Source organism: Epinephelus fuscoguttatus, linkage group LG16 (genome assembly GCF_011397635.1).
Source record: "Epinephelus fuscoguttatus linkage group LG16, E.fuscoguttatus.final_Chr_v1".
NCBI classification, from domain to species: domain Eukaryota; kingdom Metazoa; phylum Chordata; class Actinopteri; order Perciformes; family Serranidae; genus Epinephelus; species Epinephelus fuscoguttatus.
In genome coordinates this window covers 30,928,309-31,174,030 of record NC_064767.1, presented here as the reverse complement: position 1 = coordinate 31,174,030, position 245,722 = coordinate 30,928,309, and the positions used below count along the sequence as shown (strand labels likewise).

At 40.7% G+C, this 245,722-nt stretch overlaps 2 protein-coding genes across 3 annotated transcripts; both read right to left on the bottom strand.

Annotated features, from left to right (window-relative positions):
- Positions 1 to 28,802: 28,802 nt before the first annotated feature.
- Positions 28,803 to 62,889, bottom strand: hs3st1l1 (heparan sulfate (glucosamine) 3-O-sulfotransferase 1-like1). Of its 2 annotated transcripts, none has more exons than XM_049600574.1 (2): positions 62,578 to 62,889; positions 28,803 to 30,222 (listed from the first exon to the last, which is right to left on the bottom strand). In XM_049600574.1, exon 2 carries the CDS (start codon positions 30,033 to 30,035, stop codon positions 29,097 to 29,099), a length of 939 nt encoding a protein of 312 aa, XP_049456531.1. In that variant the 5' UTR covers positions 30,036 to 30,222; positions 62,578 to 62,889; the 3' UTR covers positions 28,803 to 29,096. The 2 variants fall into 2 exon arrangements, with proteins under 2 accessions (XP_049456531.1, XP_049456532.1); XM_049600575.1 differs by lacking the exon at positions 62,578 to 62,889 and adding an exon at positions 35,699 to 35,766.
- A 53,667-nt stretch (positions 62,890 to 116,556) lies between these two features.
- dntt (deoxynucleotidyltransferase, terminal) lies at positions 116,557 to 237,932 on the bottom strand. Its single transcript, XM_049600469.1, has 12 exons — positions 237,595 to 237,932; positions 226,703 to 226,877; positions 222,431 to 222,541; positions 207,806 to 207,976; positions 201,086 to 201,157; positions 200,761 to 200,884; positions 196,771 to 196,903; positions 184,781 to 184,883; positions 168,755 to 169,003; positions 168,240 to 168,323; positions 125,635 to 125,753; positions 116,557 to 116,861 (listed from the first exon to the last, which is right to left on the bottom strand). The coding sequence occupies exons 1-11, from the start codon at positions 237,786 to 237,788 to the stop codon at positions 125,667 to 125,669; spliced, it is 1,503 nt and encodes a 500-aa protein (XP_049456426.1). The 5' UTR covers positions 237,789 to 237,932; the 3' UTR covers positions 116,557 to 116,861; positions 125,635 to 125,666.
- Positions 237,933 to 245,722: the final 7,790 nt, after the last annotated feature.

Sequence of the window (245,722 nt, the reverse complement as noted above, 5' to 3'; positions counted from 1 at the left end):
CATCATGAATCTGGGTTATTAAAATCACACTCCAGCGAGACATTTTGTGTAATGGGCTTGGTGTAAATTGCCTTCCTCCTCCGTAATACTCCAGTATGAAAGAGGTTTAAGAAACTAAAACCCCACCTGCTCACTCATTGTAAGTCACCGTGAATAAAGACATTAGGTAAGACCCTTAAATGTGATATAAAATATAAATGACTCAAGCTATTAACCACAGCACAAAGACATGAATTGAAGAACTAGTTTCCTTAATACAGTGAGAAGATTGTCTTGTGTTAACAGAGATTTGAGAAACAGTTCTGATGTTTCCCTGTAAGTTTTTGTTTTGTCGGGTAAATGAATGATGACAATCACTCTTTCAGCACACGTGCTGCTTCCCTTGTACCACTGGAGGGACTGTAATAAGCCTCGCAGTGAGTAAAGCAGACATTACAGAGCTTGGCAGGGAGCTGACAGAGAGTGAAGGCACGCTATTGTCTGAGTTGACTGACACTCACGGAGTAACCATGCATCACCACCGCTTTAATGTGGCGTGCTGCTGCTGAATGGCTCTGTTTGGTTTGATCGTGGCTAATGGTGCACTAATTTGGCAATTAAAGATCAAACGGCGTTTAATGAAATATTTAGTGCTCGCACATCGTTCAGCCCTGCCTCTCTGGGTTGTATCTCTGGGCCTTTGACTCGGCTGCTGCACTGAGGTTTTCATTAATCAAATTAGCACAGAGTAATTGCAACACAAACAACCTGGGGCCTTCGAGGCCCCCAAGAGTCTGGGACCCCTGGGCAGTTGCCCCCTTATTTGCCCAAGTGGTAATCCCTGTGTGCACCCTGTGACTCATGAGCTGCCATTCAAATATAATCCAAGTACTAGACTGATCCTCTGATAGTCCTATTTATCATAAGTCTGAACATAAACTGTGTAAAAAAGATGGACGACAAGACAGCTCCCCAAAAGTGAAGCATCTCGATCGACCCATTGTCTGGCTGCAGTTCAGGACACCGCCCCCCGAAAAAGATGGTCTTTACCATTTTAGGTAGATCTTATCATGCTGATGTTTGCGGAAGTGTCTATTTTTTCTGATAAGTTTGGTTTTAATTACTTATTCAATGCTATGAAAAGGTGGGGTGATATTCAGTGGTGCTACTTGTGATTAGTTGGACAGGAACTTGAACTTGGTATTGGCAGGAACTCAATACCGCGGAGCTCACCACTGCGCAGACTCTGGCTCTAAATTATGTCACCAGTCTGAGATGGCAGTAGCTGGGATATTTTAGCCTCGTTTTTGTACAGTGGGAGGAGGTGAGGATTATGTACAGTCTATTCATCTGACATACTGACAGATTTAGGGCCCGGACACATGCCAGGTTTTGTGCGCCCTTAAATCCATTGTTGTCAATGTAGACATGCGTAAGACGTGCTCAAACGAGAGAGGACGCCATAGCAGCACACAAGTGTTCCCAAGCACCTGATTTTCGCAGATAAACAACTTTTGGAGTGCAGAAGCACACACTGTATGTCATGTGACAAGAAACAACCAATCAGAGCCAGGAGATATCTCTCATTTTTTCCCATAAATATAACTTGATAGAGTAAATATGGTGGAGAAGTTGAGAATTTTAGTGCAAGACTACCTACAGCTTTACATCTGTTTCAAGGACAATGTTGTTAACATCCACTTTAACAACAATGCCTGGAAGAAAATCAGCTCAGAACTTAGATATCTGGTAAGTAGGCTATGATACGGTGCTGGTTATGGTTGCTTAGCTATGTCAGGCGCAACCTGCCTCTGTGTCCTTGAAAGTTGGTACAAGAGTAGCAAGTTTAAGTTTAAGTTTATTTACTTTATGAATCCCCCTGAGGGGAAATTCAGTGTTTTCACTCTTGCTTGTCAATTACACACAGGTCCGAAATACACACACGTGCACAAACAGGACCTATACATGCACAAAGTGGAGAGATGTCAGAGTGAGGGGGGGCACCTCTCCAGCCACCAGTCCACGCTCCATATTTGGTCCGGACAGGGACTTGAACAGCGACCCTCCAGTTCCCAACCCAAGTCCCTATGGACTGAGCTGCTGCCGCCCCAGTAAAGGATGTGGTATGAGTACGAGCCCTTCTCTGCCATGCAACATGCATTTATGTTAGTGTGTATTACCATCAAAATGTGATGGATATGTTTTCCATATGGTTCAATATCTATTCTTTTTTATATTTTTATTTTTTCTGTTTCCTACAACTGTTTGATGGACTGTTGTCTTTATAAATTATAATTTATTTCTCAGATCCACTGTATGCTCTATTGATTGCGTTGATTTGCTTTGGCATATTAACCACCCTCATCTGGTTTGATGCCTTAATCAGGTTATTGATATATACACTGTATGGTTGTGGTAACCATTGAACACATGTGCTGTTTAGAGTCAGTGTGCAAGTCTTGAATTCATAATCTGGAACTATCAATAACTGGAATATTTTCACTTACAGTAGAATGAATAAATTCTATGGACTGATTTATTCAATTGTATGTTTAAGTGCAAAGCTGTTAAGTGCAAACTAACTGCACAGTTTACCATCAAATCAGAGGAGAAAATGATGCTCTAATGTAACTGGTGAGCCATAAAGAATTCTGTATGCCGAGTCACCTGCTCGTCAAAGCTGCAAACAAACACAATGATAACTGGCACAAGAGGTCAAAGTCCCATCACTTCATTACTTATACTGTGGCAGAAAAATCATATTTTATTTAAAGGAATATCACTGAAACTCTCAAATTCAACATTTTTTTGGGGGTATGGTTACTTAACTCTCATGCGGGAGCCAGGAATCCCCTCCCCCCCTTTATTCAAACACAGTTTCTCCTCCTCTACATACACAAAAAGTATTCCTACAAGTGCTCCTAAATTAACAGCTTCTGAATGTGCTTGCTTCAGGTGTGTGTTAAGGTATGAGCCATCCCTGACATAAATAGTAGCACATCAGAGCTGCTGATGGAAATGGAAATGTGGAGCTCTGGCTCTGCCTTTCTATATCTAACCTCATGCAGTGCCCTTGCTGTGCTGGGGTTGCAGAGGGGAGATGTGAGGGTCGTCAAGCTGTTTCTAGTTTTTGACATTTCTCCTGTTTCGTCTCTCTCTCTTCCTTTTCTATGAATGTCTCACCGCGAGTGAAGTGAGATCTCTCTACGCTGCGCCCCGGCGGGACTGATGATCAGACGTGGGCATGGGAAAGCAGGGCTGTGGCCTTGCACGACGGGGGCTCTCACCTACACCCCCCCCCCCCCCCCCCCCCTCCGCCCCCCCCATCCTCCTCCCACCTCCTTCTCTCCCTCCTAGTCTGGTGATAAGAGGCGTATGAAAGACCTTCCTTTCCACCAGTGGTGGGAACGCAGAGATAAGGTGGGTGGTAGGGCGACTGCTGGGCCTTCTCCAGGGAACAGGGAGTTCTCAGACTCCTCTGATACTGTTGTACAGAAGCGATGAAGGTTGCAGGGTGTGTATTTGTGTGTGTGCGGTAGGTATTTGAGGCCTTGTGCTCGTCTTCACTTGCTCCCCTGAATGTATGTGGCATTTTTCTCAGGCAACATTATCACAGCTTGTCAAAAAAACACCTTCGCTCAAGTTTTCCTCAAACAAACGTGTGCTCCTAAAATACATACTACACATACTGTCAGCCTGAAAATGTCTGCCACATCCTTGAGAATCTTGTGGTGGCACAACAACACTGAATATCTGATGAAGGTTAACCAAAACACAGGTCGTGTCGACCCTGCACAGAGCAGGGTGCCTAGGCCTTGACTCACTATCTCACCGTAGCTTTTTGTCTGAACAGCACTGAGATATATTGCTGAGGAAAAACAAAAAGCTAAATCAGATATATTTTTCTGAAGTCATAGGAACAGTCAATGTAATTGCTCAAGTCAGAGCAAGTGATACATCATCAAGATTTGTTCAAAAAATCTTTGCCCTTGAATAACTGAGTAGCTGTTAGAAGCCTTAAAGCTGGCAGTGGTCCCTTTTATGGTCTTATTAACAAAGATATAGAATCTACCATGGGAGGCAGCTCATTAATCTTATCTCTTATCTCAGGAAAATTAAAGCGACTGAACACAAAAGTTGGCACAAAAATGAAAGCAAGCAGATATTTTCCACCTCTGTGCCCATGTTTCTCCTTGTCTCGGCCCAGCTTGAACACAAAACTGAACTCGATTCCTCCGGCTTTACCTCTATTTTCCAAGGTTGTTGTCTGTGTTAAGGAGAGGGTAATGAGCTGTCAATCAATTTACCAGGGCTTGATTCATGGGTGGCTTCCAGGGAGGACAGAGTTACTGCTCCAGTGAAACCTGAGCTGCGATGACAGCTGATGCTTACAGAAAAAGAAACAAACAGGCACATTTGCATCGCTGTAGTTTTGCTATTTTTTTCTGGAGCTGCCATCACCTATTCAGTCTGACAGAAAATGTGATTATCTCTCTTCCCCCCATGTGGTTTACGGTGGGAAAAGGGGAGACAGGATGCGCGTGTGTGTAGGTAGCGGCTCGAGGAAGGAGTCTGTGGTCGTCTTTGTGCACCTCTCTCTGCTGGATGCACCTTGTGTGTCCCTGACACTTTCTCTCATTATTAGATACACGGCTTCCTGCTGGGGAGGCCAGGTGTTGCTGGGCCTGTCATACATACACCCCCCCAGTCGGGATGCCTCATGCACACAGGCACACACATATACACATGCACATATAGGTGGATGTGGGAGAAGACAGATGTGATATATTTATCAGCCCATCACTACAGAGGAGGTGTTAGATTGCGGTCTGGAGAGGTGCAACCTAAACTTAAGGACCCACTTTTCAGCTAATAGCTGTCCAGTCTGTGTGAAATATCAAGATGACGAGGACAAGTGTAAATGGGTAGAAGGGTGTGGGGATGTTCACTGGTCTTAGATCAGCACTGTGGAGGCTGCAGCATAAAGAAAATCCCCTTGGTGATACAATTTAATATTCCTGTTGAAAAATGTGCTCCTGCCCTGGGGCATAAAAGAAAAAAGTGGATAATAATTAGAATATTTTAGCTATCAAAAGGTAAAAACAAGATTGATTTGATTCATGAGCCCATAAATCCAAAGGACAACATGACAATTTAAGAACACTTATTTTCACCATGGTTCCAAGATGTTATAAATTTGAACATCAGTGCAAGCTAAACATTAATGTACTTACATAAAATAAGAGCCTACTAATAGCTTCAGTAAAATACAACAATAAACTGTCACCTTACTCCACAAATAGTCTCTAACATGACCTTTAAAGTCCCTTTCATTTTGTCAACTTAATATTTAATGGCAGACTGTTTCACACCAACACCATTATAAAGACAGCCTCTGGCTACGGTGTTTGCTCAAGGCATTTACATGAACGCCTGCTGTTATATGGACCAGTGTTACCCGTGGACACAAATATTCAGGAGCGTGCTCATTAATGACATATAGTCCCGTCAACATCACAGACCTGACTTCTTCCTGTGAGATAAGAGAGAAACCATTTTCCAACAATATATCCATCGCCCATAAACTGTAACTTTGACAACACTATAGAGCTTAGAGATAATCCTCTTGGCACTGCTATGTAATACTCGTGTCTTGACCAAAAAATATGCTGCAGGCCTCAGGGATAAAGAAAGGAGTAGATGAAAATGAAAACTGCATTAATTAAAGTTTTACTCCTCTATGAAATGAAACCCCATTTTAAATGCTATTTATGATCAACTCTTTCTCTGCAGTAGCCATTCAATGTATTTACATTTAGTATTTAACTATCTATACAGTAGTTTTTATTGGTAGTGGCAAAGTCCATCATTCCCGTGCTGGGTTTAATGCATGAGGGATTCACAGTTGAACAATGCAGCATAATTTTAAGTCATATCTCAGCTTTACTGTTGACTGATCATCATATCACTGTATCAGAGGTAAATAGATTTACAGCTAATGCTAATCCAAATGCCCTACTGCCATTGCTTCACAATAAAAGCATCCAAGATATATATAGGAATATAGGCAAAGATATATAAGAGATATGATTTAACCTGATTACATTTACACATTGTATTAATATGGGTGTGGTGTTCACATTGAGATCTGATTACTCTGTCCAGCTCAACCAAATTCCTTGTTTGCACGAGACAAACAAAAGATATAACCATTTGTGAGGCTGCGCTATAGAGAATGTGAGACTGACATCACACCATATTAAAAAGTTTGGAGCAGGAAGCCATCTTGTGAGCTACAGTGGTCAAGCTATGATATTTGGACTAACTAATCATGATAAGCAGCACAGATCCGTATCACTTGGCAGCCCAAGACTGTATTACAGACCTTGATGCCCTGTCTCCACTCACATACCTGGACATTGTCGGTTTATCTTGATTTTGGACATAGTACATGCACTTTAGTGACAGAGTGCATACCTTAAAAGATGGCACCCTGTCCCACACAGCATGATGTACTTTTACATTAGCTATTGAATGGACATAAGGCCAACTCCAATTCTCTTCCCTTAACCTTACCCTTTGGTTTCAAGTGCACTCACCAGATAGATTGCCCTCTGCGACGAAGGGGTAGTGTTGAGGGGTAGGGAATTTTACCTACGAATTGGGACGCCACTTCATGCAAATTAGCATAACAGACGTGTTCACCTATGTCACGTGTATCGTCGACGTAGACTTCTTGCACTCGGCTCCAGTGGCTGTATTGCGTATTGCATTGGTTGTCTTCATCCTTCTTCGTTTAACAAATCAACAGAGAAGAAATGCAGCAAATAGAAGATGCTTATTTTTGAAAATAGTACTTAGAATTGTGCGATGGCATTCTCATGGAGGCTGCCATCTCCCTGGAAAACTCGCCTGGCTGGATAGTTTCACAATGCATCCTGGGGAATTCAGTCTTCCCCTCAGTTGAGATGAGTTTGTAAACGTGCATCGCACGGCCCTTCAAATTAAGTGGGGATTTTAAGGGCTGAAAAGCACTTCCCAAAAGTTTGTAACACCCTAGTCCTTCATGGGAACGACGAAACAAGGGCTAGGGCCAATTCTGAGGGGAAGTGTGAGTATTAGGACGCTGTCAAGAATGGTGGGAGATGATAGTGATGGTAACTTTACAGATGAAGACTGGATGTCAAACCTATATACATCCTGCTGCTTTTGTGCTTATAGCTTAGCTCACTAACTGGCTAATGTCTGCTACCTCACTGGTTTGAAACAGTCGCACACGGTTACATATTTTTTTAGTTGTTGTATGTGAACTGAAAATGCAATTACATTTACATTAGTGTTCAATTCAGTCACAGTGTTTCCCTGACCACCTCTGGAGGTGGTTTGGCCCATCGGATCACCATCCTCAACATATTTTGGGTGCATTTAGCCTACACGTGTACTTTTATGTGGTCGAGCACAATCCAATTATCTGATCATCCAAAATGCATTTTAATGCATTGTGTTAAGGGGGTCTTTAAGATAACAACTTGACATACATATTAGCTTTCAAAAGATTAATGTTAGACACAGAAGTGCATTTAGGATATGCAAATATAAAGGCTGAAAGAGGCCAAAAAGAGGCATAAAAGAGGATGAGGAGTTTTTTAAGAGCCTCATGGACTCATATTTCAGTCAAATTCAGGAGGAATGTGCAATGTGTTGCGTAACCCTGACCCTCTGGGATGCCTCTCACTGTGAAGACATTGTGGATGAATTTGTATGATTTATAAATAGTGTAACGGCACTGGAGAAGATTTTATCATAATAACCAGCCGTCAAAAAAGTGAAGGTTCTTTTGCAATTTCATCCAACCCCTTCACAGAAGGATGAGTTCAAACGTCTCCAGTGGTCCCAGTGGAGAGTAAACAGCTTACACTAGAAGAGGCAGTGCCGTACTCTTCCTATTGAAGTAGCTCCCTGTGTCATTATCTGTATTTCAATTAAAATGCGCCTAGTCTCATCTTCAGCACTGATACTAAATCTATTTCTTGCTTTTTTTTCTCCATCTGTCTTCATTAACTTTCTTTTCAAGTCATCTCCTACCAAGGTTAGGGTTAATTCTTAATCTATTCAATTAATTTAAATTGTGGTCCAAAATCTGAGTTTGTAATTATAGTGCATTAATTATCTCTTATTCATTAACAGATTGAATAGTACAGCTTGCTCATGCCAAAAAGCCTTTTTAATATTCAAATTTTGAATATCCACTTCACAACCCTCCTCTAATTCAAAAAATACAAAAAATATTGTCGGCTAAGGTGCAGTTTGGCAAGTAGGCAAAACTACATGATGGAAATATTAATAATACATACAGCAACAATAACAGCCTTAATAAAGTCACATTTGTTTTTAGAACTGGCCTAGTATTCCCAAACACCTGAGTGAGAAAATGGATGACATCACAAGGGGCTTTTCAAAAGTCTGACCACCAGGGTCTTGCCTCTGAAAGCAGGATCATCAGGTCATCTGGATGAAGTTATTAAGGAGTGGTTTTTACAGCTCATTTTACTCAGCAAAATTACACAGATAATTCAGTGAACCTGAATTATGTGACCAGTGCAAATGGCTATATTAAGTACAACACAAGAAAAAAAAATCGCAGTGGAACAACATCTGAAAAACTTGCTGACCTCCAGTGGTTGATGTTTTCACTATGCTGCAATGACACTGAAGTGTGGCTCAGGGTGTGTCAGTGCACAGTGACATCACTGCTGGGTGAGGTCACAGGTGCAACTGGATTAAAGCTTTCACCCAGGAGGGCAGGATCACTGCATTTCAGCCCGGTATGCAGTTACTCTTTAAAAGAGATTTGAATTTCAGCACAACAAGAATATCTGAAAATGTTCAGAACAAGAAAGTCCTCTTCAAACATGATTCAGTATATTTTCAGCCAGCATGTGGCTTTTGGATGGCAACATCATTTGATTGGTTTACTACTTTGGTCCAGACTCAACCAATACTGGATGAATTACCATAGGATTCTGTGCAGACATCCATGGTAACCAGACGATGAATTCTCATGACTTTGGTAATCATCTGACTTGCATCTGACTTCCTACAACGCCACCATGAGATTGAAATTCACAGATGTGAGTGCAATTTCTTGCAAACCTTATTTGGTACTGACATTCATTATCACTTGATTTTTAATAACCTTGGTGATCCTCTGACTTTTCATATAGTGACATCATCAGGTCAAAATCCATGACCAAATATCTACAAAACTAATGACATTCCCATCAACCTCAGTTGCACTTTGTGTTTAGTGCTACTGAGCAGATGTTAGCATGAAGCACACTAAACTTAGGTGGTGAACACGGTAGACATTATCCCTTCTAGCATGTTAGCATTGATATTGTGAGCATGCTAGCACACTGACGTTAGCATTTATCCCAAAGCAAGGTCTGTGTCAAAGTACAGCCTCACAGAGCTCCTAGCATGACTATAGACTCGTAAGGGGAACTGCCCATTGGTTCAAAAGCCCATTGGTTCGACATCCCATTGTTCTGACCATATTAAACTCATTGTTCCTAAGTCGGTTCCGAAATCATCATGATGCCCTGTGGTTAAGGTCTGGTTAGGTTTAGGCACAAAGACCACTTGGTTAGGGTCAGGAAAAGATCATGGTGTGGGTTAAAATGAAAAATAAAGTGACAAACACATAAGCCGTGAGACTGCTCTGTGTCAAGCCGGTCGCGGCGCACCATACGCCCGCCACGAGCCGTTCAGCACTGCGGACAGTCGGACTAATGGGATGTTGAACCAATGGGCTGTCGAACCAATGACATGGACCCCTCGTAAGTCCCATTCAAACATACACTGCAAAACTGAAAATATCTCGACATCACTCGAAGGACCTGTATGTGAGAACGCAAAGGTCCAAATCACATTGACGCTACCCTGCCAGCTCCCTCGTACAAAATCCATGTAATGTCCGACTGAGCAGATGTGTAAATAGAACAGGTCAGAGAATTGCAGTAAGCAAGTGGGCGTACTGATGACATTTCTATCATGCGGTGAAACAGAGCAGACAAAAACGTCTGACTGGAGAGATAAAGAGATTCAAGAAATTCTGTGTGTAAGGGCTGAAGCCAAAATCTTCAGACAAATTCAAGGGATGGCAAGAGACTGTTGTTTATGACCAAATTACAAACTGGCTACATGACCATGATGTAATCCATATCATGTGTTGCTTTCTGCAGGCACCACTCCAGTAGTGAACACCTCCGACATGGACAGTCTCCTGTTGTGTGGTACAAGTGTGAAAGAGAAACTCTGGCCAGTGTCTGAACCTGATTCTTTGGGCATTGTATGGAGTTCATATGAATAAACAGCTTTAGTCTTATTTGGAGACAGACTTTCTTTAATAACCTGAGCAAGAAACAAGGTACACAACAAATGCTGTCACAGATGCTATATTCTTTATTGATGCTTTCAGCTGTCAAATCACAAAACAGCTTATATAGGTGCTACAAATACTACATAACAATGCTAACAATGCTACCCCACAATGCTGCAAAAAGCCACATTTCTATACCCTTACAAAGCTAAAGCCAAGACAGATAGGTGGTTTTTCACTAACTTCTCCTGTAATGTTGGGGCTCTGTCTAAACAACTTTGACAGAGGCAAGGATGAGGGCATCCTAAAAGATTCCACTTTAAAATCTTCCATTCTGTGGGTTTTGCAAAGAGGGTGTCCTGAGATTACTTTTATCTTCGTCGTAAAAAGTTCAGATCAACAAATAAACTTGGTTTTATAAGTTTTACTGTTTTCTTGCCTGGCAATATTTTATGGTCTGCAAAATTACAATTGGGTCAGACGCTTCAGACTGTCCCATGTAATCAAAACATCAAAGCAGAATAACTTAGAAAGTCTCACTGAGTACGCAGCACTGAGCAGTGGTGTGATAAACAAAAGTGTCTTGCCAGTGGCCTCTATGCCCATAAAGAGGAGCAGCCTCCCTGTATACATCCACAGGCCAGTAATTACAGCTGAGCCTGGCTGTTCGCTGCTTCCCTTTTTCTTCGACCCGTCGGTGGTGAAGTCTGAGAGGACAGAGGATTAAAGAACAAACAGTGGACAACTGGCAGAAGGAAACAGCAGCAGAGTTTGGATGAATTCACTTTTGTTTTGGTCACACTGGACATGGATTTTCCACACAGTTCAAATATTGATTTTTTTGAGAGAAAGAAATGGCAACATATTGGCGAATAATTGAGTATTATTGCTGTGTCATTAGAAATGTAAGTTTGCAAGATAACACATGTTGCAAAACAGCACTTTTTCTCTTCTCACACATCATTTTTATTTTCTGACTGAGGAAGACATCTGACAGATTTATAGCCTGTTAGTCCATGCTGTCTGAGTTGCCCTTTCTAATAGGTCCTGCACATAAAGAGTCTGTAGATGCCACTGCTTGACTGACTTGAAAGAGCAGTGCACACAGCTTCAACCCCAAACAATGTTTCAAGTTATTTCCTTGTCACAGAAAACTTTCCAGTGTAAGAATAAAATCATGAGAGTTTTGCTAGAGTTGTGGTGCCCTTCCGTGATTCATCATTTGGTGTAAATTGGTCATAAAATTCAGATATCGATGAATTGTCATGTCCCTCTGCATCTCATAGTAGTGCAGAGGGCAACTTTAGCTTATCTGTATGATGCACAGGTGAAACACATGGTAACATGTGGTAAAATGGTCACAGTCATGTGCACAATGACCGTACTTAAATTGCATAACTTTACATTGAAACATCAACTTTTGGTTACACATGAGCTGCAGGTATCTAAGTGATGTAATGTTAGGTTAAATCAACATTTGGTTTCATACTGGACACAAACTGCAGTCTCCTGGGTGTGGGTGGATATTGTTTGACCCATCCACTTCCCCTCTAGCTTATACAGACTATCTCACTCTACTGCCACATCAGTTTCAGTGTCAAGTATTACCATGGATGGGTTTACATTGAAGTTACAGTAGTAAAAAGCCTGGTGCATCTAAAAGGTGCCTTTAGCGTCTATATCGCACGTCGAGGTGTGTGACAAAGTGAAGGTATTTGACGCCCTGCAAATGAGAACGGACTGGGTAAAATCAATCATGTTTAATATTATCGTACATTTTTAATTTAAGCTCATGCAAATAGTGAAGTTCAATGACATGAACATTGTCAATAGGCCACTAGGTGTACTCTCTCCAGCACCCAACAGCAAGCAGCAAACCAGATAGACAGTAAACAGGGAGGGAACTTCAGAGGGGCGTAAAAATGTCTATAGGTCTGGGTTCTCCTGAGCCATTTTAACACTACCTGATCAAAGTAGGAAAATTGTACTGTTATGCTGTCTCACCGTTCTGTATAGAAGGTACGATCACTGAAAGGAGGATAGAGTTGTCTCATCTTTAAGCTGGCAATGGAGGTAGTAACAGCCATAAAACAGTGTATGTGTAAAAGGGACAGCCTGCAGGATGGGACCATGGACAAGATGGCTGTGATATTTTAACAATGTGTTATGTATGCAACCCACTGCAGGAGATGTCAAAAGCAGCTAGCAGCAGTTAGCAGCTAACTCAAAGAAGAAGAACAGTGGCCGAAATATTAGCAAATTTGGAAAACAATGAGGTCTGAGAGCTTCTACCCTCTAGGCAGAGGAGGAGATCAGCCGCCACATAACAGGGACGGTAAATGATTGTTCTTGCAATGCCATTATTGTTTAGAATGTATGTTCGTAGGCTGTGTTACAGTATATGTCACACTACAGACTGTCACTGTTGCGTCAAATGTCATGCCCATCACACCTCTTTTGCTTCTGCGATGCAGGCATTCAGTCTAAAATTACACACTGGAGCAGGATGACGCCATCGTTGTTTGGTTTGGAGGAGAACTGGTGGAGTTTTGGAGGGAACAGGAGTCCGTGTCTGATTCTGCATGTATCTGATCCACCAACCAGCACTTTTTTTTGTGCAAAAACTTTATTTCTTAAATGGTTCTTCCCTCATTTCCACAGTCTTCTCCCAGTAAAATAGTATCGCTAATGGAGGCTGGTAGCAAGTTGAGACAACAAAATCCAAATACAGGTTGTCTTTATGGATTATATTGATTGACAAGAATACTGTAAACATTTGATGCCTTTTTATTTTGTGTTTCTAGAGTTACGTGTTTATGTGACATGTAAGGAATTGTTAATACCTCATATTTCTTAAAGGGAGATGGTGTGATATTTTCCACCAGGAGAAGTATGGCAGATTATCTCTTAAGGAATCTTGTTGTAGTCTTGCCTATAGTGGCCCTGCAAGATCCCCAGTCTTTGCAAAATCTTAGACTATGTGAATAATGACTCACTTTTTCTTTTGATGTGACAGGATGCTAGACGTCAGTCTTCAAAGTCTTCACAGTTTTGTTGCGTATGGCAGACATAAAGTGTATGTTTGTTTTAAATTATACAATTTTAAAAACCTGACACAGTTTAGTAATTTTGGTACACTTATAAACTCGTTCCTCCTGAGGACTGAGGGAGATTGGAGAGCAAGTGTGAAATTGTAAATTGCGACAGCTGGGTTTGATGTTGAATTCCACAGAAAAGAAAGTCATAATCTTGGACCCAGACTTCTTTCCCTTCAGAGAGCCAGGCTTTGCCTATAAATAATCCTTGCACTCATTCGCTAAGGCTGCTCGCTGCCTTGCAAGCGAAAACAGCTGCGAGGAGAAACAGTTCTTTTCCCCGTCTTTGTTTCTCTTTAATTGACTTTTTAACAAGGCTGTGTTCAAGTTGACCAGCTACACCCCTTCATTACCGGCCACCGCTCACACACACATGCACTTGTCCTATTGGCTGAGGTAGAAAACTCATTAAAATTGTGTGTGTGTGTATGTTAAAATGCTCCCAATTTCTGAATCAATGAGCTATGTGCAGAGGAGCATAAATGAACAACATGTTATATGCATGATAATGCCGACCCCCTCGGTTTCTGTCAGGGGAGGTCAAACTACATAATGTATTCTGACTGAGATGAAAACACCCTCTTGGGTGGATTTGTGCCAAATGATTTCAAGCCATTGTAATAAAGTCCTAGTGAGAACTCTCACCAGAAGCATAATTTGCAACAGTAACCAAACACTGGGTGGTTAGAACAGTAAATATAATGGCTTTCATTTACTGGGTGTATACTACCGTTTTATATTACATGGGCATACAATAAACATTAACATTTCAAATGTAAATTCCCCATATTATTAGTTTAAAGGTCCAGTGTATAGGATTTAGGGGGATATATTGGTACAGATGGAATATGGTATTCATAACTATGTTTTCATTGGTGTATAATCACCTGCAATAAAGAATTATTGTGTTTTTGTTACCTCAGAATGAGCCATTTATGTCTACATACCGAGCAGGTCCTCTTCCATGGTGTTCACCATGTTTCTGCAGAAAGGACAAACCAAACACCAGCCCTTTTTACACAAGCCCCTTTTACACTGCCAGATTTTTGGCGAATGTTGGGCCGTTTTGCTGGCAAGCTGCAAGCGTTTAGACAGGGAGCTGGATTGGCGAGTTGATCTGAGGTGCCCAGTTTTCCGCCTTGTAGCATAGACATATTGGCGGAACCTTTTTGGTTTAAAAACAACGAGGCGCCCTTCCACCACTGTTGGCTGTTTGTTAATGCTAAATGCTGATAGAAGAGTAAGCACAAGTAGAGAGGAGTCATGAAGTGAATGAACTGACTCAGTTAAACAGCACTCTGTTAACTTTGCTCACATTAGCTTACTTTGGCCACCATGAGCTTCTGGTCAGCATTTTAGTTGTCACCATCTTGGGTTTTTGGAACCAGAAATGACCATATTTGGTCAAGAGGCTGGCGCTGTAGAGGAGTGTGGGGCTGATCTGACTGAGAAGCTGAGGACGCTATTGGTAGACAGCCTGTCACTGGAGCAGCCCTGTCCTTAAATTCTCATAAGGCCCGTTTCCACCGCAGGAACTCTGGGGTAATTTTACAGGGCCGGGGCCGTTGGTGCCTGTCTCCACCGCAGGAACCACCCCCGAAGGACAGAGTTCCGGAACTTTTATGGGGGCTAAACAAGTCCCTGCCTTGGAGTAGGTACTCAGAACGGCCCCAAAAGACTCCTGGCTGGGGGTTGGGGATTACTTGGTGCTGATTGGATATACTCAAGGAGGGATGTGACGACAACAGAAAGCAACAAAATAGCCGGCATTTTTAAAACTCAGCAGACGAGGGTTAGCTCGTTCATATAGCTTCCGCCGCCATGTAAAAAATCCTCACTAAATGGCCCGTGAAAAAAATATTTTTTCCAGCGGATATCTTAGTTACAACATGATTGAGCTAGCAAAGCAGTTTTGTGTTGATATGTGTGGTATTTATTCAGTTTTGGGAAATCACGATGTCTAGAAAGCATCAGCTGACAGGGACAGCTAACAGCAGCAAAGCTAACATCAGGATGTGATCTGTTAAAAGCTTCCCGTTGTCAGATACGACATGAAACTAATCCAGATAGCTCAATCATGTTGTAACTAAGACATCCGCTGGAAAAAATATTTTTTTCACGGGCCATTTAGTGAGTTATTACAGACACTGCTAAGGGCTATCAGCTAACAGCGTCCCTACGTCGCCCCAGTCAAGATGGTCGCGCAACAATTACGTCACATCCAGAGCCCGTAACTTTACAGGAACCTTCCTCGTACTCCACTCTCAGTGGAGACACGGCGGTTGAGAGGGCTGAGCGAGAGGACTTTCCTGTAAAATTCCTGCCCCCCAAATAGTACCAGGAACTTCTTCAGTGGAAACGGGCCTATAGCTTTGGGCCTCAATAAAATGTGGATGGGGGAGTTATAAAACAATTCACTGCTTGTACAGTTTTTATTAAACTAACTATAGAGACCAAAACATTTATGTATTTATTTATTTATTGATTGATTTATTTTGTGTCATCATTTTAATAAGTGGCCATTCAATGAAGTGCAGGTTTTGTCACTTCCTGATTGGCTTTATTTTCAGCCTCAGATGTTGGGCAAATCTCCAGAGTGAACTATACTGACTGTAAACAGAGTGTCTCATTCCTGATAAATTCACATTTTCATTTGTAGGACGAATGACCTTATTAATCTTTTAAGTTACATATTCTTACTTTAAACTACACAATTGTAAAACCTGCACTATTTGCAGCACCTATAACATACTATATAGCTGCAACTTTCCACATTAGCAGCTCCAAGGGGCATCAACAAATAAAAGTATGAAAAGTGTTTGAACTTCAATACCCCCCAAATCCCGCAGTAAACTGTACACAACACAACCTGGCTGCTCTGAGACACTTTATGATACCAAATGATACCAAAGGGACTGCAAGGCAGACAGTCTAACATTGGTGAGTCCGGCTTTCTGTATTTCACTGTGAAGTTTTAATACTTCCTTTCCAGCAGGCAGAGAGAGATTTCACACCAGTCACCACAACTGACTCTGGAATTTCATTTTGGCAAATACCATAAATGTGCACCACCAACAGAGGGGTGATGATGGGAGTCTCTTCCCTGTTGCAGCCTCACTTTGTGGCACAGTCTGATAAGACAGGGGTAAGTAGCTTGCCTCATGCAGGTTTCATTAGTAGCAATGCATTAAATTCAAATAATTGCAAGCTTTTATGACACTTAGTGTCATTTTAGTGACTAAATTAACCTCCTCTGCGTTCATACAACACTCTGGGTATTTCTTGGATAACAATTTCTTCTACTGCATGTTGATTAAGCAGTGAAACACTCTGGGTATTTGACACAACGATGTAAAATTAGCTGACCACCTCTGTGTGCTGTAGACACATACTGCTCAGTAAGTGCTGATGTGCTAAATATACAAGAATCATCATTTTTAATAATTCTGAAACAGATGCCAGTGTTAAAAATAAAAACACATTTTGGGGAATATTTTCAAAAAGTGAAGATGAGAGGTTGTTTATTTCCCTTTTTTCTTTCCTTCCTGCCCTTCCATTTGGCTTATTTACCTGTTTCAGCTGCCACAAGGCTGCTGGATTAGCAAGCACCCCAAGGGGTAAGTTGTTCACTTTACAGAGGACTTCAGGGGGACTGAGCTGATGTTATCGTTTCCTCTGAAGTCTGTGCTATCTCTTTGAACACACTTTATCTTCACATCTCTGCACTCGCCGGCAAATGGAGCAACACACAAGGGCTGCTTTGAAATGAATTAGCAATAGGAAGGTGCCCGAGTCACTTGTGAAGCATACTTAATTTGTATAACATAAATTAATGTTCTAAAAATAAGGACCTCATCCATCCTTTAAGCGGGCTCACCGTGAGCTTGAAACAATGAAATCCAGACAGTGATGAGGGATGACATTGAAAAATTAGTGGAGTCAAAATGTCACCTTCCCCCCTGAAGTGCTGCAACCAGGCAACCATAAAAAAAAGTACAGAAACAGAAGATGAATGAACGAAAGAGGTGCTAAGAATCCAACACTAGCTGCGATCCCAGCTGACAGAGAGAGCGAGGCAAAAAGACTGACAGACTTCAAGGGAGCTCAGAGAGACCTTCTTGCCTTTGTCTGGTCCCTCTCGCCCCTTTCTGCGATGGCTGGAAATAGCAATTGTGTGACACTTGGCTCCGGGGGGCCCAGGCTGCTATAAGCCAGCAATGAAATGTGATGCTTTTTGCCATGGCTGCGCACTTCTACTGTTGTTGTTGTTTGGCTATGGAGGGATCAGAGCAGGGACTCAGGGCTCTACTGTACACCCAAAGGAGAGTAGATTTCATATTCCAGAGTGAAATGCCTTCTGGCACTGTTCCGCCAGCCCTTGATTTGAATAGACAAGAGCTGCTGGGGAGGATTGAGGGATAAAAGAGGCCGGGGGACAGAAGTGACTGGATCCTAAAAAACAGACACAAAGTCTAGATGCTTTATCAGCACCCAGACATATGGAGAAACAGAGTGCTGACTGTGAAGAGACACTACAGCTACATCCTCACTAAGAGGTTTTTTTCACTTACACTAGGGATGGGCATGACTACTTGAATAGTCATTTAGACATCAGTATTCGTTCAATCTATAGAGTACTCACTGCTGCCACTCCCACATGTGAACATGACTTATATATATTTACTATTTAAGAAGGGTAAAATCTTATTTCATTGTAGACCTGTATGCATTGTATTGCTTTGTTCAGCACCTCCCTGCTCCGCTGTCACTCTCTTTCTCTCTGTTTATCATGAGCAGCATGATAGCTCCACACCAGTTGGGGAGATAGGTTTAATGACAGAGTTGAGCATTGAGCATTTCAGAGTGAGTTTGTTTGGACCTTTAAATGGCTTGGCATCAGATGTGTGTCAGCTTTTGCCAGCTGAGCAGATATTGAACTGACCGACAGGATAGCGGCACAGATATGTTCCCTTATTACTGTGTTTAACTTGTGTAACACTGACGACAGCGTCAGAAAGTTTGTTGATTTTTCTCATGTCAACTTTGAATTTATGGTTAATATACATATTGGTGCCTGGTTGTTAAATAAATAGATTTCAGATTGGAATTGTTTTACATTGTTTTACTTACATTCCCAATAACATTAGATTTTTTTTTTTTCAAGTACTCCACAATAATTTAATGCGAGCACTTTACTTAAAATGCCCATCCCTTGTTTATGCCTATCGTCAACCACGTTGTTCTCATGCACTGTTTGTAAGTATACCTTAAAATGGTAATGCACCACAATTCATATATAATTCCTTTAATCATGAGCCAGTAATTCATGTTTGACTTAAGTAAACAGAAAGGCTTTGATCATATGACAAATGCGCTGACAGGAGTCAAGTAGAAAGCAGTCCAGTCAGGAGGCGGTGGTGGGGTCACAAAACACGTCTACCTCATGAGACTAGTGTTTGGAACAATATGAATGCAACTGAACTTTGAGTTTCTTTAAAGTACATTGTCACCGTGTTCATCCTCCTAAACCTAACCTATGTAACTTAATAAGTACATTAACATCAATCATAGGGTGCTAATTCTTTTGATCATTTGATTCTTTGTTTGTGTGTTTTTGTAAGATATCATAATAATCATGAAAAACAAAGGACCGGAACCATGTGAAACCAACTGAACTTCGAGTTTATTTAAACTACATCGTCAACTTGTTTATCTTCCTAAACCTAACCTATGTAACTTAAGTTACCTAAACCTAAACACCCCTGACCATGTTTCTTTTCCTGAACCTAACCCAAATAACTTACCTAAACCCAGCCTAGGTAACTTTACATTAGGTTAATAACGTTATTTGTGGGGTGCTTATTTGTTAGATATCATTCCAACTGTTGAATGTGCATTTTCGCAACATAAACACACTGCTGTATGAGGATATCTTGCATCCACACCACTCCGGACCGAAAGAAATGGAGACTTTTTAAAAGCATTACACAGATCACAATTGCTTTCCGATTGTGTCTTGTAAGTCAGCTTGTCAGGTCAAAACATTATAGCTAGGTCTACATACCTTTTGACTGATACCTTTTGTGAGTCCTATTTTCTTATTGCCATGACTTCCTCTGGCACTGGATCATGCTGCTGCTCAAGTATGTTGCCGTGTTTGCAGTGTCATTTTTTTTTATCTGTTTTTTTTGTTTTGTCATCTCAGTGGTATTGACAGTTGACAATCTGCTTCCTGTTTGTCCAGTGTATGTGAATGGTTGTGATATGTGTTTTAAGGTGGAGATTATTTCTGAAACTGTGATAAAATGCTCATATGTATAGAGAACATTTTACAGCAAAAAACATATAAGGTTAGTTCGCAGCTATAAAGTACCACAAATATAATGACCCTGGATAATGTACAGTAACAAGACTTTGTGTTATGGCCACTGACCAGGGTTGCAGAGGACAAGAAGCCGGTCAGAGGCAAAAGTCAGAGGAGTAGCAAATTCGTATGACTTTGTTGTTGCAGTTGAGAACAAAGTACATCTTCAAAGTTGTTCAATCACCCTGAATTGACCCTGAGGCCGAAATTGAATTTATCTGAGGTGCAGATTGTTTTCAGCTCTCTGAACATAGCAATCTTCTGCTTCCACCTGCCAATAACGCCACAGGTAACAGAATTTTAAGCTTTATGTTCGGATGTTTGGAGTCGAAGTTAACATTATGCTTCCATGTACACAGCCTAACACCTTTGACCTTTTGCCAGATATTTTCCACGTTGTTCATCCTTTGTCCTGATGATTCAACACGAAGAGTTCCATGCCCTTCTCAGCTGTAGAAATGCTGTCACTCACCTCATGTTGTGGGTGGAGAAAATAAATGAGTAAACCATTTCTTCACTGGTAAAATGCTGAGTTAGAGAGAAGTTGAAAAATGTATGAACACATTTTTCTCTAATGCAAATATCTTTCTTCCATCTAGTCTGACATGTTTTGAATACATATTGGATTGTCTAGTGCTGACTATGCAAGGCTGTTGGACTTAATTCAAGTAAATGTCAGTTCATTTTTATCTTATTTGGGGTAATGTTCTGCTAGACACAAGGCACATATCTCTTACAAGATCTCAGACACTTATTTAAGCTCTAAAGTTTGAAGACAAAAAAATATCTACATCAAGTTTTAGGATTAGCATTTTGTATTTTCTGGCAGACCTGTGAGGCTGAACAAAGGTGCTTTGAGATAAATGGTAATTAGTACTAAACATAAAGTACAACAAACCCTGATGAATGTTATTGTCATTATTAATGTCACTAGTTTTGCAAGTATTTGGTCATAAACCCAAAGTACTGGACAAAGAGAAAATTTGCCCTGATGATGCTCATGGTCATCCTGATGAAGTCATCGAGATTTGTCCTCTAGGGACCATGAGTATCTTGGCAATCCATCCTGTAGTTGGCAAACCATTCCATTCAAAACTGAAAGAACACTTAAAGCACTTTAAACCAGTCACACAAGGCATTTTCAAACAGAACAGTTCTGGGGACTTCCCGAGAGGAACTGTCCGATGGGGAGCTTCTGCGAGTCCTCCACACCTCCAGGGGCTTTTTTGTTTTCTGTTTGCATTTGCACCATCAATAGGAACACCGGCAGTCGGCACAGTAACATGATCTTCTCTTTGACAAGTCAAAATTGTGTTGTATTTCCATTGTCGCATATATGTCCAGTAAAGCCAGGACTTTTTTCATTAGTAGCTGGTTGTGTTTTTGTTGTTTGTTCTTCACAAGGCCGAAGGGTTTGAAATATTGCAGCTTCCCGTTTTGCTTTGGCTGTGTTTAACCAATCAGTGTATACTTATGACATCTGGACTGATCACTGTACACTTATGTAACTCATGACTCCTGTTGTGCTGGAAGGGTATCTGAAATAGGAGCTAAAAAGTCCCTCAAAACAGCGTTCAAGAACAAAGATCATTCCTAATTCCTGTGGTGCAGACACAACAAAAAGGTGGGAGATTCACAGAACTATGATAAAGTTCCTCCAGTCTGAAAACATCTATAATTTAGGGTACAATTTCTGTGCCATAACACTGTTACACTTACATCCACCTTACCTGTAAACTGTTTAAATACACTCTTCTTTTAACATTTAAATATGATCTAAGCAAGATTAATTTAAGTATGTTGTTCTGTGATATCCACAATACCTCATGCATGTGAACTTAAGCAACCTATAATATTGAACAATACATATTTTTTCCAGCATCCTTTGCACTGTTGTCCTTTGTAACTGTTGTCCAGTTTCATTGTTCTTGTTGCTTGCAATACCGTAAATATATCTATATGTATATACACTTTTTTATACATATTCATATCTGTGCATAGTAGTGCAAGTGTTTATGTTTATCTTTTTCAACTTTGTTGTCATTGCTTTAGCTGTATGTCTGTTTCTGAGTAACTACATTGAGAGTCAAATTCCTTTTTGACTGTGAAAAGCTTAATCTCGTGATAATACTGGAAACTACAAAATTCATGGCAATCCACCAGTTCATGAAATTGTTGAGTCTGGAACACTGATCAATATTGCCATCAATGTGCACCTGTAGTTAGTTAGCATAGTGGCTCAATATTCAGCGCACATCCCCCAACTTGAAGACTGTAGCATCCAAAACTGGTTGGGTAAGGTCCTATAGGTTTTTGCCTGTTTGAAGTCATTTATTTCTTATTTCAAGAAACTTTTTCAAGTGAAAATCACTTACTTACCAATCTTAGTTTGCTTGCTTCAAGCAAAATAAAGCTACTAACTAAAATGTTTTCAGTTGGGCATTTTTGCTGAGCAAAAGCTTCACAGAAGCTCTAAAACGCTGCACCAGTAACTCTCTATTGACATCATGTCTCCTGCAGAAGAGCAATAAGAGGTCAGCTAGCATGTGGAAGTAGTGCTTCATTGTTGATACCACTCACACATGCCTACACAGACAGATTTTACAATGAGCTCTGCATTTGTAGCCCTGATCCCACCTGAGGTTTTTTATATCATTTTCTTTTCACCGCCTCAAAGGATTAATCAGAGGCTCTTATAATGCAGCCGCGAATAAGCAGACATGTCTCTTTCTCCTCCCTTTGACCTGAATGCAGCAGCAGCCTTCCTTCCTCTTTTGTAACGACTGCCATGAGAGCGCATCAAACACATGCCCTCTGCACCCGAGGCAATGAAAAATAAATCAACAAACAAATGAATAAGTAATCACAGAGGGAGAAAAAACAGGAGCCTGTAAAATATGTGTGAAAAAAAGCCATTTATCTGAATGATTCTTGTGTTTCTGAGCCTTTTGTGTTTGTGATAATCCAACGTGTATTTTGGGAAACATGTCTGTTTCCGGGTCCCTGATCTCATTCGATTTATGTTCATTGTTCTTTTTCTGATCAAGCAAGATGTAAAAAGGCCTCAGTGCGTTGGATTTGTGTGCGGTATTGTTGGCTATATTGTATGCATCACTCCCCACAGGCTTCTTGCATTTGAGCCAGCAACATAGAGCTAAAAACACTCCGTTGCTGCTGGGTGATGTCTTGGCTGCAAGAATTGAATGAAAGTGTTTTTTGTTTTTTCTTATCCTGCAAAGGCGCCACCTTGATGTTTTAGAAATAGCTTCATAGTGGTGAGAGCTCAGAGGCATCAACCAGATGGTCGCACCTGTGTGCACAGCTGTGTGGAATAGCTGTGTATTTAATAGAGAAATAAACACAAAGATACTCATTCAGCTGGCAATAAGGTTATCTTTGAAATCCTATAAAAGGACTCTATCATCATTAAAACAGTTAACCATTCAGTGTGTAATTAATTACTTGTAGAGAAACTGCAGATGCTGCAGTGTTCATGAATTAAAAAAAAAAAAGAAGAAACCAACTCCTGCGTCTTATCGAGCTGTAACCCGAGTCACTGACCCATGCTGTTTATAGCTTATGTATACCTGCTGAGCCATGTCAGTCGACTCTTAATGTGCATTAGGCTCTCCTTCTAATGTTGACACGGAGGTCATTAATTCACATCAAGGACACCTCTGTAATAGACTTGTATCACGCAAATACAGTGGCTGTTAGTTTGCAAACAGCTTAGCAAGCAGCGAGCGTTCCTTGTGCTTTGATTCGATGCTAAGTGCTTCATCAATCACAATCCCAGACAGATCATTAGAGGCTTCTAGGATGACAAGACCAGCCAAAACATCTACAGCAGATTGCTCCAGACCACCCCTCAAACCTTTAATTGCACCCGAGGTTGGCAGTTATCAAAGACACGCAGTGATAAGTGACTCACTCAATAGTAGCCATTAGTTAAAGCAACTTGTTAGTGTCAAGGGTTTTTTAAATGACTTGCCGTGCAATATAGTATGTCAGGAGCAAAGCAACATGTGCTTTTTTCTGTGTAGCAGAGGTGGAACTGAAAACGCTGTAGGCCTTTGAGCAAACTGTGCTGCACAACACATTGCGGTTTTTAATAAGAGCTCTAATTCAGCTGTTTTCGGCCTCAGATTTAAGTGGCAGACTGTGAAACCAGATGGTTGTTGGATTGAATCCCCTGTCGACATGCTTTTAAGTAAGGTAATTAAAACAACATGATGAAGATAATGCTGGCTTCAGTTTAGTTGACAAAAAGTTTATATCTCAGTTTGTTTTTGGTCTGTCCACAACTGTGTTCTACAATTACATTTCTTTTTTGTATTTATTTGTTATTTTACACACAGAGGCCTGAAATACCTGAAATATAGGTGAACTGTCCACCCGCTGGTTCCAGAGCATGTGAACGGAGCGGTGCAGGTGAAAATTTCCACTCCTCTCTCGCAGACCTGTCACTTTGCGCCGCTCGTCCGCTCCGCTTGGTTCTGCGCATTCTTCGCTCCGCTCCATCATAAATTTTATCCCGCTCCACTCGCTCACCACTCCGCTCAAAACAACTGTGTCGTACTACCCTAACCTGTAATCTTCTATTCACAAATAAAACGGGGTCTGCCCATTTTTCCGACAGCCCATTGGTCCGACATCCCATTGTTCCGACCATATTAAACCCATTGTTCATGATGCCCTGTGGTTAAGGTCTGGTTAGGTTTAGGCACAAAAACCACTTGGTTAGGGTCAGGAAAAAATCATGGTGTGGGTTAAAATGAAAAAGAAAGTGACAAACACATAAGCCGTGAGCCTGCTTCGCCTCAAGCCTTTCCCAGTTGACCCAGCGCCAGAGCGGCGCACCATCAAGGTAGAAATACACCCGCCGGGAGCCGTTCAGCACTGCGGAGAGCTCCCCACACAACCCGCACCCCAGAGTTAATAACAGGAGGTTATGGTGTTTCATTCTCTCCTCTCTATGACACTTGTATCTCGACCAGTAGCCTACTTTTGTTGCGTTGCTGATCCTCTATGGTACACAAATAGGCTACAGTAATAATCATATATCGGAACAACGGGACGTCGGGCTAATGAGAGGTCGGAACAATGAGAGGTCGGAACAATGCTACGGCACCAATAAAACATGAGCTTGGTAGATTCTCCAGGGAAGCCCTCTCCCCGCAGTTAGGGACCGTTCTACACGGTACAGCTGGCAGGGTGGAAATAGTCAAAGTGTGGAGGAGACGGACCAGGTTAAGCAGCCAACCTCTGAAGCCCTCTCGCCTCTCCCCACAGTTAGGGACCATTCTCCAAGGTACCACTGCTTCTCTTCTCAGTTTCTTTTCTGAAGTACACAGTAAACTCCATAGTTTTGAAAGAAACTAGTTTTGAAAGAAAATAGTGTGGGTGTGCGCAGGTGCAAAGATGCATTCTGGGTGGGGCATGAGCGACCGGAGCGAAATTGGAGTGAGAGATAAGGCTCCGCTCCACCTTTTAAAAAAATAGCCGCTCCTCGCTCAACACAAAATCCTCCCGCTCCCCGCTCCATCCCGCTCACATGCTCTGGTTCCCAAAGATCTACTGCGGGTTTTAAACTGAATTATCTCAGTAGGGTTTGGGTGGATTGCCATAACAGTTTTAACAGTTTGACATGTACGGTCCCCAGAAGATGAATCTTAACTGACTCTGGGAATCCCCTGACTTTCCTCCTACAGTGCCAATATGAGGTTGACATTTGTGTTATTGAGTTAAATTTCTCGGATCAACTGTTTGATGCTAACCATAAAATTTGTTGCAGAAATTTTATTCCCCTGTCTTGTTACAGCTTTGGTGAGCCCTTAACTTTCCATATGGTGCCATCATTGGAACAAAATTTTAGTTTGTCGAATTGTTTACTCTTGTAACAGCAAATGACATACAGGCCCCATTCATCAGCCTCAGATGTACAGTCTTTAGTGCTAATTAGCTAATTTTAGCATGCTAAACTAAACTAAACTAAACGAATGCATGCTGCCCTGTTAAACTCCAATACTGAACACTGTAAACATTATACGCGCTAAACATCAGCCTTTTAGCAGTGTGAGCATGTTAGCATGCTGATGTTAGCATTTAGCTCTGGCACCCTGTGCAGCCTCACACAGTATATTTACATGACATTAGAGAAAATAGATTCATGGTGTTAGTCCAACTAAAACCAGACTTTTGAAATACATGTAACCATGTTAGTGCGACTCAAATTGTACCAAATTGAATTTCTCACAGTCGGACTAACACATCCAGAAAATGCGATTGGGAGTCGAATTACTCCTGCATGTATACAGTCAATCGATCCTAACCTGGCTGAGGCGCTTGGCGCATGCTCCACAGACTCCACCCCGGGCTTTGACACGGTGTCAAAGTGAACAGCCCCTGGCATGTTAGATCAAGGTAGTTAAGGGAAGTCGGCAAATCAGATCCGTAACTTCGGGATAAGGATTGCCTCTTCACAGTGTGTCACTGAAAGCATTAAATGCGAAACAGAGAAAGAAGAAGCTGGTAACAACATGGCAAAATCTAAATCCAGAGCCATTGCATTTTCAGATAGACGGATAGTACAATGCTGTAATGTTGTCCACCATGGTACCGGTTTGCTGCTAGCTAATTGTAGCTAACTTGTTGTTTGGTATGCGGCGTAATAGGTCAACCAGAAAAGGGTAAAATACTAACAAGCTGAAACGGGGCATATCACCATCTATTGCAGCAGAGTCGGACATACTTCGGTCAATAAATCGATTTCCCGCCCGTGCTTGTATACTGGGACAAGGACAGTAGTCCAATTAAATGGCCTGTTCGAGCTATAACCGTAGCAAGACTTTATTGTGCATGGAAACATACTGACAGAGCCACTGGCATTGCTGTAGACCAATAATACTCAGCTTGCAGCCCGTGGGCCCAATCTGGCCTGTGATAGGGTGCTGGGTGGCTGTCGACCATTTTTTAATTCACATGAGAGTAAATTGATTTACACTGAGATTTTATTTTTTTTATTATTTATCTATTCTTTTTTTGTACTTTGAATATTAAATAATGTGCCAGGGTGCACAGAGACACATCAAAATAGAGCTTGTTTATAAAAAAGGGCCAGAGGTGGCTCAAATTGCAGAAACTGGCCCCTGGTCTCCTGTTATTTTGCAAAAGTGGCCCCCAAGCAAAGCAAGTTGAGCATCCCTGCTGTAGACTCTTGTTTAAGGATAACACAATACAGACCTAAATCCCCACTGTGTTTTCACCACATTAGGAATAAAACAAGGATACATTTGCTATGACAGTATTATTTTTAGCATTTTATCATCATCAACAATGCCATGAACAAACCAACATTGGATTATCCTACAAAAAAGCTGCTGTAGTCACAGCTTGAATCCTGTATTAAAGCTTAGCTACAGAGAAACATAAAGGAGTCATATCACTGCATTTGTTGCAATGATATGGGCTTCAGGGGATTTGCTGATATAAAAAAAAAATCCTTAGCCTTAAACAACCCATTGCTGACTGCAGTTCCTCCGAGCCCAACATTAGACAGCTACAGACGCACTGTGCAGCTCCCAGTGTTTCTGCACAACAGCAAGCATACTCAGTCAACTTTGCCTCAAATAAATAAAGGATATAAATGGGAATTTGTTCAGTGTGTGCTCTCATATTGTAAGCAAAACATGCCCTTTTGTCCTTCCTGCCCACCTGCTTAATGAAAACACTGTGCTGCGCCAATGTAACACCTTGGGAATGATTGGTAAAGTGTGTGTGTATGTGTGTGTGTCTGATGTGGCAGTGAAATGAGGCTGCTAGTGCCGCGTCGTTCTCTTCCAGATGAGCGGCTGGGTGATACGTACCAGAGCAGACAGGCGGCGGCCAGGGTCAGGAGGTAACTGTCACAGGCCCTTCACCTGTGTGTGCACCGACAGAGGGGATCCTAGAAAGAGCACGTCTAGACACATATCCCTCACGCTGTTCCCTCGTGAGTTACTCTGGAGTCCAAGTGCCCCCTGGTGAGCAGACGGGAGAAAAGTCCCTGAGCGAGAAGAGTTCTGGGGGATTTAGCACTGCCTTTGCCATCACACAGTACTTGTGTATACACATGAAAATCATACAATTTTCCAGTCTAATTATAATTTAAAACCCCAGGTCACCAGTGTACTACGTTATTCATATAAATATTCAACATTTTTCTATGCAGCCCACAGCTATATGCCCTCCTCCCCTGTTCTGTTCTGGATATAGATCCAATGTAGCATCAACGACTACATGCCTCGGGAGAGTTATAGTGCTTATTCCAGCAGACAGAGCTGGGAGATCACATGAATATCAGATCCCAGTGGAGCTGTAGCTTTGGCTGCTGTTTAAAGCCTAATCAATGAAAGAAACATGACCCATGACTATCTGTTGTGTATGGGGTGACAAGATGTTTCTGGGAAAACTGCATGCGAAGTATGATTCAGGAAAAAGATAATATGTGGCGGGAAAAAGCAGATACGGTATCATTTGTAAATGTTTTACAGCACATGATTTAATGACTGCATTTAACACCTGAGCAAATTGTTGAGGAGAGCAGCAGCAAAATGCAACAGCAGCTCCCTGGATTTCAGCTTGCTGACTATGGAGATTTGACTGATTTAGCTGCAGGCACAGGCTACCTTCAATGTCCAAAGCCATTAGTGATTCCTGTACTACTAAAGCGCTGCTCCAGGGTACCCATTTCCTTGCATTAATGTCTACCTTCCACCACAGCAAATCAAAGGCTTATTCTAATGCCTCTGCCTATCTTGGTATATTCCCTAAATAACACAGGTGAGAGGGCTCAGGGGTTTTTGATGGTCTAAATGAAAATGGAGAGAAACAGAAACAGGCCACTTTTCTGTTACATTTGAAAGCAGAACAATTTATTATCAAGAACAAGAATATCAAACAAGAGAGAGGAAAAAAAGTTCATCAGTTTCATAAACTTGTTTTCGCTGCAATTTGATCACTTAAACGCCTTCAGCACAGAGAGAATGACTTATTAAGCTTGGAGATTCTTCCATTTAATCTTATGCCTCTAGTTACAGTTTTTCTTTTTTTTTCTTTTTTGCCTTATCGTGTAAATATAGAACTGCTCTGCTGAAACCAGAGACCACAACAGTAGTTATTAAGAGGCTATTCAAAGGGGTTTTTAAATGTCAGTTCTGTAAAGTGCTTTATGCCCCTTTTTGTCCTCATCACAGACAAGGTAGTGGCTCCCTTGAGTCTGATTTGTGATCTGGGATCCTTATTGCCAGTCGAAGGTACGCTTCACCAGCCTGAAGAAGGTTCGGTTGTGTTCCCGTAGGTAAGAGCGGAGCTGCTGGAGGACGGTGCTGTTGACAGCCGGGTGAGGACGTCCCTTAGACTCATGCAGACAGCGCTCTCTGCCGTCACTTCTGATACAGTAAAACCCCTTGGTCTGGTTGAAGTAGAAGTTGGAGGATACTATCCTTGGAGGCAAGTTGAGGAAGCGCTCCACCTTCTGAAGCTCTGGCAAGGGGTCACGGATCAGAGCATCCCCATCTACGATGTGTATCTGCTCCAGCGGGAAGTAGCGCAGCCAATTGCGCATGTGGACGTCGTACAGGCTCCTCTGAATGGCCTTGTATCGGATATTCAGGGCTCCGTTGCGCACTAGGAGGTTCTCAATGGCTTGTACTGGCTTGTGGTTCTCCAGCCGGTTGAAGTACACCTGGGTGTAGTCGGAGATAACCCGCTCGCATGGGTCTCGTAAGATCAGCAGCAGCTTTATGGATGAGTTCATGGCACAGATGCGTTCTGGTGCAAGAGCTGATGTAAAGTAACCTGGAGTTTTCTCCACTGTGATCTGGTGAGGGTATGAGTAGGGCATCAACTCACGGTACCACTCAAAGCCCTTGGCATAGTTCTCATCCCAATCAAAGAAGTGCACCTCGGTGGCAGCAGCAGCAACCTCAGGGTGTATGTCCAGCATCTCCAACAGTGCTCGTGTGCCCCCCTTGCGTACCCCAATAATGATACTGTGCGGGGCTCTTTTACTAGTCCCTGGGGGTGGAGATGAGGTTATATCTCCAGAGACATTGACGAGCCCAGCATCGAGGTCCATGGGGTCCAGTGTTATGCCAAATCCGGCCTGGACAAGCTCAGGTGGTGCAGCGTATGTCTGGAGAACTAGAAGAAAGGCAGATGCCAGGAAACAAGCCATGGTGATGGTATGAAGAGTAGAGATTGGCAATGAGACAGGAGCAAGAAAAGCAGACAATGGTTTAGCTGTGGACCAGATCTGTCTTTCTCAGCTCAGTGATAACAAGAGCAGGAAGAAGTGCAGTCTTTGTCTGCCATTGAATTTGAACCGGAGGAGGAGGAGAAATCATCGGCAGTCCACAGCACATCTGTAGGGAAGAACAAAGACAAAAAAAAGAAGAAAAGGCTTTCAGATTTCAGGCATACAAAGCAGAATGAATGTCTGTATTACACTGAAATGGCACTTTCCTCATTCCCCTGAAAAAGCAATCGAGCCATAAATACAATCCATGTCTGTTATAAGTGTATCATCTCAAAAGGATAATCTCAATTCATCTTTCTTTGAGTCTCTTTTCATCTTCCCTCTTCCCATCTGCTTTCTCCTCTAACTCTATAAAGTCACTTTCAATTGATACTGTAATTTCTCTGGCTGAAAAACATTTAGCCAGACAGCTCGTTAGAAAACGTGTCCGAGATATGCAAGTGTGGCTGAAGGCCAGGAGATGAGGCCAGAGTGCTCCGTCTTTCTTTTGCCGTGTCAAGATCCACACCTGAATCGATACCCTTCTGCAGCGTTGAAATCAAAGCATTTGGAGACTTATGAAGACAAATTTATTGCGGGAAATCAGAGTTCCCACTTCTAGGTGACTTTGATTTTCAATACATGTCAAAAAAGATCAATACTAGGGCAATGAAATTCAGCAAACACAAGGAGAGGGATTTAGAGCATTAAATCAGACTTACAGTGTGGCTGAAGGGCCCCTCACAACCATGGGAAAATTAAAATTTGCTGTCTTGTCTCTTTCAGATTTTTTTTGTTTTATCTTTTATTACAAGGATTGTTAAATATTTTATTATTTCTTCTTCTTGTCAAATGCTTTGCCTTCTATTAACCAAGAAACAGCATATGTAAAAATGTTCCCCTGCTCTGTAGCAAGAAGCCATGAGCTGAAATAGCAGAACACATTTTTTTTTTAAATGTCATGGAATTAATTTAAAATAAACAAAAGTCTTCAGATACCTTCACGAGGAAAACAAGCTCAGAGTGCTGTTGCTTACACTGTGCTAGTCAAAGCAACGGGGCCGGGCTATGCAAACATCCAGCTCCAACAGCAAAGGTCACGGTAAGGTAATCTAAACACACGCAGATATTCCCTGGCTGGGAACAGACTGCCAGACACACACACACACACACACACACACACACACACAAGTTCAAGAGTGCTGTTCTGGATACATACGGCAGACAGATTGTGTGTTCAGCACATATTACTCATCACTTATATTGTAGGCTAAAAATGGGTTACAGATCATTTTGAATACATTTTCAAACCTGGTCTTCTTGTATAGATTTCACTTCAACACACTGTGATAAGGTTTTAGCATGCAGGAGGTGATCTTCCCCATACAGATGCTGAGTTCCTGCGTCACTCTCTGTACATGGCATTTACTGTAATTACATCTATTGGGGTTTAAAACGCTGAATTATTAAAGCAATGTGAAACTGCGTGGCTTTTATAGCAGCGGGGAGGCTGCACTTTTCCGAACTTTTTTTCTTTGCAGTTTTTTCTATCCAATTTTCCTGGTAAAAAATGTAGAAAGCCTGTTCTGTTTCCTTTTTATAAATGGAGGCTGATGAAATATCATCTTTTGACATTTCCATGTTCCTTATCCTCAGTAAGTTTGCACAATAAAATATCAAGGTAAGGCTAAAAAGTTTGGTTCTAAAAACTGTAATAAAATAAATTTAAAAAAGGTTACTCAGTAGAGTGTAGATCCCTGCCAGCTGGCCACATGCTCCCAATCTGACCGCAGCCACTCTAGACAATTCTTGTAATTCATGTTTCCAAAGCATCCCAGAAACTAATAAAAACACATGCTTCTATTTTTGCCTAATGCTTTACACAGAGCAGATTGAGTTCTGCTAACAGACACTGTGTATGAAATACAGATACAATGTAATTATGATGATGAGTGTATTTTTGATAACTAAAACACAGCCACAGATCTATGATCCATGTTGCTCATAACTGGACTTTGGATGCTACAGCACAATATAGTAGAAAATAACAACAATAAACAGACTAAAACAGACAAAAACAAAATATTTACTATGTAGCCTGCTTACTTGCTTAGCACGAGCACAAATAACAAGCAAAAATGAGCAAATCAACAAAATCTGCACGTCTATATAATTGTGCATGCAAAATGCTCCACCACTACACCACCAGGTATGACGCACTGCAGCAAATGGAACAAAACTGGGCTGTACCCTGACTGTGGAGGGCCACACCTGGTGAAATAGTCCTTCCCAGCTCCCTTACAGTCAAGATGGCAGAAAAGATAACAAAAACTGTGATTTATTCATCTAGTTTCCTACCTAACTTTAGTGGACCCTAACATATCAGGTATGGAATTAATCAGCAGATGCTCCTGTTCCACTGAGACCAAACTTTTCTTTGGATTGCTGTTTTTGAGCCATGACGAAGGCCAAAATGCAGCATGCAACAGACGGTAAGGCGTGCTGTTTTAAGTTGAGCCAATTTAAATAAAATTTGCAGCCTCTACCTGCTGGTTTAGAGGAGTGAGACATTAGCAGTTGATGACAGTTTGAAACAGTCATTAAAATAGGTTTTTCAGCAATTATGAATCACTGCAACCACGAAGGATCCTAGAGCATGTAGTCATGGATGTCAGCACAAAATTATATGCCGATTGGTCCAGTAGTTTGTGAGACTTATTGTGGACAAATGGATACGGCGAAGATAATAAATGAAATAAAATGTAATTAAAAAATAATACGAGACAGGTTTTGAGACGAACTCATTTTCAATTGATATGAAAGTAATAAGCAATTTTATTGTTTAGACACTGTCAGTAAATTATATTTGAAGAGGATAATCGATTTGTGAAGCATGTAAAAAATAACTTCGCTGAAATCTGTGCACTTGAGTTGTTTTTAGTGGCCAACTGCTACTATTAATTATGTCTCCACTTGCAGAAATACTCTACCTCGAGTACAGTTTAATCACAGAGCTCCCTCTAATTAAGCAGAGTACGTGAGAAGTAAAACTACCAATGTGAACAACACATCTCTACAATGTCACCAGTGGCCTTTCTCTCACCTTTCAGAGTCTTTCAACCATATAAAGGCTGTGACACAAGCCCTCGCTTCACACTACGATCCGTGGCTTGAGTGTGGGACTGGGCCTGTGAGCTGAGTGCAGGAGAGCTGACCTGCCCTACAGGGCCTGGGGTTGTGCAAGGAGGCACTTATGTGCTGTGACAGGCGCGCCTGCCTGTCAGCGTTTCCCTGGCAGAGAGCTGCCAAGTCCAATGCTAACAGCCAGGCAGCCAGATGAGCTTTCTGTCTCATCCAATTCCCCCCACTCCTCTCACAACACACCACCACCTGGAAGGAGCCATTGTTTCACATTCCACTGGGCCTTATTGCTTTATTCAGCACTTGATGCATATCTTTCCAGCTTTTCATTCGGCACATGGCAGCCACGCTATCCGGCAGACCACTTAACCAAGACTATTTCCACTGAACACTATGGGGCCAGTGGAGGGTTATACAGTGCAGGTTGGCAGGAAGAACTATGGCCTCACTGAGTCGAGGAGTAGGATACAGCATCTGTGTGTGGGGGCTCAGTGTGAGCACTGCTGCTTCACAGCGAGACAGTCTGGATTCAAATCTTGGCTCTGGTCACTTTTTTGCATATGCTATTTACATGTTTTGCTTCTGAGCATTTCCTTCAGGGACTGTGGAGGAGAACCATCTTAATCCCCTGCAGGTGTGAACATGACGGTGCGGGCAAACCAGAGCTGGCAAGGTGACTTTTAGCTGTGGTGAAATGCGGACGAAACTGGCTATGCTAGGGACAGAGTGGTCAGCAAGTTGAAGCGTTTACACCATTTTGTCAAATACTTTTTTTTATTACCTTACACACTGGCTGCCAACGCTCACCTCATTAGGCTGATCAGGTATCGTTGTCAGTGTCATTAAAAGATTTTTGCAATCACTCACATTCTTTTAGTCACAGCAGGCTGACGACTCAGTTTTTAATGCCACAGCAATTTCATGTTAGCTTAAATAAAAATGTGCCCAGTCACAGTGAGGCAACAGATTTTGCATTCCAGGATAGGTTAGAAAACTTTGTTTTCAGGTTTAGTCCCTTTGGTTTGGTTTTGGTTTTGCTTAAAATAAGTATGTTTGTTAGTAGCGTGATGTTATGTCATGTGACATACATCACATACATGACCTGACATTTCGTCCCTAGCATAGTATGCTACACATACAATTCACAATAATACCAGCATAGTTTTTAATCTGATGTAAAAAAATTCATATCGTGACAGTCACAATATTTCAGACTTTCTGACATATTGACGTGATACTGTTACCCATGGCAACAACAAGTTTGGCTGAAAGTCTGGAGTTTATTTGACCCATGCATCTCCTCTCCTAATCACCCTATGCAGACCTTCTCTTTACACTACAGCAGTCACTCGGAGCATCAAAAAATGCTACTGCCCAGTGTGTCTCATACCATAAAGGCTGCCTTAGTGCATTGTTATCTAACTCTAAGGGCTACAGACCAAGTTCAAGTTCAATCAGTTTGGAAATGAGAGGGAATCAATGTGAGACAGGAAGCAAATGGGTCATGCCCCTGTTGTCAATTAAATCGACAGGAAATGAATTCTCGTTTGAAAACACTTTCACTTAATGAATTTATTAATTCTGTGATTGGCTGGTGAGATGCTCGAGATGTCTCCCTGCCTTTCACACTGGGAAATGCTTCTTGATATATGACTATGAATAAGTCAGAATGAAAATGGAACTCGGTGCAGACAAAGGCATGATCGCTTATATAACAAAATCGAACCTATTCCCACTTGAACCCATGACGCCGAGCCTCCCCACACGAGAGCTGCACTTGCCGACCATTATCTGGGCTTTAAAACTTGTCTTTCACTAAAGCAAAAGTGCTGCTCACCGCCTGAGCTGACAGCACAGCCGACAGATCTACACCGTTCATTATATCCCACCAGGCTAAGAGAAGGGCTCCACAGGTTCTCAGTGCCACAGAAAAACCAGGTTCCCACTAATTAACCCAAACAGCAGCCTCTATACATCTACAGAACAAACCCTCATTCATATTCAGCAGGGCCCCCTGCCATTAACTGTGGCGGGCAGCAGGTATTGCACAGGGCAGCTTTGTTTTTCTAATGGGCCCTCATTAGACACGTTAGTACAAAATCATTATTACTGCAATAAAGCTTGATTACAAAGGCTGGCTTTTGTGCTATTAAATGGTTTGATTTCAAGTGTGGAAGTTAAAAGTATTAATCATTGTTACTATTCACATTATACACAAATGCACAAAATCAGCGACTATAAAAGTTGGATATTATTTTATTCTCAGCAGAAAAATATGTAATCTGAAGTAACATGAAGCGCAGAGACAAACCTCCTTATCTCCTGTTTTTTTTCTTTTTCCATCTCAGCCTCTTGTATCTCTGTTTCAGTAGCTCACAGCATTGTTTAGATGATCTCTTGTAAGATACAGTGACCTCCCCTCCAAAAACAAACTATCACTCGGGACGCAGAGACACACTCACCCTCACTCTGTTTTCTTCTGCACTTTCCCCTTTGCTCCTTCTTCTTTTCCTCAGCCATTCTGTCCAACAGGCCCTCAAAAAACCAGTACAATATATTATCCACCCACACACATCCAACTGTAACTCTGAAACTACTCCCACGTCCAGGATGGGTTTTAAATTATGGATGCATTTTGGTTCACAGTGGGATTCCTGGCTCGATTTATTAATTTCTGCTACAAGACTTTAGCTACTCAACACATAGAGATGATTGTCTCTTCCCTTCTTAACCTTTACCTTAGAGATATAATCATATGTCTCATAACCAAAAGACACTCTATTCACATGTTTAACTTTTGGGGCACATTATGTGCACTCCAGAACAAAACCAGTAAGTGTCTAAAGCACTGAGGAAATCAGCATGCAAGGGATTTTAAAGGGACACCTTGAGCACTGCTGAGCATTTCAATCCTCCAACCACGCTAGATTGACCATGATGTGAAGAAATAATGAGTCCTAATCCTCATCTATTTACATTACTGGTAAATCACAGCCACTTACTGGTGAGTATATAAGTTAGAGGCTGTGGTAGCTGGAGAACAGAGAGCTGCCACTTTCAATCTCCAGGCTGGTCAGATAAACATACAGTTGGAGAATGAGTAATGTTCTCGCCTCCCTAGAAAACTGTGGTGACCTTGACTTAGTTGCCCGTTAGCAAGGCATTTAACCTGCAACTTCCCACGATAAAAAAGCGAAAGCTCCCGAGAGCATCATCAACTTTCTCTGAATAAAGACTCAGAGGTCTTGTGATACTGTGATGGTGAGCATGACCTAAAAAAGCTGGCTGTGTTTGTACATAGACCACAAAGTACATCCTCAAAAATGATCATGAAGTGGAATCAACACATGTCTACAACAATTTCAACAAAAAACAAACATCATAACTTTCATAAAGGGAGGACTGCATTAGTTTTAGTTCGGTGTACCTAATAAACTGGCAACTATTTGTACTGCAATGCCACTGGAACCTACTCTCCTCTGGGGCCACCTGGTGGATCAGACTAATTTTATAGAATTTTAGCACTTTCTGCGCTTACGTCATCAACTTTTTTTTTTTTTTTTTTACTGGAGTGATAGAGGTATATAATTCAATTCTTATCATCACATAAGTGTATAAATCTTTTTCAGTTTTTCTTCGGTTCAGGAACATACTACATAGATCACACTGCACTCTAAGTTTCATGTGTCTACCTCTGAAGGTGTGTTTAACGCCTTTCTGTCTCGTTTATCTCACAGCTGCCTCCTCTCATCCCTCTCTCTCATTACAGGAACCACAGGGAGGGGGCGGCCATTAAGCTGTGGAACCTCACTGAGACGTGCCCCTATCTGGAGTCTCACTCGCTGAGTTCCTCACTGCGACACGCCCTGATCCATCATCGATCCGCAGACCCACATTTGATTCTCTGTTCATCCCCTCGTACATGAATCCCCAATTTGCATCCCACCCTTACACATAAGTGGCTTGGTCTACTAACTTTTCATTGTCTGATGGGTCTGATAGGACTTATTATAAATCGGATGAAGGTGGAAAGGTGCAGTAGACTTTAAACCTTGAGTCGGAGATGTCTGAGAAATTAGGACAGGTGTTTGCTGAAAATAAAAAGAAGATCCTATGTGGCACCTTAGCAGCATTTTCAACACGTTCTCATCTCAGGTTGTCAAATACTGATGCTTTCTCTCTATGAGATGTACCCTTTAGTGCCTATATGGGACACACAGTTGTCTCCTGGGTGAAACACTTTCTAGCATGTGATTAACGTTGTCAAACAGTCAGGCAACAAAACTACATGGTTAAGTTTAGAAAAAACATCATGTTTTGGGGAAAAAAAACCCAAAACATATATATATATATAACATGATTAAATACGTCACCTGTGTGAAGTAAGTGACAGACAAGTTACATAACATTATGTTAAAACAGTACTGACCTTTGGTTTCACATAGAACAAAAATATTGGTCTCCCGGGTGAAAGTCCTGTCTTTGTTTGACCCATCCAAGTTCCCTCCTTCCCACCCTATGTGGACTGTCTTGCTCTTGATACTACATGCATGGCTCTCACTGTCAAATATTGCTGTGGATGGGTTTGCATTGGAGATAGTTGAAAGACTGGTGCATCTCATAGAGCAGCCTTCTCTCACTCGGTGATTTGGAGTCAGACACTGATGCCAAAAGCCATCTTTTGCGGTAGTATGATATGTGGATGAGGATGAGTAGCATCAGTTCATAACGCAGCCAGACGGCACCTGTCACAGTGGTATGATACACCGCTGGATGGCATCAGGTTCAGCCACTGCTGGTGATGACGCAAAATGAGGAGCTGAATAGTCCCTATAGGGCCGGTGGGAAGGATGGTTGATGGGTCCAACAAACCTTGGACACCCAGAGGCCCAGTGTCTGTATGATTGTAGAGCCAAACCATAATGTTTTTTTCCTAAACTTAACCACATGCTTTTGTTGACGTCCCAGCATTGGTTACGGCATCCACAAATGTTAACAGCAGATGCAGGAGTGTGTAATATGTACATGTGAAAGTCCACTGACAAAGCGGCAATATGTGATGACTTGCAATGAGAATGTGTTGAAGAGATGATGCCAAAGGATGCTTTCGGTGGCCGTACCGCATGCTGAGGGGGATGACAAGCTTTGGTATTTGACGACCTGGGGATGAGAACAGGCTGGCATTTCACACATTTCCTTGTTTTGAGCAGAAATTACACTGCAGCTCTGATGGTAAGCAATAGATGGCTATTTCGGGAGCTCATGAGTAACACAATGACCTAATCCACACCCACATGCCAGCAGAGGCATTCATTACGGACTTCAAGGGGAGGTGATCTGTCATTTGCTAGTACACCCAGACATATGCCCCAGGCACTAATTACAGTGTTTTAACTATGATCTTCTATACGTTGAGTTAAACTTTCACAGTGTAATGCTCTTTTCAGCTCTTTTTTTCCTGCAGAGTGGTTCAGTGTGCAACACAGTCTCTTCCAATTACCGATCCTTCTGCCCACTGCCATCTGTGCACAAGTAGAACATGAGCTACCCAACTTGATGAAGGCCTGTGCCTCATGAACAAATATATGTTTATGCTATACTGGCAAAATCTGCAGGAAGCTCTGTATCAACAAAGGAAACAAAGGAAATGTTCTTGGTTTTCATGATTTGTGCAGAAATTGCAGAGGTCAAATGATTGTGCATCCAACCACAAAGTGTCATTCCGCCATGGCATTGCCCCTCCAGTTACCCAGCCTAAAAAACATCACTATTGTTCAAGTGACACCAGATCGCTTTAGCACTCTCTGTTACCCTGCTGCATACCCAGGCCCTGGCTTCCTCCAGTTTAGCTTTGACATTTGTCAATGCTCTGAGATTTATTTCAAGCATCAACTGACATTGTCTGAATTCCCAGGAGGCATTTTCGCAGATAAAATAGGCTGACTTGCTCATCACCCTTGGATGAGTGGAGGCAACCAATCCCAGAGACGCTGACTCACTCAGGGAAGTGTTCCGTGGTCGGTCAGAAACAACAACAGACTATGAGAAGGAATTCAATCAGAGAGTGGCCTGATGATCCTCATTCAGGCTGCCACTTCTGATAAAGCACCTATGCTTTTCACAGCGTCGAGATCTCCCCACCGCAACAGCCTCCTCATCACTGGCACTAAGATAAAGCTAATTCTGCTCTGCCAGTTTAATGCTACTGTAATTCTTATCAAGCTCTTCCCATCAAACCTTCTCTCACAATGAGTCTGATCTTCTCCATGTAAAGTAATTGCTTTACAGTTCATTGCAGAGGGAACACTCTGAAAATGCCGATTTAATCAAAACAAAAGTGCCAACTTTTCTTGTTCTTCTTGGGTCTAAGCTTTTGGAAAGCCGATGCTGTTCTCCAGTCTCGCAGGCATCCTGCAAAACTGCAATATACACATACATTATGGATGAATTACTTCATCAAATAAAAAGCAGGGCATCTTGTAATGAACTGTGAGAGTACTCTTAATCTTTGATGAGGCCTATCTGATGAATAGTTTAATGAGAAGAACTATGGTAAGGCCTGCTGGGTGCTGACAGAGACATCACAGCTCTGATGAGTAAAGCGCAGAAAAATACGTAATGTTTAGAGAGTTTTATGATCTTGTAGTGTTGTTCATTAAACAGCATCAATCTTACAGCTCGTAAACAGCATTAAGTAATACATCTAGTGTAATCCCACCTTAGCCAAGTCTTGAGATATGCACTGTGCAAGCTGTACTCCAGGGCAAAGCATGTAATACATATTAACTAAGGTATATGTACACTGGGGGCTTGGTATTTTCTTCTAGGGGGTCAACGAAGATATCTCGTATTTATTTCCCCAAACTACAGCTGGTGTGTGCTGTTCTACTTGGAAAACCTCTCTCGCTCTGGCACAACAGCATCCTATTGGTAAGCGCGCGCCACAGACCACAGCCAGTGTTTTCCTGCCATCACAAATATGTATTCAGCACTGCAGAACTCGGAGGTTTAGTATTTGGACCTTCTGTGATGTGCTGTTGGCTGCCAAGTGCTGAAGTGATTCAACACCAGGCTGCAGTTACCAAGCTGATAATAATGCATTCAACTTAAAGCCGTTTCCCACAGGGGCATCCTGTGTTTGCTCGCATCAGAGGTCAAAGCATTATACAGTTAGATGTGTCAGTAGTGGTTATGGTGCTCCCTGCTGCTGCAGCGGGATATCACCGGCACACATACAGTACACACACAAGAGGGAGCACACTATGTGGCCAGACACACAGCGAGCAGAGAGAAACTGTAACAAAACTATAGTTTCTTACTGACAATCAGAAAAGTGAGATGCAGTTGGAGAAAGTCAGGCTGCAGTGACTGACCCTCAGTATACATGACTTGACTATGACATTAGTGCAGGGCCACAATTAGCTTAATTTGTTTGTGCAGTACGTGCGAATGACGAATCAGTCAAGCGTAACTGTGAGATGTGAAGATCCGAAATAGAAAGAGTGTCAGACTGACACAGACAGCACACGCACTCTCAGGAACGTCATTTCGCCACAGCAAATGACCTTGGACTGGAACTTTCACAGTATCGAGCTACCTCATCTGCATAAGTAATTCAAGTTGTCGCCTCACATGCTGGTCATTGATTGTAACATGATCAGAGGGATCCGACCGCTTAGCTTGAAGTGGCCTCAGTCATTTATCAGTGCAGGAGTTTGAAACTTGCAAAGTCATTCCACAACATGTCATTATGGATGGGTCCACAATTTATCGACAACAATAAAAAGTCATTTGAATGCTGAAACAGGTTTTGCTGGCTCTTTCCTCCTTTTCATATTGGCCATTAAAGGAACACGTCAACCATAAAATGACAATTTGTTTATCAATTACTCACAGTGTGTTTCCTTGAATTTACGAGGAAAACTTTGTTTTTCTCGTACACCTGAGCGGTGAATGGAGTATCCAAAAAGGGCAAACATTCTTCATGAACTGAAGTAATAGGGAACCATGTTTAACAATAGCAAAATTATATATAAAAGAAAAAAAAAACGTCTGTTGACAAACTCTCACACATCATGTGCAGTATAATCCAAGTCTCATTTATCCAGTCGTATCCTCTGTACTTCCTAAACATGTGCATTGTCCCCAAAAAGTTACAATATAAAACCTACCAGAAGCATGCCCTGAGTGTACCCAGGTACGCTACTCATACGTGCATGAAGTGTTTTTAATTATAAGGTTGCTTGTGTTTGGGAAGTACTAAGCATGTGACTGGATAAATGAGACTTGGGTTATACTAAACAAGCTTTTGTAAGACTTTGCAAATGGATGCTTTAATATAGTTTTGCTTTTGTTTGATACAGACCATGATTACTTTATTTCAAGACTGTTTGCCTTTTTTGGATTCTCGGTTCACCATGGAGGCTTGTATGAAAAGCAGTTTCCTTAACAAATCATGATTACATATGGTAAGTAGCCTAATTGATATACAAATGGTCATTTTGTGGGTGAAGTATGTATGTAAAAAGAGATCTCTTTTTAACGTGCGTCCAGTGTAAGTGATGGGAGATGAACAGCAGTCAGTTAATACGAGCAGAGCTTAATATTAACATTTTTGCTTGCCAGCCATTGTAGCCATGGGTTTTCCAAAGTTACTAGCCATTTAGACGGACTAAAGACTACCAGGCAGACAGACTATAGTCCTCAAACGTCATTGGCTGTGCTTCTTGTTCAGGTCGTCGGTCACTGCTGCACAAAGCAATAAGCCTAACACAAATGGATAAATAAAATGAAGGAGCAAACACTGTGTGCAGTAAGTGTTCATGGGAATTGTAAGACTGCAATGTCACATTACAATAGGTTTATTATTTCAGATGCATTTTGAAAAGTGGCTAGAGAGAATGACTGTGTTACAAGCCACTGTCGAGATCATTTGGATTTGTTGGGTGGGTGCTAATGTCAAGCCCTGAATATGAGGCCTCAGCACTTAGTAAGGCAAATCAAGTGGCTATCTTCCAAAGTTACTGACTTTTTACTACAGATGTCTTTTGTTACTATCCCTCCATTGCAGCTCAAGAGGGAAACGCTGCCCAGGGAAACACAAAGATGACATTTTGCACAAATGACTGTAATGAGGACAGTGGCTTTCATTCAGTATGAACCAGAAGAATTATTATGCAAGCAAAACCTGTTTTAATATTAATATGGGCACCTGGCGTTTGTTTTTTGAAAGACTTTAAAATTGCAAACCGATTCTTTAAAAGACAGCGAGTGCAAATTATAGTACATTTAGAAAAATATCAGGCAAACATTTGTTACCATTTAACTATTAATTAATCTATAAAATACTTTTTATAAAAAATTATGAAAAATGTCCAGAACGAGTTCTGAGGTGACATTTTCTTGAAATAATATGAGACACTTGGGCACCTGGAGCTTGCAAATATTTTGCTACAGAAAATGATCATCACAATAGTCTCCAGTTCATTTCTGTCCATCTACTAATCAATTAAGCGACTGTGTTTCAGCTCAACAAATAAGTGTAGTCTCAAAATGACCATCGATAGGACACAAACTGTGCTCAGCATCATTTGCTGACAGGCTGAGCCCAGTTTGTGACCGCGCACACTGGCACCTCAGAGGCAAATAAAATCAGTTGCCTCCGTGCCCAACTTTGAGCAACATCCTTGTAATTTCCTACTTGCAGGGCAAACTAGATCGTAAGGGAAGTGTTTATCTATAATAACAATCTCCAGCTCCATTTCCTCATGCCTAGTCTCTGCCTCTCTGGCAGGGAGTGCTTCAGAGGACTGACTGGGCAGAGATGGGGGAGGATGTACGCCATCACAGCTCCACACGGCTGTCGTACACTCTATCATTACATTGTTTACAGCATTTGCCTGCTTCACGCCATTGCCTGTGTAGCACTGGGCAGCTATAGTCAGCGTTACCTCAGTGCAAAATTTCCCGTTGCCTGACAGGAAATGAAAACTCTTGTGCCAGCTGGGCTTTACATCTGCTTTTAAGCCGACTTTCCACAACCAGCAAGGCTCTGTTTACACATTTTCAAGGAAGGCTAACCACAAGTATTGGCACTCTGTGTTACTTTACACTTTCTCCTTTGTTCTTTCTGGCAAACGTAACACCAGCAGCAGGTTGAATGCAATCCTAGCGTACACTTCTTGTGTTCTGCCTGCATAGCAAGGTGGGATTTGCCATCAGTTTGAATCACTAGAGCATGCACAAACTGAGATGAGGTGTGAGTAAAAAAAAGAAAAATAAAAAAAGATAGAAGAAAGTTACTCCTGCTTTAAACTGAATTTAATGCACATGAAAAGGAAAACAGAATTGTTAGGTGAGATGCATGTGAAGAATTCAGGCTCATTTAAATAGCTGGAAAGACCTGTCTGGGACTTAATGACAATATCCGTGCATGTGCGGTTCTGGGGATGTGACAGAATCAGGTTAAGAAGATAGAGGGAATAAAACATCATGTCACTTCAGCAGGGTGACTTTCGTAGCAGAGCAGGGCTTCATCTCTGCTTGTGTGAGCCCAAAAGCTAATGTTAGAGCCCTGCTAAGGCTAATGAGTATGCAGTATTATTTTATATCTCCCACAAGAGAGCACAAGCACTTTGTATTTTATCCTTCAAAACATCACTATAGTGCGTTCTGAAATGAAACCCAGGCCGAAGATTAATCAACTTCAAGCACAAGACAAGTCTTATCAGAACTACATAACAACTTATAGTATGAGGACTTCTCACTGTCAATTTCATCTGTGCCCTCATGTTGCGCCGTTCTTCATGAATAAGTCATCAGTCCCCCACTATTCCCCTTTGGCTTATTGCTCGTTCTGCTGCCTCCATGGCCCTGTAGAACCAACTGAAGTGTTTATGGGAGATAAGAGGCAAAGGAGGTCGCAGGCCCAATAACTCCTTTTATCACCCCACGTTCTGCAGCGAGGGCCATTTTATGGGTGAATTTGCTGAAGACGAATTCTTAATTAGAGAAGTTTGTGGACCCAGCATCAGAGGCCTAATGGGGGAATAAAATGAATCACCAAAAGGGCATCTGCAGGATTGCTTGTTGGCCTGCTTTGTTACTGTGTCTTGTAGCGAAGATGAGAAAACAGCCTTGGTTTGTTCTCAAAGCAATATCAATGAAAAGGCTTTTTAAAAACGGGTTTGTGGGGCTTGTTTGGTTAGGTGTGAATGCTGTATTTGTCTAGACAAGTCCGAGTCCTTTCGAAATTAGTTCAGGTTATTGATTTTCTCAGGGGCTTATCTTTATTAAAGGAGCCTACCTTGTCAATGGAATTACTGCCTCAGCCATTAAGGTGAGCTGATTCTATTTCCCATTATTGTAAGTTCCTGCCCAGGAGACTTAAATGGCTTAGGTTAATAGGAACTGCAATGTTTTGTCCGGAGATTATTTTAGGAGTCAACAAGTTTGTCAAATATAATATAAAACTTTACTTTTATCTCCTATACTTTGAAACCAAAAGAACTTTTTATGTCAGTAGGCGACTGGAGGGGGGACACCATTCAACTTCTTTGCAATGAAAATATGTCACACTACATAAGGACACTGAGCCATGAGTTTGAGGAAAAAGGCCTTCAAAAGTTTGTTACACGGTGGCCACAAAGAGCTCACTCCCCTCTTAAACTGGGAGCACATGCTGTATTCCAGGGGCTCTCCGAGGTAAGAAATACACAAAAAGCTTGGGGATACTTTTATTTTGTAGCCAACAATGTAACAAAAACAAGCATACCCTACAACATGGTGCAGGGAGACGAGAAAATATGGTTCATATCGGAAGAACTGCGGCCCGTTAGACAAATGAAGTTAGCCTACAGTTAGCAATGAACTCCATGTGACAATATCCACAAATCTGATTAAAAGGAAAAAAAAGACCTTTGAATATTTTGATCAGTGGATACTTGCATAGTAAATGAATATAAATTGCTGAGAAATGGACACATATTTGGACTTAAGGACTGGTAGGGAGTCACTACTTTTTCCGCGCTAGTAATTCTGAATAAATTATATTTGGTTGCTGATGGTTTCCTTACATTGGACTGAGCGATCAAATTGTGGAGAATGTTTATGACTAGAGTACTGTTGAGAAGTGTTCGCTGCTAGCTTGTCATCCAACACATTCTCACCCCAACCCCGTCACATATTGACGTTGGTCATGGATTTTTCTCGTCCACATACGACGTGCAAGGTACCTTGGGTGCGTTGGTGGTTAACTTCAGCCTGTTAGATGCACTGCTTTCAAAATACACTTCTGTCTTTACAGGACATTTTCCAGCAAACACACATGGTTACGTTTGGCCAACACACTCATGTGCACTCAAAAGCACATGGTTGGGTTTAGAAAAAAAGAACTGGGTTTGGCTTTACAATCATACAGGAAGCAGACATTGGCCTCCTGGGTGAAAGTCAGTGGCTGCTGGACCTCCCACCTGCCCTACTTGAACATTTGCCACTTAACTTACGTTGCTGTCCCGCTGCGTTTCCCCCTGATGCTGCCAGGCGCTGTTACACAATAATGGCGACAGTGTATCATGCCGACGTTAAAGGACAGCTTTTGTCTTTGGTACCTGATGCTGGAAGTCACTGCCCAAGCACCGCTATTTGACAACTTCGGAGTGACACGGGGTTGTGTCATCATGCCTTTACTAGCTTCAAAATTGTATTTGTCATTAGAATTTGACAAAAAGAGTTTCATATAAGACTTTATTTATTTCATATTGGGATGTGAAGAAGGTGGTCCATGAAACAATCCGGCTCCGTCCCCCATGTTAAACACCAATCACCAACTGCCTTTTGTCATTTCGTTCTGGTATCATACAGCGCCACATTTGACAAATATGGACAAGGTGTGATGGAAGGAAACTAGCTCAAATTTTAATCAACCAACTTGGCAGACATGTTGCACCAGACCAGACCAGATAATGACTGGGATCCTGTGTTCCCAGTCGCCTGCATATTAACTGAGAAAAAAACAGAAAATTAATTACTCATTTTCCCAGACCGGGAAGAGAGATCTCATCCTTGCATGATTTTAAAACTCCATAATTATCTCAACTCCAATGCAACAATGTGGCGAGGGTAGATATGTATGAGTTTCCTCCAGCAGACTCCTCAAAGTTGAAGCAGGTTGAGACTGAACTCACTTCACCTCGTTGAGAAAATGCTTTGCTGGGGACCTTCTCAACCTAATTCTGCTTAAAAGCACGGTGAGGAGTGGTAGAGTTCCTGAGGTTAGCCCAAAAGATTCGACAACTAAATATAGCACAAAGTGGAACGCTGGAACATTAGTTGAGAAGTGTGATGCCATACTTCCCTTCCTCGCTAATCAACCCCTGCTGTAAAGCCTAGATTAACCATCTTTCACTTCATTCAGATAGAGGATTGTTTTGGGGTTTGCCTGATTATATCTGTCTCGAGCACACAGCATGCTTCTATTGGTATTTAACAAAGATTAGCTTTAAATTGATGATTAACCTTTGTAATCCTGCGTGCATATTGAAAATGGCTTGCTTGTCTTTACCACAGCCACACAAAAGAGAAGCCGCATTATCGTTCAGGGAAAATTGAGGCTCGGGAAGCAAATGAGGCAGCGTTATCTGCCTGGTGCTTGGCTGGATAATGAAGACGAATCTTCAGACTAGAGAGCCATCTCCTAATAAATCGCAACAGATGACTTCTTTTGCGTTCTTAGCATGCATTTTTTAATAAAACTTCACTGTGACCCTGACAACCAATTGCTGCCCTTATTTTGCAAAGAAGCAGAATTTACTTGTGGGAATGAGTGGTTGCCATTGTTTTGATGGCTGTATTAGGGAGTAATCAGACATTAAATGAGTCATTTCTCCGTATTTAACTCCAACTGGGGAGGTAATGGTTTAATTTGCTGGGCAATGAGTTTTCCCATGTGGAGTGCTCCTTGCATTAAATCACAGGGCGATGCAACTGCATCTGTTGCTCTGGGAACCACCGATGCACAAATACAGCAGCACAAACTTCTCTGAGCAGAAAACAATTCACAGTACCTCTCTGGTGACTTTACCCATTTGAGAAAAAAAATCAAACATACCTTACAGAGTACCAGGGGTTTAAAAAGCAGCAAAGTAGACACAACAACAATGACTTTTTTGCGTTTGACACAAACACAGCAATACATCCCCAACTCATCTGCTGAACACTGAAACTCAGGAACAGGAACTGGGACTGTTGGGGCAGACTATATTTACATTTCTATACATTATATTATGTATTATGTTATACTTTAAGAAGTATTTCACTGCAGGAAAGATGATCTTTTCATCAAACTAGGCTGTCTATGCAGTAGAAAGGCGCACATACTTTTGACATTGGTGCTACATGATCAAAGAAAACAGAGAAAAGGGCAGTGGATTTCGCTTTTGCTCAAGAGGTAGAAAACCTACAAGTTCTAGAATGCACTGCCGCATCGGACCAATAGATGCTCCCGCTGGTGGGTAACATAATGTAGCTTGGCCGTTTTGACACAGGAGACAATATGACAGGCAGCTGGTGACAAACAATCTTGTATCACGTTTATAATTACAAAAAAGCTGGGAGATCTGGCGGCTGGTAAGATGGAGGAAAGTTTCCCACACTTAATTTTAGGGCTGGGTGATCAATTAGATTTTTTTTTTCAATTGAGATTTTGGCTTCCCTTGATTTCATTTGAGGTTATTGAGATCAAATGATTTTGTGTTGTCCACCAACGTTGCTACCGTTTTGTCTTTTATTTTGTAAATCAAGTGCACCCCTTCCCAGTCAATGTGCTCAGCCCATCCCCCCAAACTCCAAACAGAAGTTTCAGCGCGAGCGCAAAACAGTGAGTCACAACATATCCCCTCTCTGGTTGTTTTGAAACTTTGTGGGTAGAACTAGTAAGAAGTAGGGTTGCCAATAAGGCCATGTTTTACACGAAAACGATCCACTGAAAACAGAATCGTTTCTCATTTTCCTTTTGAAAAAAGTTCCGCGTTTAGACGACAACGTTTGGATAACAATCACTGTGCACACAGACCCGGAAAAATGACCAGAAACGATGCAGTATACATGCCAGGCCAGTAGTTGGCGGTGTGACGCTTATGCTTCCTTCTACAGAGTGGCGATGTATAAAGAAACAAAATGGCAATCGCACGAATGTTTATCTGGACGGACGACGAGGTGGAGTTGCTACAGTAAATCTACACTATGGTGGGGAAGCATTGATAAATTCAGTAGGGTGAGCAGCACAAGCAGAGCTCGGGAGTCCGCCATTGTTGTGATGGTCGACTTTCTCAAACCAACTTTTCAAAACGCTGCTGTCATGTAAGCGATCAGCCAAAACGCAACTAAAGTTTATCGTTTTCAGTCGAAATCGTTGTCATATAAATGGGATCTAAGGCACCAATTCCTATATGAGCGGTACTTACCGGACTGAATCATAACGCAGATTTTGGTGTCTCATTTAGGTGTGTAGTGAGAGAGAGAGAGAGAGAGAGAGAGAGAGAGAGAGAGAGAGTGCAAGTGAGAGCAGGGAGAGCAAATATGTGTGTGTCTGTGGTGGTGACAGTGAGGCTGCAGTGACCTCAGCAGTGAAAATGAAGATAAACAACTCCTCAAGACAAAAAGACAAGTTCTTGGATCGGCACATCATCACTATCGGATGATATTAGCTTTAAAATTGACTATCGGAATTGGCCAGCATGCTGATAATATAAGTCCATCATTGTTATCGGCCAATATCAACTTTAAAATGAACTATCAGAATTGCTCAACATGATTTTTTCTATTTTGCACAGTGAATGAATATTGCATGCATTGAAAAGCATTGTATTTCATGCCTCTATCTGCAGGTGGGCCATCACGATAACAGCATGCATGTATAATATGATGTTAATTCCACTGCAGAGGAGACTCAATGGTCACACAATTTGGTAAGGAAAAAAGTGGATACACTGATATTGGTATTGGTTATCAGTTAACGTCCAAATAAGTTGTTAAATATCTGCATATTGGATATCAGCAAAAAATCCAATATCGTTTATCCATTACCAGTTCCCATGTCTTGCTTGCCACCTGCTGATTAAAGTGATGGGAGTGAGCCCTGAAGTTAGCGAGCTAAGTAAGCCTCCCATTGGAATCTAACTCAGCTAACTTAAGGTGGACTGTTAAGGTGGATCAGCTTTTCTCATTGTTGTGACAATCTCAGCCGCTCTATAATATAAAGGAGACATGTCTGACTGCTGAGTATCTCCTGATTTAAGGAGACAATTATTGATTCCAACTCAAATTTTATTTTGCTGTTCTTAGAACTGTAACTGTTACGTGGTGTTAAATTATTGTGTTGAATTCTCCTTAAATTGCTGTGGTTTCATGATCAATTAGAATAATCATAACTACCCACATTGTAATGATGAAAAGCTGATTGAAAATCAGCAGGGTATCCCTTTAATTTGAATTGAGGGGAAGCTTTTATGGTAGTTCAAGTGCTAAATTTTTCAAATAAATTGTCAGTTCAATTCAATTTTAATTATACAGCCCAGTATCACAGATCACAATTTGCCTTCTATCTGTATTTGATTAATCTGATCATTGCCTGAAGCCCAATAATATTACATTTTAGCATGGAAGACAATATAAAATATTCACATTTAAGAAACTGGAACCAGTGAACTTTTATCATATTTGCCTATATCATATCATAATGAATAACATGTATTAAAATGCTAATTTTCTGTCAATAAATAAATCGATTCATCACCTAATTGTTTCTGCTCTTAATATATTTCATGTGAGCTTTTATATGTAACCATTTACTCTCACTCGTGTACTTCCTTTCAAAGCTATAAGCCAGGAAACCTGAGCTCACTTTCAGTGCTATCGCGGACACAATGGCCAAAACCACCTTCTCTGTACTTTTACATATAGTGATGAAATGAGGACGGTGTATTATTCTTTGAAACCTTGGGAGCTGACATCAAATGCCATACCTAATCCCCACTGTGCTCCAGACCTCTGGAGCAGATCACAGCCCACTTGATCTGCCTTGTAATCCTATTGCAGTTTATTAAGGGGATATGATGTAAAGAGGAAGCCGTGTGATGAAAACTCATTCTGAAGGTGAGGGCCAAAATCTGTCCGATTCTTAGCAGGGTGAGCTTTCCCCAAGTTATCTTTTTAACTGGGACAGTCTTTATCACACTCCCACTCTTTGAACCAACAAAAAGATCTCATCAAATATAAAGATAGAGTGTAAAAACTGCCCCCTGTGACACTTAGATATGAGCAAATATGTAGCAAAGCCCCAGTGGCAAAGGTATTTCAAATAATGGAATATGCATGCACACATAAATTGAACATGTGTTTTGTGTGCATGAAGTATTGACCTGACACTGAAAGGACTAGTGAGTAATCTGCAGTGATACATGAATAGAGGAGCAAAGGTTTGAACAAATGCACTGTATATGAATTATCCTGTTCTAATTCAACATACTGGGAACAACACAGAGAGAAACCTTTAGCTTTTTAAATACAAATCGTTTCCACATCATTTTAGACTGCGTATTATTCACTGGCATTTGCTTAAATCTCAATTAGGAGATAATGTAGCTTTTTTGGCTTGTTTGCCTGGTTGATAAAAAAAACGAAAGCAAACATGAAAATATTCATCGTTATCCTCTTACACCCAATTTATCGCTGCTCATAATTATTAACTGGTCAAACAATAAACACTCGATGCTAAACATGCTGAACATCTGCTACACACATACTGTAGATTTGTGGCAACAACCAATGATATAATTACAAGATTAGAGTGAGTAAACAAATATGCTATCAACTGAAATGAGAAAGAAATAAACAAATCTGAAAAAAAATAACATGAATGAATCAAAAGGAAGCTAATCTAAATGTCTCCGATATCTGACTGAGTTTCAAATTATGGTTTCATTACCACATCCATGCTGATTATATCTTTATATCCCCAGACAATAATACAGCGCACTGTCACAAACACTTCAGTAAGTAATACAGAGCAGACTATAACACCCATAACAAATGTGATACACAAAAACAAGCACAAAAAGTATCATTAATCAGTTATTAAAACTCTGTGATAATGGAATGTAGGTCAAATGACGGGGCCATCTCATTAGAGAACAGGCATCTACGCTGCACTTCACACCAAACCCCCAAAATATAACTTTCACTACCATGACAAAGAAAAGAACAAATCATCACATTTGAGAAGATTGAAACAGAAAACTCACTAATCCAATAAATGATTATTATCTGGATAATTAATCCAGTTAAACTCAATATTATATTGTAAGTTGTTGTTGCTGAAATTTCGTGCTTCTTCACATACTGTATATAGGATCCACAATACAGTATTAGCAACATACTTAAATGATGATATAATGCAATTTTAAATATTATGCAATATGCTGAGTATTGCGATAAAATATATTGCGATATATGTTGATTTATTACTTTTTCAACTGTAAAATCTGTCCTCAAAGGAAAACTTTGGCAACATCTGTTTATCTAATAAGTTTTCAGTCTGTTCATCTCATTCAGCCATTTTTTTTGTTGTTGCCGCAAAATGTATCTAGTGGCACATTATATTATTCTAGTAGGCTATCTAAAGTTTAATTTGTATTTGTAATATTAATTATTTATATAAATATAAAAAAACATACATAGCACTGTGAGACGATATATTGCCACGCAGAAATATCGTGATATTATGTTGTATTGATCCCCCCCAACCCTCTAGTGGACAAAACAGATTTCACTATACTGTATTCTAATACAGTGCTGGTTACTTGAGCAGAAAAAATAACCATAGCGTTCAATGAACAGCTATGACACATTGTTGTATTTGTTGTATTTACAACTAGGGCTGTGTGATGTGGAGAAAATCAAATATTAGATATTTCTGACCAAATACATCAACATCAAATATTGCTACAGAATTGTAGTGTTGACTACTAACTATTTACAGGATAAAATTTTTGAGAAATAATCATCAGAAATGTGGATACAATGACTAAGTGAGAAAAGGCAAGTAATAGAACAGTCTGGTAAGTTCAGAAAATGACATCACCTTACTGTAACACAGCCTTTAAAACCAGGGAAAGACACTTAGGATATTACAGGATCCAAAGTCTAAGACAGTATGTAGTCTCATACCATGATATCTATATAATACCAATATGTAGCCTAGCCCTAAATACAGTTAGAGACCATCCTGCTATGGGATCACACCAGCCATGAGAAACAAATGAGGGTCACGGGCATAAGGGGGGCAGCAGTAGCTCAGTCCATAAGGACTTGGGTTGGGAACCAGAGGGTCACCTGTTCAAGTCCCCATCCGGACCAAATATGGAGCGTGGACTGGTAACGTTAGCTGGAGAGGCACCAGTTCACCTCCTGGGCACTGCCGAGGTGCCCCTGAGCAAGGCACCGAACCCCCCAACCGCTCGGAGCGTCTGTCATGGGCAGCCCCCTCACTCTGACACCTCTCCACTTAGTGCATATATAGGTCCAGTTTGTGCGTGTGTGTAATTGACAACGGAGTGAAAAAATTTAATTTCCCCTCAGGGGATTAATAAAGTATATATATATATATATATAAATTAAAGCATGTACTTTGTTGGACCTACTCACCTCTTAAGTTGTACCTGTACCTCATTTTGCACAGTTGCGACACTATCATGATGACAAAAATCTGTCTACAGACAGACCTGGCAAAGTATTCAAAACTGCCTCTCACTACAATAGGCGTCTGCATGACCACATTTTGACATACACACACAGACTCACAAGGTGAAAACAATATCATCCCTACTGTCATGGTTGATATTTAGTATTTAGTATGATATTTATGACGGTATATTAGTTTTGCATCGCATAGTACTGTTGGACTGCAACCTAAAACTGAACAATGCCTGTCCCAATTTCCTAAAGCACATGATGAGACCAGCAGTCCAAAACGTCAAAATATTTAATTTGCCATCATACTATATGACAAAGAAAACATCCTACAAATCTGAGAAATGGGACCAGTATTTGTTTGACATTTTTACTCACAAAATGATTAATTAAAATGATCAAAATAGGTGCTAAATAATTTCACAGGAATTATAATTATCAAAATAGTTGCTTGATAATTTAAGAGGAATTATAATTATCAAAATAGTTGCTTAATAATTTTCAATGACCACCTCTCTGATGCGGGTCAGCTTTAATAGTGGTAGGGTGGTGTTTGTGCCAGGGTTTTAGTTTTAACTGCATGACAGTGTACTGCGTCTCTGTTCACTCTTTGTGTAACCCTGGATATCTGCTGAATCACTTTATGAAAAGTAAAATAGTTACTAAAACAGGAAAAGAGGTCACGGAGTTCCTGGAAATGGCAGAGGGAGGAAAGATTCATGTTTTATTCTCTTCAGTAAGGTGACACTCGAGTGTGAGGATGGGATGTGATAAGCAGCACTATCCTCGTTGTACCAGGAAGCAGAAGCGTTTGTGTGAAATGTGGTCACTAACAATGTTACCCTTAATGGTTTATCCTATAACACACATCATTACATGGAGCAAACCCTTGATTTTAAGGTGCAGTTTTAACGCTGACTATCTTAAGATCAGACACACATATGTGTATATGTATATATAATTCAGTAACCGTGCTATGTGTCAGCTCTCTAACTGTAACCAAAAAGGAGGAAATCTAAGACAGAGGAATGGCATATTTCAAAGTTCAATTTCAAGTTTCAGATAAGCAGTATTCCCCCATGAGATGGGAAAAAGAGAGGAGCTCGTCTGGGCATTCTCCCTCCCAGAAACCAAGATGAACAGTCTCATTCAGCACTGTGGACAGCTCCCTGCACAGCCTCAGGAGACGGCTGCTAAACCCTTCGACAGTAAGCATGACTGAGACATCATTAACACTGGTCAGATAGCTTTCTGTGGAGACTACTCTGTGCCTAGCACTTATCCATGTGTGTGGGCGGGGTCTTTGTTAAATTCTTACTAACTTTAAGCAATGCATCTATTTGTAAAACACATTTTTGTACACTGCTTCAGCAATGGTTAATTTTCATTAAAGGCATAACGAGGGCTGAAAGATTTGATCTGAAGGACACCACAAGGTCGTTATTTTCATCTCCCGTGAGCTTAACTCGGAAATCAAAGCACAGATTGTCTGTGCTGCCTTTGTTAGGTGTGTGACCTTCCCACAATAAATCTAAATCAATGTTTCTAAAGATCAAATTTTATATTTGGACAAACCCAGATCTTCGCCTTGAGAAAAAATGTCAAATGTTGCTCCTGGTGGTGGCAAGAGCGCGAGCCAGGAGGAGCGACCAATGCTTGACATTTTGTTCTCATGAGTATTCATCTGCTCCTTTAATTACTACCATTGATGTGTAAAAGAGAAGGCAAAGCAGACAAAAGAGAGAAATGGCTTCAGCGGCCTCGTAAAATAAAGCTGAATTAGCATCGCCCTACCTGTAGTTCTTTTCCAAATGACTGACAAACACTTGATCTCTTTTTAATGAGGAACCAGCGGTTGGTTTCAATATGCAAAACATCCATAAAGCTGTCCCTCTTCATCCCCGATTATCTTAAAATCTCCACGCTAATGGGAAAAGGCCTTGATCCAGTGAAATCATTTCATTAAAATGTTACTTAAGTATTCTGCTCTCAGGCCACCAGAAAGATTAGTAAGATATTTCACAATCAGAAACCAGTGGAAATCTCGTATCACTATCGCTTCCTCAGCCTCAAAAAAAAAAAAAAAAAAAAAAGGTGCACACACCCACACAAAATAAACTGATACATATGGTGGAGCAGAAGCATCTGAATCAAAACAAATCTCACAGCACATGACGAGGTCGCGATCTCTCTGAAGCGACAGATACTATTAATTTGACAAATATGACAAGACATGGGTGTGATCTAAAAACCATAAGGACGTATGATACACGATCACCAATAATGAGGGATGTGCCTGACATGTGCCTACTCATGTGAGGCAGGCAGAGAACAAAGGTAATGAATAAATAACTGATGATGAGTCTATTTCATAACACCCAGCGATGATGGCTGCGTCAGGCTTTCTTGAACCTCTTGATGAGAAGGTGGCCCGTGAAATGTGTTCACTAGAAGGTGTCGCCACTCCCGCTGCCCCCTCTATCCCCCGCACTCCTATTATTTCAGAATGGCGGTAAATTAAGCAGGGAAAAGCCTGTTGTGTGATTCTCTCATCAGATTCTTCCTGCCTTTAATAAGGCTTTCCCAGAGGCTGAGTTCAGACTCAGAGGCTTTTGATGATGAAGACGCAGCTCCCAAGTGCCTGGCATTGACAGCTTCAATGCTGCTTTTTAATACTCTGCTGTTGGTGCACAAGGTGTGTATCAGCCCCTGAGATATGGCGTACAGCATATGGACCAAGGTGGCTCTTTGCACCATGGATCGCCGCCTGCTGCACACTCATGAATTATGGAATTCGGCACAAATATGCAAATCTGGGCATTAGCCTAGTTATGCCCCTGTACTGTAAGTTACAGTGACTTATCTATTATGTATGAAGCAAGGATGGGAGTGAAGAGGTCCTGGCAGCCAGCTTCACGGCCCCTCTCTCAGTTGCTCACTTTCACATCATGAAAAAGCATGAATAGCAGGGGAGGTAGCTTCAAAACGCTAGCTTTCTGCCGCTCGGCATCTCCGAAGACTTGGAAGAATTAGAGTTTGCTTCCATGCTCAATTGCCAAGCTACTTAAAATAACAATGGCTTCCACCGGATTTGGAAGCCTGGAAGATACGTAGGGGAATAAGCATGAAGTTGTTGCTAATCCTCCAATTTCCCCCCACAAGGCTGATATGAAATGCTAGTCTGATCAGTAATCAGTCCACGGGGGAGGCAGACAGGAGATCCAGCCAACTCTACAGGCACACACACAAAAATCAGCCTCTGTATGACATTACCATCATAATGCTGGATGAGTAATTGTACTCGCGTAACCTAATCATAGCGGTGTAAATATCCAAAATCAAGAAGCCAGAAAAAGTGAAAACCCACGAGGTCAAACAGCTCAGTTGTGAAGTCATACACATATTCTGCTCAGGCCAGGACTGTAATGAATACGTCCTGCCACTCTGACACGAACAGAGCCATCATTAGCTTGGATCAAAGTCAATCACTAAGCACATGACAGCTGACAACTTCTATTTTACAAGGTGCCCAGGAAATGATGATACCTAGTCCTCCTGAACCCTGTCGCTATAGTAACAACAGGAAGCCACTCCTTCACAGTGTCCCATAGTCAGCAGCCCTGCTTCATTCTGAGAAGAGATAGTTACTTAAGTTGAACTGAAAGTTTATTTCTCCTCTGTTTTTTGTGTCAGGAAATATAAAATAATAATACTCCAGCTATTGTGCACAATTTGCTTTTTTTTTTTCAAAAGAGGATAAGACTTTTTTTTTGGACAAAATTATGGAAAAAGTGTTTCAGCTTCAGGGCTCTGAATGTGCTGACATAGAACCAGCATCGATATGAGATGTGCTGCCAATCCTGTTGTAGGTTTTTTCCCCTGTTTTTAACAAGCACACACACACTATCAGTGGTTATCATTTGGGACGATTCATCGAGCTGTTAGGTTTAGGATTTAGGATTTTATAAGGACCCTCATTAGCCGATGCAGAACATCAGCTACTCTTCCTGTGGTCCACACTAAACATAAAAAAACATGACAACAGCAAAAGTGCACCAACAGGAGGGGCAAACCATGAAAACATTTGGGGCTTCCCCAAAAAACTGTGAAAACAGGGGCCCCTATTGGCCCCTAATACAGGCACACTGTCAAATAACAACTTTAAATCCCCTTAAACCTCCTGCAAAGGCACTATAAGAGCACTGCCACTGCCCCAAAAACCGCCTAAGTAGGGTGCAGAGAGAGAGACAGAGTCAGTGACAGTGACAGTGAGGGCGAAGCAGTATGAAGTTAAGCGTAGTCGAAGTTCATGGTCACTTGCTGATTAAAGTAAAGAGGGTTAGTCCCAAAGATGGTGAGCAAAGTTAGCCTCCCATTGGAATCTTACAAGGCTCAATTAAGGTAGACTGTTAAGGTGGACCAGTTATTCCCATTGTAGTGACAATGTCAGCCACTCTGAAAAAGGTGATGGAGAAATGTCTGGCTACTAAGTCTTGGTAGGGATACAAGTATTGACCCCAACGCAAAATGTGTTTCTCACTTCCAGCTCACAGAAACGTATCTCAGTACAGTACTGTGTGTTGCTTTGATTGTGTTCTAGTGTTATCAACTGCGTGGTGACCTCCAGTGGCATGCCTGGTGGGGTAGGTGTGTGCGGTAGAGCTGAATGTGAGTTGAATAAACTATTTGGAATTTTCAGTACACTAATGTTTCTGACAAAAGCAAAGCATGATGCTGCCAGCTTCTCCTCAGCCTCCAACCAGGAGAGACTGACACGCATTTTGTTAATGTTGGACCATGGTGTGTATTGATGGGCAAGATGAACTGCTTCTTTCTGAGTCAGCTGCAATTTCCCTAGATCTTTCTTTGTAGCACCTGATCATTTCATTAAGCAACAGCCGAGATAAGACCAGAGTCTGCAGTACTTGTGTGGTCAAGTGTAGTGTTAATAAAGCAGAGCGGCTCTTTTAACAGACATTTTCCTCCCCAGTTTTTACAACAAGAGAATCTATATGCCCCGTCCAGTTTACAATCAAACATAACACCAAGATGATCTATTTCTTCTACCTGCTCAATGGTTATATTGTTTATCTTTAAATTCATGTGGGGTTTAGAGCTAAAGGACCAATCTGTTGGCTACAAAATACGATGCTCTTTGTCTTTGATGTATGTTATATGATATATGAAGACAAGTTTCTTGCTAAAAACCCACTGTCTGCAACTCTTTGCTGAGTGTTGGACACAAAGCCTTTTCAATTGCAAGATGAAGATCATTACACAAGGCAGAAAAAAGGAAGGGGCCAAGTGAACTTCCCTGTGGGATTCCACACTCCACACCTCTGGCATCTGAAAAGCTTATATTAAAGAAAACTCGTTGTGTTCTATGTGTGTGTTATCCATGATAGGACAGAAGGATCAAAACCATTACACATGCACTTTTTCAATGATAATTTTTGTTATCAAATTTACATTCCACTCCCACAGTGGAAGTTAGCAAGCCAGGCTGATTGACTTCCAGTCCAAAAACAGGAGCTAGACAGTCTAGCTTGCTAACATTCTCACTGATTCCCACAAGTTGGAACTTTTTGTTCATACTATTTAAACACATGCTGAATCATTGGCAGCTCCCCCATACTCAGTGATTGGTTTGTCTCATATTATACAAAATAATTAGGCTAGTTAGCATTAGCTGTCTTTCTGTCATGAGTTTGAAAGTTATTATGACCAATAACCAGACTGTCAACACTCTACAGTAACCTGCAGTCCTGTAACTTCAGTACGCCTACTCTGTATTTTACTCTGGGATTCGAATCATGCTTTCTCTATGGGAAGAGCAACCTAGGGGGCAATTCATCATTCATTATCTACCACAGAGGAATCTGAAAGGGCACTTTTGCGGTGACGTGTTGGGTTTTTTTTTTTTTTGCTTTCTTTTTAACATTGTGGCACCAAGGGAGGCAGCCCACCCCCGAGTCCATGAGTGTGCCTGTGTGTCTGTTTGCGTTACAGCAATTTTACCAGCTATTTTTGGTGCCTGCCTACCAGATATTGCATGTGTTGCTTGTGTAAGCTGGAACGACCCCTGAAATACATAAATATAAGTGGCAGTAACAGTAATTGCAGTATTGACGAATAAGTAGAGATGCCCTCAATCATTTTTTGTTTCTTTTTTTTCCGACAATACCGGCAGTCGATTGTCTATTAGCCATATCAGCCAATACCCATTCTTTTTTTGTTGTTTTGATTTGTTATAGCAGCTGGTATTGTTTTATTACAGTAACAGTCAGTTTGACTGGGATCTCCACCAGGTCTCAGCGTAAACTACGCTCTACACAAAGAAATACAATTAGTATTTTTTTTTTCTACGGCTCTACAGTATGAAGTAAAGAATTCCAAAAGTCAGTCTCATTGGTTTCTTATTCTGTCAACAACAGGTGTGTGCTTCATCCATTTAATCAACAGACAAGTACAAAGAGGAGTAATGCAACGTAGTAGCCTGCAGTGGATCAAGAAAGACAACTGAAATACGTAATGTTATCTCTCTACCCCTCCTTTTGCGTATCAGTGCATGATATGTGGGGACAGCGGGAGGTTGCCTCTTGCTGCAGGAGTGGGAGTTTAGCTGTAGAAATGAGTAAAACAGCGTACCTACTGTTCGCTTTCCAGCTTCAGCCTCCAGACCGCGGTCAAAAAGAATGGGGAGATGTTTTGTTTCTTACAGGACGGGAGTCTGCACTCACAGCGGAGCTAACCGCGTCACTCCACTGTGCTGGTGTTGAGGAGCAGCAGCATTTATTAGCGCACAAACTTTAAACTGCACTGCATTTTCACTTGATATCTTCACCACAAAACCTAAAATCTCAGCTACTCCGATCACTCTCTTTTTCTCTATCACACACTCCTTACGCATTTACACACAGACTACTGGTTCTGCTATTGTCCAAATGACCTCTTATAATTCTACAGAGTTAAAACAGATAGAAAAGCCAAGTAGTCACTGGTTTGCTAGTCACTGATACCCTTCCTAACACATATAATTTGCAACTAGAAAGCATTATTCTTGATCTCCCAATGCATTTTTATATTTTTACTGAATACCGGATGATAACGAATGGCAGCTGATCGATCTGGGCATCTCTACATATAAGCATACAAGTCAAAACAAACTCAGGGGATCTGATTTCTCAACAAAACTGAATTATAATTGGCCCTTCAAACAGAAACTGAGGCCTTGAGACTGCATTATGCACATTTTACAGCCCAAAACTTCTCAGGAAGAGAAGAGAACAAAATTAAACCAAGGCAATCACCTTTATAATCACCATCCTTTAATTCATCAAACATGCCCTCATCAAATACCAAGCCCACTCTATTATTTTCCAAGAAAAGAAAATGCACTTTTGTTGTTCTTCTCCTCCACCCCCCATCTTTGTTCAAGTGGAGCCAACTGGATAAACTCCATCAAACAAAACATAATAACAGGAAATTGTACACAAGAAACAGTTTTTCCCTCCTCCTCTTCCTCCCTGTTCTTTCCTTCCCACATTAAAACTCTCCTGACATTATAGTACAACATCCACTGACCCTGTAGATTTGTTCAGTCATAAATCACTGAGACACCTTGAGTTTTCTTTGGGGATTTAGAAATCATAACACTTCCCTGGACCGCCATCGTCTTTACAGCCAGGCTCATAAACACTTTCGGGAAAATCCCACAGAACATCCAGCAGGCTGCTTTCTATCTAACTTCACAATTACTCACACATTTGGTTCCAGGACAAGCAAACGCAAACACAATATCTGTCCCAGTTAAGCTACAGAGAAACAGTCATGCCATTCATGTTGATTAGTCGGGTATGAAAATAATGAAGGCGACGCTCATTTCATATTGACCTTTTGCCCTGTGCTGTCAGTCTGTATCCCCCTATTCTATCCAGTTTAATTTCTCACTACAGGAGTTGTCTTTTATGCATTCATTGTGTTACATTTATTTATTTGCCACTTTTAACACATCCACCCTTTGATTAAAAGTGTATTGCATATACGACTTTTGCTCACATATAACATATGTTTAACACAGATCTATAATTTTCAAGATTTTTAACATCATGTGCCACAATGAGAGTAAAAAAGGCAATTACTCCAGTAAATTTCATAACAACTTAGCCTGCTGAGTGCTCTTTAAAAATAGCTACAGTGTGTTACTCTTTAACATACACTAAATACAGCACCTCTCAGTGTAATGAGCAGCCTACACCCATATAGTAATTGTGAGAATATTAACACCCACACCCTCACTTTTTGGAGCCGGGTTGCTAGGGGCTGCCTAAAGACTTAAAAAGAATGGCACTATTTTAAATACCCACCAATTAAAGCCCACTTTTAAACATGGGATGCAGCTGCTACTAAGAAACAGTGTGTTTCATTTGAATTTCATCAGAGAACTTATTCCAGTCAAACATCCAGGGGCGAAATCTTCATCTTTAGGCATGGGTGGAGGGTAGGGGTAACCGGGTTAGGGGTTTAGTTAGAACTCTAAAACACACACACACACACACACACACACACACACACATCAAAATCCTATTTGTATCCTTATGTTCACACCTGGCACACAGTTTGAAAAGGTTTTGTAAAAAAAAAAAATGGAAACACGTGTTATTTTTCTGTATTTGTAGTATTAACTTTTCAAACTTTACAAATTTCCATTTTTTACACATATGTGAGGGTGGGGGCGATGTCACCCCCTGTCTCCTGTGGAGTTTACACATTTGCAAACACCGCTGTATGCCTTTGAGAAATGCTGCAGCCAGAAGCACCAGCTCACATAAGCCAACACCCACATGCTCATAATTAAAGGTGAATTGCACAGCCTGTGGCAATTTGCATCCTGTGACGTGAGTACATGGCTGCTGGAATTTCACCAGACAGGTCTGATAGCAGAAACAGGAGAAGTGCATTGTGTCTTTCCACCGAGAACAGGAAAGAATTGGAAATTGCCATTAGTTGCATTTGTCTACCCTTTGACTTGAGCTTCACATCACATACACAGCGACACCTTCCAGTTTTTATCCACCAGTACTAAAAGTAGAACTTCTGTAAATGTCTGAGCTTGCTGTTATTTGAATCTAATTTAAACACACTAACTTAATACAATTTAGCCCAAACTTTTAATGCATTAAAAGTGTCAATGTGGAGTTGATGTTATATGGTGTAACCCACGGGATCTAGATTGTTCTCTGGGGGGGCTTATAAAGCTAATTTATTGGATGTAGCATTTTAATTAGTTTGATCAATACTCTATTACAGAGGATTTAAATGTGATCTGCAGGGAACAGGCAACTCATTGCACATGAATGAATGATCATGTTTCAAAATGTCAGAGATTCCGTTTGCTGCCGGGCGATCCTGGATTTATTCCAGCTTAATAATTGATAAATTTATCGCCCGTGAATTCAAAAGCATTAAACATCCTTTTTGTCAAACGCTGGAGGTTCAAGTGTTGCAGAGAAGCATGTGTGTGAGCCGCCGTGTCACACAGGTGCATTTCACACAGGGAAAGTATAGAGGGAATGTGGAAAGGAAATCTGGTTACCTCGCACGGGGGGTTCTGGGAGGATCTCTGCGCGCCTCTCGGGTTTGGGTTGATCTCAGGAGCGGAGGATGAGGATGATGCTGAGCCGCGGAGCGCACTTTTGCGCACTGCCGGTCCACATGGAAGAAAAGCGTCCGTCTCTCCTCTCGGCCACTCTCATCACTGATTCATTTGAAAGCAGACACCAGGAGGGAACGGAGTCCTTGTTTATTCAGAGCGGATAACTCGACTCCGTCTCCGGCTCACGCAGACGAGCCTGTGTGTAGAAACGCGGGGAGAGTTGTGCCCAAGCCCGCTGCTTTGCGTAGCAGACTGGAGGGAGCGGGGAGGAGCCGTCTGCCGTCAGATGATCAGGGCAAGGTGCTCTCCTCACTGATACTCTGCAATCCCCAGCCTTAGCAGAGCTGCAGTCCATACTTTAACACAATAATCCCGATCTAATCACCTGCTTTCAGCAGGAAAGGCTACTTACACTGTCACTTATACTGGCTATATTATGCATGTGCAGAGAGTAGGCTCTGTGTGGCCAGGTGATAAGTATTTATTATTTCAGCTTCATATTCTACTGGATTTACTCATTAGATACACTATAGTACACATATGCCTAAAGAATAAAAGGTCCATATGAGATAAAACAGTGACATGAAACATCTATGACATGTTATATCACTGTATATTAACACCATGGAGAAATCAAGACATACAGTAAACTGCAGAGCCACTTTCAGCAGAAAGAGCATTCCAAGGTCACCAGAACATCAACACTGACTCCACTATAGGTTTTGTAAAAAAAAATATAGCAATATAACAAACTCTAGTGCAACAAGAAATTGAAGGGGCGTTGAAGCAATTTAAAGGCCCTGACACATGAAGCAGACGGTCAGCCGTCAGTCAGTGTTGGGCCGTTGGTGAGTGTCTGTTGCCCTAGATGGTGCGTTGTGTCCCATACCTTTGCCCCCGTCAGCTTTTTTGCTGCTGCTGTTGTTGTTGTTGGCCAATTCAGCTTGTTGAATTGGTGTCTGCAATGGTGGAGGCCGTTGGTGATTGACATCACTCTGACTGGCAGTTCAGCTCAGTGAGGAAAGTAAACAAACTGGTTACATGAGGTAGGATTAATTTTCTTCAGCCATTGAGCTATTCAGCAGAAATATTTCATGATGGTTTGTTTTATTGTTCACTGGCACACTGTAAATATGCTCTCTTCTTTCAGCATCAGAGTGTTGTTAATGTGCTAAATGGTAACTATCATCAAGATATAGTCTTTCAGTTTCCATTTGTGAATGATGAATACAGATTACTACTGTCTGCTGGTGTGGAGAGTTACTTCCTCTAATGCAGGCGCAGAACACACCTGCTATTTGGCCGCTGGCTATAGTCTTTGCGGTGTGTTCATGTGCAACTTTTTGCCCAAGACAGAGCAACATGAGGAAATCCAACAGTTCTTTGAAATTGGTTTGGTGTGTCTGGACCTCACCATGTGAAGTTCAGTTTACTCCTCACAAGGTAAGACAACCCTGATGATGTCATCCAAGATATTTGTACTCCCAACTCGTTAAAATACTGACACTTTGTCATTTCCCCTGCACATCAAACCATGACGCTCCAGGTACCCTCCAGCAATAATTTTGGATGCAGTTTCAGTTTCCACCTGTTGAATACATAGTCTGTTTTCAAAATAAACTTAGAACGTGGGTAAAAAAAACATTTTAGGTTTACTAACTGAAGTTTAGGCAACAAAAGCACAAAAGACATCATGGTTTTGCTTTAAATAAGTACATTTGTTACAATCGTAATGTAACTTCATATGACTTACATCACTAGCATAATTACACATACTAGCACACTACAGCGTTATTGTAAAAAATACTTGGTACACTTTTGTTTTCATCAGGGACACAAACGGCTTTCTCACAGGTGAAAGTCTAGAGTTTGTTTGACCCATTCAACTTCTCTCCTGCTCAGCCTGTATGGACTTTCTTGCTCTTTACACTACAGCAGTTGTTTGGAGCGTCAAATAATGCTGCCATCACATCCATCTCATACCTCTGCTTAAGGGGGGCCTCAGTGTATCAGTATCTGATGCCATGGGCCACTGACCAAATGACAGTACTTGACCAGTTTGGTCTGAGATCAGGTTGTGTCGTCAGGGTTAATACAGCTTGGGCTTGAGCCTGCATTCAAATCTTTATGTGTAGTTTGGAAGAAGTCCAATGAAAGATGCAGGTGAGTTGCACTGGGGGGAATGTGGGATTGAGAGATAATGGAGCCCCACACATTCTAGACCAGCCCAAGTGCTTGTCAGATGGTTGAACAGCGTCTAAAATCCCCCCTCCCACACACCTCTCCACTCCTGAGGTGAAGTAGGGTTTGAACTTTCCTCTCCCTTTTTTTCCATTTTTTTTTCTTTTTTTTGCATATCCATATCTGCCAATTTCTGTGTGTTTAATCACAAGGAATGGCTCCCAGGAAAGATCATTTGAAAGTGTGAAACAGCTATCCCCATATTTAAAAGATTATCACCTCTGTTTGACAGCGGGCTTTTCACCACGTCTTTGAGTGTGGCCATTCCAACAGCTATAAACACTGCTCTGTTCAACTTGGTCAGGACCTGGTGACAGTAACGGCCATAGCATATGATTTATCATCCAGCCAGCCCTCGGCAAATGTCTCATCACAGGATACAGATGATCACTGAGAATAACTTTGTATTGATTTGCAGTGACCCTCCCCTGTGAGGGGACAAGAGCCAGGAAAATTCCCACACCTCAAAACATCTTCATTCATTACTGTTACACTGCTCCACTTTATTCAGGTTTTCCTTTAATGTATCACCAGTCTGTAGTTAGTGTACATATTTTGCACAGGAATATGTGTTACTGTGTGCTACAGTACATTATAAAGTAGTGGGTAGGTGGTATTCTTTGCCCGTTACAGATATCTCCACATGTTATGCTTGTCTCCAGAAATTATTGATTTTTTTCCCTGAACCTAACAAAGAGGAAATTGTTAACTCTACCTTTGTCTAAAGCAGTTTGATTCAAAGTTTAACCCATACTTATTGACGTACCACCAAACTTTACCCGCTCTATCTCCCTCTGTTAACATCTGCTTGAGTCTCTAAGTCTAAAAAAAGACTCATCACCTCACAGGTGGGACATAATGTCTGAAAAAGACAAAGCTCTTTTACAAAGAAAGGGTCAGATATGCCTGGGAGCGACATGTGAATCCAAAATCCCCATTTATAATGGAAGTGTGTGTGTGTGTCTAACATCCCCATTGACTACGCTCTCTGCTTCCTACAGGAGACTGTCTCAGAATCCTCACTGTTGTGGCCGGATGCTTAAAATGAGAGTCAAAGAAAGGGCAAGCGAAGGGCGCATTTATATTTCAGCAGCCCAGTCCACCTTCAGAGAGAAGGAGAAAGACAGATATCGTATTTGATCACTTAAAAATGTATGGTGTTTGTACGGCAAAAGATGGCAGCTGCATGTAGATCTCATTGCTCAGAAATGGGGCCAATGAAGAAGTCGAAGCCTAGTCAGCACCAGTGAGGCTGACATGGGAATCCTTAAAAAAGTCAGTTTTAGCTTTAATTGAGCACAAAAGAGCTCTTTCAAATGATGGGATAACAGTTTGAGGAGTGGAAACTAAAATTCTGCCCTTGTTAATAAAATATAATGCTGTGCTAGATAAAAAAATGTTGGGAAATGGGAAATCTAGGACCCCAAGGGTTTCTGACCCTACTTTGAGGACTGCTGGGGTGTAAGAGATGGAATAGTTCCGGGCTGTACTTTGCAGCGTGCAGATGTATTTGATAATTTATCAGGCACTTGTTCTCCAAGCAGCAGTGATAACCTACAGCCCACAGCCGGCAAGACACCTTGAGTCACGAGGTCTCAGGCTCAAAATGAACTTTTCATGCTGACTCGATGATATTTTGATGGATACAGGCAATATTTCAAATCATATCCTTAATACTGTTAACTTTTCAGGGGAGAATCGTACATTAAATGTGCTGTGCAAGCCATTATTTATTGAATAGGGATTTTATGACTTTCATATTCATTTCACTGGTATTTTACCCAGCTTGTTCTTTTTTTTTGGATCATTTGCAGATGGATTATTTGTGACACTGACCCTTACATGCATTCAGTCGCTTGCCAGTAGCTCTAATACAACAGTCTTTTGGTGTAATTTGAGTGTTCTGTGTTGCTGAGTGTTGTGTAATCTGCTTCCACAACACAATGTGCAACCAGAGAGCTGCACCGGTGCTGTTCAGACGTGTCCCATCCTGGCCTGGAAAAGACTCCCGCTGATGAAATTTTCATTGAGCAGATGAAGCGGAGCGTAGTTTCATAATTCTCTGGTGAGTTGCATCAGCTTGTGCTGATATCGTTCTATCAAGACCCACTAAGAGCAGATTTGATGTCTTGATAGCTGAGGGAACATGTTTTGTTTGTGGATGATCCTACTTGGGGTGTGTTGGAGCTTTGGAATACATGCAGACTGAGATATAGTTTTGGATCATTGTGGCAATTTATTGTGCTTTAACTGTCAATACAACAATGCTCTGTGGTTGAAGTGACTACAGGATGACCAGCTTTTGTTGAAATGCCCAACAAGGATTCCGCTGCACTCGTAGAAATTAAGGTGCTAACTAGAATCCAATATGGTTTTTTTTGGCTTAGCCCTATAGAAGAACCCTATGTGGATCCTGGAAGGACCGTTAGAGCTTCCACCTGGAATCCTTTCACATAAAAGGTCCTACCTAGAAGCATCTGTGAAAGGTTTCACCCAGAACCCTGTATGAGAGGGTCTACAGAGAACCCTTCTATGGTGTGGTGCTAATGGTTCCACCCTGAACCATCTCTCTTACCACTTTTCCACCAACATAATCCGGTTCAGTTCTGGTTCCTGCAAATTATTTTGAACCATGGTGTGAGCCATGATGACAGTCATCAGCCATCAGTCGTCAGTCAGCCCATCAGTGGGCGTGTCATATTCTATAGATTGGAAAGAGAGGATGGTGACGGCGACAATGGAGAAGTCAAGTGAGAAATCGTTGTGAAAAAAAGTGGTCTCATTAATAGTTGGTCCATGATTATTTTTTTGGAAAAAACAAATATCTATAATAATAGAACAAAAGCTCCCAGGTAATCAATACAATCCACCATCTTGCTACTAATGTTTACTTCTGCGGTGCATTGTACAAAACCCTCCACTCATGACACATTCTTGATTAAGATGGTTCTGCTCAAAACTGGTGGAGAGCACCAAGGTTCCAAAAACCCTAAACAGCCTTTCTATCTTCTAAAGGGGTAACAATAACCCAGTCAGAGGGTTCTAACAAGAACCCTTTTGTATTCCAAGGGTTTCATCTATAACCCAACCAGGAGAGACTCTAAAATAGTAATTGACTACATTAGCCATAGATCTCCCACTAATCATGGTTTTAGTTTAATAGGTTATCCTGGGGTCAAGAGAACCAACTCCTGCAGCCTTGGGCTTCATGACAAGAACCGGGGCTGATGTGGTCCAGCACAACCGGCAACACTCATTAAAATATTTGAGGGTGAAGATCATCCATGCTTTCAACAATCTTTGCAGAACTTTTTCTTCAACAGAATGTTCTTTGAAAGAAATGGGTTCTCCATCAAACCTTTAGTCTTACAAAGAAACCTTTAGGAACCCTGTCTTAAAAAGGGTTCTTCTGAAGCAAAAGGTTTTGGGTAGAGCCTTAAGGAAGAACCTTTTCAGAACTCTCATTTCTGCAAGTGTGCTGAAGCACACAATGTCGATATTTTCACAACAATGGTTTCTCTAAAAGAGAGTAATAGTGGGAAGCATCCTCAACTGTTACTGCAGGGATTCAAGCATCCCCATTGCTTCTTGATGTGCTGTGTTTACTAGTGAAATCCTTGCAGAAGTGTGTGTTTAAAATTTAATGCTGACATGTAGAGATGCTTGAGAGTCATGTTTGGCTCAGCGACAGAGATGGTGATTTGTTCAGTGAGATATCATAGCCTGCCGGTAACTCTATTTCCCATATGTCCTTTCCAATATTTTTGAAAAGTTGGACCATCTTTTACATTGCCTCTAACGTACTCAGAGATTTTAATGTGGGAGTAGAAACAATGAAATTTTTCTATTGCTTTTGGCACAGTGTGCCTTGCCAAACTTCTTTCAACTGAGGCATATGCTTCATGTTTATTTAAACATTTGGAAATCAGAGGAGGCTCTTGGTTAACACTGGGCCAATCTGATATTTTCCATCACATTCCAAGTCAGTAAAAGTCAGCATGATTGTATTTCTGCAATATTTCCACACTTAAATTGAGAACGCTTTTTAATAGCATTTACAAGACCAGATTATTTAAGGATTTTACGTGTCATTTTTTAAACATGTAGTATTCAATCATTGGAGTGCTTAAACTCTAATTGGTATTCTAATTAAATATTTGATTTAGTCACAAGGGGGTTTAATCTAATATTTAATTGCATCAATATCAGCAAATTTACGCTTTAGTGTTTTTCCAGTCCGTGTTTATTTTCCTCAAACAGCCAATGTACCAACTGCACAAAAGTTATCATTACATAGCTAACACAGTACACACTGACTGTGTGTGGCTGTGTGTTTATATGGCAGCATACACACTGACTGATATCATAAGTGTTTCATAACTCCACCACGAAGTCCAGTTCTTTGTCATACATCTCGAGTTTCTTTCCTTTTTTCTCTCATGTTTTTACGTCTGTGAGATGAAGCTATACAACTCTCCAACACCCATTGCCTTTTCATGAAACTGCACCACCTCTAAAATTTGCTCCATGTTCAGTCTGAACCTTTAGAATATTCTACAGTCTAAAAAAAACCTCAAAAAAGGGACATGAACCTTTCCAAATGACTCACAGCTCCATTGTGACTTTATGAGAGTCTCTGACTTCCAGCTTGGATCTTACTCTGATTTTCTGTGAGAGGAAAAGCCAGCACTCCAGGTCATTCATTGTGATTGGTCACTGCTACTTGCTAAGTATGAAGAGAACAACTCTAAAAGTGGGAACCACCATGGGGGTGAGGTGACTCAATCACCATGGTGACAGAAGAGGCCGCCCCATCAGTTCCTTGCATGGGGATGAAATACATTATTTTCCTGGATGACAGTATCAAGAGCTGCAACATCCCACTCTACTACTCATTGACCCACTATGGATGATTCAAAATGCAGAGGGCTCTTATTATCCTGTGAACAAAGTTGAATCGTGAAGGGGAGTCAAGTGTTGACCTATGAGGTATGTTTGTGGCCTATGTTGTATCGTCAAATTTGAGTTAAAAAAAAGTGCTGTAAATCTGACTTCTGATTGGATTGATACCTCTCTCATTTACTCATGTACACTAAATAGCCAGGAGACAGAGGTCATTCCTGTGTTCCCCACCTTTATATAACACATAATTGGAATCTGAGAAAGATGTTCCCCAGCTCTGTGTTTGCTTAATATGACATGGTTTAAGTCAGGGGGCTAAATTTGTCTAAATATAGTTGCTCTTTCTGTTAGGAGAAAAGTTCCCAAATTAATTGCAACCTAGTAAATTAAAGCATTATAAGAATGAATTAATTGAAAAAAAAAAACAAATTAAGGAATAAAAAGGGTTTAAGTGAGATATCCATAACAACTAACTATTCCCATCTCCAAACAGGTTAAGGTTAGGAAAAAAGGGAGTCCGAAACATTCACACGCAATCTTACTCCTCACTTTAAATCTTAAATCTAAATCCATTTATGGCTCTTTGTCTGGTATGTCAGATGTATTGACATGCCGGGTGGGCCAAAATTATTTTAGGGACTGGGAACATGGATGCGCTCCTGGAGACCTTACCTTAACATAACATGAAGCCTGGAAACAGTCTGCACAACTGTCCCCCTTTTTTTGTTGTGAAAATGTACAACTAATTTAGAAAATAAAACTGCTTCTACCTCTTCTACTGCTTTTCTGTTCTCTCCTCTTTACGTTTAGACATCCAATTCTCTGCCTGTAAACGGATAAAAATGAGTAGAACACAACAATAGCTGTCCATATGCCTATATTTCTTTTGAATTGGTTCCATATATCTGAAAGTTTACCTTATCAATTAGCAACTAGTGCATGGGCTGTCGCTGTCGTAGGCAGGCTATGCAGTCATTTCACATTATTTTGTGCAGTAAGTAGGCTACTGTATTCCCCCGTCTCACTGCGAGAGCTTTACACTCCATAACTGATTGCACTGGAGCGCAGAAATTATTTTATTTTGAAAGCCACTGACTGGATGTTGCAGTCAGGCTACTCTAGTGTCTCGTGCTGCATGCATAAAAAGCCTGAATCGCTCTGAAACAACTCAAAAATAGTTTGTAGGTTTCTGTGAGTTTTTTGGCTTTATGATCGTGATCAACTATTTTTCAGCCACTGATGTACTCAGTCAGTGCATCTATGTCCATGGCAACTAGTATCTTTAACCCATGAAAGACTGATTGGTGATTAGGCCCTCCTGTTTTGTCATGGACATGGTATACACCCAGCATACTCACACTATTCGTACATTAATAACTACTTTTATTACTTCAGTAAATGCTCAGGTGTAGTTAATAACGCTTATATCCATAAATGGTCAAAGAGGAGAGCAACAGCTGTGTCTGACTGCTGAGAGACATTAGTTTGGCTGCACATCAGGACAAATAGAGGTAGTATATTTGCGAGTTTGTTTTAACGCTCTCCGTCACGCGTCAAACATTCCGGTTTTTCACAAATCAAATGTGGCAACCCTACAGGGTAGCTGTTTCATCAATTTCCAGTCTATATACTACGCTAAGCTAATTGGCTGCTGGTTTTAGCTTCATATTTATCATACAGACATGAGAGTATCAGGGTATCAGTCTTCTTATCTCACTCCCTGCAAGAAAACCAATTAGCATATTTCCTAAAACATCCACACATTTAGCCTCTGAAACAAATTCAGATTCCTATTTTGTTCGGTGTGCTTGTTTATTGCCATAGCATTTATCACCAACTGCAGAGCAAAAACAGAAGAAGTGCCTGGCTTTAAATTATCCCCTTTTTTGTGACAGAAAGTATTTTCAAGCCAACGTTTCCTCTCTGTGTCCAGCGCTGACGCTGAGTTTCAGGATCAGCCGAGCTAATTTGGAGCAGGTGATGTGGGGAAGTTATAATTGTGCTTTTGTTCACACATTCACAGCTGACAATGTACCACCTGCCACTGTGTGAAGCATGCTCTGATTATACGCCGCCTGTACTTGCCATGTGGTTTTCACACAGAATTTGTGTTACACATTGCGTCTACTTCCATAATAATTCAGACATGCTTTGCAAATAAGCTCATCAGATGCAGGGCATAATTTCCTCTAACAGCATCATATTTAAAGTCCTGAGAATAAGGAAGCATTACTCTGCATTCAGATACATTAATACATTACCATACTGTCAATTCAGGAGAAGCAAGGTATTTGACATCTGAAATTGGAGGTTTTACTGTGTAGGAGTGTATCATTTCACTGTAATGTGAAATGTGGCCTGGCAGCTGGAGTTCATTATCCTGCTCTTGGCCTGGTGCCGGTTAGAGAGCAGACCTCAGAGCAGGTTTCAGACCCGACTCAGATGAGCGCGAACTTCCCTCACAATGGCTGGCTGCACAATCAGATGACCACACATCTCGAAGTTTGACTCGCTCACTCTCACTCGCCTACAAAGCCTCTCCACAAGAGCAGAGTGTGTGATAGGCATAGGTATTTATAGTCACATGGAAGTCATTTAGGTGCATGGCTTCCCTGTTTTTGTTTGTACTTTCAACAATGAAATATGTATCCTGATTGAGAACGATTAAGTCTGCTTCTTTACTGGAACAGTGTTGCACAAATCCCTGAACTTACCATCTTGACAAAAGCAGTGTTTGCCTTTCTCCTTAATAACATACAGCCTTAAAAAAATATTTGTTTCTAAATTCCTGGGCCTCCAAAAAGAAAGAGATGGCAGCTACGTTGTCACACAACTTCACCCCCTCCCCCATTCAGCCCCACCACCCTAAAAAAAAAAAAAGACTTCATCAACAATAAAGAGGCTGACAGCAGTGTGATGTAGGCCCACGGTGAGCAAATCCGACAGGGCTACACCAAATGTCTCCCTGCTGACTTATTTGCATCCTGAAAAGTAGGTCAATCAAAGGAGGAGGGGAGACGCATGTTCAAAAACACATTTTAGTGTTGGGAGTAGTACAGCCAAAATAACAGAGGACTAAAAAATACATATGTTTGTATTGTAGTAGTACTCTAGCTCACGATGAAACAGATTTTAACACTATACTAGGAAACATGTGCGGAGGCCTAGTGTTGGGCAGCATTTAAGTGCAACAATTTGATCCAAAAACAAGTTGTAAGGGCAATTTGGAGCCATCTTTAAATAAATAATTGTTCCTCATTAGCACTATCTCGTCTCTGCTTTTCCCACCCAACCATGTTTTTTTTTACAAACTAATTGCCAATTAATTCATTAAAGAGCTTTCCAGAAGTTTTGTTCCCTACAGACCCTAAAATATTTTCTTGAGTTTTCCATTTTTGTTGCCAAGCAGTCAGTAGGGCAGGACGCATCCGTGTTAAAGACCTCCTTCAATGAAAGTTTTTAACCTTGTTACCATGTTCATATGGTGTTTTTACAAGACATATTATCAGCGAAATAAGCAGTTAACACCATGGCTGAGGATTTCTGCCTTGGAATTAGTGTGCCAGTGACTCAAAACGCAGATTCAGACAGCCAGGGTTTCATACATCACATAAGGAACCAATCTTGTCAACTTACTTTGAACAGCCAGGTCTACCTTTGTATTGGTAATATGCAAGTTAAGTTTGCTTAATGGAACTCTAAATATACTTTAAGTGTGTACAATTTATTGGCATCTAGTGGTGAGGATTGCATATTGCAGCCTGCTGAACTTTTCCCACATGCCAAGCATGAACTTCTTTCAGTGTAATTTGTTCAGAAGGTTTGTAGCAGGGGCTGAATCATCCTCAGAGGTCTCTTTCCTCCAAAACATATGGAGATTAAAAACAGTCAACACACTGAATAAAACAGTTTGACATTACAAATCAGTGTTTCTCTGACACTGTTTGGCTTGTCACTAATGGGCCGCTAACGCAACACTTGTTAATGTGTGCTTCCCTTATCTCTGACACAGAGGTTCAAGATGTGTCGAAATATCCGCAGAGGTTTCCTCTACTCTAAATCAAGCAGACCCGGCCATTCAAATGAGTAAAAAACAGTTTATCTGATGCCACTTGTCACGGAAGAGACTGCTGACTGTGGTGGCCAATGCAAGTGCCCCTACCTAGACCCAGGTTTGTCCATTTTGGGCTACTGTAGAAACATGCATGAACTCCTAGTTAGCATTCCTTCAGTGTTAATTGTTCAGGAGGTTTGTAGCAGGAGCCAGATTATCCTCAGGGGTGTCTTTCTCTCCAAAACAAATGGACCTGGTGATTAAAACCAGTCAAAACACTTAATAACACAGTTTCACATTACAAATCAGGGTGTGCGGCTCACTGCAGACTGGCCACTAGCCCAGCACCTGCTAATGTGTGCTCACCTTTTTTCTCTGATAACCTAAGATCCAGATGTTCAGGAGGTTTGTACTGGGAGCCGAATTATCTGCAGAGGTCTCTTTCTCTCTAAAAGAAACAGACCCACTGATTAAAACGGGTAAAAACACTGAATAAAGCAGTTTCAAGTTTAAATTCTGTGTTTCCCCGATGCTGTTCAGCCTCTCGTGGTGGGGCTGCTAACTATGGCGGCTGACGTGAAAACACAAATTGTCCACAGTGATTTTTGTTTTAATGTGATCATACTGTAAAGAAAACATACTTATGATATTATATTCCATTTCTGCCAATATATCCCCCTAAATCCCACACGCTGGACCTTTAACTTGCCAGAGCTGGTGACTGGGAACAAGGTGTATTTGATGTTAGCAACACATTATAAGCTGTTTGATAATGATAATGTCAAACTGAAAATCGACCTGCAGGTGAGCTACTGTTGCGTGGGTGGAGATAGGGACAGGGGTTAATTTGTATATCTATAGATCTGTGCATACTAATTGAGGCAAGGGTGTAAAATTACATATTCGCCAATTCAAAGCAAGGCATGTTTGTTTGTTTTTCCAAAGAAAAAACTTCTAACGATGTAACTTTGATGACCAGAGATGGGTTTTTCCGAGGTATAATTAATGCCAGGAGAGGAACTTTAAACTCAGCCAGGCTTTATGCTCACATCTGTTTCATTACACGATGACATTTAGAAATAGCTATCGTTGCAAACAAGAAGAAAATTCCCTTTTACAAATAACTGTGTAAAATAAGCAAATAAAAAACAGATAAGTCAGCCCTGAAATATGTGACAAACAAACACCAGGTTTCAGATATGATTTTAAAAGGGAAAGATCATTGTAGAGAGCTAATGTTGTACAATGTCACATTGTGCTGATGATGACAGTGGTATAGTTTTCTTTTGATTTGAAGCTGGTTTGAAGTTTGAGTCTTTCAGAGGCCCCTGTAACCTTGCTGCTTTAATAATGGTAATGATGATGTCAGCTCATTCGGATGAGAAATGGCACAGATGCAGGGAGAGTAGGCAGGCAGGTGGATGTGGAGCCTATATACAAGTACAAAAGACTTTTATTTCATGCATGGAATGGGAATCAAAATGGCATTAGTCAAACAAATATTCATTGCAGCATGTACATGTATATGTGTGTGTGTGTGTGTGACCATTGTTTACATAGCCTGTAACTATTCTATGCGGAGCATCTAAATATTTAATGGCATGTAAAGGCTTTTTCTCTGGATATGCTGTGTTTGCATATTTATATGCTTTTAAGGCTCCACAAACAACTGTGTTGATGGCTCACAGTGGATTCAATAAAGTTGTGATTATGGGAAAGTATGGAGTTCTTGCAAATGGACTCCTTGTACATTTATCACTCATTTCACCGGGCCTATAATTCCCTCTCTGGCCCATAATTTAAAAACACAATGCACAGCACATAATGCAAATGCACACAGGTCTTTGATGGATTTGTGTTATAATATGCATGCAACATCCTAATTATTGTGGATGCTGAGGCCAGGATAGCCAGGGAAATGCAAAGCTAAAATGCCTTTGTATTGATAATACAGCAGGAGACTGCCCCAGGTAAACTTTTTTCTCCTTTCTCTTCTTGTCTTTTACAGTCAAGTTGTTATCATGGTGGTGCTGGAAGCTGTCCAGACTAACTTTGATCATTTCTATAATCATGACCGTGGAGGAATCACCAAACATGATAGCTGTCCCGCATTCAGCTCTGCCCTCATCCCTGGAAATAAAAGCAGCAGAAAAGGAGGTAGGGTAGTACTTTAAGGGGGAAATGTGCTCTTTTTTTTTCTTTGCTTTTTCTCTGACAGATCTTTGAAGTTATTTGTATCCTCAGGCAAAGCAAAAGTACTGAGTGCGATAGCTTTTTATTTCACTGTAAGATTTGGTTTTTGTTTTGTTTCTTTTCCCGACTTTTTTTTATGCAGCGTAGCATATTTTAGACACACTGATGGCGGCTGAGCCTAGGGGAATTACAGCTTGTCTGTGTGCAGAGTGCACTTGTTAGGGTCTCTGGGTTCTAGCAGTGGAGATCAAAATAACACTGTAGGAAGAGAGAGATACTGAAAATGAAATGACACTCAAGTTTTAAAGGATATATTGAGATTTAAGAACAAGTGTCTACAGCCAGGCAGAGGCTCTGTGACAGTGACACTGCTAACATATTGATGCTCAGCAGGAAAAATGGTATGTTCACCATCTTAGTCAAACATGTTGGCATGCTAACCTTTGGTAAATAGCACTAAACACAAGGACTGATGAGGCTGTAGGAAGCCATTAGTTTTACAGGTTTGGTCATAAACCAGATTACTGGACAAACTCAAATGTCATCCTCATGTTGATGCGTACATGCTGGTGGTGCTGTCAGGGTAACACAAAATAATTCAACAATTCTATCACTGATTGTACAATTTTTGTGCCAATCCATCAATGAGATGTCAAGATATTTCACTATATAAGTGAAAACTTTAACCTGCTGGTGATGCCAGAGAAACACTGGTGAAATGTCTGCCATAAGGCCAAGCGGTAACATCCAGGGATCAAAAATGAAGCCAAATCCTGCAGCTCCTCAAATGGCCACTTGAGGCTGGCAACAAAAGTGAGTCAGTCTGCGTGATACCAGTCTGTGGCTTATTTCTCTGATTCATGCCAACTGTACAGGGGCAAATTTTTAAATAACTCACCCATTAAAACATTTCTAAGGCTTATGCATAATTAGGGAGTGGCCGCTTGGGTATAAGCATAACTGTAGCAGTTGGTATTTCAGTTCATGGAAGTTAAATGTAATGTTCTTGATTAGCATGTGGCTGTAGTAAAAGACCCTCTGAGGAGTTGGATACTCAGGGCCGAATTCACAAAAGGATTGCGAGGCTTTTGCGGCCGCTAAACCAGTAAAAATGGAGCAAACACATACCTTCTTATTCACAAAGCACGCACAGAGGGTGAAATGCTCCACTAACTGTGCTGCCAAGCAGATTGTGTCTCGGTGCTCCGGTGTTATTTGCACGTATTTAAATGAGGTAATATGCATATATTTGGCGGAAAAATTGCCCATTTCTATGTAAATGAGCCTCACTGATAAACAACGTCTAATTCACTAACACCAGCGCTAATAGTCACACGCAGTTTGAGTGAAGTAAATAACGTCTTAAGAAAGCTGGTGCAAACTGGGCGCTCCTCTGTGGAAGCCTCTTGCCCAGACTTTCCAGTGATCGTGGCAGCAGTGATCGTCTGTTAAATCAGTCTGTAAATAATATTTTGACATTATTATTATAATCATTATTACTTTAATGGCATCCGAAGATACTGATGCGTTGAACAGGTGACAGTCTGCAGTCGTTCTCAAAATGCACTTCTGTCACGCACTTCAAAAGCAACTTTCAATAATTTATTTTACGAAATAGGGGAAACAAACGTGAACAAAAACGGTTCCATAATTCATATTAAATTCAAAAGATAATGAAAAAACAGCTACAAGTGAGAGGGAATAGTGATAAAGTGGTCAAACTTGGTCAAATCCACAGCCTCAACCCATCCGACACTGTTAGACTGACTCACCAGCAGACATCACTACATGAAGGTATACAGTATTCAGTACTTTGCCAAACAAAGTCTGCCATTGTTCTGCCATGGTGTTCTTGGTGCAAAGCCAGCATTTATACTTTGCCATGTATGGCTTATTGCAGTCAGGGGCAAATCAGGGGCAAACTGCACTCAGCTGCCAAACTGTGTGGGCGTGTTTGCGCTGGTATATCATTAGCGCAATATCCTTTGTGAATAGGACGTTAAGACGGAGCAAACTGCGGGTGCAAATGAAGTGCAATTCAAGGTGCTATCAGCGGCCGCAGTTCATTCTTTGTGAATTCGGCCCTCAGTTTTTCTGGTAAGTACATTTGCTTTAATGCCTGTTTTTTAGACCTGTTTTTCACTAGCGAATATTAGCACTAGCATTAGTTGACTATACCTGTAAATGCACCCTGCTGACTAAACTAGTAGCTAGCGTTAGTGTTATTGGCACTCTCTCATCCAAATATGGTCACTACTGGGTCCAAAAAGCCAAGATGGGGACCGCCAAAATACCAAGACTTTAAGTTTTCTCAAGGCTTCAAAACGGGAATTCACAAACCAATGATGTCAGTGACACCAGTGACGTCATGGTGGCTATATCCATTACTTTATACAGTCTGTGTATAGGAAGAGAAAAGGTCTAGGGATCACCAAAGTCAGTAGGATTCATCCTCTGTCCATGAATGTTTGAATAGAATTCTGTGACAATCCACACTGTAGCTGCTGAGATATTTCAGTTTGGAGCCAAATGTCAGATAACCAACAGACCAAAGAATGAACAGTTTTGCTATCCATAGAGCCGCTCAGCTAGCATTGTTAAAATATACATCATATTATATACAATACATTTTGACACATTTTCATGTTGTGGTTGTCATAGTCTGAACCATTAGGTTGTATTGATATGGTGTCATATGGTCATGAGATATGATACATTTTGGATACAGATGCAGGTGTTAAAAGGTTTGAACAGTATAATATAATTCACTGATGACCTGCAGTATAATTAGATCCAGTGGGAGCCTGATGTGGAAACAAGTTGGCAGCACATCAGAGGTCATTTTCAACAGGCTTCTCATCTATGTGTCAGTTGTGAACTGAGTGAGTCATTTTGGGCCAGAAGGGACAGAAGCCTCATAAGTTTATTGTTCAGATGGATGGGTTAAATATCAGGCTGAGTAAATGTGTCAGTGGAATGTACGGGTCCTGAAACATTTTGTCACATTTTGTGTTTGGTTTTGGAAGGTTCACACTGCATAATTACAAATAAAACCACGCAGATTTTAAACAAAAGGACTCATAATTAGCTTGCTGGCAGAGTTTTGGTTACATGTCATCTCAGTGGGGGATTCATAACAAATTCAGTTTCAGTCAGTTTAACTCCAGTTAGGCATGACAGATGATCTGCACTCTATGTCATAATTGACCTCATTCTGCATTGGTACCACTTAAGACAGCAATCCATTTTGTCATACACACAAAACCTTGCAATCTAGATCCTTCCCGGTGGTTTGATCAGCTATTTTCTCACCCTATAAAAACATGGCACCACACAGCTTTCTTGAAAGAGCATTGAGACCTTCTGCATAAAAGAGTCTGCATAAAAATTTCTAAGCATACTTGGTGTGAATGCTCTCTTAATCAACGAGAGAGTGTAGGTTTGAAAAGCCTGAGTGTGGGTATACAGGGGATGATTCTTGAATGACACGAAGTGCTGTGTAGTTCACTGGAACATGTGTGTTGGAAATGTCTGGTTGATAACCCAGGAGACACACACAGTCCTCCAGCCCTTCCTCTACCAACCAAGGATGGATGGATTACTAAATGGGGCCTAAAGGGCACAGGCTGTGGGGCCCAAGCACACAGGGGGCCCTGCGCCAGAGCCTCAATTTGAAGTAACTGTTAACATTTCTTGATGGTATGTCAAAGAGCTCAAATAAAAGATCAGATTTACTGAATGTGTTTTTTTTTGCTTGTATTTACATAATATTGAGTATCTGCCAACAAAACAACTTTTAGTTTATGTTTATCCTTTTCATATTGTAGCTGCAAGGCATACTGAGTCAGTGGCAACACTTGAGACTATGGTTCACCTGCAAGATGATAAAACTGCAAAGAGACACGTAACATCTATGAAGAGACACAAAACATCAACATTGAGACACTACATGACTAGAAAGGGACACAAGACAGTTACAAAGTGACATGAAATGACTACAAACTGAGTCAAAAGTGGCACAAACTGAGCCAAAAGTGGCACAACCTGAGTCAAAAGTGGCACAAACTGAGTCAAAAGTGGCACAACCTGAGTCAAAAGTGGCACAAAGTCAGTACAAAGTGACATGAAATGACTACAAACTGAGCCAAAAGTGGCACAAACTGAGCCAAAAGTGGTACAAACTGAGTCAAAAGTGGCACAAACTGAGTCAAAAGTGGCACAAAGTCAGTACAAAGTGACAATAAACAATGCAAAACAACAAAAACATGCAGAAACCAAAAAGATACGCAAAACAAAGGCTACAAAGGGTTATAAAACAACTACGAAGACATGCAAAGCAACCAAAAAGAGATGCAAACAACTACAAACAGACACGTAGGAGAGGAGGGGGGACTTTTACATGTCTGTGCCCAGGGGTCCATTTCCTCGTAATTCCTCCATGCAACCAAGGTCTCTGAGTATCACCAGATAAAGCAATATTTGCTTTACATTCTAATATATTTGCATACTGTAATTGAAGCACATACTGCAAGGCTGGCAGACATCATATTCAGTACATCATTTTTATTTATTTATTTCCATGTTTGTGTTCAGAGGCATGTGCATAAAGTCACCTGCTCACCATATAATATTAGGCAAGGTCTGAGCCATCATGTCTGTACATTATGCACAACTGGATGAAAAGTGCCTGGAACTATGACGTCTGATTGGAACTTCTATGGAGCATATAGCTTCATATGTTTCATTGATGCACATTCATATGACATCTGTAGGGCCTATATCTGCCAGAACCACAACATTGTCACTGTTGTCAGATGTGCTGATATTGAAGGCTGCTGGCTTGACTGCAAAGAGGAAAACATGCACGTACTAACAGATCGTCAAAAGATTTGTCACAATGACTGTAATGCAGCTCATATGACTCAATTCACTCGAAGAGCTGCAATCCCCATTTTCTCTGCTTGTTTGTTTTTGTCAGAAATGCATATTTGGTCTTTGCTAAATCAAGTTTAAAGGGTGACTAGACTGGTGCAGTTGATTTGTGCCTGCTGAGAAACTGATTGTCATGTAGATCTCATTTCCCATGAAACTGACTCCCACAGATTATAATCCACTTGATTAGAGAGTGGTTGTTCCCTCAACTGAAAAACAAATCAAAACAATCTGAGGTGCCACTCTGCTGTATAACTACAAGTGCTGTTGACTCAACTAAATCGACCATGCACTCGTTACTAAAATTAGATTAAAAAAGCTTCATCAGCTGACAGTTGTTCTGCTTCTTTGTTCCTCTTGTGCTCATACAATTCCTCACATGTAAGAGAAAACATAGCGTACAATCCATAGTTTAAAAAAATCTATACTATATTGTATTTGCCTGAGTCACTGAGTTCCATATAAAAGTGGTTCAATCTTAGTAATGAAAAAATATGTTCAATATAGCTTCCCTGAGCATATCAACTCATTAATTGTCGGGGAACTTATCAAAGGAACTGCAGTAATAAAGTTGCAGAAAATAATTAGTGCCTGCTTAAGCCTTCATTCATTTAAAGCTATTAAGATTCTTTGATTAAAGCACTGTGTGGGTTGTCACTCATCGAGCGGAGGAGGAATTGGGCAATTAAATTATTTTTTCATGTTAGTTAAACACTGTATATGTCGACATTGTGGTGCACGTTTCAAATGCAGTAAAAGAGGCCCAGGTGATATGACATAAAAACAACAGAAAACTCTTGCTTTTGTCAATTAATATTTTCCCTTTTTAAAACATGTGTTAAAGCTTTTAATGAAGCCACATGAAAGCAAACACAGAGCATACAGCAGGACATCAAAGAGGATGCAGCAATACATGCAGATAGGATGGCAACACCCTGGAGCTCAGTGCTCTTCTTCAGGCACCAGGGCGATGAAAAAAGACCTTCAACGTATTTATATAAAAAAGGTAAAGTGGCGTTGGGGAACAGATCTCATGAAAATATTATGTATGTTAAATTATATAAAACACTACAGTTTAGTCATATTATTTCCATTATCCGAAATAATGTTAATGAGAATCTACTGTAGAAGGGGGCTGTGGAAATAACAAAACAAAAGGTTGCAAGAAAGACACAAAAAGATGATAGACAATACCAAATTTTTATTCTTCCTCCATGGGTTTATGTTTTCAGAGGCGATTCACAAGGCAGGGAGAAGAGTCTATGTTAATGCTGCTTTAATGTTCAACAGTGCATGCTCTTATGGTTCGCTTGGTTTTACCCACATTATAGTATAGGGGAAAGGGCACTGAATACAGGAGCAGGAAAAATGGTAGGAAATGTTTAGAGTTCTTAAGCAGTAACTGAAAACAGCTCTGATATGGCATTAGTAGAGTGAATAGTAAACAGTGAGGCTGACCAATAAGATTAAAATTACAGTATGATACAGTAACGCTGGATTATATATATGCATCTTTGCATGCGAATTCCTTGTGCCTGTGAAGGAAATCTGAATCCTGAAAGGGAATGGCGGACCCTGCCACTGGCAATGAAATCTGCTACTACAGCAACATAATTACAGAATTTAAACATACTGAAGGGTGATGGCTGGGAACTCATAAATAGTGCCAAAGCTGGGGTTTGATTTCATGAAAATCTTTTGTTTAACAGTTTCTGCCCCTTTAAAAAATATATCTACAGTTGTAACTCCTGAACATATTTTCCAAAGTGCTTCAAAATATGGGGTGCCGTTTGTAAAGTGTCTCACGCTGAAAATAACATCAACATTTTGCCACATTTAGCTTCAAACAATGTTTAAAAAAGTATTGTGATTTTTTTAACGTCACCTTTTACCACATTTACAGCAATATTTGTTAACTTAGAAATATATTAAATAGTTAAATCTAAATATTAAATGTGGCACCTAAATGTTAAATGTTAAATCTAAATATTAAATCTAAATCTAAATGCTAAATCTAAATCTAAATCTAAATGTTAAATCTAAATATTAAATCTAAATCTAAATGCTAAATCTAAATCTAAATATTAAATCTAAATCTAAATCTAAATGTTAAATCTAAATGCTAAATATAAATATAAATATAAATGTTAAATCTAAATATTAAATCTAAATCTAAATCTAAATGTTAAATCTAAATGTTTTGGGTGAAACTAAATATTTAGCTAATATGCAAATTCACACTGCCGGTCACGAAGTACCAAAATAAAAGCTCGAGATGGTCAGACTGTTTATAGAATCAAATAGAATTAAAACCAACTTATCGGAAATGGACACTTGAACATACATTAGCGTGATAATAACTACCTAAAATAACAAGAAACGTGTTTGGAGAAATTTTATTTGGCGTGTACTTTGAGTTGTTAGTGTCCCTTCTGAGGAATCACCTTGTTGTTTACAAATACTTCTGGGTAGAAAACCAGCGGAGTTTAGCAACATATATATATGCACATCTCACGTTTTTCACGTCACTGTATCACCGTTTAGACTAATCTGGTGTTTGTAAAGCCTATAAACACTATGACTGAACAAACATTACCATCACGGTCTGAAATTAATAACATGGTTATCGTAGATTAGTGGGGCTAACTGTTAGCTGTTAGCCCCGTTAGCGGTGTCTGTAATGACTCACTAACTCTAAACGGTCCGTTAAGAAAATATTTTTTCCAGCGGATGTCTTAGTTACAACATGATTGAGCTAACTGGAGTAGTTTAATGTCGTATCCGACAATGGGAGACATTTAACAGATGACGTCCTGATAGCTTTGCTGCTGCTGCGGCCACTGGTGCTTTCTAGACATCGTGATTTCCCAAAACTGAATAAATACCACACATCGCAACACAAAACTGCTTTGCTAGCTCAATCATGTTGTAACTAAGACATCCGCTGGAAAAAAATATTTTTTTCACGGACCGTTTAAGAGTTAATGAGTCATTACAGACACCGCTAACGGGGCTAACAGCTAACAGTTAGCCCCGCTAATCTACGATAACCATGTTATTAATTTCAGACCGTGATAGTAATGTTTGTTCAGTCATAGTGTTTATAGGCTTTACAAACACCAGATTAGTCTAAACGGTGATACAGTGACGTGAAAAACGTGAGATGTGCATATATATATGTTGCTAAACTCCGCTGGTTTTCTACCCGGAAGTATTTGTAAACAACAAGGTGATTCCCTCAGAAGGGACACTAACAACTCAAAGTACACATCAAATAAAATTTCTCCAAACACGTTTCTTGTTATTTTAGGTAGTTATTATCACGCTAATGTATGTTCAAGTGTCCATTTCCCCCGATAAGTTGGTTTTAATTCATTATTTGATTCTATAAACAGTCTGACCATCTCAAGCTTTTATTTTGGTACTTCCGGTGACCGGCAGTGTGAATTTGCATATTAGCTAAATATTTAGTTTCACCCAAAACATTTAGATTTAACATTTAGATTTAGATTTAGATTTAGATTTAATATTTAGATTTAGATTTAGCATTTAGATTTAGATTTAATATTTAGATTTAGATTTAGATTTAGATTTAGCATTTAGATTTAGATTTAATATTTAGATTTAACATTTAGATTTAGATTTAGATTTAGATTTAGATTTAATATTTAGATTTAACATTTAACATTTAGGTGCCACATTTAATATTTAGATTTAACTATTTAATATATTTCTAAGTTAACAAATATTGCTGTAAATGTGGTAAAAGGTGACGTTAAAAAAATCACAATACTTTTTTAAACATTGTTTGAAGCTAAATGTGGCAAAATGTTGATGTTATTTTCATCGTGAGACACTTTACAAAAGGCACCCCATATCAAAACGCTAAAACAAACAACATCAACAAACAAAGTGATGCCACTCATGCAAACACCTACACAGTCAAATTCAAATTAACAGGTTCCAATAGCCCGAGGGTTTCAGAGCCCACCTGTGTAGAGCACCTAGGTTGTGAACTCTCCGTGACATCAACGTGTGAATGCACCTCGGCATCCATCCCTGAATAATTTGTGGGCTGCCAGCTGAACCGGGCTAAATGGTCTCCTAGCCCTTCAGAGATGCACTCTACTCTGCAACTGGTCCACATTTCATGCACCTGGGACTGCGACCATGAAAGAAGAACATAACAGCATAACAGATTTCACAAATACAAGTGTGCTTAATAAATGATACGCCACTCTATGGATGTTTTCCAAACCATTCAGTTTGACTGACACACACACACACACACAGGGAATGGCACATGCTCTACAACTTTAAATAGTAGCACTTGTAATATTGCAGGTGTCATGACAACATACATATCATTTTCTGCCATGGAAAGGAAGACATAGAGTACTGTATAAACTGTGCTCTGGCTCTGTCTTACTTTCATCAAGAATTATGTTACTAAGTTACTGATATGTCTGTGGAAATCTTAGTCTCCAGACATCTTGTGACATAAGCACAACATCTTAAAAGCAGAGGGAAAAGTGCATGAAATGTGAGAGAAATACATAAGGAACATGATAAAAAGCAGACAGTGATTTGAAATAGAAATCAAAGAAAAACTTAGCAAGCAAGGCTGTTGAAGCCAGGATGGTGGATGGGTATATTTCCTGGAATCCTATTTCAAAGTTAAAGATTCCTAGTGTGAGCAAAATTTGAATTATAGCCAGTTTATGTCTTATATAACTAGCTTTTCCTTGTCTGGGCCAGCCTGAGTTGCCTTTAACCTCCAAACAAGTTGTATTCAAAGTTGTTCACCGAAATTTAAAGCAGCATCAACTGATTATGACATTATATAGTTGTACTACAGGTGTTAGCCAGCAACTGCCAATTTAAACATCTAGCAAACTCAGAGTACACTTAGAGTTCACTTAAAGTTCTGTTTCTGGTCAGCTGGCAATCATAAGTCTAATATTCACTTTTATTTTAGCTCTGTTTTGGTCCCCACCAGCTCCAGAGGAAAATATCTGTCTCCGGCTGCTTAATGCTCCACTACTGTATGTTCATCAACTGGTGGCTAACTTTGTATATTGTCTGCCCACTGTGGCTGGAATTAACTTTGATGAAAGCAGTGAGAGTGAATCAAAACAATAACGTTGTGGGTCATAAAACCAAAACAAAGAGCTGAAAGACACTAAAATGCCCTGTAGAGCTGACGGGAACTGCAGAGTTGGGTGATATTTCTCTGCACTTTTATCACTACAAGCAACTACTTTCACATTGCATAAGGTAATTTATTTATTAGTAATATAAAAAATGTCTTTTTGCACCCTGGTGAGAATAGTCACACTGCAGCTATTCAGCTATGTACACACATCCTTACAAGACATTATTATTAACCCTACTGTGTGCTGTGCTTTGCTAGTTCTCGTCACATTGCCATGTCAAGGTCAGAAGCAATTAGGTTTAGAGCAAGAGGTGTCATGGTTAGGGCTAACACTAGCCAATCTGAGATATTCACTGAGCTTAAAGTTGTAGATTTATGAGAAAAAAAAGTCCATATTTACTGCGAAAATGTCAGGTGATGTAGTGTGAAAAGTGACAGATTCCATGGAGGGAGGTGGACATGGTGGGTGGATGGGTCAAGCATAGGACTTTTACAAAGGAGACTGGGGTTTGAATCCTGTGGGAGTCATTCATTCATTCATTCATCTTCTAACCGCTTCATCCTCTTGAGGGTCGCTGGGGGGCTGGAGCCTATCCCAGCTGACATCGGGCGAGAGGCAGGGTACACCCTGGACAGGTTCCCAGACTATCGCAGGGCTGACACATAGAGACAAACAACCATTCACGCTCACATTCACACCTACGGATAATTTAGAGTTACCAATTAACCTAGTCCCCAATCTGCATGTCTTTGGACTGTGGGAGGAAGCCGGAGTGCCCGGAGAGAACCCACGCTGACATGGGGAGAACATGCAAACTCCGCACAGAAGGGCTCCCTCAAACCAGCAACCCTCTTGCTGTGAGGCGAGAGTGCTAACCACCACACCACCGTGCCGCCCTTTGGGAGTCAGTGATGGCTTACTATTTTTAGACTAAGTTGACTTATTATTTTCAGTTTTTAGGATGCATAAAGCTGCCAAATGCACAATGTGTATATACATTTTAGCAGAATGGATTAACAGACCTGTTTGTGTTAATGTCATATTTTGACGTTGATAGAGCACCTAGTAATATACACCTGGGCTAAAGACACCTGGGTGCTAATAGTGTTTGCCTTAAAGTATTGACCAGAGCAGCTTTAAGCATATAGTAGCATTAGCTAAAAGCTAAGGCATCCAGTTTGTGGTATTATCTCACATAGTCTGGTTTGTGGCGCAGGAATGCAATCATCACATAATTTGTATCCACATATTGTAATCTGCATTTCAAGGTTTGAGTTCATCACCAGTGCCACCAAGACAAATCCCAGTACATGTATCGACTTGGTAAATAGAGAGATTTATTAACGTTACTGCAATATTCCTTTGAGGACATAATTCATCAACACTTATAAATGTACTTACTCTTAGGGAACTGTGGACAAAAAAAATCAAAGGAGAAATCACTGATGCATACAGTAAGATGAACGGTTATCAAGAGATTTAGGTGCCAGATGAGATATAACTCTGTAGTAGACTATAATCACAGTCAGTTTCATCTCCGCTGAGTATACATCACAGAGACGTAAAATTGCTGGTGCTTTTGTGCCTTGTGAATTGTAACACATTCATTTCGGGAGCTTTCTCCACTGAGATTACTGAGGCATGCTTAACCAACTAGGAACAATGGGGATATCAATTAGAAGAGGGGGCTCACCAACCTGTCTGGAAGCCTGATCAGCCTGGGCCATCTGCAGGCTTAAGCAGTCTCACACATAGATCTTCCAATGAGCCAAAGCTTAGGGAAAAATGTTGGATTCACACCCCATTTAGCCCGATATTAACATAAATCATTTTGGGATAAACACTTCTGCTAGCCAGAACTGCACTGGAGCTCAGCAGTCAATGGTTTCTCACTTTACTACGTCCATATGGTTTTCCCATTTTTACCTTATTAATGATGCTTTTTGTAATTATGAGGAACCTTTTAGAGTTTTTCTACTTCACAGCCAACAAGGGATCACAAATCTAAAGCCCACGGTTTCTTTATAAGGTTTCAGTAGAATGTCATGTTCAGTCGACTCTTTTTTTTCCCACTGCTTTCATGAGTGAAAGACTTATTTATAAGCTAAAGCAGCACTTAGTTCCACCCAATCTCAAATCATTTAAGGTTACTTAAAATACTCCAGCTCTTCCTTCTTTCACGCAGTTGTAACTGAAGGTTAAACACTAGTTTAATTGCCCTGAACATTGTAATCAACATTCACTATGAATACATTTGGCAAAAGTGAAAAAAGATGTTGCTCATCTTTTATTAAGCAAACAGGTATCTCATGCTGACAGCAGTATACTGTACCAGAGGCCCCAATCTACCAAACCTAACACTGAGTATGACCTCCAGAGATGTTACAGATAGATAAATCAAGGTCCACGGCGTGTATGATGCATGCAGTGTGTAATGTTACAGTAGGGGCTGTCACACTCTGCAGATTCTGTACCTATAGTGTACATTTACCACATTTTTAGTGTTAGTCTTTTCATAATTTATGGATTTTATACTTAGTTGTAGCTATCTGTGAATATATGCACTGCGGTATGTGTGTCTTGTACGAAAACATACTTTGTCCAATAAGATCCTGACATACAGTCCCACATTATCTTTCTTGTTCTTTGAGATGTCGACATTTTATACTAATGTTCTTTGCAGTGCCAGGTACAGGAGAATATTCTTGAGATATCAAAGTGAAGCTCTGAATTATTCATGTCAAGGAAGGTCTAAATGACAATGTACTCTCTAAAAGCATGTATGCATGTATTGGCTTTCCACAGAAGCAAGAATAGCCAAGGATAAATCACGTCTCTGCAGTCTTTTTTAGCGGCCTGAGTCTGGGGTGTGACAGCTACAATGACACAGGAAAGGCTTTGTCATTTCCTCTGCGATCACACACTTGATTTGTATTTGGATTGTGAAGGTTTTGTTATAAGATGTGAGTACATATATACTGTTCATGTGATGTGCACACACATGTAATGTTTAATTTTAGGGGAGATTCTGTTTTTTTAGAAAACGTTCTGATTACAAGAAACAGTTTATGAAAATAAAAATAATGGTGTGAGTATGTTTTTCTTCTTGTGTTTGTGGGAGTTTCACACTAATCCACTCATACATTGTATTTCAGAGTCAGATTCATCATGTAACTTACAGCAGATAGCAATCTCTGCTGCCTCTTTTATTAAGTTCAATATGCACAGCACTGAATGACAGAACATTAAATTGCAATTCTCCTATAATTCGTATTTGCTTACATGCTGTGGTTGCACCACAACAGGATTTGTTTATTCTGATCTGATATGAGAAGTATTACATCAGTAACCTTAATATGACTCTTTCGCAGTCTTTCCTTTTTTATTCAAGGTATAATGTGTAAAACATGGCCAGAATTTTATTTGAAATATTCAAAAAATGAACTAACATTATCAGCAGAATGTGAAGAAGTAACAGTTTTGACATTATTTCAAATATGTTGTGTTGTAGAGATACTGTCTCCTGAAATTAGCATAATAACCAGCTAGCCCCAGAACATGCTGTCTTGTAATAGTACTTGTACCTCAAGAGGCGATCAGTCCAACATGAGAGGACAGGGATGTGGAGCTAAAGCCCCCAGTTAGTGGCACAGTAAAAACAACATTCGCCAGCACAGAAAAGTGATATATGCCCAAAAGAAGCTAAACAATTGGAAACATTGGCATGGCTTTCCACTGCTGGAGACAGTTCTTGGCGAGTAAAGACATGAGATTTGATGCTGAACTTGCAATGTTTCTTGTAGACTGGTAAGTGGAATCTTATGTGGCGATTTAGCAAAACATATCCGTGGTCCAATTTACAATAACACAAACCAAACTGAAAAAAATTCAAAATGGCGTCAGTATATGGTTTTGATGTAAACTGTTTGTCTTCCTAAAACTGAGCGATGCAAGTTACAACCTCAACTAGAGATCGACACCAAACACAAAGATTAGAAGATAGCAGTGTTATTTTACTATAAATATAGATCGACTATATGGACCCAGTAGGAGACCAGTGAAATGCTGCATGTAGCCAGATGTTACACATTGCCCCTTTAAACTGATTTGATTTTCTTTGTGCATAAGAGATTATGATTGACGTTATACAAGTATTACAGTGTCATTATTATATAGACAGAAAATCTTGTAACGGGTTGGTGTGGGTATTACATGCAAAAAAGGTCCGTAATGTGATGTGCCTCAACCATGAGGGCCACCAGTGCACCCCAATAAATTTACCAGTCTATTTCAGTGTTGTTGTTTTGTTTTTTTTTTCAGCTTTTAGGATGTGTAAAGCTGGTGAATATACACTCATATACACTTCTTGCTGAATAGAGCAAGCATGACTTTAATGTCATGTTGATATTGCCAGGGCGCCCAGGAATTTATATGGTGGGTGTAAATATCCACATTAGTTATTTCACCCAGGGTGCAAATAGCATTGCTGGCTATGGACACTTGGGCACAAATAGCATGTGTCATAGACTTATTACAGGTGATATTAAAGGTGGAATAAGACAAATCTATCAGACTTGTATGCTGAAAGTATACCGAGCCTGAGTAAGATTGCAGTCAAGACTTTTATATCAAAGTTACTAGAGTGCTTATGAAAATATGAGCCTGACATGTTAGACTGCCGTCACATTTACTCACAGTAACAAAGGGCATGTGCGATTATCTATGTGTGACAGTGGGTGAGAAAACTCTGTCAGGTTGTTTCCCTGACTTCTGCCCAAATGCTGAAAAAATGCTCCAGTACATGCAACCCTGAAATAGATGAACTACACAGACAGAGTGAATAAATAAATAAATACATTAGAAAGCTACAGTCATTAGTGTCATACTGGATGCTGATATAGGTCACTAAAGCAAAGCCACTACTACCATTCTGCAGAAGGAATAACAGAAATAACCTTTATCATGATATCATGACTTCAAGTGAAATGGATTCATTGTTATTAACTGAAAAGACTTCAAAGCTGCACAACAAAAACAACAATTTCAGAGAAGACATTGGCTGTCTTTCATGTGAGTCAGTGTTATCAACAATAGGCAAGATGTCTGCAGTTAGAATAATAGTCTTTATAACACCCTCATTGAAACACACAAGTTGTTGAATTCAGTTTTTCATTCTTGTCGGCCAAACACTGTTATAATACAACATAATACAGCTCATTCTGCTCATCACAGACATATTTCCTCTGGCCCTCCATAGCTCTGTGCATCTGCCTGCCCTGCTCCTATAAACAAAAGGTCCAATGCATTCAGCTCTGCATAAACACTTTTCTTATTGCCCTACCCTGAGAAAATCCTGCAGCTAATTTATTCATATCTTCCCATTTCTATGTGGCCTGGCATGGGAAACAGATGAGAAAGGAGGCAGTTTCTTTTTTTTCTTTTGAAGGCTTTCCATTAAAAATAAATGGTCCTCAAATTCGGTGAAAAGAAGGCTGGGATTGGGATCGTCTCCCAGGTGGAGACAGGCAGAGTAAAGCCTTAACGGGTCCAAGTTAAATATCTACTCCTCTCCCTTTCTTTCTATTTTAGGTGTTTCTGGAAAAGAGCATACGCGCTCGGCAAACCCTCGCTGGTTAAAGGTTTAAAAAATGTAGTTGCTTAGTGACGACTCTGGCTGAGCTGGAACAGACGACTACAGCAGCTTGCTTTATGCCTCCTCTAACTTCTAATGGTAAAAATGTACCAACAGCAAAGTCAGTTTACGCCAGTCAGATTAAAATCTCTAACAACTGTTTCATTATATTATATTGTGTGTGACAAGGAGGTAGATCAGAGAGTGAGAATTGTCACAACATTGTGCTTTGATTAATTGTGCTTTGCTCAAAGAGACAAATAGTTTTCACTCCTCCGAAACACAGTTTTATCTCCGGTACAATGGGGCAAATGCTGAATACAGTCAAAGAATAATCACACACTAAAACCTCACTCTAGTCAGCTTTATTTGTGCAATGTTTCAGCTTGGCTGTGGAAATTTGGTGATGTGTCATCTAAAGAAGATCAACACTGGGCTGAAATAGTGCCGTATTAAATTTTTCTGGGAGAAGAAGGGCTTGAAAATAACAAATAACTCGCTTTAAGAAAAAAAAAAAAAAAAAAAAGATTTTAATCAGCAAGTTTGTTCTCCTGCACTGTGGTTGGCCTTTGTCAGATGAACAAAGACCTACAGTGAAACATAGCAGAGGTAAAGGCCATGTCAGCCATTTCTGTTACTTTCCAAAACTGACGATCTGACATTCTCACCCACTTCACACTGCGAGTTGCTGTGCGGAAGTGAGAAAGGAGCTAGGGATTGAAATTCTTTCTAGCTCTAGCTCTCTTTTTTCATTTGTTACACAACTTATTTTGTCACATTTCATGTGAACAATAAAGTGCAACACTATGAATGTCTTCATCATTATCCCCATACTGAACCAATCTCATGTCTCCCCACTCCCTATAAATGAAACACGACTAAAAACACCTTTGATACCAAATGTGGTCAGACAACACGCCGTACATGATAGCTCTGATCAAGTATCCCTGGTCCTTAGGCGACCATCATCTTCATGATTACAAAAAAAACCACTTGGTTAAGGTTTGGATGATATCCTTATGCCTAAACGACAGAGTAGATCATTTGCTAGTCACTCCCAAAATGTAAGTTATATACATAAGATAGTACGTTACATATGTACATTACGTACTTTATTTAAATTCAGTATGTTAAGTAAACCGATGTACGTATGTTAAACTACCGTAAAATTTAAATTAAACGCCCAGTCCCTTACTAGCCCAGGGTAGCTATACACTGGTCACCTGGTCTGGTTGCCAAGCAGTTCATTTTTTTAATAATGTCTCCTATAAACGCCTGGCCCAAATATAGGCCTGTTATTTCAGTGATTTAAGCAAATAATACCCTGGGCTTTTAGTTGAAGCTTTACGGTAACTTAAAAACAGTCATGAGTTTTGGTTTCAAACAGGAAACAAACGTCCTATGTTTGTTTGACCTACCCATCCACGTTGACTTCCTCCCTTCACGGACTTTGTCACTCTTGATACTATGTCACCTGACCTCCTCTACTCCCATCATAATTACTAAGGCCACTAGAGGTTGCTAATAAGATACTAATAAACATAATTATTGGTCACATAAAAGACATATATGGTCATTTTCTGGGGGAGGATGGTCACGGTTTGAGAACAATTGTGGTCATGGTCAAAAGAAACTAACATTTAAAGTCGATCGGAAATAGGAAACGAACTGCGGACCCCAATGTTTTGTTGACCCAACCATCCACCAAAATCTCCTCCCTGTGAGGACTTTGTAGCTCTACAGTAATGTCACCTTACTTTCTCTTTTGCTCATGTCATAAATGCTGCTAGAGAGCTCTGAAACTTGTACATAAGCATATGCTGTTTTGAGGATGATTTGCATTATGGCATTTTTCCTGGGAGGACAGTGGGACACAGTGCTTTCATAAATGAACCACGTGACTGTTTTACGTTACAACAAATAATTCATAAATAACATGTTCCCTTCTTAGTACCTTAACATTTATTGCTATGCAGACGATATTGTTTTTTATGTCCAAGGCTCATGGACATTTCTAGTTTGCCTTTCATGTTGTCAGATGTCACGTTCACCCCTCTTCAATGCAGATAAGACTAAGTACATGACATTCTCGTCAGCTGTGGTTAGAGGAAACCATTGCCTGACCATTCACCTTTACCTATGAGAGAGAGCAGTCATTATCTGCATGACCACAAGAGGTCACTTGTAAGAAAAAGTTAATCACATTGTATTTAAGGGTGTGAAGAGCAATTTTTTCTATCAGCTACTTATTAGCTGTGGGGTCCAACAAGAACATAAGATGATCCATCAAAGTCAGAATAGTTTTGGTTATTTAATGAGATGTGTTTTTCTACATGCTCATCTCAGTGGTTTAAGTGGGCGGGGCTTTGATGGAAAAACAGGTTGTCATGTACTTATCTGCACCAATAGAGATTCTGATACTTGCTTCTGTTTCCAGGCCATTGACATTAAAATTTGATCAGCTACACTCACACAGTCCTGATAAAATAGTTCTTGAGCTATTAGCTCTAAAGATGATTTAGTCAATGTTATCTTGTGTTGTTTTTTTTGGTGCAGACATTCTCAGTATGGTATCCTTTACCATGTGCATTCAAGTCCATGGTTTCTATGACACAGATTGAAAATAAAAGCATTATAAGTACATCCTTCAATCTTTGGTATAAAGTGCTCTCTATACCACAAATATGTGCTCTCCTAAATGCAGACGCATATGCAGCATATAGATACATAATAACAATGACATGCTGCTAAGGCATATTTGTAGCTGTGAATAATTCATATATTTTGAAGATTTAATGATGTGTGCATCATAGTGGATGGAGTATTCCTGGTCAGTCAAGGTCCCAAGCCCTGCCTGCATCAGGACTGCAGCAGAATGCCTAACAAGACTGGCAGGCTGAGGATACCAGTGTTTTTGATGAGTGTGTGTGCCTGTGCGTGTGTGTGTGTGTGTGTGTGTGTGTGTGTGTGTGTGTGTATGTGTGTGTGTCTTGCGCGAGGGAGTGGTCCTAAGATCACAGGGCGAAGGCTGCAAGCAAAATGCATCTTTAATTCCGATGTTGTTTATCTTTCCTCCTGTTAGAAGTGCAAAAGTCTGTATAATGTAGAAAACCTCAGCGATAATTACACTCAATTTCAGTTGATGTGTAAAGGAAATAGCTTTTGGTAAATCCTGAAAACAATCTTTAACACCCTCAGAGAAGAGTGTTTACATCAAAGCTGCATCAATAATTCCACGCTGAGACTAATTTTCTACAGGTTAGACTTGTGTTTGTCCCTGACAAGCTTGGCAAAGACAGTGCAAGGGCAAATCATGCAGAGAAGTATACCACATCCAAGAGGTTGATACATTATTATTATTTTCTTTAACTATTAATCTAAAGCTCTCAACAGCAGTACATGCTTTCAATGCTTGTTTAATACAGCAGTAAGCAGGGAGAGCAAGGACTGAAGCCGCTGTGCCTATAACTGGATTTACACTGCATTTGCATGAGCCTTTTCCACACTACATTAGGCAGAAAGTGGAAATAGACCTAATAATGTGAGCCCCTTCTTTTACGACAGTGATGAGCTAATTTCAGCCATTACCCTTGAGAAATCTTCTTTGTTACCTTTAGGGAGAGTTTGCTGAGCAGGCATGCCCTTTTTCACTAATGTTCTGCCACAGGAGTCAAACACTTTGACTCTTGGCAACTAACCAGTGAAAACACAGGGGCACTGATTCCTAACATACTGTACAGGGTAGGGTTGAATGTTTTCCTGTGATTTTAAAATTACATATTTTTTTCTCTATTTTCTATTGCCATTAATGACATCTATGCATTTTAAACACAGAGCTGCAAATAGTGCATTATAAAGTAGTGCTCATATTTCATAGCTCTGTTTTTAAATCTTTTTCTTTCTTAGATTTAGTGCAACAACAATTCCTCATCACGATTTTAAAAACTCAATTTCAACCACACATATGCAATTGATGCTCTGCTTTTTAAGCATATCCTCTCATCTGTTTGAAAATGTCCAAAAGCTTTTTGATGTGTTGTTTTGGTGGATTGATTGCCTTTCTGCATTTTGGAGCCTTGCTTGTCTAATTAAAGGGGCAGTGCTAATTAGGTTTGGAGAAGGCTTCTTTGTTTTAGTATGATGGTCCTCTGTTTTTGAGCAGCAACACACACATGCACACAGACACACAAGCACACACAATCACATACATGCTAAATAACAAGTTTCTTAGTTCCTGCAGGCATTCTCTCTGGGAAATGCAAGTTTTGGCAAGAATTTAACATAAATACTGGGAACTTGATCCCTGGTGTTAATGAATGGATGGACTGAGGGATGTTTGTGTGTCTGAAACTCACTTTGAACATCAAGCTGGGGTAGGCTGAAATCGAGAAAAGGAAAAAATAAAAAAGAATTTGAAAATATGACCTCCTGCAGCTTTCCCTGTCTCCTAAGCCCCTCCCACCAGATGACCACTGCCATATGTGCACACTTCATACAGTAACCCAGTATTCCCCATACACTGAATATTTAAACTTATTTCATTGTAGAGATGCACATCACTCATTTGCTCAGCCCCTCCTTGCCCCACTCTTTCTCTTTCTGAGTTCATCAGACCACAAATAAGACGAAAATTAGCTAGTGAGACACCCCAGTGTCCCTCTACCTCACTCCCTGCCACTGTGGACTGCTTTTACAGGCTGGCGGCTAGCAGCAGCAGCACCAAGTCTAACCTGTGTAACTGCAGCAACAGAAAGTTTGTTGATCCGGTGGTGAGTCAGTGCTGACAAATCCCACGGAGCTGGGGTTCATGATGGGTGGATTCAGTTTATTTTGCCACTGCTGTCTGGCGGAGTGTCTCCTGAGCTGCTGCCTCCTCTCCTCCCAGTGAGGTGGTCTGTAGCAGCAACAAGTGAGGTGGAGGTCTCACTATGATTTGAGGCTCTAGCAAACATGAATGTGAAAAAAAAAGCTGTAGCCGTGAGCCTTCGGTTCCGGTTATCATTAGGCTAAACTGTAAGCAACATTTTCTTTCCATCTCTGAAACACCTTGCAGATATTGACAAATATTTTGTATCATTTAATGTCAGATTCTCACTCAGTCTCTCTTTTTAATAAGTCCAGCTTCCTTTTTTTGTGTTGTTTTGGAGTGCAGGCCGTTGTTGCCAGTGCTGGAAAAACTGCAGCATTTTCCGCCATTGAACTAGGCTTTCACCGAAGGGATGTACACATGCATCTGCATTTGTACCATATCAAATAGGAATGCCCGTTCTCTGAAATGACCTCTGATTGGACAAAGCCTCCTATCATGGATTAGATGTTCTAAAGCTTGAAAAAAGATCCAAGAGAAGGTGCAGAAGTTTCATTTTCATGCAGACCACTTAAATTAGAAGTTGCTTAAAGTTTATTATAGGATTTTTGCCCACTGATAAAAAGAAAAACTGCCTACTTTAACTCTAGCTTTAACCAGCTCCAAATATCCCAGAAGAAATGATTGACAGCTGTATGTACATGCCCCAGGGAAAATCTCAGGCAGAAGGCAACCTAGAAATTAACCTTATTATTATAGTTAATAATCACAGTAGCAGATAATTGTGTGGTGGCACTGTAACACCTGAGTGACAGCATTATTTACCAGTCCATTGTGTGGATCTTTAGTGGCTGTATTTGTACACTGGTATGAATCTTTGGTCACATTCTTCCTGCTGATATGATTTGTGTTCTTAGTGGTCACAGCCGTTCTGTCTTCATCAAACCAACAGTCAACACGGAAATGCAGCTGATGAGAATGGGACCGGAATTACTGTTTGATTAATGAAATGAGTTCTTTTAACAGACTTTGCTCATCATGAAATCGACAGATTAAGCTAATCTTAACCGTTGATTGAATGTAATGGAAACTAATGAGATCCAGAGATGTGCTTCTCTTTATTCTCTGTGTGTAATCTTAACTTAATGTTTAATAATTGCGTCATTACATGCCATCTGTTGCTGCTAATGGAAATCAAGAGGGGTTTTAAATTTGTAGTTGAAATAAGTCACAGTATAACTAAGTACTTGTAATTCCCCAAAAGCCTTCACTTGATACAGCTCTTTTCAGATAAGATTAGTGTAGCAGGTAGAGGTGAGGTGATGTAATCATTACCAGAGCATGTCTGCAATTTCGCTCCCCTCTGAATTTGCCATGGCAGTAATTTTTATGGACTGCTCATGGCCGCACCACTTAAATGTCTGTCCCCCTTTACCTTCTTCATGGTATCCAGGGAAAATAACCTGAGCCCAGTTCTTTCTGATATCTTTGAGATTATTGCCAAATATTGGGTCATTTCCTTTGGGGAAGTGCTCCATCTATATGGTTGTGGACCATCTGCTCATATTGCAATTGGCAGCAGGGCTCAGCCCATAGAGAGAGCTGACCCATAGTCTCAACTCTGGTTTGGCTGTGACTTTTCTTTGCTTGTCAACCTATGCAAATTGGACGTTTGATGTCCAGGGTTAGCAGCTAACATCGTACAAAATCCAAACAGGGTTTAAGTCTATAATGCCTTTAAAAAACTGACAAAACTGCATGTCTGTGTGCATATGAGGTCATGTGATACAGCTACAAGTGGAATTCAATATTTCTGAGGCTTGCCCCCATTGGCATGCACCTGCAACATGACTAGGGAGAGACTCAAAATGACCACAAGGAGATGCAAAGGAACTGCAAAGAGACACACAAAAAGAAGCAAAACACAAAGAGACACATAACAACCAAAAGAGACACAAATTACCTCAAAGATACACAAAATGACTACACAGAGACGCAAAATTACCACACATAAAATTACCAAAGACACAACACCACAAAATGATGCATAATGACTACAAAGATATGCAAAACCACCACAAAGTGTGTATCTTGCTCCTATATAGTAAAAGTGATAGGGCCTTTTGCATATCTGTGCCCAGTGGCCAATTGTTTCATAATCCACTCGTGCATTTTCCCTGAGTTACACTCAGAAGCTGACTCTCAGAAGAAAAAGAATTACTTTGGGGATTTTAATGACTTCTGACAGCAATTTGATCAAGACGAATTCAAAGCAAGCCGTTGACTTTTAAGAGCTTTGAAGCTATTTAATCTTGCAATGTTTGCTGCACAATGTACTGAATGTTCAGTAAACAGATATGCTTGTTATTAAAAATACCATTACTCGCCATCTTCTCGCCTTAATTTCAGCTGTCACGGAGAGGCCCGGAAGAGGCCTAACAAATGTCTGCGGACAGCTTAATGCCTGTCAGATTGAGAGCCAAAGATGTAATTATTCCACTTACATAGCATACTGCCGTCGTTATAATTGAAGTCATAATAGACATTGACTGTCGGAGAGGCCTTCCTGTCACACATTAAGATCAGATAAATACAGTGAGAGACAGCGATGAAGAGGCTGGTGTTGTGTTTCAGTATCACATCTGAGAGGTCTGTGTCAGCAGCAACAGAATTATAGTCATTCTTCTTGTTTCAGACAATATTTCATTTAGTAATTAGGTTTATCATTGATAATGAAAATCAATATTTATGATAAGGTATGGATCAGGTCTGTTGACCTCATAATAGACTGCAGCATTTCCCCTCTCCTTTATGTCCACAGAGTTTTTATTTTTTCTTCTTCTTCTTGTTGCTGCTAATAAACATAATCCAGGCTGCAATATAAATGTTATTTGTAGGAGACGGGGTTGATTGATGATGGATATAGCACAATAATAATAACATTCCCGTAATCAAAATGTAACCACACCAGTCCTCATATCTGAATTTGTATTCTGCATGAAATAGAAATAGCTTTACAGCACAACAATAAACAGGAAAAGGCAGTTTTTTGTTGTCTTTCAGTACAAGCAAAACTAAAGTTCTCATCGTGACAGTTAGAAAAATCTCTTTCACTGTCCTCCCACACATTGTCCCCCAGAAAGACAAAAAGAGAACAAATCGTAGGGACTAAAGGGAGCTGGTGGCAACATCATCTTTGGAACAGGAAGCAATGGCAACATGAAACACACCACTGAGCCTTGGTCTTATTTGTCTATTAGACCTTGAGGTATCTTGCATGTGTTGGAGTTATGATACATATATTTATTATGCCTGTCTAACAAGCTATGAGACTGTCCTCTCCTATGTGTTCTGATTTACAAACTGCTTATTATCACATGCTGCCATATCAGTTAATGCATTGTGGACTGGAGAACTTGTGCAACATAATTTACATAATGGGAAAAATAGAAGGTTTCCACCAGTGTCTATTAATGTAATCTAGTCTATAACCTTGATAGCAAAATGTTAACTTTCTCAAACTTGTTTGCAGCCTGACAGAATAGTCCTTAAAGTCCACATTTTACTGCCAGTTCTAATATCACTGAGCCAAAATGTATTCAGGAAAAATATCCATCGAATTATATCAGCAATTTTTGGACCAGGGTTGTAATTTCACCATTAAATCACGTGACATGGGAGTCAACACAACAGCAAAGTCGGCGTCCTACTGTGCCTGAGACAGTTTTGGATTGTCCCTGTGTTTTCATACCAAGTCTGTGCTATTTCTTGCATAATTATTGAGCATTATTAGCAGTAAAGCTATGGAGAGAAATTAGACTGAAAATGATCACAAATGTGCATTACATGATCTACAAATTAAATCTATATTTTGCAAATGTGTAAGACCACCTGTGCAGAATTTTGTGATCCAATTCACACAAAAATACCAAGCAATTAAACACAAAATAGTTTTTCAAATGTACACAACACAATCTGAATAAATATTAATGTTTTATGTACAGATTTTTAACTTCAACCTCTCAGATCTGATCATTTTAGCTTTTGAAACATTTCCTGTGAGAAATAGAAACTGTGTAAATTTTAAATACATTCTTTTGTATTTAATTACTCGTGGTTAAAGGAACAGTGTGTAGGATTTAGTGGCATAGCAGTGAGGACTGCAGATTGCAACCTACTGAAACATCCCTCATGTGCCAAGTGTGAACTCCCAGTTAGGATTCCTTCATTGTTCAGGATGTTTTTTAACAGTAGCTGAATTATCCACAGAGGTCTCTTCCTCTCCAAAGCGAACAGACCAGGAGATAAAAACAGGTAAAAACACTGAACAAAGCAGTTTTATGTTACAAATCAGTGTTTTCCTGACACTGGCTTGTCACAAATGGGCCGCTAGCCCAGCACCTGCTAATGTGTGCTCACCTTTTTTTTTTTTTTTCTGATAACTGAATGTGTGCTCACTTTATTTCTGACACAGAGGTTCAAGATGCATTTTACAGAGGTTTGACGGCAGGACTGATAACTACAGTGGCCAACATGAAAACACAAGTGCCCCTATCCAGAGCCAGTGTTTGGTTTGTCCGTTCTGGCCGGGCTACTGTAAAAACATGCTATTGCAACATGGTGGACAACATGGGTGAGAACCAGCTCCCAATGCAGATATAAATGGCTCATTCTAAGGTAACATAAACACAGGGGATTCCAGGGGATTATACACTAAAAAAAACATACAGATGATAGCATAGTCAGGGCACATGTGCCGCAGGGTGAGACATGCACAGGACAGGACACAGTAGCCACCTAGTTGGACAAGCCAAAACATGACGAGATGAGCAAGAGTCCATTCCTCGCTGAGCTTAACTGGGGGAGGGATTGGGGGGGTTAGGGTTACAGTGTTATCCATCGTGGTTGTTAGGGGTAGATTATTATTAGATCCAGTTATGAACTGACCTTCATGTTATTAAACTTTATTGACAGTTCTCCTTGGTGATATAAAAGTTTATTTATCTGGAGTAGTGTGCAGACCGAGAGGAGCAGAGGCGTGGGGGTACTCGGAGTAAATATTTGACTTTCTGAGTTTACACTGTTTATTGAGGATTATGAGTTTGAGAGACCAAACACTCTGGGCCCTATTTAGATGGTCTAAAGCGGACGGCGGACGGCGTGCGGCGCATGGGCGTGTCCTAGTCACTTTCTAGTTAGACAGCGCATTTTCAGGCTGTGCGTCTAAAAGGGTTGGACTTACTCTGTGAATTAGTCATGGGTGTGTTTTGGGCGTATCATTCCATAAGCCAATCAGAGTGTCAGCTCTCATTCCCTTTAAGAGAGGCGCAATTGGAGCGCACAGCGGAGAGCTAGTTAGATGGCGGACCTACCAACTGGAAAGAGTGAGCGTTTTACAGCTGAGGAGACGATAAATGTACCTCTATATCGACTGTCCCGTCACATCTGATGTCAGATCAAAGGGGATTGGCACCATTTGGCACGTTTGGCACACGTAATGGAAACCCAACCTGACTGATTAAGAACAGCAGCAATCTAATAAGTTCACATCCCTCTCAGCCAACCACAAACAGCCACAGCATCAGATAGGGAGTATATATTCAGCATCTGTCATCTTAGAAAAGTCAAAAGAAAAGAAACAGAGTGAGACTGCGAGAGAGAAAGAGAGAGCACGCGCGCACGAGAGAAACGCTGTCAACAAATTGTAAGTTATGCAATTAAGCAATATCACACGAGAGGGAGTGATGTTGCGGCCTCGTGCCTACGACCAAATCACAGCCGTGACGATATCACAGTACAACATCACTCCCTCTCGTGTGATATTGCTTTTATACAACAGTTCAACAGTTAAATAAGCAAGGCTGATTAAGAAATGTTGAAAAATGAGGACAAAATAGATAATTTAAGCATTTTATTTGTCTTCCGCCAACAAAAATAGTTCCCTCAGGACTCCGCTGTCACAGTTGCTATGTAACGCAGACATGGTGCGCCAGGCACTTACTGATGAATTAATTAGCCTACAACGCAACTGCTGACCTAACTGACACTAACCGTCAGTTTCGATTTGAGGTTAGAGGTTAGAGAGCCCATCTCCCTCTCCAGCATCCTGAACTTTTTAGTTCACAGAAGCTGGTTATTGTTGTGTTTATGTCAAAATAAAGCTTATGAAACGTTTTCACATCTTTGATTTTGTGATTTACATGCCAAAATGATCACAATTCATTTGGGAAAGAAAAGTTCATTTTACAGGCTATGTATCATCAGCCGGTGGAGGTCTGCTCGCAGTTCCGTATATTCGGACACTGCAGCTTGGACCTCCCGGATTATGATGATCATTATTACTGCGATTAGATCATTCTGATTAATGACTGACCATTAAGACGTGTTTCTGATAAATATTGTAATGTGCACAATAATAACCTTTCACATTGTAATCATATTTTTATTTGTGATCTTTTGCATATGTGTGGCTGCTCCGTGTGTGTCTGAGCAGAGTGCACGCGCGTTGTGCACCCGCCTAGAGACGCATATTACTAACTTGTTTAACAGCAAAATACTGCGCCGTTGAGTTTAGACCAGCTTTTTGTTGGTCACTGGCGCATTTGCTTTTCCCGTCATCTAACTAGCAACGCGCCATGACTGCGCCTGACCACTCCTCATTTTTAGACGAACACGCCCAGAGAAGCGCAAGTTCATTTGCTAGTTAGACGATGAGGGCACAGTGTGTGAAAATGACAACTGCGCCTGCATCTAAATAGCAATGACACTCGCCACATGGATTATGCGCCCTCCGCCGTCCGCTTTAGACCATCTAAATAGGGCCCTCTATGCGCAAGGTCTTGTCTCCCTCCACCCTCCTGATCTGCCTATCCATAATGTTTCCTGCCAATCCATCACTCTGCCTCTCAGTGGGCTCTCCTGTTTCATAAACCTGACCGTGTAAACACACCTCTGCATTCCCGAGTTGTCATACTCACTCTGCAAGACTTGGTGTTTTTTCAAAGTGTGTGTCTGCAGAGGTGTGTGTGAGACAGTAATGTAGGAGTGGTCTGATTAACATACGAGGAGCAGACATTTGTTATTCATTAGCACAGATACTACAGCAGTATTAACAGGCAACATGCAATCCCGGGGGAATCAGACTGCAGAGGTTCATTCATAATTTGATTTTCACACTCTTGAAAATAAATCTTTGCATCTTTTAACCCCACAAGTAACAGGCGCAATTTATCTGTGTCACTTGTGCTCCCATTAAATTACCAACATGATTATCACAACTGCTCATATTGCCAACATTATCTGTCAGAGATCTCTCACAGCCTAACTGACAGGTGTAATGATGTGATGAAAGTGGTAACTACATACAGACTTCATTGTAATAAAGTCTACAGCACCTTTGCTCTGGTTTGAAGGATATTTTTAATCTATGACTGAATATATCCGAGTTGATTAAAATATTTTTTGTTTGCATATTTGCAAATAAGCATATTTTTCACTAGTAGTGTAGTTTTGATTAAATAATTTGTTAAAGAATTAAAAATAATTATATGTTTTAAACTATATCACACATTCAAGTAGATATTTTTACTCCATCCATATTTGCAGCCACGATGCAGTGCAAAAACTCCATCAGTCCAAGCTGCCACAATTCACCTCAGTGGCCCAAAGAGGTCAGGACTCCCATGCATGAGAGAATATTTGACACCTCAATTAAAAAAAATAAAAGTCAACAGAAATGTAAAAAAAAAATGTGACTCCTAATTACTGAGTTATTTCTTGCTTCATTTTAATTTTATTGGCATTTTGTGAACTTGCCCTCACTGCCCATTAACTTGTGACCTGAGTCACAGGTCATTAAACAGCATTTATTTCACAAAATTCAAAACCTCAACCACCGAGCAGCAGGGTAACATTTTAAGGGTCAGGCAACATATCCAAAAATGTATAATTAAAAAAGTAATAAATAAATAACATAAGATAATTAGTGTCCAACAACCCTAAAATATGACATTCAAAATTTTGCCAAGAATCTGCTGCAAACATTAAAGCAGCACTAATCAATATTTTTATGTTGACAATTAGTCATGTGATTATGTACAATGTGAGAGTGTTGTTCGTCATGATGAACACTCAGAGCCCAACTCTGCAGTTCCCCTCAGCTGCACAGAGAATTTTATTCCATTCTGTTCAACTGTTTTGGTTTTACAGCCTGCAACTCCACTGTTTTGGTTCAGTCTCTCTCCTGTCAGCCATATCAAATTTATAAGGCTGTAATATGTTGTGTTTACAACTTGTCACGCCGCCCCCAAGTGGCAAAATAATCAATCAATACTGCTTTAATGTGTCAAATGTTATCTGATATACAGAGTGATCATTTCTGATGTTTGCCGTATGCCCTCGTCGTTCACTGCTATAGATTTTTCAGTGCTGTTTGGACCTCAGATCCAGATCTACAACTGAGGCCCTGTTTCTATCTGGTGGTCTCATGTGATCCAATCACAGACAGCGCTAAATACAAGTGTCAGCAAACACCAAAATGCTTTACTATCTGATCATTTATCCAACCTGCCGAGGTGGTCTGGGACACATTTGACCACATATGTGTTGTAGTGTAAAGCTAATGCGTCTCGGTGCATCCCAGACAAGGACGCATGCAGGACGTGGTGGTTGTTTTTTGCAACAGCGCGATAACATTCGCTAACTTGCCTATTTTATGTCAAGTTGAAGAAAAATTTGCGTGACTGTCCAGTGTTTTGCCCAGTGAAAGGAGACATGCTGAATTGTGACAGGGATATCTCATGCTGTACCGACACACCCGCTAACGTGACTAGTGCACATGCTAGCAAGCAGCTAGCAAGAGTGTGGACGTAATATTTGTGGCACAAGTGATGTAGGCAGTGATGAAATCTGGACACAAGTGGTCAGCTGGAAATACAAGATGGACACAGGTGTGAACAGTGATGTGCCTCAGCTGTTCAGTTTTGTTTGGATCACTCAACATGTTAATACCTGGTGTAAACAGGCTCAGTGTCATATAAACTGACTACACTTTTCACATGGAGTACAACTTTTTAGAGTAGGTCAAAGAGATTAACAAAGCAGAATTCTCAAAATAACTCTGAAAATATACCCTTTATTGATTGAGGACAGAGCTTTTGTAATCAGGGCCGCGGGGCTCTGGAACATCCTGCTCAAGGAAATAAGAATGTCTGTAAAAACGTACTCTTATCAGAAAGCATAACCTGATTTTATCTGAGCTGTCTGTCTATTTTATCGCTATGTTATTGATTTCAAGTCTTGTCTATCATCTTTATTTTAGTTTTGGCCTTTTTTATTTTATTTTTTACTTTGGTGACATTTCATGACATTTTAGTTTGTTTCATTCTCCTGTGTTTTCAATGTGTTTAGTTTTATTGTACTGTACTTTGTAACTTTGTTTTGAAAGGTGCTATATAAATAACATGTATTCTTATTCTTGTCTTATTTTTATTCGTATTATTGTTCTTATTCTTACAGACATTAGCCATAGTTGACTATGGTCACTTATATTAGTTAAGAAACAGATGATAAAGGTAAAGATTGTGCTCAGTGTTACACTTGACTGAAGTGATTTGAATTTTGAAAGTATGACAAAATGAGTAGTTTAAGATTAAAAATGTTAAGTGATATATTTGACACGTGTTTGTTGACTCAAAGGACAATTTAAGATCAGAGGAATCTTGATCAAAATAGAAAAAATTATCCACTCAAAAGAAAATCTAAAGTCTAAATACATTGTGTTTAGGAATATTTCAGCATCCAATACACTGTATGATATAAAGAACAGAAATTTTCATTTTAAGCAATTTGGCAATCTGCTCTTACTCTGTGTTTTCTCTTGTGGCATTGCTATTCTCACTTTGCCATCGACAGTTTTTACTGAGAAATATTTACTACCAAACATTAAACAGTAAAAACAGTAAAACCAATCCACAGCAATGTAAATGGATTTAATATAAAGTAATGTGTCATGCTTTTATGGTATTTGTTTAAAGGCATCAGACCCAAGTATGAGATGGAAATCAAAGAATAAAGTTACCAAAAACATAAATATTAAAGCACCAGCACCTCAACCACGACTTAAGCAGTGAAACTTAAGTAAATGCACTTTGTTACTTTGCACTTCTAACCAAACATTCCTAGAGCTGTGTACATGTGATAAAGGGGCAAACTGCTTTCCTCTGCAGGATGCACTCATAAAAAAGCCCATTCTTCATTGGCTGTGAGTATTGACTGTGTAGGCCTGTCTCTACACATGATCAATAGCAATGTATAATGTCTGCTCTCCGCCGCTCTTAATAATGAGCCTCAAACAAAGCCAAATTCTCATTTTGTTTGGCTTCGAAAGAATAACAAGGTTGTTAATTATAGAGGTTACATTGATTAATATCCCTCCTCGCCCATCAATGGATGAGTAATTCTCGGTAATGGAACATGCTCTGCTCAAAGAATCGATCTGGGTTCATGGAAGTGCGGAAAAAATATCTGGCTGATATCAGAGAAATGAATTAGAGGACAATCACAAGGGGGTAATGAGCTCCTGCCTTTTCCAGACATCTTAATTTGATAGAGTAAAAACAGATTTAACCGGACAGGGGAATAAAAGCATTAAACAAACAAAGAGCATGCATCAACTGTTGCTATTTTCTGCCATAACAGCCCTAAATCTACATAACTAAACCCTGCGGAGAAGCTTGATGTACGAAAATCTACTGTATGTGGGCAGTTTGCTTCCAGCCCACATCCTGCTTGTGGACAGATTTATAATGACTCATTTGATTTGTAGCCAGAGGTGATTATACATATGGCAGATAATTCATGCTGTACCTTCTGATAAACCTTCTACCACACATGCTAAGGGAGGCATATTTTCTTGTGTTCAAACAAGAATTTGCACTTTTGTGCTATTTTAAGTGTGTTAAAAAAAAAAAAAAACATTCTGTATTTGGCTTCCATGCGTCCTCCCTCTTGTGTTGAGGCAGAGATGCCATTCTGATCATCTAATCCCCACCTTCTCCCCCTCTATACGCCACTCCTGCCTATCTCTGTGACTGAGGCAGACACCGGCGGAGGGCCAGATGGCGTGTGCTACACTTGTTTCGCTGTCGTGCGACTGTTATTTATATGCCACAGAGGCAGCAGCAGCGGGCCCCCTAGACGAGAGCTTTTGTTTCGGAGCTTGAAGAGGAGAGAGGAAGAGAGGGGCGAGGAATGAGCGGGAGACAAAAACAAATGTCCCTATTAGATTATCACCTCAGCCCCTGTGGAAGAACTCTCTCCTCCTGTCTTGTGTGTATAAGCTTTGGTGTGGGTGTGTGCCCCCCGCTGCCAGGAACAAAAAACAGCGGTCTGATATCTCAATATCACTGGTATTAGTCCGGGTAAGAGGCCATGGATCATTTTAATGCCACCTCATGTACAGGAAGCCCCGAGTAGTGGATCGATGATACATGTCCCCCAGCCACCCATGACACCTACCAGCCACACAAACGCACACACGCATCCCTCAACCCAGCCCTGCATTCCTGCCTTTTTACTCTGTCGCGCGCACACACCCCTCCCATACCCACTCAATAAACTGTGAGAAAAAGCAATATCTCTCTTGAAGGCAGAGGAATATGATTAAAGCTTTTGCGCTGCCGTTATCATCCCATGAGCCGTTAACAGGGAGCAAAATGAAGCAAAGTGAATTACCTCCAGCTGTCACTGTGTAGCCTGCAGACCCAGAGTCAAGGGCCTGTAATGTTCAAAGCATTGTTGAAGCTTATAATGACAGATAGAAGTCAAGAAAAGCACATTGCGCCTTTGTAAGAAAAACCGTGTTATTGTGGCAAAAGTTTCTGCAATTGTTTTCCACTGAGAAGTTACAAAAAATACTGTAAACGCTTTTAGTGTTTTAGTATAGAGTGTGAAAACATCTTGACATTGAATAGATATGGCAATAACCGCCCACACCAGTGCTGAAAAGCTGTATACTGCAAACACCGTCATTTCTCAAATAATGGCTCATGTTTTAATTCACTAATTGTTTCTAGTCACTTCTGTTTTGGAACTACTGTCACAAAACTTCTTGTAGAGATGTATCAAATTAAAAATCTTCTAATGGCTCAAAGCACATAATCTCTCCCACTCCTGGTAAACTTTTAATATGAAGGTAGCAGCAGGCTAAGCAAGGTAGTCCTGACGTCCCTCTACCCAGCAACATTTTCCAGCTCTTCCTGGGGGATCCTGAGGTGTTCCCAGGCCAGATGAGATGTATAATCCCTCCAGTTTGTTCTGGGTCTACCCGAGGGTCTCCTACCAGCTGGACATGTCTGGAAAACCTCCAAAGGAAGGCCCACAGGAAGCAGCTTGAACAGATGCCTGAACTACCTCACTCCGAGCTAGCTCTGGGTGTTTAAGCTCCAGAGCCTATGTTTGAGGATGAACCCAGCCACCCTACGAAAGAAACTCATTTTGGCCACTTGTTCTTGTGATTCTTTTGGTCGCTACCGAAGCTCATGACCATAAGAGAGGGCTTGAACGTAGAATGACTGGTAAATCAAAAGTTTTGCCTTCTCGCTTTGCTCCCTCTTAACCACAACAGTCCCGTACAACATCTGCATTACCGCCAACACTGTACCGATCCACCTGTCAATTCACGTGCCATTTTACCCACACTCATGAACAAGACCTTGAGATATATGAACACAGATCTGATGATATAGCCACAAAGTCAATCATCAGTCTTCCATCTGAGGTGTTCTTGTACCAAGTGTACTGATCAATCAGCCTGTGCTCAAAGATATTCTTTGTTAAGGCCAGTCCACAACAAGCACTGAAGTGCAATAACAAAGCTCTTTCCTGTAATTGCCTATGTGAGTGTTAAAGTCCCCTAACAGAACTATGGGGTCCCTAGGCAGTATCTTTTCCAGGACCCAACCAGAGACTCAAAGAAAGCTGGATACTCTGGACTGCTGTACAGCGCATAGGCACAAAACACACCCCAGTGACATAAGGGCAACCCTCTTCTTCTCAGAGGAGAATTCTAACAATCAGCCTGAGAAGGGTGAGCATCCCTGTACCCACACAACGGATCTTGGCAACTCCAGAGAGAAAGAGTCTAACCTCTTTCCTGGAGTTTGGTTCCAGACCCAGTGCCATGGGAAGAGATGAGTCAAACTACATCCAGTTGGTACCACTCTACCTCCCACGTGGGTTCTGGTTTCTCCCCCACCCAAGAAGGATGACGTTCTGCCACGTGTGCCATGTCAGTCGTCAGTATGCATAGGTCCTCGACCCCAGTCATGTCTATCCCTGTGGATGGTGGATCCACAGGGGGGTAGCTTCATGTATTCTTTCGGGCTGTGCGCTGACTGGTGAGTTCCCCAGTTCTGGCTCTAGGAGTCTCTGGTTTCCCTTTTCCAGGCGAGGTGTGACGGGTCCTTTAATGTGGGGTCTGTGAATCACTCTTATATCTTTTTTTGGCTTTTGTATTTGGTTGAACAAACCCTTTAATGTCTATTATCCATTCTAATGCTGTTTTGCCAAGACAGATATTTCAACACATTGATTTTCATTCCCTTTGCTTGACATGCTGGGTATGGGGTTAACAGTGGGTGTTAAGGAAAGTGTAAATTAGTATTTCTGTCATCACATTGAGATATCTCTCTCATTCTTCCTGTGGTATGTTAACTTGTTGAATTCCATGTGGATAAAAAAGGCAGGAAAGTAAGGGGAAACATTTCGTCACTTTCAACATGCCATTTACTCTGTTATACCCATCCCTTATCAGTCCTCTTGCTATTTTCAGATTGCACTTTATGTGGTGGGGTGGAAACATCTCAGAGAGAGAGAGAGAGAGAGAGAGAGAGAGAGAGATGGGTTATAAACACTGTCATTAGAAAATGTTCACTCTGTCCTCTTGAAAACCCAAGGATTTTGCAGTCCTTCAAAGATAACATTAAGGCTCACCATCAAACAAAATATCATCAGCTCTGGCTGCTACGCTAATCGGTAGCAGCAATGGGATGAGAGGAGACTCAGACAAGAAGAGAGAAAATGAGATAGAAGAAATGAGAGAAGTCTGAGTGGGATACTGATTGCAGTCAGCTGTCTGATCCCTGTCGGTCTCCAGATTGCAGCCCTGTCAGCGTGCCTGCTTTTTTTAAGTCAGCGGGCAATGAAATGGTTTACTCTGTGATCAGAACTGAAATGTAGCAGGTAGAGCTTTCTTGTCAAACCTCAGGAAGCATTAGCATTAAAAGAAGTGTGTAGGCAGAAACCAATACCACGGCTGTACCAGTGATCTCTCCTGTGAATGGAAAGGCAACGTGTTGATAAATTAAGTCAAATAAATTAGGACAGGGACTCATTTTGTGCCAGACTGACAATTAAAGATGCCTTGGGATTAACTCAGTGATAACATCCGTCTCCTCTTTTACATCCATTAAACGGGAGTAATCATCTAGATTGACACAATGAGTGCTTATGGAAAAAAAGCAGATTATGTGACATCATTACTTGACCTTTTAGTGACAACTAATGCTCTATGATCTATTTTTCACTGCTGTGTGTTTCTCAAAGGGAAAAAATTCATAGGAGTGTCCCAAATCCATTCTGCAGAGAAATTTTCAGCATAATTTAAGTAGTAGTGTGTTCACACTAGGACAATGACAAAATTAAGTGTCCTCAAAAAAGTCATTATGCATACTTAAAAATGCTTGAATTTGAGTGTGCTGTTGATGGACACTATTGTCCTCACAATGCAATGCAGATAATGAAAGCTTCACCCACAGATACAAAAAAAAAATTGCAGGTGATGGTGATGCAGCTCCAGGGAGATTAAAAAAAAGGCATTTTTTAACTTTCTTGATCTGAGATTCTCCCATTTCAAATGTTATCACTTCACTGTATGGGTGTTATCAGTGCATGTAAGCCTCAATTTAATGCGATAGAAAGGTCCTCCTACACCTACTGGCAACTTCAGGTTCAGAAGGCCATTGTCAGCCTATTAAATGGCCATTGTCAGATGTCATCATTCGCAGTTTTGTCAGGTTTTACTTTCAGTTTCATTAGGTGTAGGCACCAATACTACGTGGTTACATTTAGACAAAAAGATAAAGGTCTACATTAAAAAAAGTATGTTGATGTGATGTGATGTGATGTGATGTGATGTGATGTGATGTGATGTGATGAGACAAAAAATGAGTCAGCGTTGACTTTTGGTTGTTTTGTTTTTTAAGATTTTTTTTGGCATTTTGTCTTAACTGGATAGGAATTTAAGCAGCAGCAAGGTTATGGCCTTTGTACGTGGGGTGCCGATACTACCAGGTGAGCAACTGGGCACCCTGAAAATCCAGTTTTCTTATTACCCATCCACCATCCTGACCATCTTTTACAGTCTTACTACCAGGACTGCACCTTACTTTATTCTGTTCCATCCTTTTCTTATTCCATCATTATTACTATAACCACTAGGGGTCACTTTTAAACAATAAACATGGCCATTTAATGTGCTAATTATGGCCTTCTGAACCTACTGGGTGTAGCAGGCCAATTGTAACCCAAATCTATAAGGCTGATAACCAAATCAACAGGTGATAACATTTGAAGTGGGCTTGACTGATGAAATGAATGCTATTGATGCAATCATGCCTGCTCAATCTGTAAGGTATGTAATGTGTGTGTGTTATACCTGTGTGATAACCCAAGATGGTAACTTTTCATTTTTTTTTAAAAAAGGCCAACTGTTAACAACTTTATAAGGAGATATGTCAAGGTTGTGTTTGCAGCTTGTTGTGCTGCCCACAGGCAGTCAGAAAAAATACATTATTACTGCTTTAAGGCATGTTCAAAGGAAACCGTTGTCACTGTTGGTGGGAGACAGCTCCAGGTCTCCTGTGTCAAAGTTGGATCTTTTTCACATCAAACCATCAACCACAATCAGACACTTTGTGACAGTGTACAGAATGTGGAGCACTTGTCACAAACAACAGAAATATAACTCTCTTTAAGTTTCTGACCAACAAGCATAGCTTTTTATACACTTACTGGCAAGGACTCTCTCAGTCTCAGCATTTGTTATGAAGAGAAGACGGAGCTCATACTGCAGCAGCTTTTCATAACGATCAATATGCAATTTTAAGCTTATGTAAAGTCGAAATGATGCAATTATAACAGTGGAAATGAAACAGAGTTTTACATTAATTTGAAAATCAAAGCTGTTTCCATTTTGAGCTCTAAAGTATTCCAGCAGATTTCACACCTACTCTCACTCCATGGAGCAGAATGTAAAAATTAACTGCAGAATCATCTTGACAGTCATCTCAGTTTGCAGCAATTACTCTAAAAATGATTTATTGGTGTTAAAAGTCTATTACACCACCGTTAACAAACAAGGAATGTTAAGATGTAATACAAACTAAGAAAACAGTGATACTCCAGGCTTGACTTCAGTTTTAAGAAAGGTGTGGGCTTATCCAAAAAGGCTAAAGGTAACACTTGCCTGGACTATTGTCAACCTGTACACTTAGACTGGCTGTTGCAGAACGCTTTATATTTTCATTTTTTGCTCAATCTATTGGGATGGCATGTGGCTTGGCCCTCAAGGGTGGCCAGACGTAGGTGTTTATTCAGCATGAAATGAGGTGAAGCCTAAAAATACATAGGGGTCGAGGGGGACGCTGGGCGGGGTTAAATGGTTGGCCCCCCATTCACAGAGCCACAGAATGAACAGTGCTGCCTCATTAGCAGCCTGATACGGAAGCAGGTCCATCTGGAATAGCAGGCAGAGGAACTGGAGAGACTGGGACTCGGAACAGAGAGAGAGAGGGGTCAGAAATAGCTGAAAGATGAACAGACTGACCGCAGGACAAACACACACACACACACTCTCACATGAAAGCACAGAAGCAAGCTGACAAAGGAGATACAGAGAAGCGCACACACAGATGATCACTGTTAAAGTCAGAGACAATGTCAAAGGCCGAAAAAACACATACAAATGCACACCCAGACACGACGGCACGGAGACGCAGACAAACAGATGCAGAGACAGATATGTTTACACCATCACACACACACACACATTGTCAGATCTACTGTACTTTAAGCCCTTGTTGCATCTTTTAAATTGATGCTCAAGAATCATTTCCATATTTATATAACTAGCTTATTCATGACTTGAAGTTAAATGCATTCCTGATCATACCTTAGCTAATGGGTATTCTCATGGAACAGAGCAGATGTGTATGTGTTTCAGTTTGCATGAATGCATGTATATTTTAATGCAGTACATATGAATACTATACATGCAGTATGTATGAGTGTTACGGAGCGGTCATGTTTGCATTAGGTATGCAAAAAATTAAGCAAACATCTCTTATTGTGGAAAGTTTTTATGCATTGCTTAAAGGGATACTACAATCATTGAATACTGCACTTCATTAAGTTGGAAGACTCTGATACGTTCACCATTATCCATATGTAATGTATAAGCATATTTAAATAAGGTCCTCCTTAAGCCTGGAGTTTCATGTTTTAGCAACACATTCTCAGTCCGACCTTGTCACATATCGACATTTGGTCATGGACTTTTCACGTCCAGATGCAACATGAAAGGTACCCTGGGTGTGTTGACTGTTGACGTGCTGGGAAGCCGCGTCAAGTTCTGCCTGTTACATGCATTGTCGTCTTTCAAAACACACGTCCGTTTTCACAGGATGTTTAATGTTTACATACGGTCTCTTTCAAAATGTACACACTACATCAGTACAACACCGCAAATTGATGTTTTTTTCCTGCAACAACTAACACACATGGTTGGGTTTAAGCGACAGAAACACGTGGTTGCGTTTGGGAAAAAAAGAACAAGGTTTGGCTACATAATCTTACGGGAGGCGAACGCTGCTCTCCTGGGTGAAAGTTGTGGTTGGGTTTAGGCAACAAAAGCACGTGGTTGCGTTTGGGAAAAAAGAACAGGGTTTGGCTTTATAACCTTATGGGACGCGAATGCCACTCTACCAGGTGAAAGTTGGTGTTTGTTGGACCCATCCACCACACCTCCCGCCTGTCCTACTGGGAACTGCCCATTGGTTCGACATCCCATTGTTCCGACCATATTAAACCCATTGTTCCGAAGTCCGTTCTGAAATCATCATGATGCCCTGTGATTAAGGTCTGGTTAGGTTTAGGCACAAAGACCACTTGGTTAGGGTCAGGAAAAGATCATGGTGTGGGTTAAAATGAAAAAGAAAGTGACAAACACATAAGCCGTGAGCCTGCTCCGCCACAAGCCGGTCGCGGCGCACCATACACCCGCCGCGAGCCGTTCAGCACCGCGGACAGTCGGACTAATGGGCTGTCGAACCAATGGGTTGTCGAACCAATGACATGGACCCGTCCTACTTGGACCTCCGCCACCTTATTTTTCATTCTTGTCCTGCTGTGTTTGCGTCGGATTTCGACAACTTCAGAGTGAGATTGGGTTGGATTTAGTCGTCGCCCTGCAATGCATTCTCATCTCCAGGCACTAGCTAAGACAACCCTGATGACATCATCAGGGTTTTTCTTTTTTTCACACTTGACAAAGTCCCTTCAGAGCCACAGAAGACATTATACAAATGTACCATGCTAGTACACATAACCACCAAACTCACCTGTATGTGCAAATTGGTGAAACATGTCTGTTTCTCCATAAATGGACACGTGACCCAGCGACTTCCCCATCTTTTGTTCTTTTTGGCTGGAATGTCCATTGCCTTTGTTTGCTTCCTTTGAGTATGATCATGATTTGTTTTTCCTTTTATTTTCTTAAAAGTAAAACTTTTCTTCTGTGAACTGGTTGTGTGTCCTGTATATGTTTTGGTCTCAAGTAGAGCTTTGGTATGTTTAGACAGGCTGTAACAGGAACATCACACTGACTGCAGCTTAAGAGGATTTTCCCCATTCTTGGATGTGGCCCAGTACCTATACCCCCTGTGGACTGAAATACAGCCATCTAGAGAAACTCATTTCACTGCAGTTGTACAGTTCATAATCTCTCTATATATCATGCTCCTTTTATCATTTTTGTTGACATTCTCCACTTTTCCTTAAATTTTTTTATAGTTGCATGTCACAAGAACAGACTGGCATGGTGGTGCAATGGTTAGCACTGTCGCCTCACAGCTGAAATGTTCCAGGTTTGAATGGCTGGCCAGCTGGGGCCCTTCTGTGCGGAGTGTGCATGTTCTTCTCGCATCAGCGTGGGCTTCCTCCCACAGTCCAGACATGCAGGTTAGGTTAATTGGTGACTCTTGCCCATAGGTGTGAATGTGAGCATGACTGGTTGTCTGTCCCTATGTGTCAGCCCTGTGATAGTCCGGCAACTTGTCTAGGGCAGTGGTTCCCTACTGATGGATCGTGGTCCATTCTAGTTGGACCACAACTGACTTGTGAACGTTTCAAGTTTGTAAAATAACACACAGACTGACACAGACCGTTTATTTCTAAATGCTGTTTCTCTATGTAGAGTGAGTGAATAATGGACAGCTACTTAAAAGAGACAGCAAACTAGCTCAACGACATGGCCAATCACAATATGATGCTGCATATATTAAAGTGTGTGGACTTTGAACTAATGACTGAGGAGGAATCTGGACCTTGGGAACACTGGTCCGGGGTGTACTCCACCTCTCGTCCAATGTCAGCTGGAATAGGCTCCAGCCCTTCCGAGATCCTTAACAGGATAAGCGGTTATGGATAATGAATGAATGAATGTCACAAGAACCTTTTGCAGTTTATGCAGTTTTTGCTTGTTTATGGTCAAATTTAAACACAGAGAAAGCAAAAGTCTGGTGAAAGTTAATTAAAAGATAGTTAAGATAAGAAAGCTGGAATGCCAAAATTAAACTTGGAAGTGTGAGTTTATAATGTTTTTGTTTGGAGAAATATGACAGGAATTACTCATTAATTTAATCAGAAAAAACTATAGTGACAGTCAGTGACATTGGTACAAACTTACAGATACTGATTAAAGAATGTCACATTTAAAGAGAAACAAACTGACATGCAGGTGCGCGCGCACACACACACACACACACACACACACACACACACACATAAACATACTGTATAGAAAGCTGTGCATACACACTTTGGTACAAAGACAGATCAGTTTCTCTCCCCCTGCCTGTTTGCCACAAAGCAGAAAGCAGAGGGAGGAGTGGAGTGTGGTGACATGCTGCAGCAGATGGCTCATCTCCTCCTCCTCATCCTCCTCCTCTCTTCCTCTCATTCCTCTGCCACCTGTGGAGGAGGACACACACTCTTCAGAACCGTCCGCCCTCCCCGAAATCAAGGATGCAGGTCATTTATCATGAAAGGAGCAGGTCACCTCAAATTAAAGTTTGTTGTGCGAGTGCATGATTCTTCTTGTGGGTTCTGCACATCACTCCGTTCTTGTCAGACTGAATGAGTCTGAAAGTCACAGTGACACCGATGGGAGTTTGTCTTTGTGAGCAAATTACCCGTAAGAACATCTCTGATGATTGCAGGCATCTTCAATTTTATTTCTTTTTTTCCCATGCAAATTAAAAGTTCCTGTGTTTTGCAGAAACTCTCTGTGAAAATGAAACTCCAGTTCTAAACTTGTATTATTATCATCATTATTATTTTAGTTAGAGTAATTATATATTACTCTACATATTAATACAGAAATGTTTATTACCTCATATGTGTATATGTTGTGTGACAAATTTCTCAGCCCTCTTAAATAAGACAAAAAGTGTTTGGAACAAAAGAAGATGTGCAGAACTTGTATGCAGTGACATGGTCAAGACAGGAACTTTTTTTAAAAATCTAAGTCTTTATTTCTATTTAATGCAGATGTCTCACAGTGCACAGTCTTCTCTTCACACTCTTCTTCTTGTTTTGTTTCAGAGCCGGCCAAAGCCATGCATCGGCTTCACTTCTCTCCGGCTGAGTTGACATCGTGACAGGCCTTGAGAGGCAAGGATACACAGTGTCCTTATTCTGTCACCTTCCCCCATTGGCTTTGACTGGCCCCAACACATGCATTCAAGCCCCTACAGCACAGCCAATAAATCACTGTCTTCTGATACAATGCAAGAGAAAGTTTGCTCAAGGAGCTCGGCACAGGCATTATCAGTGTTTGGTCCCGATCTATTTTGGTCCTCTCCTTTTCAGTCGCTGGATGTTTGACATAAAAGGATAGATATGCTGGTGGATCAAACTGTGATGTAAACCGTGAAGTTTTTCACTGCATTAATGGTTTGGATAAAAATCAAACTGATCTGGATTTGTGTGTCAGCTCCTTCTACGGCATATCATTCACAGATGCTCACTCTCACTTCTGAGGAGTGTGTCCACACAATTATTCACGTTACCCACTTACTCACTCATTGTTCATCACGACCTTTGTCACGTAACTTTGAGATGTGACACTTCATATTCTTCTTCAGACCATCCCTGGAGAGGCATTATGGCTGATGCATGTTCCCCCGAGTACATGTGTCCTCCTCAAAGAGTCACCCATTAATCTCTGAGCACTTCCTATCAATGCAAACCGTCCCCATATCTTTGGCTCTCTCAATCAACCTCATAATATCTGCGGTGACAAATTGACAGAGCTGCAGAATGACCTTACATCATTTTACAGTGCTATGCATCCATGGATGAACTATGAGACAATGGGCCCCCGTAGTCTCTTTTTGGTCATTCTGCATCTCTTTTTGGTCATTTCTTTCTCTCTTTATAGTTGTTTTGTGTCTGTTTGTGGTCGTGTTGTAACTCTCTCCCTCTTTTGGTCATTTTATTGTGTCTTTGTACTTGTTTTTCTGTCTTTGTGTAGTCATTTTGCATCTGTTTCTAATTGCTTTGCATCTCCTCTTGGTTGATTTGTATTTTTTTGAAGTATTTTTCTGTCCCTTTGTAATTATTTTGCGTTGCTTTGTAGATGTTTATTTTGCATATTTGCATATTTTGCACTGTGAATATTTTGTGACTCCTCTGTAATTAAGCATCCATCTGTTCAATTTGTTTCTCTTTGTGGTTGCTTTAAGTGTCTTTGGTATCATTTTGTGTTTCTTCTGTATCATATCATCTATTTGTGGTAATTTTGCACCTTTGTAGTCATTTTGCATCTCTTTGTAGTCGTTTTGCATCTCTTTGTGGTCGTTTTGCATCTCTTTGTGGTCATTTTGTGTCTCAGTGGTCATTTTGTATCTCTATGTAGTCATTTTGTGTCTCTGTATGGTAGCTTTGTATTTCTTTGAAGTAATTTTGTGTCTCTTTGTGGTCGTTTTGCATCTCTTTGTAGTCAATTTGTGTCTCTGTATGGTAGCTTTGTATTTATTTGAAGTAATTTTGTGTCTCTTTGTGGTCGTTTTGCATCTCTTTGTAGTCATTTTGTATCTCTGTAATTGTTTTGCATCATTTTGTAGTCATTTTAGGTTTCTTCTGTAATGTGTCATCTATTTGTGGTCATTTTACGTCTCTTTGTAGTCTTTTTGTGTCCTTTTGTAATTGTTTTGCATAGCTTTGTACTTGTTTTGTGGTTTATTTTGACATCACTGTGATCTTTATGTGTCTCTTCATAGTCATTTTGTGTCTCTGTGGTCATTTGGTATCTCTTTGTAGTTGTTTTGCATCTCTTTGTAGTCAATATGTGTCATTTTGTAGTTGTTTTGTGCTTTTTATTTAATGTATCATCTATTTTTGGAAATTTAGCATCTGTTTGTGGTTGTTTTGCATCTTTTTGTAGTAATTTTGCATCTCTTTGTGGTCATTTTGCATCCCTGTGTTCATTTTGTGTCCCTTCTGTAATTGTGTATCTATTTGTGGTCATTTTTGTTTCTTTTTGGTTGATTTAGGATTCTTTGTAGTCCATGTGTGTCTCTTTACTGTAGGTTTTTGTTTTCATCTCCTCGAGTTGACCTTTGCATCTCATTTCAGTTGCTTTGCATCTCTTTTTGTCATTTCTTTTCTCTTGGGTTGTTTTGTTTCTCTTTATAGCCATTTGTTGACTTTCCAACAAGAAATTGTTAGCAGTCAATTTCATCAGAGTCTCTAGTCCAGGGCCACCTTGCTCCCTTGGGCCCCAGGACCTGTGCCAGTAGGTAATCCATCCATGACTTTATCCCAGTGCACATGCTTGTTAAAAGGTCAGGAGGGAGGCTGCGACACTGCAAGCCACAGAATGAATGAGTCCTGGCTGGCATATACCATCAAGGTGTCAATATAAAGCTCCTGTGCCATGATGGATCTGGCTGAGTTAAAAGAATGGGCGTCAGACTGTAATGATTGAAGGCTTTTGGCGCTGAAATGTCACTGGGAGAAAACTGGGGATTGGAAATGATTGCATAGGTAGAAATGAAAACTGATTGGATGGCAAAATACATTTTTGTCAGCAAATCAAGCACTTTTATGCAAATTCCTGCAAGCAATTTTTCATATATTCACACATCTGTCATCTCAGTCAGACCTCAGACATCAAGCACGCAAAAAAAAAGTGCTTGCCAGACTGCGAGGAGCCAAAGGCTGTGATTTGCATAGAAAATGGTCACATGTGATTGGCTGAAAGTGACGAATAAACAAATAAGTTAGATCTGAGGCTTTAGAGTTGGACCTCAGCAAAAACAATTTCTCTGAGCGAGATTGAAATTTGGACAGTAATGAGTTAAAAAAAAACTGTCAAGTCATTGCTCCACCAAATATTTAGCCTGTGTAGAGCAACAACAAGTATTGCAGTGTCTGATAACTGGCTGGCACTCCCTTGTAACTTTGTTTTAATTTGTTTTTTTGTTTCTTTTAGTTTTACGCATATTAGAAAAGTCAATGGGCTGTTTTACTGGAGAAGGATAAAAAAAGGCAGGCAACGTAGATGGTTTGTTGCAATGGGGTTAGAGTAGTTTTTTTTGATCAGCCACACCTTTTTGTTTACCTGCTCTCTCTTTTGTCTTTCATATACACACACACAAAGAACATGACTGCAAAACATTTTACTTTTTTCAGTACACGTTTCCTTAACTTGCCTAAAGAGGATTTGTATTATGCAACACTTTCTCTAATTTTAAACACATTTTACATTTTATTAATATAAAATTGAGCTCAAAAGGAACATTAAATGTTAAGGTATGGCAGTTTTTCAAACCTGAGACTCTAGCTCTGTCCTCTCTTTCAGTCTGTTCTTTTGAGCAACACAACTCACAGGTGTCCTTTAGCTAACACAGTTACTACATGCTTCAAGCTATTTTTAAACATCCTTAAACATCCACTCATCTGTATTTCTAAGTACAATGACTCAGTTACTGTGCTCAAGTACAGTTTTAAGGTGTTTGTGTATATCTTCATTTTATGCTACAACTCTGCAGCATCTCAGAAGGAAATGTTGTAATTTCCAGTCCACTCCATTTATTTGACAGTCGTTTGTTACTTTGTATGTAATGGTTTTACACACAAAACATAGGATAAGCTTAAATGGTATTATGTATCATTATACATTACCCAGAAGTGGTGCCATAATGAACTCCAACTTGCATAACAATCCAATCTAATGTATGATAACACTCACACTACTTAAAGCCTTTGGAAACACAGCTTGAAATAGTAAAAATGCATATATTATATCAAAGTTGAGTGTCTCATTAATCATCCACAAAAGTCTGAGTGAAAATAACCATTAATGACTATTAGAAAACATGGTTTAAAAACAGCTCATTTTGCTGTTTAGATCACTTGCCAGGACAGAGTGGGCGTGGCAGATAACGCTCTGATTGACAGCTCCCTCGTTTTGATTGACATCTCCCTGGCTCAGCAATGGCTGCCACAAATTTAATCCAGCCGTACATGTTTGAGCCCTCTGATGATTCAGAGGACGAAGCAGAAGCTGAAAATGATTCCTTTCAGGTGGTCACTGAATGGTAAGTTTGAAAATGTTTTGTGATTCATATTAATGTTACTTCGTAGACTAGTTAGCATAACTTTTACATGCAATGTTACAGCCAGGCTCCACCGGCTGCAAACGTACAGCGTAGCGTCGCGGCATATTCATTTGGGCTCCACTGACTGCATATGGAAGCGACACGTAGAGAAGCCAGCGGGGTTGTTTACCGTTTGCTGAGCCGAGAGGCTGCATGAAATGTTAAAGCATTTTCCACGTTATTACATATATTTGAGTTATCTACAAGTTTACTGTACTGTTTGTTATCTACTCGCTTTCAAATGTCCGCCACAGACACAGTGTCACGGATATACAATAGAAGAGCCGCGTAAAATAGAGCTGTCGCGCCGCTCCCGTTGCTGGTGGAGCTGCTGTAATTGATTAACAGGAGGGCGAGCTGCTACGGGACTCACGCTGCAAACATGCCCGGTTGAGCCTGGCCGTTAGCTGAGATGAATGACAACGGGAGGCTAGCGCTTTGCCTTTCTTCATTGAGATACGTTTTCATTGAAAACATAAATCTGCTCCGTTTTTCTGATAATAGCCTTTTTCATTCAAACACATCCAGTCTTAATAGATTAAATATGTCTTTACTCTGACACACACACCGACCGTCAAAGCGGGAGAGACCGGTGCCAGCCGGCCGTCTCTCTCGATTTAGCTGGAGCAGAAAGGTTTTGTTGCGCTGCTACTGGGGGGCGGGATGAGACAACTGACTGATGATTTATGATTGGTTTGGAATTTATTGCGTAATAAATCTCAGAGATAACCATGGCCAAATCAAACCCAATTTCAAGAATGTACAAAAACTTAAAAGACAGATATTTCGAATTTGGATGGAAACAGATTTCTAATTGTTTTACATGTTTAATATTATGTACATAAGACCCTAAATTACATAGTTAGAAGGCTATTGTGGATTTGGGTTTCCAGAGGCTTTAAGTCAATTTAGCTGACAATATTTTTGTAGCTGGACCTACATAACATTGTGAATGCAGGACTTTTACCTGTGGTGAGGTATTTTTGCACTGTGATATTTGTACTTGTCAGTTCTGCACAACCATCCCCTATTTTGTTCTTTCATTATCCATCAAAATAGCCCACTTATTACAGAAAAGACCTGGCACTTATGCATATGTCAGTAAGACCAAGAGAAGCTAGAATAACAAGACTGTAAAAGGAAGAGTTCACCCCAAAATCAGAACATATACACATACATACAGATTTTCCCTCCTGCCTGTAGTGCTACTGTACTTATCAGTTTAAACTGTTTTGGTGTGAGTTGCAAATGTTGGAAATATTGGCCATAGAGATGTCTGCCTTCTCTCCCATATAATGGAACTAGATGGCACTCGGCTTGTAATCCTTAAAGGTCTTTAAAAAACAACGGTATCCCTTTCTAGAAATCATGACCCAGTTACTCAAGATGACTCACAGACCTTGTTGTGAGCAGTTTCATGGAGGAACTGTTTCCTTTAATGTCATGTCAACCAGTTGTTCAATACTGGCAGCTCACCTGTGGTATCTTATGTTACAGCTCGTGCTGACGTGAGAACAAGCCTCTATGAGTAGATGCATGCTTCTTTCTGTGCGGTGATACTGTTGGTAGGTGTAGTATCGTAGAAAGAAAATAGTTCCTACATGAAACTGCTCACAACAAGGTTTGTGGATTGTCTTGAGTAACTAGGTCATGACTTCTGAAAAGAAAAATTACTATTACGTTTTTTCAAATGTATTTTTTTTTTCTTTTGGTGCTTTGAGCACCACAAGCTGAGTGCCATCCATTTCCATTATATTGGAGAGAAGGCAGACATCTCTACTGCTGGTATCTCCAACACTCTGCAACTCAGACCAAAAATCTAAACTGATAAATAGCACTACAGGTAAGAGGAAACATGTATTTTTGATTTTGGGGTGAACTGTCCCTTTAACACTCTTGTTATTCTAGCTTCTCTTGGTCTTACCAGTAAAGCCCATGCAGAAGGGCCATGTCTTTTTCTTTCAAGAGTTGGCTATTTTGATGGAGACTAAAAGAATGAAATAGGGGTGGGTGACCTGATGATCTGGCAACCCTCAAGGTGTGCAGAACTGACAAGTACAGATATCACAGTGAAAAAATACTCACTGTGGGGTGAACTGTCCATTTAAAATTGGTCGGGCAATTCAGTAACACCGTATTATTTGTGGAAACACATCCCTACCGTCATACAAATCAACACCTATGGTTTGTTGTTTTATCCCAAACACTGAATGTTAAAGTCTGTAATGAGCCTGAAAATGTCTGTGAAGTCTGTGCCTGTGCTCTCTAAATCAATTTCTGCATTACAAATAGTAATTAGCTGAGTTCACTGAGGTTAAGTGTTGAATACTCCAGTATAATCAGTTATATTGTTAGGCATTCACAGCCACCTCCTACAATTCACACAGATAAAGTAACTAAGAGAAAAGACGGTTTCACTCAATAATGTGTGATAATACCATGCTAACGCATTGCTCCATAGGGAATGAAAGGGAAGACTTTGGAGCACATAGTGTGACTTAATTCTTTGCTTTTCAGCTTTACAAACAGTTAAAGACCAAAACAACAATGTGTGAATTCTTAAATTGAGTGCTACAGCCTTTTAATCCCTTTACACTGGTGAATATTTAATGTGGAAGTAGAAAAAGATCTCATTTGCACTTGAAAAACAATTAGGAAAAAGGGAGCAGGACAAATGTAAATTCATTGAGGTCAGCTTGATGGGTTTTTTTTCACTCTGGAGAGATCTCCTATTTTTTGGGAAGAATTCATGCCCACTTTTAAAGGGAAAACATCAGATAACCCAGGAGACCAGGGTGCTGGAGCTTGCTCCATCTGGTTAACAGGGCAACTCAGAGCCTTTAGAGTTTGTTTTGTGTTAGTGAGAGAAACACAGCAGGAGAAAAAAGAAAGACAGAGACCAAGAGGGAGAGAGAAGACAGGGTGGTGGGAGGAGGCCCGGGTCGAGTCCTCAAAGTGCCGGACTGTTCTACTTAAAGATCTTTAAATAGGGTGATTCACTAAAATGCCTCGCTCTCATCTGTCTCTGCTCTTGTTGAGGCGCCATGGGATAAAGCGGGGGGCTGAGCATCATGGGAAAGTGGGTTGGGGTGTGGACAGCAGGGCAGGTTGTGTCATCACTGGAAGAACAGACTTACCCAAATTGCCCACAGGGATCAATAAAGTTTCTTCATTAGTGGATCATTGTCCTACAGAGCCACCGTACGGAAAAATAAGGACACAAATCTCGAGAAGCAACTGTCATACATAAAACATAAGGCAAAGTCAAAGCAATAAGATAATGGATGTTTTACGCACTGGAGCCAGAGTTGCTTTGAATGCCAAGACCTATTCATGTGGTTAGCGGACTCATTTACCTTCCGTCTGAATTCTTCATGATTTCCCGGTGCAGCTGATTGCCTCTAATTTCAGCCGAGCATCTGGGGAAGGGGATTCATTGTGGAAACAAGAACGGAGACTGTGGGTCTTTGGATTGCCGCATGCCAGCTAAATGATCTCCAGTGGACGTAGGCTTAAATGGAGGCTAAATGGCGACGCCGAACGCTCCTCTATCTGAAGCTCATTACCCGCCTCTCAATTCCCCAGAGACCTGGCTCAGCTTCACGTCGAGCACTTTCCTGCCAGGAGGAGGGTGATTACAACATTTTGCTCGACAAAAGCTCCCCTTCCCCCTCGCTTTTCTCATCGTTTCCTGTCTTCTCCCTCGCCCTCCCTTTCTCTCTGTGGTCACCCCCTTCCCTCTTTCTCTCTCCTCTGTGCTTTTTTCACACTCCCTCTCTCCTGCACCTCGCAGGCACCCCAGGCAATTCATACTCTGGCTGATTTGTCTTTGTGTCCTGGCTATGATTACAACACTTAGAGACAGGCAAGCCATGAATGGTATAGGAGAGTGTTTACTCGCTAACAGACAATAGTGAATAAGCAGAATTATGAATCATACACACCAGCCCAGACAACAACAACAACTACAATAATGGTAACGACTAAACAAACTGCATGGAAATCAAAAGCTGTTTGAAAGTGAATCACAGGAGAGCCGCAGAACGGCAAGCAGATGGGATAAACACTGATGTACGCACAGGGTATGATCCAGCCGGGGAGGAGAGGAGGCCTACGCATTTCTCTGCCAAGGCTCGATGTACTCGAGACCCAGATGGGCAAAGATGTCCTTTTCAGTCGTAGCTGCCAGGAACTCTTTCTAGAGTAAGGACAAACAAACAGAAAGTCAGTGACTTGTGCAGGAATGTGCAGGAATTTGTCTCAGTGACACCAGTGCAAATCCATAAATTCCCAATTTTAAGCTTCATTATTCCTGAAAATGTCCCTGCCTCAACTGTGCTTGTATTTGGACCCCTATCTCCACTGCAAGCTGTCAATATCAATTTAGGATTTTATCCACCCAGTTTGTGCCAAGGCTCAAACATGCAGAGACTGTGCAGATTTACATTTGACCGCCCACCTCCCTTCCAACCCATAAACACTCTAACCTTGCTCTAAGTGATTGAACTCTTCAGCGGATGAGTATTTTCCCTGACAAATCACGACAGGGCTATTAACTGCTGGCCGTCTACCAACGCCACGTGATGGGTTATGTCTCTATAGGAGTGGTGACGAGGCCTGACTCACCTTGAGAGCGAGACAGCCCGGAGAGAGAGAGGGCTGTGATTCTGACACATCCTGCCTTCAAGTGCTAAACTAGACCTGACACGTTGCGAAGAGATGGCAGAAAAACCAAGAGCATGCCTTCTCACACTGCCAGCCGAAGGCAGAGATAACTGAAAGCAACTAGTCGGCACCCAGGAGAGGCAAAAACACTACAAGGCACGTCTCCCAACATACTGGCTTCTTATTTATAATGCAAATGACAGGTTAGCCATGTGGCAGGGAGGTTTGGGTGCACACTGCATGAAGCTCGATTCATATCATAGATCTCCTTAACCACTTTATTTGGAAGGAAAAGTGAGAGCTAGGGTTGGGTATCATGTAAAAAAATACAATACCAGTACAAATACTATTGCAGCATAAACAAGACTTAAATTAAGAAAGGCTCAGACTTAGAGTTGCACATTTGAGGGTCTTTTAATCTCAAGAGAAAGCCAAAGAATTGGAACATCATGACAATTTATAGTGTGTGACAAACAAGCATTGTAGGTACTTCCCATTACTACACTTGCTATTCCAAGTGTTATTTCCTGCCATTCTGACAACCAGCTCTAAGAACAATTGCTTCTCCTCACATAACCAAATGTGGTCAGAATCATGTCAGATCATTCAGCTGTACCCTTAATGTGATACTGATTCCAACTGAGCACTTCTTTGATGCCTTTTCTTTTGATACCCATCATGTGAAGCGAAGCATTCAGTTGTTAAAATGCCACCAGATGCCACAGGTGTGTAGTATAGCTATGCTTCTGAATGATTTGATGGCATCTCGACATGCTGAACTGCCGGCTTCGTCAACTACCCACGCTTGACTTCGCCACTTCATAGACTGCATAGGTTGTAGCTGCTGTGGTAGTGGGCCAGTCACATGCATTAAAGAACACCTGCAGTGATTTGTTAAGCAAAACCATACAAATAGTCTTTTTTATTTTTCTGAATCTGGGTACAAAAAGGGTTGAATGCAAGTATTGTTTGACTGAAGAAGTTTTGGTACTACTTGGTACTGGGTTATTTCGGTCAATACCTTTTTAATCCCTTTGTTTTTAATAGTTATTGCATTTTAATGCCTCTGTGCAAGTGAGAGCCATGGCTGGAGGCATTATGTCTTTTGGTTGTCTGTACATACATTCATATGTCTATCCATCCCATTCTTGTGAATGCAATATCACAAGAACAAATCTCCTCAAATTTGGCCCAAATGTCCACTTGAGCTTGATAATAAACTGAATAGATCTTTTTCATCAAAGGTCACTGTGACCTCACGTCCATCCCATTCTTATAAACGCAATATCTCAAGAATGCCTTGAGGGTTTTTCATCAATTTTGTCACAAACATGCTTGGACTCAACGATGAACTGATTAGAATTTGGTGCTCAAAGGTCGGAGGTCACTGTGATCTTCAAAACACATTTTTTGGCCACACTAATTATGACAAGATTTGACACAAATTTCTAATAGGAACCACCAACACGAAACAGTGAAGTAATGACATTAAATCCAACAGGTCAAAGGTCAACATCATAATGTTCTGCTAAAATACTTTTCTGGCAATCATTGAAAGCCATAACTCTGGAACAGAAGGGGAGACATTAGGTCAGATACTGAACTGGTGACACCAATCTCAGGTGCGCACCTTGAAACTGTGCTGATTGTGTAAATCTTCTGTGCTGCTGGGTTGAAGATGTGTGTGGAGCACTCATGTTTAAAAACTGTAGCGTCTTTGCAACAACATCCACATATGAAGCTGTGTCTACTGTAGTGGCTACATATGAGTCTGAACAGATATGGATGTAAATTGCAACTGCAACGTGACAGGTTCTTGTAGTAAGTATTATACTGCAATGATTACAGTAAACTTATGTAACTTAGCCCAAATTTGCACCCTAAAAGTCTCGCTGCATTAGCTGCTAGCAGTTCCTGCTTGCACTCAGTGTATTGCAATTAAGTGACTTACAGTCAGCTTTCTCCAATATGACTTCTTAGATGTCACGTAACTTGATTTCTGTAATCAGGCTGGGGAATTAGAGTCTGGTTTCCCTGAGTCGATTTCTCCTGGAGGATGCCAGTTTCTCTGCCATATGTACAAGTAACCAAAGGTACAAGGGTTCTAATCGGCTTTTAACAGTGAGTGGATTAAAGGAGAGATGATTATATGGAGTGATGCATCATTGTATTTAAAAACCTCCAAGTTCAACTGAAGCTAATGTAAACTGAATGTAAAATTATTCTCCATTTACCTGCATAACCTGGTTTCTCTGAGTAACCTAGTTACTCTAGTGCATGTAAATTTATTGACCATAACCACAGTACAGACTATCAATTCATTACATTTAATTCTTAAGAAAACATGTAAACACAAATGGTTTTTAGGCAAGAATTAAAGTTATAAAGAGTGGCTTTTTATGATTTATTGGCAGAAGTTACAGATTTTGGGTGTTTCTGTGTGATGTCTGTGTGAAGTGCCAATTTTGAGGGAAATTGCATTAATTAGGTTCAAAGGGTAATATCTTGTTCCTACTTAGATATGTGTACAGAGACAAGTCAACCAGAAGTCCATTCATTCCTAGACTTTAGACTCATATGTCTTTTGATGAAATATTTCACAACAAATGCTACGTAACTGGCAGGCCAACATCTTCATGTATTTGTTGCCATGCAATATTGGTCCTGTTTTTGTCCCAGTTATGTTCCAAGCTCATATTCCAAACTATTAGATAGCAAAAAACTGACAAATTTAGCTTCTCCTCCATGGCTACAAGGCGTTTCTATCAGGTCTTTATACATCTATAAAGAAATGCACTTCCTTGCATTGAACACTAGGGGCATCATCTGCATATTTATGGATCTACACTAGTCACATACGTAAGTTGAAACAAGGTGTAAAACTTCTCACCCCACTTACTTGTTGTAATACCGTGGGAATGATAGAAATGATGGAAGAAAACTACAAAAATAAGACCCCAGTTGGAAAAAACCATTATAATCCTTTAAGGGCCACTTCTGAAAATCTGTGGACTCTGAGGTTAGTTCTCTTTCTAACTCTCATTTTCTCTTCCAAACAAAAACGTTTAATCAGTGCTGTCCAGAGAAATATTATCGCTATTTCACAAAAAAACTGTGTATTGTTAGTGAAACAGTATTATATTTGACTGAAACCATCCAGAGGCCCATTATATGGTCCACCACTGCTTGTATTTTTCACCGTGCTCATAACCCTGAACCCATTTATTGCACTCACCACTCAAAACACATGAAATGCGGACACAGATCGCTACAATTTATGATGCGGCAAGCTATACTGTATTAAACATGCGGGTGATAAAAAGTGGAGGCAGGGATGGGGGAGGTATGAAAGTGAAAAGCAAAGAGAGGAGACTGCTGGACAAGGCTGATGCGATTTGGAGTAAATCCACGTTTCCAACAACACATGGCACGGCTTATCGTTCAGAGGAAACAGAGGACAACTCAGGAGATCCAACTAAAGGAAAAAACACAGGGTAGAGATGAGATTCTCAACATTACCAATTTAGCCATTGTCCTGGATCAGGGCTAAAGCCATCTCTCCGCTGCACTGTCCACTTTCCTCAATTCCTACAATCCTTATGTGCCCTCAGGGAGCCGCTGCTTTATTTACTTAGCACAACACAGTGTGGGCTCTGAGAGAAAAATCCACAAACCTTATGTACCTCTGAATCCTCCCCTGTAGGCAAACACAGGGAAACTTTACTTGAAATGGCAAAAGCAGCTTTTTTGGCATATCAAAAGGAGCTTAGAGTTTAAGAACAGAGCAACGGTTAATTAGAAGGAGAGGTTATCTGACTGAGACACACAGGTTCTCAGTGACTGGCAAGCCATCAGCACCACAAGCCAGATAGGAAGCCGCGTGTGTTAGCGCAAGCCAGTGTCCTTGACTTAATAAGCCGCTAATCAGCTACATGTTTCTCTGTCCGCCGCGTAATGACATCCCTCGTGGACGTGAACACATATCAGTTCCTGCAAAACATCTGCCCCTTCTCTGCTGCCCGTCATCCTCTCTCTGCCACCCGGCCCACTGCTTGATGGATGGAGCTGATGGACATGGCTGCCTGCCCGGCTCTGGCCCGACTCAACTGACACATCAAAGAGAGAGAGGGAGAGAGAGACAAAGAGACAGAGGGAAAACCTGGATCGCTGTTCAACACTATCCTGCCAGCAAGCATTTGAAGGACAGAAACATGGAGGAAGCTCCATATCAACCCAAAAGACCAGAACCACTACAGAAAATATACACACAATACTGGCCCGACGTCTGAATGATGAATATGCACACTAAAATAATACTAGAAAACAGCAGAATCAGTTGATCTTTTGTTATTAGCTTTTCATTTGAACTTGTCAGGTTCACATTATTTTAGAGCTCCATTTTAGAAACTCCACTCATGACTCTTCTGACGTGCAGTCCTGGAAAGTGAAATGAGCTGAATGAATGTCCTGCTGAGTGCTCACTAATGTGATCAAATTTACTTTCTAAAGAAACATGGTGAGCATATTGGCTTATTTCCAAGCTGCAGCTTCCAGGCCTGAAAAATAAAGCCAGAGCAAAATTGCCAAAAACTGCAGATCCTCTGATGGCCACTTGAGGCTTGCTCCAAAAGCCAGTCAATCCCCATAGAGCCCCATTTTAAAATGCCAAAATTTACAGCAGAAATAAATGTTTACAGCCCACCACAAAATGCAAACAAACAAACAAAAACGTATTTGGTCTCCATAGATAATTTCCCCACTTTATGACAATTGTATGGTGGGGGTGATTTTTTTTTATATAACTCACTCATTTAAATTTTGATTAATGCTCAGAGTTATACATAATTAAGGGCGTGGCCTCTTTGAGTGACGTGCTGTCTCTGGATAGTGTCATCGAGCTCTCAGTCAGATCCACCCCTCGCTCCTCCACAACTACACCCTCTTGTTGAAATGTGGTCACTTCTGGCTCCAAAAATCCAAGATGGCGACAGCCTAAATGCTAAACTTGCAGCTTCAAAATGGGAATCCACAAACCAATGGATGATGATGATGATGGATAGTCTATGCTTATTTTCTATGTATTCAACACTCACTTCAAAGTCTTCTCTACCCTAGTATGAACAAAAATCACAAAGGAAATGTATTTAGCTCTATGCACGTTAGAAGTGCAGTGTGTTAAATTAAAGGAGATCTATTTGCAAAAATGGAATCTAACATTTCTAACCATCAGTGAAATTAATAATAGTTGTGTTTTTAGTTAAGAATGAGCCCCTCATGTCTACATCTTGAGCAGGTCCTCTTTTATGGAGTTTGCCATGTTGCACCACCATGTTTCTCCAGTAGCTCAAACCAAACGTTGACTCTAGAGTGGGCCTTTTGCATTTTTTATTTTTTATTTTTGCATTTTTACCCAAAGGCCACCATAGATTTTCCAACATGTGGCAACCTCACCGCTAGATGCCAATAAATCCTACACACTGCTCCTTTAAGATGTAATTATTGTGCATGATAACTAACAACGAAGGTGACCACATCTATTGCAGTGCTAACTGTTAAAGCCAATCTACACTGAAAACATTTTCATAACCTGTCTCACAGAACAGATACGCTTCCATTTCACTAAATATATCAATCCACACTGCCCCCCGAACAGAAGTGCACAGCTGAGGCATATCGTCTTTCCCACCTGCCCTTATTATGCATCTCCAGCTGATCATTGTTACTGGCTACATCACTTATGCTAGAGGGTCAAAGGACCCACTGCACAGCTATTACGTCCACACTCTTGCCAGCTGCTCGCTAGCCATGTTAGCGGTTGTGTCAGTACAGCTGACATATCGCTGAGATATCGCTGTCAGCAGTATTCAGCTCAAGAGGGCAAAATGGAGGACAGACACGCAAGACCTCATTCAACTGGTCGTGAAATGGACAAGTTATAGAGCGTTAGCATGCTGTCACCAAAACAACTGCCATGCCCTGCACTGATGACATAGTCCTTGTTGGTGACACAGCAAGACGCATTAGCCTTTAAACTACAAAAGATATTTGGTAAATTGCGTCCCAGCCCAGTGCCACAAATGGTTTGAGTGATGTGATCACAGTGCATCTTGGTGGTTGTTAACATTTGTATTTAGCGCTCGGTGTGGACTGAATGACAGGACGCTTACAATCGCTCAAGTCTTGCTTACGTCTCACTTCCAGTGGGGATTCCCAGTTAGTGTGTGCACAATTCAAAGATTAAACAAGAAACAGAAAGAAATAATGTGATGAATTATCTTATATAAATACTGCATACTTATAGGACAGTATCAGACAGAGAGAGATATCTTTAGAAACCTAGTGAGACGAAAGAAAACAGAAGCGCGCTCAGAGAACCAAGCGAAAGGTCATGCGGAGAGGTATGCAAACACAACTTGAAATCCATGCAAATTCACTTCAGCTCTGTGGTAGTAAAATGTGTCTGAACAAAAGCCTCAGTAAGAGTGCAGTCATCTCACTTTCAATGCCGACTGTCTGCTTGGCCACAGCAGCAATAACTGTGTCAAGAACTCGAGTATTGAGGTCCGATTGAATGGCCGATGCACATAAAGCTCTCAAAGCAGTTTCAACATGTTGTATTTTCACATGTCTAACAGTAAAAGGGACATATTCAGAATAGAGTATTTTATGTCTGAGGACATTCACCTTTATATAAAGAGTCCAAGGTACACTTTTATCACTAAGGTACACTCAATGGCAGAAATAAATGTGCTGTATTTTTTTCCCCACCTGAACTTCAGGTTATCAAATCAGCTTATGTTCTCAGTCTCCTTTTTTTATTTGGACTTTCTTCTTCTCACTGACAGTTAGAAATAGATTACTTTATTGCCAAGAGATCAAGAAGAAAAATCCTTTGATTGCCTTTAAGTTAATTTGTCTTTATTGCAGCACACAGGAAAGGGCTGACAGGGGCAGAAAAAGTGGGAAGTCGATTATGCCCCTGTGTCTTCCTCCTGCAACGATTCGCCGCACACCCACACTTCCCCTGTGCTCCGGTCTGCGAGAGCTCGGATCACAGGACAGACGGAGCAACCAGAGAGGGCACAGACACCTCACTAATCACACCAGCAATTAGCGCAAGCATCATAAAGCACTGCTGCCTATAAAACAGCTATTGAGTTTAGTGTTATCGTCATTACCTATCCGTCCCCAGCTTGCTAATCAGCCCATGCACTGGGCAGAGAGGCAGACGGGTAGCAAATAATGAATTCCTAATCAGAAACAATGGGATCCTCACTCGACGTCCCTGGTGTTATGGCTCTTTGCTCCTGTGGAGGAGTAAACATTTGCAAATCAAAGTTATTTAGTTGATTAGGCTGCCCAAAGGTAATGAACAGATACAGCAAAGAGTCTGAGAGAAGTGTAATAAAAGCTCTATGTTTTTCCACTGTCCTTGTGATATTGCCAGAGTAGAACTTTGAAATGCATATTCCCATTTACACATCATTGTCATTGAATAAAGGAATCAGAATAAAGCAATGATAATTCATAACATATTTCATCAGTACATTATGCCTGTCAGAGCTGCAGAAAAACTGATTCCTGCTCATTATGAATGGTAAAGAAATGCATTATTTGTTAGCACTTTAAAAGTTTGAAGTATAAACCTATAAATTAGCATAATAGGTCCCCTTTACCTCCAGTTGTTTTATTACTTTAATATCGGCCTTCAAATGTTTTCTAGTGTACGTCCCATTCAGCTCCACATAGACAACGCTCATGTAGGCACTATTCAGGCTACATAATATAATGTCATATCACACAAGGTAACAGGATTGTGAGGAAGAGGCTGAGTGGCCACTTAGAGCTTCATTTGTTGAATAATCTGTAAATGTTTACAACACACACGCACATTCAAAACCACAGAAAAACTGGCAAAAGCATTCTAGTTTTTGCAACTATTTGTTGTTGGTATGCGGTGACAATGTCACTGAATAAATGTGAACACAGATGCACTATTTACTGAAGCAATTATTGGCATTGTTAAGTAGACCAGTGCAAACTAACAAATACAATCAACATTTTTCAGCTGCAAGGACAGAAAAATTCCAACTCTGGAACATCTCTTTGTACATTAAGTGAGAATACTTCACCTCGAGTTAAAGCAAGATGATGTAACTATTGAGAGAGGAAAAAGCATATTCAATCTCTGACATGAAAAGTTACATTCAGAAGCGATAGAACGCATTGTTCCTCCACACACTCAGCTACAGTCTCACCTTGTCTGGTATGACCATTGACTTGTCAACAAACTTTAGGTCGATAAAGACTGCTGTAAAGGACACTTGTCCTTGTCCTTTACTTGTGCTTAAAAGTATTTACAATTATCCTACGATCACACTTGGCCACAATGACCCCAGTTCAGCAAAAGCTCCATAGTCCAGTGCCATGACATCAGTGGCTACGGTTACATGATGGCTTCTCATTCGGAATGAAATGAATCTGAATGAAATCATTCAGAATTAAAGTGTTTCCAGGTAGTTTACATGGGAAATATTCATTCCGAATGAGGGTTTACATGGGAGATCAGTTCAATCGCCTTTATTCGGTTTGGGGCGGGGAAGGTTACTGATTGGACAGGGGGCGGGGCGAATGTTACGTGTTTACGTTTACCGGAAGAAAACACTGTGGTCCTCGCTCCAGATAACAAGATGCTTGACGACGCCATTATTAGTGCCTTTTTCAGGCTTGTTTTGCTTATATTCATAAAGCAGCAGTACGACAACAACCTTGTTCTGCTAATGCTTCATCTGTTGAGCAGGAGAAGGGAGGCAGAAGACCGTGCTGTGGCGAATGGAAACCGGTGAGTGCAACGAGTCCGACTGCTCTAGCTCAGCCCGTTGCTATGCAGCCTGTTGCTATGCGCGCTATATACGTCATCGCACCTGAAAGGCAAGGAAACGAGCATGCTCAGAAAGACCGGAATGAACTCAAAGAGGAATGAGTGTATACATGCACACAAAACTCTTTCATTCGGAATGACAAACGGAATAAACCACCCCCTTTAATCGGATTTAATTTTCAATCGGAATGACCATTTACATGACCACTTTTAATCGGAATGGTCGTTCATTCCAATTAAAAGTGGAATTAAACTGTCCATGTAAACGTACTGAGTGTCAGGGGTGCTCACAGTTGCTGCAAAGAAAGTTTTTACCAACCTGACAATAGGGCTGTTTGACCCTTTGTCACATGGGTTCGACTTGTATCTTTTGTACTTATAATATGTTAATCATTGACTTTCTGTACACCCATAACTGCAGTAAAGATGACACAGCAGCAAATATGTTATTTACTACAGTTACAACATAAAATCCTCCAGAATTAGTTTTTCTCCAAACTGCTCAATAGCAATAGAATACAATGTATTCATTTAAAGGCATTAGTTTTGTTTTAATCCCAGAGGACAGATGATAAAAAGTCCATTTTTAAGACAGTTTATTGACATACATGTCAACTTGGACAACTGTCCTTGCACAATGTCTCTTTGTTGCCCTTGCTATTTTAATTTGCATTTATTAGTCTATCATCTTCGTGAAGTTCATCACTGAAGTTTGGAGGCATCTTGGGAACTTGTGAAGTGTGAGAATGTCTGTCTGCCAGTCGTGTGAAGTTCCCTCTAATCTGTGGAGCCTGTAATTGTAGCTTGACTCTTCCTCATATGGACCCAAACAGAACACTCTTCTAATGATAACAATAAATTAACTTTCTCTGCTCCACTGAAGCCCATAAATAATTAATTGGTTTGTTGAAGAGGGGCTGGTTTTGCATGACCAATTTGCTTCCTGCTCCAGACAGTGTGATCGGATGCTGCTGCCTCAGCACTGCTTTCATTCTGCTCAATTAAATTGGTACATTGGCAAAATATGAGCTTTGTTTGAGACTTTTAACAGTGTTTTTAGTACTGATATGAGCATGAGTCATTTGATCGGTCACACCACCAGAGAAGCAAGCAAGTCATGGGACTGGACAGGACTATGCTGAGGTAGAGGTTTTGACCAGAAAAGAATTCCAAGATAACCTTGTAATGGTTTAAAGGTCCAGTTTGTAGAATTTAGGAAGACAGAGGCGGAAATGAAATATAATATTCAAACTATGATAATCAATATATAATCACCTGAAACTAAAAAAACATGTTTTCATTGTCTACAGACAGAGCGGATCCTCTCCCATAGAGTCCACCAAGTTGTTTCTACTGTAGCCCAAAATGGACAAACCAAACACTGGCTTTACATAGAGCCATTTGTGTTTTCACATTGACCACGGTAGGTCTAATCACTTGGCACACAGGAAAAGTTTCAGTTGGTTGCAATGTTGCAACCTTGCCACTAGATGCCACTGAATTCTACATGCTGGACCTTTAAGTAAGTTGTTTTCCCCACTGTCAGTATCTGACAATAAAGTGAGGTGTTATTAGTGATATCATTTGCTCTCATACTGTGATTATAGGCAGCCCATTCTCATTTCCAGGCTGCCAAATACCAATGCTTTTTTATGGCACTCAGCTTGTCATACTGATGTAGAAGGCACTCCTTGGTGTTTCTATGAGACTTTCGGGGCTTTCAGATAATTCAAGGATAAACCCATCCACAGCAGTATTTGATGTTCAGAGCAACTGACGTATGAGTATGAAGACCAAGAAAGTGCAGTGGAACAGCAGTGGATGGGCCATACAAAAAGAGCCTTTCATCAAGGAGACCATAGTTCGTGTCCCATGTGAAACCAAAAGTAAGTGCTGTTTTTACTTAAAGTCAGTGCTGTTTTAATGTAGCATAACTTACATTGATCTGTCACGTACTTATTACTTATGACATATTCAAGTCATGTTCAATACTTATTTTAATTGAGAACATTACTTTTTTTTTTAATCTTACCAATTATTTTGTTGCCTAGTTTTGTCACCTAAACCTAACCGCAACTGTTTGACCACTTTAATCATGTGTTACAATGAGTTTCGCCCAGTAGACAGCTGTGCGTCACATACATATGCTAAGGACTGCTTCTCATAGAGACATGACAAAGGTGTCTTTGGCATCAATATCATACACCGGGACGTGAAAAAGCATCAGTATTTGACGGCCTGGGATGAGAACATGTTGTTATAGATATATCCAGGTTGAAGTTGGATGTAAACAAGCCACCATCACTGTGATGGCACTTCGCTTTTAAACTTGCACAACAATAACACTGTAATGCTGCTTTTACCAATGAATATGACCATGAGATCCAGTAGAACCTGTCATATGTTAAATATAGGGCTATCAAGCAATTAAAAAAATTAATCTAATTAATTACATGCTCTGTGATTAATTAATTTAAATTTATCGCATCACATTTTTGCCGTGAAAGTATTTTTAAAAATTCAGTTTAGATGAATTTTGATAGATGTGTTGTAGTAAAGCTGCTGGATTTTTGACACAATTGCCCCCTGTCTTCAACCACTGAAACCGGTCAGCAGTCCATTGCAGTCCATTTTGCAAGGGAGTTAGTTAGTTAGTCTGTGACAGGCCGACTCACTCACCTTGCATCTGAATGCCTGGTTGAGTGTGGCTTGACAAAGCTGGCTGCTAGCCCTAGCTTCAATTAGGCAATGGGTCAAAGAGCACCATGGAATGCAATTATCCGTGGTCACATACATTATGTAAAATATATATATGTAAATATATACACACATACATACATAATGTATTTTTTGTGATTACAATGCAATGAAATCGACTTTTAATTTATATTATATATATTATATTTTATAAGCTAGCCAGTAAGACCAACTACAAATAACTTTTTTTCCCTAAAAGCTGTCAAAAACAGTTTCAAACAGTGTGTTGAGACTGAAAAACTTCCACATTTAGGCCGATTGCTCAACAAAATATCAAAATATAGCCCACACTGTCAGTGAATGGGTTTAGTTTGTTCTGCAATGGCAGTATTGGCAGTGGTGAGAACACAACACACACATCATCCAGCAGATTCGTCTACAGAGGTACTCAGGGTTCTATTTTTGTGGCGGTGCATTGGTGGGCTTTGTGCTGGCCTTTTGGCCAGATGCACATAGCTTTATTTTCTTGATGGCAGTCATTTTGTATTTTGGTAACTCACTGTGATGGTGAATGTCCAATTGGGGAGCCAAAGGTGCAATATAGTGTGTGTCAGTAATGATCAAGCAGTGCTGGGTAATTTTGGTGTCAGGGCCCTGGACTGTGTGCTTACAGAGGGACTTCATTAGAGTTTCATGGCAGAGAAAGCTGTCATTTTCTGTTATTCTCATAGCTTTACCAAGCAGTGCGCCTAAAACTTAAAGAAAAAAAAACCTTTTTCATTTTAAATGCTTTATTTTTTCTGGCTGTGCCTCTAATTATTATCATCCAACACAGAACTGCCAATATGCGTCATGAGTTAAAAGGCTGGCAAATAGCATCCTTCTCCATCTCTATCACTGAACAGTTTCCTACATTGGAAAATGGTTCTCTTAGGATCCAGGAACATGTAGGCAATGTGCTATCTCCTCCCACGTCAATTTAATTTAAGGTGCCATATATTTACTTCACAATCCCTTTGGGAGCGGCTTTTGTGGCAAAGAATCTTTTGTGGTGGATTTTTGCTCATGACTGTTCTCTCCATCACTAAATTGTCAGAGCACGGCCGCTTAGAGCAGGCTACTTTTTAAAGGAAAGAAAAGAAATGATCTGATTTGTCATGACTCATGTCAGGGCCCACACTGGCTGATTAATGTATTCCTTCTAATCGCACCCTGGTTCTAACACAGTGTCACCAGGGCCACAAGGTGACAAAAAATGAGTCGCCACATCCTGTCCTTACAAAAACAGGGCCCTGGATGAACTGCAGCGTCTTATCTTTGCTTTTGTTTGTCATATTTCCTCTAAACAAACCACCATTGTTGGTTCTACAAACAGAAAATGCATTACCTCTGTGCAGGAGGACTCTGATCAACAAACAGTGTACAGAGTACCTCATGTGCAACCTTTTATCAACTGATAGTTGAATCATTAATGTATGACATCAAGTGACAACAGTGTTGCTAAACAGACATTTTTATACGAAGCATTTACATATTTTAAAAAAATACTGTCAGCCTGTTTCATTAAATCTGAATCCAGCTCTTCATGTGCTCGTGGTTATCAATCATAGTTAAAGTCAATTATCATATAGATGCATGCCGTATACATCACATTCATGCACCTTCACAGAGCATGAGAACTACTAGAGATGGAAATTAAGAATCATTTTGCTACCTTTAATCTCCTTGTTCAGTCCAGTTCAAAGCTTTGTAGAAACTGACTGTGTAATTTGGTCACTTCCTTCAAATCTTAGCAACTGTATCAGCACTTACATTGGTAAATAAACGCATCACCATTCGCAGTGCCATGACGCTTGAACTGATTCTGTAATTTAGCACTACGATCAACCAGTTGCTGATTTAACCTGTTACACTTAGTTCAGGACAAAACCAGCCCTATTTGGGAGTGTTTATCAGAGGTGTGAAGGTTAATCAGATGTAGTCTCGCTCACCAGACCTTTCTCAAGAAAAGAAAGGTCTGGCTGGGCCAACTCTCACTGTGAAATCAGAGAAAAAACGCCCCGGCTGCTTGTACTTCTTTCAACCAATCACAATCGTTCTGGGCGGTGCCACAGCAACGGCGTGCTTGCAAAAATATTGCCGGGGGGAAACAGGTTTTGGTGTAACACGCCCACAAAAATATCACCTTCAGGACGCGAACCATGGCAGAAAAATAGGCTACATCCCCGCAAGATGTTGAAAACAGTTGAAAACTGCTACACAACCAAAGGTGGTAGGGCGGGACTTCAGCGGGTGGCTCATTCCGCCCAATGAGAGGCTGATCTCTGCAGCAAACTTCCGCCCACTCAGACTAATCAGATGTGCATTTGCTAAACCAACCACTTGCCCATCATCTATGAAGCCTTTTCTCTTATAAATCTGAAACGTGCTGTTTGAAAACACTTTGGTTAAAGCACAAGCCTAATTTTTGGATGGCTTGTCCTCGTCTGTTTTTTAAAGTGTGGAATGGGCTCACTGCTGTTTTCAGTGTTCAACTGGGTAATTACATCCACTACAACAGCAGTTCTGATCAACTATATCTGCAATGGTCATTTCCTGCTCTCTGGCGACAGGTTTGGCGCTCCATTAAGAGGACGTTGAGCTTTCCAATGTTGTATTCACATTACAGCAGAGAAAAGATGGTCTTGCATGTTTTACTTTACTCCATACAACTGGGGGGGGTCTGTGTATTTTATGATGTGTTCTGATTTCAAGGATAAACTACAAAGTCAAAAGCTAGTAACTGAATCTGATGGCTGACATTTCGGCCAGCATATGTTTTCAGTTTAGTCTCAATATGATCATAATTTGTGACTGTGCAATTACATTCAGAAATATTCTTTTGCATTTGTCCTATCCTACACAAGCAGCAGCCATTAGCTGCACTCAAGGTCAATGCAACTCAGGTCAAAGTTCAATGAATGTGAACTTCTGGCACACCCCCACTGTACAGCACACACTGCAAACATGGTTACAGGACAGTGACAACACACTACATAAACAATAATGGAGGAGTCATGCTCAAAAGCAGTTTTTCTGTGATAGATTGGATGAGGACCAGTTGGTTAGTTTAACAAATGTACATCTGATTAATAACCTTTTTCCACCAAAATTAGCGCATATATTTTTCTTTTGTTTGTTTGTCTGTTTTCTTGTTGCTTTTGTTTTTTCAAATGAGGAAACCCACACTAAAGGTGATAGACTCGTTTCCCCCTTGTCGGTAGATGAGTATGCCTTTCAGATTTTTTTTTCTGGTGTGTTACCTTTGATGTTACCAACACAATGGAAAACAGGATAAACAATAGAAAGCAGCATGACAAAGCAGTCTCTCTTTTAAACTTGGTCCCAACTAATTTGAAACGATGTTCAAGTGCTGCTTGGACGGAGACGGATGAAATTTGTGGTTGAGATGTTATAGAAGTTACAGACAGTCAGGCTAAAGGTGCGAAAGTTAGCATATCTACCCGGGTGTCATGTTTCCATCACTGCTGATGAGAACCGGAGCCCATAAATACCTGTGACTACTGCAGAGTCATTTGTCTTTCCCACTAAACACAAAAGCCAGAAGTTAGTGGGTGTTAGTGGGTTTTTGTCCAGCGGTAAAGGGGCTTAACTCTCCCACATCTGATAAAGAGCACCACATCCCACAGAAACACGAGGCCCATACAAGCACTGTTCATAAAGTAGAGTTATCACATCGTGATTGTTTCTTTGGCTGTTGCTGCATTTTAGCAAGCTTTTAAACATGTAATCATCTGAGCAGACACCAGTACTTAGTCACCAGTGTGAGGAGTCACTGATGTGCTCGGTGACAATGATTCAGTAGTCAGTTCAGTTTGTTCAAATATTCTTTGTACATGTGCTGAACACCTCTTCCAACATGACCTGTCTCCTATTTCCTGGTATTCTACAGTGAGAGCAGTCATCCCTTTTAGACAGGATGACAGCACAGAGACCACAAGATAAGCCTGAATCACCCCAATGATTGTTCAGTCGAGTGTCCCTGTAAATAAATCATGGTGCAAACTGAAATGGGAGCCCCACACAGACGGACGGGTGCCTACGCCACCGCAAGGGCTGTGTCAATTAATGTTACATGACAAGCAGACACGGCCCAACACCGGGCCATTCCTGAAACCTTCTGCCATTCACTTTCATCAATAATGGAGCGGAGTGTGTCTCCTGAGTGAGCCGATACCCTGGTTCAGCCTAATCCCCGTGCAGCCCCCACCAACATCCCCGTCTCTCTCATTATATTCCCTTCTTTGTCCTCTCCTTCCATCTAGCAAGTTCACAGAGTCAACTCATTTCTTCTCTTTACACTGTAATTCCAGGAAAATAGATTGCAGGTTGCACGACGTGGGGAGATAATAGCCTGCTATTGAATTTCATTTTTTTTTAGTGATGCAAAACGCAGGCTAAATAGAATCTATAAATACTTCCTTTCCTTTATTTTCACCCAATAAGTGCTGGTAACAGGCACTGTGTGGGTGGATGGGAGGCTGGAGAGGTTGAGACAGAGGTACAGTGGGTGAGGTGGCGATGAAGCGGGTGAACAGACAATATTCATGCAATTATCCTGAATGTCTTTGTCTTCTTACAGAAATTTTGCCTCCCTTCGCTGTGTCCATCACTCTTCTTTGCCTTTAATTCCCCTTAAATTCAGTCTATTTTTCAACAGTTCCATATTCCCTCCTCTATCATTACCCCCCTTCTGTCAGGCAATAGCTGTCAATATGATTTATCGCTGATGCTAACTGATGTAGTTGTCCCACTGTGAAGGCTGATTAGATGACCATCCTGCTGATACAGCCTCGTCAGGGATAACAGTCTGCGGGAACAGCGACGAAACCTTCCTGTCTCTTTCCTTCTCTTCATGTGTCACTCTATCTTTCTCTCCACCCCCAGTTTTATTGTCATGACTGTTTGTCTTCCCTGAACACATTCCCACATCAAGCATCACATGCCAGCCCCTTAAAGCTGCACTAGGCAACATTTTTATGGAAAAATATACTTGTCCTGTCAACATAAATCACAAATTGCGGCTAGAAATAAATAAATGTATGCCCTTCCCTGTGATGTTGTGGATTTGCCCTATTTGCCCCAGAAAAAACTGTGGTGTCAGGCGTGAGCAGAATCTTCTCAGACTACAGAAAGTGATGAATTGAAACATAAGACTGAAGTACAAACTATCTGCCAAACAGCAGTGAGAAGCACTCTATCTAGAGAAAGTGGAAGGCAGCACTGTTTCTTTGCTATCATTTGGTATGAAGCATCACATGCTACCAGTTCACTGCTGGCTTTTTACATGAGACACAAATTGTTTCAGTTTAAAACCAACACTTAGCTGCACTAATAAAACTGTATTGCATTAATTATTATTTTCTTCGTACTTAGGCTTTTTGCTAATGTCGTGTGTTTTCTAACACATGTATTTCTTACAACATCAACTGACCACATAAGTGACTGAATTTGTTCATTGTGTAGTCGACTCTAGGGATGCAATACTGGTCAGTGCACCACTTTGGTTCAGATATTCACTGTTATAAGCGGATTTAACCCACTGACTTTGGTGAACCTGTGACTTTTCCTAAAAAAGCCACTTGTGAAGCTGACATTTTTGGTTTGGGGTGAAATATCCATCCAAACAGTGTTTGATACATACTGTATATCCCAAACGCCCACAGAATGAATTCTTATGACTTTAGTGACCGTCTGACTTTTCATTTAGCCCCACCAGCAGGTTGAAGTTTTCCCTTGAACTACCCTTGACGTTCCTCAAGAGGTTGGCATTTGTCATTTTGACTGAAATGTCACAAAAGCTATTGGATGGATTGACACATTTGGTACAGATGGTCATGTTCCCCTCAGGAGGATTTTTAATAACTTTGGTAATCATCTGATATCTGGGTCAAAATTTTCTTTTGTCAAATACTTTGATTTATGACCAAAATTAGGACATTCCCATCAGCCTCAGTTGTACTTTGTGTTTGGTGCTAATTAGCAAATGTTAGCATGCTAACACACTAATCTGGTAAGATGGTTACCATGGTAAACATTATATGTGCTAAACATCAGCATGCAGCTCAAAGCATTGCTGCACCTCGGTACTCAGAGATGCTAGCATGGCTGCAGACTCTTAAGCTACATTCAGACTGCAGTCAAATCAGATTTCTCTCCCAAATCAGATCTGAGAGACAGATCATCCACACTGTTATTTGCATGTGATCAGATCAGCTTTGTGTGTCCAGACTTCACCAACCTATCTGCATGGGTTGCTGTGGTAATGGCGTAAGCGTCAGTAGCCTAACTATGTAGCAGCGCTGGTGACGTGGCTTCTCAGTATGGGAGCATGAGAAATGGAGGTCCATCATTTGTCCAATGGTCCATCATCATGCTGTCAAGTCTCGGTGCAGAAGCCTCCCCCAGAGTGCCAGCAGACTGTTTATTTCAGCATTTGTCCACAGACTGTTTTGATCCCAAAGACCTAATAGTCTGCAAAATGTCCCAATTTGAGCAAAAACCTATTAGTCGGACAGCCTGGAACCCCTAAAAACTAACATGCATTGCTCCCAAGGACTGTTTCTCTGAAAATACGCTACACACTCCCAATCAGAGGCTAAATATTCACCTTCCTGCTACGATGAAGGCGTGACATGCCCTACTCTACCTCTGAGTGGCTGACCCTTGACATTCTTACTCTAACCCTAACCAGTCTCATTCTTATGTCTAAACCTAACCAACCTAACCAACAAATGCAACAAGCACTAGCAGAGGCAGAGTAAGGTGGATCATGCCTTTCATCATAGTGGAAAGGTCCGATGACATAATTTTGCATCGTAATTAGCTATGTGCCTTTTTGTTTGGGAGAGTGTTTAGCATATTTTCAGAGAAATGGCCCTTTAGAGTGATACATGTTTGTTTTCAGGATAACTGGCTGTTGGATAAATCACCTTTCAGTCAAATGGGACATTTTACTGACTATTAGAGCTTCAGAATTATGAATCATGGGGCAGTACCCCTGTTGTTTTATATGTTGATCCCTAGTGGCATTGATTCTGCTCAGCACTACCGTCCCTCTGGATCTGATGTCATCATACATCGTGAGAGCAGAGCAGATGGACTGAGATGCAACTGTAGAAACAGGATTGGAATCACATCTCAAAAAAATTCCCCGTGTGGTTCAAATTCGATTTGCAAAAATCTCATTTCATGTATTTTTTTGCTGTCTAATATTTCAAAAATCAATCTGGATACACCAAAAAGCAGATATAAGCTGTCAGTCTGAACAAGGCCTATGTCTTGTCTCTTTGCTATAGTATCTGTTCTGTGAGTAAACACTAAATATGCCACACATATAACAAAATACACATGAAACTCAAAGTGAAAAAAATAATCATACCAGTAAACTAAATGCTGGTGGATCATTTATTACCCTGCTGTATAACATGAGGCACTGCGCCCCAATATTGCATCAGCCCTCCCACCTCACACTCCGGAATCATTCTCATTAAAGTCCTGTAATTGTTTCACTGACCTCTATGTGGAACGACCTAGTCACATAGCAACTGTATCCTGAAATAAATGTCCATATCTGAATTGTTCACTTGTCATGAGGGCGTCATTACTTGGGTGGTTGGAGCGAACAGGCTTCTTGTTCAAGGGAAGGGAGGACAAAAGAAAGGTTCTCATACATTTATGCTCATGAATATGTTGATTTTTCTTAAGAAATATGCCATCACTTGGAAAGACATGATGAACTGATATTAATTTCCCAACTCTGCTGGTGGCCAACTACAACTCTAGCTTGAAATTTGCTAAACTAAAATGTGACATCTAAGTTTTCTACTTTATGTAATTCTCTTTCTATCTGTCCTATGCCAAATGCAAAAACAAGCTGAGGAAGAATAAACTGGCAGCATCCAATATGGAGTTATGATGGCTTTAAAAACAAAAAAACAACAACAAAAAAACAGTAGAGTACAAATCGTGACCAGAGACTGGTCAGAAAACTGCAGTAGTGAAATTAGACGCCACTACAGCAATCACCTTAACATTACACTCAATGAATGTTGTCACTGTATAATCCATCATACACACATGCTGATTTACCTGTCTGCAATCATTCCACTCGGCTTCTGTCTTACAGTCAGAGCCTTTCAAGACCAACTCAGGGACATAGCAGAGAAAATGTCCAAACTGGTGTGATCAAAGCAAATCCCTGAAGTGAAAAATTCCTTGAACCCATTTTTGACTGGCAGAAGAAAAAGAAAAAAAGGGAAATATGTGCAAGCTTTTATGGCGAACCAGCAAACTCCAGTCTTTGTAATGCTGAGTGGCAGCTCCCTCAGAGGAGAACAGGGTTCTTAATCAGAATAAATGCAAGAAGACACTCAGACCTGTTGCGTGGCTATGGCATTAACATGGGCAGAGAATCGACGGAGACATTCCAGTATCCTGATTATAGTACCTGCACACAGACTTGAAGCGAGTGAATCAATGAAAAATAACAAGCAGGACGAAGTGCAGCTATAAATGATCAAACCAAGAGGTTTCTGATGTGGTTAGGGATTGTGTAGGCATGACTGAAAGCAAAAGTAGAAGAGTTTCCTCACCTAGCACTGTACATTGTACCAACAAAACTGCTTTCTGTGCAAGTATACAGAGATCTCTTTTACACTACCTGGATCTGGGTATACTATCCACATAATTAACATGGAATCCGATGGTGTTTGTTGTGATCTTCATTTTGTCGGTAGCTACGAATTAAATCATTTCTTGGAAAAGCACTCTGCAAGGCAGATGAAAAGGTGAGGAGGCGACAACAAAGAAAAGCATTCTCAGAAAATCAGCAGAAGAAAATGTGAATCTATGTGCTTTTCCATCCACTTCTGTTATGCTGCAGTTATTTGGGGTTGGTTCAACGAGTTAAGCAGCAGGTGGCGCTAATTCTCCAATCAGAAGTCTGCAAAGAGGGGTGCAACAAGATGGCGCAAATAAAAGAGCGCCAGTCAAACAAAGGACAATGATGGATGCATTAGAAAGGAGAGCACACCCTCAACTCAGAGTCATGTCATGCCATCTACGTTTTTCCCGCTGTTTTGTTGGATGACTTATGAGACAGGACTTAAGTGGTGGCGATAACAACAAACTAGTGGTGGCTTTTGCTGGCGACCCAGAGCTATAGACCATGTCATTGTTTTTATATTGCCAGGGCAACAGTTTTTGCCCCTGTTTACTACCTGTCTGCTTCTGCATTAGCCAACATTCCAACAGGAAATACACTTCAACCCATTTAGTATGTTCAAGTTTGAAATGGCCTATATGACTTTACCAACTGTTGTTTACCATCATCTGACAAGCAAACAGCAAGACAAGGTAAAAAGGATGTTAGCTAATAGCTAGTCAGTTGATTAACGTTAAACCCTAGCATTATAAAATAGTTTAGGCTACAGTTTGTTCAGACATGTCTTGCAGATTGCCTAAGATGATGCTGAAAGTGATTCAACATTAGCTTAACACAAACTATGGTTGGTAAAATCCTGTAGCTCCAGCAACAGCCACCACTAGTCTGCTGCTAAAAAGTGTTCTGTTTGATCGGGGTCGTCCTCAGCAAAAAGGCAGTGTGGTGTGCCTTGCGTTTTGCAACCTCCAAAACATGCTACATCTCATTTGGGCATGCGTAAGCCAGTCCATTCTCACTCACGTGTAATGCCCAGATAAGGTTGTGTGATTAGCCCTCAACGACCAGAAAAGGAAAGAAAAACCTGTGCTTAGTACCACTTTTGACCACCTGACATGTACTGCCACACATCATGACAGTGACTCAGACAGGGACGAGGAGTATCCCACTGTTCAAGTTCATCCGAAGGTGTGCAATGGAAGTAACATCAAGAGACTATGGTGGCTAGGTCAAATTGGTTGCTGTGTCCCACAGCTGTAATGTGATGCTATCTTGCCTCTGATGACCTAAGCCATCCAACATCTATCAAGCTCATCTTCCCATGGCGGCCACCCACATAACCAACATTTTGAGATTGCCTCCTTCACAAAGCCAGGCAGCTCTTTAGTGTTTTGATACTCAGACTCACCTTTCTGGCACATATGGCCAAGTCTTTATTTGTTTTTTATCGGTTTTAAACCCAGTCAAAATAATCCTTTCTTTAGTAGTGAAATTACACACTTTTAATGTAGCAACACATTTGCAAATACTAAAGGAGACCTCACTCTTTTTTTTTTTTTGGTCACTAGGTAAAGGCAATGCATCTAAACTAAGACCAAGTCTACAGCCACGTTAGCAGCTATGTGAGGCTGTTTGAGCCAAATGCTAGCAGCATGCTCACAAAAGCCTCTTTTCCAATGTGCAAAAAAAACCCATTAACACCTGCTGACATCTGGCCTTTTATTGTAATGGGAAAGGTTTCAATCTGCATTCACATCTGGGTCAAATAACTGCAGTAGTCATGGGTATTTAACAGCTCTAGCTCTGAATGACATTGATGGAAACACAACACCCAGGTGAACGTGCAAATTTTAACCCCTTAACTGGCGAGATGATATGATGCATCACCACAAAATACCATCTGTCTCAACCCAAGAAGCACTCAAACAATGATCCAAATTAGTCTGCACAGAGTTTGAAAGAGAGATTGAATAAGTAAGAGATATTTTAAAAGAAGTAACCACCAATATCACAGGCCTTCATGCTGCTTTCTACTGTTTACTAACCTGTTATCTGTGTGAATGTATCAAGTCTGTCCATAATGTTGGACAGACTTGACTAAATACTTACACACACAGAAATGCATGAAATGCAATGGGAAATGAGTCTACACATACTTCCGTTAGTATACGTCTATAGTATACTGTGTGCACTATGTACTCATTGGCGTAGTGCGCAAATTTTGACAGAGTAGTGTTGTCTCAAACCAAACATTGCAAATTAGCTAGTTAGCAAACTAGCATTAGCATTCGTGTTATCGTTTGCGGTACCAAATCATTACAGACTGCTAAATTAACCCAACAAACATACAGCTGGCTTATACTCGACAACAATATAGTGGTGCTTAGAGCAAAAAACACGTGAATTTGTACAATGCAGCGACGTTCACGGTTGCACAGTCCTCGACCGCTATTTCTAGTTTGAAAAGTGGTCCCTTCCCTTCCGCTACGTAGCCAAGATGGTGACCACTGAGTGCAAGAAGTGTCCATAGTTTCATAGTTTTGACCGTTTTGAGTGCACCATCCAGGTACTCACAGTGCACTGCATTTTTCCATACTTCTCAGTGTGAATGCACTTCTGCACTAAAAATAGTAAGTGTAGGTACAGAAGTACATGACTTGAGACACAGCATTAGTTTTGCAGGTATTTGGTATTGGACAAAAGAATGAATTTGACTTGATGATGGCCCTAGATAAAAAAAAAAAAAAGAAGAAACAAAAAAACCCCCCAGCATGGATACGTGATAAATAATCCAGTATTTTCCATTATTTATCTATTTATTGTGTGTAATAATGTTATTTTATCTTATTACTTACTATTTACTATTATCATTTTCTATGCATGTATGATATTTGATTTAAATATTTACTTTATTATCCTCACTTTGGGTCAGGGTGGAAACATTATATGAATATGGGAGATTAGGGTACGAATAAACAGTATGGGTTCAGTTCATGTTCTCAGTGTTGTAGGTTTAGTATACCAACCAGACACCAGCTCACTGTGACATCTTTAATATGTCACTGTATACTGCCCATAAATCTGGTACAAAAGTAATAAAAAAAATTGTGAAAGAAAAAAAAAACCCTTCCCTCCCCCACACTGACAATTTAATAGGCATCCTCACACGACAATTATCTAGGGACCCCTTACTAATACTTCCGTCAATTTTCTTTTGTACAACTGAATGTAACATAATTAATACCTCTAAGATATTAAATATTAATATAAAACCACTATTATGGCAGGCTTTTCACCCCACCTTGGCCATTTGGAACAGATATCATTTTTGCCTAAAGACATGGTTGAACAAAAGCTCCTTTCAAGCACACCTTAGCATAGCATAATGAAGTGGTAAAGCAAAAAGAAAAACTCAGAAGAAAGGTCACAGCAACAAAAGTGAACACCAGCTTTAGTAGAAGGCAACTGTCTCAATGGTAAATACTAAGAGCACTTCTAGCTGTTGTTACAAAATGAAACGTTCCTGGTTTCCACACTTGCACAGCCATTCTGTCATTCACATTTTCTCACTTCACTTTCTTTCCACAGATTATGACTGCAGAGATTTTACTGCTGGCCTAGCTCCATGCTCGTTTTGAGTTTTCTCACCACAGATTGTGAGAATGCACATGTCTGCAACATCCGAGATCGTCCAATATTCCAAATCCTATTTACAAATCCGAATGAATCTTGTAATCTGTAATTTCCCGTCCTTATCTCATGGCTAGGTGGGAGCTTCTCTTGGAACGTGAGACAAGGCTTTATGAGAGAAATCTGGAGCGGACTGCCTGTGAATATGAGATACGTTGAGATTCGTTAAATCCTGTAGTCTGATCCCAGCTTTAGACACAACTCCTCATTCAGCTCTGCACAGTGCCAAGATGTCTTCATGCAGTATATCGGTGTAGTTTTATTAACTGCCCATTTTTCCTGGACAGTACTGTCACATCAGTGTCCAATGTTTGTGTGAGTTTCCTGTTGGCTCAAGGGATGATAATCATCCATTTTATGATATATGGCCAGGAGTAGGGGACACGGTGGGTGTGTTATTACCCAAGATGACGTTTCTACCTGTAGTGATGACATTGATACCCACGGTGATGACATTTCTATCTGTGGTGACAATGTTTGCACCTGCAGTGATAACTGTTCTTCCCACGGTGAGGATGTTTCCAGCCATGATGATGACATTTCTAAATCACATTGCCATGGCAATGATGCTTTTTTGCAAAAATGATGATGTTTCTCCAAACAATAATGACGATTTGACTTGGAGTTACATTTTTCCTCTGAGAAACACACTATGAATTACTTTTTGGTATGGGTGACCCCAGCAGTTTCATACCTTTTAAACTGAGGGGGCAATACCCTTTCAAATTTTTGAGATGTGATGACTTTAGAAATTATTTTTTTCCTACTTTATTTGCAATTTCTGTTTTCCTTTCTTTTTTCTCTGTGTTTTTTCTGTATCTCTGATAAACAGAAACCCATCTCCATATACAGGGTATTTGGTTCCTTCCAGCTAAAACACAAGTCCTAAGTTAAAGCAGCACAGTTTTACAGTCAGGGTGCAGCATGTTGTTCGTGTGTGAATCAGCATTGTCAAATTATTGAAATAGTATCATTTTATTGGACTTAACATTTCAGGTACTGGAGCCTCAGGAAGAACTTTGCCTATAGCTACAGTGCATTTAGCATCAGTTGTTTTTAGCCATGCTAACAGCAAGGCTCTACAGGACTCAATGACAGACTATCAGTCCAAGACTTTGGTTCAGAGTTAAGTATCTCAGTAATTATTAGGTGGTATATAATCTCTCAGTAAATGAATATCTACATATGTAATGTAGAATCCATAGGCAATAGGACAAGAGTTTGGTATTTGAAGCATCCTGGTTTGCATTTGTAGCCCGAGAAGTATTGACCAATCACTTTTGAGTGGCAGATAAACCGTCCATGCGGGTCATAATGCATTGGCTGAAATGCATCTAAGAACCCATCGACTATCGTCTGTTGATCATTTAGCTTGATATTAGCATTTTTTTTTTTTTTGCATTTATCTGCATTCTTATACAGATATCTCATTACAGAGATTAGCAGGAAAGAGTGGCACTTGGAAGAGGAAGTCTTGGCCTGGATATCTGGCGACTACACCCCATCTCCCGAAATATTGTCTGTGCCCGAAGAGGCTTTATTGTCGCCAGACAGTAGCTGTTGGGTTCCAGATTGGATGGTAGGCTATATTACAGACATTCAAGTCATCCTCAGAGGATAAATCCTAATGACTCTGATGATCCCTTTCCTTTTTCCCCATGCACTACCAGCAGGTTGCAGTTTGCTTTTGTCCTGTCAAAGACTGGATGGATGCATTGCCATACAATGTGGTACAGACATTCATTGTCCCCAGGGGATGAACTAACTTTTCATCTGGTCAGAATTTTTAATTGTCCAGTACTTTGCTTTATGACCAAATAGCTGCAAAATTAATGACATTCCCATCAGCCTCAGCTGTGCTTTGCGTATAGTGCTAAATAGCAAATATTAGCATACTAACATGCCAAACTAATATGGTGCTGAAGTACAGCCTCAGTGCAACTAGCTTGGCTGCAGATTGTCAATTGTGTTAAGTGGTTACACTGCAGATCTAAATCATCTTAACTTTTTTATTAGCTCAAATTTTTACAGCACTGAAATGTGAACATTAACATACGTAAAGTAGCAAGAGACATGGCTGATTTGCTTCTCAATGTTTCATGTCAGTGTTTCATTTTAATGAGCAACTAGGTAGCAGCAGCAAAGCAAACACGGAACCACAGGAGCTCAGGTGAAATCTCATAGTGGATAGCTGATTACAGCCAACAGTGTAAGGTCATCACTTAATAGGCTTTACTTTTGTAAGGGGCTTATAGTGTCTCCCTTACGTATCATTCTAGTCACTGCAGAAAAAATTGCAAACAAGCAGAGGAACAGAGACAAGCACACTACAGAACTTGCTCAATCTATTACTGTATATTATACCCCTCCAGTTAAGTAACACAAACAAGCTTAATTCAGAGTAAACTACTATATTCTGGCATGATCCCATCTAAATGTTACACATTATGTTTACAAATTTTTCCCTGTGCATTTACACCTTAAACATAATGTTCCTATCCATGTACAGACTGAAATTTGTTACATCTAGATGAGCTTGAGGCTGAAGATTTGCCTCCTACATCCATTAATTTCTGTCTAACCTCTATGCTTCACACTACACTAAGTTCTTGACCAATTTATGTGGCTAAATAAGGGTTAAAAGCAAAAGGGAGCACAATTCAATACTGAGTGCAAAATCAACCTCTAACAAATTGCACAGAGGCTATTAAAAAAAAAAACATCCACAAGCTAGAGGAAGCCTGGAGGAAGGAAGAAAAGAAAAAAATATAACTTTAAATCAAATTCTGTTTCTGAAAATAGAACAACCAGTGTAGCAATTACCAGTGTAATGTTCCTAGAATACTCCACTTCCGTGACAATAATAAACACTGACAATGATTCGACTTGTAATCCACTTAGTGTGCTTAATGAAATGCTACATATTGTTTGTACGCATGTGAGACAAAGGAAAAAATAAACTTTCCCTCTGGCTCACACTTCCTTAGCTACATTCAGCTCTCTTCAGTTAGATCTCATATGGATATTATGAAGACACAAAGCAGAGATGTCTCATTTTAGCAATGTGATGCTTACACTCCTTGCTACTGATTGCTTTACATGTGGGCAACACAGGGTTACAACTGACAGCCAAAGGTTTATAATGGAAACAGCAATGGTAATAAAGTAGCATGAAATTGCTGCATGCTTTTAATTAGCATGGGATCATATTTGAGGAGAATGGTGGCAGTATGTTCCTCCACAGCCTGAGAAATATGAGTGTGGGTGTTCAAATAGTATGTTAGTGTGAGGTTTAGTAGCCATGCATGTGCATATCCAGCCCAGGTGCCAGAATAAAATGTTGGCATTGTTCAGTTACTGAAGTGTTGCGCAAGGAGGAATTTTTGTATATTTTGACTGTTTTTTATTAAGGCTCAGAGTCATGCATGATTAAGAGTGGGGCCACTTGAAGGACAGGTGAAGTGAGTCAGATCCACCTCTTACACCTCCATACCTCCAACCTCTTGTCCAAATATGGTCACTTCTGGCTCCAAACATTTGAGATGGCACAACCAAAATACCAAACTAGAGGTTTCAAAATGGGAGTCCACAAACCAGTGGGTGACATCGAGGTAGTTACATCCATTACTGTATGGTTTCTCACCAGGAAAACAGGATGATGGATTATTTGACACGAAGGCAAGACGGCAGACAAGACCAACAAAAGTGGATATTTTTTAAGTCTTTGCACTCAAGTCCCAAGTCAAGACTGTATGACTAGTCTGAAGTCAAGCTCCAAGTCCTAAACAGTGTTTATTTGGGGAACTGCCCATTGGTCCGTGGTTAAGGTCTGGTTAGGTTTAGGCACAAAAACCACATGGTTAGGGTCAGGAAAAGATCATGGTGTGGGTTAAACTGAAAAAGAAAGTGACAAACACATAAGCCGTGAGCCTGCTTTGCCTCAAGCCTTTCCCAGTTGACCCAGAGCCAGTCTCGGCACACCATCAAGGTAGAAATACGCCCGCCGGGAGCCGTTCAGCACCACGGACCGTCGGACTAATGGGCTGTCGGACCAATGGGCTGTCGGACCAATGACATGGACCCGTTTATTTGCTTACAAAAATCATGAAAGCTTTTTAAAATTCACATTAAAATTTCAACTGGTGCTCAGAGACGTAACATTTGGCCTTCATGGTTCTCTCCTGCAACTTGATTGGATGCTGTTGTATTGCTTGGAACAAAGTGGATGACCTGATGGAAATGAATAGCATTACTGTTAGCTGATTAAGAAATGAAGGGAAATGAATAATTATGTGGCACACGTTTAAATACTTTTAAATCTTTGAGCTTGAGGGAAGGTATCTTCAAGTATTAGTATTTTCAAGTTATAAAGCTCAAGTCCAAGAGAAGTCAGGGGTCATTGGTGTTAGTCCAAGTTGAGTTGCAAATCTATTTTGATTTTGTCTAGTCTAAAGTCATCAAATTTCTGGACTCGAGTCCAAGTTATCTGACTCAAGTCCCCACTTGCATATCTGTGAGTGTGTGTGTGTGCGTGTGTGTGTGTGTGTGTACTTGCTTCCTTTACCCCAGGATTCCCTCGCTTGATGTGTCTACACTACAAAGGCTTCTTTATATCATCACCAACAATAAGATTCTTTCACTGTTGCACTAAATGCAAATCCATTATCTTTAGGTTGAAAGCTAATAGCAACACACAGAGCACAGAATGAACTGGATCAACTTTTGACCTTGAAAAAGAAAAAAAACATCACAACGTATCCCTCCCCTTTCAAACTCAACTTCACCAGGTCTATTCATCTACCTCTGTTAATTAGAATTCACAAGAACAGACATGCCACCAAGGTCAAGAGGAAACGTTTGCAAATGTGAATGGTAAGTGAACAGCCCTCCCCCACCCACTCCACACATCGCTCCATTTTTCAAAAAAGGGCTAATTTCCCAGCTCTCCCAGCCCACCACCAGGATGTTTGGAGGACAGGGGCTGCACCTTCCTTCCTCGGCTCGCTTGTCTGTCACAGCGTACGCTCAGGTATGTGTGTCTTACAGTATGTGACGCCCTGAGGGTCCCTGCGCCACCATCCGCTAAATTAAACCTCTCCTCCCCTTTCTGTGCTCGCTGAGAGGGGCCTCCTTCCAGGCGGCTCCCATCCTCACTGCAAACACTGGCTGTGTGAGCGCCAGCCAGGCAGCCAGCCAGGGGAGCGTTCGAAAGTGCCGCTCCCCAAAGCCCAGTGCAATTGCCCTGTTATTGTCCACTCATCCACTGCTCAGAGGGTGGAGGAGGGTGGGGGGTCGAAAGAGCTGTGAGCACTCTACATCCAAGATATCGTAATTTGACGGTGAGCTTCGTATTAAATTCGGCTGTTACCCCGGTGGACAGAGAGAGAGAGAGAGAAAGGAAGTAGCGGTGGAGCACATTTGGGAATGCACAGCTATCTGTGATCACCTTTAAATTAAACATTTTAAGCTTGTGAGAGAAAATTGGGAGTGTAATGATGTTCATTTATGTTTTTTTTTTTTTTTAAACTTTAAGAGGAGTCCCCTGTGGATCCTCATGCTGCTGTACTGAATTAATGCTAAAATAATCTAACAAATTTGCCTCTTTTTTGACAAATAAAATACAGTGCAAGAATATAATACTGGTCCAACCAAAAAATCAACTTCTTGTTAATTTTTTTCTGATGCCATTTGTTTTTGTTTTAAAAATCAGACAATCCCAGTGTTAATATTTACACTCTATGTGCTGCTCCCTGCCAAGATATTCCACACTTAGCTTTAACTGCTGCAACCAACCAGTATACATGTTTGATACATCTGAAAAAATATAAGAGATGGAGAAACCATGGAGTCTTACAGAGAGAGTTTATGGGTTTATGAGTGATTTTTCATTTTGGTTTTTGAGAACATTTTAAGATTGTTAAACTAGAGTTATACTGAATTAAGTACAAAAAATTATGTATTTTGGCATGTGTTGGTCAAACTGTTTAAAGTGATAAAAGTAATAATAATTCACTTTTATTCTTACTTAAAAACTTAATAAAAGCAAATAATCAAATTTTGTATCACTGAAAACCCAACTCAACTCAAATCTATTTATATAGCACATTTAAAAACAACCTCAGTTGACCAAAGTGCTGAACAGACAATGCAATATAAATATTATCAGTAATTAATAATAATATAAATAAATCAATTTAAATTAAAAAGATTTTTTTTTTAAAAGGCCTATTTAAATAAACTATACAACATCATACAGTGAACAATAAAAAGATCATAAGAACAAGATGTCATGCTTAACATGCTTCCAGAGTTTGGGCAGCTCTTATATGTATAAGTAGGCTGTTCCACAGGTTAGGACCTGCCACTGAGAAGGCTCTATCGCCTTTACTTTTGAGCCTGGATCTCAGAACCTCCAGCAGTAATAGATTTGTAGACCTCAACGCTCTCATTGGGGTGTGAGGCTGTAAAAGCTCAGTCAAAAAAGATGGCGCCAGGCCATTAAGACTCTTAAAAACAAACATTAAAATTTTAAACTCTTAAAGTATCTCCTCTATATTGGCCAACAGGAGATCCTTGATGACTGCAGCACAGGAGCACCCTCTGAAACCTGTTTTGGAATGAGTGTGCAATTCAGAAGAGAGTAGTTTGAACATTTCATATATCACACCACCTCTTCTTTAGAGGCTACAAACAACAGGAACAAAGAAGGCTTTAATTTAGTTAGCAATCCTTTTTTATGCTTTTTCATTGACTGCACTTGTCACTGGGGTATTAAATTCTCCTTATTAGATTATTTCTGTGATGTAGCTCATCAGTCCAGCAGCAGGATAACTCCCCCACTTCTGTTTGGTTTTCTTCTTGTTTTCATTTCAGGCAATTTACTAGCACAGAGAAGACGATCAAACTTGACTATGTAGAGGAAGTAAAAGTCATATCGAGTTTTCTGTAGGTGGGCCTGAGGAAGGATCATTTACATATTTATATACTTGAATGCTGTAAATTAATTTTTCATGTTAACTGTTACTGGAGATAAGAAGGTTTTTACACATATGACAAACTTTTTTTTTTACTTGTTTTTAAAGACAGAAAAATGTGGAATGTTTTGGATAAATGCTTGTGTCTGATTAGCTATTCCTACTCTGAGCATACTTGTTAAATGTGTCTTACTGCTTTCATTTAGCAAAGAAATTTCAAAGGTTGACAGCCTTCAAACCAGGAACCCTGTTGCTGTGAGGAAAGACGGCTCCTGGTTCGAACCTCGGGTATGGGGGGGCCCTTCTGTGTGGAATTTGCATGTTCTCCTCCCAGAAGCCAGGGAAGATGTTTCACTTGCATTCCATCTCATTTTCCTATCCTGTCTTGATTAGCCCAGATGTGCTATTTGACTCTTTTTTTTTTTACTTAAAGTTTTGAATCTAAGTTTATTAACATTAAAAATATATATATATTTAAATTCACCTCTTGACACTGTACATCAAGAAATTTCACATTCTAATTTCGATTAGATGAATTTAGAACAAATAAATACAGACACATGGTTTCCAGTGTAAAATACTTCAATACTATGAATTCAGTGGTGTTTAAGTTTCAATATTAAGTATTCAGTGCTTTAAAAATTCAAATATTTTTGTCTCTTATTTGCTTGCATAAATACAGGCCCTGGTTTCTTTGATATACATACATATGATACTACAAATGTTACATTTTAGTGAAATACAAAATGAGAAAAACAATTAAGTGTTTATTTAAGTGTAACACAGATTTTCTAATTCTAAGATGTCATACAGAGTTTCTTTTCGTTCATGATACAATATAGGCAAATTGCTCTATTTGGGACAAAATTTGGCTACTTCTGGTCTGATGTAGAGCCAGAGGAGTGTCAGGTAGAGAGAATATGAATAGTCCTCTCATATCAGTAACTATGCTTCAGGACCAAAGCCAGGACATCTATGCGCACTGCCTTTTGACCAGAACCTCATTAATCACACTCCAACAGATGACATAGAGTAATTACCCTCTAAGAAAGACACATACTGATACACACACTCACACGCATAGTATATAACACGCTTTATGCACACGGTATGCCAAAGTATGCATAAACAGGCAGAACAAACGACAATGAATTACATTTACATGAACACATTTTTAACAGGTGTACTTTGGTTTGCAGCCTGGGAACACCTGAGTCGCACCGCTGAGTATTCACACACACAAATACATAAAAACACACACACACAGTAAATTTCAAGGGTAGATCCTGCCACATAGAGGGGTGTGTTTTTTTTCGAGGTGCTGGGCAGGTCATGGATCCCTCCTGCCCAGGGAGGGAGTCAGTCTGTCTAGGCATGATGAAATCCTCCACCTGTCCTCATTCATCAAGTCCACTACACATATTAATTATCACAAACCTTCAGACTTACAGCAGAGGACACACACACACACACACACACACACACACACACAGACCCACCTCCCTCCCTCGGCCCTCTCCCCCAGCCAACAACCACTCCCTCAGACCTACAGTTAAAATTCAACTGTGGTGGCCAGATACCGATGCTGGTTGTAAGTGCCTGTGGCACTACAAGTCAGCAGAGTATTTCCAGAGGACGCCTAGATGTCAGTTATTGCTAGCAGGGTGTCCCAACCCAAACCTGACAGTGGAGGTGCAGTCATATCGATCACACCAGGGTGTGAAAGATTTTCTGGTTCAGAGTGACCAATTACAAATAAACCTAACTGACACAGTGGGTTCTTTATTTAAAAAAATCCATTTTCCACAGCAGGAGCTTTTCTAAAAAAAAAAAAAAAAAAAAATGCCACAGGAACCAAGACGGGGACACAAAATGTCTCCACATCACGGTTGAGGTTCGAGGTCATTTTCACACAAGACATTTCATCTTGTCGCAGCAGAAAAGCACAGGTGTGAATAATAAAATGAATGATGGCTGAATTCCACTTAACTGCTTCAGGTCTTGGTATTGTGCATGCTGGCTCATGCACATGACTTACTGAGACACTTGAATAGAGCAGAGCCAGAGTTAATATTATCAGTAATACCTGTGATTTTCCTACTTTGATAAGTCAAAATGTATGCAGCTACAGCATACATTTATACAATCAGAAAGCAATTGCCAGTATGACTGGGGGTGCAAATTGGCTGCAACTAAAATTATATAACAATGAATCAAATCATAATGTTAAAACAATGTGACAATGTGGAAAGCATTGCTCACAGTGCTGAACTGAGTATTATCACCTGAACCTGCAGCTCCTCACAGAGCTTTACTGTAGAAGGTTTCAGCCATAAGCCCTATTCGCACGGGACTAGTGTTACCAGGGGACCTCATGTGATTTAGAAGTCACTCCCTTATGTCTGTGTTTCATGCAGCACATTCACACGGGGCAAGGGAAGTCTGCATTTTACTCAAATTTACTGCCATATATAAATATGATGAGCGTTGAGTTCTCATTTGTAACCCCACCACGCACAACATCGAAACACTACACAGCACTACTTGCAGTGATGTAATGTTAACCTCCTTTTTCCTTTCATATGTGGGTTAAACAAACAGAATTTTCTGTGAACAGGTCTCCATGCTGTGTAGCAAGATGAGCCTCCTGCACCCAAAAAGCTGTCAAAACTTTCATTTATAATCACCAGTGCAGCCTCCATAACTTGCGACCAAGAAAGAGGCACAAATGAAGCGCAGAGAAAACAGAAAACCCGAATATGACCCCAAACCAAAGAGATGCCAATTCACGTGGGACTAAGATTGTCACAGGCCATTTGTGTTTGGTGAAATATCGTAGGGTAATTTGCAGTGAATGTTTACTTGAAAAATTATGAACATGGCAGGTTTGCATGGAATTAAGATTACAGACGACCTCCACTATTTTTATATATCTCATGAGGTCCCTAGGTAATACTGGTCCAGTGTGAACAGGGCTATAATCTGTATATAAAGATAGAGGTCATGACAGCTTCTCAAAAGTGAAGCCAATTCATCTCAATGACTCCCTAGTGGCTGGCTGCGGTATAGGTCTTAAACCCCGCCCCCTCCAAGTTAACCGATGGGACATGGGCCAAAGAAACAAAACACGTCAAATACATCTCTCCCAAAGGTTCTGTCATTTTAGTTATGTGATGTATGATGTATGTTCATGCGTTCATCTTTCTGATAAGTTTGGTTTAAAAAGGGGGTGTAATGTCATGATTGGCAAATGTGTTTCACTGGCCACTGACTATCGCAGTTTCATGGGCCCAATCACAGCTGTGCAGACTCTTGCTCCAAACGATATCACAGAGGCAAGGTGACTGCAGCTGTATCCGCAATACTTTGGCTTTATTTTTGTACAGTGTGAAGAAGTGGAGACATACTGTCCCTCCTTATAGTCTTGATGGATGCCTGACAAGCTGCAGACCACTGAGTGTAAGACCAACAAAAAAACATAAACAGTTGTGATTTTGTGAGTCATTGCTGTGTTCCCAGAACCCAACAAAGATGTTTTGTAACCTGTCGCTGTTTTTTCAACGGCTTTTTAGGCACAAAAGTGGTTGGTTTTTTTTTTCATAAGGTATCACAGCTTTTCTGGCAGTAATGGTGTCCCACATACAGGGTGTTTCAAGCCAAAACATGATCTTCAAAAACCTCTTTGTCTCACAACCAAGTGATTTTTTGTGCCTAAACCTAACAACAGCATTGTTGAAACCTTAGTTTCAATATATCTGCTACTTAATAACATGCAAATGTAATATATCTGTGGTTTGCAGAAACATTCAATGCCAACATTTTCTCTGGTGATTGGATTGGCTGAAGAGCTAGACATTTCCCTCAGGAGCCAATGGAGACTAACAGCTCGATGAAGTGCTTAAACAATTAGTTGATAATCAAAATTGCAAGAGACTTCTTTTTTGCCAATTAACTAATCAGTTAATGGAAGTTATTGTTGCAGCACTTCGTGGAATTTGTTCATTAAAGTATCAGAACAGAAAAAAACAGAAAATGTGTAGCAGGCCAGCGGGTGTTTCCATTCTGTCCACTTCTGTGTCTGAAACAATCAAATAACAGTGTTAAAACTGCCTCTATGACAAATCGCCTAATCCAAATAGTTCTTGAGATACAACGAAAATGGGGGAGAAAGAGGAGAAAATGGTGGAGGCAAATAAGACCTAGCTTAGCATCTCAGTATTGCTGTGATTTCTTTCAGGGCAGTGGGAACTGTGGACCTCAGCCCATAGTCTCAGCACAGGTTATACCCTGTTCATTTTGTTATGCGAGGCTTTATGAGCACAAGGAACTCCAGCTGTCAACACCCATCTCCTGACGCCCATAAAACGTTGTGTTGTGGGGTCATTTCCTGTAATTGGTTTGGATAATGCTCCCACTATGGACCAGAACTTGCACTTTCAGCCATTTCACTGCTGTTCCTTTGGTGTCACCTGTGATCAAATTACATCATTTTCACCTGTGCAAGCAATCTGAATACTTCCAAATGGAAACATGTTTGGCCTGCATGAACCCCAAGTCACTGCGTCTCGTTGTGACAGTTGTCCAGCCCCCTCCCACAGCGGTTCGAGGATTCCCCCTGAGCCTGTTCTTAATTGGGAGGAGATCATTAGCTTGAGTATAGCCCTCTAATCTTTTTTTAAGCATTTTATAATAAGACAGAGACCAGCATGTATCCGCTGAGAGCCTCTCTGAAGCCCACAAGATTAAAGTCCTCTAAATGACCGCCTTTGGTCCTTAGCTTGGATGTCTCCCCTTTAATCAGACATCAGTGCTCATCGCTCCCCTGTTTCTCTGACACCAATCACAAGAGCAGAAGAGGCGAATCTCTCCAAAACCACTGGCAAATTAGGAAGGACACGAAAGAGATGAAAGCGCCATTACCGCACTGTTCTCGGTCGTATGTCCAACCAATTTACGTCGGTGAGCGTGGACAAAAAAGGCGGACACTCCTCCTCTCCTGCTCACGGCGAACAGTCAGCGCTGTGTGCAGGCAGTGACAGGACAGACACCGGGACAGTTAATTGATGTTCATTGTGTTAATTACGACTGTGATGTGGAGCGGAGGATGAAAAACGGGTCATGCTGTGGTTCAATTCTGTCTGAATGTACCCCGTTAAGCTTTCTGCTGACCTTGAAACTAGCCTGGAAAGTGATGGTGCTGCTTAAGTGAGTGAGTGTGCGTGCATAAATAGTTTGGCCTGTTCCCTTGCACTTTTAAATCTCCAACAGGCTGATAGCTATGTGCTGTAAATCTCTTGTTGTTCTCACATCTCCTCACCCATCTCACTCTGTAGAATCTACTTTTCTTCAAAGTACTTGACGTACCTCCGCACCTCATCAAACTCTAACAAACACATGCAAGATTTCTGTAAGACTGACTGACTGTGTGTGTGTGTGTGTGTGTGTGTGTGTGTGTGTGTGTGTGTGTGTGTGTGTGTGTGTGATATCCTCCTGTCCACTCCAGTGCACGGATGGCTGCACTGTCAGCAAGCCTGGCTCTGCCCTTGCATTTGAATAAACACCATCTGAGTTGGCTGGTTGTGTATAATATCTGTCAAGAAGCTGCCACCCCCGTGATCCCGCCGACTCTGACCTCTGTCCCCAGGGAGCTGCTGACGGGACACTGCGGTGACAGGGTGTCTCCCCTGTCGATCCACTGCGCTGATACGCCTTACACCCTTCTCCCGCTCCGCTCGCAACTCAAACGTCTTGCCGCTCTGCCCTATGCATTGGAAATGAGCTGGGGCCGCCTTACAGGATGCAATGAATAGTTGCGAGGATGGGATAAACACGAGCTTCAGCGACGCCTGTCACAAAGATTGATGGTTCCCTGGAATTTTTGTTGTCGTCTTGTCAGTACTATAAACTTTTCCCTGCTGAATAATTGAGTCCTTCAGCTGAAGAGTCGTGTCAATCTTTTTTTAAGTTTGCACTCACACGCTTGTGGTTTCAGGAGTGCGACTCACTGCCTGATAGCTGTAAATCACAGAGTCGTATGGATAAAAGAAAGCTGAGGACATGAAATTCCGGATGATGTATGACACACAAATGACTACATTTAATACAAGTGACTCAACTGATCAATACATTTAAAACAAGCATTTAAGCATTTGGTTGTTTTCAGTTAGCTGAATCCTAATTATATTGCAGGATATTCAAACTCCCCGACTTGTTGCTCTCTGCACAGAAAATGTAAATCAGCAAATCAGCGCTGTTTAGCTAATTGTAATGTAAATTACCAAAGTGTATAAGTGTATTATTCAATGTGTATGTTATTGTATTTCTTTCAGGGCTGTATCTAACTCAGAGTTATGTCAGTCAAATCAGATTTGGCTGCTCAATACAAATATTCAACTATTTGTTCCTTTTTCCATGTGGAGTTTGAGAGTTTTAATGGGGTTTTCCAGGACATTCAGATAGGCAGTGACGTTCAAGTACTATAAATAAGACAAACTAGCCCTCTGAGCTAATGTGTGCCATCTACGCTAACAACGGATCAGATATGTGCAACATTTTTTAGCCAACACTAGATAACAAACAAAAGCCAGAGACTGCATTGTAGTAAGTTGCTGTGAGCTGTAATTTCACCACTTCTAGACAAAAGGCAGAAGATAACTTAATCTTACAGCCTGACCAGGCTCCAGGCAGCTGCCTCCATCTCACTCACACTCACACTCACCCTGGGTCCACCCAGTGAGCACCAGAGGTCAACATGATGTTGGACAGACAACATTAGAAATTCACTTTTGTGGAAATAAACATTTGGAAGACACTGGAATTTTGTTACTTCCCAACACAACTTAAAACCAACCAAATATCAACATCATCTGTCGTCAGTATTCTACGTCAAATTGATGTTGGCATTATACGCCATCCTGACATTGAATTTTGGTCACCTGATGTCACAACCAAAATTCAGTCACTCTGGGATTTTGCAGGCTGTTTTTATTATTATTGTGGCCTAAAAAGCCTAATTTCACGGCAGCTTTTCTCAAAAATGTTGATGCATGATGGAATGTTTATAGGTAGTTTTATGCAATTAAATTGCAGGGAAAAGTAAAAACTGCAAAAATAGTTGTGATGCTGTTTTAGAGTTGGAGAGAATTTTTATGAGCATTCAGTGTTTCCCACAGAGGTAGAATCTATTTGTAATGGTTGGGGGGTGGGGTGTATCGATGTCATTCGACACAGCACTGAATGATCGTCCTCTTAAGAGGCTCTCCTTCTGCTCTCTTTCTGCCCGGACAGCACAACATGATCTCATCACTACTCATCACATTTTCGGCAGAAGCCCTGCAGCAGTGGTTAACATCTGACAGAGATAATCTCACACTGACAGCAAAACGGCTCAACTGCCATTACTCCTGGGAATCAATCATTAGGTAATGTTAGCCATGTGATGCTAACAGTTAGCCCTGTCACTGTGTGCCTTCGACTCCTGGCACAGAGCTCCAGTCCCACAGTAGTAGTCTCATGATACGCTGCATATCACGCATCACTGCACGCAGCGCTAAAATAAAATGAGATTTTAATAGTCAAACTTGCTGTCAAGTTGCAGTGATTGGGCAAAATTGCAAGGTCAAGCATAATTCATGGGGATTGGCTGACTTCATCTTAATCATTGGATTTGCAACATTGCGAAATCCTGGAGGGACAGTAAATTCAACCAGATATCTATGTCTGTGAAACATCTCCAGAAGTCCATGTGTTATTTCTTTGTACTCAATTGAATTGTTCATGATTGATTGTTCTATCACCCTGGGCGGTTTGAATGGTTAACCTATTGGTGTTCATTATGTCTTTAACAGTATGGGTGTGGTTTCCTCTTTTCAAACATTCTGACCCAACGAAGATCCAAGTAGGATCGACACATTGTCTTTATTAAACTTTTGTGGCATAGAGTAAGTGCACAAGTGTGTGTTACTTTTCCTTCATTTACGTCTTTGTCTTGCACCGATGTAATGTGCATGTAATTAGTTTCCTTCTAAATGTAAATGTAGCTGCTATCTGTCAGCCCTGTCTCCGAGCTCATCGCACTTATTGTCAAACCTGAATGTCACATGTAGAATATGACTTCTCTGCATGATCAAAAATAATCTCATCTGCCACAACTGAAGGTCTGATTTTGTCATAGGTTACCAATTATGACACCTTATCTTAACACTACAGCATTACCACCTCTGCATGAGACATTCAAGTCCTGGATGAAAACACACCTACCCACTGTTGTATCCTTCCTGAACCCAATTATGTACATGGTTCCAGCAAATGCAAAGTGTTTCTAAACGAAACCTAATTAGCTCTGGCATTGCAGGCAAGCAAACAGTTAATTGGTTATTAAATTGCACGAGTTATGGTGTAAATAGATTTTCTCTGCTTAACTGTTTGCCTTTATATCACTATGTAAGGTAAGATGTGGTTTATTTAATTTGGAAATGTGTAAATGAACCTTGGACTCCCCAGTGCAATTACCTTTACGTTAACAAGCTTGCGCTTTCATATATTAAAACATTAGGGTGGATTTTGTTCACTCAGTCTGCTTTGATGCAGTCATATATATATGGTGCATTCATTTGTGAGTGTTTTTGATGGAGCATTGCACTGCATACAGCCCGCCAAACCCTGCCCACCTCCCACTAAGCACTGTGCTATAATTAAAAATGTTGTTCTCACTCCAGTATCAACTTTCTGCTCACTTAGAGTGGAAACACATATTGCATCGAATAATTTGAAATAATTTGTCTAAGTTTTCTCATGCTGTGGTATTGCAACATGCCGGCCCTAATCGCTTCAAAAACCTTAACCAAAGCTTTGGCAGTGATTCACTATGTAGATTCATGAGTGCACACTCAGAGGAGAGATGTAGAAAAATCCCACCTGATGATATAAACTCTGTGGAAAACGGCCCTGATCAAATGGCCTTTGCACTCACTGCTCTTTCTCTATTTCTCAACTGAAGACAAATTTATGGTTTCAAATTTTCACTGGCAGTAACTTACAAACGAACGCATTTTGCTTGCATCCTCCCTCAGAGTGGCCTGGCTTAAGACCTCTGAATCACCGCCTACTGTGCATCTCTAAAACAGTTCAGCAATTCAAATAGGTCTGGTGTCGTGTCCATTCCCTTCCCCATTTGGAGAAACAATTGACCAGAGCTCAGGAGGCATGGTTAAAAAAAGGGGGTCGTCAGGAACACTCTCGAGGGGCCGCAACAATCAGGGGGCTGACAGTGGTAGTGGAGCTAGCACCGATGTTAGCATGCTAACTGCCAGTTGCATGAAAATTACGTTATCTCATACAGATTGGCTGTGAGCTTGACTATGTTGATTTATGCCTCTTTGATGTTACAGTGGATATGTATCAGCAAGAACTGATGTTTGAAAATCAAGCCCTTTGTCTTCCTACTACAAAAGCATTGAGCTGTTTCCTCATTGACAAGCACATGATAGCTCCACACAGTAAAAAACACTGAAGTGAAATGCTCTTACAATACAACTGTGATCTAATTATAAAGCATTGACCCTTTTGTCAGTCTCTCTGTCCCTACGCATATTTTGAGAACCATTCATCCAATCTACTTCACACTTGGTGGGTGTATTGCCAGGGACCCAAGGATGTGCAGTGACGAATTTGCTGCAGTTTGGACACATTCAATATTTTAAAAACTTTGATTAAAGAAGTGAACAGCACTCTGTGCAGCAGCAAGGTCAGGGCTTCAGGACTCTACAATCTGACTCTGCTGGATGCTGGAGATGCTAATGTTACACCCAAAGTCTTCTTTACGTCCCTGGAGTCAACAAGCACATGCAGATAGCCTACAGGAGTCAAATTCTGTAAGTTTGCCATACTAACATGTAACACTAACAACATTACCATAGGCAAGATACCTCATTCCTCTGATAAAACCCATTCTTTATAATCGTGGTGGTTGTGTCAAAGCAAGCGACTAATGTTTATGTGTTTCTGATTGTGAGTAGCTGCAATCTGCAGCAACCTGCAATCTAGTGATTTAGGGGCCCCAGGCAAGCGCCATCTTGCTTTTTTCCCAGCTTTTCCCTTACTGGGAATTTTGTTATTGGCAGCAGTAGAGGAAGTGGCTTTGATTCCACTGAGGCCATTAAATCATCGTGTGAGGTTTTGCACCAAAATGGTGTGTATACTCTAGCATTGCTAGGGGACACAATTATGTCATGGCAGATGTATTGCTCAGGACCCAAGAAGAGCAGTGTTGAGTGTAAAGTTGCTTGGAAGAGTGATTCTTGAGAAAGCTGCAAGCAGCAATACCACAGGCCAAGCAATCAGCAGGATCTGAATAGGCATGTTTTGAAAGGGTCACCACACTAGTACAACAGAGTTTTAAAATCTGATTAACAAGACATTTTGTTTGCACCTTATGTTTGGTTCTGTCAGAATTGTTAGCTACCTAGCTAGTTTAATTAAGCTTAGAGCAGGTCCCATCCCCACAAACTCAAATGCCTCTGGTTTGTCTAAATTGTATTGAATAAACTCAGACAGATAAAAAGTCTCATACTCAAATAAAATGACAAAGTAAAGCTTAGATGAGAAATACACTCTGCAATAATTCACCAAAAACTGATCCCTTTTGAAAGAAAGGGTGATTTGGTGATTTCACAGAGATCCTAATGCTTTTTGACAGTAGTGGTAGCCATAGTAACCTCCAGTTTAGTATAAAAACTTATCCTGAAAGAGATCATTTGGATGAATACTGTGCTTCTACTTGCGGCTTGTATGTTAAGCTGTTCATATTATTTTGCTTTTTTGGCCATCTTTTGCTGAAAATACCACAGTCGGGAACACTGAGCATATAGGTGGAAGGCAGAGAAGTGGTGTATGCAGCAGAAGTAGTTTCCGAAGTTTGTATGGATGTTGTGATACTTTTCTCTGCTGTGAATACTTGAGATTGGGGTACACTGCAACTAAAACCAAAGCAAGTTATGAGCTGATTGACCAAGGAATGAGTGCCAGTTGCTGTGTATCCAGTGTTGCACTAAGTACCTTGGTTTTGTCGTACAGGGCGTGGTTGTCCAAAAGCATCCTCCGTTTCACTTGAGCGAACCTCCTCAGGTCTCTCTCAAACTGCTGTAAAAGAAAAGAATCAATAGTCTGAAATATGTTTTACTTGTCAGTTTTATGGCACTGAAAGGAAAGAGGGATGTCTGAATACATTTTTTCTTCCTGAAGGACTTTCTACCTATTTATCCCGTAACAAAGAAGGTATTTCACACCAGACATTTTATATAATATTGTGTACTGACTTTTTTATACCTTCAAATTTCTTTGAAGGTGTTTTAGTTGTCTAAAATATGTCTCCTTAGAGCCAGAATACCAAAGCCTACCTCAACCTTAATGTGGTTCTTGTATCCAAGCAACATTTTATGACATGGTGGTGACGCACAAGAAATGACTGTTGATGAAATACAGTAACTTCTACGTTTTTCTTTTTCACCCATGGATTTCACCTACAGCTACTTCTCGCTGCCATTCAGTCTGTATAATCCTTCATACTGTACCCTGGAGCCGGTCCAGCCTAGGAGAGCAAAGGCGTAACGATCCACAGGTGGCGACACCAAGTCCACGCGCACTGCCCTCCAGCCCCTGCTGTCCCCCTCGGCTCTGTTGAGACCTCCCTCCACTTGGCTGCCCTCCAGCCGCAGGATCAAGAAGCACTTTGCAAAGTGGTCCATGGCCTCAAACCTGCAGCTGGGAAGCTTTGCTATATCAAAGGTGGAGGCCTGGTATTCACAGTACAGCAGAATGCCCTGGTGAAGAGAGAAAAATGAAAGTCCCCCTCCAGACATCTTGTGAAGTATGTAAAAATACTACTACTAACAACTACTACTACTACTACTACTAATTAATCTATTAAAATGTTTTTTTAACATGGCTTTCCTACATAAAAAATTTCTTCATTGAGAAATTTTGGATGTGGCCTCCATCCTGCCCACCACTGCTGCTTGCAGTAGGTTTTGCTTTCACTTTCAGTTTCCGTTTTCTCCAGCGCTGACATAGCACTAAAAGTTGGCTCAAGATGGCTAGCATTAGCATTAGAGGAAACATTGAAGAATTCCAACCCTACATGTTTGAGCCTCTGTCAGACTCAGATGAGAAGTTTTGTGCATCAAAATTAATAACAAGCAGACATATGAGCATGGTAAGTTTGGTTAGCATCTTTTAATAGTTTATGTTGTTTATTAGCTTGTTACAGAGCAAACTCATATCGGCCACTTGTATCTGCAATCTCGTTCTTTCAGTCACTACCCAAAGCTCGTGACCATAGATGAGGGTTGGGATGTAGATGGACCAGTAAATTGACAGCTTTGCCTTCCTTCCTTCAGCTCCGCCACAGCGTTCCGGCGTAGTGCCTGAATCACTGCAGACTCCTTGCCAAACCACCTTTCCATCTAATGCTCCATTTTACCATGACTCGTGTAAAACTATTTGAAGGTGCTGACTCTCATCCCACCGCTTAAAACTCAGCTGCAAACTGCCCCAGTGCATGCTGGAGATCACAGTGTGATGAAGTCAACAGAACCACATCATCTGCAAAAAGCAGAGATGCATTTCTGAGGTCCCCAAAACTCAGGGACCAGATGATAAGATGGCGCCTATTCATTCCAAAGGAGTGGCTTGCCTGGTGCATACGCCAAAAAAGTTTCTAGTTGCCAAGTTTACTTCTACAGTATGTGGCCCACTGAATATGAGCAGTTGTGTTTCTACTGCTGGCCCTGCCAGTGAGTAACCACTTCGCTCATAGACTTTACATAGTGATGACGTCACAGATTTTTTAAACCATTTTTCTCAGCTCCCGATGAAAGTCTTACAACTACATTCATGGATCAAAAATTCATAACAAAAACAGTCATAAATGCCTTGTTTGCAGTTCAAGCTATCATGTCAACAGTTTAACAGACGTCCCTTTTATACTGGTGATCTTTGGAGAAATTGTTTTTTTTCCCACTGCAATACCTTAAGTGGCCACTGGAAACAATTGACCTATGGCTAAGTCACGCCCTCAAACGCGATGAGCCAATCACAGTGCATACAGCCATTCCCATACACTCGGGCATTCTCTGCCTGGCGTTAATTGAAATGCATTACAGAAAGTCAGTTTTGTTCGGTTTTATGAGCTTTTGTAGAGATTTGAATTTTAAAAATGGTCAAACGGTGTGCATGGGATACATGCAACTCCGACACAAGGTATCCTGAGAGGCTGGGCGACAAAGTGTATTTTTTACCCTTTCCTAAACCACATCTCAACCGAGAAAAGTGTCTCCTTTGGATAAAGTTGTGCGGTAACGTTAGACCACAACATCAACTCAACGTGAATAAGATTAACAAGGATGTCTACATCTGTTCTAAGAGAAGTCAACATCGTGTTTGAGGCAACAAAGAAATATAAAGTTATCTTTAACATCTCTAGCTAATGTTAGCTAAAGTTAGCCTCACGTTAGCTCCTAGCTGTGTTGTTCATCATGTCACCTTGTTTGCTGGGAGTTCATTAGCCTATTTTGTTCTAGTTTTGTACTTTGGTGATCGTACATCATTGTTAGCTAGGCTCTAGTTAAGCTAACGTTAACTTCTGGAGCTTAGCTTCATTAACTTAGCTGTAATTGCAGAGATAACAAAGACTGGCAAACGTTATGCTGAATGATTCAGTGTAAATACTGTAGCACCAAACTAACGGAGAGACACTCTTGGTAAAGATAGTAAAAAGGCCGTTATCCTTTTCTCATATTCTGAGCCAAAAACCTTAACTTCAGTGGCACTTTAACTTGTTGTCTTTGATGGTGACAGCAACGAGATGCAGTTCACAAGCGTACACTGTGACCTGTAAATTTTGGCTTGTGATTTAAGCTTTTCATCGACCTTCTCAACAATAAAATGATGAATATATCCCTCCAATGCGTAGTTTAGGCCCTTTTGGTTACTTCTCAATGACATCTGAGTGAGTGGAGGGGGGCGTGGCTTAGCCATAGGTCAATTGGAAGCAAGGCTCACCTGCACTGCTAGAGGCCTGCTGTTCCCTTGTTGATATGTGTTTTCTAATTAGACAGCAATTGGCTTTTGTAATAGTGATGTACCTAATCTAGCTTGACCCTCGAATGTTTTAATAATAGATTTCAGGGAAGTGCACAGACATCGCCACTTCAGAAGAGGAATGTGAAAACACCTCTCTAGTGACAAACTTTACACAGATACAAGTCAGGATAGTCAAGGTCAGACATTTTAGGGGACATAAATGGAAGAAAAACACATTTTTGAGTGGAAACTGATCATTTATGTTTACTGGGTTTTATAAATCTTTTTCTTTCTAAAATGCTTGTGTCTGGTACATATTGTGTCAGTTTGTTTAGACACACATCAGTCCATAAAATATTCTCCACACCCATTAATAACAGTATTATTTGTAGCATTTATAGCTTAAATATTAACACGAAATTAAGTAAGAGTTATGCACTTGAAATATGAAAAGGCCGTTTTGCATGAGCCTTGGCAAGCAACTTTAAGGAGGACAGTTCCGGCACCCAGGGGCCCTGACAGCTAAAACCCGGTCACCTTTCATCTTTAGCCCAGACTTCAGAGCAGCCAAAAACAGCCCTACTATAACTGAAGATCAGAGCCTGTGCACTGGCTAGAAGGCTAGAAGTATAATCTATAAGCAAGGTGTTGATCAGCCTTATCTCTCTTCGTTAATTCCTTAATTGTCACCAAAGTGAGGATGCCACATTTGGAATAAAATGGTCTCTCCTCGTCAAAACCACTGAGGATTTCACCAGACCTGAGTCATGCCTTATTAGCATTATGGTAATCAAGAGGAGAGGATATCGGAAGCCTGCGTGATTACCTCTGTCACTGACTGGCAGGAGCCATTTAATGTTTTAATTTGTACTTGACTGGAATACTGCTTAAGGTTTAAACTTGGATCAAAAAGCACAATTACAGTAAAATGCTTCAATTAATGTATTTGTTAAAAGACCATGAGCTTCAGCTTTTGTTTAAAACATTAAATCAACTCCCCTATTGTCATGAGTAATAGAGAAGTTCAGTCCTTTACATCTGCCAAAAAATGAGGTGATGTCAATATATTAAAGTAAAAGTTTTTACTGGAAGAACTGGCTGAATTTTGTCAGTGTAAGTGTCTGGCAGACAAGGACGACTGTTGCTCCCACTGTCTGACCTAGAATTGAGTCATTGAGTACACCACAGTCACTTTTTCTGTTATTTGACAGGCAGGATGAGAGCACAGCCACAGAGAAACCAGACACCCCCCCTCTCTGAAGCCAAGTAAAAAACCTTGGGATCAGTAATGGCCAAATGTTGTAATCTCACATCACCTCCCTGTTTCTGAATCCATCATAAGATCACTTAACACAAATAGTTTCAGTGCTGTGTGGTTCAGAAAATTGTGATTCTTACAAAACATCATTGCATTCACTGAGCACCACAACTTTCTATAAAACCAGATTCTTTAAAATCTTGCATATAAAAGGCAGTTTAGATACATGCCTGGAGGTATTGAACATGGGTGAGTCAAGGTTATGCTTCTTTAAACGAAGCTGGATATTTGCCATCTTAAAAGACTAAATGAGGAACTTTCTTTAAAGGATGTCTAGTGGGCTGGTGGATGGTCTGATTTTTTCAGGGTTTTTTTTGTTGTGTGAACAGCTAGTACTGAAGAGGCTGCAGAGTTCTGCCCGTTTTTTGTTTTGTTTTATGGGTTGTCTTTTTTTTTTGTTTTAATTTTTTTTTCTCTTTGGATGCACTTACTACAGGTAAAACTTTGATTTTTAATTAAAGTAGTTTGCAAAACGACCAGTGTAGTAGAAAACAAATAAGTCTACACACCAAGCGGCTCCCATTTAGAAGGATTTTAAATGCTGAGTGATGTTTCCAGCTACGATTCTTCCTCAGACTTATTTGTTTTCTACTTTGTCAGACGTTTCTTTGGTTCAGCACCTGCTCCATTGGAAGTTGGGATGTGCATGTCTTCTGTATTGTTTTTAAAACTAACAACATCACCATCAGCCTCAGCTGTACTTAGAGTTTAATGCTAATTCACAAGTGTTAGCATGCTAAAACGCTAAAATAGGATGGTGAACATGGTAAACATTAAACCCAGAAACGGACGGATGACGTCACGGTGACTACATCCATTATTTTATACAGTCTATGCATTAAACCTGCTAAACATCACTATGTTAGCATTGTCGTTTTGAGCATGTTAACACACTCACATGAGCATCTAGCTTCAAACATTGTTGTGCTTAAGTACAGCCCAACAGAGACACTATAGGAATGTAGACTATCTAGTGGCCAAATGTGGCCCTCCAACAAAAGTGGCCCCCAACCTTACAAACCCAACGTTAGTATTCCATTAACTGTATCATGTATATCAAAACTGTTCTGGGTGACAAAGTAAATGCAAGGTTTGCGTTAATTCTAGTAAACATGAAATTGTTACATATATCCTAACCTTCTCAATATGTTAGCAAACAGGATAAGGAACTTGTCACTTGTTTGAAAAACTGCTTACCCTAGCACTATTTTGGCAAAACTTTGGGCACCTCCAATCTATTTTCAGAGCAGCAGCAAGCCGTTGCTTAGGCTCGCTCAGGCCTCAATGTGCTCCCTGAATGTTGCTGTCACTCATATCTGGACATTTTTCACAATCCATCCAGAGTTTTCTTACTCGTTGCTTGTTGGGAAGAGGTGTTTTTGAATTTTTATTAAACCATGAATGAAAATGGTCACAGTTTATTGTATGATGTTAACTTTTTGATACATTTCAAGTCCAGTAGACCAACTCACTACATTTAGCATATTTGAGTATTTTTGGAAAAATGATCAGAAACATTTGCTGCTTTTAGCACTTCCTAACTAATGGGTGAAATGACCTGTCCTTGACTAAAATCCTGAAACAACCAGATTTATAAGTCTATTTTATTGTTAAAAGAAACAGCATACTGGGGCATCAGTAGCTTATTGGATAGTGCCGGCACCCTATGTATAGAGGTGATGCCTCGCTGCAGTGGTCACGAGTTCGACTCCGGCTTGCAACCCTTTGCTGCATGTAACCCCCCCCCCCCCCCCCACTCTCTCTCTGTCTCCCCATTTCACACTGTCCTGTATATTAAAGGCAAAAAGCCCAAAAAAAGTCTTAAAAAAAAAAAAAGAAATAGTATCCAAAAAAATAAAATACTGAGAAATTAAAGGACTGTACATTTCCGTAGCCAGTAAAACAATGTTTGCACCCCATATTTAACAAAGCTTAAAAAATACCTGGCCCAAAGTTGGATCTAATTTCTGACCCTGTCAAAATTGTCACTGCTTGTAGGCAAATTTCCTAATAGCACTCTCAGCAAGCTTTAGCCAGTTTTTTGTGTATTTTTTTTTATATTTTTAGAAACTCACACTGGCAATCACAACATAACTGGTATTGATATACAAAACAGCCTCCTTGAGAGGTTGCAGAAAATCATGTTAAAACTCATAAAAATAAAATCTGTGTTTTTTGTCACAACTTAGTTCAGAGGTAGCCCCAGGGGTATGGAGTAAAAGGACACGGACCCCTGTGTGAACATCTGCTCAGACTTGTCATCAGTGTAATTTGAGCACGGAATGGTAAAAAAAAAAAAAGGGGGGGATGGCCGAAGATCTAATAGAGACACGAACCTCTAGTCAGCCATAGTAGATGGCTGAAGCCCATTCCCTGGTAAATGGTTCCACTCCTCAGATAATGAAATCCCTGCCAAGTAAGATGTCAGTGTGTTGAAGAGGAGAGAAAAAGAGAGGAGCACTACTGAGAAACAAAGCCATAAGAGTAGAGAAGAGTGAAATGGAGTGTGTGCGAGAGACTTAGAGAATAAAGCGTTCAACCTGTAAGAGAAAGTGAGAAATAGTTGGACGAGAAGATAGCGGGAAAGGCAGAAAAGTGGAGGGAGGAAAAAGACAGAGAGTCTGTGGATTGATTTCCTCCGAGCCTCGGCCTGGCTGATTGTGCCTCTCCCTGGATGCAGGAGTGTTAAGGCGATTAAGATTACAAATTGTCAATTTAATTCCAGCGCCCAGCGTAATTGTTGGGATACCGCTCTCATCTCACTGGCCATAAATCTGCTGCACTCTCCTTAAAGAGCAATAATTGGGGAAGCGAGTGTAGCGAGGAGCCACTCTGCCCATCCAGCCAATGACTGAGGTTAATCACAAAGTATTAAACACCTAGTCAGCATCGCCCGAATAGCCACTACTAAACAGTCCTGCCGACCGTCGAACTGCACAAGATATCAGATGAGGACTTCCCAGAGGGCACTGTGAGAGGACATAGTGAGAAATCCAAGGTGGTGACTGTGAAAACCTTGAGTGACACATGGAAAGTGGATCTGAAAGAAATCGCCGGCCGCCTCCTCATTTTTTCGCCTCTAATTATCTTCGGGGTGGACTCGTTTGTCGTGCAATTGCAGGCAAAAATTCTTGATTTCAGCCTCTGCTGCAACCCCTGGACCGCTCCGCCTCTGCAATTACAGATAACCATTCACCTTCCAATAATAGGCAGGGAGAGGGATTCTTAACGTCCCCCTTTACGTTCAGTAATGGCTTAGCTAAAGGCAGTGACAGTCCCCACTTAGATAATGAGGCCAGAATGACAGCATAAAAGCACTTAAACACTGACTAATCTGAAATTAAAATCCCCGCGAGCCACACTTGAGACAAGTTGTGGGAGAAGGTCTGCAACCCGTCTCATGCACGAGGCCGCGAATGTAGGTCACATCTTATTCTGGCAGATATTCCGGTCCCTCCTGGCAGTGTATTTCTTTAAGCCTTGAATCATTTTGATGCCTTTAGAGGAAAGTATTAATGAGTTATAGTGACAGTTGCATGAGCTGTTAAGCACCTGAATACGGACGGCCTTTGTTCGATGAGGCCCTCCTGCCTCCCCACACACACACACACACACACACACACACACACACTGTAGTCACACCTTTCTCTCAGTCTCTGTCTTTCTGTCTGATACACACACACACTCACAAATCCAGCACAAAAACGAGATGTCATGAAGTTCCCCGTCTCAGCATCGCCGGGGGCTGTTTAGCCCAATAGCGCTCTGTAATCATCTCCCACGCAGCAGGTAATGTCAGCGAGCATCTGAGAGTAAGCTTATTCCACCAGAACTGTTTACAGAGGGAATTACAGAGGAGGACAGCGGGAAGATAATCTTTCCCCAAAGCTTCGCCTCGGAGCACTGAAAAAAGAAACAGAGAAGTGAACACGACTTTTGAAATTGTGACAAAAAAAAGCTTTTATTTTTTTCTATGTGATTATTTACTCAGGGTCTTTTCTTGAGAGGGAGCGATGAGTGGTTGCAGCAGGCAGCAGCCGTGGCCACCTGCATCCAGAGGACGAACACGATGTTGTCAGGGACGCAAAGAGCTCTGATCTCATCTCGCAATCTCTCTGACTCACGGAAAGAGACTTCAAACCCTGCCTTCAAGTCGCAGATTAGCACACGTTAGCCAGGGCCATTTGAACTGCGCTTCGACTTTGATTTGGAGCTTCGGCGGAATGAAAGAGACTGATGGCTCAAATTAAAGTGCGGCAGTTTGTGTGTCTGTATGTGTGTCCTCTCAATGTCAGTCAAAGTAGCCTTTAGTGCTCAGATTTTATTTAGGTCCAAAAGTGACAAACTCTATGTGACTGCAAAATAACCGTATGGAGCCGTATGGACAGTGCTGCCCGAATCACTTATTCAACCAGAGGGAAAACTTTCCGATCCCTAACTGCATCGACTCTGACCAAATGCAGAACAATAAAGCTGGAGCTGAATGGCATTATAATGGTGGCGGTGCACAAAGAGCTCAGCCTTCAGAAAGCTGCACTTATACAGTATTTAGAGACAGAGATGATAGATGGATGGAGGATGAAACATGGCCCTCTCCATCTCTCCGTTGCAATTACCAGGGCCAAGCTGAATCTCATCTGTCTGCCACAGAAGCACGGTGGCTGACCTTGCCTCTGCCCCCAAGTTATGCTTTCAGAATATCAGCAGGCGGAGGGAGGGGGATAAAAAAAATGATGAACCCGTTTTTACAAGGACGTTTCTAGATAGATGTATTTTTAACTCCCTGCAGGCTGAGGAGGGGTGCTGAAGGGGGTGCAGGAACTGCCCGTGATATTAGGCCTGAGTGAAGACACGTGGGCCCCAAGGGGCTTGATTGCAGATGACAAGGTTACACGACTTAGAGTCAACCTCTGCTACCTCCACTTAATCATTGTCTCTTGTGTCCTCGTCCCCGCAGACCTGTCCCCTCTGCATCCCGATTCCATCCAGCCTGCTGAGAAGAAAGCTTCCGGTCGGATCACAACGTCTCTTCTTAGGCTCCTAAAGCCTTCTTAACACCTGCCCTTGCCCGCGTAATTCACTGTCTCACATCCATTCTACCTTATCCCTGCACATTCACACATACTTTCACACCTTCGCCTCGTTCCCTCTACCTATAGTGAACGTAAGTGGCTGCAAGAGGTGAGAGCTCCCCCGTGATAACATACAGTAAGTAGGAGGTAATTATCGTCTGGATGGACCGCTGAAGGAGTGGAGGCATGTGGAGGTGTGGATGGAAGAGGGACGGAGGGATTTATTTTTAAACCCAGTGATGACAAAAAGAAGCCGACAGCTAGACTAGACAGAGCGGTCCTGCTCTTCATCAAACACTTGTCTCCTCTCATGACCCTCTCCAACTACGCATTTATCTGAGGGAGAAAACTGTGTTGACAAATCCTCTCGCTTGTTTTTTTTTCTTTTCTTACAGAATGTCATGGACTGTACTTTCTTTGTAAGCGATATTGTCCAAAATGCATTTGCACTGGCCTACAGAGATCCGGTTTTGCTGAAACATGTTGTGTCATCATGTTCCGTGGAAAGATATCAGCTTATAGTAAGACATTAATAAGGACTTTACTCAGGCCTGGTTCACATGTATACAGATGTATTTGAAACTGTAGTTTTTCCTCTGCATATTGTTCTTTCATTCACGTGCAGACTGCGTTTTGGATCATTGAAAACAGACCTGAGTGTGGTCTTTGGTAGTGTAAACACCAAAGATGCTCTATAACATAAGGTAACGCACTACAAATTGTGCCAATGGTTTGAAATGATATGCACTACCAGTCTCCTAATTGAGCATGCTCATCCCAACACCTCCTATAGAAGTGTTGTGAAGGTTGTGTGGATGGATGAAAGCAGACTCAAAACAGTACAACACTATACAAACCTAAAGCTTGCTCCTTAATTTGCAGCTTGTTTTTATCTGCTAGCTTTATATCTGCTATCCTAACCCAGTACAAGATCATATCAGTCTAATTACATTTTCTTTTCCCCCTTATTGTTAAATGATAACAATAATAGTATTATATAGCAAAGAAATAAAATTTTTATTTTAGTTTCAACTTATGCTTTAAATGTCTGTATATCTGGTTGGAAAGCAACGTCGGACTCAACAGCACTGCAGTGAAACTGGACCAGCACCAGAGAGGAGATTCTGTGCTGCCAGATCTCAAGAGAGTGAGAGACAGAGACAGGTCTCGAACAAAGTTAATTTTCTCATGATTTGTCTGTCTGAAAAATGCCATTTTAGTGTCAGAATGTTCGGAAGATTTGTGGATTGTGCAATATTTGCCTCTGTGACTGTGGGGCGAAGAAAATTGGTCACAATCTGTACTCATGCACACTTTTCCCATTTGAACGAATAGACACAGGACTGCTGCTAGTTTCCCAAAGGTGCGGGGCAGTGGTAAAACCCGCATGGCACAGATACAGGAAATTACTCTAAAGCAAGCCATCCCGGTTTATCAATGATCTCTGTAAACACTAACGCATCCTGATGTGTTCCCGACGAGGACTGTGTCATTAATGTAGGACGTAGTGATTGTTTTAGCAATACTCTATAACTTGCCAGCTGTACTGATGCAACCACTAACGTGACTAGCGTGCATGCTAGCAAGCTAGTCAGAGCCTGGGTAGTAATTGTGCACAGGGCCTTTTGACCTTCTAGGGTAAATGGCGTAGGCGGTAACTAAACCCAAACCTAAGTGTTCACCTGGAGATGCATGATAAACACAGGTGTGAATGGCGATGTGTCTCGGCTGTCCACTTGTTTTCAGATCACCAAAATGCACGCTAATACGCTAATTCGTGTAGGCTACATGTAAACAGGCGCATCTTCTTCTTTGAGTACTTTTAGGGTTACACAGCTACCTGTTGGTCTGGCATGGTCTTGACAGTGCTTTAGTTGTGTTTTCATTTGACCAAGATTTTATTTTATTTTGGAGTGCAGCGTGTGGACAGGAACATAGGAGGGAAAAAACTTGTTTTCACAAATACCCATGTACATGTGGAGCCCTACATAGACATTTTACCAAGGTACTGCTGATCTGAGGGCAGACATGTATGGCTGGCATGCACCTCTATTTGGTGTAGTTACCTTAAATGAGCTTTATGCCTTATTTAGAGCATATCTATGACTCAGAGGTTGTCCGCACACAGCTATTAACATAGAAGTGGTTGGAGCCAGCAGCTAGCCGCGAACAGTGCTAATGTAGCAGATAGAAAAATGACTGGAAATCATTTTTGTAGTTGTGATATGTGTCCCATTATAATATGTAATAATTCTACCAAAATCCTTTACTTGTTTTGTTCTTAAGTTATTCTGCTTGGTAGTGGGAGTACTGTAATTGTTTGTGTGACTGTGCCCTCTGCCGACTGTAAGTAGATTTCCCACGCTAATTCCGGCATCTCAACGGTCCAGAGAATTTTAACTTCTGATATTGATTTAATTGCACAAAGCATCTTATTAATGTAGAATGTTATTCGAGTAGATTATTTGATTAGTTTTCTGTTGGGCTGAGTAAACTAGCTAAACCATGTTTTTCCTGTGTGTATGTGCTGGTGTCCGCCATTTCATCTTCATCTTTCATCTATTGTTGTGAAGATAGATACCATGTTCCACAAATGTATTGTTTAATCTAGAGTTTCTATATGACGTGACTGTGATGCAGAATAGTTTTCCTGACAGTTGTTTTCATTGAATATGTATTTTTTTGTGTGTATGCTAAATAAAAACCCCCAAAATGAAGCCTGAATGAATAACAAATGTTCTTACTTTGTGTCCCAAATAACATGACAATCAACTGTACTGATAACACAACTGATTTTAGGCTTGGCTCATAATAACACCATTAAGTGAATAAATCACCTTGATGTATTTAACATCAAGTGCAGAGCAGCGGTGACGAGCTAGCCAGTGGTGTGCACAAATGGGGACTCACATGGACTAACATGCATGCACACAATAATGAGCAGAGAGGTAGCGAATGGTTGTTTGCTGCTTAATGCTCTGAATATCGTAGAGAGTTACTTTAACAGATTGGTTTTATATTTTACATACTACATAAAATATAACTGTATCTTAACACATCACAAAAATGCCATATGTGCAATGATCTCCCATCCAGTCTCCATGAGAGACATTTTTTGGTTGTCCATCTGACTGAACAGCTGCACTTTTATTTTAATCAATACAGCTGTCTAGACAGGTCACACAACAGCTCACATGTCTTTTCTATCATTTAATGGGTATTCAATGGAAGGAGCAGCATTGGTGGGGGCATGTCTCTTCAAGCACCAGTGAGACAAGGAAATCCAGTTAGAGTAACAGAGAAATGAGACTGAAGGCCTATTAGATGCCAAAGCACTGGGCAGTAGTTTATAATACTACGGGAGAGGATTTAACAACTTAGGGAGAGAAATGTTTACAGCAAGCCACAACTCTTTCAATATCATGTCACATCATGGTTTAAGCCGATGCATTTTCAGGTAATGTACTGTAATGCAGAGTGATACTATAGCTGAATGGATCTTTTTCAGAGCAGACATTTGGACTTGTCAAACACAGGTGTGTTAACATTATCTGTTGCATTGCATTGCAGTGATTACTGGGCCAGAACTGTGGTTTATGTCATTAGTTCCACCTGTGATTTTCCTGCCGTGGCAATTCAAAATGTCAGCTGTGAAAAACTATATTTAAAAAAAAAAAAAAAAAAAAAAAAAAATCAGATTAATTTGTTAGCAATGTAAAGTACAAAACAGACATATTTCTGACAGGGGGAAAAAAAGGATGTGTGGCGATGTACATCAAATAAACACGTCAGTCAGAGCTTATCTCGCTCTCTCCAGTTCACCCTCAATAACAGCAGAAGAGCCTTTTGTCTTTTCTATGTATAAACTCTGACAGACACAAGAAAAAAACAGCATGAGAGAGAAAGAACCGCCACTTTTAAGTCTTCAAGTATCTCAAATGGCAAGGTCGTTATTCATGGATGAAACACAACCATTAACATTTCTATTTCCTTCAAAAATCTTACGTCTCAATCACGCTTATCTGACTGCACAACCAATCGATCTTCTTAAAACTGAACTTGCAGACATTAATGAGACTGGGCTATTTTCTCCTCTCAAGAGCTGAATCTATGCACGCACCCAAGGAATCATACCACACTCGTTCTGGTTTTTCACTTTCTTTATATGCAAAAAGAGCTGTTATCAAAATTCCTATTCTCACATAGTCTTGTAAAGTCATAAAGCTGGATGAAGTAAAAGCAATGTGTAAAAATTAACATGCTGGACTTCTGTTTGCATCATTGCGATTAAAACCTTACTTTAATGTAATTAGGTAAATGTGTTTACATGAGCTGAGTATTAAACAGGCACTTCTGAAGCTCATTGATATTTGTCACATTACTGTGATATTAACAGCAAGTAATTGTCATCATTTGAGTACAGCCAATAATTAAACTATTATGTGTAGGTAAACACAGTCTGCCATTAACATTGTGTGTCACTGTGTTTTATCTCTCACTCACACATTTTCTCACTTTTTTCACTTTGTACTCACTGTCTCTCTGTTTTATTCAGACGCCGTCTGTCTGTCTGTCTCTCTTCCGCATCCATCCTCTCCTTTCTTTCCCCCTTTTTTCCATCAAAGGATCCATTTTCCATTAACAGGATTCCAGAGCTGTCGATGGTCCTTGACAGCCCAACTAAAAGTTCTTAAAGTAACCTGCTACTATTTCTCTTTCTACCTGGATCACTCACGTTTTCCCCAGTCTCTTTCCATTAGAGGCAGAACCTCAGACCACCTTTCACTCTCTCAGTTTTATTAAAAGAGGCTGCTATAAGTTTCCAAGGACAGTTCTGAGTGATGGATAAAGTGATACACTTTATTCAGTGTATTCTAATTGAAAGAGATATGCTCTTAAGACAAGTAGTGCTGTACATTCTTCATATTATCATCTAGAACAGTGGTTCCCAACCGGGTAGTCACGAAGCACTCTTGATTTTAAGGGGTGTAATTTTAATGTGTTATCTGTCAAAGTCTACAATGGAACAAATATGGGTCCCTCAAGAAAAAGGTTGGGAACCACTGATCGAGAAAAACTCAAAGTGTCCCACAGTGACAATGAATGGGAGACTGACTGGTTTTTATCATACATGTAAACAGTCAAACATCACATCCTGTTTCCACATTAAATCTTAGGATGCCTTTTAGCTAATAAAGTCTTTTGTAATGTGTAAATTGGTTGCTAGGAAATAACAATAGCATCATCCAATCAAAAGCATTCAACTATGTAAAAAGAAGTTACTGTAGTATCGCAATGTTGTAGCGTAACTGCATTAATATCAGTTCCATGCAGCCAAACGATATATTAAACTTCGTAAATGTACACTGAGAAATTTATGTGTCGGAGCTGATATTATTCATGCAGTGTACAATGAACCTGAAATTTAGAATTATGGACATACATGTAATTTTACATCATTATTAAACCTTCTGACCATAGTCTATATTAAGGGTGTAGGTTACCATATAGAACATGGGAAAATGTCCCTACAAATATTTGGGTGAACCTTTTAGTATTATCTTCATCCCACCAGCTCTGTGTATGAAAATATGGGACAAATCATCTTCATCGTATTAGGGATAGTGCATATTTTTCATATTTTTCAATACAAGACAAACCCATATTATGCATAAAGTCTAAAGTGTTTTCAGTTAGTTTCAGTATTCCAGCTCTGATGGAGAGCTGCGCACAGCTGCTTAACCTTTGTCTCGTCCAGGGAGAGTCCTAATGGCATTCTGTGTCTGTCAGGCAGTCTGAAGAAAATACTTCCACATCAGCACAGCAATAATGTAATGCACAGCGACTACAGGGCAGTTAGATTCTTGAAACAGTATGACTTTATTCACTTTAAATTATATTATATTATATGATCTGAATGTGCAGAATGTTGAACATGAGCAGAAATCTCTCTGAAACACATATGAGCTATTAAAGTCAGGGGTTTATAAATTAATTCAACTGAATTAATTTGTCATTGATATTAATAATGTGCCACATGAACATTTAAAGAGGTTATTTCCCAAACAAAAGACACAAAGGAGGAGGGAAAAGTAAAATATGCCGTCATGTGACATCAGTTGAGAAGTTGATCGACAAAAGAATAGATATTTGAAAGCAATACAGAATGCCCGAGAGCCATACTGCATTTTATTCTATTATAGCCTATTTTAATGTTATAATATACTAATATACTATATAATATACTTCATAAAATGAAGTGTTGATGCTCAAAGTTCCCTGGAGGAGACCATTTGCTCAATATGTATCCCTATTAATGCTGAAATGAAATCTGTGCACTCGTTCCATATTACCTATTTTATTTTTCAATCTAATCAAGTCACATATTAGCAAGCTAACATTAGCTTTGCTTGTTAGTTATACCTGGCAGTATGTGGATGTGAATTTTCAAACAACTAATCTCTAAATTAGAACTAGTTTTAATCTAATGATGCAAAAAATCTTGTGCAACAAAATGCAATCAGATATCACAGCTCTGCAATAGCCTTATGATGTTTGAATATTAGATTTGTATTGAGACCATTTTAGAAGTGTTTTTTAAGTTTGTTGTTATGTTGTACAGGCCTGCATTATTTTGTACAGTGATGTCCACTCTCCACTGTTTGCTGTATCTTCTTCAAGTTTTAAGAGAACGGTAGGATGTGGGTTAAGTTTAATTAAAAAGTGATCAATTATGCATTTGGAAACACAGATAGCCACAGATGCACCCCAGTGGTTTAGTCTCTTAAAACTCTAAACCAGTTTCAGTCATTTAATTTTAGATGAAAAGCTGTGTTCAAACTGTGTCCTGAACTCCCACTTATTGTAATGCTACACTTGAGCGCAACAAAAATACAGGGTTTCACTAAGATATTGTGCCGTGCTGTGTTTATTCTGTTATTTTGTCCACGAAATTCTGCCTTTGTATTTGCTTTAGCCTATAATGATGTTATCCAGGAGTGGTTTCTCAGTAATTCTGACTTGAACCAATACTGCCTACTAATTATATAATTGTGTACATCAATAAGTTAAAGCAAATAATTGTCAATTTCCACTTCAGCTGCAGAAAAAGAAAACAATGCACTTACTTGCTTTTTCAGTTCATCAATTATGTCTGGTAGCAGCGTCTCCTCCCTCCCCAGCACAGGTGTGGTCACGATAAAGTCTACGTCATGACCAAACTCCTTCCCCCTGGAGATAAAGATACAGCAGTGTTACCCACACACTGTGTCCAGGAAATAATGAAAAGAATTATCTTTCAGACACAGCCCTTAACTGATGAAAAGGGAAGGTGGCAGACGGAGCTATTAAAAGCACAGGCCATGCTAATGACATTGACTTTTTTCATTTTTCTAACAAGTAATTTGTCCGAAGTTGTTAAGTGTAAAAGCTCCGTTTTGTTGCCTCAGCTGTCAGGGCTTTAACTTTTATGAGAATCATCATTTTCTGCTTGGATCAGTTTCATAAAGCAGACCCATATGGAGCCTGACTGCGCTTACACAATGCATTTTCTCCGTCAGCACAACGGCACTGTAGGGTAAGTGATTATTAAATGATTATCAGGCAGGAACATATACAGTGAAAAGCTCAGCAGAGAACCATATGTGCCTGAGATATGTACACAAAAGGCATATCAAAGCTTGTGTCTGGAGTCAGCTTACTGAATCAATTACAACAAACAGATTTCACTCCTGTTAGTCGGGACAGTGATGTCTCTATTTCTGGAGATGCACCTTGAGATGATTGATGTCTAACAAATTATTTCAGTTGCCCTTTCAGTCAGTGGGTTGGTAATAGCAGGTTTATAGTATCAGGGTTGAGATTCAAGTTGTGTCTTCAGTGAAAACTCTGTCAGAGTGTGTAATGAGGAAAAGTAAAATGTGAATTTGCCACTAGGAGGCTGTGAGTTTCTAAGATCCCGAGGTGATATTCTGTTGGTCTGTGCTTCCTTGTTGCATCCTCATACTGTGGAGTAAATATATAATTAACCTAACCTGTACTTGATCTTGTTGCACAGTCCACTTGTATTAAACTTACGCTTCTTGAATTCATTATCCCATTAGTGACTGGCTTTCTGACTGAGATCAACAGTTAGCAAGCTAGTTAGCTAGATATTGAGACTGACTACTGCTGATACGCACTCGGCTGGCTAACTCGTTAATAGTGAGCCCGCCAGCTTCACCAACTGCAACAATGGCTGGTATTGTTTTTACCTTGTGAGTCTGTTTGTGTGTGTGTACATGTGTGTTGTCATAGCAAAATGTGGTCCCTTGAGACCAGGCTAGCCTTTACAAAATATGGGCAGGGGGACAACAAATATAATTCTAATTATTCATATTTACACGTGTTTTGCATCTACTCGGTGTTAAGACCTTATTTTCTTACTGGAGGAAAGGAAAGGTAGTTGCATGTTCATCCTGGGCTGAAAAAGTGCCCTCCAATGAGTGATTAGAGGAGAGTAAAACCAAACGCTGATTGAAGAAATGTCTGCAAGGTATTAATTAAATCATGAGATCAAATCACGAGTGAACAAATACAATTTTTTTCTACTTTTTTACTTTCACTCAATCTTGAGGGCTACTTTAATCAAACATTGGTCAAATTGTGTGCAGAACTGAAACAGAGTAAAGACCACATGGTTGTCACCTTACAGTTTTCCAGTCATACCCAATTTATGCAATTCCAAAGCTGTTTAGGGACTGTTTAGGATGTAGAAATGTTTAAATATTTGAAACCACTCTGAAAAATGGCATTGTCCTTTTTCCCTCACCAAAATTTAACATAACTTTGCAGCATTACTTTGCCCCCTCTCTGACGACATAGCATAACATGGTTGGTACCCATGGATGCCTTCGGTCCTCTAGTTTGATCTGATACTGTACCTGTGTCTGTAGCTTTAAAACTGAGCCCGATACAGCAGGTTTTATTTGCTCACATAACTCTGCCTCACTTCTCACCTTCAGCTCTGTCTGTCATACCTGGTGCTTCCTCACATTAATTTTCCAGACATTTGGCCATTGCCTCTCTGCTCCTTTTATTGTCTTGTTCTCTCTCTACGCTGGCTTTTCTTTTTGGAGCCCCTGATTTTTGATGAGGCACTTTGACTGAACTAGTCAGGCTGCAGTTCATCTCACGTGTTTACATTAGCAGCGCTTGTCTGTTTTGTGTATCATGCATCAGACCCCTGCTGTCAGATGGGTCATACCATTTCACAATACCTGCGGGGGGTGGGAGTATCAGATGGCACATTAAAAATGTGTTTTCATGATAAAAGATACATTTATTTATCCTGTAAATACATATAATTGATATAAGTCAACCACTGACCTTTAAAGTTTACGAGCTCTAAAATGTGCAGTTGTCACATTAGAAATAAACGAGGCATTGAGAGTGTTTTGAGTGGAAAACTTATGAAGTTACGCAATAAGTCATTTTCTGCCAGCATTCCTCTCTCGCCCTCTTTGCAACAACAGTGTTGCCTTTTGCTGTAATAATTTCTTCGTGTTCCTCATAGCTGGAAGGAGGCAGCATGCAGTCAGTCCATGATGTGCAGTAGAAGAGTCAAATGACACGCCAAATATCCCTTTTTATGGGACTGCACACTGAGCCTGAAGAAAAAAATCCAGGTTAACAAAACAAGTTGAGACCCATGGTATCCATTATCTCTGACTGGGGCTTTAGGCTTGTCAAGTCAGCTAAGGCAAAAAAGGAACCTGGCTATGTCGTACTTGCTTTGTGTTACATCCCTCTGTTCTTCAGATTGTCACACATGTGCACCTCCAGTTGACACAATTTCATTATAACATTTAGCCAAACCCCATAATTCTAACTGTGAGGTCATGTGTGCTTTTCTGCTTAAACCCAGATTCAGGCAAGTACAGTGTTGAAGTTTGCTAAGAAAGTCTCAGTAATTCAAATGAGCACAGGAACATGTATCTGGTAGTTAAGGATTCACTGGCTTTTATAGTTTGGTCAAGGAGGAGGAAGGCCAGTACTGGTGTTATGTGATCCCATTTACACTGTCAACCCCAATCCATCCATGACACAGGATTTTAATGTAAAGTCTACACAGATAACCCAGACTGTCAAAATGACATAAAAACTTAATGTTCACTTGACACAAAAACTCAACCCTTGAGAGCTTTACATAGTTTGTTTATGTTAAGTCAACAATTTTTGAGTTAATTTGGCTAAAATGTACTTCTGCCTCATTAGTTTAAGGCCAATAAACAACACAACCATTGTGCAGGTATTGTGGTGTTTTGGGGCTAAATGGATGGAGTTTCCCAACATGCCATGAGACAGTGGCTACGATTACATGATGGCTTCTCATTCGGAATGAAATGAATCTGAATGAAATCATTCGGAATTAAAGTATTTCCAGGTAGTTTACATGGGAAATATTCATTCCGAATGAGGGTTTACATGGGAGATCAGTTCAATCGCCTTTATTCAGGTCTGCGCAAGGTTTGGGGCGGGGAAGGTTTCTGATTGGATAGGGGGCGGGGCGGATGTTACGTGTTTACATTTACCGGAAGAAAACACTGTAGTCCTCACTCCGGATAACAAGATGCTTGACGACACCGTTCTTAGTGCCTTTTTCGGGTGTGTTTCGCTTATATTCTTAAAGCAGCAGTACGATAACAACCTTGTTCTGCTAATGCTTCATCTGTTGAGCAGGAGAAGGGAGGCAGAAGACCGTGCTGTGGTGAATGGAAACCAGTGAGTGCAACGAGTCCGACTGCTCTAGCTCAGCCCGTTGCTATGCAGCCCGTTGCTATGCAGCCCGTTGCTATGCGCGCTATATACGTCATCGCACCAGAAGGGCAAGGAAACGAGCATGCGCAGAAAGACCGGAATGAACTTAAAGAGGAATGAGTGTATACATGCACACAAAATTCTTTCATTCGGAATGACAAACGGAATAAACCACCCCCTTTAATCGGATTTAATTTTCAATCGGAATGACTATTTTTCAATCGGAATGACCATTTACATGACCACTTTTAATCAGAATGGCCGTTCATTCCGATTAAAAGTGGAATTAAACTGTCCATGTAAACGTACTGAATGTGTTTAAGGCCATAGGCCGAAGAAAATGGTGTTTAAATGTGTTCTAAATCCGTCACAGTGACCATTATGCAGTGATTTATGTTTATGTATTTCACAATGGTTCTAATGAGGTACTGTTAATGTTGTGGTAAAAGACATTTTGCATCATGATTTAGGTTGTAGACACAGTTAGTGACCTCCCGCCTGTGTGGATATTAGCATGCCTAAAGTAAAGTTGTGCTGAGGTAAAATAAAGCACTTCCTGGTTTGAAATTAATCTCTTTGCCTTATTTTTGCAGTGTAGAAACCCAAGCTAGCAACATTATAATAACATTGTTCAGTGAAATAGAAAAAAGGGTTGTAGTATGTGTACTCTATATTTTTATATTTATATCGCATAGAATTAAACGCTCAAACAACAGCAAAAAAATATGTTAAACTGACAACTGTCAGACAAGGGTCATGTGACGCATTTACTTTGTGTATAGTGTACTCAAAATTTTTATGTTACTGTATTGTACGACACTAAAAGATTTGAGTGCAAGCTGTTTCCAAAATAAATAGTCATCTCCAGAGGTTATAAAAGCATTAATCACTCTCTGGAGATCTTTGGGAGTGAGATAGCCCTGTACCTTGGCTAAAACTGGAAAAAGCTAGTTTTGACAGCCAAACTAATTTGCTTATCAAATTTGGTCTGTACTTTGGCGTTTAAATGAGAAAACAAGAAAATGGATGCCTACTAAAATGGTGGCAAACTCAGCTGAATTAGAAACTGCTGGGTGTAAATATGAGAGTGAATGTGTTTGTGAGCCCTGTGATTGACTGTCACCTGTCTAAAGTGTTTCCTCTCACTCAGTGCATTCTGGGCTGCAGAATGACTCAAAAAGCAGTCGGATGGAATGATGAAAACAAAACAGTGGCTTCCTGTGAATACAGTAACCCACTAAAACAACCTCATATTGCGGCTTTTTCCACAGTCATGACAGTGAGAACAATGCAGACACAAACACACCACCCATGAATGCTGCTGAAGTTGCCCCCTCAAATGACAGAAGCTTTCCCCCGCCAGGCTGTGGCCTCAGATTTGGCCTACACCGGTGCTACCTGCTAAAAGGCCAGGCATCATTTCAAACTGTTCGTTACTCAACACCCACTGACACACACGCACTCGCAAACCTTTTGATAAACAATAGGCGAAATCATGTGCACTAAAGTGCCAGCAAGGCGAAATGAAAACGAATGATGGTGGCGATATGGCTGCAAAGAAGCCTCGGTTGCCGCGAGCCTCCGTGTTTGATCTCTCCTCGCCGCCTCTAACAAATGAGTGACGGCAGCAAGAGAGAGGAACATTAAAGGAGGCTGTGAATGGCTTGTGGGAAAGCTTCGAAAGGTCACCGCAGCTAATTCAGGGAGCAAGGAAGTATTAGAAAACAGCTATTAGAGCTCCACAAGGCATGATAATGTTAATGGTTAGCGTTAGTGGCAGAGAGCATGTACCCCTGTGGCATTAACAGAATGAGTGCCTGGCTTCACTCAGGTTCACTCAGCAGATGCTGCTTTAGTCACAGTCATTTAATTTGCACTCTGACTGTATGTAATTTATTCTCTTTCTAAAATAATAGAAGGTGTGGGAGTGCTCACTTTTACGCTTGTGTTTACACTCAGTGGTATTTATGTAGGTCTTTATGTGAAAAGTTGACACTTCTTTAATGAGTTGACTGGTAGGACACAGCTATTTGAGACTGCATCACAGATTTTCCATCTGCTGAATGAGCAACTTTCCCTCCGAACCTTCCGACGCTCTTAATTGGCAGGGCTGAGATTCCACAACACTTCCAGCTCGTGCAGCGCGCTCAAGTTGTTAAGTGAATCTCACTGCTGGCCTCTGCTGCGCTGGCAAAACTCACTCGAGTGCACTGCATAGATGTGTGCCATGAATAGCTAAAAAACCTAAGCGGGCGAGGGACAGAGTTATCATCAGCATAAATTCAGAGCACCTCCAATCAGAGCTTAAAAACAACTTGATTTTATCCAAGCCTGGGAAACATGGGAATTGGTGTTTATTTGAGGAGAAGACACCGTGGCGTTACGCTTTTTCAGCTCCCTCCTGATTGCACTGGAGCATCAGTATGTGTTGAGTCTGTGCACCTCCTCTAGTCAGCGGAAAAGTAGACGACAGCACGTCAGGCACATTCTCTCCAGGAAAGAGGGTGTTTTTTCTTCTTCTCTGCCTCTAATGGTGCACCTTCAGAACGTTGTTTTTATTCAGCATTAGGCATCCACTCCTGCTCAGCGGGAGATATGGCTGGGGAGGTTTCGGCTGAAAATATTAGCTTTGATGGGCTGTTAACACACTGTGCACAGTAACATCGCCAGTGTTTCTTTAAATTAAGTGCAACAAAAGAGCAGAGCAGTTGGATTTAGCCAGTCTACTATTTTATTGCGTGAGGGAAAATGTTAAATTATTAATCCTTTCAGCACAAAGCCTATAAAATATACATAGTTATTTACAAATTTGTGTGGACGACACGGCGACATGTATAAATAATACAGATGTGGGAAGTGTTGCTGCTGCTGGAAATTTCACAGAATGCATTTATCTGCAGGAAGGAGAGTTGGGCAGCAGTCAAAAGTGGCTGGTCAGGGAAAAGAAACAGGTTTGTGCGCACTGATGCGTCACTTCACCTTGTATCTCTCTTGCCATCTGAAGTTTCTTGCTAACACAGAAAAACAAGGTGATAATCAGGAAGATATAACAAGAAAAAGCACTAAGTGCGAAGCGTATATGGGCTATACCTCATGATCAGACAGCTTGTTTTGCTTTCTCCCCCTGCGAGCTGATAATAGAGTTGGTTTTAAAAGTCATGACACCCTGAACTAAACTGATAAGGATTACTTATCTCTGTGGTTGTTCGAGGGAAACAATGGAGCGGGACTCAGCCCCTGTTTGAGGATTTGAGAGCAGACACCATCGGGCCCCTCATCAGTGTCACTTTGAGTCGTATTCCAGACAATCTGATGTTAAATAAGATCCACAGCAGGGACTTGCTGGCTTCACGCTAAAATAAATACACACTCCGCTGACACCGTGTGAGCCTTTCACACGCAGTGGTGGTAGAAGCTGTATTTTCAAGCCTAATCTATTTTTAATCCTCCCCCCAACAAAACCGCTTTAAGACTCGTCACCCGCCTTCCACAGCTGTCCTTTCAATAAGGCTAATGTCAGTGGCATCAACAAATCCTCGCCATGCTGTTTCCCTCTGAAGTGGGTGACAGCTTGAGTTTACTGGAGCGCGGCGTGTATTCCATGAAACTTTTGGGAGCTGAGTTGTTTCTTTGTGTGTATGTTATACAGAGATGAAAGATTTGCCAGAGCCGAGTACATCTATTTAAAGAGGTATATAGTATATGTGCTTCTCCATTTTTGACAAGGGCTATCGGTTGGAAAGATGAAGCTAATAAGAGACTACATCACGCTGGAAATTATAGGTAATTAAATCGAGCTTTGACAGGACTTTAGTAGGAACATTTTCAAATATGTCACACTGGAGAGAATTAGTGGGTTATTAGCGTTGCTGTTGGCATCTTAGAGAGCATGTGAACTATTTTGGTGTAATAGGCCTTATAACACCTCCCGCTGTGTTTAAACCATGTCTGGAGAATCTGCTTTTCAGCAAGATAAAGGTAAATGACTTACTTACTGACTGATAACGTACAAGTCATCGTTCTTCAATTATAGCTCCGCGTGATTCCAATTAGGTCTCACGTAATACTCCCCACGCCTGCACCAAATATGAGAGGAGGTAAATGTGTGTGCTTCATCTCCCTGAGTTTGAAGCCATAAAAGCTTCCTCACAGGCCCCCTTTACGCTTCACAGCCGACTCCTGGACCATAAATCTTGCGCTGTTCCTCCCCTTCATTCTTGATGTTAACTATCCATGATGCTCTAATCACTTTCCTCATCTCTTTTACCACATTATCCCCTTGAGGAGCAGTTATTTACATAATCAGATATCATTCCAGCTGTCATTTATCCTTTTGAAGATAAGAGATATTGGATCTATTTTTTCTTGTGCTGTTTGATATCATCTTTACTTAAGAAAGTTGTAACTGTTGAGACTAATTTAATATACACCACAGTCCAGGCTTTAAACACAGGACAGGACTAGCATTACCTGGGGAATTCATGACATAGACACCACCCCACCACGTCTGCGTTTTGTGGGGCATAAACCCAGGTAGTAAAGACACTGGACACAGGTCTGGATTGTCTGTTTATTAATACTTTTAAAGGTGTGGTCGGATTAATGTGTGCCAGTCAGGGCTAGTTTGGATAACTTTCAAAATAAAATGATAATCTTAATTCTTGATCAGAGGTAGAGAAAAGGCACAGAGAAAAACCTCCAATCACATGCTGATTTGCATGGGACTAATTATGACATGACCTCTGTGTTCAACAAAATATGGCAGGTATTTGGAATTCTTCCTTGCCAAATTATGAACATGGCAGATTTGCACAGGATTAAGATCACAGACAACCTCAGCAACTTTTTCAAATAGTAGAAATTCCCAGTTAATATTTCTGTGCAAATAGGGCTTTAGTTGCACATGAAAGTGGAAACACTTAAACACTAAGGTTTAGCAGCCATGCCTGGTTTGGTAGGACCAGTAGCTTATGGTGGCATTAGTTAAAGCAAACTTTAGGTAAATATTGCTGTATAATACACATTATTGAGTCAATCCGCTGACTGTATAGCCGTGTTCCAAACAGTGCTGGACAGTAATACATTACATAGTAATACTACAGTATTGTGATTTCTTTCTTTTTTTTAAGTGGTGTGTAATGAGTAGTTTAAGCAAATAATCAGGCTACATTATAGTTACCAGTCACACTCTGTGACCTTGACCATTTGGAGCTCAACTGTTTGCTGTTTCACTGTGAGTCTGATTAGAGGTTGATTTCAGGTTGGTCTCCCTGCTGTTTTTAGCTGGCTTGTTAACATTATCCCCTGCTAAGAATCACCTGACTTTTTTTAAAGATGGACGGTGCATGGACAGCAGCTTCACTGTGAGGACAGTAGGGCCGTAACGGTACATGTATTTGTGTTGAACCGTTCAGTACGCGACTTTCGGTTCGGCACGACCCTGTACTGAATTATTGGGCGCAGGATATTATTTTATTTTATTTTGTTTTATTTTCATTCCGTTTTTGCTAGCCGAACCATTTATAAGATCAAGTTCCCCGACGGACATAATTGAGTGACGGACCGAGTCCCGTAAATCTCCGCTTTCACTTTGTGCAGCGCATTCTCGCATTTTGACAACATGGCAAGTGAGCCTGACAAACTTGAAGACCCATCCGCAAACCTTAAGTCCTCCGTTTGGGAACACTTTGGTTTCAGGGCAAAATACGAAGATGGAAATAAACAAGTGGACAAGACAAAAGCCAACACTGTCAACACTGCAGAACAGCGGTCGGGTATGTACTTGGAAACACGTCTAACATGCTAACGCATCTAAAGCGACACCACCCGAGTTTGAACGTTAACCGGCACGACTAGAAAAAGCAATCTGGTGCAAACTACGATATCGTCGTCATTTAAAAAGAAAGAGCGTTTCCCTGACCATTCTGATCGCGCTAAAGAAATAACCAACGCCATTTGGAGTTGAGTAAAACTGTTTAAGCTGCACTTTAGATATAAGCATGTTTTGTTTACTGCACTTTAACAAAGTGGGAAAGCTAAGTAAGTTCCTAGTAAAACTGAATTTGAGCAGGCTTTATAGCTGACCAGCTGCACTATACTTTTTATTTTAATTGAGTAAAACTGTTAAAGCAGAAATGTATATTTATATTTTTCATTCAAAAAATGTGTTAAAAAACAGCAGGATTTTATTTTTCACTTTTATATTTCTATTTTCATTCAAACAATGTGAAAAAGCAGGATTATATTTGTTTCATTCAAAAACTGTGTAAAAAGACTTAACTGCTGTGGTGGTATGTTTTAATAAGGTTACCAATAAGTAAAAGATATTTAATAGTTGTCTATTTTTTTCATTACTGTACCAAAAAAAAAACCGAACCGTGACTTGTGTAACGAGGTACGTACCGAACCGAGATTTTTGTGTACCGTTACACCCCTAGAGGACAGACCTTAGAGTGCTGTGGGCAGTCACTGGTGTTAGCTTATTGCTAAACTTGCTGCTTTTTAAACTGCAATTCCTTGTTTTTTTGGTTTGGTTTTTATATGGTTTAAGAATAAGTCACAGTGATGTCACCCACTGGTTTGTGGACTCCCGTGTTGAAGCTTTGAGTTTAGCATTTTGGCCATCTTGGATTTTGGAAACTGTTAGAGCTAAAACTAACGCTAGCTGCTTGCTAGGTTATCACAGTGCATTTACAGCTATGGTTAACTGTGATAATGCTAATGCTAATTTTCACAAGCAAAGAAACGGCTTTAAACCATTAAAACAGACTGTACTTCCTGGAAAAACTACACATTCATCTCAAAGGGTCTTTTACTACAACAACAAGACAAGACTTTTAAATGCTACAATTAACTTTGATGAACTGAAAACATACTGAAATAACCAAGGCTGTGCCCTAGCCTAGAATCTGTGAATCTGGGGGCCAAGGTTACATTGCCTAACTAACAGCATCATAGCAACTTAATTATGTGTTACTTTAAGCCTTAATAAAATTTGAACAGGTGATTCATATAAAAATGCAACCTTCAAACAGTTGTCATGAATGTTGACCAGGCTGTAAACATGTTTATTTATGCTATAAAGCTGGACGTTTGAACCTGGGTGTTTATAGGGATTCTTGGAGTTAGCCTCAAGTGGCCATTAGAGGAACTGCAGATTTTGACACTTGCACGTTGGCTTCAGTTTTAAGGTTGCTGCTTGCTTATACAATCATTGTTATAAAACAGTAAATTATGCTGATTTGTTATACACAAACTGCAAAAAAACAATATACTAAAAAGGTTAGCATGTCCTGTTAGTACAAAATTAAATTAGTATGTAGTATGAAATGGCATGCAGCTTATGACAGATCTCCACTTGCGCTACAGTTTAAATAGCTTAGCATTTTAGGTTCTGGTAAATTGTTGCTAAGTGTCACTTGCCACAGTGGTCATTGTTTAGTAGAAGCTGCTTTGACGCACTTTAAAATTCAATCTATTTTCTTTTTTTTTTTTTTTTTTTACCATACTTTGATAAACAGGAATATGTTAGAATACAATGAAGAGAGAAAAGGGAAACTTTCATATGTTTTTCAGAGAAAAAAGATAACTCTGCCTGGCAACATGTAATGTTTGTAGCCTGGGCACTATTAAAGACCATCAGCTAAGCTGTGGCAGCTCTGTCACCCCTGTTGAGAGGCAAGCGCCTGTCCTTACTGCCAGACTGCTTTTGAATTATTTACCGCACACGCCACTGGTTATGGCTGGATTTTTACAACACCACAGAGCAGAGTGCTCCACGCTTACTCAGGCACAAAGCACCGCACATAAAAAAAAATATAATAAAAAAAAAGAGCAGCACAAAGAGGTGGCAACAGAGGGAGGCACCGGCTGTGAGCAAATAGTTGCACTCAGTAGGTAGCTTTACAAGAGCACTCACCATGCATTCTGAGATTGACAATTTCAATTTCAACAACAAGTAGAAAAGTTTAACGTCTTAATGTAAATGCAATACTATGACTGGAATGACCTGTGTGATTCAGTTTTTTATGATTGAGAACAAAGAGACCGTGATCATGTACACATTTGATCTACTAATTCATCCCAACTGCAGAATGCATCTCTAATGCTTCTATGCAATGCAATCAGTGTAACTTGTTTTGTGTAACTGCACTTAATAAGTTTGCACACCTCTTGAGACTTTTCTAATATCTTTGCTTTCCCCTGTGCATAACCAAAATGATTTTAACAACAGTTGAAAACAGGAAAAAATTCAGGATAGTAAGTGTTGCTCTTATTCAACTCCCATATCACCACTGAGAGAAGGAGACAAGTCATGTACCTGCGAAAGCCACCTGTCAGTGCAAGCATGGCGGCCGGTGTGATCGCATGGACAGCTTCGTCAATAATGTTCCTCAGGGATCGGGCCTCTGCTTTACTGACAGCCCTGGAGATGTCTTCATAATGCAGAAAACCTGTAGGGAAAAGCCCACGTGGTTATTAGTCTGGGAGCCAGCCATCAATCATATCCATTTGCTCTGGAGAAGTGGCAAGTCAGGGTGAATTAAAAGTAAGGTAAAATGTGATATGTTCTGCTGGCTGATAGAAGGTGACTAGCAGTGCACGGCTGCTGCAGACACAAGAGGATTACAGCCACTGTAGATACTGAGCTAAATCATGATTGATGGATGGATGGGTATCTTGTTGATTTCATCCATCTCACTTTGTATTTTCTCACTTGATTCTCTTTTTCTTCGCTTAGAACAGCCGGAGCTGCACTGTCAATTAATTACAAAATCTTCAATGACATTTCTGTCTGGGCTGCAATAAAATAAATGGGATAATTCATGGTTCTGCTTTTTTGAGATTTACAGAATACAGTGGAGAGATCAGGGTTCAAACACATTTTCCATGTCAAAAAGCGGCATTATTTCTCTGCACGGAGTGGAGACTGCAGTGTTCCGAATGATGGATTATGACTAGTTTGATGAAGATGTCTGTCAGCATAATACATCATCGGATGGAGTTTCAAACTGAATGGGAACCTGCGAGCAGCCTAATATAATGTTTTGAATTACCACCTCATGCAGTGCTACAGTATATGCATCCAGCCTCATCCTGAGCTGCAGAGGAAGCACACAAATGAAAAAGCTGCATATTCAGTACTTCCCTTTGAGACATTTAACCACGTACATTAAAAGCTCTGTGGGATTTGTATCAGTGACAACAATTGAGGCTGATGTCATCTACATGTCTGGATGCTCCTACAGTATATTGCTGTATTCCTGTTCACTCAGCTATTTCGCTCAGATTTGAGCATTGCATCACCTCAGAGAATAATCACTGCAGATATGCTCTAAACTATAACTTTTTGTACTGCTCCTCCTTAAGGTTTCCATCCTGTTTTTTTTAACTAAGTCATTTTCTGTTGGTTTTTAGCTCTTAAAATGGCATTGTCAGTCTGGCAGTAAGTCCACAAATTTGGTCTGAAATATCTCAACACCTATTTGATGGACTGCTATAAAAATTGGTACAGGCATTCAAGGTTTCCAGAGAATTTAGCCTATTGACTCCTGACCTTTCCTGCAGCACCACAAGGTTGCTGTTCTTTGGTTCACTGAGTGAAATGTCTACATAACTTCTGGATGGATGCAGTTTGGTGCAGATGTTCCCAGTCTTTGTGAACTTTGTTGATCCCCGCAAATATCATGTACTGCTGTCATCAGGTCAAACTTTTAGATAGTCAAATACTAAAGTTTATGAAAAAATACACATTGTTATCAGCCTTAGCTGTACTTTGTGCAAATAGGCAAATGTGAGCATGGGAATGCTTTTACTTTAGCAGGAATTTGTCCAAATTGGAATTTTGACCATATGAAATTAAGGGATCACCGAAGTGATTACAGTTCATCTTGAGGGGAACATGAATGTACCAAAATTCATGGCAATTGATCCAGTAGTTATCAAGACAGCTCACTAAAAAATCATATAGCCTATTTCAATCTCCTGGTGGTGTATTTTGCTTTCATTTACCAGTGGGGCTATGGGAAAAATCAGTAGGTTTCATCCTCTGGGGACCATGATTTTTTGTAAGTCATCCAGCAGTTAAAATACTGAAGTCTGGACCAAAGTGATGGACCAACCAACAACCATATCACAGTTTGATTTTCTCTTAAAGTCAGTTTACACCTGACATCATAATGTCATGTGAAGTGAGATCAGATCACAAGTGGTTACTTGAGATGCACGAGGACACATTCTGTCCTCGTGCATCTCAAGTGACCACTTGTGATCTGATCTCACTTCCTCGTTCTATATGCAAAACAATATGGGAATCATTCCATTCACTATCATTAGGAGACTGCAGGAGTGTGAGCTTCACATCGAGGGCAATTGGTAAGAACCTACTGGCACACAGTGATAGGGCTAACTGTCTGCATTGCATGGCTAATGTTAATAATAATAATAATAATAATAATGTGTCATGCGGAATTTATACTTCTGCGTTGAATTGATGCTGTAGCTACAGCGTAGACTTCATGTCAACACAGAGCCTACGCCGTAACCTGACGTGCACCTCCCGAGAAATGTAACTACACATTGCGGCAACGCACACCTCCTGTCTATTTCTGTAAACTGAAACCATCTCCCTCAGTGGAAACAAAGCTTTTATTTACTTTGATTTCACAGATAAGAAACAATAAATTGTGAGGACAATAAAGCCTCCACTAAAATAACATTTTAAGTCTTGTGTGTAATTTATCCTTCAGGGATTTATACTTCGGGATTTATCCTGGCTTCATATGAGCAGGAAAAGAGGAAATCTCCACTTGTCGGCCGCTAGGCTAATTTATACAATGTCAAATGCCATAGGCTTGTGCTAATAACGTTAGCATGTTATATTAGTTTGGAAAAGCTGTTAAGTATAAGACAGTTGTTTTGTCCCTGAACCTTGTGAGTTGTAATGGAGCCAAATTATGTACCATTATCTTTGAGGGAAAAGGAAAAGATCGCTAGCTGCTAGGTTAATTTATACAATACAAATGCCATAGGCTTGTGCTAATAACGTTAGCATGTTGTATTTGTGGGGAAAATGTGTCCAGATAAAGACAAGTGTTTGTCTGTGAATGCCACGAGTTACAGTGAAGCCAATTTGGGTACTTGTGTTTGAAACTGTCTCTATTAAGCCATATTTAATGTGTATTTTGTATGTGTTTTGAATCAACTAAACGTTACAGCACTTCACGGAAACCCCACTGACGACTAGTGTTTTGAAAGTGTAACTGCAGAGTGACACAGACACACCACCGCACAAGTATAAATGCTCACAGTGGCGTAGGCGACGTGCGTAGGCTACAGCATAGGGTCTGCCGCACAACTATAAATCTCTCTTCAATGTGAGTTTGTCGGGATGGATTAACAGCTGCTGCTGTGTTCTTGTGATAAGTGGGCAGATGCTGAGGTGTTCCAGAGACCGTCCTTTAGCACTGCATCTCACCTGTGTAATGGCAGCAACAGAAAGTTTTCATATCCAGCAGGGAGCCGGATAAGCAAGGACCTCAGCTGAGTAAACGGTCCTTCAATCTGGCCAGACACACATTAGCATACACAATGCTAAATAAAAAAATAATATTGCCATATGCACCCCAAACCATCTCCAAATGTGATCTGAGTGATCAGATCTCAAGATGCATTGAAGTGGGTGCCTTCATTCCTGTTCACCCACAATGCATGTTAATACCAGGCTTTAGTTTTCCTAGCACCAAATTAATTTATTACTGCTCTGGAAACTGTCCAGACACCTTCATCCAAAATCAGTCTTTAAATAAACTGAATTTTACAAGGGTAATGAAGGGCGATCCTTCACAAAAATATGAACCAAAATCTTCCTTTACCTCTAACATTTGAAACAAATTATAACTCCCCAGCTTTAAGTCATCGACCTCTCACGGTCTTTGCTTTGATGGCCCTCCCTGCCCAGCTGATTGATGAGAACTCATGGGAATTCCACAGCAAGCGTTCTCCGTCACAGTCACTGTCCATTGATTTTTATTAAAAATACCCCTGCTGCCTTTTCCATTGTGTTTTCACTGTAAACTCCCTGCTGGTCACATCTCATCTCACTTTAGAGAAAACACATTACAGCTAGTGCTTCACATAAGGAGCCTCCTATGGGACAAAAAAGGACAAAAAATCCCAAATGACATGCAGCCCCCACTGGAGAAATTTAACGATTACGTCTTTAAGTCTTCCTTGGAAACAAACTTGAGTTGTAATTTTCAGTCTGTAATTTGTGGAGTGGCAGAGTGGAAATGCTGAGATGTTGATGTACCACTTTGTTGCATCCGGTTTAGATGAATGCTGCGGTCTGCCAGAATGTCGCTGAATGAGCGCAGCCCTCTGCGGTACCACTTCTCAGCCGTCTTAGGTCCAACCCCAAACACACTTGTGAACAGCTGGCAGGAAACGAGGTAAGGACGTAATCAAGAAGACATGCTCTGAAATGACAGGCTCTTCTCAGGGGGGGTTAGCATTCAAAGTGTTCAAGAGCTCTATGTCCTTAAAAGATAGCAGATGCAAATCATTTTTCACAGCAGTCTCACAGCACCAAAATGGGAAAAGCAAACGAGTGATGGAGTTGTTTTTTGCCCACTGACCTTAAGTGTTTGATACCTTTCATCAGAAAGTATTCTCTCGACTTCAAACGAACGGCCATGTTGAAGGATCTCCTGGAAGATATAAAAGTAGATGATGTTATTAAAAAAACGCCCTTGGTGTCAGCATCGGCATGTTTTCCCCGTGGTTTCTGTTCCATCAGCAATTAACAAATGGCCTCGAATTGCTGCTCATTTGAAAACAGTTTCCACTTAAATCAGGTGCTCCTCGTGTCCTCATTTCCATTTCGTTTTAAGAAATAACGACTTTGTTGTTGTGAAACCTGGGATTAATACCGGTTTTATGGCGTTCATAAAAAGCCCAAGGTAATGTTTTCCCCAGCTTCCATTGTTTGCTCTGGAACAACTTTGTTATTCCGCATTTAATTGTCTGCCGCTCTCAGCAGAGCACGGCTAATTTGCTGGTCACATTTTAACTGTCTTCATTATGTGAACGCATAAAATGAGGCAGCAGTTATCTGGTTAAAATCAGCCATCTTCCATTTGGGAAATTGTAAAAGCTGTTGGTGTTGAAAATGAGCCTGTATATTTGTGTTTTACAATAAGTATCTGTGTGCATTTTAAGCTTGTGCATGACGGGATGACATCTAGTATCAATGAACCAGTGAACCTAAGATCCGCACTGTGAGTACAGTGCAGTTTAAAGCGGCCTTCACTGCTCAACGATGCATCCACCCGTCCACCTCTGCTTTTCAACCCTCAAGCTAAGACCAACCTCAAACGCAAGGATAATGCTTCAACACACTTCCCGCTCCAGGGAGGACACACTTCTTCACATGCACGGCGACTCTCACACACACACACACACACACACAGAAAACACATACTGACTATTCATCCCCAACTTTGCCTCAGTGCTCCCAGACTTTCATGTCAGTAGGTTTATATCTTTTCCCCACTTTGGATGTTCAGTCAGCAGCGAGCGGTTCAGTCGCTGCTGACAGAGTGTCACTCCGATGTTCACAGGCACATCAAGCGTTTTGTTTTTACTCTGTTTGGTTTCACTTTGTTTTTCGTGTCGTGTCATTTTCTTGTTTTGAGCCGCGATCTGTTCAAAGAGACAACCTAGCGGAAAAAAAACCATCACCGCTGGGTGTACATCTGAATCATGTAAGAACAACAACAGGGAGAGGTCATTCACAGGCGGTCTAATTTAGTCTCCAGAGACATTTATGTTATTTTGTTTAATGAATCTGCCTCAGTGCTGACAGATTTGACAGATTTTGAAACTTGCTCAGAAACCCGCAGTGTGTCTGTTAGGTTTAATATGTCAGAGAGTTGGACTGCAGAGCTCACCTTGTTCTCCTACAGGGACTCAGCGTTCTCTCCAAGCAAACACTTCTCGACACTTTCCCTGACAACTTGCCGTGATTTCTGCCCTGAGCACGACTATAGGTGAGGGGATGATTGCCAAGTGACCCAATAAGACTTTTTTTCCCCCTAAGACGAGATAAATTGGTGTGATGCCTGTCGGTGTGTGCGCTCATGTGTGAGAGTGTGTTTTGTTAGCGCGTCTGTCTAGTACTTGAAATTTCAAAACTATTTTTGATATCTTTTTGAAAGTGATATTTTTTTAGCCTTCAATAACTCACAGCAAAATGTGTTCTGCAAGATGAGATTCCACTTCAGTGTCACCTGAAAGGCATATTTGTGCAGATTGGTATTGTTAGAAGAAGAAAGATTGGGCTACATTCTGCCTGACAGCATACAAAAACAATCTGCACAAAATCTACAGGAATACCCAAAAAAAAGTATGAAATACTCCAGAAAGTGAAGAAAAGCTTGCTCGCCCACAGAGGCCAGCAGCTTACATTTTATTATCTTTCGTGTCATCAAAATATGAAATGTTCATAATGAGTCTGATGATGAGTAGTATTAAATTGGTGGGTAATGATGGTGATGATATTTTAAGCACTGATGAGTGGGTTGAATGATATTGGCTGGATGTACTCCAGATTTTGTTATGCTGATCTACATTATTCCATGTGAGCTATTTTACATATTTTAATTGTAATTTCTATGGTTTGTAAGACGATGCATTTTTTGTGTTAAATCCATATGCCATAGTTCACCTGGTTCCAAATTTCCTCTTGGGTACTAAATAGCTGTATTCACCTCGAAGTTGAAACAGTGGATTCTACTGGAGTCACACCATAAAACCATGTCCAAAAATAAATAGCGCTTTGGGGTGCCCACTACTCCTCCAAGACCCGCCACCTTAACGTGATGGAGGTTTGAGTGTCCCTGTGATCCTGGGAGCTGTGTTGTCAGGGCTAATAGCCCCTGGTACGGTCTCCCAGGCCAAAGTGGTCCCAGGAGAGGGGCCAGACTAAGAGCGGCTCAAGAAAACTACAATGACACAGCACTTTCGGCCTTGTATGGGGACACTGGGGCCCCCCTCTGGAGCCAGACCGGGGGGGAACTCGCCAGCGAGCGTCTGGTGGCCGGGCCTTGGGCCATAGGGTCCAAATGAATACCAAGGAGCCTGACTGGCATCCCTGCAGGACTGTGCGTTGTGTGCCGGGTGGCAGGCAGGGGCGAGGACCCAGGCATGCTGACCCCTGGTGTTTCCCATTGTTAGAGGTGTTCTGGGCACATCCAACTGGAGGCCCTGAGCCAGAGCCAGAACATGCTGGAGGGATTCTATATCTCGTCTGACCCGGGAACGCCTTAGGGTCCCCGAGGAGGAGCTGGAAAGCGTTGCTGGAGAGAGGGACGTCTGGAATACTTTGGCCAGCCAGGCTTCTGCTCCTGCAACCTGGCTTGGATGGATGGATGGATGGATGGATGGATGGATGGATGGATGGATGGATTGATGTATGGCACCCACTAGTTCACCTGGTAGACCAGGCGTATGGGGTGCCGTTTGTAAAGTGTCTCACGCTGAAAATAACATCAACATTTTGCCACATTTAGCTTCAAACAATGTTTAAAAAAGTATTGTGATTTTTTTAACGTCACCTTTTACCACATTTACAGCAATATTTGTTAACTTAGAAATATATTAAATAGTTAAATCTAAATATTAAATGTGGCACCTAAATGTTAAATGTTAAATCTAAATATTAAATGTGGCACCTAAATGTTAAATGTTAAATCTAAATATTAAATCTAAATCTAAATATTAAATCTAAATCTAAATCTAAATGTTAAATCTAAATGTTTTGGGTGAAACTAAATATTTAGCTAATATGCAAATTCACACTGCCGGTCACCGGAAGTACCAAAATAAAAGCTCGAGATGGTCAGACTGTTTATAGAATCAAATAACGAATTAAAACCAACTTATCGGGGGAAATGGACACTTGAACATACATTAGCGTGATAATAACTACCTAAAATAACAAGAAACGTGTTTGGAGAAATTTTATTTGACGTGTACTTTGAGTTGTTAGTGTCCCTTCGGAGGGATTAACAACCTAAGCTAAGCTAACAACCGTCAGTTCTTAGCCCCGTTAGCAGTGTCTGTAATGACTCATTAACTCTTAAACGGTCCGTGAAAAAAATATTTAACAGATGACGTCCTGATAGCTTTGCTGCTGCTGCGGCCACTGGTGCTTTCTAGACATCGTGATTTCCCAAAACTGAATAAATACCACACATCGCAACACAAAACTGCTTTGCTAGCTCAATCATGTTGTAACTAAGACATCCGCTGGAAGAAAATATTTTTTTCACGGACCGTTTAAGAGTTAATGAGTCATTACAGACACTGCTAACGGGGCTAAGAACTGACGGTTGTTAGCTTAGCTTAGGTTGTTAATCCCTCCGAAGGGACACTAACAACTCAAAGTACACGTCAAATAAAATTTCTGTAAGTTGGTTTTAATTCGTTATTTGATTCTATAAACAGTCTGACCATCTCGAGCTTTTATTTTGGTACTTCCGGTGACCGGCAGTGTGAATTTGCATATTAGCTAAATATTTAGTTTCACCCAGAACATTTAGATTTAACATTTAGATTTAGATTTAGATTTAGATTTAATATTTAGATTTAACATTTATATTTATATTTATATTTAGCATTTAGATTTAACATTTAGATTTAGATTTAGATTTAATATTTAGATTTAGATTTAGCATTTAGATTTAGATTTAGATTTAGCATTTAGATTTAGATTTAGATTTAATATTTAGATTTAACATTTAGGTGCCACATTTAATATTTAGATTTAACTATTTAATATATTTCTAAGTTAACAAATATTGCTGTAAATGTGGTAAAAGGTGACGTTAAAAAAATCACAATACTTTTTTAAACATTGTTTGAAGCTAAATGTGGCAAAATGTTGATGTTATTTTCAGCGTGAGACACTTTACAAACGGCACCCCATACAGGCGTCCCATGTACAAAGGCTGTGTCCTTGCCACAGCAGTCCTTTACGCTGTATTTGTCCTATCATATAAAGGGAAAAATTCCCAAAAAATATCTTTAAAAAAAAATTAAGCTTAAGCAAATGGTCACGTTGGTACACACAGCCATGTTTCTCTTGATCTTAGCTTAATGCCCTACTTCTCCCCTTCATAGCTCTGACTTCCCACCAAAGGTAACTTATTTAGAGAGGGTGTTCTGTTTATTTTTGTTATTGACAATGACAACACATCTCCATGAAAAGACCAAAATCATAAATAAAAATACCCTGTCTGTAGCACTCAACACACTCAAACAAGCTTTGGCCACACAGAGAATACTAGTTGGTAGGATCAATACATGGTTAGTTTCAGTCTTTTCATGGGTCTATGGATGCTTTGATATGTTCTGACAGGTTTTTGCTGTGATTTTTGGTCACCACAGAAAATTGTTGTGAATCCAAGCTGACTATTGCTGCCATGCTTCACAAAAGAGCAAAAAGTTGAAAATCTGACAAAACGAGTGAATGATACACATCTGGTGCATTATTATATACAAGTGCAGTGCCTGTCAAAGCGTGCATGTTCAGGCAGATTTCTTGGCGTCTGGTATTGCTGCTTGTAGCTTTTTCTAGAACCACTCATTCAAACAACTTCACACTCAACACTGCGCTTCCGTGGGTCCTAAGCAACGCACCTGCTATGACACAGTTGCATTCCCTAGCAGTGCTGAAGTAAACAAATTATTTGCTGATAGCTAGCTATTTGGGACCAGGCTATTTCTGGTCCTAAATAGCTAGCTGAAAAAAAAAAAAGAAAAGCCTTTCTTCTGAAAGTTACATCACTGATGCTTGAAATGTTTGAGTTTGCTACAATGTAACATCTATTACATATCTCTCATCTGTTCAAATGGACTGTAGCAGGCAAGGGGAAGCAAGCTCAACCCAGCGTACCATTCAGCGGTGTAACAGTTAACAGGGGCCCCATCTCAATACACAAAAGCACTGCTAATAAATATGTCCCATAGATCTCAAGAGCTTGCACTCAACACTGCGATTCCATGGGTCCTCTGCAACACACCCGCCAAGGTCGTTCGGATGAGTGGTTGTCAAGAAAATGGAAGAACAGACAGACAAAGACTATTTAGTTTAAATTACTGCAGCAGGATGGAATGCGTTTGATTGACTCAAAATAAACTACAGCGCCATGTTCATCATATTGAATGAACATGTCACCCAGTGTAACAGAGTGGCTCATTGATGTGTTATTAATAGTTTTTGGACGACAATGGAGCTCTATGGCACAGACGAATAAGATATATCAGGCTTTGGCTCCACAGACAATACTTGTTACTTGTCCATGAATTGTTAGTTTTTAAGTCTTTTCATGGGAGGGGAAGTGCCATATGTTACTATGGATGCTTTGTTTTTTTACTGTGGTACTTGATCACCACAGAAAAGTGTTGTGAATCTAAGCTGACTATTGCTGCCATCCTTCATGAAGGAGCAAAAAGATGAAAACCTGACAAAGTGTCAAACAGCGCATCATATCCATAGACTCTATACAACAGTGGGTGTATGTTATGTCATCCATTGGTTTGTGGACTTGCATTTTGAAGTCTTGAGTTTGGTGTTTTGACCATTGCCATGTTGAATTTTTGGCACCAGAACTGACCATATTTGGATGTTCTCTAAAGGTTCACACAGTTGTCATGAACAGGGAAATTACCTTAGAGACCAAAAACATTCATTGTACCAGCCTGTAGACATGTTTATTTCTGCTCTAAAGTTAGGCATTTTAAAGTGGGGGTCGAAAGGGAGTTTAATTCCATCTTGAAAACTACTTTAATACCATCAAAACCTGTGTGCAAAATTTGCTACAAATAAATATAATAATGGCTTTTAATGTCCCATAAACTACCACTACAAAATGGTTTGTATTTCCATTTAACAGTGGTTTTGAGTGTTTTAGCTCAATAATCACATCAAATATACTTAGCACTGCTGCATTTCCAAAGTGTCTTTAAGGCAACAACTGGCTTTAGATCATTTCACAACAGTTTTAAAATCAAGTTCAAGAAACCCAGAAGTTGTGTGGTGAGAGGTAATCCATCACAGTAAGCATTACATTATTTATTGTTTGCACACACTAACTGCCTTCAAACCTCTCCTTGTTTGAGAATTCGAGAATCAGCTTCTGAAAACTTTGCATTCAAAAGCAATGTTGTCAGAAAACCCAACTAGTATGGCTACCCAAATGAAACACTGTTGTTTGGTGACAGCACTAGTCTCACCGCATAATGCAGATGGATTGGCTGTCAGCTGGTGTGTGCATGCAGACTCTGGGCCGTACCTCCATGACTGCCTTAGTGTGTTCCCCCAGGCAGGGCAGATCCTGAGTGGCCCCCAGGCACTGCACTGCCCAGGGCAGACTCTTCAAGACAGACGCAGCTCTCCTGAAGGCCAGGCATGGACCCTCAATCTCGTTGAATTCATAGTTCTCCGCCAGCACTTCAAAAGCATCCTACAGGGACAAGTAGGCAAGGACAGGTGAAGGGAGAAGGACGAATAATGTAAGAGAGAAGATAACATGGGAATGATATTGTATAATAAGCATTACAGGGAGGACTTATTGCAGGAAACTCCAGTTGAATAAAACATTTAAACAAAGGAAAGACACAGAAAACCTAGGAAAGAAAGTGAGACCAAGCACAGATGTGTCAGGTGTGCACTCACATGTGAGGTGCACTGACCCGTACAGTAAACCAAACAGGGAATGGAACTCCCTCCGGTTCTATCCTCCCCCCTTCATCACTCCTCTCTGTCACTGTCACTGTACAGTAGGACGTGCTGCATGTTGGTTTTCTTCTGGATGACCGCACAGAGACATTAGAGGCTGGCGAACACCAAACAGAAACCTGTCATTTTCCATTTGTTCACAACAGGCTCCCCATGGGGGCAGCCATGGGCTCTCCCTTTACAAAGGCAACATGCTCAAATGCTTAAATAGGCTGTAGTCAATATCATGGAATAAATGAATCTATGAGACAGTACACAGCTCTACCAACAATCCTCTATTTTCTAAAGTTGTTTATTCAAAGCTGCTATATTAATAATATATCAACTGACTACACATAGGGTTCACTTGTAGTGACAAACCACCAGATGACCCTACAGCCCTCCACAACCAGGCTCACAACCAGAACCAAACAACAGACTAGCAGGTGAACACAATGGAATATTTAGCAGCTGAAAGAGCCAGTCAGTGGACACACACAGAGCTAATAGAGGGGAGTATATTGGACCAGCATGTGTTGGGTGAACCTGAAACATGTCTCTAAATTAATGCTAATAGGCCTTTATCCCAGAAGACAATAACATAAACCACGGTTCTGTTGTATTCAAGTGTGTCAAAGTAAGCCTTGACAGTGCGACAGTGAGCCAGCATGCACAAAACCACTCAGGCATCGTTAATTGTGTTATCTACACCTGTGCTTTTCCCAATATGACAAGACAAAACGCCTGCTGTGAAAAATGCCTATGTTGCTCAGTGTCAGCTGGATGTGTAAAGAGGCAACTGTTTGCTAAAGAGTTGAAGGTTTACACTTAATACGGTGATATATCAATGTTATGGTGAAAACAGTAAACACTAGGAATGCTGGAATTTAGCAAATATTCAAGTCACGCTTATGACTAGAGTTAAGGACATACATTTATTAATACATTTTTTATTACGTTCTCTAAATTTAACTTCAATTTCACAGAACATTCATGAATTTTGGTGAAGATAATAGCAATTTAACCACAAGAATGTAGCAACCTAAAATGGTGTGGTATATCACAAAGCAATAGAAAAACTGAAAATAATTATGTGAGATGAATGGATTACTTTTTCAGGCTTGTCCAAATCTGGCAAACATTTGATGAAAAATCTGAATGAGAAGAGATTAAACAAGACTAAGAGTCTACAGCCATGTTAGCGGCTATGACGCTGTAAGCACCACAGTGCTATGACATAAACGCTAACATCAGGATGCTAACATGCTCACAATGACAGAGCTATCATGCTGATGTTTCAAGCTGAAATAGAAAAGTTATTAAGTCAATGTTGATTGCACAATGCAACAATAGCTACAGAATAATGATGCCATTGGTGTTTAAATTGCTTCCCTATAGGCACTTTTACTGTTGGTAAACAGTATGATGGGTTTTTTGGTGGGTGGAGCTTGGCTGGAGGAGATTAAATTATTCTAGTAAACATCATCAAATCTTTACATTCAAAGTTTAAGCAATGGTTTGTCATTGCACTTCAAGAGAATGTGAGAGAAAACACTTCACCATCACTTTTTGTGACACTGGCGTGCAGCTGAACATTTGTGCTGCTGCTGCTGAAGTGATGAGCCACTGTAGTGGAACGAAGTGGAGAGGAAAACATGTCACCACATGAGAGTTGGATCATCAGTATAGCCAGTCATTAGCTAAACAGGTAATATGTGGGCTACGACAAAACATTTCAAATGAGACTGCAGGTCTCTGAGATGGAGCAGGTTGGTGCAGTGGGGATGCAGGTGGGCTTTGTGCTTATAATAATATGAGAACTCCCATTATTCCTAATAGGCAACACTTTCCTGAAAAATGGAGCGAGTTTTTATTGAGGCAAGAAGGTGGAACTCTCTGAAATAAAGTGCCAGGTACGGTTCTTCCTACTCAGGCAACAGATTAAAAAAAAAAACATGAACAATAAGTTGTCAGAAAACTACAGTATAGTATGTGAGCATTTATTCTAACTGCTCCCAGGAGATTTCTGCAGCACATCTAAAATTTCATAAAAAACTTACTTGATACAATCATCACATTTCACTCCTTTATCGAAGCGCGTAACAGGAAATGTTAATGTGTCTCTGCATGAAAATCCTCAGGGTATTCTTCTTGCCAGAACCCCTAACGATTTTGTGTGTGCTTCTTTAAATGAGGGAAATGTGATAATTGTCTTTGTTTTGATTTTTTTCCAAATTGTTGATGTGCTATCTCACTATGGAGTTTTAATTTGGCGTGTTATTACACCGAACACCTACGACAAAAAGTCATTTTCAACCCACACATTTTGTTATTAGCTTCAAATAATGTCATCTTGTCATTAGACATTTTAGAAAACATATTGTGCTTGATCAAAATCTTTCATCATCTTTCCACCTTAATTTAAATTCTGTGTATTGATGTGGAATATTGTCTGTTATTGTAAGTCCATTTCTATATAATTCTATGATAATGATAAACAATGATACTGTGCAACGATAATAAAAAATGTCTTTCTGCGTTACACAAACCTAAACAAGACAGTTGCCAAGCTACAATCTGCTTTCCCAGACCACCAAACAAAACCACTGGTTGTTTTCTGGCGACCTTTTGTGGCATTTCCACTGCTGTTTATGGCACCAAACCTGGGTGACTTTAGTGGCACATCACGGCTTTTCTGAGCAGTATTTGAGCCACCAAATTAGGATGTCTTTTACAAAATCTAGGTGTGTCTAGTGGCAAATCACTGCTTTTGCCAGCGACATTTGAGCATCCTAACCTGGGTGTCTTTTACTGAACCTGGGTGTTTTTCAACCATTGAACCTTGGTATTTTTTTAACCAAACTTGGGTGTTTTTAGAGGAACATCATGGTGTTTCCCCATGGCATTTGATCCACTGAGTCTGGCCAATTTCATTAGCACATCGCAGCATTTCCCAGCAGCATTTGAGCCACTGAAACTGTTTTTTTTCACTGACATGTCCCTGCTTTTCCATTAGCTTTTGTGCCACTAAACATGGGTGTTTTAAGCATAAACATTATCTTTTCCTGACCATAACCACATAGTTTTTGTGCTTGCCAAACCTTAAACACAACATTCTCAAGAAACTTACATTTTTACCATACCTACCATAAAATATTTACACAAAGTTTGCAGAAACATACAATGCAAATGTCTTTTCTTTTCTTTTTCTTTTTTGGCGACAGCAAACAATTTGACTTTTCATAGTAGAAAAGACAAAGGTGTTACTCATAACATCAACAATGGCTCTATTCTATTCAAGTGTCACAACAAGCCCTGAAAAATTGCTTAGTGAAGCTTAAAAAAACAGGCAACTGAGTGTGTAGTTTCTCCCCTAAAACCTTACATAGCACAAGGAGCTTAGAAATTAGTTGGTAACAACTCATGCCATTTGGGTCAGCATTTCACATTATGCTAATTCTTGCATGCTGCTCCTCTGCCCTTTTTGGAATGCATGAATCAGTTATGTTTAAGAAAAAGACAATAATAGAAATACATATCAGTGAAATACCATAAAGCAGTCTGCTGGTGCACATTGCCTAAAAGAAAAATACTACAGGGACTAAAGCTGAGGAATTCTAAATCCAGGACCTGGACTTGACGCAGCCTAGTGTGACCAGAGCTCAGGACAGACTCAGATATATTTATGCCTTCGTTTCCTCTCCCCTAGCCAAGCCGCTATCTGAGGTCACTGCACCACCCACAGTCCTGTGCAGACATGCAGCCTCAGGTCAGTGAGCAGCAGACTTTAGTCCAGCTCACCCAGGAGATGCACTGACCCGTTTACTACAGCACATGGAAAGGGAATGACCCCAAACATCTGCACACACAAACACACACACACACACACACACACACACACACACACACATACAGCTGGGTCTCTTCACAGCATGCGACAAATAGGAAAGGCAAGTTTGTAATTGGATAGGTGATGGGGCACGCTTATGTTGTGCAAGTGTTTAGTGTATAGGATGTGTTACAAACACTGTCTGGATGTGCTTTGGCTGTTACTGGCTTGAGCTTCCCAGCATAGAACAGCCAACTAGTCAACAATCAAAATCACTAGCCGACACGTTGTAGGCTACCGCTGTAGACTAATTGTTCATCTGTCTAGCACAGTGCAGTAATAAACAGTTGAAATACATCTACTGTGCAACAGATAGGCAATTTGAGGCACTTGTTGGGAACTCGTGGTTCAAAATATTAAAATGGCTTCCATAAATCATTAATAACTATTGAAATAATGATTTATTATTTACCGATCATTTAATTTACAGTAAATCTGGGAGTGGGGGTGGGGGTGTACTTAGCTATTTGCAAAGTCAACTACTCAACAAGCTTACTACAACGAGTTCATAACAATAACTCATTGAATAGCAAGCAGCATATCACAGTTGACAAAAGTTAAATAGCCTTGCTTAGCCTGTACAGTTGTACTCATGTTGTGTCCACTTGTTATGTTACCAGTCCACGAGTGGAGAGAAGAGTTGCTTTGTCATGCTGCCTGTTAGCTGGCAGTTATCCATTAGCTGGATGAGCAAAGCCAAAAGAGTTGTGGTTCCTGGTGCAGTCCTTGCTATGCTGTGTTCCAGTGGTGCTGTGTGTCCTTACAGAGTTAGCAGTTTGGCACTAACTCAGTTTCATTCTCCTTTGCTTTGAAAGTTAGCGTGTTAACTTTGTCTGCTGAAGGCACTAACTTGTCCGGAGTCTTCTACTATTTAGGAGAGTTCAGTGTGGCTACTTAAGCAGGCCACTGTCAGAAAGTAAAGAATCCTTCCTGCTGTGAGTGTGCAGAAAGGTGAGAAAAGCCGAGGGAGGGCACATTAGCTCCAGCTGCACAACCCTACCTGCTAGGGTCCATTAAGAAGAAGGAAAGATTGGGTAAAAAAGCCAGAGTTTGTTGGCCTTGTAACATCACTGGGTCACATGTCACAGTCACCAATGGTGATTGAAAATTGGGTCCATGGGCAGAACTTCACACTGAGGTGTGGAAAGTGAAGGACGCTGGGATATTGAGTGCAAATTGCTGATTATCAAATGAGGCCACAGCAGCTGTTTTCTAAGAAGGCTGACCTTGCAAGACATGCCTTAGATGTCTTGTTTAGAGTCGCACAAATGAACAAACCATCCGTAAAGTCCAGTGGTCCCAACACGCTGTCGTTATTGACAAGTCATAGTTGTCATGCGTGGCTTTAGCATTGCATAGTGTTGGTTGCTAAAGCAGCAGGAGCAAGAGGTAGAAAGAAACCTGGCTGTGCATCTCAGTGCCTGACAGTGTGGAAATACTTTATCAGAGCAGATAATGGAAATAGTTATGACAGCATTCCACTGTGTCAATGTGTCAGTCGCTATTATTACTGTTTATTTCAATGAGCCAATACATTTGTAAACTTAATGCAACCTGTAGACGTTTGTGTATATTGGCAAGATTGCTACAGTGTTTCACCAGATATATCCGAAGATGATCTTGTATTCAAACTGTCTGCACATGTTATCATACTGTATCATAAATATTCAGAGCTTTTCAGATGGCCCTCTAATGACTGAAGGTGGGTATAACTTTGGTTGTTGCTGAAGATAGATTGGATTGAACAATCATTTTCTACATTATGCCATACTAAATGAACAGAATTAAAGCTATACAGAGGTTAAAAATGAAATAAGTCAGTCGCTTCCATAACTGCAATCAAACAGTATCTCCAGCAGAGAGAAGCATGCTGGAAGTTTAGTCCAATCAGATTGTGGCTTATTTGTAAACAACCTCTCAGAGCCAAGGACTTGGACTTCATTTGTCAGGTAGACTCCAAATTAATGTTAAATTGCTCTGCGTCTGCTCAATGTGAAAATAGTTCAAGTTCACTTTATTATTGTCCCGGATGGACAATTTGGGTTGCAGCAGGCATAGAAATGACAAAAACACACATAGAAACATGCAACAGACAAAAATATGCAACAAAAATAAATAAATAAATGAATAAGCAATTGTTTGCCAACACATCAATTATGTCAATGTTGTGATGACAGGTTGTTGTGCTGCCCCCATGTGGCCACAAAATAATAATATTTGCAGGTTTAACTTCTGGGAGCAAACAAGTGAATTTCTCAAAATGATGGTGTATTTCTTCAGTACAGATCTTGATACAAGTGGAGTGACATTATTGCATCATTGTTTCTTGTAGCAAAATCACATTCAAGCAGAACACCCAATTATAATGATCTCACCTGAAGAAAAACAGAATTTTGAGACCTTACAAACAGACACACGCTCTCTGCAGACAGTCTGTCAACTGTCATGTTGTCGTAGCAGCTGCATGGAGTCAGCGCTGCCAGCTCATAAACCCACCCTGCATAGGCGTTCATCTTATTAATGAGGAGTTAAGGCTGATAAGGGGACTGGGTGCACGGGGACGTTGATATAGCACGCCGATTTACCCCCCGCCACCGGATATCACGGACATGCCTGCGAGTCATGTTCGCACAGCAGCCCGCCTCGCTGCATGCGCAAAAAGACACCATAAAAGGAGGTCAGAGAACCCACTGAGAAGAGTTTTAACATGATTAACGGCTAAGAGATTAATATTATCTATCCCATATCTAATGAATAAGTGGTGGACATTAATTCTGGATTTTTTTTTCCTTGTGCAATTTTAAGGTTTATCTCAGATGAGGGAAAGCAGTTTCTTTAACTTTTGTTTTTACAAATGGCTTTACAGGGAATTTGAAGGCATTTTAATATGAAATCCGATAAGATGTCATGGCAAAAGTATTAAAATCTTTATACATCTTTCCAAAACACAAGCTCTGAACAAGTACTGCATGACCCATTTCTGATCTCTGTGGCTTTGTGTTTGTTAGCTCTTTAAGTTGAGAATGTTAACTCCACTGGGAGATGGAGGGAATCAATTTGATGCATTTAAGGTTCAGTGATCCCATACCCCCTCCGCCTATTTCCTCATCCATGGCGTTGCTCCTCTCAATACATTGAAGGCCTTTTGCTGAAGGGAAGCAAATTCAGGATGTTTAGCCATTTCTCTCTGTACAACTTTCTCTTTTTTTTTCTTTCCCTCCTCTCGTTAGTCTGGCAAACTGTGTGTGTTTGTGTATGTTGGTTTGAGTGTGTGTGTGTGTATATATGGTGTGTATCTGTGTTGCCATCAGAGAACAGGCATTCGATGCTGCACGTCAATCAGCCAAGACACAAATGTCAATTTTTTGTCAGCATATGTCAGGCTTATGGTGAAATTATGACAGCAGAGGACTCATGGCTAAGCAGATTAAAAAAAAGAGAGGGTGTTGACTTGTGTGTGCAGACGGTGTGGATTTCCCAGTCACAGCGAGAGACAACAAGAGTGAAAGGGAGCACAGTAAGAACGGATAGACTGAGAGGGTGGGGAGGGTGTTAGACATAACAAAAGGGCAGGAGGAAGTGGTATGGGAGTGAAAGAGTGTGAGGCAGAGATGGTGAGGGATAAAGAGGGAGCAGGGATGAATAAATCAATAGTGCATGGCTGTGGAATGAAGGGCTGCTTGCTGCCAGTGTGTGATTGACACCTCACTGGGGTGCTGTTGCTGAGATGATGCTCATCCTCTCTTCCTGATCCTGACACCTCTCTGCACCACCTACTTCCTCCCCCTACGCCAGCACACCCTGCTGGCCCCCGGATGCTCCTGTCCTCCCCTCCTTCCTAAAAAATCATAGCAGGTTCTTTCCTCCGACACTTCCTCTGTCTGTTCACGGATCCATCTACACAAACAGTTGGATGCACTAACAGCATACACCAAGATGGGCTCAGAAACACAGCAGTGCACCTATACACATGAATACACATACTATACACATCATTTAAGGCCCCTGAGTGTTTGCCTCACTATACTGTATCACTGTCAAACTAATTGGTTTGGTTGGTCAGATAAAATGGGTTTTGGTAGTGATGAAAACTGGACAATTTCACATGTTTATTCTTTATCAGAACAAACCATAGTTTCCATTTAAATGTTGATTTTTCATACAATCTCATCTCACACAAATCCAGATGGAGTGTGCCACATCATCTGTTATAATTAAAGGAATAGTTTGACATTTTGGGATCCCCGTATATTTGCTTTCTTAGAGAGAATTACATGGGAAAATCAACAACACACTCACATATCTGGAGCAAGGAGGCGATTAACTTAGCTTAGCATAAAGACTTAAAGCACGGGGGGACAGTTAGTCACCAACAAAAAGACACCTACCAGTGACTTCACTTCCTGTCTGGTCATTGCTCCACTAACTTTGAAACTCGAATTCAGGGGTTCATCCCAATACCTTATCTCACATCCAATTTCCCTCCCTTGCGTCTCTTTCTCACGTCTTAGCTCCGCCCTTGTAAGACTCAGATGAAGAACAACCTGCGCTCTATATTTTACTGAGTCCTGTCAGAGTCACAGAATGCCTTTATATCATTCATTCATCTTTTAACCGCTTTATCCTCTTGAGGGCCGCGGGGGGGCTGGAGCCTATCCCAGCTGACATCGGGCGAGAGGCAGGGTACACTGCATTTCTATTTATTGATGTTTTGATTGTGAGTTCATTATTTAATAACCCAGAATATGATTATGGTGTCTTTTGAATGCTGTCCTGTCAATAACTGATATCCAATCAGTGGGTGTGTCGTTGGTTAAGACTAACGCGAAGGCTGCATTCGTGTATCCTGGCTTCCCTCTTCTCTGAAAGCCTCCTCTCTCCTTGACTCCCTGACTCCTCCACGTGCATTTAATGAATTCAGACGTCCTTCAAGATCTCAAGGTCTCAATCGATTTCTGGGTCAAGTGATCAAGGATAGAGGATAGAAGAGTCGAGGAGGGATATTGGGATGAAGAACATTTTAAGAATATGAAAGCTTCATGGTTTAGAGATCCATAATACAAAGCGCAATAATTGTGCAAAATAGTTTTTGGGCCACAGAGGATTTGTTGCAATACCATGAGTAGCCACTGTGACAAACTGGCAACAATGCTGGGTGGCAGTGTCATATTCCACTCTGTTGATATATCCATCCTTAATAAACTCAACCACTGATTCGCCTCATTCTGTGATTGTGGTGGTCTAAAGCTTATAGTAAATGGTGTTTGTTCAAGGCAACTAAAAACAATATTACAAGTTTTTTTTTATAAATAACAAATCTTGTCCGTACAAACTGAATGATCTGCACCACCTTATGCTGTAAAAGGTCAAGTTTCAGAGATGCTGGATTTTTAGTAATGTGCATTATTTCAAATGTCAGCATGATTTGAATGAGGTTTTGTTATTTCAGAAAGAGAACTCAAACCTTCCAGTTTCCTTTTGGCTTTCAGAAACCACCAAACAGAGAAACTGCTTTTCAGTGCATTGCTAGCTCTGGTGTATTTTTGTGGCGGGGCTGCTTTGTTGGTAATGGGAATATTAAATGCATTGTAATGTAAAGAGACACATACATTTCTAATGCAATGCTGAATGAGCCAAGAGAGCTTCATTTAATTGAGCTGAGAGATTCCAATTTGACTGACTGACCTGTTTCTGCTCCTGATGAATACATCTCTCACCATCGAAGAAATAATTGTCCTTCTTACAAATGGTTTTCTCAGACAGTTTAAGGTCCAACGTTATGCAGATTGGTATTCACTCTGCAATCTACATTAGTGACATAAACAGGCTCAGAGGGTCGCCAAAGTTTTAAATTCTACAAGCAGAAACTTTAAAGCTATATGTGTCTGAATATGTGTCTGAAATTATGTTTAGTTCCATCTGTTGGTATGCATGTTATGTATTGTGCAAAGCTTCTGAAGATACATAAATATCAAATAATTGTGGAAAGAATTCCATTGCAGAGTCCAGATTTTGAGTGAAGTGCAAATGATGGATTCGCAAGGGCTTTCTTTTTTTGAAAACAATATAAAGATAGCCAAATAAATAATGAAAACAAAAACAAAAAAACAGGGCGTCGCTTGAAGACAAACTCATAAGGTTGTGGTTGCTAGGTGACAGTGGCACTAGGTACCATAACACATTAGACATCAGTGCATGTACCGAAACAATATTGCTTGGACTACACTGGACTATGCTACTGAGTGTTGGAGCCAGATGAGCAGAGAATTATGTAGCCACATGGCAGCTCAACAATTAACTAAGTATAACTGTGTCCATGGAAGTGAAGATGTTTAACAATGTGGGTTTGTCATGAGCCTGTGCTGCACACAAACATCCTTTTTGTTACAATGAAACTTGTATAGTTGACAATTCTCACCAGTGTCTATGACCACTGCCTTTAGACACACTTCTCCTCTGACACTGCTCGTCACCTCAATGCTGTCAACTGACATCTAATTTGCTAATGAGTTAGAATTAACTCTTCAAGCACGTTATTGCCATTGTTCATGAAGGAGCAGCAGAAATCAATAGCTGGCCTCTTTCCAACACTGTGACATACATGACTTGACACCAAGGGCACCAACAGATGAATGTCAGTGTATCAGCAAATTTCCCTAGTGTCAGATCCCAATTATGAAAATACTCCGCATTCTCAATAAGTCTGAACTTCTTTGTTCATATTGGTTACCATTTGCTTTAAAAAGATCACTTAAATATTTGCATTATATGTAATACCTTCTTATCTTACAAGTTCCTATTATATATGTTGTTGGCTTGTCCTGGCCTCCGAATTCCCCAGATCCCAATCCGATCAAGCATGCCGGACCTTGCAGGACTCAGAAGATCTGCTGCCAGCGTCCTGGTGCCAGACACCGTAGGAGACTCCTAGAGGTCCTCTGTCTATGCCTCGACAGGTCAGATCCAAGTCCAGACGGCTCTGGGTACCAAGATGCTCAATCAAATTGAGACGTTGGGAATGTGGAGGCTGGGTCGATGCTTTGAGCTCTTTGTCACGTTCCTCAAGCCATTTCCGAGCAGTTTTTGCAGTATAGTGTGGCTCACTGTTCTCCTGGGGGCAACTGCCATTGGGGAGTGCTGTTGCCACAAGGGGGTATACTTAGTTTGCAAAGAAGTTTGGGTGGGTCGAGCGTGTCAAGAATGCCAGGACCCAAGGTTTCCCAGAAGAACACTGCATTGTAACAAGATGATCAACATCATTAACCTCACCTGTCAGTGGTTTTAATGTTGTGGCTGATCAGTTTATATAAAATTGACTTGAAATGAAGGAGGTATTTATCAACCTTTTTGTTTTCGACAACAATACAAAAACATACGGGTGAGGGTTGGGCAGTTGCTCCTTGGTGCCCCTATGTTCAGAAAAAAAAAACCCACAGCAAAAGTGCCCTCTTGGATGCCCCTATGGTAGATAAAACATGATGAAGTGCCCTTGAGGGTGCCCTACCAGTGAAGGAAACAAGATGAAATGCACTAATGGGTGCCCCTAAATGGATAAAATGTGATAGGTGGCCTTAAAATAGAGAAAACATGATGCATTGCCATATAGTCTGCCTTACATGCTGGAAAATGTTGTGGGTTTTTTTCATTATTTTTTGTCCCTGCCTCTCAGACAGCCACAGTTTGCCATTATGAATACAAACATAAAGACAGACACATATCCCAGTCCCCTAAAGGCTTTTTCATAAGATATATGTTCACATCATTATGGTGCCTTTCAATCAAGCAGACACCAGGACAGATCAAGGATTGCTTTACCATTGTGGATCAATAGCTTGCCCCTCATTAGCACTGCAATACAGTGGCTCAGATTCATTAACTCGCTGTTGCTTATTTCTAAACAGAGACTTGGTTTACAGTCAAAGGTTAAGGCAACACATTTTTTTTCTATCCAACTTAAATATTTCAAGTAATTGCATTTAATCTGCCTCGGCGTAGTGTTTTTACCTGTGGCTTTCTCAAGACCACATCAAGAACAACCTTTCTCACTAATCAGAAAGTCTTCTTTGATGTGGCTTTATGTGGGGATAATGAGTTAATCATGGGGATAGGGAAATTGAGTGGGATTGCTAATTATGGAGTTAATGCTGTGGAAAGAAACAGAGGATAAGAAATTGAACAGCAGCCCTCCCCAGGTGAGACATGTGCGGGTGTGCGCATCTGTACTTGTCTGTCTATGTGGACAACACATGCATGCAAGCACGTGTGGGGGAACTGCGGAACACGTGTGTGCATCTATTATGTACATTTACCGTCACTGGGAGGTAGAAAGTCATTATGTCATAACAGATGCCTCACAGGCCCTCGGTAAGCTGTGCTTAATAGGTCTAGAAACTCATCAGTGGGTCCCCACACTCCCACACAATCACACACACAGGTTTGCCAGTCACTTCATGGTGATATTGTACATCTTAGACCTCCATTTTCATATTCTGTGCTGCATACGGCACTGGAACAGGGCCAAAATCAAAATGGGAAATGAAAGAAATGTAAAGAGCACACCACTGTCAATGTGTTATATGTTTATGTGTATGTATATTCTCTTTTTCTTCTTTTAGCAAGCTGTGCTAGTAAGCTGTGTTTAATAGGTCTAGAAACTCATCAGTGGGTCCCCACACTCCCACACAATCACACACACAGGTTTGCCAGTCACTTCATGGTGATATTGTACATCTTAGACCTCCATTTTCATATTCTGTGCTGCATACGGCACTGGAACAGGGCCAAAATCAAAATGGGAAATGAAAGAAATGTAAAGAGCACACCACTGTCAATGTGTTATATGTTTATGTGTATGTATATTCTCTTTTTCTTCTTTTAGCAAGGGTCTGAGTGTCCCTTTCGGTGACAGCAGTGCTATGAAACTAGCAAGTAATTACTGTTTCTATTACAAATTAATCTGCCAATTAATTTATGATTGATTATTTTCTAGATTGATTTTTTTAGTCGATAAAATGTCAGACAACAGTGAAAAACGTCCATCATAATTTCCCACAGCTGAAAGTGATGTCTTTAAATTGCTTGTATCTTTCCAACTTCAATGGGATATCAATGGGATAACTTTCCAAGATATCCAATTTTCAGTGAAAGCAGCACAGCCTCCCATTTATGAGGGTGGAAACAGATCATTGCATGATAAATGCCCTTAATGATTAATTGATTACAAAAAATATTGTGTAATTTATGTAGATTATTTTCAGTACGACTCACAAATCTTATTCACACAGTGGTTTATTGTTTGCTAATCCACTGGTCACATATAGACTTGGCTTGGGCAGTATCAAGGTATTATGGTGTACCAGGGTTTTTAGAACCCCTGAGGGAATGATTTTTAATTCCATCAAAAATACAGACTCCCCTTCTCCTATGAAACTGATACAGAGATGCTGTATTGAGGTGTTGTATTGTAGTGCACACCATACGCCACCAGAGGTCAGTCTTTACTCGAGGAAGAGGCAGCTGAGCTGAGAAAGATGGCGACTGCAAGAGGTGGGGATAACATTACAGAACAGAAGTGAAAACAAACAGCATGTGGATTGTCACATCTAACTTGATGAATGATGGGTTTATTTTTACACAAACACGGTGACTACCGTCACTTGTTATTATCAGCAGCTCAGCTTCTATGTGTTCTTTGTTCGTTTGTTTTTACACAAATATCACACGTTAAAAGATACCAACCAAGCCAAATGTAGACACTGCCTTGCTCCTATTTTCTGACCAGTTTCTCATGCTGCAGCTGCAGCTACAATGTCATTAACTCGAGGCAACATCCTTTCCTTTTTTTCACACTCATCAACACCTGAGCTAATCAGCCGATCAACCACTTCCTCATTCTAAATGAGAACCTGAGGTTCTGAGGCCCACCCCACCCCTCCCTGCCACACTGCCCACCAGATGGCAAAGGGACAGATCCATCATTGCTTGTGAGGAGTGTCACGTCCATCGCCCATCTTGGCGTAGCGCGCTGCACCTCAGGGCGTGTCCATGCCAGTCCCCGTGCCAGGGATCGTGGGCATGTCAGCTGTTGCACCTCCAACACGTCACAGCTGCAGATGCTGCTTATTTGCAGGTTAATGTATTTTGGGGAGAGTTGTGTCAGAGTGCTGGTGAGTGAAGCAAGCCAGCCATCCAATTAGAGCAGAACAGATTAGGAGGCTTTTTACATTGGGAAAGTCAGAGCGACAGCCTCCGGTGGGCGAACATGTAAAAGTGCAGTTGTGTCCAGAGATAGGTTAGATAATAGTTTCTTACTGTTAATATCTTGTTATTGTTTTCTGTGGTTGTCCGTCTCTGGCAGGCGTATTGTGAAACGGTGGCCACAGGAGTGGGTGTAGAACCTTCTGGCAATGTGGGCAAGGTGTCCTGTGTACAAAAATAACCACAGACTGATGAACCCACACTAACTTTTACAGTCACACATTCCTGAGATCTTCCAAATTGTTGACAGGCTAAATGTGTAAATGTGTGTAAGGCTATTCCTGCCTAGCACAGAACCAAGAGTTCAAATTGAATTACATAAAAATGTAGCCGTTTGCCTTGGAGAAGTTATTTTTATGACTGTGTGTCTCCAGGGCAACAGGCTAATGACACTCATCTCACAGTCTGGTGGCATCCAAATCCATTACGCTACCTAACCCGTGGCATTACAAATCTGCTTGCCATCATCCAATTTGCCTCCTGTAAATTGCCTTTTCATTCTATGAAGAAATGGTTCCCCATTTGTAATATATGTGTCAAAAGGATTACCAATGTAATATTAATATTCTTGCAGACAATTAGACATCACAAAAGGGAACATTATGTCCATAAAATTACCCATGGATTGGGTGGGAGAGTGATACAGAGTGGGGAGGAAGAGGAGAAAGAGGAAGATGGAGAGATTGTCACCACACAGTGTTGACTGGGGGCCGATGCAGCAGAAGGAACAGGGTGTCGCAAAAAGATAATGAAAAGAGCTAGTACCTCTCACACTGCTGGGCTGAATCAATCAGTAAGGGATTCAAAAAATGTTCATCATTTATTCTCTGCCAGGAGCCTTTCCTGTTCTCAAGAAAAAAAAAAAAAAAGAAAAAAAAATAGAATAACTTTGAATACATTTCACGGCACAATTTTTCTGCCAATCAAAAGTAAAACTGTCTTAGAAACTCCCTAACTGTGCTCCTTCTAAATACAACAGGGGGCTCTCCATCACTTTTCCACCTCAGCTGCAGTTTGTTTAATCCAATATGGGATTGTGGGTCCATGGAGACAAACGTCTGTGCATCAGCATGCAGAGGCTGGTTATCCCCATCTGGGCTCGGTTATTATACAGGCCTATAACTCTGTGGAAGTTAAAGCTCTCAGACTGATCTCAGAGGCAGCGTATCCCCGCCCGGCCTTCCCCTCTCCACCTTTGCTATATGGCTTATATGTAACTAATGTCTGCTGTCTTCACACTGAAGCTTCATTTCAGTCTGCTGAGATGAAAATGTACAGTAAGCAGACCTCGCCCACTTCCTGCGCCCCTCCTCCAAACCGTATATGTCTTCATGTTAATGCCAGTCACGCAGGCAGAGAAGTGCACTCAGGTGGGTTAATGAAATTCTCTCGGGCCGCTAAGCAGGGCAAAGGTTACCAAGGTTGCACCTCCTACGGGAGGTGCACCTACACACTAACCCACAAACATCCTCCTCAGATGCCCAGCCCACCTGTCTCCTAACAGAAGACTGAAGGCAGACACATGTTCACGAGCCAGATGCAAACTCGAAAATCCCTGGCAATCTTTTCCATTTTTGTTCCTTTCAAGCAGCATGCTCTCACATGCTCTTACCACCTCTCCACTTAAACAGGCTAAACAGCCTCTCTGCAAGCCGGGAAGTAATGGGAAATATTACATTTCAGTGGGTTTAATACTTAAAATTCCTCCCTGACTTGGTGTAGAATATTTATGATAGTAAAACACATTGCATTTCCAGACTATCAAGAAGAGCCGCAGGCAAATGTGCCCAAGAAGTGGCCTGTTTGGGGAATATTTTATCTCTACATGGTAGCTCCTTAAATGGATTTATGACTCATAAAAACAATCTACTGGAAGCGCTGCGCACATAAATGCCACCGCGCGTTACCTCGTTGACTTCAGAGAAGAACTGCATCACAAAACAAGAGGAGAAGTGGGCTCGTGGTTACCTGGGGAGATGGGTCAATAAATGTCAGCATGGCATCATTAGCCCTGTCACTTAATGATGCAGCCAGCTAGAAGCGCGACACTGATGTGCTGCACTTACGTGGCCATGTGGAAACAATGCTAGAATGAGACAAAAGCATTTTGGGGGGGTATTTCACATGATGGCATGCACACGGCAAATATCATCATGACCATTGATGCCGTCACAGGCAGTTAGCGGAAAGCATAGATGAAGCTTGGCGAACGTAACTTCAGGAGTGTTTTTCCCTCTCCACTCTGGGGTGCCGTTTGGCTCACGCTGAAAATAACATCAACATTTTGCCACATTTAGCTTCAAACAATGTTTAAGAAAGTGTTGTGAATTTTTTAACGTCACCTTTTACCACATTTACAGCAATAATTGTTAACTTGGAAATATATTAAATAGTTAAATCTAAATATTAAATGTGGCACCTCAATGTTAAATGTTAAATCTAAATATTAAATCTAAATCTAAATGCTAAATCTAAATATTAAATCTAAATCTAAATCTAAATCTAAATGTTAAATCTAAATGCTAAATCTAAATCTACAGGTTAAATGTTAAATCCAAATGTTCTGGGTGAAACTAAATATCTAGCTAATATGCAAATTCACATTGCCGGTCACTGGAAGTACCAAAATAAAAGCTTGAGATGGTCAGACTGTGTTTATAGAATCAAATAACGAATTACAAACAACTTATCGGGGGAAATGGACACTTGAACATACATTAGCGTGATAATAACTACCTAAAATAACAAGAAATATGCTTGGAGATATTTTATTTGATGTGTACTTTGAGTTGTTAGTGTCCCTTCAGAGGGAATCACCTTGTTGTTTACAATTACTTCCGGGTAGAAAACCAGCAGAGTTTAGCTACATATATATATATATATATATATATGAATATCTCACATTTTTCATGTCACTATATTCACTAACTCTAAACAGTCCGTGAAAAAAATATTTTTCCAGTGGATGTCTTAGTTACAACATGATTGAGCTAACTGGAGTAGTTTCATGTCATATGACACAACGGGAGGCTTTTAACAGATGATGTCTGGAAAAAAAAAAATTTTTTCACAGACCGTTTAGAGTTAATGAGTCATTTCATACACCGCTAACGGGGCTAACAGCTAACGGTTGTTAGCTTAGCTTAGGTTGATAGTCCCTCCGAAGGGACACTAACAACTCAAAGTACACGTCAAATAAAATTTCTCCAAATATGTTTCTTGTTATTTTAGGTAGTTATTATCACGCTAATGTATGTTCAAGTGTCCATTTCCCCCAATAAGTTGTTTTTAATTCATTATTTGATTCTATAAACACAGTCTGACCATCTCAAGCTTTTATTTTGGTACTTCCGGTGACCGGCAGTGTGAATTTGCATATTAGCTAAATATTTAGTTTCACCCAGAACATTTAGATTTAACATTTAACATTTAACATTTAGATTTAGATTTAGCATTTATATTTATATTTATATTTAGCATTTAGATTTAACATTTAGATTTAGATTTAGCATTTATATTTATATTTATATTTATATTTAGCATTTAGATTTAACATTTAGATTTAGATTTAGATTTAATATTTAGATTTAACATTTAACATTTAGGTGCCACATATAATATTTAGATTTAACTATTTAATATATTTCTGAGTTAACAATTATTGCTGTAAATGTGGTAAAAGGTGACGTTAAAAATTAACAAAACTTTTTTAAACATTGTTTGAAGCTAAATATGGCAAAATATTGATGTTATTTTCAGCGTGAGACACTTTACAAACGGCACCCCATACTCCACTGTGGGAGAGGCAGGACACAACATATTTCTTTATTTTGGATCCATATGCTGCCAAGCCCTCATGGTGCCATCCACAAGGGGAAAAATATGTGTATATGTGTGTGTGTTTCAGTTAGCAGGCCGCTCTGAGTCCTGACGTCCAGCTGATGGGTTTATTTGAATCTCCCACGCAATATGGGGGATGGTTCTGTCGCTATCAGTGAGGTGAAGTGTGGTAATATGAGCAGAGACAGAGGGAAGTTAGATGTGTCCTCTTTTTAAGAGCTCCCTGTCAGGGTGGTTGACATTATAGATTTGCTGGTAGAGGAAGAATCTCACTACATACCTAGATGTAGAGGAAACAGCTTCACAGTATTCATTTCCCGCATGGACAGTGTTCCATTATCGTGTTTCCTAAAATACTGCACGAATGTTTCATTTCTTTTGTGGTAACATACTGAATAAAAAGCTTCCCATTTGGTTCCTAGTGCCATCTAGTGCTTACCCTATATCTATCTAGACATGTCTGTCTGCTTTATGACACACACAAACCTGAACGAGGTGTCTGGTCTCCACAGCAACAGGTCTCCCCTCTCTCATGCTGTCAGTGAACCAGCTGATGTCTAACACATGCACGCTGGGTAGATTCTTCAGGGCACACTCCTTCAGCCACTTCCACAGGGATGAAGCCTGGCTCTCCTCTGACACCACATGAGTGACCTCATCGCTGTAGAGACAGAGGAAAAAAATCTGTCAGAAGGTTTATTGTTCACTTTATGGTTAGCGAGGACGGTAGTGAGAATTATTTGGTCTAAAACCGTCGGGATCAAGTTTCTGTTCAAGTTTCGAGCATCTGTATAAGAAGCACAGGAATCGATACAGTGAAATTCTTGCATGCAGGCACTTTCAGTTTAAAAACACAAAAATCTAAAATTTAAAATATTGAGTGCGACATAACACTTCTGTATAACATGAAATATGCTTGATAAACAAGGGACAATTACCATTGATAAAAACACATTTATGTCTGATTTATTCTGAGTTTAACATTAATTACTAATTTAATAAACTGCCTTCATCAGGCAGTGTTTCCCACAAGTGCAAAATTGGAAATGAAAAGCCTGGAAATATAAAATGATTCCACTGATCTATCGGCCTGGTCTCAAGCACTGTTCATACGTTCTTCTTTGAAAAGTAATGCACCAAAATTTTGTACATACCCTACATAATCATGAGCCAGTCATTTGTGTATAACCCACATATTTTCGTAGGGTGTGATGACATGACTAATGCACTGACAGGAGTAAAGAAGGAAGTGGTCCCTGTTAAGAGGCCCAGTAGTGGGGTGGTGAATGGTTCACAAAAACAAAGGACTATCTTTCAGGACTTCCCCCAGAAGACCAGCACACAGAGCCGTGTGAACTTCGAGTGAACTTTAAGTCACTTAAATGTACGCTGTCACCATGTTTCTTTTCCTGTAACTAACCACAGTAACTTAAAGCCTAGTTCACATTACACGATTTTCACCGCGATTTTGACGTCGCAGAGGATCTTGAGAGCCACCTTGGGTCGGAGGTGAGTCGGCAGATAGTCTGCCACGACGAGTCCTCATGTGTGAACAAGCTGACGAGCAAGTCGCCCCCTCGTCTGCCACTGGGACTGGATATCTGGCATGCTAAAAAACTGGAGAAGTGTGACACGACTGACAAAGAGCATCAGCCAGTGAGAGGCGGGATATGTCCCATGTCAGCATGCAGGAGGATGGAAGAAATGTGAGGAGGACAAGCCGCAGGGTTGCCACTTGCCAGGTCCACTTATTAGCCGCGACTTTGGGCTTGTTTCTAAAGTGGAGTTGCTTATTTGGGCTTGCTCTCTAAACATCACCTTTCTCTATATATATCCATCTAATAAGTTATTTAAACGCATGATAGTCGCTTCTTTTGGGCTTGTTTCCATAGCACTGGTTGCTTGTTTCTCTCCCAAGATCTGGCAACACTGACAAGCTGGCAAGCAACAACAACAATGGCGGCGTCCACAGGATCATGGGGAGCGCGTTGGGAAGAATATCCATGCCTTGACAATGTGTCGTCTCCAAGTTTGGTGCTCTGTCGGCGAGGGCTCAGTGGAGAAATCTTGTGGTGTGCACTAGAGTTCTCAATAGGCCCAAAAATTCAACCCGAAATGACGCGAGGGACTTGAAGCCTGAAACCGGCCCGGCCCGACATCATCACATACATCACTGGGTCCGAGCCTGACTGAACCCGAGTTTTTTTTTTTTTTTTTAAATGGAAGGGGAAAAAAATGATGCTCCCCCTGTGTGCCTCAGCAGTCTGGCTTCCCTGGCTCAAATACAGTATCTTTAATCACTTAAAGTCAACCAATCATTCATGTTCCAAAATAATATTACCAGACAGACAGGCTTCAACGTCAGCGTGGGGGAGAGCAACCATTGCGCATCAGGTAGCGCTGCGCTGCTGATTTAATGAGCCGCAGCCACTCTCTACACTTTTCCTGCACCTGAACGCTGACTAACTGACTGAACTTTGCTCACACTTCACAGCAGCATATCTTGTTTTAGTATTATTTTTTTCGTCAGAATGGAATTCAGCATTCTTTATTTTTATAATTCGCATATTCTTCTTGCTTAATTATTATAGCCCTATTATCATCCCCCTTACACACACACACACACACACACACACACAGCAGACGATACTTCAACTTCAACTTAAACACTTTATTAAAAACAGTAACTATAACCTTCAAACATCAACAACATAACATTGAATAATGAATGGACTTGGAATAATCTTAACAGACATGCATATTTTCTTCCTCACAGGCTGCTCAGAAGTGAGAACCATGGACAGCAGCATTGTGTGTTAGTGCTGCTGTCACAACCTCACACAGTGCGCTTCTCTGACAGACACACTTTTTTTTTCTCTCTCTCTCTTTCTCTCCGCTGTCCGAGCCCAACTCAGCCCACCCCAATTAACTTAATTAGTCGGCCCGAACCGACCCGACCCGTCGGGCTTATTCGGGTCAGGCTCGGGTTGAAATTGAGAACTCTAGTTGCACACACAGGTCGTAACGCATTTGGCGAGACCCCCGATGACAGAAACACTCGTCGCCAGGTAGGAACACTCAAAAGATTACGATAATCTCTGCGACGCAAAATCAGGGTGAAAATCGTGTAATGTGAACTGGGCTTTAGTTGCCTAAACCTAACCACTAAGACTCTATATTGAGTAGATAACTTTACATTAAAAACCTAACATCATTTGTAGTTCGCTAATTCATAGGATATTATAGAAACCATTGTATGAGGATACGTTGGACCAACTCTTTTTAGATGTCACTCAGAACTTTTGTGCATGTCGGAATACTTTTTTCCCAGGATCTGATTCATCAGTGGTCGGGGTGTTGATAGGCTGCGATCCAAACCTCTGAAGCTAATTGTTCAGCATTAGCTACCACAGAGACCTGGGGCCTCACTTATAAAAGAGTCAGGGCTTGACGCTAACTTTTTTCCCAAGGAGCACATGTGCTCCTAAGTTGAAAAAGTAAGGAGCACACAAAGAACTTTAGGGGCACAATGTAAATTGATCAAATAATGTGTTTTCCGTAATAAACGTGATGCAAATAGACATTTACAAGCAAAATTATGCAATGAATTTGTATACAAAATGTACAGAAAGGTAAAATCATCAAGTTTTGAAAAAGTAGGCCTATTGCAATTTAATTTTGTCTTGATGCGCTCTTGCGCTGCGGTAGCACATACACAATGAATTGGTTCGTTGGCGGAGGTCTGCGCTTTGCGCGCTGTGTGTGAAAAGGGCTTTATTTCCACCCTGCCCAGCAGCGGTACCGTGGCGAACGGTCCCTAAAGGCCTCTACACATGATCAGCTGTAAAACCGCTTTGCACTGGCAGCAACACCTGACAACGCGGCACCACTACCCTTGGCGTCGCGCACCGCTCTGTCCCAAAATACAGCGTGTAATTTGAAATACAATTCAAAAATGAAAGTGTAGTAGGCGAACACGTTTCTTCATGCCGGTTTTGTCATGAACAGCACATGTCTAAGTAGGGCTGATGAAAAGAGTGTAACGGTTGTGCCTAATGGCTGTATTTCGAGACATGATAAATGCACTGGAAATACTTAGCTAAATAAATAAATATATTCCATGCAGTCACGCTGTCCTCGCCCCCTCCTGCGCTCACAGAGTGGACAATGAGACGTTAGAGGCAGTGCGGATTAAATACGTATTTAGAAAGAATTTCAATTCAGGATTTGAGTTGGATTTTACAACGTTTTTATGAAACAATTATCACTCACTCCAAGCGCAAAATAAGGCTGCTGGATTTAATTTCAATGATATTGTGGATCTAAGGTGGATATAGCGTGACATTAAATTTGTGTGAGACATCAATAAAAATCTGACACCACTTCTCCACCTCGCGTCTGCATCACCACTTACCAGTGTCTCCAAAATGTGCGCACGCATGACTCAGAGTTTGCTTACAGGTGCGCACATTCTCCTGCCAAGTTTATTTTTATAAATCACAACCTTTGCGTGGGAAGTGGCGTACGCCACTTTCAAGCCCTGTTTTGTGCGTAAGGAAGCTTCATAAACGAGGCCCCTGATAGTTAAAACACGTAAAAACACTGAATAAAGCCGTGTCACATTACAACTCAGTGTTTTTCCGAAGCTCTTCGGTGGTCAGACATCAGGAGGAGCTGCTAACTGAGCTGTAGCTATTGTTAGCTTAGCATATTTTTAGGTGCTTAGCTTGTTTTTAAGGTTACAATTCCTTCAGTGTTTATCGCTAGAGGTTTTTATAGGGAGTCAAATTATTTGCAGAGGTCTCCTTCTCCCCAAAACAAACGGACACAGTAATCAAAACTGGTAATAAAAATTAAAAAAAAATAGAATCAGTTCCACATTAAAAACCAGTGTTTCTCCAGTGTTCTTTTTGTTGACACGGGAGGTTAGGGAGGACTGCAAGCCAAGTTACTGCTAACCCTAACAAAAACACAAATACATAAATCTCTCACCAAAAGTGTTCTAATTTAATTATGTGTTCATGTATAACCAAATCGCTCACAGTGAGAAGCTGATTGAGAAAACGTGTTCGGGGCCTTTAAGTGATTCAGTTTCTCTTGATGCAAAAAATTAGATGGCGAAACCATTTAACCATGTTTATGGATTAGGATTCCCAGGATACCTTGAATTGTTTGATTGAAAGATTTCCTTCACTGCTTGATTTAACAGAAAGAACTTTCCTGTCTCAGTCTCCGCAGCCTTTAGAGAGTGCAGAGGTTCAAGTGAGGCTTTTGAAATGCAGCTCAGATCTCAGCATCATGGTCTTACTCGTGCTGTTTTGGGATCAACACTGGGTGAACAACAATCAGCACAGACCCCCAATGCCTCCCTCCACTGTTTGATAGCTGAACTCGTTCAACCGGTGCCTCCTACAGCTCCGCCGAGACTTCCTCAACAGACTTTTCATCACAGCCTCCTCCCCTCTGCTTCCTGCCACGGAGTCTAACTACCATACCCAATCAGGGCGCCCAGCCGTGCATAATTACCCTGGGCACGCTCCTCCTCTTCCTCTCTCCTGGCGTGGGTAAATCAGTGGAAAGACTCTTTAAGGGATATCCCAGCAGAGCTCAGGCTGAGGCCTAATTGGCCAAATCACTGACGAAACTAATCCCCTATCTCAGCATACCAGTCCGGCCACCGATGGTTCACGTTTTCAATAAAAGTCCTTCCCAGCACAGAGATATGAACAAAGAGCCTCTGAAACAAACACATTTGAGGTATCTCAGGGACACAGCTATTATCTCCAAAAGCTTAAATTCACCTGCCGTGTACGGTTGTCTAACCACAGTAATAGAGATTTGGCTCTTGAGGCCAATTTCCCTCTAAAATCACAAAGGGTTGGGTTCCTATGTTGGAACAAGATTAAGATCATAGAAAGAAAAACTCTCTCCCTGTGCCATGTTTACCTAGATATAATCCATCCCCTGAATTGGGATCCTTATCTCATGCATAGCCGCACAGAATGTAAAACGGCAGATTGACATGCAAATGAGCGAGAATGCAAGCCCAGCACCAGATTGTACTTTCCAGAATCAGTGGGACTCTGAGCCCAGACACAAGGACAGGCTAAAGTCAATGGGCTTTGATAGGGAGAACCCTCTTGAGTCGTCGCATGTCAGCGGCTACCCCCCTATTCCTTCCACTGAAATCCAACAGGCAGATCAAAGACACAGTATGTCCATAAATAATTTTTACACCATGGAGAGGTTTCATCTGTTTGCCTTTTCCAGCTGCTCCCATGAGACATCTTCACTGAGATATACCCAATCCCTGTAAGTAGTAAATTAATCATAAGGAATAAATATCTGAATTAAATTACATTTAATTATCATTCAACTCATTCAAAAAGAGCTGCTTTCATGCCCAAACTATCAAGATGTCTCATTATAGATAAACTACATGAGGAAGTGGCCAAGTGAAAAGCCCTAGATACCAACTGTCCAATCAGAACTTAAATTGGCAAGGCAGACCTGCAAAGCTTTGGATTTCTCCATATGTTGAAATGGTGTGCATGAGGCTGGAGCAAGAGCAATACTTTAATGCAGTGGTTCCCAGCTGGTGGTCACAGTCCAAAAGTGGACCGTGGGTCTATTCTGAATGGACCGCAAGTGGATCGCGAATATGTCAAGTTTGTAAAAGAAATCTTTATTTTGAAGTACGGTGACTTTTCTGCACAGAGCTTTTACTTTGAAGTGCTGTTTCCTGCTGTAGAGAGAGTGACTAACAGATAGCTACTTGACAGATGGCATTTCTCAAAGTCCAGAACAGAACCTTGAACGGCTGAATTTCAAGGAAGATATGTCATCGAATCCCGCCAAAGGACAGTTCCAATGTCAAGGAGACTTGGAATTCTACCGAGAACGGAGTTCCTCCTTCAAGGACTTTCCAAGGACACAAAGTGGGCATAATGAACCCACAACTCTTTGCGCACAATTTGCTGGAGTTAAAGGCAGGGCCTCTTCAATGACGCACACCAGGGGGCGCTGACTAGCTTGTTCTAATGTGTATTCACTGTATGCTAGGAGGGAGTCTATCCTACCAAGGAAGCATCCTTGACTTTAAAGAAGCACTAAGAGACAGCAAACCAGCTCAACAACATGGCCAAATGAAAGTATGACCCTGAATGTATTAAACAGTGTGGACCTTGAATTAATGACTACAGAGAAATCTGGACCCCGATGCTGGACCAGTTAGGAACCACTGCTTTAATGTAAGCATAGCATCAGCATGTCGAGCTGACTAGATCACGAGCTACAGTGGTAACCTAATGTAACTGCGTAATTGAGTAATGCTCAAAGAACAGTGGCATTTAGAACCACAATATCAGATACTCATGCCTTGCAACGTGACCTCAGTCTAAAGAATTATTGTCCTTTTACGCACAGTTTACACTATAGATAGATATTTGTCACAGTTCTAACTGGCCGAGTCGCTCTGTGAACGCACACTGTAGATGTACAAGCTTTCTCAGGGGTATTGGTTTTGCAGCGAGGGCCTGATGAAGATGTGCTGACTGATGCAGTTAAAAGTAACCTTTGACATCTTGAAGTTTCGTATGCAATCAGTGAAGCCATTCGTGTCACGATCCCACCACTCCTGGTTTCGATTGCTCCGCAGAAAGCCATGCCAAAAAGCCACTCTCAACCTAAATAGCTTCTGCTCATCTTTAAAAATGTGAATGTGAACAGCCAAACAAAAACCTCAGATGAGAGCAATAAATCAGAATGAGCACTAGGGCTTGCTGTGTGAATGCCACAGTAGCTCAGACATACAGGACACACCTCTTTACCGCCATGTGTCCAACATTGAAACTAATTTTGGTATTGATTTGGAGTCACCAGATGACATCACATGGAAGCTTTTGAAAAAACTGTTAGTAAGGGATTTTCTAGTAAGATATTTACGTAAATAAATTTTATCAAAATTATTCCGCAACTGACACAGATTTATCATCATTATTTAATAATCATTTCTCAAAAATATGGACTAGTCATCATGAAGGCATTTAGAAAAACATGAGTACTGTGTCATTTCAACAGTATTTTATTGATGGTCAACCGCCAGCAGTTAGGTGTGAGGGCTGTGAGGTGAGCTAACCCTGCTTCTACTGGTTCTACTAACACAGAATGAACTGAAGATGGCTGTCGAATATCCAACTTAGAACTGACTTCACCGCGGTCTTTCGTGAAAGAGCATTCATTGCAGCTCATCAATCAGCCAGGACAAACATGTCGATATTTGGATCCATGTTTATGTGCATCAGACTTGAAATTAGGCCAAGGGGAGACTGGTGTGTGTGTGTGTGTGTGTGTGTGTGTGTGTGTGTGTGTGTGCGTGCGTGCGTGCGTGCGGGCGTGCGTGCGTGTGTGTGTGTGTGTGTGCCAGCACATTCCTTTATGCACAGAGGAGTGTACACAGTGTATCTGACCATATGCTCAAGGCAGTGTGCCTATAACTTGTGTAAGACTAGATACAGGAGGTGTTGCTATCAAACTGCAGCTGATATCAGTTTTGTCGGCTTGCTGAATTAATGTCAGTTTGAGGCAGGCACGCTCTACTTCCTGTCGTTGGTTTCAAACAATTGTATCAAGCCAAGTGTAACCGTAGGAGCGCTCAAGCTGTGTTTCTGGGAATGCTGCCATGGCCAAGCTGGCACACGGCTGGCAGGCACACTTAGACACGCATTTAAACACTCACACACACGCGTTGGTTATACTATACCCGTGAGGACTCTTTACCTAAATCACATACTAACTTCAACCATTTTTTTTAACCTTGAGGGAACATAAATTTTGAGAAAAGGGCCTTACTGTGATTTTCTAAAAGTCAAATTGATTCTTGCAACAACAAAGGCAGAGAAACACACACCCACCTGCTCACCAGAGGAGCTCAGAGTCTGAGTCTTTAGCTGCCCAGGCCTTAAAACAAAGTGGACTTTTAAAAATGGAGAGGCTGCATCAACAGTATCACTAGCCTCAAAGGAACCTGACTCTGAAGCATAGCGGATGTCAAGCAGAGGACTTCTGCTGTGTTCACAGTTTGGGATTTAAAAGACACTTTCAATCAGAGACAAAAAAAATGAAGACGGCACGCTGCTTCCATAATTACCGCACAATAGATGATTCATCATCGCGAGGAACAAGCTCACAAAACATCTCTCCTTAAGTGCGACTTCACAAAAAACTTTTGCCAAACTCATTAAAAAAGTTTGTGTGTGCTCTCTTACCTTTCTTCCAATGTTTTTAGTTTTCTACAAGATGTAGCTGGGTTAGCCAATTTCTTCCCCTTCCTAAACGTATTTATGTAGGAGCTGTGAGTTATGGCTCAGGGGGAAAATCCACCAAGGTGTAGCAGAGACAGGATGGATGCCCTAACCCTTACTAATGAAGTATTCATGAGACAATGGAAGCTCTCTAATTAGCTAATTGGACCTGAACTTCCTTTAAAAAGCCTTGTGTTTTCAAGAAAATGGCACAAAGTAACACTGAATATCTCACCGGAGACCTGCTCAATAATGTCCTGAGCCTTTTTGCAGTGGAACAGACTGATCTGTCTTTATCTGAAAAACCTGGGTTGTTGGTATACAAAGTCAAAATTCAGCACAGGAAATGATGTCTTGCACAGACAATCATTTCATTAATTAGGTTATTTTAACTGTTTTTACAGACTTTAAATGGATATTTATTTAAAGGGCAGCTTCTGGGTTTTTTTTTTCACTGTTTCTTTCAGGGCTGTGTCTGGTTAATTCTTGCACTTTGTAAAAAACGTCTGTCTCTGTGGAGATCCTTGATTTGAGCCTGTCAGTGACAAGAATCAAGCACTTTTAGTGGACAGACATTTACAGTGCAAACATGCCCTAAGTGATTAGATTGCAGCCTGTTTTGCTGCTGCCAACTGCAGCTGCCTCGCTCAGTACTGGACCAGTTTTAAATATTGTTGTCTCCACTCGTCAATCAGACACAAAAAGGGTCCAGGTTGAAAAATACAGTTACACATTAAGCATGAAAATAAGTCTTCATTTTATATTTATTGTCCCGACTGTTAGACAGTCACCCGGCTTGAACGTTATCACCTGATTGAATGGGCGTTATCAGTGGTTATCAGCATCACAGATATGGATTAGAAGCGTCCTGCTCCACCAACTAGTTGTGTTCAGAATGCCATTACCATTGTATTGAATGGCTGTGTTTATTGTTATGCAGCAACAGAGGGAGTCAGCTTACCTAAAGTTAAAAAGAAAGAGCAAGAAAGTCCGCATAGGGAGTTTAATTGGGTTGGTGGATGGTTCAAACATTGGACTGTCACCTAGAGGACAGAATTTGTGTCCTATGTAAAAACAAAAGTCAATGTAGAGTTATTTTAAGTACATGATGTATGACCAACCCACTCTCATCCCCAGGTCATCAAATATTGACACTTTATCACGCCCCAAGGAACCCTTTAGCGTCTTTATAAGACACACTGGGCTTTTAGCTAACTCAAATGTAAATGTTCCACATCAGTACTTGACGCTGACAGCAACTGAGGTAGTACAAAGAGCAAGGTAGTCTGCATAGTTTGGAAGAGAAGGTAAGTTGGATGGGTCAAACAAAACAAGACTTTCATCCAGGAGACCGCAATTCATGTCCTAATCAACGTTCTTTCCAATGATATTACGTAACTTACATACTTATGTCTTGTGTGAAACCAAAAGTCATGGCTGTTTTAACATAACTTTACATAATTAATGAATGGACAAGTGTCACTCGTGTTGTGCCCTTTGCTATGAGAGGTGAAATATATGACAAAGCGTTGGTATTTAACAACTGGGAATGAAAATGGGTTTGTATGTCACGTGATATATATGACTTATGTCACATCATACACATCATGTAACATATTTACTTGGTCTTTGTGTCTAAATCTAACAAAAATGAAAGTGAAATCTAACAAAACGGCTCCCAATGCCATCAGGCATTCAGTGTGCTAATAACGGCATTTTGAACATACTCATCAGAGTATCAGGACCCTACAAACCCATATGTATGATGCTGATAACCACTAATAACTCCCACTTAATTGACTGATAACATTTCAAATGAATGAGACTGTACAAACACGCTCAATCAGTTATTATTGTGAACTTCAGTTTAATGGAGTTACATCAAAAGCTTTGAAGGCCAACTACAAGGTAAAACTATTGTGGCTGGCACCTTAACAAAGAACACAAACCCAGAAAATACTCCTGCTCTTCTCTTCTCTCTACAGTTGCTTGTTCTGTTGAGCTTCACTCAGAAAAGCTTTTAGGCACAGAGCCCTGCTCAGTCAGTGAACAACAAAATGGCAAGCTTTTTCCAACCTGAGGACGTCTTCCACTATGAAGCCCTTTGACCTGGCCAGCTGGGTCAGAAAGCTTCTCCTGCTGCGGCCCATTTTCCTCTCCACCAGGTACAGTCTGACATCCTCAAACTTCACCCCTTCACGCCTGGGAACATCGGCTTCCGCTGGTCTCAACCTTTTCCTCAGACGAGGCACATTAGGAGCATGGAACATCTCCTCTGAGGTGAGCTATCCAAAGTATTTCTGCACCTCTAGGAATTCCTGCTTTTTTGAGCTGTTTTTGTTGTTGTTGTGTGGCACTTAACTGGCATCCAGGAAAAAACACCCACTTTGGTGATGCCACAGTTGTTTATTACACAGATGTAGCTGTCTTTTTTTTTTTTTTTTTTTTTTGCCCAACAGTGAGACAGAGTGTCAGTTAGAGCAGGGTTGGTGAGAGTTGGCAGACAGGAAAAGCCTCTGGCAACAGGTGTTGAGGATTTGGTGTTTACCAAAAAACACCTGCCAAGATTGTATGATTGAGGATGGGAGAAAGGAACATAAAAACACCCTGCTGGCATGGCATTATTCACTTCCAGTAAAAGTTGTTCTGCAAACACACGTTTGGGGGAAGTAAACACAGCCTGATGCAGTTGCTTCTTAAAAAGCGGCTCAAAAGTTTTCATGCTGTTATAACTTTCACTCTCTTGGCTGGAGTAAAGCTTCACTCCTGGGAGATGCCTGAATTCTGGTCACCTCACAAACCCCTCACAGCTGTCCTGCCATGTCCGGTTCGTCTCGCCACTCACCGGCTCATTATGTCCGGACCAAGTCTGCACCATCTGCTCCGCTGCTTTAATTAGCTTACTGCCTAAAATGAGAGCCTTTGTGGGCATTTCCCATGAGATCCCACAAGCTCATACACGCCCTTTAGACACACACAGGTACTGTATATGCAGGCCACTGATGATTAGGAACATTTATCCGGGGAAAAGAAGTGCATGTGCAGTGGTCGGGAACGTAACCTGAAAATGGATTTAATCTTTTTAAGTCGTCTATTCTTTTTGTTTCCAAAGAGGTAATTACAACATGAACCATTGCCCCATGTTGTTTTGATTTGTCTGCTACAGCGGTCAACAATGTGAAAGAAAAGGTTTAAATGTCACTTTGCTGTAATTATCTACAATAATGCATCTGCTCCAGTAGACCAAAAAGGAATGATTTGTTGATTTAGGCAAAAGGGAAAAACACCATTACAGGGCCTTGATTCTACTCTAATTACAAAGCCTCTGTTCATTTCTTCACTTTAATAAGCACACCTTGCTTCTGTCAGCTAGACAGAATTTATTACACTGCTCTCATTAGCGAGGAGTTCGGAGGGTTAACGGGTGTCACAGGGCAGACGTGACTAATTGTTTGACTATTTAGCCCCCCCAATCGCTCAGCTGTATATGAGGCTGCTGGCCCCTATTCAAACTGAGACCGATGAAATTTTACCATCACTAAGACAAATGGCTCTGACACTGCCAGCAGCAATCACCACAAAGAGCAATGAACCCAATTTCTCATGCAACTTTCTTCAGTAGCTCTGTGGATGCATGATTAAATTGTCCGATAATTGTTTAGAATCATCGTCAAATTGGTTTAGAAAGAACAAGTGTGACGGCAAGTGAGATTGTGAGCCCAATTCGAAGACTTTATTTTACTCCAAAAGAGACTAAATAGGTCAGGCTTAACTATGTGGGAATGTGCATAACACAGAGATATTATTGTACTTTTTTCCTCCACTATAATCACTTATTTCAGATAAAAAGTTTCATACTGTAAATGATGATTATATAAAAAAAGGTTCATTATTATAATCTACTCAACACTAAATAGAGGAGATAACTCCACCTCAACCAGCTATAAAATGCTACCTCCACATTATCGTGTATGTCATAATAATCCAGTAGAATATCATATAATATTCTCAAAGGGGCCATTTAAGAGTGGACGACTCCTACATGTGATACTCTAAGTACCTTTTCTTGCTAATACTTCCATTCAATGAACACTACTTTAACTTGTAGAGGAGTAATTTAATTTGTGATTTATTAGTACTTTTACCCAAGGAAAGGGTCTTAATACCTCTTCAGTGGCGGAAGTAGCATTCAAGTTATTTACTTAAGTAAAAATAGCAACACTATACTATAAAAATGCCCTGAGGGAACACTCCACTAGAGCCATTGCATCATCAATGGCGCTTTTAAGGGGTGTCTCAGTGGAGGACACTGGTCTACTGGTCCTCCACCTCAACATTTGTACAGTCATATCTCAGGGACATAACTGCTGACACTGTGTCTCAATCGATGCTTGGGGCACTGTCTGGGGGGACCTGGTCTGGGGCAGACTGAGGTGGGTTTTTTTTATATCACCCATGTTTTGCGGGGGTGGTTGCAGCCCCAGTGCGAGACCTTCAGGCAGGTGATGCTCAGCCTCAGGACTGTTTTTCATGGTTGTTTGTTGGGTCTGAGCTCATGTCACTTCAAGCCCAGATGGGAGTATATCTCATCCCTTTGGCTTTCACCCTGGTTTTAACCTATAGCAAAGCCTGTTAGATGGTGAAGCACATAAGACACAGAAACAGTACTTACCTGGATCTAACCACAGTTCAGTGAGTATGTGCGCAGCCTTCTAACCACAAGCCCAGCTGGTCCCGGTAGCTGTTGCTGAGTTTCAAAGGGAGACGAGCAACACATGCACTGGGGCTTTATAGGGGGCGAGTGCTGCACTTGTGCATCCCCCTGATTGGGCGGTGAGAGTTCCTTAAAGGGCAAAGCACATACAAAGAAGTATTAGCAACACAATAAAGTATCAGCAGTTTAAGTAAACATTACATACAACGGTCCATCAGTATTTGATTAGCCTACCAGTACTCAAGTAAGTGAACTTGATCATTTTAACAACTTTGAACCTATAATAATGTGTTGTGCCCCTTGAAGGCAACAAGCAGCTGATGTGATCATTAATATGGCTGACATGTAAGCACACAGTTGCTCTTTCAAACACATACAGCAAACATGGAATATCAACAGTAATCATTAAATAGTCGTGTTTGTGGCAACTTGACAAATGTAAGTTCAGTAAGCTCTTCTGATGCTAAATGCTCCAGTTAGATCACTAGGTACTTGCTAACTTTGTCTGTCAGCAGTTTGGTGCTAGGACGGTAGCGAACAGTTGAGTAGAGCTTTTTATTTCCTCCGAACATTTCTGCTGTAGCTGGAGCCATGGTTGGTGCAACCCATTCCCATCCCAGCTCATCATATATCGCCACTTGGTCAGTGTCATTCACATCTACACATGACGCACTGTATCTTCCTGATACCGATTTGCACACACACCTGTCAATTATGACCTCAATCACCTGTTGTTGTTTTTTAAAAATTACAACTTATAATGAAGCTTATCAGGAAAACAAGAACTTTAGCAAACATCAGTGTTATAAAAAACTGTTTAAAATGTCAGGAAACATCTCTGGGGAAAAATTATTCGACGTGTGTTTTTAGTTTGGACCATGTCTCATCCACTAACATTAGGCCCGTTTCCACTGAAGAAGTTCCTGGTACTATTTGGGGGGCAGGAACTTTACAGGAATGTCCTCTCACTCTGCCCTCTCAACTGCCGTGTCTCCACTGAGAGAGTGGAGTAGGAGGTTCCTGTAAAGTTACCGGGCTCTGGATGTGACGTAATCGTTGCGCGACCATTTTGACCGGGGCGACGCGGCAAAGAAACAAACAAAGAAGAACAACAACAAAGAAGGAGATTCAGAAGTACGAAGCAGAAGTAAGAAGAAAGCAGACATAAGAAAGACGATTATCAACATGGACTCCTTACGACTTTCTTACAACTCCTTTTAAAAATGAGACTCTTTGTCTGCTGAGTTTTAAAAATGCCGGCTATTTTGTCGCTTTCTGTTGACGTCACATCCCTCCTTGAGTATATCCAAGCAGTACCAAGTAAACCCCAACCCCCACCCAGGAGTTTTTCGGGGCCATTCTGAGTACCTACTCCGAGGCAGGGACTTGTTTAGCCCCTGTAAAAGTTCTGGAACTCCGTCCTTTGGGGGTGGTTCCTGCGGTGGAGACACGCACGAATGGCCCCGGCCCCGTAAAATTACGCCAAAGTGCCTGTGGTGGGGCGATCAAGAGGTTTTGGCTTCACTGTTGGGGAACTGCCATGACATCTTTATGGGTTCAATGGGGGTCTACGGGCACTGACTCAGTTCTGGAGCCAGCCTTAAGTGGTCATTCAAGGAACTGCAGTTTCCAGCACTTCTGCATTGGTTTCATATTTTAGCCCCAAAAGTTGCTGCTTGATTACATGTCAATCATTTAATTTATTTTTCAATATGGATATCGATTAGTGCAGCTTTAAAGCTACCTGAGGGAAAGCACAAGGTAAAAACTGAATGGCAAGGGGTTAAAAAGTCAACTCATCTATTGATTTATCTACATAGATAAAAAAAAAAAAGCTGCCAGGTCCAGTAGGCCTTCTGCATTAAATATTTTTGAATCAATACTCACCAGAGCATCAAACAGGGATAAAACAGCCTGAAGGTAGGTCTTATCTAGTTTTTTCGCTGAAGAGTTGCTGTTTTGTATCATTAATATTTCAGGCTGAGAATGCTTCCTAACAAAGTAAAAGGCTGTACTGAAGAAACACCCTGCTAACAAAACAAAGTGATATAAAAGGAGTAATGGTTTTCTTTTGTTTTATTGGATGTACTTCTTCATTAATTTGCATGCGTTAAGGAAGTGTGCGGCTGTGTTTTAAAGTTGTATTCATTATCTGGGCAGGAATCAATTTGTTGGATAATGAGAGGATCAAACACATGCACACTATTACTGGAAATAATTGGAAAATGTAGGACATAAAGTAATTGGAATCATCCCATCTAGAGAAGGGATGATTCTTTAGTTTGAGATAAAAAGAGATGTATACAAACACTGTCTCCGATCACAAAGGCTTCTGTTCCTCATAATTGTCCTGCCTTAACAGAGGGGTTCGACTCTTTGAGAAATGCACTTATTTGCTTTGTTGCTGAAAGGTAGATGAGAAGATTGATACAACTCTCGTGTTTGTGTCTGTGGGCCATTATACAGAAGTGGCTGAAACTATGGTCCCACAATGAAGACATTTTTTAACAAAGCATTTCAGTATTCAGACCGTGGATATTACATTATGCTATGATTCATTTAAACCTATTTTCTATTGGGAAACAGCTGTCCCAAATCCTTACCACTAAATTTAATTTTAAGTAAATTACACCTAATTTCTTCTTTAAATATTTGTAGTGGTGTTCTTCAATAAGTCTTTTTGATTTATGTAAATAGATGTTGAAAGATTTAGATTTATTTTGGGTTTAATTTTAAAATTAACCAACTTCATTAAAAAAATGTTATCCCTAATGGCTCCTCATAACAGTAAAATACTGTAATTTTGAAGTGAATGTGATCCAGTGTCTGAAAATCAGTGTGTAACTTTGAGAATTTTCAAAACCAAATATATATTCTTTGCAATTAATTTGAACTTTAGGGGAGATTTAATGCAAACTAATATGTTTTGTCACAGCTGTTCAAAGCTGTGTTTGCTAGCATTTTTGAGTTATTCTCAAAAATAGCTTCACTATATGAAAATATATGGTAATGCCTTGGAGGGTTCAACCATCTATTTTAAGGAAATACACACATTAAGGGGGGCGGCACGGTGGTGTGGTGGTTAGCACTCTCGCCTCACAGCAAGAGCCGGTTGCCGGTTGCCGGTTGGATCCCGGACATGGGAGCCCTTCTGTGCATGTTCTACCCGTGTCAGCGTGGGTTCTCTCCGGGGCACTCCGGCTTCCTCCCACAGTCCAAAGACATGCAGATTGGGGACTAGGTTAATTGGTAACTGGTAATTGGATAGGCTCCAGCCCCCCCGCGACCCTCAAGAGGATGAAGCGGTTAGAAGATGAAGAAGATGAAGGCAATGGTTTTTATAAATACTATTAAATTAAGTTCTTAAAACATGCAAAAATTTAATCAGGGGAGAGAAACATAAGACACCAACATGCCAAAACATAAGGGGAAAAGCGGAGCAGAGAGGTGAGAGAATACAGTCAAGAGCAGGGGGATGACCCTGTGAAGCACCAAGAATATTGAAGGAAGGAAGGAGAATGAAATAAGAAACAAAGCGAAGAAGGAAAGATGAAATGTATCAGCAATTTATCTGACAGGGAGCAAAGGAAGGTTAGATAATCAAAAACACAGTGTCATGGGGCAAAGACAGCAAATACCAAGAGTGTGACAAAATATGGTGAATGAACAGCTTATTTATATTTATGAGTCCATACCCATTGGTAGCTCTGTCACCTTCTACCTATGCCAATCCTCAGTGCCTATGTGCAGTTTCACATAGATTGACCACATCAGTGAGTAGAAAAACATGGCACAGACAGAATGACTTACTGACAGAATGACACACTGACAGTTTCCGTGATTATGTACAGCATACCATACCATGACTTAGTTATACCAAAAAATTAGAAGAAAAAACAACAACATTCGGCCACAGGGGGAGCCACAGCGATCAGTCACATTTTAGCCATTTTTAAGCATTTTTCTGTTGTTACAGCGCCACCCAGTTGCCAATTAGAGTTAAATTTCTCCAGTCACCTTGAGGCGTCCTGTTCTACATATCTACCAAGTTTAGTAAAAATCGATATGGTGGTTAGGCCTAGATAAGAAATTAGCTCTCTAGCGCCCCCATTTTGTTTGATTGGGTCAATAATGGAGGGGTCCCCTCAGATTATGTGTGGTCATATGCCTACAAAGTTGCGTGGTGACTGGTGAAACCCCTGAGCTGTTATACACCTTTATGTGATGAGCCACGCCCTCCGCAATATTCATTGCCTTATAGAAACTCAGTTTTAGTAAGTTTTCCAACTTTTGCCAAGAGGGAACTTTAGATATTGGTCCCTAGATTATGTTCATCGAGTTTCATGCAGATCGCAAATCTATATAACCAGAAGTTATGGGTTCGTGAGGCAAATTTGTTCCTCATGAGGAGAGGCATCTCTGTGCAAAGCTTTATGTCTCTACGACATACGGGGCATGAGATATGCCCATTCAAAGTTTGCAATTTCAATCGGTTGCTATAGCGCCCCCCCTTTGGCCAACTGATGTAATATTGCTTCATTCGTATCCTCCCATGACCCTCTACCACTGTGCCAAATTTCACATGGATTGACCAAGTCAGTGAGGAGAAAAACGTGGAACAGACACACCCACAGACAGACAGAGTTTTTGTCATTAAATAGTAAGATATAGTAAGATATACTGTATTATTTAGTTTTTTTTATTGTATTACAGACTTTGGTGTTTCATGCAGTTTTAATAGACTCAACTTTAATCAATTAAACTTGCTAACCAGTAGCCTTACATGCTGATAACAGCGATTAATCAAGCGAGCTTTATCAACTACTTTTGAGTTTTCCCTCTCAGTTTCTTTTTAAACCTTACAGATTAACAACACAGAACTCCATGATGGAGCATGTCCAGAGTTTAAGAGCTTGGACTTCAACACTTTCCAGAGCCCATTCTGTCACAGGCCAGGGGACAACTCTGGCCTTATGGCTCATTTGCAGTGCCACGAGGTCTCTTGTCAAATAGGTATGTCTGTATAGTTTATGTGATTGTTATATATCTAATCATTTGAGGTTTGAATGGTCTCCAAGTTTCCTTTAGGGATAATGCCTCTTTTATTTTGAATTCACTCGTTATTCCTGTGCCCCGGGACATCCTTGGCATAAATTAGTTTTACATCAGACCTTGTGGGCTCATTTGATGTTTGTGAGAGCTGAACAAAACTGTGTAACACTTTCTGGTGTGTGTATTTTGCTTAAAGATAGACCTATTGAAACTGTTTGTTACAGACCTTTTGAGGTGTGAAGTGTTCAAATGCCTGACAGCAGCAGCTTGGTATCAGTGTCATTGTTCAGCTTTTCTTTGTTATTTTTTTAACTGAAACCGTGTGGGTCATTACTTTCAAGACACTCTTCCTCATCTGTTTGTCCGCTGCCCCCAAGAGGATAAAAAGGTTTAGGAGCTATGACGTAGATGCCCTGGCAGGGGCACTATGGTTATGAG

What these genes read in the sequence shown, in the direction of transcription:
- hs3st1l1 (XM_049600574.1), bottom strand. Translation starts at nt 30,035, where the DNA reads ATGGCTTGTTTCCTGGCATCTGCCTTTCTTCTAGTTCTCCAGACATAC.
- dntt (XM_049600469.1), bottom strand. Translation starts at nt 237,788, where the DNA reads ATGTTCCATGCTCCTAATGTGCCTCGTCTGAGGAAAAGGTTGAGACCA. An exon ending in ACACTAAGGCAGTCATGGAG is followed by an intron (nt 201,158 to 207,805) that starts GTACGGCCCAGA and finishes TATATCTTCCAG; the next exon opens with GAGATCCTTCAACATGGCCG. An exon ending in CTGACAGGTGGCTTTCGCAG is followed by an intron (nt 184,884 to 196,770) that starts GTACATGACTTG and finishes CTTTATCTCCAG; the next exon opens with GGGGAAGGAGTTTGGTCATG.